Source organism: Choloepus didactylus, chromosome 10, assembly GCF_015220235.1.
Source record: "Choloepus didactylus isolate mChoDid1 chromosome 10, mChoDid1.pri, whole genome shotgun sequence".
NCBI lineage: Eukaryota > Metazoa > Chordata > Mammalia > Pilosa > Megalonychidae > Choloepus > Choloepus didactylus.
The window spans coordinates 89,767,701-90,046,993 of NC_051316.1; the positions used below are offsets into that span (position 1 = coordinate 89,767,701).

The window sequence follows — 279,293 nt, forward strand, 5'->3', positions numbered from 1 at the left end:
CATATGTTTGCAACTATGTTTGAGTGTTTGGAAAAAAAATTACAAATAGTCTTGATGTAGCTATTGGAGGATGGAGAAGGGGGAAGTAGTAATAGAGATCTAAAAACCTGCCTGGCCTCAGGTAGTATCTTCACATGTATATTCTTATCAGTACTCTGCAAATACCTGAGGGCAACCTGCTCAGATCTTTGGGGCTCTCTCTGGGCAGCTGTCTCCTCTCTGGTGCTTTGTCCTGTGAGCTCTGTCCATCTTGATCTCCCTGGACTCTCAGCTTTGCCTCCTCAACTCAGGGAGTCCACTGGGTTCCGCCTCCATTCCCCCTCCTCGGGCCTTGAAATGCTCTAGGCAGTAAATAGTATCTTGAAAACTACTCTCTAATTTTTAAAAAATGTGGACAAGTCTGGTCCCTAAGAGGCCATCTTGCAGTCCTCTAGTTTTTTAAAGGGTGAGGGCTCACTCTGGGCCAGGCAGTACGCTAAGTGCACACAGGCATTGCCTTACAAACTTTGATCACTCTGTGAGGCAGGGACTCACAACCCCATCTTATTATCCCCGTTTTACAGGCAAAACTTCCCAATGAGGAAGGTGGTAGTATTACCCCTGTTTCACAGTTGAGAGGCTTAGAGAGGATATGTGACTTCCACAAGACTGCTTAGTAGGTAGAGGGGTCAGGACACAGAGCTGGGTCTTTCATTCTTCAAAGATCAACTTTCTTCCTTCAAGGGTCTTAAGCACTGCACTTTATCACCTCTCCAAATGCACACCATAGCCACATATAATTACCCCAGATCATTCTCTACTGCCCAACTTGTTGCATTTGTTTGTGTGAACTTATCTAAGTGCATAAGAACTGGCCCCACAGAAATACAAGCATGAATGTTGAAGATATATGATCCAAGATATTTATTGCAGCTTTGCTTATATTATTGAAAAAATTGTAAACAACATAAATGCCCATCGAGAAGAGAATGATTAAATACATTTTGATATGTCCATGCAATGGAATACTACACTACAGTTTAAAAAGTGCCAGACAGAGTTCTCCCCAGGCATCCATGTGAGAGAGACATCATCTCTAAACACTGAGTGGCAATCCCTGATGCACTGCTGTGATGCCCCAGGAAGACAGAGTGACCTGGAAGTCCAGCTACTTCTTTAAGATTGTCAATTTTTGGATGATTATCCAGAATGCTTCATTGTGGAGACAATGTAGGCTCCAAGAAGATGTAGCAGGTCCTCTTGTCCCTCTGTGGGAAGGCTGTGGGGCTAATGGCCAAGAACATCATGATACACAAGGCCATCTTAGGGCATCCGGGAACAACTCAGCCCTGGAGATACTGTTGCCTCATATCTGGGGGAATGTGGGCTTTGTGGTTACCGAGGAGGACCTCACTGTGATCAGGGAGATGCTGCTGGCCAGCAAGGTGTCAGCTACCACTGTTGCTGTTGCCACCTCCCCAAGCAAGGTCACTGTGCCAGCCCAGACTTCCTTCTTTCAGGCTTTAGGCATCACCACTGAGCTCTCCAAGGGCACCATAAAAATCCTGAGTGATGTGCACTTGGTTAGGACTGGAGACAAAGTGGGATCCAGTGATGCCCCATGAACATGCCAGACATCTCCCCCTTTTCCTTTAGGCTGATCATCCAATTGGTGTTTGACAATGGCAGCATGTACAACCCCAAAGTACTTGACACCCCAGAGGAAACCCTGCACCCACTGCACCTTTGCTAAAATGTTGCCAGCACGTGTCTGCAGATTGGTTACCTAAGTCTTGCATCAGTTCCCTGTTCTATCATCTTTGAGGAGACTGGCATCTTCCCACTTGCTGGAAAGGTCAAGGCCTTCTTGGCTCATCTATCAGCATTTGTGGCCCCTGCCCCTGTGGTGATCACCACCAGCACTTCCCCCATTGCTGCTTCCGCTGTGGCTGCAGCCCCAGCCAAGGCTGAAGCAAAGGAGTCAGACAAGGATATGGGATTTGGTCTCTTTTACTAGTGACCCCAAAGCAGCCAACTCAGCCAGATTTATTTGTGAAATGACGAAATGAAGGCTTACTTCTCTTTTTAAAAGAGTGTCAGATTTATGTGTATTGGCATGAAAGATAGTTAACGAAAAATCCAAGTTGTAGACTATGTTAGACAGGTTAGGCTAACTGCCATAACAAATTCAGTAAGGCTTTATTTCTTGCTCATGACGCAGTCTGAAGGAGGTTCCATGGAAGGTGGGGGGCAGTGCTCTGCTCCAGGAAGTGATTCAGGGATCCAGGCTCCTTCCATCTTTAATACATTCTCACTGCAGAAAGAGAGCACAGCACAAACAGAGGGTCACAGGTGGGAGATTTTTATGTGCCAAGCATGGAAGTAGCACTCATTATTTCTACCCACATTCCATTATCCAAAACTTGAGCACATGGCCACAGCCAAATGCATGGAGAAGCTGAGAGGTGTAGTTGAGCCGTGTGCCCAGGAAGGTGAGTGTCTAGTCAGTCTCTGTTGCACAACTGATACGCATCATTAAACCATTCATATATATATAAAAAAATTATAAACCAGGTGTGTATGTATATATTTTTAACAGAGAAAGTCCGGAAGGAAGAATATTAAACTGCTAACTCACAAGTAGAAGAGGAGACTTTCACTTTTTAGTTTTTAAATGTTATTATTGGATTTATTCAAATGAAAGGCACATTTGTAAATTGATAGTACATTGCTTTTTTAAAAATGAGTCATTCTTCAGACTTGAAGCAAATGCAGTTGAGAATTCTAAACGTTCACTGGGGGCAGAAGTGTATGTGTATGTGTACACGCACGAATGCATGTGCACACTGTCTGCTAATCACTGTTTACATTTCTTGTGGTTTCCCCATTCATCAGGACATCTGTAGCGTTTACCAAATTGTTTGAGGAAATGCCAGCCCCTAGGCCTCTCACACTGGCAGGCTTCACCTGGGGGCCCAGTGATCCCATTTTAGCCTGATCCCCAAGGCTGTGGAATATGTCTGTGTCCAGCCTGAAGCTGTGGGAAGTGGCCTGATCCCTGCTGGTGAGAGAAGAGGCCAAAGCCACCTGAAGCCAACCTGCTGCCTGTGGCTTCATCCAGGAGCTACCACATTTGCTGGTGGAGTGATGACCCAGACATTTCCTAACTGCTCGTACAAGATGAAGGCCATTTAAGTCATTTAAGCCCTACTGTCCCCCTCTCCCCCCATCCCCGCCTGGTTCTAGAGAGGCTTATAACAAGCTTCAGTGAGCCTGGGCTTCAGAAATTCTGGCTCTGCTATTCACCAACTGACTTTTATGCAACTTATTAACTCACAGACTTAGGGCAAATTACTAACCTCTCCAAGGATGTTTCAAGGATTCACTGTACATGACACTTAATAGGTGCTTCACTAATGGAGATTGGTTAATATGACTATTGCTATTGTTATTAATAAATAGTTATTCTGAAAAAAGAAAGTTTAAGCAGTTTAGGGGCCCGAAGCATATAAGAAAGTGGGGGCCTCATGTTCTCAGTAATGAATAATGAGCAAAATCTCAATGAAAACATGAAATCACTAATTACTAAAACGTTTGCCTCCTCTATTTGGATTTCCCTGATGTGCCAAATGAATATCTGCATACCCATCAACATGCTGGGTGCCTTCTGTTGGGGTTTTCATCTTAGAAGAGTTGGTTGGAAATCTTAAAGCTCCTGGAGATCAAACCCAGGTCTTGTCTATTTTTCTCATAAGGCCCAGTACAATGAGGACATACAACCCATATTATCGAACTGAATCGAATGCAAGGATGAGCATAAATTTAAAATACTGTGGGTGAAATGTTGCTATATTAGGTAACTTTCTTGGGGTAAAGTAGGAACATGTTGGAAGTTAAGCAGTTATCTTAGGTTAGTTGTCTTTTTCTTACTCCCTTGTTATGGTCTCTTTGAAATGTTCTTTTATTGTATGTTTGTTTTCTTTTTAACTTTTTTTTCATATAGTTGATTTAAAAAAGAAGGGAAAGTTAAAAAAAAAAAAGAAAAGAAAAACAAGAAAAACAAGGAAAAAAAAAAGATGTAGTGCCCCTTGAGGAGCCTGTGGAGAATGCAGGGGTAGTCGACTACCCCACCTCCATGGTTGCTGGCATGACCACAGACATGGGGGACTGGTGGTTTGATGGGTTGAGCCCTCTACCACAGGTTTTGCCCTTGGGAGGACAGTTGCTGCAAAGGAGAGGCTAGGCCTCCCTATGGTTGTGCCTAAGAGCCTCCTCCCGAATGCCTCTTTGTTGCTCAGATGTGGCCCTCTCTCTCTAGCTAAGCCAACTTGAAAGGTGAAATCACTGCCCTCCCCCCTACGTGGGATCAGACACCCAGGGGAGTGAATCTCCCTGGCAACGTGGAATATGACTCCCGGCGAGGAATGTAGACCTGGCATCGTGGGACGGAGAACATCTTCTTGACCAAAAGGGGGATGTGAAAGGAAATGAAATAAGCTTCAGTGGCAGAGAGATTCCAAAAGGAGCCGAGAGGTCACTCTGGCGGGCACTCTTACGCACACTTTAGACAACCCTTTTTAGGTTCTAAAGAATTGGGGTAGCTGGTGGTGGATACCTGAAACTATCAAACTACAACCCAGAACCCATGAATCTCGAAGACAGTTGTATAAAAATGTAGCTTATGAGGGGTGACAATGGGATTGGGAAAGCCATAAGGACCACACTCCACTTTGTCTAGTTTATGGATGGATGAGTAGAAAAATAGGGGAAGGAAACAAACAGACAAAGGTACCCAGTGTTCTTTTTTACTTCAATTGCTCTTTTTCACTCTAATTATTATTCTTGTTATTTTTCTGTGTGTGCTAATGAAGGTGTCAGGGATTGATTTGGGTGATGAATGTACCACTATGTAATGGTACTGTAAACAATCGAAAGGATGATTTGTTTTGTATGACTGCGTGGTATGTGAATATATCTCAATAAAATGAAGATTAAAAAAAAATAAAATAAAATACTGTGGGCATAAAGGTAAGTTTAGGTTAGAGTAGTATAGCACAATGGTCAAAACTTGAGCTTGGAGTAGGCTGAGCTGCAAGAGTCGGAGCCCCGCCACTTATTACGTGTATGTCCTTGTGTTGCCCACCCAGATAAGAAGAGGGATGTGTCTTCCCAGCCCATTCTCTACTTAGATGAGAACTGCTGTAGACCCATATGATGGTTGAAGCTCTGTATACCCCAGAAAAAATCATGTTTTTAAAATCCATTCCTGTGGATGTCGACTTATTGTGAGTGGGACCTTTTGATTAGGTTATTTCAATTGAGATGTGACCCACTTCATTCAAGATGGGTCTTAATCCTCTTACTGGAATCCTTTATAAGAGGTTAAAAGACAGAGAAGACAGAGAAAAAAAACCCCAGAGAAACTGGGAGAGGAACACACAGAAGCTCAGAAAGAAAGCCACAGATGGGGAAGTCAGAAACTGAAGCAACAAAACCAGGGAGAGAACCAGCAGATACTGGCCATGTTCATTACCATGTGACAGAGGAGTCCAGATATTGTCTGATGATGCTTTGATTTGGACAGTCTCATGGCTTCAGAACTGTAAACTTGTAAGTTCATAAATCCCTATTGTAAAAGCCAACCCGTTTCTGGTATATTGCATTTCATCAGCTTTAGCAAACCAAAACAACCCAGCAGCTAGCTTTGTTTGGACTGTGTAACTTCATCCACCTGACTACACCTAATTGAACCAGGGGTGGACCTGAGCCCATCAGATCATCTCTCCTGGAATTTAGTTTTGGGATTAGGCCTCCTTGTTGGGTCTTGTCTGATGGCTGAGGTGGGAGAGGAAGGGGCCTTGGAGGTGGGCATGTTGGTGGATCTTGTGTGCGTGTGAACTCAAGCAACCCTCAGCTCCTCATGAGGCACGCTACGTGTCTTGCCCTTAGGTGTAGCTCACAAGACGCCTGTATTTTTCAATAAATGCCCCCTTTGCCAAGCCATTGTTAAGGTGCTTTCTCTAACTCATGACCAAATTCTACCCAACCTAAACCCCCAACCCCCAGGATTACTGTGAGGATTGAAAGCAGTGATGAGCACGCGCCAGCCACAGGCAGGTCTTGGTGAGGGTCAGTCCCCATTATCATTACCACTATTTTTGATGGACTTCACTTCCCCTTCTGATATTCAATAAAGGCTTAATGAAACAATAATCCCCGTCCTCAAGGAACTGACAGTGAGTTAGGGAGCTGCGGTAGCCACGGGCAAACTGATGGCCAACAACACAAGCTGCAGTGAGTCCCAGGGCCACCAGCCTCATTTTGATTGTTCTTTACCCTTGTCTCACTGAGCTCCTATTGTTAATAGATGAATATTGTTTGCAAATGCCAAAAAGTGGGCATGACCCTTTTGGAAAGAATCTGGTCTAATGTAGGCTCTTCATGCACCTTCCTGGCCACCTGGCTGTTCCTTACCCTGTGGAGCCTGGGGAATTGCTATAGCAGTCATCTGATTCACCCTTTCCCAGAACATTGTGAGAAGGCTTTGTAGCAGCCATTCGAGTATTGACTGAGCTGCTTTCTGTGCTGGAGTTGGTGATGCAGGAGTACATGAGCCAGACATTGTTCTTGCCCACATGGAGCTTACAGTCCCTGAAAGAGGCAGACATTAAACAGATGACTATAAGAAGCAAGTGAACGTGGAGGCATGTGCTTTGAAGGAGATGGGAAGGATGTTGCAAGGCTCTTAATAGTCTGAGACGGCAGAGATGGATGTCTGTCATTTTTGCCTCATCAACATCTCTTCCTCTGATATTGCTTTGAGCAACCACCCTTTCCCATTCCCAGTTTGCTGCTTCTAGGGCCTCCACCCCCAAGCTTTCTTGCAGTTGGCACAATTCTCAGGCCTCCTTGTCTGCAGTAATTGGTTCAGGGATAGATATGTGGCTCAAAGCAGGCTAATGTGCATGACCATGGGGCTGTTTTTTGAACTATGGGGAAAGACCTACTTATATTCCACTGGGGTTATCTAGCTGGTAGGTGACAAGGCTGGGTCTGCTGGTGCCCACTTTTGCCACCATGTAGAGAGTGATCATCTGAGAACAGAGCCAACGCAGAAGAATAATGTCATTGTTTAAGAGCATAGCTTTAGATGTGTTTGACCTGGCTGTATCCCTGGTTTGCTCGTTATGATACTCAACAAATTTCCTTTTTTTGCTACAACCAGGCTGAGCTGGGTTTCTGACAGTGGAATCAAGTGTCCTGACCAATACAGGGACTGGTCCCACTGGGGGGAGTTGGGAAAGGATTCCTTGGTAGAAGTGACAGTTAAACAGAGAGCAAAAGATGACTAGGAATTAGCTATGTGAAGAGGAGGGGAGGAAACATCCTAGGTTGAAGGAGTAGCATGTGAGAAGGTCTCAAGGTGGGAAGAAAATGGCTCTAGGAATTTATTTGCTTCATTACCTGGTGTGGTTCTGTTATAGCTATAAACATGTTTGATGAATAACTGTTATTAAATAAATGCCATGACCCTTATTTACAACAATGTCCATTTGTAAAGTGCTTTACTGTTTGCAAAATCCCCTATCATTTGGTTTGTCATAATTTATGAAATATATTTGGTTTTGCTCTCAGGAACCCCTGATGGGGCCTCGTAATCATTCATTCTGATTTCCTACTTTGCACCTAAGATTTCAGATTTAAAATACTGGTCCAATCTCAGCTCAGGAGTCTAGAAGGGTTAGGGGCAGCATTGTGAGTGGTTTGGGTGGTGGGCCTGTGGTCAGAGGCCAGTTTTGCCTGGTTATGAAGCTGCTGAGAGAGCCAAGCTCTGATTCAGAGCAGCCATTAATCAGCTCAAAAAGAGAAATGAATCTTTGACTTGGCCTTTGATCCCTAGAGGGCTAGGACCTGATGACCTGAACTGACTACTCTGGATATTTGGCTGCAACATATAGTCAGCTCTAAGTTATGAAATCAGTGATACATCAGAGTGTGAGGGGGATGTAGGAACTGGAATTGCTTGCAATATCAACTACTCTTGCCTTCTCCCTGCACCTCCTCAAATCCTGTACTAACACCAGCTTTTTAAACTGTTAATTTACCTATTTTGAAGAATACCAGAGGGAAAATTAGTTGAGCTGATTTTTGTTACTTTGTTTTCCATCTTGGGCCAAGAACAACAAACAAGCAGGAGGCAGGGGATTTTCCCACATTCAAACATCCCTTGTGTTATTAAAATTTATTGTTATTTACTTATACTATTAAACTTTGACTCCCCAACTAAGTTATGAAGTATCTGAAGGGAAGTATCAATTTTGCATATTTCTGTAGGACCTGCAGGACCTAACACAGTGCCAAGCCCTAAGTAGGTTCTCTGATTCTTAAATGAATGACTTTTAATAAACTCATCACCATGCTAAAAAGCCCATGTCTGAGCTCCTGGGTGGAGGACTCATTGGTCTCCATCTGGAGGTCCAGTGAGCAGGGCAAGCAGGGGTCTGCGTGCCCTGATATGTTGGACCCAGGCCTTGACCTAGAGACTTGGGCTTCAGGGGAGGCTGAGCTCTGCGGCCGGGAGGGGTCAGGCCCAGGCCCTGGGGGCAGGGGATACTGAGTCCTGCGTGGAAGGGGGTCGGTCCCAGGTCCAGCAGCGGCTCTGGGTCCGCAGGCAGCGCTGAGCTCCAGGTTGGGGGAGGGGGCAGTCCCACACCTTGGCGTGGAGACTCCGGGCCGGCAGGGGGCGCTTTGTCTCAGGTGGGAGGGTCAGGCCGGGCTCCGGGCCGGCAGAGGGCGCTGGGCTCGTTCCGGTGCGGCGCCGCAGTGGGCGCCGGGTAGGTGGCGCTGTGGCCGCGGGCGAGGCCTGGCGGGCAGGCGGCGGCGCGGCGCTGCGGCCGGGCTCGCGGGCCCGGGATAGCGGCAGCGGCGGCGGCGGCGGGAGAGGAGGCGGAGCGGCGGCGGCCCCAGCCGGGCTGGAGCGCGCGGTCGCCGAGCGCACAGGCCGCGGCCGCGCGGAGCCCGCCATGCCGGCGCGGGTCTGAGGCGCGGCGAGCCAGGGCCGAGGCGAGCGGCGGCCGTGCCGGCCTGTCGCCCCGCAGCGGCCCGGCCCGGGCCCGATGAGCGGCGGCCTCGGCCTCCGGCGCAGCCCGGAAATGTCTGGCAAGATCGAGAAAGCAGGTGAGGCGGGTCGGGTGTCCCGGGCTTCGGCCGCTGCGTCGGCGGCGCGGGGACGTTCAGTTTCTCCGGCGCGGTGGGCCCAGCGCGGAACCCAGGCGGACCCGACCTGCCCGGCGGCCCGCGTGGGCCCCGCGGCGCTGCCGCCTCGCCGTCCACCGGAGCCGAATTCGGAATTTTACCGGGTCGCGCGCCCTCCCTGTTCTTGCCTCCGGGAGCAGAAGTGAAACTGCCGCCGGGGCCTAATTGGGGCGCTTTTGAACTTCATATTCAAAAGGCCATTTTTAGCCGGTGGGCTGGTTTCTGCTTTGCTCTATTTTCAGTTTGCACCGACCGCCGCGGGGTAACGGTGCCCGGAAGGGTGAGCACGAGGGTGTACACAACTGGCGTGACTTCTTTTTTGGCGTTTGGAAGGACGGTGGAGATGGGAGGTTCCCCCTGCAGCCGGGGTCTCTTTTAGGCAGGCCGCTTCTCTCTCCTAATGAACTTTCAGAAAAATGTCTTGAACCTGGGGAATGGGGAAGAGAAACCCTGGCCGCATGTTTAAGTGACTCTGAAGCTCTGTTCTCTGCTCCGGAGTTGTTTGTCTTGTAGAAGAATAGAGTGAGCTATAAAATGTGTCTTTTCTAATGAGCCTCGAGTTTAAATTTAACTTAAAGTATCCACTTCGGTTGCTTCAAAGTGAGTAGGAAGGATGTGTTTGGGCATTTCTCGGGGTTCAGTCAAATTTTCCTCAGCTATCGATCTTAAGCTGGACAAGCAGGGCGTGTAGGGAGCCGGGTGGGTTTGGGCAGCTTGTAAATCTTGATGCAAACCCCATCTCTTTGTGTTTCCTAGAAATCTTGGAGAGTTGCTTTCTGATTACCAGGTTTTTTTTGCTTTGTTTTGTTTTTTTTTTTGCCTACACTGGGAATAGACTCTCCAAAGATTCAATTACTGTTGTGCATATGAGGCCCAGGGCTTAATTAGCCCTGTGACACCTTGTGGAGTGTTCTTGAGTCTAAGTGGGCAGACTGCCCAGGGCTTCTGGACTGGGAACAGTGCTGGTTATCAGTACAGGTACCAGGTTAGCTTGGAAGCTGAATTATGGAAGGCAGCCTTTTAAGAGGCTGTCCAGAGGAGTAACTAGTATTGATTTTTGAAGTTGCTTGTATGTTTCCCAGGATGAAGAGAGATACTTTTCTGGCATGCACCTCTGGAGAGAACTCAGAAGATAATGTAACCCCTGCAGTCTGTGGTTTAAACATAGAAAGGGAAGTAGCCTTTATTGAGGGTTTACTATATATCTGGCTCTGTGCCAAGTAACCTTACATGTATTGCTTATTAAATCCTTGCTGGTCCTCTCTGAGAAGCTCATAAAGGTTAAAGGAGTTTCTGGACACCAGAGAGCGTGGGTGCCTTCTGCAGGGTGGGCAGTTTCAGGTGTAGTTTCTTGGGGATTTTTCTCACTGTTCTTCAGACCCAGGGCCTTGCCCAGTGTGACCATGAGTTGTTTCCCTGCAGACATGCCTTTTCAGAGATATCTTGGGTTAATCTGTACAGTATTTCTCAGGAACTCTTTGTCTTATCAGAATGGTACTGTTAAGAAAGTTAGATAATTTATTTCAACTATAACTGGACTCTCTTTTATTATGAGAATAATACATATTCATTGTTAGAAAGTTGAAATTCCTGGAAAAATAAAACAAACTAAGTGAAAAGCACATATAATCCCACAAGCTGCTTTCTGCAGCTCAGACTCTCACTGAATGAGATGAATCTTCATTTGCGTTCTCTATTACTGGAGACTGGAAGCCTAAGGCATATTTATTTTTTATTATTATTTCAGCTAGGCTATCCGTGGGCCTTTTTTGGGGCACTGTACTCTGTGAGGTGCTTTAGTAGATGCAAAATTGGTATGTCTCTGCCCTCAGGGAAGTTTATCTGAGGGTGGGAGAGCTGGACTTTGGGTGATAGCTAGGCTACCAGGTAGCAGAAATTGTGCTGTAGCAGGGGTCAGGTCCTGTGGGCAACAAGTGAGGGAGGGGGCTCATCAGCTCAGGGAGTTGGGAAGGCTCTGGAGGGGACAGTATTTGTGCTGAGCTCTAGAGAGGCAGTGTTTCCCCAGGAGGGGATGGAGATGGGGAGAAAAGGGCAGAAAGGAAGGGCTGAGCAGGGGCACGGGTAGAAGATGGGTTTGGTGAGAGGTGCCTAAGCAAGAAAGTTCTCAGAGGTTGGTAAGACCAGAGTTGGCACCTCACTTAGGTGTTGCGGATCACAGATGTGGCACTAGCTAGAGTTCAAACAGTGTGCTTTCTTGCCACAGGGTCTTTTGCTACCATCCATATACAACTGTCAAGGAAGATTGGAATGATTCTGGAGTGAAGGGTTAACGTTCCTGGTGTTTTTTTGCTGGACATTATAGGTGGACTTCACTTTGCATTTCAAAGAATTTTCCTGTTAGATTTATGTTGGAGTTTTCTAAGTGGATCTAATGTTAAGTCATTCAAAGGAAAAGTCCTTAGGTGGAATGGTGGCTCCTTGTAGCAAGTGAATAATCTCTGGTAAATTACAAAGCCTGGCATTCAGTAAACAATTGTTGTTATTGGGGTTTTGCTATTTTCTGTTGACTTAAAGCAACAGGAATATTGCTGAGATGTCTACATAGTCTCTTCTTTCTAATAATAGAAGGATCAGTGTTTTTACTTCTCAGGGCTAAGGGAATTCAAGCTTTTTTTGAGTGAAAAGGAAAGCTCCTTTTCATATCCTTTACAGCACTGAGATTCTTGCCCAGTCCTCCATGCTGCCTTCTTGCCACCTTTCCTGATATCTCCTTGCTGTGCAGCCTTCTCTTTAACCACTGGAGGAGATCTTTCTCAGTCTGTCATTGCTACTCTTCAGTATATTAATTTATTCATTCAGCAGTGCATGGCTGTGGGTGGGGCCTGTAGGAGGGATTGTACATACCGCCCTCTTCAGAGGGCATATGATTTCGCAGGGACACTAGGAAGGCAAACCTCAAATCAGGCTGTGCCCGTTGGAGCCCTTGGGGGTTCAAGACAATTTGGGTTCCAGGGAACAGCAAAAGGATGACTTGCTGGGCTTGTTTGGGGCATGTCAAGTTAGGCTTAGTGGAGGAGGGTTGAATTTAGAGGGCCACTAAAAAGGCTAGGAGGCTGGGGGAGAGGGGGAGACTTTTCTAGACTTCTTGGTATCTTCTAGAGGTAATGAGGAGGTAGAGAGTAGAGTGGAGCCAAGTGGATCAAGGAGCTCCTTGGGGTGAGCTTGTGGGGGGGCCTGTTAAGGAGGAGCAACTTCTTTAGGTAACTCAGAGGGACTTGTTCAGGAAGACAGATAGGAGATGTGTGCAGCTATTCAGAGGTGGGGAAAAGTAGGGGCCCAGAGGCCACTTTGGGGGACCAATTACATGGTTCTGGTTGTCTAAGCAGTTAGGATGTATGTTAATGTTTATTTCCTAAGAGGAGAGTTTTAACATTTTTGAAGCTTAAATACCCCTCTTGGTTGCGAGCAGAGATTACAGACTGGTGGCCTTGGGCTGGATTCAGTACATAGATGTGTCCTGTGATCCACAAGTGTTCTTGGGGGAAAAAAAGAATTGAGGGTCAAAAATTAAAATCGGGAAATTGCTAAAAAAAAAAAAAAAAAGCCAAAAACAAAAACCCCTCAGGTTTCTGGTTCTTTTGAAAAAGAGAAGCTCTGAAGTCCTGAGCGCTTGTACTTATAAGGCAGCTGTAGGCAGGAGCTGGGCAGCAGCTGCCTCCAGAGACCCCACCACTCACACTGCCGGCCATGTCACTAATTCCCATTTTCCACTTGGACTATTGATATTTGAGTTTGTATCCTCTTCCTTCGGTATTCATTTGCATTTCATCTGGAGTGTAAATTTGAAATCTTTGCCCCCTTCCTTGTTAATTCATTCCTTGGTTCCTTCATTCAGCACTGATTGAGTGCCTGCTCCACCAGGCATTGTAGAAGGCTCTGGGGATTCAGTGGTGAACTCAGTGCCTGTCATGCTGCTCTCCAGAGAAACAGGCATTGGCTTGTGCAGTGTGGGGAGTGCTGCAAAGCACAGGTTACGAAAGGATCATGCTTAAGGTGAGATGTGAAAGATGAGTCGAGTGAGCTGAGTACAACACTAGGGAAGAGGGGACCAAGACCCTGAGGAAGGGAGAGCCCTGCAGGTTGGAGGAGCTGGAAAGGCCTCTGCAGCTGGAGGGAAGAAGGGATCTACAGTTTTACCTAATATACTCATCCAAGTTTGAGTTGGTCGTTCTTTCCTTCATTGAGTTTCTTCATCAAATAGTTTACTGAGCATTGCCTAAGGGCCTGGAGTGATTTACCTTGGGGATGGCGGAGAGAGTCAATAATAATAGACATCACAAAGAAGTAAATTGTGCGGTATGTTTTTCTCTTCCCTCCCTCTCTGTGCTCCCAGCAAACCAGTCTGTCTAGAAGTTTCATCATTTATCAAACCCTCTGGCCACCTCCCTAGGCTCCCTGCAGCCTTAGAGTAGTTCAGTGAGGGGCTGGCAAAGTGACAGCAGCAGGCTCACCAAGCACACTCAAGACAATAAATATGGTTTCTCAAATGCAATACATTACTATTTTTTAAATGTGTTAGGATGCTTTTATTATGAATAAAAACAAATTTACAATGACTGCATTCATAGTAACTTTCTGTTATTACGTATTTTCTCACAACAGATATTTGAAGGATAAGTACTATCGAGTGAGGCTGTACATATATTTGGCTTAGGAAAGAGCCTCTTACTCGGATCAACAATCGCTGTATTTTGATCAATTTTAAACTCCTTTCAAATTTTGTTCTTCCTTTCTTTTCCACAGTTAGTAGTTTTTGTAATCACAGTGTATTTGGTCAAATACAGTATTTTTAATAGTACTTGTTACTCGTTCAACCCTTACTGAATGCCTCCTCATTGCCTAACACTGTGTAATGCCTCGTTGGGGCACAGAGCCAGCAGGATTCTTGCTCTCACAATCACAGTCCAGGGGGTAATGTTAACCTTCTTGAACATTTCTCCAATTTTCTGTAGTTTTCAGGACACATTTAGATATTAGAGCAGGGCTGAGTCCACCTTCTTTTGCACTGGAGGGCAGCTAAAGGGCAGAAAAATTTAGTATCACAGACCTAGAAAGTGAGAAACTAATTCCAGTCTCCAGCTCCCTGCCCAGCCCCATTCTGCCATTGCAGATCACTGCTTAGAGCCCCCGTACTATTGGGGACACAGTAACTCATGCTTCTAAATTATTTTCTGATCCTGAAAAAAGAAATCAATCAGTTAAATTAGGATAGACCCAATGCAGTCTTTAGGTGGCCTATAATACTAATAACATTAGCCATACTATAAGGAGATAAGAAATAGCATGAACACAGAATAAATGTGTTTTAAAAAAATCAGCCATAGCAGTGCTAAATGTTTCCTGGTCTCCTGAGCAGCTGTTGGCAGAGGTGATTTGAATGAGATTCCTTGCAGCCAACAGACCTGATATGAGGCCTATTAAGATGAGTCATGTATGAGCTTGCAGAAAAATCATTTCCCAAATTATCCTGGATTGGTGACTGCCTTGAACACCAGGCTAGGCCTTACCTCAGTCCAGCTGAATGTGTTCCCTGTTGCCATAATAAGATGACGCACTGGAAAGAGGAGAAGCCTGACAATGCTGTACCCTTACTGCACCCATGTGGCCTCCAACCAGGATGCCTTGCTGCTGGGGACAGGTATTCCTCTGACTTGTCGTCCACCTTGCCCCAAAAACTGTGTTACAAATAAATAAGTAAAACCCACAGTTTGTGAATTATTAAGGGCTCTGTCATGTAAAAGGCCTGTCATCTTAGTTTCTGGTAACTTGTTTTAGACTATTTGATTAACAGTCTGAGACCTGGCATCGTGATCTTGGACGATTCTTTCCTGTTTCCGGGTCTCCTTTTCTCAATCTGTGTTAGGAAGGATTGGAACTCTAAAATTAATGTTCCTCTTTTTTTTTAAAAGCAGGTTCCTTTTTATATATGAGAAAGCCATTAGATAACCGATAACAGGGAAGTCACTTTGGGTACAAGAGTCCTTCCTGCTTAGCTGTGGCCCTGAGGCTCCTCGGTGGACCTTCAGTGTGAAAACCCACTTCCTGAATCCTCTCACAGCCTTTACCAAAACCATCTTCCTCTTGGGGACTCTTTGTGCCTTTTCTTCCTCCAGGAGATAGTAAATTCCATGGGGCTTTCCCCAAGTAAAAACTTTGAATAGGTTGATACTGTTTAACTCATTTAGAAACCAAAACCATAGTTTCTTCGCTGCAAGTTTAAAATCAACAAATATAGTCTTAAATAGACTGTAATTTCCACAAGAGGTTGCCATACTGTGCCTAGCACACACAGTATTAATACTAATTAAAAGAATGAGTAATTAAGTTACATCACAGAATGAACTTAGGTTTCTGATTCTTAGTCTCAAAAGTATTTTTAAATGCAGCTTCTTAGGGCTTGGGAGTTGTCAATTACAATGTTTCTTGATGAATGAATAGAACTGATACTTTGTCTGAACAAAAGTATGCATCTGGTTGGGGGTTCTGTGTTAACTATATGCGTTGATCAGTGTTTTTAGTGTAGTCTTCTGAAAATTAATGATGAGGCTAAAAGCAAATTCCCAGAACACTCTGTTGAGAGAACTCTAGAACATGATGAGAGACAGAGCCAGAACTCAACTCAGATATTTTATACATCTATCTACAAATCAACACACATTCCTTGAGCTTCCATGATGTACAAATGACTGTGCTTGGGTCTGTTAATACACAGGAAAAAAATACTCTTAGGCAGTGCTCATTCTGCATTCAGCATTTGGAGTTTTGCCTTAAATTTACAAACCAAGGGATAGTCAACTCTGCTCAGGCTGGCGCTCATCACAAGCACCAGAATAGGAGCTCTACTTGATATTTTTTTTCAGTTAGCCTTTGAACTTTATTGAGGACTAGTTCCCTACACCATAGCTCTCTGTTTATGGTATGACTGTATGGCATATGCTCTCCTCCAGAGGCTGGAGAAGGTAGGCTATTGGGGTTCTTCTGGCTCCTCCTTTCTTTTTTTGTCAAGGGACTTAGGCAGAGCCTCTTATTTCTTCCTCCTTTGTGAGCTGAAATGCAATGGAAACACCTAAGTGGATTAGAAATTTGAGTGTCACAATTCCTCTTTCTCCCCTCTCTTTCTTCCAGGCTGTGGTTTGAAAGACAAAGTTTGGTTCTCTAAACCAGAGTCCTGACTTGCATCCTAGACTTCTTTCTAAAATTTGTTGCTGCCCCATACTAGCTTAGACCTTTGGCTCTCATTAGGCCCTTAAAGGTGATCTTTTTCCTTGCTTTTTGCTGGCTTGTTGCACCATTTTACTGCAAATTAAGTGTTTTTTTTTGTTTTTTTTTTTTTTGTTTGTTTGTTTGTTTTACTTTTTATTTTTGAAATTGAAATAATTTCAAACTTAAAGTTGCAAAATAATACAAAAACCCCCAATATACTGCCACCCAGATACCCAGACTTAACAACTTTTAACATTTTGCCACAGTTGTTATATCATTCTATCTACCTATTTTCTAAATATTTGAGAGTAGATTGCATACATCATGCTTCTTTACTGCTTTACACTCCTATATATATTTCCTCAGAACAAGAATATTCAGTTATCAAGTTCAAGAAATTTAACATTGATATAAAGCATACAGTCTATATTTTTTTAAATTGTCTCCAAAATGTCCTTTTGGGCATTTTCTCCTCTACTGTTAGATCCAGTCCAGGATCATGTATTGCAGTTAATTGTCATTGTCTCTTTAGTCTCTCTCTTTTTTTAAAAAAACTTGCAATAACATATATACAATATAAACTTTCCCATCTCAACCACTCCCAAGCATAGAATTCAGTCTGCAGCATGCATTTGGATGTATTTGGGGTTGTTTTGTTGATGGTTTTTAATAGAACTAAATGTTACATAGGCACTTAATTATTTCCCACCAAAGTAAAACATATATAAGCTTTTATAGTGTTCAAAACATTTTGATAGATGTTTGTTTGTTTAATCATAGGGTATGGGAGTTACATAGCATTTTTCCCTGATAAGAAGGATGATAGCTAATGTTTATTGAGTACTTTCTGTGTGCCAGGCACTGTGCTAGGTGCATTCCGTTCGGATATGCATAGGATTTAATTAATTTTCTCCTTTTCATGAGAAAAAAATGGCAGGAATTTTGCCCATTTGATAATTGAGGAAAGACAAACACCAAGAAGGGAAGTGACTTGCAAAGTTGTATATTCACCGAGAGGTAGAGCTAGTTCTGCAACTTGGGTTTCACTTATCATTTCTGTCCCCCTCCGTATGCCTGTTCCCCGGGCCCCCTCAAGCAGTCTGGATCCTAGGATCTGCTGCAGAGGAACAGGAAGGCCAATTTGGAGGCACCATCCATTGCCTTTGGTTGGAACTTGCTAGGATTCCCTGGGGGGCTTTCTAACCCCTCTGCTGGACAAAAAGGTGACTCCACATCTGCCTGCAGATTTATGAAGCAGCTTCTGGTTTCTCAATTATAGAATTGGCTTAAAAAGTGCATTTTCTGAAAATATTGCAGAGGAATCTACTTTGGAAATACCTTTCACAGATGGTGAAATAGAGAGAAGTGGCCCTTATGAGTTAAAATAGCTCTATGCATCCACTTACACACTCACTCACACACCCACCTATCCACCCAGCATTGACTGAGTGCTCACTGAGCGCCAAGCAGCCTGTCAAGGCAGTGGAGGGTGCTGAGAGGATTAGAGGCAGTCTGTGCCCTTGGGGAGTTAATCCAGCCATTGCCTGTGCTATGTGCAGAAGACTTCTTGATCTTGGCTTTCACTTTTCACAGCACTCATCCAGTTGGAAGGCAGCATAGAGCCTGGGCTGGGTGGCCCCTGGGTCCACCACCAACCCACTGCATCAGTGCCCCTCACAAGGCCTTGGTCTTCCCATCTGTGAAATGAGGGGATGGAGTCAGTACAAAGCAGTGACTAAGATCATGAGATTTGGGATCCTGTAGATGAGATTTTGACTCCCAGCTCTTCCATTTAGTAGTTGTGGGATCTTGGGCATGTCAGTGAACCTGTTTAAGCCTCAGTTCTTCATCTGACTGGGGACAATAATAACAGAAGCTGCCTCATGGTGTTGAGAGAGGATTAAGTGAGATAATGCAGGTAAAGCATCTTAGCAGAATCTTTACACCTCAGCAGTGCTCAGTAAATTTTAGCTGTTTTTCTTATCTGAGAGCCCCTTCTGCTCTAAAATGACTATGTCCTTAAAAAATGGTAATATGGTAAGTGAAATCCAGACCTCTGCACTCACAGAAGGGGCGGTCTCTGGTTAGTATTCAGGTATTTCCTTTCAGGGTATTCCCCTCTGCCCCCCCCCCCCCTTTTTTTGGTACTTGAGAATGCTAAATTCCAGGGAATAGACTTTTACAACTAAGTAGTAATCCTCTGAAGAGATAATTTGCAGGAAGAGAAGATGGCATTTCATTTCACCTTCTTTTTTTTTTTTTCCTTTTTTTTTTGCTGTTGTTATTGTTGTTATTTTTTTCCCCACAACTTCAGCCATTTCCATTATTGTAAAATATAACATACATACATATAAGAAAGGTGTCACCTCTTGATGTATAGCTCAACAAGCAGTTATATAGGTAATTTCAAAAATTTTTATGGGTTATAGTTCCACAGTCTCAGTCTCTTCCCTATTATGCTATAGGAGGTATTAACAGAAAGGTAAGGACCTTCAAGGCACAATTCAGTGAGCAGCTATAGAGCAAATCCCAAAGGATGTTATATAGGCTACAGTTTCACCATGTCATTTACCTCCTTCCAGCCATTCCAACACCCCAGCATCCAAAAATATGTATTTAATTAAATAAAGTTGCAGTATTCATAGAGCTTTGTTAAATCTTATCTTGTTTGTTGCTATTCCTTCCTCTCACTTAATCTCTTTTTCCGTCTTCAAGGAAATCTAGGCAGTGAGCACTCTAATTTGTTCATATTGAAAGGGGGTATGGACAGTATGGGGAAGGGGGCTGCATTTGATTGTTGATCTTCAAGAGACTCTTGCCTCTGGGTTTTAGGACTTGTCTGGTATAAGAAACTCTGGTGGATTCAAGTTTCTGAAAGATAAAACTTAGTGAGTGAATCTTGTATAGAATCTCAGATAGGGACCTAGCTATTTGGGGGCTACTTTTGGTAAGGGCATTGCATACGTGGCTATTTGGGATGTCTAGCTGGAGCTTGCATAAGAGAAACCTCCAGGATAGCCTCTCGACTCTATTTGGGATCTCTTACTACTGTGAACTCAGCTTGTTACCTTTCTTTTCCCCCACCTTTTGGTCAAGTAGGCATTTAACAATCCCTCACTGCCAGGGCCAGGCTCGTATCTGGGAATCATGTCCCATGTCACCAGGGAGTTTCATTCCCCTGGGAGTCATGTCTCTCATGGGGGGGGGAGAGTAATGAATTTATTTGCTGAGTTGGGCTTAGAGAGAGAAAGGCCACATCTGAGCAACAAAAGAGGTTCCCTGGAGGTGCCTCTTAGGCATAATTATAGGAGGACTTGATTTATTAAGTAGTGGGTTCTAACTTCACTTAGTATATATTCTATCCCAAGATAAACAATCAGTTTCTTACATTATCTTCACTTAGTTGTACAATCATCACTCTCAACTTTAAACAATTATCATAACATAATACATCCCAGATCTCTTATCAGCTGCTCATTATTCATCCCTAATATTAGTGTAGCGTTGGTAAGATATTCCTATTAAATATAGTCTTTAATATGTAATGGGTAGTTTTTCCATACCACTCTGTTGTTAACCCTTTGCACTAGTGTCATACCTTATAAATATATCATGCTAACACTTATTTAGGTTTGTGGTGCTGCTCTGGGTTACATTCTTTTAAACAACAAAAATACGGAACGCTTCATGCATTTGCATGTCATCCTTGCACAGGGGCCATGTTACTCTTCTCTGTATTGTTCCTATTTTAGTATATGTGCTGCTGAAGCGAGCACTTGCCTTATTTCTTAATATCTATCTAGAAGGAATGGGCCTGTGCTTGGAGGCAGCTTATCTCAGCACTGATCACCAACATTATAGTTTTGCTTTGTCCGAAGAGACACCACCTCAGTTTCTCCTTGCAGGGGTGACTCTTGGGATTAATCAAGCCATCTTTGTTCAGCACTGGATCTGAAATGAACACAGTGTGTTGCTTTTGTTTTGTGACAAAATACTACAAACCATTCAAGGTCCTTATATACAAGTAATTTATAAATTGCGTTGAACAGCCACAAGGAGAGTGATTTCATACCTTTATTTTTACCCCCTTGATTAATTTTCACAGTTAGGATCAATTCAGAAGTTCTAATGTATTGTTGAGTCTTCCTTTACTTGTACTCTCCTGGGCTTTTCGCATACCTCGAAAAAAAGATGTGTAGTCTTACAAGTTTGTTAGTGCAGCTAGGAGGAAGCACAGTGCCTTCTGCAGAGAGAGCAAAGCCCATTCGACCCTTTTCACTTTCTTTAATCATCTGGTCCTGGAGGTATAGAACCTTTCACTTAATTAGCATAACTATGCTAATTTGTGCTTCTGTCTCAGCTTGTCAAAAATGCCTTACAAATATTAATTCTCTGAGCTCATCAGAAAACCAAAGGCACAGATCAAAGCATGTTTTCTGCATGTTCTGTCCTTGTTTTTTTCTGTTCATGGGGAGCTGTCTCTATTAATTATCCTAAATATGTAAGGTTGTAGACAGAAGTTTTTATATTTGACCAAGATTAGAATTGGGTTAGGGACCTGGACTACATATCAGCTCCATGTATCTGGGATCTCAAAGTTCCCTGGTCCCAGCTTGGAAGACAAAGTGCACCTACTGCTGGGGAAATCGTGTGGAACTAAAATCATCACAGAGAACTTACTCGCTGTTGTCACTAGGAATGCTTGGAGCTGTGGTGACTTTGGGTAGTGGAGAGAGAATTGGACTGGGCATCTGGGGGCCTTGCCTTCCAACCCAGCATTGCCACAAACTTGCTGTGTCCTTTGGGGCAATCCACTGACCCTCCTTGAGCTTCCGGTTTTCCCTCCATAAATTGTGGGCCTTGAACTAGAGCAGTGGCTCCTAAGCCTTTTCTTTTTTTTTTTTTTTTTGGCTCAGGATCCCAGGGATTCTGTCCCTGAGAGGAAAGATTCATTTATGTACAGATGTGGTGGTCTACCAACTGTAAATTCCTGCTACTATATGATAAATGATAATTTCTAAAACACCTTGGGTCTTGGAAAGAAGAATGGAATCTCCAGTATCTGAAATAATCGGGACTTAGTTTCTTGTCCTTCATTCAAACCTGGATTCAAGTGACAGTCAAGAATTGTTCATTTCTGTTTTTTGTTTTTTTAATAAGGATTCCATGAGATGATTCTTGGAAGCATAATGCCTATGTGGATAAAAGGGGAAAACTTCTCCCCTTCTACATGAGAATTAAATTTATGAACAGCAACACTGGCTTTTGTTGGTGTTCAGTTCTGTGTGTTAATATGTGTAGATTTGTGTGACCACTACCATAATCAGGATACAGAACAGTTCTGTCATCCTGAAAACACTCCGTCATGCTGCCCATTTATAGTCAATCTTAGCATACCACCTTTGGGATTCATCAAGTTGTTGCTTTTTTCAGTGGTTCAATCATTTTTACTGCAGAGTAGTGTACATGGTTTCCACAAACCACATAACCACTGTTTATCTGCATGAGAATTTGACCCTGTTTTCTGGAAACAGATAAAGATGGCATTTGCCAACTGTGCTACTAGGCAACATTGCTTAAGGTAAAAATGAACCTGATTAGTAAATTGCATCTGGGCTGGGAAGAACTATAATTGATCTATATTTAGTTTTGGGGGGGCATTGCACTTTGGACTTCTCTGGGTATGATGACTCTTGAAATTGGGCATGTTGCTTGAGACAGCCTGAGTAGTTAAGAGAGATATTGGCTCCTATGGGGCAGGGAGCTTCTAAGCCAGGGAGGATCCCATACCCTCTGTATGTGGATCTCTTCCCCTTGTGCTTGAGCCTCTCAGCTGTGCTGTACTCCTTTAAGGATGCTCAGAGTCCAAAGCTGCCACCTGGCAAGGTTTGGCTCCTGTTCAGTATGATTTCAAGTAGATCAGTGCCAAGAGTAGCTGTGGGAGTCTCATGAGCCCAAGAGCCTGATGGGTGTTGTAGCCTAACACATTGTTAGTCCTGAATGAATGTCACCTATTAATAACAACTCCATGAAGCTTCTTAGTGGTTGCCATCTAAGGGCTATGTCTGGATACCATCATCAGACTTATTCTTAATGAGTCGACAACATATATAGCATTTACTCTAGCATGGTGCAGGATTCCAGGCAACTGGCCACATTCTTGAGAAGGTATCGCTGGATTGGGGGAGGGAAGGGGAGAATGATCTAGGCAAAGGCAGGATCAAGGCTTTCTCCAAGAGTTCTCCTGTGGGGCATGCCCTGTGAGATGGAATGGTGCCTCCGATCTGGAGTTACTATCTTGAGATTGCCATGATATGGTCTCTGGTCTCACACGTATCATTAACATGCCTCTTTACTAACCTGGGGTGATAGCCAGTTACTGTGTTTTCTTGATACTAAAATATCAACACACATAAGAGATATCACTGACTTAGTAACACTTCTAAGGAAAAAAAGAAGAAAAAAACACATTAGAGTGGGTTATAAAATGATAAACTGATTTCAGAAGTTGAACTGGGAAAAGTATACATCTGAGAATCAAGGAAATACAGTATTAAGCATTGATTCATTCTTTCAGTTGATTTCTTGAGCACCTGCTCTTGTGCAACTCATGGCTGGGGACACAGCAATGAATAAGACAAGCCAAGCTTCCTGCTCTCCTAGAGTACATTGGGACTGGATCCGGGCTTTCTCCTCCAAGGAAGACTTAGCCTTTGATTGCAGGGTCAGACTGGATTTTTGCTTATACATGTACCTCTATTCTACCTCACAGATGTCTGGACATCAGAAGAAAATTATTTTGAGGGTTATACTCCTTGTGTAGGCTGTAACAGATGGGATAGTGATCACACATCCCAGTTTATGCCTGCTGTCCTGGCATAATTATTAATAGCACCCTTGTTGTCACTCTCAAAAGAGGTTTGGATCAGAAAATAGTGAGTAAGTAATCATTTATGACTTATTGAATCCCTCACATTTGGGTTGGAGAGGGTCTGGGTTTGTAGGGTGAGAGAACTATTCCAGAAATCTGGCCTGTTTCAATGCAGAATCAAGTCCATAGACTCCATAGGAGGGTGAGCTGAATTTGGTTTTGGTCCCATTCTCCCTTCGGGCGGCTTACATTTGCATGTTCCAATCACTGAACTCACGGAAGCGTCAAAGTCTGGAACAGTTTGGTTATAAAACATGCATATACAACAACCAGAACATGTTTTTTAATGATTTAAAATTAGATTAAGTAGATCTTAAATTCGTATTGGAATGGGTGTAAAAGATATTAGATTTTTTTTGTCATTTTAGTCTTGTAAATAAAATCAGAAAAATAATTATATAGGTGCACTAGTCTGGTTTAAGCTGGACTAAGATTTTTTTTCTTTCCTGTTAATAGTGATAGAAAAGAATATGGGGATTGAATTGTGTAAGAAGCTTCATTTTTATGCAACTTATATATATTTCATGCTTAAAGTAAACAGCCAGGAATACTGGTTGGAGACTCTGGGTTTGTGGCAGATTGGTAACTTGCAGCCCATTATATTAGCATGTATTGATGACAGGATCATAAGGGGTCAGGCAGTCCCTGTCCTGAGGACCTGCTGGGTATCCCAGAATGCTGCCTTGCCTTCTCCAGTGGTTCTCAAACTTTAGCACCTGGAGAACTTGTTAAAACACGAATTACTGGCCCCCAAACTCAGAGTTTCTGATTCAGGAGGTCTGGGGTTGGGCCAAGAATTTTAATTTCTAGTAAGTTCTTAGGTGATGCTGAGGCTACTTGTGGAGTGCAGGGGGCAGGGAGGAGACACTTTGAAACCGCTGCTTAAAGTTAAGTATGGAAAGGAATGAAAAGGGTCCTAGGAATTTGACCTAAAAAATAAAAAGCTGCCATTAGGATAGTAATAAAAATAGTAAGGATATAGCAAAACAGCTGCTGTGTGCTAATGCCAAGAGCTGTGCTACATGCATTAAAGGTGGTAGTGATCTCATTTTATAGATAAGAAAACTGAGGCCCAGGGGGGTTTACAGGCCTTGCCCAGCTGCCATATGGAAGAGCCAGACTGAAGCCACTATCCTGAACTGCCAGCATTATGTAGTGTAGTAGTCTTCAAAGATGGCAGTGGAAGTGGGTACCCAAGACAGTCCATTGAGGTTTGGGAAGAAAGTATTGAAACTTTGATTTATATTTACTGTTTTCATTTTCAAAAACAGGTAAGAAATTAAGCCCTGATGGTTTGTAAGTATGCAAATTGACAGTGGTTTCCTCACCCAGATAGTCATGGTCCCCTGTGGTACATTGGAGTATATAGGAAAGACTGGGAATCCTATGGTTCAGAAGAAGTGATAGTGGTATCCTCACCCCTGGGTTGGCTTTAACGAATTTCTATATACTGAAGTTTAAATTAGTCTGGGTAGGTGGATTTGTGGATTATATTATCGAGTTTTAACCAAACTAACTCTTACAAAATGTGTAATTGGCTTAAAAATATTCTTGCAAAGATATCACAGACTGAAGATGATTTAAGTAAATATAAGCACAAGTGAACAAGAAAATGCCAATGTTGGCACTTCTACGTCTAGAAGCTACTTTTTTTCAGCAGTTCTGGGAGGTAAAAAGTGACAGTGCTCTAATTAGCTCTGAAAAGAAGATGGCCAGTAGATTGGCAGTTATGAAGAAAACTTTGATGAATCTCACACTAAATGTATATGATACCTTGGGATAGTATCTAATTAATTAGATTGATATATTATTCATAATGATTAGCCAGACATTAAAAATAAAGCGTCTGGAACTTGAAGACAAATCTCTAAAATACAAGCTATGTTTCAAGTCACACAATACTCACGTCATTATTTTATAAACATTACGGTTAATGTGTACAAGCTTCCTTTGAATTTTCTTAACGTATAAGAGCTCTAACATGTATACATTTTCATCTCAGCCTTCCTTTTCCTCTGTCTTCTGAACTCTCAATTTTGAAACACCCTAGGGTTCAATCCCTCAGATCTCTTCCTAGGACTGGAAGGGGCTGGAATAGGGAGTAGGACATGGTCCTTGCTTTTCAAATACCATAGTCAGTGTACTTATTTTCTGGGGTTATGAACCCTTATTGAGCATCCAACAAAATCCATGAAAATGCACACAAAATTCAGAGGGTTCACTGGCTTCTTGGATCCAGTCCACTTAACAACTCCTGGTTTAGTGGGTCTTAGAGTCTGTTGGGTGTTTACCATTAGGTTTAATTTGATTAACTGGAGAGGAAGAAGGCATGATATGGTGAAGGAGTGTGTTTGGGCATGGTATCAATCTCTAGCCAAAGTGAAGGCCCCTCTGTATAGGGAACATGGGAGAAAAAGGTGGGTAAAAGTAGTTTGGAGTCAGATTCCAAAAGGCCTCAAATGTCAATCTAGGCAGTTGAGACTTAATTTTTTAGTTATCCCAGGACGTATCAAGAGTTTAAGAAATGTTCTTCACACATATTTAGAATTTTCCCCAAGTAGTCCAAATCTCATGAAATAAGCAGCAGAGGAGAAAATGACTGTTTTTGTTCACTTTTGAAAACATAGTGCCTTTCTCTCAATACCAGATGGAATTGATAAAACTGGGGTCTGGACTTGCTCTCTTTGAAGTTCTTGTGGGCTAGATTTAGTTCCTGGCCCAGTTCTGACTTTGAAAAGAACAACAAATAAACAGCTTCTTCAGAAGACCAAGGTGCGATTTAGTGGTGAGGGCTCTGCCCTGATGGCCCTTCCTATAATGAACAGCATATTCTGCAGAGGTCTTTGAAAAGCTAGAAGCCATCTTGTCTGGGGGCCTTGGAATCAGAAGTGAGGGTCAGATCCTGACCCCTTGAATTTTGCAGGTTAGGTTAAACTCCAAGAAAGATGGACTGGGTGACTTATCAGTTCATTTCTGTAGTGTCACTTTTAGGCCTGCCTGGAGAGAGAATCAGAGCAGCCTTGTTGGGGATACAGAATCAGTATTCATTGAGGATTAGCATTTTGTTGTTGTTGAGACATGTCATGCCAGAAATAAGGCACCTGACTGGCTGTGGAAAAACACCAGACTGAGAGTCAGAGAATTGGGTTCTCTTGACTCTATAAAACCTTGAGAAGATATCTTTGCCTTTCTGGACCTTGGCTTCCCCATTACGTAATGAGGGAATTGGACTAGCTCAGTGGTTCTTAGCCTTTGGTGGGTTATGGAGATTTTCAAGAATTTGAAGGAAGCCATGGACCTTGTTTTCCCAGAAAAGTGAACACGGTTTAGCCAACACCTTAGGAACCGGTTGAAGCCCATGAGATGAAACCTTCGGCGTATAAGGTCCTGTCTCAGCTGACCCACTGCTTGCCTCTCTACCTTAACTCCTGCCACTGCATTCCCCATTCATGCACCTCCAGCTACACAGGTCCTTTGCACATGCTGTTCCTCGCCACTTTGCTTGGAGAGTTCCTACTCATCCGTCAAGGCTCACTCTTCTCCAACCTCCCATCTTTGATTAGGTCTCCCTGCTAGATAGACATGCTTTTTCTACTCTGAACTCAGCACTGATCATTGTGGTAACCAAGCGATTCTTTATGAATGTTATTTGGCTTTCATCTGATTCTCTGCCAGATCTAAGCTCTGTGTGGTGTCAGTATTTGTTGAATGAATCTCCAAGGCTTCTCCAGCTGTGACAGTCTGAAACCAATCTGTGGGTATGTGACTGCATCATAAGAGAATCCCTGAGCTCGTGTTTCCTGTGACACACTACATGCAATGTGCCTTTTGCCTTTGATGATTTCCTCTAGGGTTAGGCAGGGAAATCACTTCAAAGCAGAGTCCAGAGTGCTGTGTACAGGAGCTCACACCCAGAAAACTGGCTCCCAGACATTCTGCCTGAGTGCTCTGCCTGGCCTGACCTCGAGGCTGGTCATTCCCTTTTGTTTATGTTCTTGACCTAGCTGGAACTCCCACTTGGAACATTCCCACAGTGCTTGGTGCTTCCTTGTATTGTATTTTTCTCCAGAGGGGAAGTGACCAACAGCAGACTTTCCTCCCAGCAGACAAATTCCACACACAAAGCTTTGTGTCAGCTGCTAGGTACCCACTGGAGAGTCCTGCCTCAGTTTCTTTGACTCTGGATGGGTGAATGTACACATTACAGGGATCCACTGGCCTTTCCCTTTTGAGCCATGATTTCTCACTTTTAAAATAATCTCCCTCAAGAAGTGAGAAACTCTTTGTGGGACTCTATGACTTAGATTTCTTCTGAATCTGGTAGTATCCTGCAGGTAGGGGGCCTCTCCGTAAAATGTTTCAGGAGCCATAGTATTAAATACTCTTCTAGTTTATAACTTTCCACAATCAAAAAATAAAATTTTTTTAAAAATTGCACTAAGGGAATGAGTTATTTACCTGAATGTGGCAGCAAATCTTACTGCGTTATGAAAAAATAAAAATCCCTTGCCAAGGGTTAATAATTTTCCTTTAATGAATTACATTGAAGGGTGAAGGTTTATAGGTAATAAAGTAATATAAACAGCAATAGTAGCTATTCTTTAATGAGTACCTGCTTTCTACCAGGCATTTTTCAAACATCTTATTTAACTCTTAAAACTACCCTATGAAGTAGGTGGTATAATTGTACACAATTTTACATATGAGAAAAAATAAGGTCCAAAGAGGTTAAATTCTGTTCTAAAGTTGCCTGGGTCATTTGTGCCCACACAGAGGTTCAAACCAGTCTAGCTCTTCTCCAAAGCCAGCACCTCTCCATTGCTAACCTCTCTGGGCATGAGGAAGTGAGTAGCAGAAGATTTCCTTGCCAGGGATGAAATTTCTGGGTGCTAGATCTGGCTTTCCCACCAAATATGTAGCCTTGGTCCTCTCCTCTCCTGGAGGTACAAACCCTTTAACTACAAAATGGGGGAGGGGCTTGTTGGAGTAGATGATCTTTTAAGTCTCATTCGGGCCTACCATTCTGTGAGCCAGTGATTTGGGGCTTCTGGTACAGATACCTTAAGGAGTAACTTTGATAACACGTGGCCAAATATGGTCTGATTGAAAGCAATACATACATTCACAGCATCCTCAAAGCATTTGGGCCAGACATGGAAAAACATCATCTTGGCTGTTTGATGAGCGTCCCACGTCTGGTGGCATTTCATTTTCTATTAGTCCTGTTGGTTAAAATCTCATGTTGTCTATGAGATGCAGATTGGAGATGGGTCACGTGCCTATCTTGGACTATGAGTGCATTCATCTTTGGGGATGACTCCAAAGGTACTTTTTCTGAGCTGGAAATCAGTGAAGAATGCTTCAAAATAAACCATTTCATTTATCTCTCCTCCCATCCCTCTAAAAACAGTTCACATTTGAATCATCTTGGGAGACCATGATTAACTGAGAAGTAGTTGAACCACAAAGCCCTCATTTCATAGATTTTCTCTCAAGGATTTCCAGTTTGTTTGAAAAGTTCATCAGTAAATTAGCTGCTTACAATTTGGGATGCATTTTCTCCTATATGTGGTAGTCCCCACTAAGAAATGGCAGAACCAGGCTTGATCACAGGTTCTCTAACTGCACCCCACCAGCTCAGAACCCACTGTCCCAAGAGGGCATAGGCACTGTGAGGAATTGACACAAAGGTTCCTCACTTCAAGGGGTTTAACAGACTAAGGGGAAAATTAAAAAAATTACAGGTGAAACTCTAAGGCTGGGGAACCCTGCCTGAGCTAAGGGATGGGGGAGGGTGGATCAGTGTTCTGGGTAGGCCTAAGTCCTCTGACTCTTGCAAGGAAAGGAACATTTATTTATGGATCAGAAACTGATAAACACATTCTAGGGAGAGGGAGAATCAGGGCAGCGCGTGGAATTCCATTTGTTCATTTGTCTGTTCCTTCATCTATCCATCCATTTATTAAACAGATCATTATTAACACCTGCTGTGTGCAAGGCATTCCGCTAAGTGCTGGATTGCATTGGATATAGAGCATTCAGTAAGTTGTTTGCCAAATATTCACAAATTAAAGTTTTCTTGAGGTAAAATGAGATGTTAAAATATCAGCTCATAATTAGAGCCTCTCTGATTTATTGTGGTTTTTGAAGCTCTGTTGAACTTAATGTCTTATGGAAGAAATGAGGTCAGATCTAGCATTGAAAACTTGTGTAAAGAAGATTGTTATGGTATTTAGTAGAAACAAATAAATGAAGTCTCTTTAGAATTTACTAAAAGGGTAGGGGGTTGGTTGTGGATGAGAGGGAGATGTGCACTGAGTAAAGATTGGACATTTTACCAAATCTTACGTTTCAGCGATCCTCTCTGGTGTGGTGGCTTTCTGAAACTTTGTTCTTTCTCATTTTGTGGTTGTACTTTGGTTTGATTTAATACTGTCTCCACAGTGGTATAGTGAGGGAAATGGGGAACTGGCAGTGGCTTTCATACATTTGCTTTTCTTGCTGGTGTGTCATTGGAGGAGTGAAACTGACATGTTCTATTTGCTTTTCCTAGTTTGGAATCTCTAGCTATGATCTTGTGAACATGATTTTTCTATTCATGGATCAAAATATGAAGCCTTCAGAGCTTATAGAGATTTAGATTTGGTGTCATTCATTTTGCATCAGTTGGCAAGATTATTTTTCTCTTTCTTGGAATAGGCAGGGGCTGGTTGTTACATGAAGGCTATAGTGCTCAGAGTTGTAAGAGAGCAAACTGAACTTCAGAACCAGAATGGCATTTAGTGCCTGTTACGGTTGGTCTCTTTGGTTTTGTGGACCTTTTTTGGAATGTTGTCTTCCAAATTGTACTTCAGTTCTATACTTTGGTCTCATATTGTACCGTCTATCTCTATAGGATGAAATTCACTTTTTGAGCCTTTGGCCAAATTGGCTGAAGCCAGAAATCTGCCATCTGAGCCAATACAGTTTCACAGTCTAAGATTACTAAAATGATGATGTCATAAATCTTGACCAAAGGCTTCCTAAGTGCTGTGGTTAACATGCTAAGCACTTCACAAATATTTTCCTTCTTTTGATCCTCATTACAGCTGAGGAGGCGGGACTGGACTCAGGCCCATTTGACGTATGAGGAAGCTGAGGCTGCTGTGCTTAGTTGGCAAAGCCAAGTGGCAGAGCCAGGATTTGAACCCAAGTGGTTGGGCTCCAGAACCCACATTCTTACCCACCATGTTAAAGGGGATCGTTTATAAGCTTTTCTAACCTCACACTGTAGGATTGCAAAAGTGAAGTCTTCCATTCACCTTGAAATTTTCTTCCTTTCTACCCAAAAGTATAATTTCACACCTTCGTTCTGCCTCTTCCCTGCCCCCCTGAAACTTATTTAGAGTTCAGGTGGCGTAAAATTTTTTCCAGCACAATTGTTCCCCAAATGCAGTGGAAGTTTGGAACTTGAGGTTACAAACTATTAGCTGTGTTTTTCCTCCATGGTCTTTTCTTCTTTGGAAACTGAGCTGTTGCTTGTGTTTTGGTGGTTTTTCCCCTTAGTAACGCAGTATTAATGAAATTAGCTTGTTTTCTCTGTTGGCACTCATCATGTGATACTTTTCCACATTGGTCTGAGCACAAGAAACTTAAAAAGATGGTGTGACATAAGGTCTGTGTGATAATGTTTCTCGTGGCACACCCCAAAATTTTCTCAAGGGAGAAGCAGTATTGATAGTGTTTGGAAATATAGTTCATTCTTTGGGACTGTTGCTGTACAGATGAGTAATAAAGTGTCAAAGGAGGGCTGAGGAAAAGCTTCTTAATATAGACGGATTACTTAGACTCACCGGTAGAGCGATAACAAGCCTTTTCTTCTGATTTCCTCTCTGGGACTTTGAAAGGCAAAAGGCAAATCCCTTTCAGAGTAGAATTCCTGAAGTTTTCCTTGTAAGGGTTTGCCAGGGCTCTGCTGCTGAGTGATTTGAGATGTCTGCAAGATGAATCTGCTTTCAGCTGGGGACTGGTTTCTTATTTGCTGGTCAAAAAAGACACAGGTTTGGAAGGACACTGTGATCCTTTGGCTTTAAAATGGGCAATGCTATTGAAAAACAGAAGCCTGTGAAACGAAGCCATCTGTGCCCTTGGAAACAAGGTAAGAAAGACCTGGGCTTCGTTTCCAGGAAAAGGAAGGAGGCAGCATTCTATTAGACTTTTGACTCAAAACCAAAGCTGAAACTGCTTAGGGAAACATTTTCCAGACCAAAAACTTTTGCCGTTCTACATAGTTTAATGAAAATTAACAGAGAATTCTCTTAAGGAATAAAATAATTCATATCTCAGTATGTTGTTGGCTCAGTGTGGCTCAGAATTTATTTCAGCTTGAGATGTTTTATTCAGGTGCAGTGTGCTGTGTGTCTGTTTACTGAAAACTTTCAGTTTTAAAAAATATTCCAAACCAAAATTTTCATATCTAAGAGTTTGAGTCTCTTGTGATTTTTTTTATTTAGAAAATGCTATTATTAGCTTTTAAATATTTAGCACCTTTTTTTCCAAAGAGTTCAAAGTACTTCTGTAAAAATCTCATATATCCATTCTAGATCCAGGTGGCAGCATCTGTTAATACCTACTCTGTGTCTCTCAGGCATTTGTATTAATATCAGCTTTAAGGAGGAAGAAGCCAGCAAGGTCACAGAGCAATGCAGTGGTGCATCTCACTGGAGGTCCTTTTAACAGTGTCTCAGGGCAATTCAGTCTTCCAGCACAAGCTTTCATTATTATTAGCCCAGAAGACCATGTGCTGGCAGACTGCAAGATTTCATCAGGTATGTCTCTGTACCTCCACTTGTCCCCCAAATTGCCGGTGACCTTTGATCTGTAGCAAGACAGTTCAATCATAATTGTATTTGTGAACATGTGCTTATGTACAGAAAAAATGAACTGGAAAAAATGCATGAAAATGTTAATAATAGTAGTTGTAGTTGTCTTTTATGGTTATATTATGGGTAGTTTTTTTTTTCCCCCCTTCTTTTTAAAAGGGAAAAATAGATGGGATGATAATTTACTGTCAGATATCAGCCCCTCTGATTTTTGTCATTCTCTGTCCATGTTACTTTGAAAAAGTTACCTTAGTGGTCCTTTATTGGAACAAAATAGCCATAAAAGACACTTGGAGGACAAGTCAGGAAACTTGAATATACTGAATAGTAGTTGATAGTGGGGAGCTATTGTTAATTTTATTACAAGTGATAATGATTATGAGAATTATATAGGAGAGAATGCCTTCTTTTGGATAATTGTGCTGAAATGTTGAGGGGTGAAGGGTCATGCTGTCTACAATTTACTCAAACAGTTCAGCACAAAAAAGGGGGTGAGGCATACAACTAAGCAAAATAGCATATGTTTAGCAAGTGTCAGACTCTAGGTAATGGATAATCTTTATACTTTATTTAATGTATTTTTAAGAAATTTTTTAAGGCTAAGGAAGAAAGAATAGTTGCTATTTTTGACTATAGTACAGTGTCATTCAGAATGAATCTTTGCAGAAATAAGTATTTACTGAAGTGGATTGGGATGTGACATTCTTTTTCAGCACCATGTGGGTTGGTATCTCTAGCCACCTGAAAGATACTGATGTTGTTAATTAAAAACACCACTTTTACATTTAAAACAGGAATTTAATATATTTACTAACTGGTTCTCCTTAGAAAAATGTAAGAGTTAAAACTTAAAATTTTCATGGGAATCACCTAGATTTACAGACAAAATTAAAGATTTTATGGTAAACATTGTTATTTTGTTTGGTTGTGTCCAGTAATTTAAATGACATAATTGATAATAAGGATGATGCTGTCGATAATAGGGATTTCAGGGTCTGCAGTGAATTGGGGATAAAAAGAAGAGCAACTTGTGGTCTATGATGTTTGTCTTCACAGATCCTATTGACCAGGTGCACATCTTTGCCATTGTAGGGTTTTTATTTGTTTGTGCAGTTTAGATCTTGATATGGCAGTTTGTCTCCTCAATCCAAAGTATATCTTGGAACTGAAAGCCATTTTTCTTTTTGCATGAAGCCCTGCTTAGAGGAAACACTCAAACAAGGAGGTGGAATAGTCCTTCACAGTTTGGCTGTTTGTCTTTCAGATTGTTTTTGTTTTGGAAATGGGATTTTAGAACAATATTTAGGAACTGGATTTAATAAATCCTGGGCACCACCCTAGGATCTGAGTGCATTTTCCACAGTCCATGTTGTGAAATCTCCTGTAGAGGACTGATGGCACATGCCTCCAAGGCCGGGAATATGGTGTCAGTGTCTGTTTTAGGGGCAAGTGAGCAGTAAACTGAAGCACATCCTTGTGTGAATTTACTACAGGCAGCAGGAAAAGCCCAGGCTGCCTTGGCTTCTGCCAAGCCTGTCGCCCTATATTGGCAGGTGTTCTGGAGAATACAGTCTTGAATCCAAGTCAGAGATATTAACGATTAGGAAAGTCAAGCCCAGAATACATTCTGAAGGCAAATTTAAAGGAAATCATTATCTGCCTTTTAGATTTTTACATTTCTGTTTCCAGGTCAGATACGTGGAAAAGTGGAAAAATGAAGTGACAGGACACCAGTGCAAGAAACATGAGTCTCACCACATTTGTTTGTTGTCACCGTAAAGAACATTTTACACCTACTAGAGAAACTTCTCTCTAATGATTTCAACCAGCGCAGGACATGTACTCCAAGAGGGGACCAAGATTATACCCTTTGACACTCGTTACTCTTGTTTTTTTTATAGCTCTCAGGACCCAAAAACATAAGAAAAAAGCAATACCCCCCCCCCCCCCAAATAATGGATGCTTTCATGGTTGATAAATCTGACTCATTTGTATTACTATGGTGAGTTCTAGCAGGCCCAATACAAAGGTATAGGATGGGAGGCAGAATAAGGCTTGGCTTCCAGGGGGATCCTGAGAGTTTCAACTGGAGCTCTGCCCCGGACTTGATTTGCCTCCTGAACTGGAATACATGAATTTTGTAATCCCAAATTGCCTCATTCTCTCACAGCCCTTTTCCCCAATGGCTGCCTCCAAATGACTATATTTTCTCCATAGTCCTTACCCTAGACTTTTAAAAATATTTCTTCATAAATTGATTGTAAATTGCCTCAGGGCCTGATGTCTTAACTGTGGTGCTTATTCAGTTCTTAGCACTAGCACAGGGCGTGGCATTTAGTACACTCTCTGTGTGCATTGTGACTTCTTGAAGGTGGGTTGAAAGAGTGAGTACCCTTGGCTAGCAGTTTTACCATGAGTGTTAAATGAAATAAGGCGGCTGAAGGAACGGTGTACAGTAAGTGCTCCATAAATGATAGCTGCCAATGCTGACAGTTGTATGGTGGTTATATGGGACTTGAAACATTCATTCTTTGCCTTTCTCTGTCCAAAATAGAGACATTGGGGAATGAAAATAGGTATGCCTTCCCCTATCTTATAGCAGTTTGGAATTTATAAAGAGTAAATTTATTGCTGATTGCTAAAATTGCAAAAGATTGCTTCACAAAAGACTATTCTAGAGTCAACATTCGGTTATTGGTTCATTGAACCAGACACCTGAGAAAACCTTGAAATTTAGAGCTAAACAAACTTCTCTAAAATAGACCAATAATTCTACCCTGACAGAAGGACCCTTTTCTTTCTCTCTCTCTTTTCCAGAAATAATCTGGAGGGTTGCTTACTGTGCTTATTTTACCTCTTGGGGAGTACACGTGGGCAGAAGTTTCCTTGAGAATTAAAAATTGCTGCAATAATTACACATTGAATTATCTCCTTCAAAAATCCCAGCAAATAGGGGCCATACCGGTCTGGTAAATGGAAATGTTAATGATTTGCATGTTTGTACACAGTGTGGGTGTGAGTGAATGAAATTAACACCCTCAGCGAAAGAGCTGACTATAAAAAAGTGACTTTCCCAGAACTGGCAACTGGGGAGGTTTGTTATGCTAGGAAGGAGTGGCTAGGCTGAGGTGGGGCTGGGGGTTGGGGAGGGCGAGAATTTGGATTGATTCCACATGCTCTCTGGTTTCTTTGCCATAGGGGCAAGTTTAGGATTGTTTGGATTCCAGCCAGCAACAGTGCTTAGACTTGCCTCTACAAGCTAGCTAGCAAAGAAGCATCTGGGGCAACTGGACGCCTGTGAGCCAGGTAATTAATATTGACAGTTTTTATGGCCAAAGCTAAAACTGGCCCTCCTCCCAGCATCCAGTTTCTGGTTCTTCATTCCATGTTGTGGGGCTGCACTGATTTCTTTTCTTCTGTGTCAGACTCTTAGGACTGGGTGGGTGCTTAGTGCCTTCTGGCTAAGTAAGGGTAGGCACATTACTTCACATTTCCAAGCCTCTTTCCCGATCTCTAAATGGGATTAATAATAACACCTTGCTCAAAGGACTGTTGTGAAAATTAAATGAGCTAATTCATGTAAGAGGGTTATAACCCTTAACATACAATAATAGTAATTCTTGTTGTCAAATATTGCACAATAGAAAGAACCCTGAATTTATCAGATCCATGGACTTGGAGCATAGGCCTGGCTCTGTCCCAACTAGCTCTGTGATTTTGGATAACCCTGTACCTATTTCCTTTTCTCACTTGAAGGGGTCACACTCAGCATGATCTTAAAGGTCCCCTTGTAAATCAATGATTCTGGCATTGGTCATTGCTGTTCATAGCAGTGAGCTGCTGGACTGTTCAGTACCTAGAGAAAGCATCAGCTCTGCTGAGTGCAGTGGTCACATGCGTGCTTTTTTATTGTATTGAATTTCTTTGAAAACAGCAATTGCAGGACCAGAAATAATCGAGTTACTCTTAGTTAACTAGAAATTAAACTAAACAGGACAATCCATTTTCCCTCATCTGGGTACTGAAGTGGTGAAACATTGTTTTTGTCCCATAATAATTGTTTTACTCTATAAATAGATGTTTATTATTATTGTTGTTTTTTAGCCTAAATATAGAGAAACTGCATTTTATTTGAGTTGGGAAGGTGTTACATTATTAAAGAAAGAATTGGAGGAGGCGGGGCAAGATGGCAGACTGGTGAGCTGTAAGTTTTAGTTACTCCTCCAGGAAAGTAGGTAAAAAGCCAGGAACTGCGTGGACTGGACACCACAGAGCAATCTGTCTTTGGGCATACTTCATACAACACTCATGAAAATGTCGAACTGCTGAGATCAGCGAAATCTGTAAGTTTTTGCAGCCAGGGGACCCGCGCCCCTCCCTGCCAGGCTCAGTCCCGTGGGAGGACGGGCTGCCAGCTCCGGGAAGGAGGAGGGAGAACTGCAGTGGTAGCCCTTCTCGGAAACTCATTCTACTGATCCATACTCCAACCATAGATAGACTGAGACCAGACACCAGAGAATCTGAGAGCTGCAAGCCCAGCAGAGAGGAGACAGGCATAGAAAAAAAAAAATAACACAAAAAACTCCAAAATAAAAGCAGAGGATTTTTGGAGTTCTGGTGAACACAGAAAGGGGAAGGGCGGAGCTCAGGCCTTAAGGCGCATATGCAAATCCCGAAGAAAAGCTGATCTCTCTGCCCTGTGGACCTTTCCTTAATGGCCCTGGTTGCTTTGTCTATTAGCATTTCAATAACCCATTAGATCTCTGAGGAGGGCCGTTTTTTTTTTTTAATCCTTTTTTCTTTTTCTAAAACAATTACTCTAAGAAGCCCAATACAGAAAGCTTCAAAGAATTGCAATTTGGGCACGTCAAGTCAAGAGCAGAACTAAGAGAGCTCTGAGACAAAAGGCAATAATCCAGTGGCTGAGAAAATTCACTAAACACCACAACTTCCCAAGAAAACGGGGGTGTCCGCTCACAGCCACCATCCTGGTGGACAGGAAACACTCCTGCCCATCGCCAGCCCCATAGCCCAGAGCTGCCCCAGACAACCCAGTGTGACGGAAGTGCTTCAAATAACAGGCACACACCACAAAACTGGGCGTTGATATTAGCCTTCCCTGCAACCTCAGCTGATTGTCCCAGAGCTGGGAAGGTGGAGCAGTGTGAATTAACAAAGCCCCATTCAGCCATCATTTGAGCAGACTGGGAGCCTCCCTACACAGCCCAGCAGCCCAGAACTGCCCTGGGGGGACGGTACTCACCTGTGACATAGCACAGTCATCCCTCAACAGAGGACCCGGGGTGCACAGCCTGGAAGAGGGGCCCACTTGCAAGTCTCAGGAGCCATACGCCAATACCAAAGACTTGTGGGTCAGTGGCAGAGACAAACTGTGGCAGGACTGAACTGAAGGATCAGACTATTGCAGCAGCTTTAAAACTCAAGGATGATCAGGGAGATTTGATTGTTAGGGCCACCCCCCCTCCCCGACTGCCCAGAAACACGCCCCACATACAGGGCAGGCAACACCAACTACACACGCAAGCTTGGTACACCAATTGGGCCCCACAAGACTCACTCTCCCACTCACCAAAAAGGCTAAGCAGGGAAGAACTGGCTTGTGGAGAACAGGTGGCTCGTGGACGCCACCTGCTGGTTAGTTAGAGAAAGTGTACTCGACGAAGCTGTAGATCTGATAAATTAGAGATAAGGACTTCAATAGATCTACAAACCCTAAAAGAACCCTATCAAGTTCAGCAAATGCCACGAGGCCAAAAACAACAGAAAATTATAAAGCATATGAAAAAACCAGACGATATGGATAACCCAAGCCCAAGCACCCAAATCAAAAGATCAGAAGAGACACAGCACCTAGAGCAGCTACTCAAAGAACTAAAGATGAACAATGAGACCATAGTACGGGATATGAAGGAAATCAAGAAGACTCTAGAAGAGCATAAAGAAGACATTGCAAGACTAAATAAAAAAATGGATGATCTTATGGAAATTAAAGAAACTGTTGACCAAATTAAAAAGATTCTGGACACTCATAGTACAAGACTAGAGGAAGTTGAACAACGAATCAGTGACCTGGAAGATGACAGAATGGAAAATGAAAGCATAAAAGAAAGAATGGGGAAAAAAATTGAAAAAATCAAAACGGACCTCAGGGATATGATAGATAATATGAAACGTCCAAATATAAGACTCATTGGTGTCCCAGAAGGGGAAGAAAAGGGTAAAGGTCTAGGAAGAGTATTCAAAGAAATTGTTGGGGAAAACTTCCCAAATCTTCTAAACAACATAAATACACAAATCATAAATGCTCAGCGAACTCCAAATAGAATAAATCCAAATAAACCAACTCCGAGACATATACTGATCACACTGTCAAACACAGAAGAGAAGGAGCAAGTTCTGAAAGCAGCAAGAGAAAAGCAATTCACCACATACAAAGGAAACAGCATAAGACTAAGTAGTGACTACTCAGCAGCCACCATGGAGGCAAGAAGGCAGTGGCACGATATATTTAAAATTCTGAGTGAGAAAAATTTCCAGCCAAGAATACTTTATCCAGCAAAGCTCTCCTTCAAATTTGAGGGAGAGCTTAAATTTTTCACAGACAAACAAATGCTGAGAGAATTTGCTAACAAGAGACCTGCCCTACTGGAGATACTAAAGGGAGCCCTACAGACAGAGAAACAAAGACAGGACAGAGAGACTTGGAGAAAGGTCCAGTACTAAAGAGATTCGGTATGGGTACAATAAAGGATATTAATAGAGAGAGGGAAAAATATGGCAAACATAAACCAAAGGATAAGATGGCCGATTCAAGAAATGCCTTCACGGTTTTAACGTTGAATGTAAATGGATTAAACTCCCCAATTAAAAGATATAGATTCGCAGAATGGATCAAAAAAAAATGAACCATCAATATGTTGCATACAAGAGACTCATCTTAGACACAGGGACACAAAGAAACTGAAAGTGAAAGGATGGAAAAAAATATTTCATGCAAGCTACAGCCAAAAGAAAGCAGGTGTAGCAATATTAATCTCAGATAAAATAGACTTCAAATGCAGGGATGTTTTGAGAGACAAAGAAGGCCACTACGTACTAATAAAAGGGGCAATTCAGCAAGAAGAAATAACAATCATAAATGTCTATGCACCCAATCAAGGTGCCACAAAATACATGAGAGAAACACTGGCAAAACTAAAGGAAGCAATTGATGTTTCCACAATAATTATGGGAGACTTCAACACATCACTCTCTCCTATAGATAGATCAACCAGACAGAAGACCAATAAGGAAATTGAAAACCTAAACAATCTGATAAATGAATTAGATTTAACAGACATATACAAGACATTACATCCCAAATCACCAGGATACACATACTTTTCTAGTGCTCACGGAACTTTCTCCAGAATAGATCATATGCTGGGACATAAAAGAAGCCTCAATAAATTTAAAAAGATTGAAATTATTCAAAGCACATTCTCTGACCACAGTGGAATACAATTAGAAGTCAATAACCATCAGAGACTTAGAAAATTCACAAATACCTGGAAGTTAAACAACACACTCCTAAACAATCAGTGGGTTAAAGAAGAAATAGCAAGAGAAATTGCTAAATACATAGAGACGAATGAAAATGAGAACACAACATACCAAAACCTATGGGATGCAGCAAAAGCAGTGCCAAGGGGGAAATTTATAGCACTAAATGCATATATTAAAAAGGAAGAAAGAGCCAAAATCAAAGAACTAATGGATCAACTGAAGAAACTAGAAAATGAACAGCAAACCAATCCTAAACCAAGTAGAAGAAAAGAAATAACAAGGATTAAAGCAGAAATAAATGACATAGAGAACAAAAAAACAATAGAGAGGATAAATATCACCAAAAGTTGGTTCTTTGAGAAGATCAACAAGATTGACAAGCCCCTAGCTAGACTGACAAAATCAAAAAGAGAGAAGACCCATATAAACAAAATAATGAATGAAAAAGGTGACATAACTGCAGATCCTGAAGAAATTAAAAAAATTATAAGAGGATATTATGAACAACTGTATGGCAACAAACTGGACAATGTAGAAGAAATGGACAATTTCCTGGAAACATATGAACAACCTAGACTGACCAGAGAAGAAACAGAAGACCTCAATCAACCCATCACAGGCAAAGAGATCCAATCAGTCATCAAAAATCTTCCCACAAATAAATGCCCAGGGCCAGATGGCTTCACAGGGGAATTCTACCAAACTTTCCAGAAAGAACTGACACCAGTCTTACTCAAACTCTTTCAAAACATTGAAGAAAATGGAACACTACCTAACTCATTTTATGAAGCTAACATCAATCTAATACCAAAACCAGGCAAAGATGCTACAAAAAAGGAAAACTACCGGCCAATCTCCCTAATGAATATAGATGCAAAAATCCTCAACAAAATACTTGCAAATCGAATCCAAAGACACATTAAAAAAATCATACACCATGACCAAGTGGGGTTCATTCCAGGCATGCAAGGATGGTTCAACATAAGAAAAACAATCAATGTATTACAACACATTAAAAACTCGAAAGGGAAAAATCAATTGATCATCTCAATAGATGCTGAAAAAGCATTTGAAAAAATCCAACATCCATTTTTGATAAAAACACTTCAAAAGGTAGGAATTGAAGGAAACTTCCTCAACATGATAAAGAGCATATATGAAAAACCCACAGCCAGCATAGTACTCAATGGTGAGAGACTGAAAGCCTTCCCTCTAAGATCAGGAACAAGACAAGGATGCCCGCTGTCACCACTGTTATTCAACATTGTGCTGGAAGTGCTAGCCAGGGCAATCCGGCAAGACAAAGAAATAAAAGGCATCCAAATTGGAAAAGAAGAAGTAAAACTGTCATTGTTTGCAGACGATATGATCTTATATCTAGAAAACCCTGAGAAATCGACGATACAGCTACTAGAGCTAATAAACAAATTTAGCAAAGTAGCGGGATACAAGATTAATGCACATAAGTCAGTAATGTTTCTATATGCTAGAAATGAACAAACTGAAGAGACACTCAAGAAAAAGATACCATTTTCAATAGCAACTAAAAAAATCAAGTACCTAGGAATAAACTTAACCAAAGATGTAAAAGACCTATACAAAGAAAACTACATAACTCTACTAAAAGAAATAGAAGGGGACCTTAAAAGGTGGAAAAATATTCCATGTTCATGGATAGGAAGGCTAAATGTCATTAAGATGTCAATTCTACCCAAACTCATCTACAGATTCAATGCAATCCCAATCAAAATTCCAACAACCTACTTTGCAGACTTGGAAAAGCTAGTTATCAAATTTATTTGGAAAGGGAAGATGCCTCGAATTGCTAAAGACACTCTAAAAAAGAAAAACGAAGTGGGAGGACTTACACTCCCTGACTTTGAAGCTTATTATAAAGCCACAGTTGCCAAAACAGCATGGTACTGGCACAAAGACAGACATATAGATCAATGGAATCGAATTGAGAATTCAGAGATAGACCCTCAGATCTATGGCCGACTGATCTTTGATAAGGCCCCCAAAGTCACTGAACTGAGCCATAATGGTCTTTTCAACAAATGGGGCTGGGAGAGTTGGATATCCATATCCAAAAGAATGAAAGAGGACCCCTACCTCACCCCCTACACAAAAATTGACTCAAAATGGACCAAAGATCTCAATATAAAAGAAAGTACCATAAAACTCCTAGAAGATAATGTAGGAAAACATCTTCAAGACCTTGTATTAGGCGGCCACTTCCTAGACTTTACACCCAAAGCACAAGCAACAAAAGAGAAAATAGATAAATGGGAACTCCTCAAGCTTAGAAGTTTCTGCACCTCAAAGGAATTTCTCAAAAAGGTAAAGAGGCAGCCAACTCAATGGGAAAAAATTTTTGGAAACCATGTATCTGACAAAAGACTGATATCTTGCATATATAAAGAAATCCTACAACTCAATGACAATAGTACAGTCGGCCCAATTGTAAAATGGGCAAAAGATATGAAAAGACAGTTCTCTGAAGAGGAAATACAAATGGCCAAGAAACACATGAAAAAATGTTCAGCTTCACTAGCTATTAGAGAGATGCAAGTTAAAACCACAATGAGATACCATCTAACACCGGTTAGAATGGCTGCCATTAAACAAACAGGAAACTACAAATGCTGGAGGGGATGTGGAGAAATTGGAACTCTTATTCATTGTTGGTGGGACTTTATAATGGTTCAGCCACTCTGGAAGTCAGTCTGGCAGTTCCTTAGAAAACTAGATATAGAGCTACCATTCGATCCAGCGATTGCACTTCTCGGTATATACCCGGAAGATCGGAAAGCAGTGACACGAACAGATATCTGCACACCAATGTTCATAGCAGCATTATTCACAATTGCCAAGAGATGGAAACAATCCAAATGTCCTTCAACAGATGAGTGGATAAATAAAATGTGGTATATACACACGATGGAATACTACGCGGCAGTAAGAAGGAACGATCTCGTGAAACATATGACAACATGGATGAACCTTGAAGACATAATGCTGAGCGAAATAAGCCAGGCACAAAAAGAGAAATATTATATGCTACCACTAATGTGAACTTTGAAAAATGTAAAACAAATGGTTTATAATGTAGAATGTAGGGGAACTAGCAGTAGAGAGCAATTAAGGAAGGGGGAACAATAATCCAAGAAGAACAGATAAGCTATTTAACGTTCTGGGGATGCCCAGAAATGACTATGGTCTGTTAATTTCTGATGGATATAGTAGGAACAAGTTCACAGAAATGTTGCTATATTATGTAACTTTCTTGGGGTAAAGTAGGAACATGTTGGAAGTTAAGCAGTTATCTTAGGTTAGTTGTCTTTTTCTTACTCCCTTGTTATGGTCTCTTTGAAATGTTCTTTTATTGTATGTTTGTTTTCTTTTTAACTTTTTATTCATACAGTTGATTTAAAAAAGAAGGGAAAGTTAAAAAAAAAAAGAAAAACAAGGAAAAAAAAAAGATGTAGTGCTCCCTTGAGGAGCCTGTGGAGAATGCAGGGGTATTCGCCTACCCCACCTCCATGGTTGCTAACATGACCACAGACATAGGGGACTGGTGGTTTGATGGGTTCAGCCCTCTACCATAAGCAACCTTGGGAAGACGGTTGCTGCAAAGGAGAGACTAGGCCTCCCTATATTTGTGCCTAAGAGTCTCCTCCTGAATGCCTCTTTGTTGCTCAGATGTGGCCCTCTCTCTCTGGCTAAGCCAACTTGAAAGGTGAAATCACTGCCCTCCGCCCTACGTGGGATCAGACACCCAGGGGAGTGAATCTCCCTGGCAACGTGGAATATGACTCCCAGGGAGGAATGTAGACCCGGCATCGTGGGACGGAGAACATCTTATTGACCAAAAGGGGGATGTGAAAGGAAATGAAATAAGCTTCAGTGGCAGAGAGATTCCAGAACGAGCCGAGAGATCACTCTGGTGGGCACTCTTACGCACACTTTAGACAACCCTTTTTAGGTTCTAAAGAATTGGGGTAGCTGGTGGTGGATACCTGAAACTATCAAACTACAACCCCAAACCCATGAATCTCGAAGACAGTTGTATAAAAATGTAGCTTATGAGGGGTGACAATGGGATTGGGAAAGCCATAAGGACCACACTCCACTTTGTCTAGTTTATGGATGGATGTGTAGAAAAGTAGGGGAAGGAAACAAACAGACAAAGGTACCCAGTGTTCTTTTTTACTTCAATTGCTCTTTTTCACTCTAATTATTATTCTTGTTATTTTTGTGTGTGTGCTAATGAAGGTGTCAGGGATTGATTTAGGTGATGAATGTACAACTATGTAATGGTACTGTAAACAATCGAAAGTACAATTTGTTTTGTATGACTGCGTGGTATGTGAATATATCTCAATAAAATGATGATTAAAAAAAAAAAAAAGTAGTCAGGAAGCAACAATCTAGCAGTAGCATAGTGACTCCACACAAATCTAGCCCAAGTCAACTAGAACCAAAGTTAACTGCCCAATCAATACCTACATACATGCTTTTTAAACACTAAAATTAACTGACCAAGTAGAAGATGTAACTCTTTCAGAATTTTAAAATATATTTTGTCCTATGTTTACTAGCTGATTTTAGGAAAAGAAAATCCACTTATTCCCTACATGTGTACCTCTGCAATTAAGAAGGGCTTATTTTTATTTCATCTAAGTAAAAGTTATTTTTCCCCGTTTATATTTTAAAACATAGACTTTAAGCAGTGTTTATTATAGTAAATACAAGAAGTTAAATGAACACAAAAACACATTTATATTTTTGATGTGATATACCATAGGAGAATGATCAAGGCTTTTGGAAAGAGAAGAACCTGGTGTTAAAGAGAAGCTCCACTATCAATTAGCTATGCTGCTATAAGCAAGTATCTTAATTTCTTTGGGCTTCATTTCCTAATCTGTAAAATGAGATCCATTCTACCCTCTTTGAATGGACTTAGCATATGTAAAAGAAACTAAGCGTAATATTTAATACAGAAACTTCTTTCTATTGGTCTAAGTATTTTAATTGATTTGTTTCTATCACATAATATATTCAGATATTATTACACCAATACTCTCCATGAGGCAAAGAATGTGTCTTTTAAAAAAAAAAAAAGGAAGAAAGAATTGGAAAAATTTGAGAAAATCCTAAAAAGAAAATATGTTGAGTGTCTAAGCCATGGCCAAAGTGAGTAAGCAAAGGTTTAAGCTGTTACCATTATTCTTTTTCAGAGCTCATGCACATGCATGCATGGTCTTCATATAGTTGTATTCATGTCCAGATCTTTTTCTTTGACCTGGTGCTTCTGTGTGGTCTTCATAACTATTGTAATAACTGTGACATCCCATCACATTAACTTATAGCATTCACCTGCTGTTGAATATTGAAGTTCTTTCTCCCTTTTGCTATTACAGGTAAGGCAGCAACCAGTAGCTTCATTTGTATAATTTTGTAATTCTTTTGGATGCTTTCTTTAGAATAAGCTCCTAGAGTAAGATTCTTAAGCTAAGAACATAGGAGTAGCTTTAAGGCTCATGCTGAGTTGTTTTCCCAAAGGAGTGTATCAGTTAACATTTTCATGACTGATGCATAAATGTATCAGTTAGCCACAGGCACATCAGTGTTACAGTATTAACATTTTGAAACTTTTCCTCTTGTAAAACTTAAAGCTACACTTACTAATGTCATAGTGATGAGTTATCTCATGGCAGGGGTCTCAGGGGAAGGGCATGGGAAATGCAAAAGTCATTATCAGTGCTAAGGACCCATTTTTAAAATTCAGTTTTATTGAGATATATTCATATCCTATACACTCATCCATGGTGTACAGTCACTATTTACAGTACCATCATATAGTTGTGCATTCATCACCCTAATTTACTTTTGAACATTTTCCTTACACCAGAAAGAATCAGAATAAGAATAAGAAATAAAAATAAAAATAAAAAAGAACACCCAAATCATCCCCCCCATCCCACTCTATTTTTCGTTTAGTTTTTGTCCCCATTTTTCTACTCATCCATCCATACACTGGATAAAGGGAGTATGATCCACAACACAATCACACTGAACCATTTTTTGTTAATAAAATTCTAATTCCCCACATTCCTTTTCATTAGCCTTGGCTCAATCTCATCCAAGTGCTGGGTTTCATAGAAAAGACACATGAGATTTTATTTTAAAAATACCTGCTTTACCATCACAACTTTAAAAATATATATATATTTTTTGTGTCTCCATCACAACTTTTTGTCTTCTGCTTCCCAGAGAGCAATGATTATTACTTTCAGTTTACTCACATGAGAGGGACAGAGTGAACCCAGAAGTGTTATCCACATTGTTAGTGTAACACTATTAGTGTGACTAATGACCCAATGTGACTAATGACCCAATTTTTCCCCTTAGCTTCTTCTGTTGAGGGCTGACTCATTGCCATTTTCCCAGCCTGCTTGTATAAGAAGGCACACCAACTCGGTTATTAAAATAGATACACTGCCATTAGATAGTTTGCTGTGAGAGTGGTATGAATCAACAAGTGCAAGGCATGAGGGTGTTAGAATAATCAAAATAGATGACTACTGTGTCTCTCTGTTCAATAGTGAAGTTTGAAACCATGTTGGATATGATCATAAGTAAGTTTCGGGGTAAGAGAAAAACTTTTAAAAGCAACAGATTATTTAACATGCTTGTGAAATCACAGATGTCTTGAGCTGGAAGGGAATGGTAAAAATCTTCTAACAGGATTCTCCAATTTATCAGTGAAGAGTTTGAGGCTTAGAGGAATGAAATAACTTGTCTAAAATCTGTAGCTAGTTTGTGGCATAGAGTCTGCTATGGTAGGACACTAATATAACAGTGATGTAATAATATAAAAAGTACAAATTGTATATGTTATATATAATATTTATGTATTTACACATTATAAAATATATTTAATGTATTTTATAGTATATACATTTATATATTGTACCTATACATTTATATATTGTACCTATCATATATACAAAATATACTAATATATAATAATGGCTTCCAGTGTGCTAGATATGGTACTAGAAGATCTATATAAAAATCTATATACATTGTATCTTCTATTTTTGAGGAGTTGACTGTTCACACCTCCCATAAGTTGTTTTTTTGCATTTTTTTTTTTTTTTTAAGTATGCAAGTAAAAGATCAGATGTAGGAAATGGAGACCATAAGTTTTAAGGAATTTTTCTCATGAGAAGTATGGGGTGTTGTTTTGGGTGTGGGTAAGAAAAGGGAAGGAAATTTCACTGTGTCATCAGATATTTCCAATTTTAGAACAATGTCTAGCCCTAGCCATTGGTTTTAGATGTGTTTTACCCTGGGAACATGAGTAAAATACATTTCCGTATTTGGCTATTTCTTTTCCAGCTGTATAGAGGGTGTCACCATTATTTAAGATAATAGCAATGGCCAGTGGCCATTTTCTATCTAGTTACCTTTAGCAGTAGCTTAGACACTTGATTTCAAAAGTCACTTCATGCTGAAATACCAAGAGGACTGTTTCAGGGGATCTTGTGGCCTACAGCAAAGAAGTTTACCCCAGGATAGCTCAGCTACATTAGGGGTGGGTAAACCTCTTAAAGGGCAGATAGTGAATATTTTAGTTTTTGGGGGGCTGTGAAGCAAAATCAAGTCCATTATGTATGTTCATTTAAAATGAAATCATTAAAATGTAAAAACTGTTCTTTGCTTACAGGCTGTAAATAGGCTGGTGGGTTTGGCCATGGCAAGAAGTCTGCCAATCCCTGATCTACATGGTTTGGGTGCTATTGTCCTCATTGTCACACAGGGATTTGAAGCAGGTCACTCATCCATTACTGAGGGTCAAAGAATCTTTGAAGGTTCAGGCCAAAAGATAGCTTAAATATTTTCCGGCTCCTTCGTTTTTATAATTAGGATTACTTAGCTGAGTCTTCTGGTTTCTAGTCTAGCACACATACATTCAGTTCATCAATAAAAAGGGCATTATGGTTCTTCTCATCACCAAGATAATGAAAGACCAAATGATGGAAGGTTTGAAGAGCCTGATATAATTGAAAGTAGAGGTGTTCAATAAATAATCTTCCTTTACCATTAAGTCAGATATAGTACTAAAAAAATTCCCGGTTCTATACTCATTCATATATTCGTTGATGGATGGCCATTCATTCAACAAAGATTTATTGACTGGGTCCTATGCCAGGCATTGTTCTAGGCCCAAGGGGTACAGTAATGAACAAAATGTAACATCACTGCCCTCTGGAGTTTATAGTTTATATATAAAAAAGTAAAACAAATAGTCTATTGAATGCTGGGTGTCTAGGGAATGAGATAGGAAGTTTAGGGCTGGGGGAGGGGTTTGTTAATTTTATGTGGGATAGAGAGGGAGGGGTGCTGAGTGATAAGAATTAAAGAGTTGAGTGCTGCAGATATATGAGCGAGTGCACTCTATGAGAAGGAATGTCTGGGCACAGAGGTCCTGAGATGGGAGTATCTCTGCTTGTTTGAGGAACAGTATGAGGCCAGTATAGCTGGAGCACAGTAACCTCAGGGGAGAGTAATAGGAGATGAGGTCAGGAAGTAGCAAACCATGTAGGGCCTTGTAGGTGATGATAAAGTCTTTGTAGAATTTGGTGGGTGATTGGGTATGGGGTTTGAGAGGAAAAGTGGAGTCAAGGATAACTCTCATGTTTTTGGCTTGAGCATCTTGAAGTTTGTAGTTATAAATAGAGAGAGAGAAGAGTGTCAGTAGAGCAGATTGGAGGGAAAGACCAGGAGTAATGTTGGAACAGATTGAGTTTGAAATGCCTATTAGATATCTATAAGGAAATGGCCATTAGGCAGTTGGATATAAGAATCTGGAGTTCAGGAAAATAAAAGTAGGCTTTTTTGAGAGTCATTAGTATAAAGATGGTGTTTAAAGCTTGAGACTAGTGAGATTATTAAGGAAGTGAATTTGAGAAGATAAAGCATCAAGGAATGAGCCCTGGGTCATTCCAGCATTAAGAGGTGGAAAAGATGAAGAGGAACCAGCAAAGGAGACCAAGAAAGATTTCCTAGTATGGTAGGAAGGAAAGCAGGAGACTTTCCTAGTAGGTGTCCTAGAAGCCAAGTGCAGAAATTGTTATTGAGGAGGAAGGAGAAAGGCAGCAACTAATGCTGATAACGGATGATGATTTGGGTCAAGTGAGATGAGGACTGAGACTTGACCATGGGATTTAGTAACATGGAAGTCATTGGTGACCTTGAAAGAACAGTTTCACTGGAGTGTTGGGGTTGAAAGAGGGTTTAAAAGAGACGGGGAAGAGAGGAATTAGACACAATGTGCATGGAAAATTTTTTGAGGAATTTTGCTGCAAGGAGAAGCAAAGATACAAGGTGGTAGTTGTGGAGGGTAGTGTAGTCAAGCAAAAATTTTTTTAAAAGGGAAAAATAATGGCATGATTGAATGCTGAGGGGAATGATGTAGTGAAGAAAAAATTGACGACTAGGAAGTTGTTGGATGAGAGAGAAATCATAATTATAATAACTACTTTTTTATTGGGTATTACTCTTATCGGTTAGGTATTGTTAACAAATCAGCCAGTATTTAGTGACTTAAAACTGGTTATTTAGTTCAGCAACCAATTTTTTAGTTCATGCTTCTGCAGTTGGCAATTTAGGTTGGTCTTCTGGTCTCGGCTGGGGTCCCATGGGTGTTGAGTCAGCTGCTGGGGTGACTTATTGTTGTGCTTCCAGTAGACTGGCCCAGGTTTTCTCACCTGGCAGCTGGTGGGTTTCTAAGAAAGCTCAGAGGCATGCAAGGCCTCCCTGAGGCCTCGGCTCAAACCTGTCAGTGTCACCTCCTCCTTATTTTATTGGTTGAAACAAGTCACAAGGCCAAACTAGATTCAAGGAGAAGAGAGAGAGACTCCACCTCTTGATAGGAGGAGCTGTAAAGTCACCTTGCAGAGAAGAGGGGAATACTTGTGGCCATCTATGAACTGAACATGATGCATCTAATTATTACAAGAGTTCTGTGTGGCAGATGGAATTACCTCCATTTCACAGACAAGGAAATGGGTTCAGTGAGGGTTCAGGAATTTGCTCAAGGTCACACAGATAATAAGTGGTAGAGTTGGGAATCAAACTTTGGTCTAGCTGATGTCCAAACCCATTTCTTAGCCACTTCTCTATTCCATCTTTCTAGTAGCATCCTTTTATAAGAGCAGAATAATATTGCCTCCTCTCTTTTCTTGTTAGCCCTGGGAATATTTTTTTTTGTAGATGATTATCATCTTGTAGTCCGAATGGACCAAGGGAGCTGATTATTTTGTTGTGATTTACATCTTTATTGTGTGGGAACTGTATGTATTAGAATCTTATTGAGGTCATAGTGGTGTGTTTAATTGCAGCCTTTATTGATGCAAATTCATGCCTCTACTCTCAGCTGGACCCTCAGTGCCATTTGACAGTCTTGAATTTTCCTTGGTCACTGATACTTCTGTTCCTTGTAGTAGTCTGTCCAGAAAGACACCACTCTCTACAAGTGAGTACTACCTCATAGAAAAGTTAATGGCTCAGTGGAGAACACCCTAAACTTGGTCTTCACTCCTTCAGACTTCCTATGTCTGCCTTTATCTTCCCCTTCCTCTTTCTGTTTCTGACATGGGACCCCCTGCCTCTAAAGCAACCCCCGACCCCCTGCCTCTAAACCAACCCGCTCAGCTCAGGTTCTCCCTCAAAAACTTGCCAAAATCTACTTTTTTCTCAGCCAATTGGACATCAAGCTTTTCGAGGGCAGAGTCCAAAAAGAGGGAAAATTTGAATTATATGAGGGCACTTTGATTCTGCCACTGGTTATGTAGGCTTGGGCAAGTCATTTCCCCTCAGGTTCATGAAATCTGAGAAAAGTGGACTAGATGTGCCATCTCAAAGGTCACTTAGGGAAATTAATTCTTTTTATGTCCACATAGGAAACCCTTGACTTAGGGCTCAATTGTGAATGAGTAGCTATCAGTGTGTCCTGAGTCCTCAGCTTTGTTGTGTATCTTACTGCCCTCAGTTTGCTGTCTAGCCTGCAGAATTCTCTTTGCCCTCCTGTCATTTGGTGTCAAAACCGTTTTGGCCCCAGGGCTGGAGCAGCTGCTGTCCCCTTAGCTCATTAGGAAAGCACCTTGAGAGATGGTTGGTCTATGTGATGATTCCACAATCTTAGAAAAGATGATTTTTGGTTGGGAAGCAAAGACCACAGTGAAAATATTTTTTAGAGCTTTTTTTGGTAGAGGGAATAGATGAGTGAGTAATAGGTTAAATCAGGCATTTCACATCTCTATAACCTTGCTCATAGAGAGACTGGGAGCTTTGCCCTTCTTTAAAGTCCCTGGATTATTGGGATCCCAGTGAGCCAAGTGAGAGGGAGGAAGATCTTCCCTTGGAGAATCAGGGCCAGTAGGCAAGGCTTCTGTTTGTCTGCTGTGTATTCAGCATGCCGATAACTAAGATTCAGGGTGCAGAGTTTGTTTTTATTTTTATGTACTTTGCTGTAAGAGTCCTGCTACTTATTTATCATGTAACCTTGGGAAAATTAATTTCTATTGAGACTCAGTTTTCTTGTCTGTCTAATGAAGGCAGCTAATACCTACTTCATAGAGTGTGAGGAAGAGCGAATAAAAGACTACTTAGCAGTGCTTGGCTTAGAGTTGGCACTCAATAAATGTCAGCTATTGTTTTAATAATTACACAAACTCTACATTTTGTCTTGTTTATGTTGTAAATCATTGGTTAAAGACGTTTTAAACTTAAATGATTGCTCCATACTTTCAAGATATGTCCTTGTAATATTTCTTACTCATTTAGTCATTCACTCACTGACTCTGTATTTATCAAGTACCTACTTATGGCAAGATATCATAGATTGTTTTCCTTCTATTCGAGTTATGATGAGTGTTCATTTCCTAGTAGTTGGCAATATAGAATTCAGATAATATTTAGAGCTACAGTTTGCTGAGCACCCACTTTAGCGGGTTGAGTTCCAAAGTCAGGACATAAGGGAAACATTGCATCCAGTCAGAATTACCCTTGAACAACTCTTGAATCACCTATAATATACAGTCTGTATCAGAGGGTCAGCAAACCTTTTCAATAAAAGGCCACTTAGTAAATATTTTAGAATTTGTAGTTTGTCTCCAAGATGGCCCCCAATGATTCCTGCTGTTTTAATTTCCTGGCTGCTAAAACAAATACCATACAATGGGTTGGCTTAAAAATAGGAATTTATTGGCTCACAGTTTGAGAGGCTATAAGTTTGCTTCTTCACAGGGTCCGTATCTTCTGGCAGGCCAGCAGTCTTTGGGGTTTGCACATGGCGGCATCGTCTCCTTTTTCTTCCAGGTTCTGTTGGCTTCCAGTTTCTGGTTGCTGCGCTTGACTTCTCTCTCTAGGGCCTTTTTTTATAAGGCCTCAGTAACAGGATTAAGATCCATGCCTATTCAGTTGGGTCACACTTTAACTGTAGTAACCTCATCACAGAAATTGGTGAAGATTAAGAACATGTTTTTCTGAGGTATATAATTCCAAACTACTACACCCACCTCCAGGTTGTATCAGATTTGATTCTGATGACCAATACAACAGGCAGAAGTGATGACATGCCTTTTCAAGGTTGCACCATAAAAGGCATTGTGGCTTTTGCCTTTCTTTCTCTTTTGGATCACTTGTTGTGGGGGAGACCAGCTACCATGTAGTGAGGAGAGACCCAGAAGGTGAGGAACAGAGGTTTCTGGCCAACAGCCAGCAAGGAACTCAGGCCTCTTACTAAGAGTATGTGGGTGAGCTTGGAGGTGAATCCTCAAGCCCCGGGCAAGCGTCAGATGACTGCAGCCCTGGCTACATCTGGACTGCAGCTTCATGAAAGACCCAGAACCAAAACCACCCCCGCTAGTCTCAATCATTCTGCCTTTAAAATAATTATAAAATCCTTCGCAGTGAAAGGGGGATCAATGATGAATTCTGGAGTGCCTGCTTGCCTTCAGAGTTTAATCAATTGCTTTTGTTAAAATATTTTTATTAGAGAAGTTGTAGGTTTACAGAAAAATCATGCAGGAAATACTGAGTTCCCATATATACCCCTCACATCCACACCATTTTCCTTATTATTATTAACACTTTGCACTAGCATGGTACCTTGTTACAAATGATGAAACAATGTTATTATAATTATACTATTAATTATTGTCCATAGTTTAATTAGGGTTCACTGCTTGTGTTGTACAATCTTATGTTGTTTTTACTTTCATGATGAAGTCTTTTGATGCAAAAAAGTTTTTAATTTTGATGAAGTCCCATTTATCTGTTTTTTATTTTGTTGCTTGTGCTTTGAGTGTAAAGTCTAAGAAACCTTTGCCTAATACAAGGTCCTGAAGATGCTTTTTATTGACCATTTGTGGTATCTTCTTTGGAGAAATGTCTATTCAAATCCTTTGCCCATTATTAAGTTGAGTTATTTTTCTTTTGTTATTGAGTTTTAGGAGTTCTTTATATATTCAGAATATTAAACCCTTGTCAGATATATGATTTTCTCCTGTTCTACAGTTTGTCATTTTTTCTTTTTGATAATGTCCTTTGATGCACAAAAGTTTTTAATTTTTATGACATCCAATTTATCTATTTTTTCTTTTGTTGCTCGTGCTTTTGGTGTCTTATCTAAGAATCCACTGCCAAATCCAGGGTCATGAGCAGCTACTCCAATGTTTTCTTCTTAAAGTTTTATGGTTTTAGCTCTTATATTTAGGTTTTGATCTGTTTGAGTTAATTTTTATATAAGGTGTGAGGTAGGGGTCCAGCTTCATTCTTTTGAATATGGAATTCCAACCTGTTCTCTCCTTTTATTTTTTAAATTCAATTTTATTGCGATATATTCACAATTTATTGCAATGTATTCACATACCATACAGTCATCCACAGTGTACAATCAGTTGTTCACAGTACCATTATATAGTTGTGCAGTCATCACCACAATCAATTTTGGAACATTTTCATTACCACACACACAAAAGAATAAGAATAAAAGTTAAAGTATGAAAGAACACCCAAAACATCCCATACCCCCCATCCCTCCCTATTATTCATTTACTTTTTGTCCTCATTTTTCTATTCATTTGTTCATACAGTGTATAAAGGGTATGGGAGCCACAGTTTTCACAATCACATGGTCACACAGTGGAAGCTATATAGTTATATAATCATCTTCAAGAATAAAGGCTACTGGGTTGCAGTTCAACAGTTTCAGGTATTTCCTTCTAGTTATTCCAATACACTAAAAACTAAAAAGGGATATCTATATAATGCATAAAAATAACCTCCAAAATGACCTCTCAACTCTATTTGAGATCTCTCAGCTAGTGTTTCATTTCTCTTGCCTCTTTTGGTCCAAGAAGGCTTTCTCAATCCCACTATGCTAGAGCCAAGCTCATCCCTTCGAGTCATGCCCCACATTTGCCAGGGAGATTTACACCACTGGGGAGACGTGTCCCACATAGGACATGAGTTTGCCTGAAGAATTGTCACATCTGAGCAATAAAAGAGGTTTTCTGGGGGTGACTCTTAGGCACAATTATAAGTAGACTTAGCCTCTCCTTTGCAGTAACAAACTTCATAAGGGCAAGCCCCAAGATCTGGGGCTCGGCCTTCTAAATTGTTAGCCCCCAGTGCTTGTGAGACTATCACACTTTTAACACCTTGCAAAGTTGACATTAATTTGTTCTCCCTAATGTAAAAACATATTTTTACATTTAATCACAGTCATTGACCACTCTAGGTTTCAGTAAGTTATACAGTCCAAGTCTTTATCTTCTATCTTTCCTTCTGGTGTCCTGTGTGCCCCTAACCTTCCTCTTTCAACTGTGCTCACAGTCATCTTTGTTCAGTCTATTACATTACTGTGCTACCATCACCCAATATTGTGCTCCATACCTCTCTCTTCTGTCTTTTCCTGTCTGTCTATAGTGCTCCCTTTAGTATTTCCTGTAGTGAAGGTATCTTGTTCACAAACTCTCTCAGTGTCTGTCTGTCTGAAAATATTTTGAACTCTCCCTCATTTTTGAAGGACAGTTTTCCAGATATAGAATTCTTGGTTGGCAGTTTTTCTCTTTCAGTATCTTAAATGTATCATACCATTGCCTTCTTGCCTCCATGGTTTCTGCTGAGAAATCTGTGTATAGTCTTATTGACCTTCCCTTGTATGTGATGGGTCACTTTTCTCTTGCTGCTTTCAGAATTCTGTCTTTGTCTTTGACATTGATAATCTGATTATTAAGTGTCTTCGTATAGTTCTATTCAGATCTATTCTGTTTGGGATATGCTGCATTTCTTGGATCTGTAATTTTATGTCTTTCATAAGAGATGGAAAATTTTTAGTGATTATTTCCTCCATTATTGTTTCTGCCCGTTTTCCCTTCTCTTCTCCTTCTGGGACCCATGACACATATATTCATGTGCTTCATGTTGTCATTCATTTTCCTGAGATGCTGCTTATATTTTTTCCATTCTTTTCCCTATCTGTTCTTTGGTGTGTAGGATTTCAGATGTCCTGTCCTCCAGTTCATGAATCATTTCTTCTGTCTGTTGAAATCTGTTGTTGTATGTCTCCATTGTGTTTTTCATCTCTTGTATTGTGCCTTTCATTCCCATAAGTTCTACCAATTGTTTTTTTCAAACTTTCGAGTTCTTCCTTCCTTATGTTCACCCAGTGTCGTCTTTATATCCTTCATCTCTTTTGCCATATCTTTCCTCAACTCGTTGATTTGATTTTTGGATTGACTTAGGAGATTTGTTTGATTAATAATTAGTTGTTTCAGTTCCTGTGTCTCAGTTGAAGTGTAGGTTTGTTCCTTTGACTGGGCCATGTCTTTGTTTTTCCTAATGTGATTCATAATTATTTTGTTGTCTAGCCATCTGGTTTCCTTGATTACTCTAATCAGATTTTCCCAGGTGTGCCAGTTTGTATATATTATGTCCCCCAGCAAACACCATGTTCTTTAATGCCATCTTTGGGGGCTGATGTATTAGGGTTGATTAGGTTGCAATCTTTGGATTAGGTGTTTCCATGGAGATGTGACCCACCCAGCTGTACCTTTGATTGGATTATTTCCATGGAGTTGTGGCCCCACCCATTCAGTGTGGGTCTTGATTAGTTTACTGGAGCCCTATAAAAGCTAAGACAGAAGGAGCTCGGTGCAGCTCAACTTAGAGAAAGCTGATACTGAATACAGCCTCCTCCTGAGACCTGGGCCCATCTAGCCTAGTGTTCCAGTTTGCTAATGCTGCCATTTTGCAAAACACCAGAATTGGATTGGCTTTTATAAAGGGGGTATATTTGGTTACAAAGTTACAGTTGTAAGGCCATAAAGTGTTCAAGGTAAGGCATCAACAATCAGCCTTCACTGGAGAAAGGCCATTGACATCTGGAAAACCTCTGTTAGCTGGGAAGGCATGTGGTTGGCATCTGCTTGCTCGCAGGTTGCATTCTAGCTCCTCTCTCAGCTCCTGTGTTTCTTCAAAATGTTGCTCTTGGGGTGTTTTGTCCTCTCTTAGCTTCTCTGGAGCAAACAGTGGGCTGGCATCCCCTATGTGTCAGCAAAAGTCTGCTTTCAGTGGCCGTCTTCAAAATGTCTCTCTGCGTTGCAGCTGCTCTGAGCTCCCTCTGTCTGAGCTTTTATAGGGCTCTAGTAAACTAATCAAGACCCATGACAAATGGGTGGGGCCACACCTCCATGGAAATAATCTAATCAAAGGTATTATCCACAGTTGGGTGGGTCACATGTCCATGGAAACAACCTAATCCAAAGATTGGGAACTAATCAACACTAATACGTCTGCCCCCACACAATTGCATTGAAGAACATGGTGTTTTGGGGGACATAATACGTCCAAACCAGCACAGGATGAGAGGGAAAAAAAAAAAAGGAAAAAAGAGAGAAAGCCTCTTTTCAGAGCCAGTCCCCAACCCCCTAGTTTCATTGGTTGACCAGTGTTGGTACTTGGTTCTCTGTGCCCCTTTTCTTGGGACACAGTCGTTTTCCAGTATTCTAAAATCAGCCATCTTCAGAAGCCTCTGTTTTTATTTTTATTTATTTATTTATTTTTCCTGTCAGCCCCACCTCTTCTCTGCTGGGAGTGACTCAGGCTACTTTCCTGCTTGCTCCGGGTTTATCTGTGCTTGGAGCTTGTATTCAGTAGTCCATATTTGTTAATTAAAATTGCAGTTGGAGCTTGGTTGAGTTACTTTCCCTCGCTCCAGGTAACCTTGTTTTTTCCACAGGGAATGTTTCAGCTCAGCTGCCATGCTGGTGGGGGAGGGTCTCCCACTCCACATTTGGGGAGCTTTATAGTTCTATGCTACGATCTGAGCTGTTCCACCCATTCCAGGCTGATGTATGATGTGTGTTCAGTCACAGATGTCCCCCAACAGTTGTTCCAGACTATTTACTAGTTGTTCCTGGCTATTTTCTAGTAGCTCTAGAGTGCTAACTAAGTTCCACACCTCTCTGTGCTTCCATCTTGCCCGGCATCTCCTGTTCTCTTTTTAACTGTCTTCTTCATGTGTTTTGTGTTGCCTAAATAAATAGTTAGGTCAAAGAATTGCTTTGTAACTTGTACATAGCTCTGTTGTTTGCTTTGACCCTGCTTCTGAGTAGAAGTAACTAGGAGTTTGTTACATTAGTAAGTGAGATTTCCACCCCCCCCCCCCAAGAGCAATAATTTATTGGCTGTATTTTTAACATAGCTGTTTTCCTTTCTATTCCAGGGAGACGTTAACTGATTAATTAATTAATTTTGATAATTTTTTTTACTAGAGAAGTTGTAAGTTTTTTGATGAGTTGTTTTAATTCATGTAGACAAGAGATGTTGACCTGTGCTCTGGGTAAGAACTTGGATTTCTGCTTCTCTTACATCCAATGATGTAATTTTGGATTAGTTGAATTTAGTTTTGACCTGAAGTGAATCTTTGTGGGATTGGTATAGACCATGACTGTCTTATATAGTGAGTGTTAATGGCAAGGCATGCAAAAGCTGGACTGCTTGCTTGCTTTCTGGACTATGTTTCTTTTGCCCTCCATGAACTGCTTGAACAGAAGAGAAGGAAGAAAAGCTCTTGGCAGATGCTTTTAGCAGGACCCTTGGGTGTAAGAGAGGAAGCTAATTTTAGTCTTGTTTTTAATATTATGTTAGTTTGGTTGCGTTTTTCCTCTTGGGGTAGAGCATTTTAGTGTCTGCTTTTGCTTTTGCATTTCCTGTGTACACCTTCTGAAGCAAAATGGACTGCTAAAAATGTCACTTGGTGCTTGTTATTTTGTGCCTAGAATAACATTCAAGACTTGTGAGTATTGTGAGTTACTAAAATAGTTTAGGAGAAGAAATGTTATGTGTGTTATTACTCTTTTCTTTATTTCCTTCCAGAATTTTTCCAGTTGACTTTCTGTGCTTTCTTAAATTGGCCATATACAATCTATTTGTTTCATTAATAACATTTACAATAACATTTTATTTGCTGGCCTTTGCAGTTTTACTTGTATGCATAGCCCCTTATTTTTAAGTGTGATAAGTTTTGGGGAAATGTCATAGTTAAAGAGGAAAGTTGCTGGAAAATACAGTTGTATTTCTCATAGTAAGCAACCTGTGAGCAAGCTGTATGGACATCAGTTATGATTAGAGCTTAAATGTGCCCGTCTTGAAGCTGACTTGTTCTCCAGGTATCCCCAGTACCTAGGACAGGGCCTAGCACATAGTAGATACATTGTAAATATTGTGGGACAAATGAAGTCAGTAGCATGACAGGTAGGGAAAGGGTAAGGATGAATGGTTCTATAAAACAGTCAAGGAAAAAGGGAGACCAGCTAGGCCAGTGGTTCTCAAACTGAGCATGTGTCAGAATAATCTGGACCCTTTGTTAAAACAGATGCCTGGGCCCCACCTCCATAGATTCTGATTCTGTAGGTCTGGGGTGGGGCCCAAGAAGTTGCGTTCCTAACACATTCCTAGGTGAGGTTGGTGCTGCTGGTTCTGGGACCACACTTTGAGAACTGCTGATCTAGGCTTATTGCCCTCATTTTACAGATAAGAAATAGAGGCTCAGAGATTGTGTTTTTCCTGATTGACAAAACTAATTAGTGGCAGAACTGGCATTCAAACCAAGGTCTATCTTCCTATTTTCTGACTTCTCAGAAAGAGAAATGTATTCTGATGTGCCTAAATTGGCAAATTTCTATAGTGACTACATTCCCTAGGGTTTATTCTCAGGTGACTGACAACCTTGGAACAGAACAAGAAAACAAAGAGGGGTTGTTTCAGGTATTTGTTAGTTACTCCTACCAGCATGCCCTGTACCAAATGCCCATTTATAACTGGTTGACATTCACCACTCCATTAAAGGAAACGGGTTTGGTTAGGAGCAAAGATTAAAGTTTACTCGTTTGTGGCAGTTGCTTCCCTGCTGTCTCTCAACCATCTTGGAGATCTTAATCCACTCAGTTAACAGATACTGTGCCCAGGTGTTTGGAGGCCAAACATGGATGAGACACTGCCTCAAGGGAGTCAGCCACACACCAATTGCCATACAGTATGGCAGGTACTGAGATTGAGGGAGGGGAGGAGCACTCTAGTACACCCCTGGAGTTGCATGGCTTATTTACTGATACCCCTTCTATCTTTCCTCTGATTGAGAAGGGAAGAATTCCTGGTGGAAACCCAGGCTTAAAGCAGAAGCTGTTCAGTTAGGGCAGAAAGAGATTATTGTGGCCTTTTCCTGTTCAGTTTTCTCTTTTAGTTCGCATCCATTATACTATTGACACCCATCATCACCACCATCACCACCTCCTCCCCATCACCTCCCTACTCTAAAAGACATGGTTGCTGGTTACTTTTAAGGAAGGCACTTTGGTGCTGTAATCTAGAGTATGGGCTTATAGTCAAACTGAGCAGAATCCAGATTCAGGCTCTGAACCTAGGTTCAATCACTGCAAAATTTGGGCCTAGTTATTTTCTCTGAACTTCAGTTTTTTCATCTGTAAGATGGCAATTAAAATGTCTGTGTCTCTGTCAAAAAAAAAAAAAAAAAACAAAGCTGAAAAAGAGCCCAGACTTCAATTAGTGATATGAATGAAGCAGGTCTGGTTAAGACCAGGGCAAGCCAGGCAAAAGGGTAAAGGTTGAAACTGATTGTGTTTTAAAACTTTAACTTCCATATGAGACCAAGGGAAGAGATATCTATTTGGTACAGGATCTAAATTTTCTAAACGGTACAACTGTACAGTCGATTTGTTCAAACACCACAGTTTCATGGAACTTTGAATAGGAAGTGAGATACGGTAGGTTAGTATAGGCTGGAGTGAGATAGTGACACATCCCAGAGTAATTTGGGCAGATAATAAAAAATATATTTACAGCCTCCCCCTCCCCAGCCCCGAGGATCTGGGGGAAGGTGCGGATGTGTTGGACATCCTCACCTGGACTGGTGTTGATGTTGTCACAAACATTGGGACTGGCGGTTTGATGTGCTGAGCCCTCGAGCATGGGACTTGCCCTTATGAAGCTCGTTACTGCAAAGGAGAGTCTAAACTTGCATGTAATTGTGTCTAAGAGTCTCCCCCTGAGTACCTCTTTGTTGGTCAGCTGTGGCCCTCTCTCTCTAACTGAGCCATCTCGACAGGTGAACTCACTGCCCTCCCCCCTACGTGGGACCCAACTCCCAGGGTTGTAAATCTCCCTGGCAATGCAGAATATGACTCCCGGGGATGAATGTAGACCCAGCATCGTGGGACTTGAGAGTATCTTCTTGACCAAAAGGGGGATGCAAAATGAGACGAAATAGTTTCAGTGGCTGAGAGATTTCAAATGGAGTCGAGAGGTCACTCTGGTGGACATTCTTATGCACTATATAGATACCACCTCTTAGGTTTTAATGTATTGGAATAGCTAGAAGTAAATACCTGAAACTACCAAACTCCAATCCAGCAGTCTGGACTCCTGAAGACAGTTATGTAATAATGTAGATTACAAGGGGTGACAGTATGATTGTGAAGACCTTGTGGATCACACCCCCTTTATCTAGTGTATGGATGAGTGGAGGAATGGGGATAAAAACTAAAGGACAAGCCTGCCCCTCGCGGCTTCTCATCCGCCCGCCCCTCCCCTCGGCGCGTCGGCCTTGCCGGGCCGGCCGGCCGGCCGGCCTGGCTCCCCTCCCCGGCCCCGACGGGCTGGCGGGCTGCCCTGAGGAGGCGGGGAGGGGAGGACTGGGCCGGCCGGCGGGTGGGCGACGATGCCGAACTTCTGCGCTGCCCCCAACTGCACGCGGAAGAGCACGCAGTCCGACCTGGCCTTCTGCAGGTTTCCGCGGGACCCGGCCAGATGCCAGAAGTGGGTGGAGAATTGTAGGAGAGCAGACTTAGAAGATAAAACACCTGATCAGCTAAATAAACATTATCGGTTATGTGCCAAACACTTTGAGACCTCTATGATCTGTAGAACTAGTCCTTATAGGACAGTTCTTCGAGATAATGCTATACCAACAATATTTGATCTTACCAGTCATTTGAACAATCCACATAGTAGACACAGAAAACGAATAAAAGAATTGAGTGAAGATGAAATCAGGACACTGAAACAGAAAAAAATTGATGAAACTTCTGAACAGGAACAAAAACATAAAGAAACAAACAACAGCAGTGCTCAGAACCCAAATATAGAAGAAGGGGGTGAAGAACAGGATGAAGATATTTTACCTTTAACCCTTGAAGAAAAGGAAAACAAAGAATACCTAAAATCTTTATTTGAAATTTTGATTCTTATGGGAAAACAAAACATACCTTTGGATGGGCATGAGGCTGATGAACTCCCAGAAGGTCTCTTTACACCTGATAACTTTCAAGCATTGCTGGAGTGCCGAATAAATTCTGGTGAAGAGGTTCTGAGCGCTTTGAGACAACAGCAGTTAACACGTTGTTCTGTTCGAAAACACAGCAGAAACAGATGCTAGAGATATGTGAGAGCTGCATTCGGGAGGAAACTCTCAGGGAAGTGAGAGACTCACACTTCTTTTCCATTATCACTGATGATGTGGTGGACATAGCAGGGGAAGAGCACCTGCCAGTGTTGGTGAGGTTTGTGGATGAATCACATAACCTGAGAGAGGAATTTGTGGGCTTCCTGCCATATGAAGCTGATGCAGAAATTTTGGCTGTGAAATTTCACACTACAATAACTGAGAAGTGGGGGCTAAACATGGAGTACTGTCGTGGACAGGCTTACATTGTGTCCAGTGGATTTTCTTCCAAGATGAAAGTTGTTGCTTCGAGACTTCTAGAGAAATATCCCCAAGCTATCTATACACTCTGCTCTTCCTGTGCCTTAAATATGTGGTTAGCAAAATCGGTGCCTGTTACGGGAGTATCTGTTGCATTGGGAACAATTGAGGAAGTTTCTTCTTTTTTCCATCGATCACCACAACTACTTTTAGAACTTGACCGTGTAATTTCAGTCCTTTTTCAGAGTAATGAAGAAAGGGGTAATGAACTGAAGGAAATTTGCCATTCTCAATGGACAGGAAGGCATGATGCTTTTGAAATTTTAGTGGAACTCCTGCAAGCACTTGTTTTATGTTTAGATGGTATAAATAGTGACACAAATATTAGATGGAATAACTGCATAGCTGGCCGAGCATTTGTACTCTGTAGTGCAGTAACAGATTTTGATTTCATTGTTACCATTGTTGTTCTTAAGAATGTCCTATCTTTTACAAGAGCCTTTGGGAAAAATCTCCAGGGACAAACCTCTGATGTCTTCTTTACAGCCAGCAGCTTGACTGCAGTGCTACATTCACTAAATGAAGTGATGGAAAACATTGAAGCTTATCATGAATTTTGGTTTGAGGAAGCCACAAATTTGGCAACCAAACTTGATATTTACATGAAACTCCCTGGCAAATTCCGCAGAGCTCAGCAAGGTAACCTGGAGTCTCAGTTAACCTCTGAGAGTTACTATAAAGAAACCCTAAGTGTTCCAACAGTGGAGCACATTATTCAGGAACTTAAAGATATATTCTCAGAACAGCACCTCAAAGCTCTTAAATGCTTATCTCTGGTACCCTCTGTCATGGGACAGCTCAAATTCAATACGTCGGAGGAACACCATGCTGACATGTACAGAAGTGACTTACCCAATCCTGACACACTCTCAGCCGAGCTTCATTGTTGGAGAATCAAGTGGAAACACAGAGGGAAAGATATAGAGCTTCCATCCACCATTTATGAAGCCCTCCATCTGCCTGACATCAAGTTTTTTCCTAATGTTTATGCTTTGTTGAAGGTCTTATGCATTCTTCCTGTGATGAAGGTTGAGAATGAACGCTATGAAAATGGACGAAAGCGTCTCAAAGCATACCTGAGGAACACTTTGACAGACCAAAGGTCAAGTAACTTGGCTTTGCTTAACATAAATTTTGATATAAAACATGATCTGGATTTGATGGTGGACACATATATCAAACTCTATACAACTAAGTCAGAGCTTCCCACAGGTAATTCAGAAACCATTGAAAATACTTGAGACTTTTAAAATAGGTTTTCTCTTATATTTGGAGGAAGAGCTGTGAGGTGTATGTAGGCTGCTTAATCACTGACTATCTTTGCCTATAGGTCTCCCATTGAATACATTTGTTATTAATAATCTACCTATTTAAAGGGCCCCCATTTGAACTCTCATGCTTTGAAGACCTGTCTGTTCTTGCAGAAGGTAGCATTGAAAGTGCCACGTTTCATTTCTGCGTGCTCTCCATTAGTGGCACTCTGGAATTATTTTAGTTAAGTCATTTTAGACACGACATTAATCATCACTGTGGCTCCAATTGTCAAGTTACCAGTCCAGTTATCGGTACTTTGAAGAAATAAATTTTGACGAGGTATGGAAGGAAGAAATGCATTTTGTAAAGTGTTACAATGAGGTTCACTATTGACCTTTAACTAGAAAGACTTTAAAGTATGTTGTTAAAATTTATATTGGACAGTTAAGGGAATTACCAGAGAGTGAGCGAAACTGAGCTCGCCAAGCAAGGATTTCAGCGTAGATTTTGTCTTTATCAAATGAACCTAAAGGAACAAGTTACAGTTCGAATGCCTTTTTCTACATCTGGTTATTGCTGTTTACATTCCTTTATTGAGCCCATGCTTTCATAAGCTGTTTAGCAGGTATGTGTTGAACATTTTCTGTTTCATGGTCAAGATAGAATCAGAGGCCATGGATACTGACTGCTGATTTGTCTGATTTCTTCTGTCTATTTCCATGACTATGTCTACTGCCTCATCTTGATTATCAGCAGAACCTGGAAAGCCTACAAAAATAAGTGTTTTGTGGTTTGTCTAGGAATAATACAGAAAATATTGCTGTTATTTTTGGTGAAGAAAATCAATTTTGTACAGTTTATTTCAATCTAAATAAAATGTGAATTTTGTTTAAAAAAAAAACAAAAAAAAAACCTAAAGGACAAATGGGGTGGGATGGGGGGATGATTTGGGTGTTCTTTTTTCACTTTTACTTTTTATTCTTGTTCTGGTTCTTTCTGATGTAAGGAAAATGTTCAGAGATAGATTGTGGTGATGAATGCATAACTATGTTATCATACTGTGGACAGTGGATTGTATACCATGGATGATTGTATGGTATGTGAATGTATTTCAATAAAACTGAATTTAATTAAAAAAAAGTCTGTGTCTGCCTTGTCAGGACTGGCATAGTAAGTGCAACAAATTATGTAGGCTGTTTTTAGGAGAATGTGATGTGGAATAGGTTGGGATATGGGCTGTATTTGGCTTTTAACACTTACCTTAAATTCCTTTTTATCCTCACTTGCTGTGGTCCCTGCCAATACAGGGACAGGGCAACCAAGTGTGTACACTTTAGATTTTACCATGTAACAATTTGCTTTAAGACAAGGTTGGAGAAATTCATTTTGTCTAAACATCAGGACCACTAGTAATGAATCTTTTTGTTAAAAAGAAGATAGCTTTTTTAAGATAGAAAAGGGTGCTTGGCTTTTCACACTGTTGGGTACTGTATTTAGATTTCTGAATTAACGTTTTCTCATAACAAGTGAAGAAAGCATGTCCTGAGCTTTGTACTACATCACAGCCTACTGCAATCTACACTTTCCAGTATCCTCAGAAAGGCTTTCAGTGCCTCCCTGATCCATCAGGACCTACCTCCCCAGTCTCATCTGGCCCTGCTTACTCTTGCTACTCCCTTTGGTCCACCATACTGGCCTTCTGTCAGGCCTCCTGATTCTACTCTGCTAGCCCAGGGCCTTCCAAACGTGTTCTTCTCTCTGCAAGGAAAACTCACTCACCCTTCAGGCCACACCCCCACTCCCACCAGAAGTAAAACGAAACTCTGACTGACTGCAGTGAGTCTTTCAAATTTCAGTTTAAACCAGAATTTCCTTGTGGGAGTAAACACCAGTTGCCTGCTATGGAAAATGACTTTAAAACATACCTTTTCTTGGCTCCCTTCCCTGTCTCACTTCTCCATTCTCCTGCCTCCAGTGTTCCCTGCACCTCCCAAGTAAACTACTTGCCCTTGGACTCTTGTCTCAGGCCCCTCACTTCTGTTGTGGTCATCACTTTTATAGTGATTTGTTTCAGGTCTTTCTTCCCTGTTTCTTCTAAGTATCAGTGTCCTATCTATGTTAACTCACTGCTGAATCCCAGGTACCAAGTATTTATTCATTCTCCCCACTGCTAATTTGGGAGACCACATGGTATGTGAAGCAGAGCAGGGTCTGTCACTTACTTGTCAGCCTCAGTTTTCCCATCAGTAAAGTGAAGATGTCAATACCTGCCTTGGAGGATCATTGTGAGGATTCATGAAATAAGTCCTGTAAAGTGCCCGGACAGTGCTGGCACTTCCTGTGCAATAAATGGCCTTAGTTATTATTGTATGGTTGTTACTACTGTTGGCAGCTCCATGAGGGCAGAGCTTTATGTTACTCAGTGTTCTAATACATTGCCTTGTGTACAGGGATGTGGGGGGGAGGTGGGGGTGGTGGGAGGATGGGAGGATGGTGACACAAATACATCTGACTGTATGAGTTGGATTGGATTTTTAATTTGGGGCTATAAGCCAATGAAGTTCTGACTTTGAGTAAACCCACATGACTTCAGAATGACTTCAGATTTTTGTCCCAGAATTTTGATAGCCCTTGGGAGCCTCTGGTGAGTGGTTAGACCATCTGTGGCTGTAAGTAATTTGCAGGCAGATAATAGGTCAATGTCACCAGCACTAGACCTGGTTTTCCTTTATTTTGGCCTTCCATGCACTTTTGCTTACTGTGTTGAAGCTGTCTCATGAGAAGAAAATGATGATGGGAGGTTGGTTGATGTTTTTTCAGATTTACTGAGGAAAGAGCTTTGTTCCTGGGCTGGGGTAGATCAGCACCCAGGGCCTCAGTTTCCTGAGATCTTTTCATGCTCTTACACTGTAAGAAGCTGAGAGCCCCACTGCTCACTTGGCAGAAGGCCCACACCATGGTTTCTGAGACAAGGCAGACCATGCCATAACCATTACCATGGAGCAATCGAGAGTGATCAGGATTTGATTTTTTTTTTTCCATTTTTATTGAGATTGTTGAGATACCATATAATTATCCGAAGATCCAAAGTGTACAATCACTTGCCCCTGGGTACCCTCATACAGCTGTGCATCCATCACACTTAATTTTTGTTCAATTTTTAGAAACTTTTCATTACTCCAGACAAGAAATAAAGTGAAAGATGAAAAGAGAAAAAAAGAAAAGGAAACTCTAATCCTCCCCTATCCCTAACCAACCCCCTCAATTGTTGACTCGTAGTATTGATATAGTACATTTGTTACTGTTTATGAAAAAATGTTGAAATACTACTAACTGTAGTATATAGTTTGTAATAGGTATATAGTTCTTCCCTATATAGGATTTGATTTTGAATGTGTAAAGCAGAGTAGTTTGTTTGTTGGTTTTTTTTTTTTCCAGTTCGGTAAAAATAAGGGCTGTCTTTTACCCCCAAGCAGGGGAGCCAGAAATGTTGATCCTTCGGAGAAGTGGTCATTTCAGATTCCTGTGTCTCCTCAGAGATTTCTGAAGCTTTTATCAAGCCAGTGCCTGTTTGGTTACTCTGAAGCCTTTCATATATCTCCCTGTGAAATGCCTAAAGCCTGAAGCTGTTCTGTAAGCTCGGCCCTTCCTTCTGCTCTGAGGAGCAGCCTAGGTTTTCCTTTAGGGATCCTCTGCCACACAGCACTTTCATTGGCACTGTTTTCTTGCCTGGAAACCATCGTCCTCCTGAGCAGCAGCTGTGAGGAGCTAAAAAGCCCTGGCCTTCACTGGATAATTCAGTTTGCTGAAGCTGCCAGAATGCAATATACAAGAAATGGATTGGCTTTTACAAGGGGGGTTTATTAGTTCACAAATTTACAGTTCTAAGGCCATGAAAATGTCCCAATCAAGGCATTAGCAGGGTGATACCTTCTCTGAAGAAAGGCTGATGGCATCTGGGGTTCCTCTGTCACATGGGAAGGCACATAGCCAGAGTCTGCTGGTCCTTTCTGGGTTTAGCTTCCGGTTTCTGGTTCTCTTCTGGGTTTAGCTTCTGGTTTCTGTGGACTTCTCCAAAATGTCTCTGGGCTTCTGTCTTAGCTTCTCTTGGTCCTTGCTTGTTTCGCCCAGCGTGTTTCTGTCTAAGCATCTGTCTTACCTTTTCTTGGCTCCTATGGGTCCTCCCTGCTTCTCCTGGGGACAAACTCTGGATTACATATTTTAGCTTCTCTCCAAAATGTCTCTCTCAGCTTCTCTGAGCTGTTTTTCTCTGTGAGCTCTCTTAAAGCACTCTAGTAAAGGATTAAGACCCACCTTGAATGGGCAGGATCACATCTCCATGGAAACAAACTGATCAAAAGGTCCCACCCACAATAGGTCTGCCCCCACCAGATTGGATTAAAAGAACTTGATCTTTTATTGGGTACATAACGAATCCAGACCAGTACACTGGACATGTCTTAACCCCAGGACTCCTTATTCTGTATGGACAGTCTCCCTGACTAGACTGGGAGCTCCTTGTAGGTAGTGACTATTTCTTGCTCAACTCTCCGACCCTAATACTTTGCAAGTGTTTGGCACATAACTATTTATGGAGTGGAAGAAAGAAAGAGAGAGAGAGACAGAGACAGAGAGACAGAGAGAGAGAGAGAGAGAGAGGAGGAAAGGGGGAAAGGGAAAGAAAGAAAAAGGACACATTGCAGTTCCTGCCCTGCATTGTCTGATACAGCTTATTTCCCTGAGATGATAGGGAAGGGAAGGGACTTCACAGGTGACCCCTGTCCTCCCCACTTTTTTTCTCTGCCCAGGGAGATGTTTCTGAAGTTTCCCAAGCTGCTAGTGATTGTGGCTCCCAGCTCCTTCCCCTATTGCCTGGGAAGGAATAAATGAATGTGGTCACTGACAAATGAAAATGTTGTTTTTCCTCTAGAAGACTCAGTGAGTTCACTGGGTTCCAGAAGAGGCAGGATGGAGTTGCTATCTGCCGCAGTCTCCACCTCCGTGGGAATGCAGTTGTGCTCCATCACTGTGGCCTGGGCCACAGGAAACAGGCCTTTCTGCCTCCAGATTGGGCTGCTTTCTGGGTGACACGATGCTGAAGAATAGGCTCCTGCAGCTCTCTAAGAGCATTGTTTGAATACTAAAATGGCTTACGCTTCCACCTTTCCATCCTGGGCCTGGCAGCTGTCCTAACATACAAGTTCTTCTGAGGGACAGAGGCTGTTCCAAACAATTCCATCTAAAGGATAAAGGTTAGGGTGAACTCTGCTTCCTGTTTTATCAAGTATCCTTCCCAGGCTTTTTCAATGATTTGATGTGCTCTGCCATGTAGTGTTGCTATGTTTGCTCGGAATAAACCATTATTTTACCATCTCCCTCTGCCCATCCCCTTCTCTTGTCTCTGGAAATAAAACTCTAAAGAAATGACAAGTTCACATTTCTGTAAGTCTAAGTCTGTGGTTTTAAGAATCTCTAGGTCAATTCCAAACGGTAATGGAAAAGAAACACTTCCTTGGGAGTAGGCCACCCTGGGATAGGCTGACCTTGAGTGCACTTGTTAGGGCTTCAGTTACCGTCTCTGTAAAATGGTGCGGAGAGGGTGGGAGGCTTAACCATGTAACCTTAGTCAAGGTACTTGACTTTTCTAAGACTTAGTTTCCTTATCTGTCTAATGGTCATAACACTTTCCTTCCAGTGTTATTGTGAGGCTTAGGGATAATATGTGGGGAACAGCCAGCACAATACCCAGCTTCTAATAGCGTGTTTAAAAACAGTAGCTGCTGATTTCATCATTTGATTGGGATCCAAGAGGGGAGAAGCTATCGATCCCGGAGGCTCTTCTTTCATCCCCTCACAGAATGTCTTTTACTTTATGAACATTTTATAAGTCTTGGGAAAACTCTTGATGCAGCTCTATTCAGAACAATCTCTGGCAAGTGGATCCCCCCCAGGAGATCATCTTCATACTTTGTTTACACTCAAAAGTCAACTCAATGTTTAATAGAATGGCAGGACTTATGAAGCCTGTGGCTTTTAAGTCCTATAAGATTCTTTAATTATTGGGATTTTTCTCTATTTTTAAATCCTACTGTGTTTAGGAAAAAAATAAGTCTGCCAAAATGGTGACATTTGTCCAAAAGAGGAATATACCTCAGAAACATTTGGGTGACAGTAGGCAAAATTTACACTGTGCTAAGCGTGCTTTACATGGAATATTTTTAAGTCCTCACAACAATCCAGTGAAGTAAATATAATTATTTCCATTTTACAGAAGAGAAGTGTGAGACATAGGGACATGAGAAGAGTGAATCACACACCCAGAGGGGATTTCACATATCATAGTTACAGGTGGGGTGGGGGTAAGTTCATGGGATTGTCTTAGGCCATGTGTAGAGATCAGTGTCACTACTTTTTTGCCCACATCATAGCAGTAGAACATGACAGTAATGCCACCAAGTATGTCCATGGTCCCTGCCTTCAAAGAAAATTAATTTGCATTGTTAGGAAGCTGTGATTGTCAGAAATTTCTTCTCTCAAAATAAAGGCTGCCTCCTCTACTCTGAATTCCGCCTCCACAGGGAAGATTCTGTAGTCCATTGTCTGACATTCTCTGTCCCTGTAACAGGTATTGTTTAGAATGAGATCATCTAGTACTTCTATATAGGAAGTGGTTCTGGGCTTCATATCTTGAAACTGTCAGGATGAGTGGACCTGTTGCGTTCTGTAAATCGCCCATATCATGAGGACTTGGGAAGAGGAGAGTAACCTTAAAGACCACAGTGGCACAACCCTGACTCAGTTAAAGCCAACTCAGCTGACGGTGTCTTCTTTCATGAGGCAATGTAATCGGCAGTCCCAGTTTCAACCCTCTTCCACACCAAGGGTGAGCCAGCAATCCTGAGGGCCTAGAACTGCGTTGTTGAGTACAGTAGCACTTGAAATGTGGCAAGTCCAAATTGGGATGTGCTGGAAGTGTAAAATACACACAAGAGTTAGTACAAAAGAAAAAGGATGTAATACTAAAGAAAAATAACCTAAAATATTTCATTAATAGTTTTTATATTAATTACATGTTGAAATGATAGCATTTTGGATAAATTGGGTTAATTAAATATATTTTTAAATTACATATGAACCTCACATTATATTTCTATTGGAGAATACTAACCCAGAGAGTCCATTGTCCTCTAGAGACCTGAGGAGGAGGATGAATGGTACAGTTTTCTCTTATCTTTTCCCTGGAAGCAGCTTGAACAACAAACATTCTGTTAACCCAAGTAACCCAAACTGAAGCACCACACCAAAAGAAGCTTCTGATTGAACCATCTCTGAATCATTTAGTGTTGGCACTCCTTAGAGAACTATATAAACTGTCCTGTTTATAAGTCTCTGAATCAGATATTGCCCTCCAGTGTATGTTGAATGTCATAGTTGTTAATTGTTACAGAGTTCATTTATTGATTCTTTTGTCTGTGTGTTCGTTAACAAGCACTTATTTATTTATTTATTGTCACTGTGTGTGAGTTATTGGGCTAAGTGTCAGATTCAAAACTGAATAAGGGAGAACTTAAGATGGCGGCTAGGTGAGACGGGGCAAAAAAACACCTCTGTGAAAAATACTAGATAAAAACCAGAAGGTGACCCAGAATACCGGTTTCAGCGATGCACCAGATGGACAAGGTCTGCTAGAACCATAGGGGCCATGCAGTTGGTGAAACCGGGAGTCTGCATTCTGAAACGAGTGAGTAAACCGGCTGAAAGACCTGCAGCCGAGCTGTGGTGTGGGGAAGCCAGGGGTTGGTGGTTGCAGATGGACTGGTTCTTTTAAAAAAAAAGGGGGGGGGGGGACCCAGGAGCGGCTGCAGTTGCGACGGTGGGAACCGTGCAGTGAAGCATGGCAGGAGCAGGCTGAGCCAACCTCTTGGTGTCTGGCATGGATGATAGCCCGCTGCAGATTCCCTCAGGGCCAGGGGAGCGGAGGGGAGAGCCTAAAGGAGAAAGAAACCCCGCTGCTTGGAGCTGGCTCCCCGGCAGGCTGGAGACACTCCTGCCTGGGGCTGTGCCCACAGCTCAGAGCCATGCCAGTTGTCCTGGAGCTGGGAAGGAGGAACTGTGCAAAGGGGGGGGGGGGGGTTGAGATGCCCTGTTCAGCCATCTTTACGTCAGGCTGAGAGCACCCCTGCATGGCCCAGTGGCCCAGGGCTTCCCTTGAGGGACAGCGCACACTTGTGATGTAGCACAGCCTTCCCTCAGCAGAGGTCCCGGAAGATCACAGCTGAGAAGTGGGGCTCACTCGGAAAACCCAGGGACGCTATGTCAATGCTGGTGGTTTGTGGGTCAGCAACAGAGAAAATCTGGGGCAAAACTGAAAATGAAGGCGTAGACTCTTGCAACAGCCTTGAATCTCTGGGAATACCTGGGAGGTTTGAATATTAAAGCTGTCCTGCTTCCCTAACCACCCAGACACACATTCAGGGCAGACGGCTCCAACAACACACCCAGATTGTGTTCACCAACTGAACCCCACAAGAATCATTTCCCCACACACCACAAAGTTGGGGAGAACTGACTTGAGGGGTATAGGTGACTCACAGATGCCATCTGCTGGTTAGTTAGAGAACGTGTATGCCACCAACTTGTATTTCTGAAAAATTAGATTGGTATTTTTTTTTTACAACTTGAAAGAACCCTATCAAGCAAAGCAAATGCCGAAAGGCCAAAAACAACAGAAAATCTTAATGCATATGATAAAACCAGACGATATGGAGAACCCAATCCCAAACACCCAAATCAAAATACCAGAAGAAACACAGTACTTGGCACAATTAATCAAAGAACTACAATCGAGGAACAAAAACATGGCAAAGGATATAAAGGACATGAAAAAAACCATGGCACAGGATATAAGGGACATAAAGACCCTAGAAGAGCATAAAGAAGACATTGTAAGAGTAAATAAAAAAAGACGATCTTATGGAAATAAAAGAAACTGTTGGCCAAATTAAAAAGACTCTGGATACTCATAATACAAGATTAGAGGAAGCTGAACAATGACTCAGTGTCCTAGAAGTCCACAGAACAGAAAATAAAAGAACAAAAGAAAGAATGGAGAAAAAAATTAAAAAAATCGAAATGGATCTCAGGGATACGATAGGTAAAATAAAACGTCCAAATTTAAGACTCATTGGTGTCCCAGAAGGGGAAGAGAAGGGTAAAGGTCTAGAAAGCATATTCAAAGAAATTGTTGGGGAAAACTTCCCCAACCTTCTACACAATATAAATACACAAAGCATAAATGCCCAGCAAACTCCAAATAGAATAAATCCAAATAAACCCACTCCAAGACATATTCTGATCAGACTCTCAAATACTGAAGAGAAGGAGCAAGTTCTGAAAGCATCAAGAGAAAAGCAATTCACCACATACAAAGGAAACAACATAAGACTAAGTTGTGACTACTCAGTGGCCACTATGGAGGCGAGAAGGCAGTGGCATGACATATTTAAAATTCTGAGAGAGAAAAATTTCCAACCAAGAATACTTTATCCAGCAAAACTCTCCTTCAGATTTGAGGGAGAGCTTAAATTTTTCACAAACAAATGCTGAGAGAGTTTGCCAGTAAAAGACCTTCCCTACTTCAGATACTAAAGGGAGCCCTACCGACAGAGAAACAAAGAAAGGAGAGATAGATATAGAGAATTTTAACAGACATTTATAGAACCTTGCATCCCAAATCACCAGGACACTGATTTTTCTCTAGTGATCACGGATCTTTCTCTAGAAGGGACCATAAGCTGGGACATAAAACAAGCCTCACGAAATTTAAAAAAAAATTGAATATACTCAAAGCACATTCTCCAACCACAGTGGAATACAAATAGAAGTCAATAATTTTTGAACTGTAACTCCACTATTTACTTCCTACATGATATAAAATACACAAACTCTAATGACAAATCAGTGGTTTTGAACTCAATGTAAAATATGTAATTTTTGACAAGAACTATATGAAGGTGGGGGAATGGAGGAGTATAGGAACATAGTTTATGTGTCCTATTGAAGTTAAGTTGGTATCAAAGAAAAACAAGATTATTATGGATTAAAGAGGTTAATTTTAAGCCCCACAGTAAACACAAAGAAATTATCAGAACACGACCATAGAGAGGAAAAGTAGAGTATGGGTTAAGGGAAATGGGGGAAGGGGCAATGGGGAATTAAGAAATGAGTGTAGGGTTGCTGTTTGAGGTGAAGGGAAATTTCTAGTAATGGATGGTGGGAAGGAGATAGCATTAGAACATTCTAAATGTGATTAATCCCACTAATGGAATGCTAGGGAGGGGGTGGAATGGAAAGATTTAGGCTGTGTATATATGTTTCCGCAATTAAGAAAAAAAAAAAAAAGACAGTCTAAATAGATGACAATTGAATGCCAAGGATGACCCTGGATGGGATCTGAGGATGGAGGACAGGAGGCTCAAAGGGACACAGTTGAGACATAAGAAAAAAAAAAAAGGGAAATATAGAGTGTAAGCTGTGTATCAATGTTGAATCTCTTGTACTTCTTAGCTGCGTTTAATGGGATTGCATAAACGAATGTTCTTGTTCATGGGAGTTGTATATGTGAATTATAGTGTTTGTTCAAGGATGTGTGCAGCTTGCTCTCATATGTTCAGAAGACAGAGCAATAGATGATGGATGATAGATAGGGAGGGGAAGAAATAGTTGAAGTAAAAACTTCATTAACTGTACTCACATGGAGAAATGCCCACAGTGTATTAAGTTAAAAAAGCAAGTCACATAAAAGTATTTCAGCTTTGCCATATGTGAAGTTATGAGAGATTTTCACTTTCTATGTTATATACTTTTGCAGTGTTTGGATTTTTATAATCACCTTGTTTTACTTTTGTTCCTGAAAAATTTTAAAAGGTATGTTTAGTATTCTCATCAGAACTCTCAGCAGTGGCATAGTAATTATCAACAGACTTCCTGAAGAAATGGGTAATATTAACAGATTTTCATGTCACGAAAACCTTTGGTATTGCAAAACTCCAAATATTGTTTTTCCTCTGTTTTAACATGGAAAGCTCTATGTTAAGTAAGACAGAGGCTCTTTTAATGTGGAAATTGTTGGAAAAAATGAAACACTAGTTTGCTTTAGACTACTGCTTTGGATTATTTTTAGTTTTTGCCTTATTAACTGTTGGCAGAGGCCTGGTGATGTTATCAAATAACGATTATAACTGCTGTTGATTGAACATTTGTTATATATTGGGCCCTTGGCTAAATGCTTTATACACAGGATGCTGCTTAATCCTCAGAAGAACCCTAGGAGGTAGGGCCTGTGGTTATGCTTGTTTTATAGGTGAGGAAACTGAGGCTCAGAGGTGAAAGTTTGTCCAAGTAAGTGGTCCAAACAGACCACCCGACTCCAGAGCACATATGCTTACCTGTTGTCGTCATGACCCACTCAGCCCATCCTCTTTATCTTTATATTACGTTCTGTAAAACTGGACAAGTAAGCAAAGCTTTTTAAAAATCATAAATCCTTATATTCAAAAAAGTTCTTTCTAACATCTGCAAGTCACTTTTTCACCCTAGTTGTCCTTTTTACTCATTTCTGCAATATGGTTTAAGTAAGTGACCACTAAGTCCCTTCCAGTGCTGAAATTTTGAGCCCAGTATACTGTAAGAGAAATTAACAAACATGAAATTTCTTAAGATTGGCTGCAGTAATTTTGGAACTGACTTCAAGTGTTTTCTACTGTGACCTTGACTTTGTGGTCTCTTGCATAGTTGATGTGTAGAGACTCCCCCATTCTCTGTGAAATTCAGCCCTGACAGAAACCACTGCTAAGTTGGGATCCCAGCTGCTGCTACAAGCGACATTTGAAAGAAGGCCAGTTGATACCTACATTTGTCAGCAACAGGCAGGGATCATTGTTAGGCTTGGCTGTGGGGCAGGTTGAAAATTCAAGAATGAAATATTGGCACCTGACAGATTACTTTGAAAGAAATTTGTTTAACTTTGGTGTGTTTTTTTTTCTGTTTTGTTTTTGTTGAGATAAGTTTCCATGAACAGGCTCTTTCTCCAGTCCATCCCTGTTTCTCTCTGTAGAGGATATTCGTTTGACAGCCAGATGTGTAACCTGTGCTGGTTGCCCAAGAAAGTGCCTACTGTTAGTAACAACACAGGTCATCAGTACAGAAATTGTTTGTGAGGTGTGTAAGTTACTCTTTCTCTTGAAGAAATGACCGGCAGCTTAGTCATTGGGAATTTCTGGCCTTTCATGGTGTAAATGCCATACTGAGCAATAATAGCTTGGCTTTGTTTTCTTTCTTAAGCTATCAGTGACCTTTGAAATTGTTCTCACAGATTTGACACGTCATGGTAAGGTACACCAGCTTACAGGAGGGATATTCAGATTTTCGCTTCCTTTTATTAGGCATGACAGTAGAAGAAATGTACAAGTCTGGCAATCCCGGGTGCTAGTAAGGATGTGGAGCAACTGGAGCTCTCTTACATTACCAGTGGGACTGTAAAATGGCGCAGCCACTTGGGAGAATGATTTGGCAATATCTGTAAAATTAAATATGGTATATAATCTACAATCCAGCATTTCTACTGCATGTATTCCAGGAGATAGATGTATACAAGAGTGTTCATAGCAGTATTGTTTGTAAAAACCAAAAACCTGGAAATAACCCAGTATCCACTGACAGGAGAGTGGATAAATAAAACTGGTATTATGGAATATATGAAATTCCACATCACAAAAAACAAAAGCACCAGTATACACATTGGCATGGTTAAATGCCAGACCTACTATTGAATTATTAAGACAAGAGTGTGAGAATATTTTCAATACACTACCATTTATTTAATGTTTATAAGCATAAATTAAGCTGTGCATACATGTGAGTGTGTTTGTGTAAACTGTAACAAAAAATAAGGGATGATACCCTTAATGTATAATCTGATTGGTCTCTGTAACATTGGGTTTCTGTGTTACACATGAAACTCAGAGCTAGGGCTCGGCAGATACGAGTATCAGTATTAACACATACAGCAACTGTTTAAAAAAAAAAAAAGAAGAAGAAGCTTAAATAGAGCCCAGACTTCAATTAGAGATATGAATAAAGCAGATCTGGTTAAGACTAGAGCAAATCGGACCAAAGGGTAAAGGTTGAAACTGACTCTGTTCAAATTTCAACTTCATGTGAGACTAAGGGAAGAGATGTTTATTTGGTGTAGGTTCTATATTTTCTAAACAATATAACTTCTACCAGTCAGTTTGTTCAAACACAGCAATTACATGGAACTTTGAATAGGAAGTGAACTATTATGGTAGGTCTGTATAGATTAGAATGAAAGAGCAACACATCCTAAAGTAATTTGGGTGGAGAATAAAAATATATATTCAAGCCCCCCCTGAAGAGCTAGGGGAGATGCAGAGGTGTTGGACTTCCTCACCTGAATTGTTGCTGATGTTCTCACAAACATTGAGGACTGATGGCTTGATGTGCTGAGCCCTCTGTCTTGGGGCTGGCCCCTATGAAGCTTGTTGCCGCAAGGAGAGGCTAAACCTGCTTATAATTGTGCGTAAGAGTCTCCCCCTGAGTGCCTCTTTGTTGCTCAGATGTGGCCCTCTCTCTCTAACTAAGCCACCTTGGTGGGTGATCTTGCTGCCCTCCCCCCTATGTGGGAACTGACTCCCAGGGGTGCAAATCTCCCTGGCAACCCAGGATATGACTCCTGGGGATGAATCTGTACCCAGCATCATGGGATTGAGAACATCTTCTTGACCAAAAGGGGGATGCGAAATGAAACGAAATAAAGCTTCAGTGGCTGACAGATTTCAAATGGAGTTGAGAGGTCACTCTGGTGGACATTCTTAAGCACTGTATAGAAAACACTTTTTAGGTTTTAATATATTGGAATAACTAGAAGTAAATACCTGAAACTACCAAACTTCAGCCCAGTAGCCTTGACTCTTGAAGACGATAGTATAACAATGTAGCTTATAAGGGGTGACAGTGTGATTGTGAAAACCCTGTGGATCGCACTCCCTGTATCCAGTGTATGGATGGATCAGTAGAAAAATGGGGACAAAACCTAAATGAAAAATAGGGTAGGATGGGAGGGGGTGATCTGGGTGTTCTTTTTTATTTATTTATTTATTTTATTCTGATTCTGATTCTTTCTGGTCTAAGGAAAATGTTCAAAAATAGATTGGGGTGATGAATGCATAACTATAGGATGGTACTGTGGACAGTTGATTGTACACCAAGGATGATTGTATGGTATGTGAATGTCTCAATAAAACTCAATTAAAAAAAAAAAAACTGTTATGAGAGACAAAGTTGGTCACTATATACTGATAAAGGGCTCAATTGAACAAGAAGACATAAGAATTATAAATATGAATGTACCTAATAGCAGAGCCCACAAATATATGAAGCAAATATTGACATATTTGAAGGGAGAAATAGTTCTACACTACAAGTAGGAGACTTCAATACATCACTTGCAATAATGGATCTAGGAAAATGCAAATCAAAACTACAGTGAGACATTATTTCATACCCACTAGAATGGCTACTATTAAAAAACAAAAAATAACAAGTGTTGGAGAGGAGGAAGAGACAGGATCATCCATTCATTGCTAATGGGAATGTAAAATGGTACAGCCACTGTGGAAGACAGTTTGGTGGTTCCTCAGAAGGTTACCATATGACCTGGCAACCCCACTTCTAGGTAAATACCCAAAAGCTCTGAAAGCAGGGACTCAGAACAGATATTTTTTTACCGATGTTCATGGTGACATTATTCACAATTGCCAAAAGATGAAAGCAAACTGGGTCCAACAATAGATGAATGAATAAACAAAATTGGTACATATATAAATGGAAAATTATTCAGCCCTAAAGAGGAATGAAGTTCTGGTCCATGTGACAACATGAATGAACCTTGAAGACATTGTGTTGAGTGAAATAAACCAGACCCAAAAGGGCAAATATTGTACGAACTCACTGATATGAAATAACTAGAATAAGCAAGTTGATAGAGTCAGAACCTAGAATAGAATTACCAGAAGCTGGGATGGAGATAGAGAATAGGGAGTTAATGCATAATTGGTACAGAGTTTCTGTTTGGGGCAATGGAAAAGTTTTGGTAATGGATGGTAGTGATGGTGGCGCGACATTGTGAATATAATAATTGGCACTTCCCAATTGCATGTTTGAATGTGATTGAAAGTGGAAATTTTGGGTTGTGTATATGTTACTAGAATGAAATTTTTAAAGAAACCATAGGACTGTCCATCACGAACAGTGAACCTTGATACAAGCTATGGACTGTGATTAATTGTACAATTGTAGTGACGTTTCATCTGTTCTCAGCAGGGGTACCACACTGGTGCAAAGTGTTGGTGAGGGGGAGGACTGTGTGTGTGTGGGGGTAGTAGATGGGGGCTCTGTATTTTCTGCATGGATTTTCTGTAAACCTGCAACATCTCTATTAAAATTTTTAAATAAAAATCTTTCTTCCAACTTCAAAAGAAAAAAAAAGGGATAATAAACATAAAAAACAAAATAGTGGTTATCCATTATTCGGAAAGAGAAAAGTGATTACAAAGGAGCACTGGATGTCATCAATGGAATTGATAATGTTCTAGTTACAGAACTACCCTGTCCCATATGGTAGCCACCAGCCACATGTGGTTGTTTAAACTAATTAAAGTTAAATGAAAATTCAGTACTTCAGTCATGTTAGCCATATTTCAAGTGTCAGTAGCTACAACTGGCTATTGTGCTGGACACTGAAGATACAAAATGTTTCCATCATCACAGAGAGTTCTGCTTGGCAGAGCTGTTCTGTGGGGTTGGTGAATACATGAATTTGATTAATTCTTTGTAGGTTTTATTTTTATATATGCATGATATCTTTCAAAATTTTATTTTAATTTCAATTCTAGAAAGTCTCTAAAAACACACATATACAAATTCTGAAGTACAGCTTTTCCTGTGTGTGAAAAGTCAGGGGATACCAAGGGATTGGTCAGTTAAAGGTATCTAAGATTTGGTCAGTGGTATGGGAGCATCTCTTTGGCGTTACATTTTACCACAGATGATTGATATGTGTGAGGAACATAAGGAGAGAGGGAAAGGGCAATCTGTGTGTGTCTGGAGCTGTTGGCAAGATGATCCTAACAGCGTTTGTATGAGTGCATCTGTTACTTACTTCCACCCTGACACCATTGGTCATTATATTGCTTCATCAGCACTATGCGTCAGTGGCATGACCTCATGAGTAACCTGAAACCTGTGCTACTAATCCATTATTTCACAGAAAAGGTTGCGAACAGCCTCCAGGTCAAAATCTGTCCTACTTAGTACTGTTCTAGATTTCCAAATTTGAGGAGGTGGGTTGTCATTGCAAAAGAACCTTCTTTCTCCAACTGATTTGCTGTGGCTTATGCTAGAGCTGACTGTTACAAGGCTATTAAATACTCTGAGGAGAGATTTATTGGTAGGCATAGCTCTGCCTTTAAATGCTTATGTGGTTTCCAGACATAGGGGACTGGTGGTTTGATGGGTTGAGCCCTCTACCACAGGTTTTACCCTTGGGAAGACGGTTGCTGCAAAGGAGAGGCTAGGCCTCCCTATGGTTGTGCCTAAGAGCCTCCTCCCGAATGCCTCTTTGTTGCTCAGATGTGGCCCTGTCTCTCTAGCTAAGCCAACTTGAAAGGTGAAATCACTGCCCTCCCCCCTACGTGGGATCAGACACCCAGGGGAGTGAATCTCCCTGGCAACGTAGAATATGACTCCCGGGGAGGAATGTAGACCTGGCATCGTGGGACGGAGAACATCTTCTTGACCAAAAGGGGAATGTGAAAGGAAATGAAATAAGCTTCAGTGGCAGAGAGATTCCAAAACGAGCCGAGAGGTCACTCTGGAGGGCACTCTTACGCACACTTTAGACAACCCTTTTTAGGTTCTAAAGAATTGGGGTAGCTGGTGGTGGAGACCTGAAACTATCAAACTACAACCCAGAACCCATGAATCTCGAAGACAGTTGTATAAAAATGTAGCTTATGAGGGGTGACAAGGGGATTGGGAAAGCCATAAGGACCACACTCCAGTTTGTCTAGTTTATGGATGGATGAGTAGAAAAATAGGAGAAGGAAACAAACAGACAAAGGTACCCAGTGTTCTTTTTTACTTCAATTGCTCTTTTTCACTCTAATTATTATTCTTGTTATTCTTGTGTGTGTGCTAATGAAGGCATCAGGGATTGATTTGGGTGATTAATGTACAACTATGTAATGGTACTGTGAACAATTGAAAGTACGATTTGTTTTGTATGACTGTGTGGTATATGAATATATCTCAATAAAATGAAGATTAAAAAAAAAAAATGCTTATGTGGTTTCCCAGCTGCGCCCCAAGATAAACTAGAATCACAGGCTAAGACTGGCAGAGTAGAGGTAGACACGGAGTGCAGTAATACACCTCATGGGCTCTGTTTGCTCACAGACTGTGGTGCCTTTAGTCAGCCCCTAGGTCATGACGAAGGCCAGCCTTACACTTGCACGAACCTGAGGGTGAGTGCCTCTTTTTTGCACCCTTGGCCCCTTATTTACCTTACTCTAGTTCTGCCCTAGTCATGGTCATGGAGTTGTGAATCTGTCCAGCCCCTCAGCCCCATGCCTCCTTGTACAGTGACTCACGGCAGCAGCCAGTGGAGAAGACAGAAGTTGGCTCACTGAGCCAATCACTAAAGATCTTTACCACCAAAGCAAACCAAAGAAACTGCATCCTGCCTCCAGCAGACATCCACTCTGTGTCTGCTTTTCTTTCCCTGGTGGAAGTTGTACCACTTTGTAAATTGCTCTAACGTTCTATCTGTCTTGGAACCTGCCGGGTAAGATATGCTTATGTCTTTTAGGGACACTGTGAGTCCAGCCTCAGAAGGAGGCAAATTAAACCAAAGAGGGAAACAGATTAACAGGTTTAAAGCCAGATTAAGACTTCCAGTTAAATTCTAAAGGAAGAGGGTATTTGTTGGGCCCTCAATACTCAGGATAGTGAGTTAAACATTCAGTACTGCAGCATAACCTGATTACAGTCTGTTAACAGTTGGGAAATAAGAACTCAGGGTTTGATCATCCTTGCTATGCATCCAAATCCTATAGTTAGTGTTCTAGTTTGCTAATGCTGCTGGGATGCAAAACACCAGAAATGGATTAGCTTTTATAAAGGGAGGTTATTTGGTTACAAAGTTATCGTTTTAAGGCCATATAGTGTCCAAGGTAACATATCAGCAATTGGGTACCTTCACTGAAGAATGGTCAGTGGTGTCCGGAAAACCTCTGTTAGCTGGGAAGGCACGTGGCTGGAGTCTGCTCCAAAGTTCTGGTTTCAAAAGGATTTTCTCCCAGGCTGTTCCTCTCTAGGCTGCAGTTCCTCAGAAACATCACTCTTAGTTGCTTTTGGGGTGTCTGTCCTCTCTTAGCTTCTCTGGAGCAAGAGTCTGCTTTCGACAGCCATTTTCGAACTGTCTCTCATCTGCAGCTACTCTCTCAGCTTCTGTGCATTCTTCAAAGTGTCCCTGTTGGCTATGGCTCCTCTTCAGAATGTCACTCTCAGCTGCACTGAGTTCCTTCTGTTTGTCAGCTCATTTATATGGCTCCAGTGATTTAATTTAGACCTACCCTGAATGGGTGGGGTAACACCTCCATGGAAATTATCTCATCAGAGTTATCATCTACAGTTGGGTGGGTCACACCTCCATGGAAACACTCAAAGGATTCCAATCTAATCAGCACTAAAATGTCTGCCCCACAAGATTGCATCAAAGAATATGGCTTTTTCTGGGGGACATAATACATTCAAACCGGCACAGTTAGTTAAATTAGCTACCCTGTATTGAGCATGGACCATGTGCCCGGTGCTTTGATAAGAACCTTATTGCACTCTCCATGTGCAGCATCTCATTTAATCTACATCACATCAGCCATCTCAAGACGTATAATGTTGCAGCCCTGTCTTCCAGGCAAAGAAACTTAAGAATTAGAGTGGTGATCTTGAGTATTTTAATCCAAGCAGTCTGACTCTAGCTTCACCCTTTTGTCCACCTCATGAAAGAGTAGACTGTTTTTGCATTATTTTGAAGCATAAAGAAGGAAGTATAAGCTGTATTTGAGACCCACCCTTTTGAGTGGAGAAGGTGAGGAGGCAGGATAGAAGGGAGCTGGAGAAATCACACCATTCCAGTTTATCTGCTTTGAATCCCAGCAGATGACCTTGGTTTTATAGGGTTTGTGCTAAGAGCCTCTCCTGACCCCTTTGATCTGTTCCAGGTGAGGGAGAGAATGTACCAGTTTCCTATGGCTTTGTGTCCAAACTGGGGACTGAGAAGAGCAAACAGCTGAGAAGCAGGGCTTTTCTCTTTGGTCCAAAGTTCAGTGGGCAGCTCCTAATAACTTGCAGAGGCCCCTATGGGCCTCAATTCCTATAATTGAACTTTGACACTATTAAGCCACCTGTGACAAAAGCAGACGCAGTGACAGACCTGAAGTATGAGGTGCTTTGGTATTTATTTGGAGGGATTTTTTTAGTACTAAAGTGCTAGAAATATCGAAAAGGGGGAGTGTCTTTTATTTTTAAAACTACAGATATGTTTACATTGCATAGGATAGCATTTTGTTCCCTAGTTTTCAACCAGTTTCATCTATTTTCTGTGAATTTCTGATGTTACCAAAATAAACTTTTTTCCTTGGGATAATTTTTGCTCAGTTGATTTGTTCACTCCTTGAATGACTGTCTACTGAGTATCTTCTAAGGGCCAGATACTATTGTCAGCTGTAAGGTTACAGGTATAAATGGGACACGTATGGTCCTCAGGGAGCTTACATTCTTGTGAGGGAGACAAAACACATAAATCAATCAATTAATAAGATGGTTTCAGATACCAGAAAGTGCTGTGATAAATATTGAGATGAAGGAATGCCAGCCCAGTGGGTTGACTTTGATTTGTTTTTTAAACAGATTTATCATACAGATTTAAAGTGTATGACTCAGTGGTTTTTAGTATACTCACAGATATGTGCAACCATTATTACATTCTAATTTTAGAACAATTTTGTCCTTCTCCAAAAGAAATCACATAGCCTTTATCCATCACTCCTCAACTCGCCTCTCCCCAGTCCTAGGCAACCACTAAATCTACTTTCTGTCTCTATGGATTTGCCTATTTTGGACATTTCATAAAAGTGGAATCATATGAAATGTGGTTTTTTTGTGACTGGCTTCTTTCACTTAGCATGTTTTCAAGGTTCATTCATGTTGTAGCATGTATCAGTACTTCATCCCTTTTTACAGCTGAATAATATTCCATTAAATGAATATACATTTAATGTATACATTTACCAGTTGATGGACCTTTGGGTTGTTTCCACTTTGGGGCTATTAAGAATAATGCTGTGTGACATCTGTGTAGAAGACGTGTGAATATACCCTTTCATTTCTCTTGGGTGTATGCCTCAGAGAGGAATTGTTGGGTCATATGGTAACTCTGTTTACTCTTGTGAGTAACTACCAGACTACTTTTTGTTTTATTAGGGAAATTGTGAGTTTACAGGACAATAATGCATAAAATATAGGTTCCCATATACTACCCTACTATTAACACCTTGCATTGGTGTGGTACAATTGTTACAATTGATGAAAGTATATTTTTATATTTGTACTATTAATTGTAGGTCATGGTTTAGCTTAGGGTTCCCTGTATTGTGCACTATAGATTTTTTTTTAATTTATTCTAGTAACATACATACAACCTAACCACATTCAAATATATAATTCAGTGCTGTTAATTATGTTCACAACATTGTGCTACCATCACCACCATCCATTACCAAAACTTTTCCATCTTCCCAAATAGAAACTCCATACAGTTTAAGCCTTCCCTGGATACTGTAAGCGTGTTCTACTGGACTCCGAAATTTCAAAATAATTGATTCAGACAGTTCCTGCCTGTTTATTAGATGTTCTGGAGGAGGGACTAATCCCTTAAGCTTCCTACTCCATGATTTTCCCACAATCCTCCTCCAACTTCCATAGTATTTTCCTAAGGGGCTGCATCATTTTACATTTCTGCCAGCATAAGGGTTCCAATTTCTCTATATCCTTACCAACACTCATTATTGTCAGTCTTTTTGATTATAGCCATCCTAGTGGGTGTGGTTTTGATTTGCATTTCCCTAATAAGTAGTGATGTTCAGTATCTTTTTATCTGTTTTTTGGCCATGTTGTGTATCTTCTTTGGAGAAATGTCTATATAAATTCTTTGACCATTTTTAATTGGGTTGTCTTTTTATTATTGAGTTCGAAGAGTTCTTTATGTATTCTGGATATAAGTCCCTTATCATATATGTGATTTGCAGGTATTTTCTCCCATTCTATGGGTTATCTTTTCACTTTCTTGATGGCATCAGTTGTAGTACAAATGTTGAATATTTTGATGAAGTATAATTTATCTTTTAATTCTTTTGTCACTTGTGTCATATCTGAAAACTTATTGCCAGATCCAAGGTCATGAAATTTTACCCATATATTTTCCAGTAATGGTTTTAGTTCTTATAATTATATCTATGATCCCGTTTGAGTTAATTCTGTATGTAGTATGAGATACGGGTACAGCTTCATTCTTTTGCTTATGGCTATCCAGTTGCCCCAGCACTTTTTGTTAAAAAGATTATTCTTTCCCCATTGAATGGTCTTGGCATTCTTGTCAAAAATCAGCTGGCTATAGACACATAGGTTTGGTTTCGGACTCGCAATTCTATTTCATTCATGTATATGTCTGTACTTACGCCAATACCACACTGTCTTGACTACTGTAACTATGTAGTAAGCTTTGAAGTTAGCAAGTGTGAATCTTCCAGTTTAGTTCTTTTTGCAAGATTCTTTTGACTCTTCTGAGCCACTTTTATTTCCTTATGACTTTTAGGATCAGCTTGTCAATTTCTACAAAAAAAAGCAAGTGGGATTTTGAGATATTGCATTGAATCCATAGATCACTTTGGGAGCTAATGCCATTGTAAGAATTTTAAGTTTTCCACTCCATGAACATGATATGCCTTTCTGTTTATTAAAATCATCATTAATTTCTTTCAACAATGTTTCATAGGTTTTAATGTACAACTCTTGCATTTCTGTTGTTATCATATTTGTTTTGATGATATTACAGATGGAATTAAAAAAATTTGTTTTAGAATGTTCACTGCTTATGTCAAGACATACAGTTTTTGTATATTGATCAAAAATCTTGTAACCTTGCTGAATTTGTTTATTAGTTCTAATAGTTTTTTAGTGGATTGCTTGGCATCTTTCACCTTTTCGTCTACAAATACGGCTCGTTTAACTTCCTCCTTTTCAATGTGGATGCTTTCTTTTCTTTTTCTTGCTGTACTACCTTGACTAGACCCTCCAGTACAATGTTGAATAGAAGTGGCGAGGGTGGACATACTTGCCCTGTTCTTGTTCTTAAGAAGAAATCATTCAGTCTTTCCCCATGGCCCAGTGGGTTTTGAACACCTTAGTTCTACTTCAGTCTCTGCTGCAAATTCTGGGACCTTGCCATTGTTACCTGTTTTAGTTCCCTCAACTGAAAAATTAGGAAGCTGATTCATGAGGGCCTTCCTTTCCAGTTCTTATAGCCTATGCTTCTGTGATTCTACTTCAGTGTTCTTTCCTCTTAGCCAGTTCCTTTGAATGTTTGATGATGTTGATCATCGTACAAACTTTATAAGGATACTTGGAAATATTTGCAGGTTCTTTTCCATGCCCATTTTGACTGCCTTCAACTTCCACCATTCTGAACAACCTAACCTAGAAGGAAATTACAAAAATTGAGATATGCAAGCAGAAATGTTTTAATGGGTCCATGTTTCCTTTCCTTTGAAACTCTGAATAACCAGTGGAAAAAAATTGCTTTGGGAAGATTGCTCTTTTCCACAAAAGGTCAGTGAACCACAACTTCTTCCCACTCCACTCTCTAACAATGAGTTCCCTCTTTATTTTCAGACTCTCAGCGTTCTCATCTCTCCTCCTTCACCATGAAGCTGATGGACAAATTCCACTCACCCAAAATCAAGAGAACACCATCAAAGAAGGGAAAACCAGCTGAGGTGTCTGTGAAAATTCCAGAGAAGCCCGTGAACAAAGTAAGCTGACTCTCTAGTTGTTTCTCCTGGCCTTTGCTTGCTTCCAGCAATATGAGTTTGTGCTCTTTTAAAGTTCATTCCCTGGGAATTGATCTTTCAGTACATATCACCTATTCCATAGCTTTCCATGGTTCTGGGCAGGGCCTTCTGTGTCCTCATGAAATATGAACCTTTAGGGTGGTGAGTGTTTGTCATGTTAATCACAGTCAAGCTCATTTGGCTAGAACAATTCTCATTTTCCAGATGTGTCATCCTCTGGGCATTTAAAACAGCTCAGCACATCATGTTCACACCCCAGGATGCTGCCTCCCTGCCTCAGAGATTCCCACATTGCCCTGATGCACACACATACAGAGAAATTTTTGATGTCCAGATCATCCATCATTTGGCTTTATGTCTCATGCTCTTAAATATGCAAAACCCTTGAAACCCAGCCAAAGATGTCCTCAAACACTAATAACCTCAGCAGGGTGAGTCAAGCCAGATATGTTGGGACAGCTGTTGATTTTCATCAACCCCTCCCGTCAGCCTAAAACGGCCATTTCAAGCTCTGTAGGAATCCAGGTTTCCTCTTTTCCAGGAGGCAACAGACAGATTTCTACCAGAGAGCTACCCTATCCCCTTGGATCTGGAGCAGCAGGCAGTAGAATTTATGTCCACCAGTGCTGTGGCTTCCAGGTCTCAAAGGCAGAAGGTCAGTGTGACATTAAGAACAATTGGGTTTGCCTTGCCTTCTACTGCAGAATCCTGGTCCCATGTTTTGGGGGATGGAAACAATCTATTGCAATATTTTTATGAAGTGATTCTCTGTTGTGTTCAATTGGGTGGTGACTGTGGGATCTTGTTTGTTCAGAAACAGACCAAGTGGCCTTGGGTAAAACTGAGAGTTTCTCCAAGCCCCCATGGTCTTTGGAATAAGCACAGTACTCCATGATGAAAGCTTGGGGATCCTTTCTAGGGTTGGTTTGGGTGTGCTGTTCGGGTCCAATGGGTTTGAGGGAGAAGTGGGTGAGTCTCAGTTCTCAAGACCAGCTGTTGTTTCCTTGAATTGCTAAGATGATCTGAATAGTTTAGAAGGGGAAATGTTTCTAAAGTTAAAGTGCTCCTCTAGACATCTAGCAAGATTCATGGAGCATAGTGAGATTGCCACATAAGCAAGTGCATTCTGAGCTGGAACAAATACATTTTGTGTCACTAGCATTTATTAAGCCTTTTCTTAACCCCATGCTAAGTGCTTTATATGTATGTTACCTAATCTTTATATGTATGTTACTTAACCACCCTGGGAGTTAGAAACTTATTTTGCAGAAAAGGAAACTGAGGCTTTAGGGATATTTGGCCAAAGTCACACAGCAAAAAGGTGGTGAGGCCAAGATTTGAACATAGGTCACCTGACATCAAAGTCTGAACTCTCAGTGATGCTTTATCTCTCCTTTGTAAGTGCCATAGTTTACTTTTGAATATCTTACAGACCTAGATATTAATACCAATTCATAACTATACAAAAAATAAATTTAGTGATAAAATATAGAAACAAGCCTTGTACACAAATAGGTCCTTCATCCTCTAATGATTATCCAAAGCATAATTCATAATAAAACTATTGTCATAGCCATCAATTTAATGCAGCTGGTAAACACTGCCCTGTTATATCAACACATAATTCTTGAATTTGGCAGTGCATTTATTTTTGTTTTCTTATGTTAACCAACACAATACCTTAAAACTCTAGTTTAGAATAGAGGAAATAAAGATTTTAGTTCCAAAAGTCTTATGTTGAATAATAGTTTTGCCCCATCCGTTAGCAAAAGAGGCTGCAGAGCAAGAGTGAAATATTCAGTGTTTGCCAGATTGATCTAAATTCCAGATTGAAGAAGAGGAAGATTTGGTCTGTGCCACAATTATTTTTTATTACAATCTGTTTAGCATCCTCTTGGAGATGAGTTCTATATGAAACTCCAAAAAGAGTGTAAGTTGTTGTGTAACACTAGTCTAAGCAGTCCAGATAAAAATGATTTACTAGTGACTGTCCTGCTACTTAACTCTGATATGAAACTGGTTCAGCCACTCAATTCTTGGATTTTTTTTTCCCCTTTCTTCGTTACCTCAAGAGAGTTCATGGGGAAAGACTCTATTCCAAAGTAACCTTTGCTTAGTAGGGGTTACTGCAAACTCTGGGGTTACATTTGACAATGTCTGGAGACAATTTTTATTGTCACAACTAGAGGGATGAAGCAGTTGCTACTGGCATCTAGTGGGTAGAGGCCAGGGATACTGGTGAACATACTACAGTACACAGGGCAGCCCCCCACCACAAAGAATTATCCAATCAAAAATGTCAATATTGCTGAGGTTGAGAAACCATGTTCTGTGGCAAAGAGCTGTAGGTGCCGTAAGAATGGTTGAATTACTATGCTTTGCCCAAAATCACCTGCCTGAGACAAAGTTAGTACAGTATAGTTGTTTAGTAGAGGCCCAAAGACAGAACTGGAAATGTTGGGGAGTATGTCTTTCATTTGCTATCATCATTAATTATTTATTCTTTACTAGCAAGTAGGTAGCTCTCATCATTTATGGAGTTTTTGCATATACATTCTCCTTTTTATCCCAGTTTATATACGTGGCTGTCCCTGATTAAATACATGAGAAATTGAAGCTCAGGTAAATAGAAGTTCAGATTCACCTTCAACTACCACTTATTAAGGGTCTGCTCTTGGCCCAGGCCCTGTCCTGGGCGATTTTACAAATTTGTCATAATTAATCCTCACTCTATAACCTTGTGGGAAAGTTTGTTTTATTCCCGATATATAGAGAGATTTGGCTCTGGCCCATGTTTTTGTAATCAAAATTTCTGTTTTTACCAGAGTGTTTTCTAGGCTGGTTCCACTTAGGTATGTTCCATCTTCTTACTTGAATTTGAAAATTCTATGTATTCTGTGATGAATTTATAAGTTCTTCTGCAATTTTTTAAAAAGATTTGCGGTATACTGTGTAGACTATTAAAGTAGTAGAGAAAAAGAGCTACAGACTGGGTGTCAAAGGACCACAGTTCCGCTATAGTACTATGATTAGCACTGTTCAGAAATACTCAGGGTAGTCTGGGAGGTTTGAGCTCTCCATCTCTGAGAGCACTTAGACAGAGGTTGAATCCTAGGGCTGTTGTTGAGTGGATTCATGAAAGGGTTTCCTTTTCAACTGTCAAGATCTTAAAGTGAAACACAACCAGGGAAATGCTACTGTAGGAGAGCCTAGTTGCTTGGGTGGTGCTGTGATGCGTATTAAACAGGTCTTCTGACTAGGCCTCACTGTTTTGGTCCAATGGAAAGGAATAATGTTAAAAAGATATTGTGATTCAAGTTTTTTATTATAATGATTTTTATTGACTTCCTCCCAGGCTTAGCCCAAATTTGTGTGGTTCATATACTGTCTTACAGTGTTGTGAATAAGACTTGAGTTACTGAGGAGAGGAGAGGCATTAGAGATGCAGATGGTGACTAGTAAGTGAAGGCTCAGTTTGAGAGCCTCTCTGATGCTGCTGTGCTAGGAAGGAGGGAAGTATCTGAAGACTTAGGACCAGTTTTTCCCTCCCTCCTTCTTTCTCAGCAAGTCTGTCTTATGTCATGTAATATAGCAGCCAAGCAGCATCTCTCTCATGAAATGAGTACACCACCAGGAGACAGGAAACCTTATTTTAAGATTTCTGTCCATGTATACCATCCAGGCCTCATTTTACTCATTTATAAAGTATACCAGGTGATCTCTAATAAATTTCTTTACTTCTTACAGTACACTTTGTATAAATCTTTTTTTTTCCTTCCCCATTTCCCCAGGCTCTGCAATCAAACAAAGTTCAGATTGCACCTCCATCACTTATATCTGTGTGACCTTAGGTGAATTACTTTGCCCCTACTCCCTGCATGCCTCAGTTTCCTCATCTGTAAAATAAAGTGGTGATAATAGTATCCACTTCATGAGGTGGTTGTAACCCTTAAATGAAATAATGCATGTAAAATACTTAGCTGTGATCTGGCCTCTTTCTTTCCCCTTCTGTTTCTGATTTTTATTTCCTTTTTTCTCTTCCTCTGCTTTATTAGTAGCAGATATATATCTCATATTGGTATAGTGTCTGTTAAATTTTACAAAATATTTCTACATATACTCTCATTCAGTCCCACATTAACTAACCTCTTTAGATACACCTGGCGGATATTCTTCTCTCCATTTTTTTTTTTTAATCATCATTTTATTGAGATATATTCACATACCACGCAGTCATACAAAACAAATCGTACTTTCGATTGTTTACAGTACCATTACATAGTGGTACATTCATCACCTAAATCAATCCCTGACACCTTCATTAGCACACACACAAAAATAACAAGAATAATAATTAGAGTGAAAAAGAGCAATTGAAGTAAAAAAGAACACTGGGTACCTTTGTCTTTGTTTCCTTCCCCTATTTTTCTACTCATCCATCCATAAACTAGACAAAGTGGAGTGTGGTCCTTATGGCTTTCCCAATCCCCTTGTCACCCCTCATAAGCTACATTTTTATACAACTGTGTTCGAGATTCATGGGTTCTGGGTTGTAGTTTGATAGTTTCAGGTATCCACCACCAGCTACCCCAATTCTTTAGAACCTAAAAAGGGTTGTCTAAAGTGTGTGTAAGAGTGCCCACCAGAGTGACCTCTCGGCTCGTTTTGGAGTCTCTCTGCCACTGAAGCTTATTTCATTTCCTTTCACATCCCCCTTTTGGTCAAGAAGATGTTCTCCGTCCCACGATGCCGGGTCTACATTCCTCCCCGGGAGTCATATTCTACGTTGCCAGGGAGATTCACTCCCCTGGGTGTCTGATCCCACGTAGGGGTGAGGGCAGTGATTTCACCTTTCAAGTTGGCTTAGCCAGAGAGAGAGGGCCACATCTGAGCAACAAAGAGGCATTCAGGAGGAGACTCTTAGGCACAAATATAGGGAGGCCTAGTCTCTCCTTTGCAGCAACCGTCTTCCCAAGGGTAAAACTTATGGTAGAGGGCTGAACCCATCAAACCACCAGTCCCCTATGTCTGTGGTCATGTTAGCAACCATGGAGGTGGGGTAGGCGAATACCCCTGCATTCTCCACAGGCTCCTCAAGGGAGCACTACATCTTTTTTTTTTCCTTGTTTTTCTTTTTTTTTTAACTTTCCCTTCTTTTTTAAATCAACTGTATGAATAAAAAGTTAAAAAGAAAACAAACATACAATAAAAGAACATTTCAAAGAGACCATAACAAGGGAGTAAGAAAAAGACAACTAACCTAAGATAACTGCTTAACTTCCAACATGTTCCTACTTTACCCCAAGAAAGTTACATAATATAGCAACATTTCTGTGAACTTGTTCCTACTATATCCATCAGAAATTAACAGACCATAGTCATTTCTGGGCATCCCCAGAACGTTAAATAGCTTATCTGTTCTTCTTGGATTATTGTTCCCCCTTCCTTAATTGCTCTCTACTGCTAGTTCCCCTACATTCTACATTATAAACCATTTGTTTTACATTTTTCAAAGTTCACATTAGTGGTAGCATATAATATTTCTCTTTTTGTGCCTGGCTTATTTCGCTCAGCATTATGTCTTCAAGGTTCATCCATGTTGTCATATGTTTCACGAGATCGTTCCTTCTTACTGCCGCGTAGTATTCCATCGTGTGTATATACCACATTTTATTTATCCACTCATCTGTTGAAGGACATTTGGATTGTTTCCATCTCTTGGCAATTGTGAATAATGCTGCTATGAACATTGGTGTGCAGATATCTGTTCGTGTCACTGCTTTCCGATCTTCCGGGTATATACCGAGAAGTGCAATCGCTGGATCGAATGGTAGCTCTATATCTAGTTTTCTAAGGAACTGCCAGACTGACTTCCAGAGTGGCTGAACCATTATAAAGTCCCACCAACAATGAATAAGAGTTCCAATTTCTCCACATCCCCTCCAGCATTTGTAGTTTCCTGTTTGTTTAATGGCAGCCATTCTAACCGGTGTTAGATGGTATCTCATTGTGGTTTTAATTTGCATCTCTCTAATAGCTAGTGAAGCTGAACATTTTTTCATGTGTTTCTTGGCCATTTGTATTTCCTCTTCAGAGAACTGTCTTTTCATATCTTTTGCCCATTTTACAATTGGGCCGACTGTACTATTGTCATTGAGTTGTAGGATTTCTTTATATATGCAAGATATCAGTCTTTTGTCAGATACATGGTTTCCAAAAATTTTTTCCCATTGAGTTGGCTGCCTCTTTACCTTTTTGAGAAATTCCTTTGAGGTGCAGAAACTTCTAAGCTTGAGGAGTTCCCATTTATCTATTTTCTCTTTTGTTGCTTGTGCTTTGGGTGTAAAGTCTAGGAAGTGGCCGCCTAATACAAGGTCTTGAAGATGTTTTCCTACATTATCTTCTAGGAGTTTTATGGTACTTTCTTTTATATTGAGATCTTTGGTCCATTTTGAGTCAATTTTTGTGTAGGGGGTGAGGTAGGGGTCCTCTTTCATTCTTTTGGATATGGATATCCAACTCTCCCAGCCCCATTTGTTGAAAAGACCATTATGGCTCAGTTCAGTGACTTTGGGGGCCTTATCAAAGATCAGTCGGCCATAGATCTGAGGGTCTATCTCTGAATTCTCAATTCGATTCCATTGATCTATATGTCTGTCTTTGTGCCAGTACCATGCTGTTTTGGCAACTGTGGCTTTATAATAAGCTTCAAAGTCAGGGAGTGTAAGTCCTCCCACTTCGTTTTTCTTTTTTAGAGTGTCTTTAGCAATTCGAGGCATCTTCCCTTTCCAAATAAATTTGATAACTAGCTTTTCCAAGTCTGCAAAGTAGGTTGTTGGAATTTTGATTGGGATTGCATTGAATCTGTAGATGAGTTTGGGTAGAATTGACATCTTAATGACATTTAGCCTTCCTATCCATGAACATGGAATATTTTTCCACCTTTTAAGGTCCCCTTCTATTTCTTTTAGTAGAGTTATGTAGTTTTCTTTGTATAGGTCTTTTACATCTTTGGTTAAGTTTATTCCTAGGTACTTGATTTTTTTAGTTGCTATTGAAAATGGTATCTTTTTCTTGAGTGTCTCTTCAGTTTGTTCATTTCTAGCATATAGAAACATTACTGACTTATGTGCATTAATCTTGTATCCCGCTACTTTGCTAAATTTGTTTATTAGCTCTAGTAGCTGTATCGTCGATTTCTCAGGGTTTTCTAGATATAAGATCATATCGTCTGCAAACAATGACAGTTTTACTTCTTCTTTTCCAATTTGGATGCCTTTTATTTCTTTGTCTTGCCGGATTGCCCTGGCTAGCACTTCCAGCACAATGTTGAATAACAGTGGTGACAGCGGGCATCCTTGTCTTGTTCCTGATCTTAGAGGGAAGGCTTTCAGTCTCTCACCATTGAGTACTATGCTGGCTGTGGGTTTTTCATATATGCTCTTTATCATGTTGAGGAAGTTTCCTTCAATTCCTACCTTTTGAAGTGTTTTTATCAAAAATGGATGTTGGATTTTTTCAAATGCTTTTTCAGCATCTATTGAGATGATCAATTGATTTTTCCCTTTCGAGTTTTTAATGTGTTGTAATACATTGATTGTTTTTCTTATGTTGAACCATCCTTGCATGCCTGGAATGAACCCCACTTGGTCATGGTGTATGATTTTTTTAATGTGTCTTTGGATTCGATTTGCAAGTATTTTGTTGAGGATTTTTGCATCTATATTCATTAGGGAGATTGGCCGGTATTTTTCCTTTTTTGTAGCATCTTTGCCTGGTTTTGGTATTAGATTGATGTTAGCTTCATAAAATGAGTTAGGTAGTGTTCCATTTTCTTCAATGTTTTGAAAGAGTTTGAGTAAGACTGGTGTCAGTTCTTTCTGGAAAGTTTGGTAGAATTCCCCTGTGAAGCCATCTGGCCCTGGGCATTTATTTGTGGGAAGATTTTTGATGACTGATTGGATCTCTTTGCCTGTGATGGGTTGATTGAGGTCTTCTGTTTCTTCTCTGGTCAGTCTAGGTTGTTCATATGTTTCCAGGAAATTGTCCATTTCTTCTACATTGTCCAGTTTGTTGCCATACAGTTGTTCATAATATCCTCTTATAATTTTTTTAATTTCTTCAGGATCTGCAGTTATGTCACCTTTTTCATTCATTATTTTGTTTATATGGGTCTTCTCTCTTTTTGATTTTGTCAGTCTAGCTAGGGGCTTGTCAATCTTGTTGATCTTCTCAAAGAACCAACTTTTGGTGATATTTATCCTCTCTATTGTTTTTTTGTTCTCTATGTCATTTATTTCTGCTTTAATCCTTGTTATTTCTTTTCTTCTACTTGGTTTAGGATTGGTTTGCTGTTCATTTTCTAGTTTCTTCAGTTGATCCATTAGTTCTTTGATTTTGGCTCTTTCTTCCTTTTTAATATATGCGTTTAGTGGTATAAATTTCCCCCTTAGCACTGCTTTTGCTGCATCCCATAGGTTTTGGTATGTTGTGTTCTCATTTTCATTCGTCTCAATATATTTAGCAATTTCTCTTGCTATTTCTTCTTTAACCCACTGATTGTTTAGGAGTGTGTTGTTTAACCTCCAGGTATTTGTGAATTTTCTAAGTCTCTGATGGTTATTGACTTCTAATTGTATTCCATTGTGGTCAGAGAATGTGCTTTGAATAATTTCAATCTTTTTAAATTTATTGAGGCTTGTTTTATGTCCCAGCATATGATCTATTCTGGAGAAAGTTCCGTGAGCACTAGAAAAGTATGTGTATCCTGGTGATTTGGGATGTAATGTCCTGTATATGTCTGTTAAATCTAATTCATTTATCAGATTGTTTAGGTTTTCAATTTCCTTATTGGTCTTCTGTCTGGTTGATCTATCTGTAGGAGAGAGTGATGTGTTGAAGTCTCCCACAATTATTGTGGAAACATCAATTGCTTCCTTTAGTTTTGCCAGTGTTTCTCTCATGTATTTTGTGGCACCTTGATTGGGTGCATAGACATTTACGATTGTTATTTCTTCTTGCTGAATTGCCCCTTTTATTAGTATGTAGTGGCCTTCTTTGTCTCTCAAAACATCCCTGCATTTGAAGTCTATTTTATCTGAGATTAATATTGCTACACCTGCTTTCTTTTGGCTGTAGCTTGCATGAAATATTTTTTTCCATCCTTTCACTTTCAGTTTCTTTGTGTCCCTGTGTCTAAGATGAGTCTCTTGTATGCAACATATTGATGGTTCATTTTTTTTGATCCATTCTGCGAATCTATATCTTTTAATTGGGGAGTTTAATCCATTTACATTCAACGTTATAACCGTGAAGGCATTTCTTGAGTTGGCCATCTTATCCTTTGGTTTATGTTTGCCATATTTTTCCCTCTCTCTATTAATATCCTTTATTGTACCCATACCGAATCTCTTTAGTACTGAACCTTTCTCCAAGTCTCTCTGTCCTGTCTTTGTTTCTCTGTCTGTAGGGCTCCCTTGAGTATCTCCAGTAGGGCAGGTCTCTTGTTAGCAGATTCTCTCAGCATTTGTTTGTCTGTGAAAAATTTAAGCTCTCCCTCAAATTTGAAGGAGAGCTTTGCTGGATAAAGTATTCTTGGCTGGAAATTTTTCTCACTCAGAATTTTAAATATATCGTGCCACTGCCTTCTTGCCTCCATGGTGGCTGCTGAGTAGTCACTACTTAGTCTTATGCTGTTTCCTTTGTATGTGGTGAATTGCTTTTCTCTTGCTGCTTTCAGAACTTGCTCCTTCTCTTCTGTGTTTGACAGTGTGATCAGTATATGTCTCGGAGTGGGTTTATTTGGATTTATTCTATTTGGAGTTCGCTGAGCATTTATGATTTGTGTATTTATGTTGTTTAGAAGATTTGGGAAGTTTTCCCCAACAATTTCTTTGAATACTCTTCCTAGACCTTTACCCTTTTCTTCCCCTTCTGGGACACCAATGAGTCTTATATTTGGACGTTTCATATTATCTATCATATCCCTGAGGTCCATTTCGATTTTTTTCAATTTTTTTCCCCATTCTTTCTTTTATGCTTTCATTTTCCATTCTGTCATCTTCGAGGTCACTGATTCGTTGTTCAACTTCCTCTAGTCTTGTACTATGAGTGTCCAGAGTCTTTTTAATTTGGTCAACAGTTTCTTTAATTTCCATAAGATCATCCATTTTTTTATTTAGTCTTGCAATGTCTTCTTTATGCTCTTCTAGAGTCTTCTTGATTTCCTTTATATCCCGTACTATGGTCTCATTGTTCATCTTTAGTTCTTTGAGTAGCTGCTCTAGGTGCTGTGTGTCTTCTGGTCTTTTGATTTGGGTGCTTGGGCTTGGGTTATCCATATTGTCTGGTTTTTTCATATGCTTTATAATTTTCTGTTGTTTTTGGCCTCGTGGCATTTGCTGAACTTGATAGGGTTCTTTTAGGGTTTGTAGACCTATTGAAGTCCTTATCTCTAATTTATCAGATCTACAGCTTCGTCGAGTACACTTTCTCTAACTAACCAGCAGGTGACGTCCACGAGCCACCTGTTCTCCACAAGCCAGTTCTCCCCTGCTTAGCCTTTTTGGTGAGTGGGGGAGTGAGTCTTGTGGGTCCAATTGGTGTACCAAGCTTGCGTGTGTAGTTGGTGTTGCCTGCCCTGTATGTGGGGCGTGTTTCTGGGCAGTCGGGGAGGGGGGGTGGCCCTAACAATCAAATCTCCCTGGTGATCCTAGAGTTTTAAAGCTGCTGCAATAGTCTGATCCTTCAGTTCAGTCCTGCCACAGTTTGTCTCTGCCACTGACCCACAAGTCCTTGGTATTGGCGTATGGCTCCTGAGACTTGCAAGTGGGCCCCTCTTCCAGGCTGTGCACCCCGGATCCTCTGTTGAGGGATGACTGTGCTATGTCACAGGTGAGTGCCGTCCCCCCAGGGCAGTTCTGGGCTGCTGGGCTGTGTAGGGAGGCTCCCAGTCTGCTCAAATGATGGCTGAATGGGGCTTTGTTAGTTCACACTGCTCCACCTTCCCAACTCTGGGACAATCAGCTGAGGTTGCAGGGAAGGCTAATGTCCACGCCCAGTTTTGTGGTGTGTGCCTGTTATTTGAAGCACTTCCGTCACACTGGGTTGTCTGGGGCAGCTCTGGGCTATGGGGCTGGCGATGGGCAGGAGTGTTTCCTGTCCACCAGGATGGTGGCTGTGAGCAGACACTCCCCTTTTCTTGGGAAGTTGTGGTGTTTAGTGAATTTTCTCAGCCACTGAATTATTGCCTTTTGTCTCAGAGCTCTCTTAGTTCTGCTCTTGACTTGATGTGCCCAAATTGAAAGTCTTTGAAGCTTTCTGTATTGGGCTTCTTAGAGTAATTGTTTAGAAAAAGAAAAAAGGATTAAAAAAAAAAAAAAAAAAAGGGCCCTCCTCAGAGATCTAATGGGTTATTGAAATGCTAAGAGACAAAGCAACCAGGGCCATTAAGGAAAGGTCCACAGGGCAGAGAGATCAGCTTTTCTTCGGGATTTGCATATGCGCCTCAAGGCCTGAGCTCCGCCCTTCCCCTTTCTGTGTTCACCAGAACTCCAAAAATCCTCTGCTTTTATTTTGGAGTTTTTCGTGTTGTTTTTTTTTTTTTTTCTATGCCTGTCTCCTCTCTGCTGGGCTGGCTGCTCTCAGATTCTCTGGTGTCCGGTCTCAGTCTATCTATGGTTGGAGTTTGGATCAGTAGAATGAGTTTCCGATAAGGGCTGCCACTGCAGTTCTCCCTTCTCCTTCCCGGAGCTGACAGCCCCTCCTCCCACGGGACTGAGCCTGGCAGGGAGGGGCGCGGGTCCCCTGGCCACAAAAACTTACAGATTTCGCTGATCTCAGCAGTTCGACATTTTCATGAGTGTTGTGTGAAGTATGCCCAAAGACAGATTGCTCTGTGGTGTCCAGTCCACGCAGTTCCTGGCTTTCTACCTACTTTCCTGGAGGAGTAACTGAAACATACAGCTCACCAGTCTGCCATCTTGCCCCGCCTCTCTTCTCTCCATTTTGTAGATGGGGAGCCTGAAGTACACTGGTCCAATACCCAGAGCTTGACCTCAGATCTACACCCCCTATTAGGCACTGATAGCCTCGTTTGGTTTCCAGGCTTGCACCAACGGTGACGCCTAGCACCCCTCCCCCATGGAAGGAGGAGGAGGAGAAAGAATGCATCTGCTTCTGGGGCTAGACAACTTTCGTAAAGTCAAGGCATTGAGTTCTTAATGTTCAGTGTAAGCATCTCATCCAACTGCTGTCTACATTTTGCAAGAAACCACAGTTTAACAGCTGAAGGGCTAGGAAAGCACAACGCTCAGAGGCCATTAATTCTGGGAGTGGAATTTGCTGGAGTTAGTGAATGAAACCTGACTCTGCTATGTTGTTGAGGGTTCCTTTATTAGGAGCCCTGGCAGCCTGTCTTATAAATGGCTGATTTGATCTCTCTGCAAATGACAGAAAAATTCTTTTTGCTTTGAAATGCCTTGCCCCTCCTGAATGCCTTCTATCCCCAGGTTAGCCCCTTTCTCCCTAGCAAACCTGATAGTGGATACTTTTTCTTAAAATGTTACCTGTTTCCTCACCAAGTTTCATCATTGCTGCTTCTAATATTGTTATGCTAAGATGCCAGTATTTTTGCCAAGGTCCTCCTCTTGACACATTTGATATCTATAAGCACCATGATTCCTTCATACTTGGATTCCTCCGGTGCCCTGAGTAGAAAGATGATAGCTCTTGTTCATTAGATGGAGAAACAGTACATAAACCAGTATGTCAGGTAGTGAAAGAGGAAAAAAATAAAACGGGGTAAAGGAGAGAGAGTGATGAGGTTGGAGGAGGCAGTGTGCCTCCCTCCTTCCCCCATCACACATATACCTGGAGAATCTTAATGGTCTGTTGAATACCTTTTGGGAAATACGCCCTTGAGAGATGTTAAATTGGGTCTTTGAAAAACTGTCTGAAGTGGCTATTTGCTTCTTGATCCCATTTATTTATTTTTCTTTTGGTATTCCCATGAATGTCACTATTGAAGTTTTGTAATTTAAAATGAGATTCCCCACCATTTTAGAAGAAAAGAGCTAGTTTGCAGAATTATAATCACTTTTCATTACATTCCTATCATTTATTTATATATTTATAGTTGTTTAAGTCACCTTTTTCTAGAAATCATCTCCTTGCCTTTGGTTGCTTTCATTTGCATTCTCTGGACCTCAAAGAGCCCACAGGTGGTAGTTTTCCTCATACACATCCCTCTTAATTTGTACTGGAAATGCAATTGATTCTAGTTGAGTAGATTATCCACTTTTGTATGTATCAGTTTTATAGATTATTCTTGATTTCCCTTCCCCTGCCAGCCAGCTGGGACCTGGATCATTGATATTAGAGCCAGTATAGGGGGAGGTCGAAGAAAAGAACAAAAGGGGTGAGTGTATTCACTGACTGTGGAGTCAAGATATTCCGCAGTCAGGGAGAAAAGATTTTGGGAATAATAATTTCATTTCTGGAAAGTTGCAGGCTGTGTATTTTATTTTCCTCCTTAGGCAAGCTTTCCTCAGGAGCAAAGGACCCTGAATTCTATTAGCAACCACTGCAGTGGGTAGTGACTGGATCATTACCATCTGCTCAGGGTTCTTCACCTTTCACCTAGAGCATCCTGCCTCTTCTAACCCTAGAGTCTCCAGGTCCTTTGAGAATAGCATATCAGTTTATTGAGATGGGGTCACATCTTTGAGTTCAACAATTGGAATCTAGTGAGGAGTCCTGGGGATTGGGTTTTGAAGTCTAATGGTCCAGACCAGTCTTACACATTCCCTCTGATCTTTGAAAGATAGAAAAGACTAGGGTTTCTTAATTTGATTTACTAGATAAATATGCACCCTGGGACTTAACTATTGGTTTTCCAAATGTCTTATAGCTATCAGCAAATTAGTCCTCACTGCACTTACGAGATTAGTGGTGATTATTGATGTGGTTGATTAGGAAATGGAGGTGGAGAAATAATTCTCAAAACCTCAGGGCAAATCAGTCTCAGGTTCAGGAAGGGAATTCAGGAATATCTAAATGACCTTTCTTGGTCCAAGGCCCTTTCTTCTTGCTTTAAATCTAGCCTCTGTATCCTGATTTTAATTCTTAGAAAAATAATTTGGCTTGGTTTCTACAGCAAGAAGCCTTTCCATTAGCATCAAATTTAAAGCCAGTTTCCAGAAAATTTTATTTTATTTCTTTTAAAATAGTTGCCTTTAATCTCTCTCCTCCCTCCTTGTGCTTAACATTTCCTTTCAGAATCTGAGCTGGCTGGAAGAGAAAGAAAAGGAAGTTGTCAGTGCCTTGCGCTACTTTAAGACCATTGTGGACAAAATGGCTATTGATAAGAAGGTACTGGAGATGCTTCCAGGGTCAGCTAGCAAGGTGCTGGAGGCCATCTTACCCCTGGTGCAGAGCGATCCTCGAATTCAACACAGGTGAGTTGCTCTGAAGTCCTTGGCTGTGTCAGAGCAATGGAAAGCCTAGAGACATCTTGGTTTGGGGTCAGTTCAAATGCAGAGTTCCGAGGAACAGTGAGGAGTGTTGGGAGGAAAAGGAGCTACCCGCCCCTGCAATGGCTATCACTTGATGCCATTCCAAGATTAAGGTCAGTGTTACTCATGAGGCCTCAAGCCTGATAAAGATCTCTACCATCCTGGGGGATATAGCTGCGGTCTGTCTGTGATTATTTCCTTGAATTAACTGATTAGCAGTACTTGCTTTGATTTCAACTCATTTTTCCCTAGTTACCTCATTTTAACCATATTTAACATATTCAAACATAGCGTATTATAACATTAAATCCTATCAGATATGTAAACTGTAGTCTTCAACTATTTAGATATTAGGCCAAAAGAGGTAGAGAAGAACCCCATTAGAGCATGGATTAGTGAAACATTAACTGTGTCAAACCAGGACCTCCCAAATATAACACCCGGATTCATTGGAAGCCAGATATTACAGGTAGGGTCAGCCCTTGCTCCCAGGAAGCTTTTGTTAGGCAATACTTTTATTGTTAGAATATACTTTCCTCTTAAGAGTTAGAAGAACAACTTGCCCCTGTATTTATTGTTAAGTGCAGAAAGAAAAGCAGTGTCAAACCTAATCTTAAATGAAAGCCTAGGAGGAGCTATATCTTGAGAAACTGTCAGGTTCCTGATGGCTTTTTCATTTTCTTCCATGATACCTGTTCAGTGTAAACACATCTCTGTTTCTATTCCTCAAGACAGTTTAGAGTTCATGTAGCCCCATGAGGTCTAAGCTTTTATGAACTGCTTTCAGAACTTGGCAATAAAGTGCATAGTTTTCTTCTTCTGGGAGATAAAGCAAACAATGTCTTTATTTCCAAGAAGCTGTCTGCCCGGGGGCTTCACCCTGGAGTTTCAGCTGACCCCTGTAGATTGTGGTCTTTTGGCTAGAAGCTCACCAAAGCTAGTTAGGGAGACACATTTGATAAAACATCTGTGTGGCTTTGCCCTGCTACTCTTTTTGCTTTTCCATGTCATGCTACTGCTCTATAGGAAAAGCCACTGAGGAAATGAGTCACTTCAGTGCCCTGTTTAGTTGCCATGTATGTAGTGCTTTGTCTGCTGATCTTGGAAAGACTTGAGATCAAGTACTACATCTTTCTTATAGTTAACCTAGTGCCCAGCTTGTAGAAGTGCTCAGTGCTGGTTTCTCTTGAGTGAATGTGTCTAACATTATGCTAGTAACTGTGGGTAGTACATATAGTGAAACTTTTTGGATTGCTTTTTATAAAATGTTCTTATATACCTCTTCTCATGTGATGGTGCCTACCATGGAGGAGTTAAATCTAGCTGAAAAAAACCACCCCCATCCCTCACCCCAGCATGATAAAGTGCTAATTTTGTGGTACAGAGTAGAAGCTCTGTTGGAATGCAAGGGGAGTTACGAGAGAGTTGGAGTGGTCCCATTAAACTTGTAGAGGAGGAGAAGCTGGGGCCAGACTTGAAGGAAGGTTAGGAACTGGACTGGCATTGGGGGCTGGGAAACAGGAAGAGCCTAGGAATTGAAACCAGCTGGCCTGGTGTGTGAGGAGACTACAGTGGTCTGTAGCTGCTTTGGGCACTCACAAGATGGGGAGTAGTTGGAAATAAAGACTGATCATTTCACCCAGCCACCCTCAGGTGCCACACCTCTTTGGAGAGTCCAAGATAGAATCACTGTTTCTAAATCCTGAAGCTGATAGTGTTACAGTGTGTTGCTACCAGGATTGTTGCTTCCTGGAGTATTAGCCAACAACTCTGCTTGGGAAATTACTTTCTAGATATGCAAACACTGGCTAATACAGTTATTGTTCAAGTCATATGATAGTTTGGGGTATTTTTTGTCTATGGGGAAGTTTATTAGAGTTGGCAAAAGTTATTCAATGTCTATAACCATTTCCTAGAGAGGGAAGTGCCTGGGTGCCATGAGGAACAATGAAATACATACATACATATATATATATATATATATATATATATATATATATATATATATTTTTTTATTATTATTTATTTTTATTTTTTTTTCTTTTCTGGTAGTTCTTTAGCTAATACCATTGAAAGGATTTTTTTTCCTTCTGAAGTTCTTCTAAAGCCAACAATAGTATTTATACTGATTCCCCAAAGATGATTGACAATGCTTCATCAAATATTTCTTTTAGATTCTTTCCACCATCTCTTTCCTCCCCTGAGTGCAGATTGTAGGCTGGGAAGGTCTAGTCCCTGCCTTCTGCACAGAACCTTTCCTGTGAGTTCCTAGCAGGCAGGCTCTTCACCACCCTCATGCAGGTTCCTGGGGTGATTGTGGACTGGCCTTTGAACAAGCAACTGGCTATGCAGTATGGATACTGAATGGAGGATTCTCCTCCTATACATTGGAATATCCAGAGACATGTTGGAGAGCAGGATCAGTGCTTGCCTTCAACATAGAGAGCTTTGCTCTGTTTCAGAAATAGGGCAGTGCCTGGTCCACTAGATGGCATTTTCATAGTACAGACTCCTTCCATTCTTGATTTCTTAGCACTTTGACACTGAGGAATGTTCTTCTTCCTCCAAGCTAATAAGTAAAAAATAGACATAATTGCCAATTCTTTAGGTGCTTTCAGGGAACTATTGCCATCCAAAGCAAGTAGAGAGTAAATATTATATAGTGTTTTTCTCCCTTACATCTAATTATTGCTCATGTTTAACAATGTGATGCTTGGTAGAATCCCCTTACTGCACGTTATTGAAAGGCAGCAGTCTTTGTTTAAAGACGCTGTACCCCGGCCTTGCCAAGAAGGAGAGAGGGGAGGCATAGCTGAAAGAAGCACATTGCTTCAGGATGATGTCCCATATAATCTAATACCCAGGAAAAAATTACTGCAGAGTTCTTGTTTTACCCTCTTTCCTAGAAGAATAGGTCCAACACCAAATACTTCTCATTTGTGTCATCCCTTTAAGCAGCCAAACCCTGGCTTTCTTGGGACTCCTTTTGTAAATTTTTTGTTGTTGTTTCTAATGGAACTCAAAAAATTTGCTTCAGCCTTTCTCTTTTCTCCTGTTGTAACATGCACAGAATGGAATGACTAGCTAAATGGAAATTTTAGATCTCCTGGGAAATTTTTTTTTCTCCTCACCTGATCCTGAATATCTTCTCAGTGGAGTATTGTTTGGTTTTGGTTTGGTTTTAAATTGCTTCAAAGCCTGTTTTAGTCATATCTTATAATATTATTTTTTCCTCTCAAAATTTTATCTGTCTCCTAAGTACCTCCCTTGTTCTTTTTTTTATTTTATTTTATTGTATTTTATTGAGATACTTTGAAGTGGAAGATGGGGCAACACCCAAATATTCTGTGTTTCTCCTCTTCCTCTGTTGTATGCATGTTTGAAATGGAAGAACAATCCTTTCCAGAATTCTAAGGGAAAATTATCTTTAGTTATTTAAAAATATGTGAAAGAGGTAAAAATTCTTCATTTTGGCTGCTATTCTACAATAATTGAGGCACCCCCAAAATACTCAGGAATTCTGTTTTGTATATATTGGTATCACAGCGTAGCTGGTACCTTACCACATGCCCCCTTTTCAAAGGACACCCATACCCCAGCATCTCCACCATTACCCAGCGCCACCACCACTACAAATCACCTTGCCTTTGTTATTCTTCAAGTAATCTTCATTAGTGTGTTCCTCTGTCTTCTTAGCTATGATTATAATATAGAAGATGACAATGCTGTTAGGAGGAATTCTAATAAATGTCAGATCTGTTTGAGCTCATGGCCATTCCTTAAAAAGATCCTGCCTGCCAAACTTTCACAAACCTGTTGGCTCCTTGTGACACGTCTAAAATGAATTTTAGTGTAATTCAAAACAGTTGCACAACACTTTGACCTAGTCCAGTAATTAGCAATGAGGAAGAGGAGAAAATGGGGCATTCCCTGAGAGATTGTTACCAGAATCTTGTGGAGGTATGTGAAGTTTGAAAAAGCGTATTAACAGTTGTGATGGAATCCATATATTTGGTTTTGGGAAAGAAAAGAAAACCTTTATAACACAGACTAGAATATAAAGCCTCAGAAAGTCGTCTTGGTTAGATACAGGGAAGGAAGAAAATGTTTGTTTGTTAAAAGGAGGTGTGGATTTTTTAAAAGATTGAGAAACTGATTCTGTGCTAACCAGATATCTGAAAGTGATGGTCATGTTTTAGATTTTTTTTTTAACATTCTTGTTAAAAATCTTTTCTTCTCTCTAGCTCAGCCCTTTCCTCCTGCTATAGCCGAGTATACCAAAGTCTCGCCAACCTCATTCGTTGGTCTGACCAAGTGATGCTAGAAGGTGTGAACTCAGAAGATAAAGAGATGGTGACCACTGTGAAGGGAGTCATCAAAGCTGTGCTGGATGGAGTAAAGGTACCATGCATGGGTTCCAAAGGGTCCTAGTTAGAGACATAGATCAACCTCTCTGCTTGATGTTTATCACTTAAGGACTTGATAGTGGTGAACTTTGTACACTAGAATGAGTGCCTTACAGCTTCTCTATGTGATAGCTACTTAATTCTCTGAGGAATGGTACAAATGGCTCCTAGAGTAATACAGGCCATTGGAGTATTCATCCTGATGGCTGCAAAAGCTGCCAGAAGCAATCAGCCTTTATTGAGCATTGTATTAAATTTTCATTGAGTCTTTCTGTCACAGCTTTGACTATGCATACTTGCCAGCTAGACAAAGTGTAATGGAAATTGTTTTGTATTGACTTTCAGCAAAGCTCCCAGCATGTCAGCTGCCTTTTTTTCATGTACTAAGAACTTCTGGGATTCTTGATAGAAAAGCAGGATTGAGATGAATAAGAAATGAAGCTCTCTGTATCTCGATATCCAGGGGTGTGGTCTATGTATTTTTCTGTCCAGAGAAGTTAGAAATATCCTGGGAAATTAGGAATTATAGTTAAGGAGAAAAGCAAAGTCCATAGAGGATATTGAATTGGGATACAAGGGACAGAGTGAAGCCCTAATTGAGAAAGTAAGTCATGGTGGATGAGGAGCAAGGTATAATGTAGGGCTCATGGGTCAGGACAAGGGCCTTGAACAAACAGTAGAAAAGTAGAGACCCTGCTGTTAAGGTGAGGCCATGTAATGCAGAGGAAAGAGGACTAATCATGGGGCCCAACTGGGTTTGAATCCCAAGTCTATCCCTTACTAGTCTGTAACCTTGGGCAATTTTTACTAAACTACTTTGCAATGTATTAAACTTCTCTATAAAATAGGTATAATACAAAGAAATCCTACAACTCAATGACAATAGTACAGACAGCCCAATTATAAAATGGGCAAAAGATATGAAAAGACAGTTCTCTGAAGAGGAAATACAAATGGCCAAGAAACACATGAAAAAATGTTCAGCTTCACTAGCTATTAGAGAGATGCAAATTAAGACCACAATGAGATACCATCTAACACCGGTTAGAATGGCTGCCATTAAACAAACAGGAAACTACAAATGCTGGAGGGGATGTGGAGAAATTGGAACTCTTATTCATTGTTGGTGGGACTGTATAATGGTTCAGCCACTCTGGAAGTCAGTCTGGCAGTTCCTTAGAAAACTAGATATAGAGCTACCATTCGATCCAGCGATTGCACTTCTCGGTATATACCCGGAAGATCGGAAAGCAGTGACACGAACAGATATCTGCACGCCAATGTTCATAGCAGCATTATTCACAATTGCCAAGAGATGGAAACAACCCAAATGTCCTTCAACAGATGAGTGGATAAATAAAATGTGGTATATACACACGATGGAATACTACGCGGCAGTAAGAAGGAACGATCTGGTGAAACATATGACAACATGGATGAACCTTGAAGACATAATGCTGAGCGAAATAAGCCAGGCACAAAAAGAGAAATATTATATGCTACCACTAATGTGAACTTTGAAAAATGTAAAACAAATGGTTTATAATGTAGAATGTAGGGGAACTAGCAGTAGAGAGCAATTAAGGAAGGGGGAACAATAATCCAAGAAGAACAGATAAGCTATTTAACGTTCTGGGGATGCCCAGAAATGACTATGGTCTGTTAATTTCTGATGGATGTAGTAGGAACAAGTTCACTGAAATGTTGCTATATTACGTAACTTTCTTGGGGTAAAGTAGGAGCATGTTGGAAGTTAAGCAGTTATCTTAGGTTAGTTGTCTTTTTCTTACTCCCTTGTTATGGTCTCTTTGAAATGTTCTTTTATTGTATGTTTGTTTTCTTTTTAACTTTTTTTTTCATACAGTTGATTTAAAAAAGAAGGGAAAGTTAAAAAAAAAAAAAAGAAAAGAAAAAAGACAAACAAGGAAAAAAAAAAAAAGATGTAGTGCCCCCTTGAGGAGCCTGTGGAGAATGCAGGGGTATTCGCCTACCCCACCTCCATGGTTGCTAACATGACCACAGACATAGGGGACTGGTGGTTTGATGGGTTGAGCCCTCTACCATAAGTTTTACCCTTGGGAAGACGGTTGCTGCAAAGGAGAGGCTAGGCCTCCCTGTATTTGTGCCTAAGAGTCTCCTCCTGAATGCCTCTTTGTTGCTCAGATGTGGCCCTCTCTCTCTGGCTAAGCCAACTTGAAAGGTGAAATCACTGCCCTCCCCCCTACGTGGGATCAGACACCCAGGGAAGTGAATCTCCCTGGCAACGTGGAATATGACTCCCGGGGAGGAATGTAGACCCGGCATCGTGGGATGGAGAACATCTTCTTGACCAAAGGGGGATGTGAAAGGAAATGAAATAAGCTTCAGTGGCAGAGAGATTCCAAAACGAGCCGAGAGATCACTCTGGTGGGCACTCTTACGCACACTTTAGACAACCTTTTTTAGGTTCTAAAGAATTGGGGTAGCTGGTGGTGGATACCTGAAACTATTAAACTACAACCCAGAACCCATGAATCTCGAAGTCAGTTGTATAAAAATGTAGCTTATGAGGGGTGACAATGGGATTGGGAAAGCCATAAGGACCACACTCCACTTTGTCTAGTTTATGGATGGATGTGTAGAAAAGTAGGGGAAGGAAACAAACAGACAAAGGTACCCAGTGTTCTTTTTTACTTCAATTGCTCTTTTTCACTCTAATTATTATTCTTGTTATTTTTGTGTGTGTGCTAATGAAGGTGTCAGGGATTGATTTAGGTGATGAATGTACAACTATGTAATGGTACTGTAAACAATCGAAAGTACAATTTGTTTTGTATGACTGCGTGGTATGTGAATATATCTCAATAAAATGATGATAAAAAAAAAATAAAATAAAATAGGTATAATAATAGTATCTTTACCATAGAGGCATAGGAAGGATTAAACCAGTTAATATAAATAAAACTCTTAGAACAATGCCTGGCACATAGTAAGCACTCAGACCTTAGCTGCTGTTTATTATTATTGATGTGCTAAATGCATGGTTTGCAACCAGGTCTCTTGGCTTGAAGTAACTTGTGTCCTTTTCCTTTTTGACCCTTCAATTCAAAATTTTAGCTCATGTATTTTTGACTGTGGGTTAAAAAATTCCTTTCCCACTCAATCATGTTATCAAATTCTTGAAAGCTGCCCCTTTGGATTAACATTCCCTGATAACTCTAAAGAGTAGAATTAAGACCCCCAAAAGGTGAAAATTTCAGAGAGAAGGCTAAGAAAGCACTGCTTAACAATGCAAATTGCTCCAAAATGAAATGCATTGGCTCTCTATTGCCAACACCCTGTAAGTAGGGGCTGCATGTGTCTGCCAGCAAATTTATTGAGTTCATTTAGAGGGAGGGTTGACTAGATGAAATCAAAATTTTTCTCTGATAACTCCCATGTTCTCTTCATTCTAAAAAATTATTAGACTGTACATTAGCTATTTGGGCCAGTGAGACTTGAGGGCATAGCCTAGCATGGCTGTTGTAATGACACCTCGTGTCACTTTACACATTTTGGGGCACAGCCACATACATTATCCCATTTGATCTTCATAGTAGCTCTTTGAAATCAGCAAGGCAGAATGAGGTGTGACCTGGGTCACACATCATCAGCGTAGTCCACGTAGTTCTCGCTTACCCACTCTTGCTATTCCTGTTCAGTCTTCTAGAAATGCTATTTTTGAGTATTGTTATCTTTCAGGTGATATTGTTGAAATTTCCTTCTACCAAACTGATTATGACAAGATGTTCAAAACAAGTTAGAATGTCCAAAACGAAGCGATTGAGTTTCTATGCAAAAAAAAAACTCTGTGACATTCCCAAGTATTTATAGAATCATTAGATTAAAGCCCCACTCTATCAGTTGAAAGGCATGTCTAAAATAAAAATTTCCCTAATTTTCAAAGTGGCCAGGGTAAAAGAGAGAGAGAGAAACCTGTAGATTATTTATCAGTGTCTAAAAGCAAATAACTTTCTCATAAATGTTTAAAAAATATTTTAGGCAGAACAAAGATTGTCTAAGTGAGGAGCTCTATAAATTCAGTTTTGATTCACTTATTCAAGAAGCATTTAGCAAGAACCTTCTATGTGCCTGGAAGTGTGATAACATTGGGAATATAGTGATGAACCAAACTGGCACAGGCTATAACCACATGGCTCTAAAGGGAAAAAAGAAAGAGCCCAAACAAAAATTTACAATTATATAATTATAGCTAGGATAAGTGCTACAAAGGAAAGATGGTACATGGTATTTTTAGAGTATATGGGTTAACCTCCTTTTTCAGAGTGGTTAGAGAGGGCTTCCCCAAAAAAGAGACAGTAAAGCCAAAGGCTGAAGGATGGGCAGGAATTGGCCTTTATTATTGGAAGCTTTTAGTACCTGGTTTTAAGTCAAGACAGTGAGGATGATTGAGACATTCTGATGTTGTCATTTGTTGTTAAGGTCTAATTGTAATGATAGCTAACATTTATTAAGTGTTTTTCATGCATTGTCCCATTTAATCCTCACAACAACCCTCCAAGGTAGGCATTATTGTCCCCTTTTCACAGATGTGGAAACTAAGACTCAGGCAGACAAGTAGTAAGTGGCAAGGTTGTTGTCACCAAGCCTGCTGAACACCCAGACCCTGTGCACTTACCATTGTCCTCAGCTGCTTCCACAATGAGGGAGACTGGGCCCAAAGTGAAGCCCAAAGGATTCACTTTGTGTCCACTTCTAAGTCAGCTCACTTCCAGCCTTTCTTACCATCCCAGCCAGGCTTAGGACGCCTTATAAGCCCATGTCTTGCAGTGTGATAGAGTCTCACTTGGCTGGTTGGGACCAGGACTCTACAGAAATAAAATACATTGATGAGGATGTCATCATTCCACTTGGAGGAGAAATGTTGGCACGTTCCTGTAAATTGACTCACCATCTTTCAAGTAACTCATTCAGTTGTTAAATGGAGTCTTTTTTTTTTTTTTCTTTTTTGGTAAGGATGGAAACAGTGTTTTATAACAGGATTACTTTGCTTTTGTCCCTGAATAATGGGTAGTACGATTTATCATTTAACCCTTGCCCCCCATAAATGCCACGTTAGCTGTGTAACTTTGGCCAAGTTACTTCTCTGAGTTTCAAATAGGTTCAAATATATTTACCCAGAAGGCCTGAGATAATATTAAATAAGTTAATAGATATATGCCTGGTACCTTTTCTGGCATAAAATAGGTGTCTGATATATGGGGTGTAAATACTGTTAGCTGTAGATAAGTTAATTTATAGAACTGTCCATTTTTACCAGTCCTTGACAATGATTGTTGGGCTTTTCCAAGTAGTCATTTAAACCTCAGGCCCCAGGTGGCTCCTTTAGTGATGGATAGTGACTCTAGAGGTGATAGTGACTCTAGGGGGAAGAAAGGCTTTGAAAAATTTAAATGTCCTAATTTTTCCATTTCTTTAGGAACTATACCCAACCCAGGACCTGTCTGTTGGGGGACTAAGCCCATCAAAGTCAAACAGATAGTCCAGTTTATCCTTTTGAAACCAGCATCCCAACTCTTCCCACCAACTTTACCAATTAAATTTCAGCTTTTCCTCTTTTTTCATATGTTCAACTCTTTATTCAACACCTTGGGCTCTGCTTTGCCCTTCTTGTGGATGTTCTAGGGATGTCAGAGCTTTCTTGCAGATCTCCAGTCTCAGATCTAGATACTCTCTCCCTTAACTCCAACCACACACATGAATATTTTTTTTCATTAAAAAAAAAAAAATTCAGCTTTCTTACATTGATAAACTTGGGGGGAAGCTTTATGGAATGCCTGCAGTTCTGTCATTTAACTTTTATCACCCAAAACCAGACTTGAAAATCAGAGTCAACTTGTATAATAGGCATATTTTGAAAGGAATATTTTCCTCACTGTATCAGTTAAGATTGGGTTTGACTGCACAAAAGCCCAAAATATTAGTAGCTTTAAAAAGATAAAAGTATTTCTCTCTTATGTATGAGAAGTGCAAATCAAAACCACAAAGAGATACCGCTTCATACCCATTAAAGATGGCTGTAATCAAAAAGACAGATAATAACAAGTGTTGGTGAGCATGTAGAGACATTGGAACCTTCATATAAAATGACAGAGGTAGACAGTCCAGGGATAGTAGTATATTTTCACAAAATGGTTGGGAACATAGTCTTCTCCCATCTTGCTTCTCTGCTGTCCTCAACAAATTGTGTCTATCTCATGGTTCAAATGGCTGCATAGTCCTAGCCACTGGGATTACTTTCCAACCAGCAAGGAAGAGGAAGAGAGAGGAGAAAGAGTGTGCCTCTTGCCTGTAGGGACTTCTCCTGGAAGGCCTCACAAAACTTCCGCTTACCTTTTATTGGCCAGAACTTGGTCACATCCACAGTGAAAAAAAATCTATTAATAAGAACAGCTATTGGGGGGCAAATGAGCCATCTTTTTTCTTCCTCTTTGCAACCTATCTTTAAAATTTTTTATTATGGAAAATTTGAAACATATGCAAAATAGAGAATAGTATGTTGAACCCTCATCACACAGCTTCCACAGATGTCACATCATGGCCAGTCTTGTTTCTTCTACATATACCCTTACCTACTCCTCCAGATTATTTGGAAACAAATCCCAGACATCAGATTGTTTTATCCATAAATACCATAGTGTATCTCTAGAACAAGGCAAACATTTTCAGTAAAGGGCCAGATAGTAAATATTTTAGACTTCTCAGGCCAGAGCAGTCTCTGTGGCATATTCTTTTTTTTTTTAAATCATATTTTTTTATTGTGGAATATATCATATATACATAGAAGTGATAACTTTCCACGTGTAATTTAACAAGTAGTTAGAGAGCAAATTTCAAAGAATGTTATGGGTTACAGTTCCACAGTTTTCAGTTATTTCCTTATTGTGAAATACAACATATATGCAAAAAGGTAGTATCTTTCAAGGTATGATTTAACAAGTAGTTATATAGGAAATTTCCAAAAATGTTATGAGTTACAGTACCTTAGTTTCAGTTATTTTCTTATTGTGAAATATAATATATATACAAAAAGGTGAAAACTTTCAAATTACAATTTAACAAGTAGCTATAGAATAAATTTCAAAGGATGTTATGGGTTACAGTTCCACCTGTATTGAAAGCGAATAGGATTGAAAGGAGTTGTTTGAAGTATGTATCTCACAGATCAGCACTACAAATACAGATAGGTGCTTGCCTGATATACTTCTAAGGTATGACACTAGTACAGAGAGTGACAACAGAACGGTATATGGGAAAAATCTATCTATTGCATACTAGGGACTATAATTAATAAGAATACCATACTAGTACCACACAAATACTAGGGACAAATAATTAAGGGCTGAAAAGAGCTATGAGGTGTTTTGGGTCATGAGAATTGTTTAAAATGGAGAGTGATGAGGATTGTACAAATAAGTGATGATAATGTGAGATATGGATGGATTATTGTGGACATAACATATGCTATGTGAACTTAGGAACCCCTACTTTATAAGCCAAGCCCTCAATCTTGAGGCTTGCTCTTATGAAACTTATGGTTGTAAAGGGGAGGCTAAGCCCACCTATAAATATGCCTAGGAGTCACCTTCAGAGAACCTCCTTTGTTACTCAAATGTGGCATATTCTTTTTTGTTTTCTTATTTTTTTATTTTTTCTTTTTTACAAACTGCTTACCTGGAGGACTGTACAAAAACAAGCCTAGGGTTGGATTTGACCTGCCAGGTGTAGTTTGCTGACCCCTGCTGTAGAAGATAAGGACCCTTAAAAAAAAAAACAAAAAACACATATGTTCACAGCAGTACCATTATCACTGCCCAAGAAACTGATAGTAATTTCTTAATATCCTCAGATAGCATTTAAATTTCTCTGATTATTTCAATTTTTAAATACTTTGCTTTTTAAATCAAGATCCAAATAAATACTAAATAATGTAATTTGTTAGTATGTCTCTAAAGTTCCACCTTTTTCTCTTTTTCTCCTTGGAATTTGTGTGTGTGTGTGTGTGTGTGTGTGTGTGTGTGTGTGTGTGTGTTTTAAACAAAGGTTATTTGTCCTGAAAATTTCCCACATTCTAGATTTTGCTAATTATATCCATGCCTCCTAGCAGTGTTTTTTCTTTCTTTTTTTTTCTGTTTTTTTTTTTTTTTTTTTTTTTTTTAAAACATGTTCTTCTGTCCCTTGAGTTTCCTGTAAAACTAGAGACATTCATATTTGGGCTTTTTTATATTTGGAAGAGTACTTACTAGGTGATATTGTGTACTTCCATTGAAAGGCTCTCTTTCCCTTTTTTATGTTAATAGCCATTGAATAATTTCCTAAATCCATTAATTAATTAGGGTTACAACACGATGATCATCTAGTTCTTGCTATCATCCTTTCATCACTTGCTATCATCCTTTCATCATTACTTTCCCCTTGTTAACTTTGTGGTTATCATGAAATAATTCTCAGAGGAAAAGCAGGGTCAGTGCTTGATTCCTTCTCTTTGTTTACCAGTTTTCAAAATGAATGTTTCTTGTTATCCTCTAACATGACCAGTGAATTGGGTTTTTAAAGATATCATTATGAACTCAAGGAATTCAAACATATTTGATACATTTCAGTCCTTTGCCGTTATTATTCGTAATGATGCCCAAATCCCATCTTTGGCCAGTGGAACCTTCTTCATGTCTTTCATAGTTTTCTCACTTTTTGGTATGACATGTTCCTGGCTCATCTTGCCCCCCCCCCCTTTTGTAACAGCTTCATTGAGATATAATTCTCATACCATGCAATTCACCCATTGAAGTGTGCAATTCAGTGGTTTTTGTTAAATTCACGGAGTTGTGTAACTATCACCACAGTCAATTTTTTTTTTAATCATCATTTTATTGAGATATATTCACATACCACGCAGTCATACAAAACAAATTGTACTTTCGATTGTTTACAGTACCATTACATAGTTGTACATTCATCACCTAAATCAATCCCTGACACCTTCATTAGCACACACACAAAAATAACAAGAATAATAATTAGAGTGAAAAAGAGCAATTGAAGTAAAAAAGAACACTGGGTACCTTTGTCTGTTTGTTTCCTTCCCCTACTTTTCTACACATCCATCCATAAACTAGACAAAGTGGAGTTTGGTCCTTATGGCTTTCCCAATCCCATTGTCACTCCTCATAAGCTACATTTTTATACAACTGTCTTCGAGATTCATGAGTTCTGGGTTGTAGTTTGATAGTTTCAGGTATCCACCACCAGCTACCCCAATTCTTTAGAACCTAAAAAGGGTTGTCTAAAGTGTGCGTAAGAGTGCCCACCAGAGTGATCTCTCGGCTCGTTTTGGAATCTCTCTGCCACTGAAGCTTATTTCATTTCCTTTCACATCCCCCTTTTGGTCAAGAAGATGTTCTCCGTCCCACGATGCCGGGTCTACATTCCTCCCCGGGAGTCATATTCCACGTTGCCAGGGAGATTCACTCCCCTGTCACCACAGTCAATATTAAAACATTTTTATCACCTCAAAAAGAAACCCATACCCTTTACTAGCCACCCTGCATTTCCTCTCATCCCTCCAGCCCTAGGCAACCACTAATTTGTTTTCTGTCTCTATGAATTTGCCTCTTCTGGACGTTTCATGTAAATGGAATCATACAGTGTGTGGTCTTTTGTGACTGGCTTCTTTCACTTACTGTAATGTTTTCAAGGTTCCTCCATGTTGTAGCATGTATCAGTATGTTTCTTTTTATTGCCAAATAAATAAAATGTAATATATCCACACATTTGGATATTTGGGTTGTTTCCACTTTTTTAGCTATTACGAATAATGTGCTCTGAACACTCTTTATAAGTTTTTATGCAGATTTATGTTTTCAGTTTCTCTTAGGTATATACCTAGGAGTGGAATTGCTGGGTCTTAGAGTAACTCTGTGTTTAACTGAGTGCGTAACTGCTGTTTTCCAGAGTGGCTGTACCGTTTTATATTCCCAACAGCAGTGTATGAAGGTTCCAGTTTCTCCACATCCTCACCAACACTTGTTATTATCTGTCTCTTTGATTATAGCCATCCTAGTGGGCATGAAGTGGTATGTTGTCAGTTTGACTTGCATTTCCCTAATGGCTAATGATGTTGGGCATCTTTTCATGTGCCTATTGGCTGTTTGTATATCTTCTTTGGAGAAGTGTCTATTTAGATCCTTGGCCCATTTTTTAATTGGTTGTCTCTTTATATTTCTTACCATAGATCTATAATCTATAATCAGCCATTTCTCTAAGGATCTTTTACTGGGAAATACTATTTAAAGACCCTAATCTGAGGGCTAAGGCTGCTAATTACTACTGGTTGGTCACTGTTTCTAAGTCTTTTCAGTGGATAGAGCTTAGAAATACATGTTTAGTTTCTTTAAGACAAAACACTTCATGAGTTTACACTGATATTTCCAATTCAAATTCAGGAAGAAATGGATTTTTACTTAACCTCTAACTTGTATCTTAATTTTCTTTTTCTCACAATACAAACACAATGATCTCAGAATAACACCACCAACTACCTCCATCAATATGAATATTTTTAAATGAGTTAAAATTTCTGAAAAGTTATTCTAAAATCATTTGAAAAAGTCTCTTTGGTTACATGGTTAGCATCATTTTATTCAGTGTATATTTATTGATTACTATATGCCAAGGATTTTTGCATATTAGTGTATGGAACACCAGAGCCCCATGGAATTGCTTCTCTCCATTTAACATCACCAGCGCCACATTTTATAGGTTCCTGTATTGAGTTTCCATGTAAGATTATTGTTTTAAGTATACTGCTGCTTTAAAAAGAAAGAGAAGTGGGAGGAAGAGGAGAGTAGGATAATAAAGGGTAAAGAAACAACTTTTATATGTAGTAGAAATTTTTCCTGTAGGAATTGTCTGGGATATACTTTTGTAAATGAAAAAAGTCATCACACTGTTATTATAGCTCCTACACTCAAGGTCTTTTAGTGTTTTTCTTACTGTTTTTGTTTGTTTTTAAATAATAGGGTGACTTAAAGTAAAATATCTCCTTTCCTCTAATATCCCCCTCCCTGACCTGTTTTTGCAGAAGTTCAGTAAGTGTATTCTCTAATAAATCTGCTAACATGAAGCACTTCACCAAACATTGACTTACTTCTTTATAATTCTCAAGGGCATTGGGGTAAAGAGCTACATCACATCCAAACTAGGAATCATGCCAGCAGCTTCCCCTCCCTTTGTTTGAAGCCCACGTACTCTGTGATCCTGGTTGCCCTGCTTAGTTACATTGCTTGGTTTAAAAGGTCAAGACATCCTTTGTTTTATCTTTCCCTTATCCATAAGCTTCCTTTGGGACATTTTTTCTTGGATGATTCTTACAAGTTTTTATTGTTTGAGTTGTAACTTCTTGCTCCCACTACATTATTTTATTATGTAGGTTACAAAGGTGCCCCAGTTTGAAAATGCTGTGGGTCCCCCTTGCCCAGTACAGACCCTGACCAGCACTGCTTCTTGGTAGGTCTCATCATCCCACTTGCTATGGCAGAATTTGAGATTGCTTCTGGCCACCTTGTTTTTAGACTGTTTAAGGAAGGTGAACCAGTGCCTCATGGCTGGGTGTGACTCTGCTAAGAGCTGGTTATAGGAGTTAATTACAACCCCGGTCCACTTCTGCACCTTGAGTGCTTAGTGCTCTGCCTCTGTTTTATTGTGTCTGAGAAGGAAGACATTTCTGTTCTGTTGCTGGCTTTTATTATCACTTTGGATATTGACAGGAAGGTCTCTTTTTGTCACCATAAATCTCACTAGGGCTGGACACCCCTGTGATTTTGTTACACAGCTTCAGTTCCAAGAAACTCCCCATTGGCCTATATTCAGTTTGGTGACCTAGACTCAATCCAAGGCATCTGAAGAATTTTTCTTAGAACTAACTTAGAGGGGTTATATCATGGTCCATAAACACGTCTTGCTGGGCTCTAGTCACTAAAACCAGGAGATTCACAAGGGCCAGAAAGTGACAGAATAAACAGAATGGGATGGGGCATGAATAGGAGTAGAAGGCCACAGGTTGCAGAATGATGTGGTTTTCAATTGTATCTTTTCCCTCCAATATGAACCTGGAGGACACCGACCTTGATGCTGTATCCTTGAGGACTTTCATGGCAGAGTAGCATGGCAGTGAATCTTAACACATTGCTGTCACCAGAGGGCACCTTGTCGGGAGCACTTTCATTGTGCAGTCTGTGTTCTCTGCCAGCCAGGGGTTTTGTCTTAGTGCCAAGAAAAAACATGAAGATGGCTAGCACCAACGCTGTATTTTTGACTTGTCAAAGGTTATTAAGCCCTTCCATCTCTGATCATTTTCAATATGAAAAAAAAATGAACATGGAAATACAATATTATGTATTTAGAAAGATAGTTTTCCAAGTACCATTTTTGACTTTTGAAAATGATGTCCCATGAGCTAGTAGCATGGTCAAGTTTAGAGTCATTGGCTATAGACATGTAGTCTGGTGCAGTCTTTTTGTCTTTAACCTGTGCCTGAAGATGACACAAAACTCTGCCATCCCTCTCAGAGATTCTGGTAAACGTTGTCTTTAAGAACTATTGCCGTCTTTACATATCCTCAACAACGAATAAAATTTTGTGGTGCTTTATTTTCTGTATTTTGAAAACAGATGAGTTTTTTTGTTTTTTTTTTTGTTTGTTTGTTTGTTTGTTTTTTTCCTAATCCAGGCATTAATGAATTGAGCCTGCCTCACTGGAAAGCCTGAAAACCCTGTTGGGGCTATGCCTGCCTCCCTGTTGAAAATCTCTGGTCTGGTGGTATTAGTCAGTTTACTTGTGTGTGCTCCAGACACACATTGAAGCAAGCTCTTCTTATACTCAAGCCCAAAATGTCTTTTAAACAGATGAGTCATAATGAAATTGTTCTTATTTCACTTGTATCCTACAACTCTTTATTGAGCACCTGCTGTGTGCTGGGCACTGTCCTGGCACTTGAGATACAGCAGTGGCCAAGATGGACATACCTCAGCAAAGGTCAGCCAGCCCAGTTCCTGACATCTGCCAAAAGGCACACATCCCAAAGGAACCACCATGTTCTTTCCTTCAAGTGAAGGCTGAGACCTTCAGTAGGAGGAGTTGGGCCCTTGTCAAGTTACAGATAGTTGGCTCTGAATGAGATTGGGTTGTTAGCACAGTAGCCAGATACATGCATATTTTAAGAATTCTCCTCTGTGATAGGTAAGGCAAGTTAAGACTAAAGGCCTCTGGCTGGTCTGTTTGGGCTGGAAGGTTGGTGAATAAAAATAAGCTGCCTGCTCTCTCTACACACTCTTTTCAAGCCTAGGCTAGTGAACTGGCAGAAGAAAGAGTCACTGCAATCATGACATCGTCTTGGAATTTGGGTGCACGCTTGCACATGTGTGCCTGTCATTCCACGATTCCTTTGCCATCGTTCATTAGTTGAGTTCACACAGCTGCTTCTCCAGAAAGATGACAATCTAATTATAATTGCTCATGAATCAATGAAGGATTAGTGGAATTTTTTCCTATGTCATCAGATAAAAATGTTCAGGCTTTTCTTTGTTCTTTTGCCCTGCTTGTGAAGAAGACTGAACCTGAATGTGGGGCTTCCAAGTCACTTTGATCGGGCTCTCTTTGACTCCTTTTGATTCCGTAATGCACTTCTGTGTGACCTGGCAACGTGCTTTTTAGAAAGAACTGCCTCTCCCACCCTCTTCTGAGTAATGGGGTAAAAGATGCCACATCTGTACTAACTGCTATCCTAGTTTACATAGTCCCTTATGTCTTCATCCTTGTCCTGTCTGTAATCACCAGCTTGGGTATCTATGCCTTAAATATTTGTAAGGTTTTTCTATAATGTGACTTCTAAGTTGTCATAACAGTAAAACATTACATTCTCCTTTCTTCTGGTACTTGACTCTTAGAGATCTCACTTCCCCATATTTCTCCAAAAATATGCATTAAATATTACAAAATGGATGTCACTTCTGGTTATATGGAATATGCTTCTTTTTTTTTTTAAAGAAAAAAAAGCAGTTTTATTCCCACACCATACAATTGGAGTATGCTTTTTTGGTTTTTGTTTATTTTTTAGTGTTTCAGAAATAATACGTTTGCTATAGAAAATTTAGAAAATATGAACAAAAACAAGAAAAGTGGTGTTTCATAGCCATATTTTTTTCTAAACATGTATTCTCAGTTTTGTTTTGTTTTTATTTCCAAAAATAGATTCTTACTATATATACCAGTGTACCACCTGGGGTTATTTCTCCACTTTAACATAGAGTTATGACATCTTACCATGTTATTAACATATTCTTATTGTAATTTTGTTTTTAATAGCAGTATAATGGTCCATTGTTTGACTTATCATAATTTATATGATCAGTCCCTATTGAATGTTTAATTATTGAATTTTATCTATTATAAAAATGCAGTAGTGACTATCCTTTGTGGCTTAATTTTTGCACACGCCCATGACATTTCCTTGGGCAAAAGTTCCTATAAATAGAATGGACATAATTAAGGATTTTGATATATACTGTCTAGTCATCCTCTGGAAAGACTACCCAATATGTTACTCCCACCCATGGCGTCTAGAAGTTTCTATCTTATTACCATCAAAGCTAGAGAATCTCTTATGCTTGTTGAGCATTGGTATTTACATTTATGAATTCTTTTGTTGATATTTCTTTTGGTGTGTTGATCTTTTTCTAGTTTTTGCTTTTATTTGTGGTTTTTTTGTTTGTTTGTTTTTTGAAGAGTCCTTGTTCTGGAAAGGATACCAACTCTGCCTTATCACAGGTTGCCATTTTTGTGTGTGCGTTTTTGAGTTTAGAGAGACTTTGCAGCCTCTATTATACCACACATTGCTATATTACCCACTTGCATCCATCCACTGCTGCCTTGTCTGTAACTTCAGAAGTAGGTATTTATGTGAAAGCCTGAAACCCCTCATTAAATGCAAGTAAGTCCTATGCAAGATGTCCCTCAACAGAAGAGTGGATAAACAAAGTGTAGGTGTATCCTTGCATTGGAATCCTACTCAGCAGTAAAAAGTAGTAAACAACTCATATGCACAAAAACTGAGGGTGAATCTCAAAAACATTATGCTGAGCAAAAGAAGATACAGAGACTAGGCAAATCTATAGAGACAGAAAGTAGATTAGTGGTTGCCTAGGCCTGGAAGGTTTGGGGAAGAATGATGGGTGACTGCTAGTGGGTATATGGTTTATTTGAGGCGGGGGAGAATGTTCTAAAATTGATGTGTTGATAGTTATACGAATCTGTGGATATAACTAAAAATTATTGAATTATGCACTTTAAATGGGTGAACTTTATGGTATGTGGATTATAGCTGGATAAAGCTATTTAAGAAACAGATGGACACAAAAAAGTATATACTGTATGATTCCATTTATATGAAGTTCTTGAACAGCAGAAGTAATCTAAGAAAATAGAAATTAAAAAAAAAGTTGTAGTCATGGAGCAGATTGACTGGAAGGGTAATGGAAATATTCTGATTTTTTGAGTAGTAGTCACATGGGTATATGCAATTGTCAAAACTCCTCAAACTGGAGAAAAATGATTCTAATTTAAAAAAATAATAAAAGTAGATCTTGATCATTATTTTACTGTGATTTGAAAATGCTCCTCCCTTTTTTTATTTTATTTTTTATTCTTTACTTCTTTTTTGGTCATTTTAATGGTTCTAAAGTCATTTCTCTGCTTGGTGAATTGCTCTAACTTCCTGTTCATTGACAAAGATCTTCAGCCAGTTCATCTGTGAGTGCCAGCTGCCACCACAACCCATAGCCAACTTACTTCGGGAAACTACCCCTTCCTGAAGTGAAGCCACAGGTTTCATTGTTAGTGAACATTGTCATATACATAGTGTAATGACTTTGGTGAAGTAACAAAGTAGATATCCCCCACCCCCACCCCTGAGTTACTGGGAATCTGTTCTACTAGGAATTTTGTTGTGTGATAAACTTAGTCATTGGGCTAAATGATGTTTAAGACAGGAGAACTTGTCAGTTTCCTCTTCCTAAAAGAAGAGCCTTTATACATTTGAAACTTTTTGTCATGCTATGAAGGTATTTTTGGAGGGTAGGGGACATTTTTTGCAGATTACCTAAATCAAATAATATTTACATTTATGTATGGGGAAAATCTGAAGCCCCAAAAAAAAGACTTAGCAGTAGAGGACAGACAACTGTCCTAGCTTGTTGTGAAAAATCAGCAGTGAAAGGCAGTTTTCCTTGTGTCTTATTGTTCTTCTCTTTTGTGGGATGCAGGAGCTGGTCAGACTTACCATTGAAAAGCAGGGACATCCATCTCCAACAAGCCCAGTGAAACCCAGTTCCCCAGCCTGCAAATCCGATGGGTGAGTGCTGATTAAACCCTCCAGTCACTGTTGTCATTGTTGGTTGCAAAGTCGACACTTGAGAAAGAAAGAATGGGAGCCAAATCAGGCAGCTCTTTTTTGGTAGGCTGCTTGGGGCCCATGTTTCTCTTTTAATGGTAAGTTCTGGATGAGTACTTGTGTTATTTTAAAATGTGTATATTTTGTACAAGTTTTGAAGTATTGCCTGGCCTCAATCTTAAATATTGTGTGACTATTCCCAAGGATAGTGTGGAAGTATATACAATGTATCCCTGTGCTTTTCCTGACCAACTTTGTTTCATAATTAGAAAGAACTTTTTAGGGTTGGATTTTGGGGATTTCACTTGAGAGTATTTTTGGTTTTTTTTAATATTAGTTTTATCAAGAAAATAAACTGAGGGCAACATGGACAGTTTAATGCCTTGCAATATTTTCTACTACAAATCCCTAGTAAAAGTATAAAGCATAAATTTGGAGCATTTTAGAAAACCTTGCCATCATCCTATGTAAGGATTCCTTTTACAATGAGGAAACTGAGATGCAGACAGTGGGAGGAACTCTGCCACACTTCTGTTTGTTGGTAGTCAAACCAGACTTAAACCACATCTCTTGTCTTCAAGTCCAGTGCTCTTGTGTCAAGTGCTCCTGTTCCAAAGCCTCCACCACCCCCCCCCCCCACCTCATCATTTCCTTGCCTGGGTCATTTTCTCTAATTCTCTCAGGAATTACATGTGCTCTGTTTACTTGGAGTCTTCTGTAACCCCGAGTTCTTCTAAATTCTCCAGCCAGTCTGAGCTGCCCTTGACAGATCGAGAGAGGGAGATTCTAAACAAGACAACTAGTATGTCACAATCAACTGAGCTACTCCCAGACTCCACCGATGAAGAGGTTGCGCCTCCCAAGCCCCCTTTACCTGGCATCCGGGTGGTTGATAATAGGTAATTATCTATTTTTCTGGCACCACCCTCTATTTATGGCATAACTTGATGAATGAATGTGTAAAACAAGCAAAAAAGATGATGCATTTAGGATAAGGGCTTAGAGATTAATCCTGTGCTCTTTGGAAATGTTGGAAGTTTCACCTTTTCTTTTCTTTACCTTTTATCCTTAGCCTAGTGAAAACTGGTATAATTTACTAAAGCAAAAGAAAGAATTTTTCTGATTTTAGATTTTTTTTACCATTTTGTAGGTTTTATTTCAGCAAAAGGGGAGTGGGTTGGGAGTTGAAAGTGTGTAAACTAGTTATGAAGAGTTTACTAATGAAAGAATCCACCTTCTGTACCCTAATATCTTTCTAAAGAATTTTTGTTTGGGTTGTTTTGTTTGATCTGATTTTTTGGTCTATTTCAGTCCTCCACCAGCATTGCCACCCAAGAAAAGACAGTCAGCTCCATCCCCAACCCGAGTGGCTGTAGTGGCCCCCATGAGTCGAGCCACCAGTGGCTCCAGTTTGCCAGTTGGAATTAATAGACAGGTAATGCAGTCCCATCTGGAAAAGCTAAGGAAGGGTTTCGGTTTGGGGATTTGTCTCCTGAAGTTAAAAGAAACAGAGTGGTCTTAGTCTCTGGTGTTTGTTGCAATGAGAGGATCTCTCTCAAGGGGTGGAAGTCTTCTTAGTCCTTCTTTTTCCAAGACATGGAAGAAGTTCCCATATGAGGGTGGAGTGGGGAGCCAAAAGGGCATCTCCTGATGATGTCTGAGCCCAACCCAAAGGCCTTCCCTTGCTACACACTCCAGAGAACTCCTAAAGGCCTCTTTCTTTGAATTCACAGACATGTTTTATTGCTTACATCAGAGATGGGCCTTCCCAACTGATTTCTGGGCTTGGCAGTATTTCCTTCTCTAAGTATGGATACCAATTCTCTCTTCCCTGTTGCCACCATTTCTCAGAAATGACTGTTTTTTTTTCCACATGAGGATTTTGATGTTGACTGTTATGCACAGAGGCGACTATCAGGAGGCAGCCACTCATACGGTGGAGAGTCCCCCCGCCTTTCCCCCTGCAGCAGCATAGGCAAGCTCAGCAAATCCGACGAGCAGCTGTCCTCTCTGGACAGGGACAGTGGGCAGTGCTCCCGGAACACAAGCTGTGAAACACTAGGTGAGCTCTGGGCAACTTTGTCACCGCTCTGCTTAGTTAGACTTCATTGTCTCATCATTTCTCAGTGGTTTCTTTGGAGTTCTGGGTTTAGATCTTAGCTATACCAGTTATTGGCTGTATGAGATTGGTCAAATCATTTAAAATCTGAGCCTCAGTTTCCTTATTTGCAAAATGAGGATAATATCTATTTCTCAAGGAAGTTGAAAGTTTAAATGAAATAACAATGTCAAACAGTAACAATGTTGTTACTATTAATTTGTCCATGTGCAGTTTGACTCTCTTTGCCAAAATTAAGTGCCATGTGTGCTCAGAGCTATAAATGAAGGGGATAGAGCACCTGACAACATTTGACAGAGATTGCTGAACTTGTGTTGCTGTGGGCCTGATGGAAGTCCGAAAGGCAGTTTGGCAATAGGTTTAAAGAACTTTAAGCTGTTTATGTCCTGTGAACTAGATATTTCACTTCTAAGAATTTATTCTAAGAATGTAATCAGAGGTTTATAGCAAGATTTCTAAGGACGTTAATCTCAGCATTATTAGTAGTAATAAACTGGAAACAATTTAAATACTCATTGGTACGAAATTAGATGAATTATGATACATTCATTTGGTGGAATAATATGTAATAATTAAAAATCACTTATGCTATATTGATAAATTTTTTAAAAAATCCAAGACTGTTTATGTAGTATTTTCTCAGGGTGGTTTAAAAAAAAAATCCTAGGGGAAAAAAAAGAAAAAACTTTAGGGAAATAAATTAAAATGTAAGGGATTATGGCTGACTTTCATTTTCTTGATATGGTTTGTTTCCCATAATTTCTACAGTGCTCATGCATTTTTCTTTTTTTAAGTAAGAGGTTAGAAAAATACGGAAAAGTACAAAGAATAGTATAGCAAAAAGCTGTATTCCCGTATGTTTTACTTTTCTAACCAGAGAGAAGAAAGAAGAATATGAAATAAAGTGCACACTCCACATAGAGAGACTGGAGACATGTTTTGTTGTCATGGCATAATAAATGAGATTGGGTAAAGGAAGAAGGATGGGATCGTTTCTTTTTGCAGGGCCTTGTCTCTAACAAGTATTTTTTCCCTGTTGTGAATGCAGATCACTATGATCCTGACTATGAATTCCTCCAGCAAGACCTCTCTAACGCAGACCAGATACCTCAGCAAGTGGCCTGTAACCTTAGCCCATTGCCGGAGTCCTTGGGGGAATCTGGGTCTCCATTTCTTGGCCATCCATTTCAGCTGCCTCTTGGCAGCTGTCCCCAACCAGAGGGTCCCTTAGCCCTGGGGCAGCAGACAGACATGCCTCCTGCTCTCCCTGAGAAGAAGCGCAGGAGTGCAGCCTCCCAGACCACGGACAGCTCTGGCTGCAGGGTGTCCTACGAGCGGCACCCCTCACAGTATGACAACATCTCCGAGGACGACTTGCAGAACCCAGCCTCCCTTCACTCCGTCCCCTTCACACCCTTTGCTGCCGTTCTCCCCTTTCAGCAAGGAGGCTCCTCAGCCCCTCTTGAATTTGTGGGTAACTTCACTGTTCCTGAATCAACAGGCGACACAGAAAAACCACCTCCTCTACCAGAGAAGAAAAACAAACACAGTAAGCTTTTGTTGAGCCACTTTTTAATTAAGCTTTAGACCAAAATTCAAACCTGTGGTCTCATTATTTTATAAAAGATAGGACCACAAGTACTTGGACACATCTGGGAGTCTGGTTTTGTCAATAGTGATGATCATTTTTAAAAACCAAAGTTTTCTAAAGACTGATAAAGCTGACCTCTCCTAAATTTTCTTAAGACTGATAAAGCTGACCTCTCCTTTGTGGTCTCTATAAAACTTAGACCTGCTTTCCACAAAGTCAGAATGCTTCTCTTGTTCTAGAGGAAGTTAACTGACCCTTGTAACCTGAACACCAAGTGACAAAGGGAGATGAGTATCACGGCATTCGGGGCAGCATTCCACCATCACCTATGTACAGCAAGGTGGAAAACTGAATTTAAAATAGAGCAATTTTCTGAGGATCCCTGGAAGTAGGCAAGGTGATTGTTTAGAGAGGTATAACTTGGATGCTAGTTCTGTCCTATGTTTGCTGATACTGAAAGCAGCATGCTTAAATAATGACTTTGAAATTGGACATTGCTTGACAGAAGTAGCTAAGGACACTTCTTGGACCAGACATTTTGGTAAATGATAGGATTAGAGCTCAAGGGCAGAGCTGACCTTTTGAGTATTTGTATTTTGGATATTTTCCAACTGTATATTTGCCATAAAATTTCTAATCAGAGTTCTATTGGAAATTTTAATTTCTGCTAGTTCCCCTAACTACTCCATGTAGTAGAGAGTTGCCTGACTCTCTGTTTCTCTGCTCCCCATTCTCTCTCCCAGCTTCACAGATAGTTCTGCCCCATTCTTCTTTGGCAGACAGCTGTCAACATTTTGATGTATATGTGGCCGTATCAGCCCCACAGTCCCAGAATTCCCTAGCCTCAGCTGAAGCATCCAGCAGAGAACTTCTAGGAACTAGAAACTGAATCTCCATTCCAAATTTCCAAATGAGAACATCTGATTGGCCCATCCTAGAGCTGGGCTCTGTTCTCAACTGGCTTGGTTAGACCCAGCAAGGTTTATCCTGAGGGATGGTTGGACCATCTGTGTAAGGAAGGCAGTAGGAGGATGCAGCTGATGATGTAATACATTCTCCAGCTCCTCTCTGGGTGTTGCCCAGATTGTGTAATGGCCACAGTGGTGTGGTCCCCCAGCTGAAGGGAAAGCTGGCTTTATAGGGCTAATGATGTCATTTCCATCTGTTGTTTAAATTCACTCACTGGAAATCAGGGCTCTAAGTGGAGGGGGCTTCAAACAGCAATGCCGGGAATGTCTCTTCTGTGACTCCCTCTGTATATGGAAGTGTTTAAAGAGCTGCTGTATTCTCCACCCACCTTTACCCCTTATCCTTTTCTAGGATTCCTCTGAACTCAAATCATGGGGGCAGGATTGCACTTAATGCCACCTGTGACGAACATATGGTACTGGCTGGCTATGATGCCAGGCAAGCACTCACCCTCCAACCTTTTTAGAACAAGTGTAGGGCAGCAGTCCTCATGTAAGAGGGTTGTAAAGAGAAGGAAAGAGAGTATCCATTATTTCCTTTGAACAGTCTCCAGTCTTAAATGGCTGAAAATATTTTCATTTAGGCATCCATTTTGATGTTTTATGCCATCTATCAATGTCTGTAGCATTTGTTTCTGCAAACCTTTTTAAAATAATAATAGCTTAAGTTGTGGCATACACTAAAGCTTTACACACTCACTGTCTTATTTAATCCTTACATCATTCTGGTAAGGTAAATATTATTCTGTCCCATTTTACAAATGAAAACACTGAAACTTAGAGGATTAAACAACTTGCCTAAGATAAACAAGAAAGTTGTGGCAGTTCTGGGATTCAGACCCACACTCTGTGATCCCCAAGTTCTTGTTTTAACCAGTATGTTATACTACCTCCCCCAAGTTAAGTAGGAAGGGATTTGGCCCTCCTTTGAATGAGACCCTGTCCAGTTTTCAGTAATGACCCCTATGCAGTGGGACAGTCTTTTCTGTGGTCTATGAAAGAGACCTAAACTTGATGCACCCATAGGCTTGGATTCTAATTTCAAGTCTGCTGTTCACCTGCTGGGGGAACTTTTGAAGAGTTGCAGTCTGTGACTCCAAAATTCCCCGTGAAAAACACCTTAAAAAGTTGCTTTGAGGGAAAAAATGAGATAACAATCATCCTTTTCATATGGCTAACACTGGACAAACCTCGTCTGTGTGCAACCCCAATGTCATAGAGCATTGTCATCCCTTAGAGATGCTCAGAAGTCACGAGTTTCCCTGGCTCCTCTTGCCAAGGACAGCCCCATGAGCCCCTTGTGGTGGACAGGTGTCAAGCTTTGTAATTCCTATTTGCTCACAAAAGCCTCCCCAAAGTTCTGGGTGTCCATTAGAGTGTGGGCCTTTTGAGCCATCCAAGGATGTTAGCTGCTCTAGTTTATGAGCCATTGTGCTGGGTGAATTTTGAAATGGACTGATCCTCCTTCTTCCTGAATGCTGTGAAATATCACTGCTGTTTCTCCATGCTTGTTAGCAGGCCTCTAAAAGGACTTCAGCCATCAGGAGAGGCCTTCTGAAAAGAGTTTTACTGAAACGTCCTATTTTGATCAGGCAGAAGATGGTTGTGTTTGGCCTTTTTAGGGAGTAGTTTGTAGATGTTTTGGGATCGCTTTCATAAGCTTGCATCTTCTTCTAGAACTTAGTGGTATTGGTTGTGCAGCATTAAAGAGGAAGCAGTGTGGAGGCCAAGGGGGACCGTGAGCTGCACTTTCCTTTATCAGTATCAGCAGCTGACCTTATGGCGGAAACACTGTTGTACTTCCGCACACCTGTCCCAGTCAAGTTCCACTCAGTGCTTATTGGAGCTAATAAGAAATTCTTATTTATTATTTTAAATAAAGAAGGTAACTTTGAACCCCCTCCTTCAGTAAAGGGTGCCACAAAGACATACCTGGAGAGAGATCATTTCCTTTCTACCTGAACCCAAAATGAGATGCAAGGAAAAAAAGATAAATTCCTTAACTTTGTGACTGTTTTCCCCAGCCAAGTGTCTCTGCCCTGCTTTAATTTTCTGATTAGTTCAGGTCTCCAATTAAGTCCCTGACTTTGTAGTTATTTGAAAATACAAAATTAAGTACTGCAAAACTGTCCTTGCTACTTTTCCTCAGTATCTGAGTTTCAACTCCACCTAATAGGTGTACATGGCTCTTTGTAAAGGATCCAAAGGAAAAGTGCCTGCTCAGGACAGTGATATATATTGCTTTCTTCCCTTGTGCTCTCCACACACTGATTTAAATTCCTTTGCTTCCAAACCTGGGGACCTTTTTTCTTTCCAGCCTTCATTGTCACTTTAGATCCATCTTAGTGCCTGTATACCAACTCTGTAAGTAAATTAATTAGTATTCATTCTTGTCCCACAAATCAAGGAGGGCCTAACAGTATCTTTTACTCCAAAGATGGGCACATACATTGTGTATAGGGAATATCCTAATATCTAGGAGCTTTCTGTACTACCTGCAGAAGGGAAAATATGGTACATGGTTTCAGGAAACATATTTATTGGGTGGCTGCTTTAACGTAGACTTTGTTGTGGGGAATGTCAAGTGCCCGATCCAGTCTGTATATGTGGATGGGGATTGGAGAAAGGGCTTCTGTTCTAAGACAGCCCTCACAGCATCATAAAAGATGCCAGGACGACCATGCACAGGCTGTCGCTCCTCCCAGAACCCTCTGGACTCCAGGGTCTGGAGTCTTCAGAAGGGCCTGGCTTTGTAGGCATCGGGACTCAAATCAGTCATTAATCCAAAAAATCACGCATAAAGCATACACTCATATCCTCCCACACACACACACACACACACACGCACACGAGGGCAGAGGGCTCCGCACCTGCCTCGGTGAGAAGGTGCCTGCTGAGGATGAGATCACTGAGACATGACAGCTTAGCTCTTTGTTCTGCTGGCTTCTCACCTTCTCAGGCAGGTGAGGTCTCTGCCAGTATTTGCTGCAGTAGTCTCTCTGTTGGTGATAACACTTTGCACAGGCCAATGAGGCCTGCCCACTGTGCCGTCTTCATCGTGGTGCAGGCAGCTCCATCAGAGGTAGAAGCTTCACTAGATTGCAGAGATGGGAAAGGCTGGGGTTTCTGAAAGGATTTGTAGGGAAATTGGGTATAGAAGTTTGAATCTGAGCATTTTTCTCATGATTTTCCCCTCTCACTGGGGAGGGAGAACTGAATTTAGTGGCTGTTTTTGCCCATCCCCTAGGTGCTTTACAGGGCTTACCCCAGGGGCATTTCTGGTTTAGCAAGTCACTGGGGACAAATCCTGAGGGATGTGTGTTCTATTACTTACTCATTCATTCTACAAATATTTATGAAACACCAACAATGTGCCCTGCACCAGTGATACAGCAGCAAACAGGGTAGTCACAGTCCTGCCTTTAAGGAGCTTCAACTCGGGAGGGGCAGTAAATCTTGTCAGATCTACTTTCAAAATATATCCTAAATAGAACTCTCACCACCTCCACCATGCCACAGCGATCTCTCCCCTTAACAACCACAGCAGCCCCTAACAGGTCTCTTCAAGAGTCAGAATGGTCTTTCAAGACATAAATCAGCCCTAAGCACACACCTTCAGTAGAACATAATGGGACACTTTTCCATCATGATCAGAATAAAACCTGCTTCCTTGCTCTGCTTATGCAGCCCCATGTGAGCCTGGTGATCAAGCTGCGCCTTCTGTCACTCTTCCCTTGCCAATTGTGCTCTGCCCACCCAGACCCTCTTCCCAATCTTGTGTCTTCACAATGCTTGTAGCCTCGGCATGGAAATTTCTTCCAGTCACCACCTGTTTGCCGTGAGACTTGTTTCTTGCTGACATCATACCATACGTTTGCCTATTTTATATCTCTCTGGGGACAGTGTGCACTCCACAAGGCAGAGGATTCATTTTGCTGTCTGCTGTGTCACCCCAGCACCTATGTAGGTGCCTAACATATAGTCGGTGCCCAGTAAAAATTGGATGAATGAAGAAAACCCACATAACTAATTGCAAACTGTGGAAGTGCTAAAATGGAGGCCAATGGGGAGGACCTACTCCCGATGAGCCTCTCCAGGAAAAGTTATGGCTAAGCTGAGCCATAAGGATGAGAAAACGTTGGCCTCAGAAGGGTTGAGGAAGAGCATCTGGAATGGCAGGAACAGCATATGCAAAAATCCCTCAGGGTGTTCCAATAACTAAAAGAAGATAATGTCACTGGAGTTGGGGGTGGGGTGGGGTCAGGGAGTGATGCAACATGGGATTATACCTGCTGTGCTGAACCTCCTAAGAGTTGGGGTATCACTCTGAGTGTGGCTGGAAACCACCAAAGGGTTTTACACAAGGAAGTGAAGTGCCCCAATATGCTCTTTATGGAAATCACCCTGACTGCTATGAGAAGAATGTTGTGCGAAAGTGAGGGGCTGCCCATCTACTCCCCGCTCTCTGTTTCGTAGTGCTGGCCTACATGCAACTGCTTGAGGACTACTCCGAGCCCCAGCCCTCCATGTTCTACCAGACGCCGCAGAACGAGCACATCTACCAGCAGAAGAACAAGCACCTCATGGAGGTGTACGGCTTCAATGACTCCTTCAGCAGTGGGGACTCTTTGCAGGAGCTGGCCCCACCCCCTGCACTCCCCCCCAAGCAGCGGCAGCTGGTAAGTGGCACCCTCATGGTCCTTGTCTTGTTTTCACTGCCATCAGTGACCAGAATTTCCAGTCCTAAAAGGTCTCTAGGAACTAAGATGACCCTCCTCAGGGGAAGATTTAACTCTGTTTTATTCCATGTCAGGGGGCCCTAGACATGTATGTTGAATTTGCTGTATCCTACCTGGGTACTTTCACTTCCTCATAATAAGCTCCCGGCAGCCTGTCTCCCACTCCACCATCTCCCCACCCTGGTGGCGGGTGGTGCCTTTCTTTTCCAAAGCAGCCCGAAGATGCAGCTAGGACTGGCTTGTACTCAGAATGTTTGTTTGCTTTCTCTGTTGACAGTCTCTTGTATTTTTTTCTCTCTTCTTTGGCTCAAACATAGACCTCCCAGAAAGGAGGAACTTAATCAAAGCACAAGGCATCGTCTGTGTACAGGCCATCTGTGGACTTGACTTACATAATGGGGCCAAACTATAGAGTGACTTATATTCCAGCTCAGACCAGGGATGGCCCAATTAAAACAAGCTCTGTTGAAAACAAGATGGCTTTAAACAGAGCCACTTTGTATTTCAAACGTAGCACCCTTCCTCCTTTAAAAAAACATCTCCTGCATTAAAGACTTTCTATAAGTAATGAAATAAATGCCAGTACAGAAGACAGGTTGTGCTTTATGGCCAACCTGTAAGATTATGGGAATTAGTACAGGGATCAGGCAGGCCAGGCAGATTGGATGTGCCTGTTGCATGCCTCTAAACCTTTTCTCTTTGCTACCAGTCAGCTAATCCAGTGGACTCAAATCCATTTTTAGAATCAAAGCTTATCATCTAGCCATGGTCTTCAGGAGGAATACATCCCAGAAGGGAATTCTGGACTTTTTCAGAGCTAAATGTGCTTTTTTGCTTGCATGCTGGCCAATCTGATAGCTTTTTAACAAGAGAGGGGACAGCTGTGGCTAGCTGAGCTATCTTTTAACCATGTCAAGAGGACATGAAGGTGCTACCTGGCTTTTCTTGGAGGCAAATGCTCCCCTGGAAATTAATGTCCTTGCAGCCATTGGGGTTGCAGGGCTTGGGGCTATGTAATCATATAAGCCGGCATCTAGTCTGCCCATTCCCAAGAGTTCCTGAGCCTTTCTACATTCAGTGGGCTCAGAAGTCTCTAGATCATGGTGCTGACCAAGAATCAGTCAGCCTCTTCAGAGGCAACCTTGTTCTAATAGAGAAAAGGCTGGGCTTGGAGTTGGGAGTCACGGACTCCAGTTCTGTTACTAACCAGTTGTGTCACATCTACTGTGTTCTGGGTCCCTGTGCTGCTTCTGCAAATCCAGACTGATGACATGTGCCCTGCCCACCCTGTGAACACATGAATACACCCAAATGTGAATCTAAATTGTTCTGAAAATATTTCAAAAAGGGATCTTCACCATAGAAACATAAATGTCTGCCCTCAGAAACCCTAACCTAAAATGTTTAGTTATGCATGAAAGGATTTATAAACACTGTGGGTCAGATTTCTTTGAGATTTGAAATATTCTCAGACCCTCCTACCAGTGTCTACAAGTGCACGTTGGCTGTCCCTGGGCCTCTTCTCTGCACCATGGAGTTCCACAGGCTTCTGAGTGTTTGGAGACAGATCATTTATGAGCACACTTGGAATCAGAACTTGTTCTGAGGGAGCACTCTAGACCCTTACACCAAGCTAACAGAACAGACAGCCCCCCGGAGTTGAACAAATGAGTGGGGAGCGAGGACCAACCTTACAGAACATTCACCATGTGCAAGTGCCAGAGCTTTCAGGTGGTTTCACACAGTCCTCAGCACACCTTCTGTCACCCCCATTTTAAATAAACTGAGGGTTAGAGAGCCTGAGGGACTTATTCAAAGCCCACAGCTAGCAGTGGAAGATTTGGGAACGAAGCCCAACAATGCCTGAAGCCCAGACATACTGCATGAAATGTAGTGTGCCAGCTGCTTGGCCTACCCTCTCTCAAATGCATGTCAGGAGGTGCTATCCCCATTTGACAGATAAAATGAGTAATGATGATAACTCACATCTCCTGACCCATATCCACTATGGTAGCAGAATTCCAAGTGCTTTGTAAGTATTATCTCATTTAATCCTCCCAACAGTCCTACACAGGTGGCACCATTTTATCCCATTTTACAGGAGAACCTGAGGCACAGAGAGCTTTAAATAATGCCAAGGCCAAACAGCTCATAAATGGCAAAGCTCAGATTCAAGCTCAGGCGGCCTGCCTCCCACTTTGCTTTGATGTAGCATGAATAACTACATGAGTCTGTCCCTCACAGAAAGGAACTAAGAGCCCTAAATAAGTGACAGAGCCAGGACTCCACCCAAAGTCTGTGTGGCTCCAAGCATGTTTGCCCTCCTTCTACTCTACCTCCTGCTTCCTGTGGAAACAATTTATGAGAGTTAACTTTTAAAATCTATTATAAGGAAAAGAAGGAGCATACTCCCTCATTCACATAGCTGTTGGCAGGTATTTTTGATCCCCGAACTTTTGATCCAGGAAGCCATCCCTCTCCAAAATGTCCCTAAGCAGAATTAGGTACCCAGCCTACTTAGTTTTTATATTTATAGACATATGCCTGATCATTCTCTGCTTTTCTCCCTTCTTCCCTGCCTTCCCTCTTTGTTCTTCTGTCCAGCAGGCCTCCTATGCTGCTTCTTCCTTCTCCTCTGTCTCCTACTGTGTCCAGCAAACTAAAGTGGCCTTCACCCCCGAGGACAGCAGTGTCACTCAGGGCATCAGTGTATCCGTCTCTAATTCCTTTCTCAGTCGGCACGGCAATTTACCTGTGCCCTCGGTGAGTCACTACCTGCCTTTCTTTACTTGGAAACATGTGTACATGATCATTCATTTGTAGCCTGTACCTCCTGGTGGTGTGTGCTGCCTGTTGCTGCTTCTGCCCTTCTGCAGGATCCCTGCATGTAGATGAGAAAGTGTATGCGTGGCTGGTTCTCTGGCCTTAAGGACTATGTGAATCATCTGGGTGGGGTAGATAGGGATGGAGAAGAATTAGCGGCCCACTTGGAGCATTATCACTCTGACATAAACTGGCAGGGATGATTTGGCCTTTTTATTCTGATTCCACAGCCCTGTAAGTGTTCTGTGTTTAAAAAGGACTATTCCTCACATAGGAGGCAAGACCGAGGAGAGCAGGCTTTACCAGGTACATGACAGAGGGAGTTTGAGGGCCGTATCAGTTAGTTAGCTTTTGCTGCATAACAAATTACCTGAAAACATAGTGGCTTAAAACAATAATAACCATTTATCATTGCTCAGGATACAGGTTAGTAGGATAGTTGTACTGATCTGGCCCAAGCATGACTGATCTTGACTGGTCTCGCTCACAGCTCTGGGACCTCAGCTGGGACAGTTGAGCTGATTTGGCTGTGATCCATGTGGTCTGTCAGCCTCCATCAGGCTAGCCTGGGCTTGTTCACATGGCGTCTGGCAAAGTTCCCAGAAAATGAACAGAAGCGTGCAAACTATTGTAACAGTGACTTTTAAAATATAATCTTAAAACTGTAAGCAAGCAGGAAATTGTAAAGTAGCCTTAAAATGTAACCTTCAAAACTAGAAACAGGCTATAATGAAAGCGTTTATTCTCACAAAGGAGCAATGTATAAATGTAAAGTCTGCATCCAGATATGAGTAAAGCGTTTTCATCTATCTCCCTAGACACCTGGAGGCACCTTTCCAGGTGTCACCTAGTTCCTGAAGTAAACAAGAAATAACTAAGTTACTGAAGTTCTCCAAACCTGTTACATGTTAACTAAAATAATTAACTCTCTTTGTCTCTAACAGGTTTAGCCAATTAAAGAATCACTGGGAGATTGCCTCCAAGCCTCTCTCTCAGATATAGATAAGCCTTTGTCTATCACTCTTGTTGCATGTTAATTGATTATCTCTCTTTGTCTCTAAACTTGCATAAAAACCAATTGAAGAAACATTTTGGGGATGCAGATTCAGGAAAGCTTCTCTTGTCTCCTGCTGGTGTAAATAAACCCTCTTTTCCTCTTCAGCCTGGTTTAGTGTGACTTCCATTGGCTGTGGCAGGCAACGAACCCATATTTAGGAAGTGCCCCTTCTACGGTATCTTAAGAGCCTAGGCTTTAGATTTAGAAATTGATGCAATGTTATTTCCATTGCATTCCCTTGATAAAATCACAAGGCCAGCCCAGATACAGTGAATGGGGAAGTAGACTCTACCTCCTGAAGAGAGTTGCTGCTAAATTACATTACAAAGGAGCATGGATGGGGAGGGGAATAGTTGCAGCTTTTTTTTTTTTTTTTTTTTTTATTAAGCCTTATAAAGAAAGGCCTAGAGGATAGTAACACTTAAGGAGACACAGTGCTATTCTATTGTCTTTCACTGGAATCCACATCTGTCCAAGCACCTAAAGAGCCAGCCTTCTTCCTTCAGTCTGTTAAAATGAAACTCTGAGCAGCAGTGGAAGAAACTTTGGAATAGAGCCAATTTCAGATCCCACTTAAAATCAGTTTGCCCTTGGGTAATTCACTTATCCTCCCTGGGCCTCAGGTTCTTTCCTTTGAGATTATACATTTACCTGCCTCATCAAATGATTGTGAGGATGAAATGAAATAATATGGACCTGACTAGCATATTTAGTAAGCTTAGAGAATTATTAGTAAGTTATTACCTTAGTAATAAGAGTTCTGGATTCTAGTCTTGGCTCTGCTTTTAATTCTACACACAATAGGTTGGGCAAATAGTTTAACCTACTCGGACTGTTCCTTACTGCCTCTATAAATGATAAAGTTGAAACAGGTGAATTTTAAAGATTTATCCAAACTCAGGTTCACTGTTTGGTTTTGTTTGGTTGCTGTCTTTAGGAGCCATTCAATGTCCAGGGCTAAGAAAGTCTTGCCTTTTATGAGCTTGGAGTACAGTCTTTCATTGAATGCTAGGGCTCAACTTTTTAGAGCCCTCTATAAACCTAGGAGTGCTATAGAAAGGCTAAATAACCCACCCTCTGCTCAGGTTGCACAGATGCCCTGTTTCCTAAGAAAGTACCGCTGGCAGTCTCCTTTCACAAATCTTTTAAAACTTGGCCTTTAGATAATCCTAGCTCTTGACTGTATTCCCCCACCCCCATGAACAGAATGTAATTATGAGTTATCCTAAGAGTTTCTACAATATCTCTTGGGAGCACTTTGGAGTTAGAGGACTGTGAATGAATTGGACTGTTTGCTACAAAATTAAGGAAAATTTGAGGGCGTTTCAATTAAGTTTGGATATGAGTTTTCATCCATATAGAGGAATCTTAAGACATTGTGCATCTAAAATACTGCATTCTAAGCACGAACTCCATGAAAGGGGCCCAGGAGTACGCACTAATAAAAGTACTTTATTTCATTAAAAGGAAAGTACACCCCAGGTCTCAAGAGCCTTTAGTAATGGCCTAAATGTTTGGAACATTTGACATCTGATTTGTTGAAGCCCCAAAAAAGTTAATGTAATGCTAACATAGTCATTTTCATCATAAAGTTTTTGCTTTAAAATTTTAAAAGTTGAGTACCAGAGAAGAGAGCTTTGGGTTGCTATCAGAGAAGCCCTTTGTTCCTAAACTTCTTCATTCCATTGTTTCTAGGCTTGTGCTATCAGTTCAGCATGGAATTCCAAAGAAATGCCATTTAGGAATACAACAGTTACCAAATCTGAAGACACCTCACATGGTTTTTGGCACAGTGTTACTTTTATCTAAAGATTCTAATGATTGAAAGCTCTTGCCAAGGGAATTTGAAGAGCAATAAACCTAAATTGAACAATTCAAATTGAAATAAGTGCTGAGAAAGTATTCTTGTTCACTCTTTCTGGGATCCAAAGAATCAGTTTAATTCAACAGCGTGGTGTATTTCTTGTGTATGGGTTAGGTTGGAAGAGGGATCCAGAGATAAGGAAACACAGCCCCATCCACCAAGAAACACAATTCAGTAGGCAGAACTAGACAGTCATAAAAGAGACTCATATTAAGGCATGTGACTCATCTCATGAGTAAGGGCATGAACATTACAAAGTCATGTATGGTGGAGTGGGGAAGAAGTCAAGCAGAGCTCCATGGAGGAAGAAGAGCTTAAACTATGTCTTAAAGGACATTTAGGATTTCAATAAGGAGATAAAGGGCAGGGAAAATAGGACAGAGATGTTCCAAGCAGAGAGAATTGCCTGAGTGATGGAGGCTGGAAAGCCCAGCATATATTTTGACAGGTCATCTTGAATAAGCACTGAAGAGTCAAGGTCATGGGAGAGACATCTGAAGGAAAGTGTCAAAAGCCAGCCCTTCCACTGTGTCTCCTCAGAACCTCCCACTCTGTAATCAGCCAGTTTCCCCTACACCTGCGTTCATTGAAACCGGCTGTGTCCTGAGCTTCCCGTTTCAGTGAATCCTCTCCAGTACTTCCTATATCCTACAAGTGGCATATTCCCACTCCATCTATTCCTGAGTGGTGCACACTATCCTTCAGCTTTCCCTTCCCACTCTCCTCTCAGCAGGCTTCAGCTAGGTCTGCTTGACTCTGGTTTGATGAAAGTGTTAGCTCCTGGTCCATAGACTTCCTTTTCATTCCCACTATGTGCCATAATCCTAAGATATTTAACATCTACACAGGCAAGTAACCAAGCCCTGATATTTGGTCTCTGGGACATTAAAACTAGTTTGGTAAAAGAAAGAAAATGACAGTGACTGTGAAACAGGAAAAGATATTGAGAAGTAGGTACAGCCTTCACCAAGGCCCAAGAGTCTGTCTCCTTTGTTTCTGGTTCTGTAGTGCCTCGCAGTGTGCCTGTCATATAAAGTTGCTGATAAATGTTGGAGTAATTGACTCTCTATTCATTCTAGAAACAGCAGTGGTGCCTGAGCTTTCTGACATGATGGTGGTGTCCTTCTTCCTGTCCCTGGACTCTTCCTTGATTGCTTTCTGGGCTCTTGTGCCCCATTGGGTCCCTGCCATGTTCTCATGGCTGCCCATAAGAAGCCCTGCCCACCCTGTTTTGACCTCCCACCTTCCTTCTCTCTAGCTCTGGTCCCCCCAATATACCAGACCTTTCTACTCTCAACACTTGAATTCCCATGGGCCATCTCCTTTTCATATCCCTTCGCTGGCTTGCATTTCCTCTGGCTCTGAACTCTGGTAGTGTGAATCTTGACAGTTTTAAATTGAATCCATATTCACTTTGCTCTTACCAGTATATTAGTGACAATCTCTCAGTAACTATTAGGGTTGCCAGTGCCGTGTGCAGGAATTTCAGTGTTGACATTAGAAAAATTACCTTTCTCCAACCCTCAAACTGTTTAGCCCTCATTCTTGTTCATCCTTTTTTTGCTAACTGTAAGTTATGGATATTTACTGTTACCAAGAGAAATATTTGGATGCTAGATATGTGTTGAAATATTTATTTACCATCTTGGCTTCCAGAATGACTTCTAGATGAATAAAACTGCTGCTAGACCCAGATTTGGGGAAAAAGTTGTTTTGAAATGCCCGTAATAGCTGTCATTTTTTTGTTTTGTTGTTTTGTTTTGTTTTGTTTTGTTTTGTTTTTTAAATCCTTGGAGTAAGAAAGTCAAGTATGTGGTATCATCTTGAGGACTTCAATTAAAAACAAAAAAAGGTCCGTAGAGCAGGTGGTATCCCATTCCAGGCAAAATAGTAGTTTTCTGAGATGGTGGGCCCAGGTTTTCATGCATCAGCACGTATGCTCTTCATGAAGACTCTTGGTTTCTGTGCAATGCTCGTGCCCTCACTGTGAGATAGGGCAAGAGCCCCATCTCCTTCAGACACATGGTAGGTACCTTAAGTTCCACTAGTGCATCTGTTTTTCTGTCATTCTCTCCCCCTCCCTCCCCTCTCCCTTCTCTCTCCCACCGTTGCCCCAATCTCCTGGCAAAGAGTAACCCAGCAGCCTTCACAGAGACAGTGGGCACAATGACTTGTCTAAAGGACAAATAGGAAAGTGAAAAGATGAAGGAGGAGGAGGAAAGAGAGAATGGAGTAGAGAAAGAAATGAGAATGGCTGATAAGAGAACTGGAAATGAGTCCTGCATGGGGTTCTTTGGTTGCTTGGCTCAGAAAGGTGTCTGTGACTACCTGTTGGAAAAAACGAGTTCCCACCTCCTATCTCTGTCCCTTGTTTCTTTCTGATGTCATCTTATCTTTATTGACTTCTTGTCCTCGCTAGAGCTAGTTACGTTGAGAGATGAAAGGGAGGGGAATGTCTGAGGGCAGAAGTTGTGGCCCAGAGACAGAGAAAATATTTCTCAGCGCTGTATCCTCCCTGAGGGGCTTTGTTTCATATGCCTGCCTTCCTGTCCTGGTTTTCTTTCAGAATGGCCCCCTTGCATTGTCAGCATGCGAACTGTTTCTTTTTAGGGGAAAATGAAGACTATGCTTTGGTGACCCACTGTTGGAAAACCTCTCTAGGGCCTCTCCATCCCACCATCACCCCACAGTCATCCACCTGGTGTAACTTGTGTGTTTTGTGGATATTACATATTTTTCAAAGACACTTCTCCATTCTTGGGGGCTTAACAGTAGACTATAACCTATGAGTACTACAAATACAAGTCTTAACTCTCCATGGGTTTTATAGCTATTTGTGTGTCAGTTTATCTCTTCACTAGACTTTAGAATCCCTGAGATAAAGAGCTAGTCCCCACATGCCTAACCCATAACAGGCACTCAGTCATTTTTCATTAAATCTTGCCCTGCCAAATCCACTCTTCTCCATCTCTGCTATTTCTGTGAATGTTTCACCATCCACTGAGTTGCCCGAGCAAGAAATGGTGATGTCAACCTTGAGTATTTCCTCCTACTCCATGGAGAAACATAAACACATATGCACAGCCACCAAATCCTGCTGTCTCTTCCTCATTAATATTCCTTGAGCTGGTCCACTTTTCTCCAGCCCTGTCACCACTCCATTGGTCCCAGCCTCCACCATCTCATCTGAATGGCCACCATAGCCTCCTTAATTGACCTTCCTGCCCCCAAAGTCAGTTGCTTTCTCAACACTATAGCCAAAATCAGGTCTCATCAAGTACTGCAGAAACAGGTCCAACATTTTTCTCAGTCTTCCAAGGCCCTTGTAGGCTACCTCTACTCACCCATCCACCTTCCCATTACTTGCATACCCTCCTCCTCAACCTTATCTCCCACTTTCTCCTTACACATACTCATTATTCCCCATACATACTTTTCTCTTCTTCCTGCTTTTCCCAAACTTCCTCCATCTCCTTCCCCCACCATGTTTGTTCTTACCTGCTGAGTGAACCTGAACATGGCACCCCAATCTAAGCCTCCATTTCCTCTTCTGTCCAATGAGGGAATGAGATTGTTGTGACAATTAAAGGAAAAACTCATATAAAGCATTTAGTATAGTGCATTGCATACCATCAGCATTTAGTAAAAAGGTATGTATTATACTATTTACTATTATTACATTGAGTTAGGATTTTTCTTTCTTTTTTTTTTCTTTTGTAATGTTTAGGTTCTTTTTCTCAAGATTATAAGTCCTCTGAGAATAGAGAATGGGCTTTTTAGGAACTTGCAGCTTTGCTGTATAGCTCAGGGCCTAGCAAGCAAGTGGGAAGTACTCTGTGATGCTTTGAACTGGCTATGAGGATTTTGATTCACCCAAAAGCAAGGAGGCCTCTAACAACTAAAGGTTTTTCCCGGTTTTCTCCCTCAGTCTTCGCCATCATGTCCATCTTTTTCTGCTTTCCCATCATTTTCATCAGAGCCATCTAATGCCAAAACATGATGCCTTGGTTCCATGCTGTGTCCCAGAGCCCATTTTCTTCCTCATTTCTCTTCATTGCTGACCCAAATGGCTCTGGCTGCTGGATGTCTGGTTTGAGAGTTTTATACACAGTTCCGGTCTGCTGGGCCATTGAAATATGGATTAGCTCTTCCAGTATGTTCGCGCTGTACTTTTCTGCCCTTCCTGAAAGACCCGGGGTTCTTGTGCAGCCAACTCTACCTCTGAAGTGCTGAAGTCCTGATTAGACTCTACTGAGGCAGCCTTGTAGACAGAGAGATAGATACTCAGACTAGCATTCTTCCAGGTTCCTGAGCCCCAAAGAGGAGGCTATTAGAGCCCTCATTTGTATAGACCCCCAGCACTGGCATTTGTCACCTGATCTCAGGAGCGAGTATGTATGCCTTGCCCTGCTGAAGACGGCAAGGACCATGCAAAGAGAACAGGACTCATCAGAACCCTCAACAGTGGGAAGAGAAGTTGGAGATCCTTTCCTTGAGGACCCTCAAAAGCAATAGCTCTGATTTAGAAGGAGCGTCATTTCCACCCCCTGCTTCTAAAAGCTTCCTGATTGCCACCTCTTTTTTGTTCACAGCATTTTGGATGATCATTGTTCTCAGATCAGCTTCATACACAGGAATTTCATGTACACAGGAATTCCCAGTAGCACCTTGCTGCTGGTGTACTTTTGACTCTATCTGTGATAATCTAATTGGTCAGGTGCCAAAAGGACCCCTCTATTCCTTGTTAGGTCATGTGACAGGAACACTAAGAGCAGTGTTCCACGCACATTGACTATTGCCTTTAACTTTCATGTTTTCAGTCTCCTTGTCTACTTGTCAAGGGTCCTTCCTTACTACTCTGTGATTGAATGTTTTACCCCTATTCTAGAGATCGAGAAGCCAGAATAGATAAGCTAAACTAGAGCCCACATTCGAATCTGGATCCCCATCATGAAAAATAAATTATTATGTTGACACTTATGAATTGCTTAATTAACAAATAAATGATGAGACCTGGTAAGGCTGGGTAAGAAGTCCGTAGGCTAGACATTGAGAGGCGTGTTTTTTTGTCCTTTGTATTCTGAAGCTTTGTAGAGTATAATAGCTACAGGCTCTAAATAGAGTTCTAAGAATAACTATAAATTAGAGCCCCCATAATGCTGTTTAAACTGAGTAAAGATAAATCAGTCAGATTTCTAGAACTGAATTTGAATCATTTTTGATGTGTACTAAATCTTGTTCTGTAAAGAGTTGATGTGTGGGAGGGTTTGCAAGTGTATAATTAACTTGAAGCCATGGGCCACAAATACAGTGTGTTCAAGAAGATCTTGTGATTCCGTTTTGCAAAATTGTGTCACCCATCTTACTACCTAAAATTCTCCCAAGCAAAACATTTTTGTTCTTAGAATTTTCAAGTGGATTTGAAAATGAACTCTACTAAGAAGTTTATTTTTAAAAAGAAGAGGATATTTTTTTGGACTGACAATGCTAATGTTACCCTTTTTGCTAAGGTTAATGATATTTCATGATTCACACAATATAACCAAGGAAAGTGCCTCTCCTTGACAGTAGCAAAGAGAAAATAGCCTGTGAGAGATTTCAAGTGTAGGTGCTCCCCAGCATCAGCCTCAGAATCTACCACTTGGCTTTGGAATCTCATCTTTTGACATTATGTAAAGTGTAGTTATTGTTGTAAATTAACCCAAAAGGATCAAAGGAGGAAGTTGCCTGCAGGCCTAAGGTAGAACCAAAGGATGGCTTTCATGAACAGTTAATTGGAACCAGGAAGGAGAGAGAAGACGAAGTCTTCCCTCCAGTTTGCCAAATAGAATAACAAGGAATATTAGAAATATTATCAAGGGTCCTTCCTGGTGACTTAGGAATGATCATATCCCATCTCTGTAAGAACCAAATCAGACATGCTTCTCTTCAGGAAATTGTGTGGGGTGTTGTGCTGCAGCTATGAGCTTGAATTCCTTCTACAGTAAATAATTTCGGAGCCCTATTATGTTGACACTTGCGGTTCCTGGTTGAAGGAAGCATGCTTTTGAGCTATGGTTCCCAGTGATTCTCCGTAGAGGAAGAAAACCTTAACCACACTAGAAAAGCAGTTTCCTTTGAGTGTTTTTTCTCGCAAATGATGGATAAAAGTTTAAGCCCAAAAACCAGCTGTCTACTAGCTTATCTGTTTTGCTAAGTAATGTCCAAAAACACTGAAGTCATAAACCTTGCTTGAGCCAAGATTGTGCAGTAATGGCCAATCTCTGGCAGCTTCTATACTTCCCAAACACTTCACTACAACAGTGAGTCCATTCATTTAAATGATCACATTTCCCTGTAATTCGTAGTGTTGAAAATTCTCCAAGGTTTGGCGCTTAAGCCGCTATTGAGTAGTCATTTGAGTCAAGATCCTTTAGCCTGTGGTTCTAACTCTCAGCTGCTGTCAGTCCAATTGTCTTCTCAGGCACCTCCAGTTTTCCTGATAATCACAAGAATTAAATGGAACGTCTATTATGTTGAGGAATCAGACTTTTTGTTTAAAAATCTGCTCTTTTGCTTTCTTGCCAACGCGACATAGGCCCCATGCCTAGTCATTTTTTATGCCAGGAATATAATGGAGAGAGTGTCATTTAAAATTGGTGGTACCTGGCCAACTTCTGATAGTTTTGCTTTTTAATAAAGAATCACACACTAATACATATAAGATCATCAGTTTCATCATCTTTTAAGAGTCAAAAGACTCTTGGTGTTCTTTCCAGGGTGTTTCCAAAAGAGCAGGTTGCTGGTTCTAGTGTCTCACAAGGTCAGGTCTTTTCCCTGCTTGTCCCTGGAACACCTTAGTTAATGGAGAAAGTACAGCTCTCTGCATCCCTGGATTATTTATCAAGCCTCATCTCACTGCCTTCTGCATGCTCATCCATCACAAAACACTCAGCTGGGAAGGTCTCTGAGCAGTGTCCGTAGGGCTGTATTCTGCAGGGCTGTGGGAATCTTGTAGTTAGCATCTGTCATATTCCCAGAGTACTGTTCATCCATTCAGAAGATGTACTGAGTATAATACAGGTCATCCCAACACCACTTCTTACCAGCCATGGGTTATTAAGATGTAGCTTCCCTTCCCAGCCTCAGTTTCTTCATTGTGGTAATAAGGATCATATCAGCACCTCATCTGGCCAGCAGTAAGCATTCAGTAAGAGTAATTGTCATCATCATCACTGTTATGAAGAAGTCCTTGTGGCATTTTGACTGATTACGTGAACAGAGTTAGCTTTAGGGGCCAGATACTTCACGCCACCTCATCCCCACTGTCTCCCCACTATTCTCTTTCTCAAGAACTTGCTCTGGCACTCCCAGACCTTCTGTAGAAATTTGCAGATCTCCAGACAGACAGCCCCTCATATATAAAATCCTCAGCCCAAACAGTCTTACTATAGCTATAAATAAAAATTCCTGCTGCAGAAAGTACAGCAGCTCATCAGAAGCAAAGCCTGGTACCAGCCAGATCCTAAAATAAACTTAAGAATGTGATTAAGTGGTGTTTCTGTGAATGGCCAGCCCTGCTTTGCTCCCTGCCTGTATGAATAAATATGATCTTAAAGGAACTTTGGGGAATCAGTAGAGACTGGGCCTTGTTGAAAATGGTATGATAATGATCCCTGTTGTGGCTTGGCTGGAGAAGGCAACAAATGCACTTTATAATAAGAGAGCATTCCCTTCCACCTCCCCACCCCCTTAAAGGTACTTTTCAGGCTTGGCTCTTGTCCCAGCTTGACTGCATAGCTTGAATACCAGAGCTGCTCACAGGCAAGGAGCTGCTGAGGGAGGGACGGAGAAAGGGCGGGATGAAGCAGGCCAGGACCCTTTGTCCAAGAGATGTGATATCAAGAATCCCTTCCTTTCTCTTTGATGGCTGCCCCTCTCCTCAGCAGTTTACACCCCTGGTGGCATCTCTGAGCCCCTCTTTTTAGTCTCACACAGTGGACCTGAACCCTTCCATGCTCATTAAGACGCAGCTGTGTTCCAGGCAGTAAGTATTCTGGGCTCTTTAGTTAATAATAATAACAATAGAATCAATTCCTAAGTATTCACTCAGCAGATATGTATTGGGCCCCTATCAAATGCCTCAACTCTGTTTTTTTGGAGTAGTTCCTACCTTGGTATTTTGGAGGACAAGGGAGGACAGTTGACATTGATTGAGTGCTTGCCACATGCCAGCACTGTCCTAAGGATTTATAGGGGATTATCTCAGTGAATACACCCAGAAACCTTATGAGATAGGTGCTGTTATTTTCATCTCCATTTTCAGGATGAAGAAACTGAGGCCAAGAACTTAAGTGACTTGTCCAAGGTAATTTGGGTAGAAAGAAATAGTGCAGGATCCAAGCCCACATTTTTCTGACTCAGGAACATACATTCTTTTTTGTTTTAATGCAATTTTATTGAGATATAGTAACATACCATACAATCATCCAAAGTGTACAGTTGACCACAGTATCATCATATAGTTGTGCATTCACCTCCACAATCAATTTTTGAAAGTTTTCTTTTCTCAAAAAAATAAAGATAAGAATAAAAACAAAAATGGAAGCAGAAAAGAACACCCAAAACATCTCTTACCCTCCCTGCTCCCCAATTATTCATTTACTTTTTGTCCCCATTTTTCCACTCATCTGTCCATGTACTGGATAAAGTAAGTGTGAGCCACAAGGTTTTCACAATCACATGGTCACACTGTGTAAGCTATATAGTCATACGATCAACTTCAAGAATCAAGGCTACTGGGTGTTCAGCAGTTTCAGGTATTTCCTTCTAGCTATTCTAATACACTAAAAACTAAAAAGGGTCATCTATATAATGCATAAGAATAACCTCCAGAATGACCCCTCAACTCCATTTGAAAACTCTCAGCCACTGAAACTTTATTTTGTTTCATTTCTCTTCCTCCTTTTGGTCCAGAAGGCTTTCTCAATCCTACGATGCCAGGTCTGGGCTCATCCCTGGGAGTCATGCCCCACGTAGTGGGGAGGGCAGTGAATTTACTTGCAGAGTTGGCTTAGAGAGAGAGAGGCCACATCTGAGCAACAAAAAAGGTTCTCTGGGGGTGACTCTTAGGCACAATTATAAATAGGCTTAGCCTCTCCTTTGCAGTAACAAGCTTCATTACATACCATACATACAGACTAAACTGGTAGTCCCCAGTGCTTGCAAGAATATCAGTAATTCCCCAGTTGGGAAAGTTTAATATATTACTACATTTTCCCCTGGTCCCTCAAGGGGCTTTGCAAATACTTTTTATTCTCTGCCCAAATTACCCTGGGATATATTGGGGCTTCATGCTAACCTGTACGGATCATCCAGATCACACCCCCTATTCAAGGAGAACATGCACTCTTAAAGCAGCTACACTGTAACGTCTCCCAGAAAAGGCACACGTGATGTGGCAGTCTCCTCCTCTGAACAAGTAAGAATCTGTTAAACATAGAATATGATCAGTTAGGAAGATAACCTTCAAACTTGATACATTTTGTGATTACCCAAAAAACATCTGCATGTATATAAATAAGGTGCTAAATTATTTCAGAGCATGCTTGAGTGCTATGTGAGCTTACGTGGTGGTGGTGGTAGGGAATGAACATTAACGAAGATAGTGCCAGGATTCCAGAAAGAGTTGGCACTGAGTGTGAATCTTAAACTAGGTAGCAATGAGTAGGTGGAATGTGGCAAGGAGAGAGGTATCTATTAGCAGATCTCGTCACAGAGCCGCAGAGCCTGGGAGTTGGGAATGAGGGTCTGACAGATCTGAGGTTCTGGAAATCTGCCTGAGACTGAAACCACTGCCTGAAACAGGATGATGTGGGGGTTTCTAGGACCATGCCAGTGCATTCCACTCATCTTTGAGGACCTTCCCAGCCAGTGAGTAAGCCTCATTATGGGGAGAGCATCCTCTGGAGATGAAATGGAGGACCCCAAAAGCCAAACACTTCACCCACTGCCATCCACAAATAGGCCCAAAGTGAGTTTCCCAACTGCTCTTGCCTCTTGCTTGCCTGAATGGCTGTTTTTGGTAGTTGCTGTCATTGAAATGAAGTGTGGAATCTGGCAGGTAAGGGCACTGCAGTGAGCTTGGAGTATTAGAGTGCTGAACTGAAGGGATCTGGTCACTGAGCGTTTCTGGAAAAACATGTACACAGAACTTTTATTTCAGAGTGTTGAGTACTAGTTGGTCCATAATATGTATAGCTCTGACTAATTCATTTAACCGTATATGAGGTTTGGCCTTGAGGAATTTGCTACTTAGTTGGGGAAATAAAATGTATCGGAATGAGTAGGTGCCTAGGGCAAGTATCATAGGTCTAAAATAAAGCAGCAGCCACTGGAGTCCAGAGGAGTGAGAGGGCCTTGGTGTCACTGAGGAAGGAGTAAAAGAGCTTTAGATTCTGACCAGCACTACCAAGAAGGGACTAGGGTTCTCAGCACAGCCGGATGGTGGGATTGATTATCCCTTGAATTGCAGCAGCTTTCTGTATGTGTTAAAGAGTAACTTTGCAAAACTGCTTAAGGATATGAGCAACTGACCTCCTGTTAGTTTAAAACTTCATTTCTTCTTTCTCCTTTTCCTTGCTTCTGTGAGTTCTGAAAATCCTGTGCAATGACAAATGCAGAGAATATTTGATTGAATACATGTGTACATTTATATTGGGTTTGACTTTTATCATGTTCCAGCAATCCACAATGGGCAATTAAGCCCAGCAGGGGCTTCAGACCCGCTGCCATCCATGCACTCTTCTCCCACTTCTCCGTGACAGTTAGCAGAGTGTTGGCAGGAACCTTTGCAGGGTACGATGATATCATTGGATTTTTAGCTGAGTGGCCAGTGGTCCCAGAGCTTCTCTGTCAGTCCTCCAGCAGGAGAGTCCAGGCCTGGGAATGATCACTGGATCTAAGAAGATGTGGGGCCTTCACTGTCACTACTCAGCCTGATCTCGGACTTTTTACTTTGAGGAGATCTGGGGGGAATTTAGCCTTTCAGCTCCAAGATGTCATCAGAGGCATTGTAAGAACATGTCACTTGTTAAAACAAAAGACTGAGTAGGGAAGGGAAATGAACTCATTGAAATTATTAAGTGTTTTGATTAACACTTGTCTTCCAACCATTTTTAAGGCTTATGCCCTTCCCTTCTAAAAGGATTTGAGGTGAATTGCAATATTTAAAAGACTGCAGTGTTGATATTTAATAGATAAACCCAGAGAGATTCATACTAAAGATTCAGAATTAGATACGACCAAGTATTTGACTACACGCTTTGAATTTAGCCATAAAATTCCTGAAGGGAAAAAAAGCAATAGACTGGGTTGTGTAGGTTTAATTTTCTGACAAAACAGTATATGTGTTCACCTGTACAATTAATGAGATTTAATTTCCTTCAAGGGCATCAAGGAGTCATTCTCCACATCCTGCCATTCAGATACTCTGAGGCAGCACTGGTTAGTCTTGCAGCCTTTCTGTCAAGGAAAGAAGCATCAGGGTGTGGTGGAAGGGGACCTCAAAGGCCAGCAGGCCATGGGGGTTTGTTTGGCATGATCAGTGGCCCTTGTTAGAGTTACTGTGAACAATCTTTCACTGCTCAGCCACAGTTAATCTAATTACTTTTTCTCTGTCTGTCTTTTTTCTTCCCTTTTCCTTGTTTTTATGTTTGTTTTCCGCTTTGACTCTGTAGTACAAATCTGTGTTTAGGTCCTACTCCCAGGATTTCGTGCCTCACAACCAAGCTTCCGTTCAACCTTTCCTTCCGTCTACCTCCTCTTCCTCTCCACATTTCCCACCTGTCCACCAGTCTCAGAGCTCTGACTTAGTGGTGCCAACTGTAGCCAGTCTGCCTTCCAGCACCGTGGACGGGCCTCTTTCATCTTCTCAGGAGAGCACCTTTCATGGGAACACTGTCTGCCTTCCTTCCGAAACCTCTTTCACTGACTCGCTGCAGACGCCTTCGGTGAGAACTCAAAAAACAAACACACCTTCACGCTGGGCAGTACATTTTTTTAAGAAAGCAGTATCATTGTCCTTGAAAGACATTCCTCCTCTTCCCTTCGGTAGCAGTCAAGTCAGTTGCTGGCATGTGCTAATTAGTAGCCTAAGTAGATTTGATTTGATATCTTTGGAAGGTTACAAGGTAAAATGGTAGCCCATCTACTTTTGGAACAGGAATTGAACCTTCTAAACAAAGTTCCCATCAAACTAGGAATTTGATTTCCCACAAATGGACCATTGAGCGGTAGTCAGTTACCATAAGAATAAGATAGAAAATGCTGCTAGCTTTGTTTGTTTTTAGAGAAAGGTACAAGCACTTTTGGAAATGTGGAAGTGACAAAGATCAAAGCCAATTGTGTATTCAGTTGCATGTGGTACTGAAGATGGAGGGCCTCATTTCCTGTCCTGTTAAATTGCCTGCAGTACTTCATCTGGGTACAGGGAAATGTTATGTTGCAGGTTGAAGTGGACAAGTAGATGTTGCCAGAGGAAATGCAGGCAAGTGGAGACTAACTTCCCAATGTGATGAGTTGTCTTGATGTGTTGCTTCTTTCCCATGCCTCGCTAATGGTCTCCCATGATACTGTTGGAAAGTCCCCTCTGTGACTGAATATGCCTTCCCGGGACAGTTTTGAATGGTCCTTGACATCTTTGGAAAAGAGCCAGCAGGAAACTTGGGTCCCCTCTAACACAGAGGCAAGTGGTGGCAAAAGCAACTTTGTTCTCTGACCCTGAGGTAGAGTTTCCCAAGTAGAGCAGAGTGCGCGCTATCACTGTCTTTTCTTTCTCATAAAAGGAGCATCGTGGTCAGGGCCAGCCCTGTTGGCTGCCCTCTCTGAACCTTGAGGGCAGTCTATAGGGCCTGTCACATGTGTATTTCCTCTCATCCTGTCTCCCGTAGAGTGAAAACGGCAGTGAGGAAGCTGGTGAGGGTGAATATGTCAATCTGTATTCCTCTGGCCAGAGCAGCGAGGAGCTCCCTCACTCTCTAGGAGTAAGTAAGCCTCGGCAGGAGGTTGCAGTTCCTGGTGCTGGCTCCCTTGTGCATGTGGCCTGGCCGCGGGTTGGGCCCCTGCTCTCCTGAGGCCACTTCCCTTGCACCGTGCTTCTGTTTGGCTGAGCCAGCCCAGTTCATTAGCAGACTGGGCCTCCCATAGCCTTATAGGAAGCCAGCTTGGCTCCATGGGAAGAGAACATGGCTTTCTGGTGATGGTTTCCCTTTGCTTCTGCTTCAGTGTGTGTGGCACACTCCTCAGAGCCTGGTAGAATGGGTCTTCTGGAAATCTACAAGGAGCAACCTTGGTGTTGGCCCTGGCCATGTAACCATTTGCTCTCTGTGGGATTTCTTTCTCCCATCTTCTAGTGTTGGGCTTCGGTCCCGCACCCAGAGTGAGTGACCCTTCTCTGCCACAATAAGCCTTTTCAAACCTTCATCTCCTTTTCCACTCCAGCATGCTCTGTCACTTCCATGTAATTGCTTCCAAGGAAGCCGGGTGAGTCTGGCAAGGTAGCCCTCTGTGTTTATGCATAGGTCCCTCATAAGAGAGTGAAGAATTACTTCACATCAGCATCCTCATTATATTGCTGTCCCAGCTCATGACAGTCAAGAAGCTTCAAAAAGAGCTCTCCACCACTAGCCTGAATGGACAAGTTCCTTGAAGGGAGCTGCCATGAGAATGTTTATTTCCTGGTGTTCCCACCTCACCTGTCCACTCGGGTGACCTGTACCCCGGCCATCATCCAGCCCAGCCTCAAAGTGACAGCGCCCCTCCCAGGCTCGCTTCTCATTGTTTGTCACCCCCCTACAAATGACTAATTTCAGTGCTGTGTTTTTCTTTACGTTGAAGTGCTGTCTGAGAGTGTTCCCTGTATTCATGCTGCCCCAGTTCTCTGTCCTTGCCTCACTGGCAGTCCAGAGATGTTGGAGAGTCAGGTTGTCACTAAGCAGGGTGACCCCAGAGGCCTGAGAGGAAGTGAGGCTCCTGGAGGAGAAGGAGCTCAAGCTCATGTGCTGGAGCTGCTAGACCTTTTGGAACTGTAACTGGGAGGTAATCGAAGGGGAAACCTGAGTTTACCTTGGTTTAGCACTACAGTACTAACAACTTTCTTTATCTAGAAAGTCAGCAGAATTTTACTATACAACAGCAGGGCACAGTGGGTAAGGGTACAGGCTTTAGAGAAAGACAACCCTGGGTTTGTGTCCAGGCTCTACCACTTACTAGCTGTGTGATCTTGGCAAGTCCCTTGACTTTTCCTAGCTTCTGTTTCCTTGTGTGTGAAGGGGATAATGATGCTAGTGAACTGATAGGGTCTTTGTAAGAGTCAAATGAGAAGATATGTGCAGGGTACCTAACACAGTGACTGGCTAGCTCTGTATAAGTAGTAGCTATTGTGATAGTGCTGTTTCTTCCTGGAGGTGGTTTAGATGGCTTCATCTAGGTTGGCAACTGACAAATATTATAAATAGTGGGACCCTTTCCCTCTCTCCAAAGGCAAGATGCTACTTTGAAGAGGCCCTTGTGTTTCCTGTGTAATTAACCACTTTGATCATTAACTTGTTCGCATCTCAAATTGCTCCATAGGAAATTGCACACAAAAGCCACTTGCAGGCAGGAATGTGCTGGGAAGGCACATCAGCCCCAGCGTGGGACACCTGTCCAAAACCAAACGCTTCTCTTTTCAGGAATCACCAGCTGTGAAAGATGGACATCCCAAAGATTCCTCACCAATTGGCAGTGCACCTGGGAAGGAAAACAGAGACAGTAGTGAAAGGTAGGAAGTCAACCAGGGGAGCTGCGTCCCACCTGCCCCTCCTGCTCCACCACCACCCCACTAACAGCAGTGGGTTCCCTCTGCGGGTCCCCTCAGCGAGAACCCCTGAGCCACCCTCTGTAGCCAGCATGCCAGGCCTGTTTGTGTGTGTTTTCTGTTTAAATTATTTTTCTTTCTTTTTCTGAATCTCAAAATAATACATGCTCAGGGTAGAAAATGTAGAAAGTACAGAAAACTGCAAGAAAACAGGAAAAATCACAAATAATACCAACCCCTTAAAATCCTTCATTCTTAATTACTTCTTAATTTCCTGTACATCTATTATCCACCTTACAAAATACCCACAAAAATCTTCTCTTCTCTTTTTTCTTTTTTTGCAAATCCCAAGCCACCCTTCCTCAGTCTCTTACAAGTTGAAGTGCAGTAAGGGAGGGTAAAAGTCACCACCTGATCCAAACAACTTTTTATTGTGAAAGCTTTTAGGTATGTCTGTATATATTTTGTTGCTAAACCCTTTGAAAGTAAGTTACAGGTGTGATATTTTGCCCCTAAATACTTCAGCATGCTTCTTTTAAAATAATGTAAAAATCCTACCTAATTACAATACCAGTATCACAACTAAGAAAATTAACAATGAATTCCCTCATATCATATGCAAACAATGTTCTGGTTCCCTAGTACTCCTCAAAAATGTCTCGTATAGCTTTCTTTTTTTCCTGGAGCTAAGATGATTCAAGAGTCATGCATTGCATTTAATTGTTATGACTCTTTAGTGTCTTGTAACATTCTTCAATATTAGCATAAGCCAAAATTTGTCAGGTTTAGAAATATGCGGTTATTTTCCCCAGTGTGCACTTTAAAACTATAATATATGTAGGATCTGCAGTTTGCCTGACTGCCTGCAACTTCTGTTGACTTCACATGAACTTTGTTGTGAAATATTCCACAGTTCAAGCTTTTTGTCTCCTCTTTAGGCTGAGGTTTGGCTTTCCCTGTAGTCCTGGGTGCTCCCAGCAGAGCTGTGTTACACCCTTTTGCCATTGTCAAGCCTACACATGAATAGTTAAAGAGGGGATAAAAAGTAGCAAGGGAAAGAAAAGGAAAGAAAAAGAAAGAAATTAGGAATTATTTTACAGAGGCCCTTTGAAAAGGGCCACCGACCTGGCCTGCCTCATTACCATCTTTGGTGCCATCCGTGTTGAATCCATCTGCCTTCATCTTCCCTGGGCTAAGGTTTCCTCAAATGTTCATCAAGGAATAGTGCGCTTTCTGTGTTTAATACCTAGTGGCAAAGAGTTTGTGTGCCAAGCAATAGCAACCAGTTTGTTCTTCCACCAGCTTCATTGGACTCAAAAGTGTCATTTTCAGAATTACCGATGGTCCTCGTGAAACAAGCAGAAGGACAAACGCATTGACCGGGATAGTGTCTTCTTTCCATGAAGGCCAAACCTCAGACAGAACCTCAGACAAGATGTTTAGCAGAGTGGCTCTTTTCCTAGGACTGGTGATGGTTTTGCACTGGTCCGTCCATGTTCCCTTATCAAAGGCACAAATTCTTAGGTCTTAAATGCGTAGGGTTAAAAATTTGGCCTATGACTGTAAAGCTGATCCGTGCCTCACAGAATCATAAGAATAAAACAAGGGAAAACAAAAGAGAGAAAGCAATGGCATCTGCAGACCAAACTTCCATTCTCCTCTCTAGAATGATCTAAACTGGAAGACTTGTCTTGGATATTTCCCAGCCTTTACCCTTGTTTCCTCTGTTGGGATTGTTCTCTCCCTTCTTTCCTTGGCAAACTCCTGTTCAGTGCTTCAAGTCTCAGCTTATCTGCCCTAGCATCGGGGCGGGGGGGGGGGGGGTGGTCTTCCCTGACACCTTACACTAGGTGGGAATCCCCCTGCTTGTATTCCTTACAGTTTTCTGTGCTTCCTCTTTCATCACACTGTAACTACTTGTTTTGATGTCTGTCTCTGCTGCCAGACTGAGTGTCCTGAGGACAAGGGCCATATTTGCTTTGTTCACTGCTGCTTCTCAGTGCCGGGCAAAGGGTCCAATGAGAGTAGGCACTTGGAAGAGACTTACAGAATTACATTAAGATTGATACTAATTTAGCTCCCACTTTTTTTTCCCCATCCTGCTTGCCTTTTTGCTATTCCTTTCCTTAAATACTGATTATATATATACTGGGCCTTTGCAAAGAGTGGTTGAAACTATCACTTTTTAAAATAGCTCAGTGGAACCTTTTTAATCTTAGTTGAATTCCTTTGGTGTACAGATGAGGCATCCGGAGAGAGAGTAGGAAATGTCCCAAGGTCACACACTTATTGATAGCAAAGCTAGAAATCCATTCCATACCCTTGCTCTCATCCATTGCTCAGTCCTCTTGTGGTGAGAGTGAGAAGTAGGTCTAGGTTTAACCATTTTAGGTACAGTTCCAAGCAGACTTGTCAGAGGAACCAGAGAAGCTCTCCATGTTCTGACACATTCCCCTGTATAGAGCCAGCACTGCCTCTGCTTTCAGGGCTTTGTGGAACCCAGGGGGCCCTGTTTGGCACTTGCAACACAAACCACTTCTCCTTCCAGGATGCCAAAGTCACCAGATGCTCTGGAGTCAGCTCAGTCAGAGGAAGAAGTAGACGAGCTGTCCCTGATTGACCACAATGAAATTATGGCCAGGTTAACACTTAAGCAGGAGGTGAGTACTTGACATACTTTAATTTTACAAATCTGGCCCCATAAAGAGAGAGTAAGGGGAACTCTGAGGAGACTGTAACCTTGAGGTGCCTCAAACAGAAAAGACTCAAGCTAGGTGTTGCAACCAGAAACTGTCAGTGTTCCCAGGAAGTGCTCCCCAACTGCGGCCTCCTGGAGGTGGGGCTCTGTGTGTCTTGTTTATCCTGGCCCAATTCTGGGACATTGTAGGTGCTAAAAGATAATCCAGGAGAAACTATCCTATCCCCTTCTCTTGACACTTATAGAAAGCGATCAGGTTACTTAGCATCTCTAAGCCTCAAATGATGTGACTCTTGAGGTTGTTTTGAGAGTAAAATCCGTATAAAGTAGTCAGCACCAATCTGCACATGGTAAGCCCTCTTTAAATATAAGACATCTTTATGTTATTAATAAAATAACTCCACTATAATTTCACCTGGGAGACACAAAGCTGATCAAGAAAATTCAGACCTGAACACTATGGCTTGTCCATCCTGTGTCTTCTCAAGAGAGCCTTGTTGGTAAAAATGTTACCTGAACTTGTCCCAATAAAAAATGAGGCTATCTGGAAAGAGGCTTTGGTCTCTCTTCAGCCATGCAATTCTAGAAACACAAAGGAACAGTTTCATAAAAGAGCCTTGACCCACCCCTGAGGAAGTTACCATGTTTCTGGTTCCAATTTGATGACAATTATACATACAGAACATGGACAAATAGGCAGATAGTTCCCCTTTGCATTCTTCTGGGCCAGACTGAACTAGCCCTGGCTGTGGCATTGAGTCACAGGGGGAAGGTGTTGGTCTCACGCCTGTCAGGGAGCAGGAAGGGTTGGCTGTTACCAGCTACCCTGATGGGGATGCTGGACTCCTCTACAGAGAGAAATGAGCTTTCATGACCCTTGCCAGAAATGCATTTTGAAAAATCAGGTCATGGAATTTCTTCCTCTAGCTGGAAATCCAAGATGCTTTCAGGACTCTGAAGTCAGGGGAGGAAAAATCTAAAGAGGCACACGCATCTCCAAGAGACTGGGCTACAAGCACAAGGAGGCTAGCGGGGTATTGGATTACCTTTGCCTCCGAATTACACAGCAAGTGGGTATTGGGACCCAGGGACCAGGCCTGGTAGTGTGAAGCCTACGGTTCCATTTTCTAACCTGATGGCAACTCTTTTTGGCTTCAGGCCAGGTTTATGGATTAATGCCTATATTGCAAATAATACTTGTTTCTTATGTGGTAGGCAGAGGGTTGGTGGTCACTTAAGGAATGACAGAAGAAATCGAACATCTCTGTAACATTTTATACTCCTCCAAGGAAGGGTTCCGTGGAAGAAGCTGTGATATATGCAAATGACTTCCCCTTCCACCTGGGGAAACAAGGATTTAAAATTAGGGCAGCTTCCTGCAGTTTAAGAAACATGAACATACTTGGAAATAGTCCTGCTACTCCATTGTCATCCTGGAAGAGACTGATGGTGGTCCTAGCTACCTCCCCATGGGATCCCACCATTCCCAATTTCTGAGAATTTCCCACCTCGCCTCTCTGACCCACGTGTTGATGAGGAGGGGAAGGTTGAATGGTACCATTTATGCTTGACCCAATTGTGTCCTCAAAAGCGTCACTTGTGCCCTGGTGCCCCCATTGTCTGGGCAGATCTCAGAGTCATCCACGTCCCCAGATGAGGTTCTAATCTGTTCCTGTCTGCTGAACACAGAGCAGTGGATGGACTGCAAAGGCATTCCCCATGTCTGTAGCACACATACTCTGCTCCTGGAGTGAGAGGGAACCCAAGGGAAAGGGGATTTGGAGTCTCTGCAAAGCAGTATCTTTGTCATCTCATCCCTACCTGTCACTTCCAAAACTGGCTTTAAAACTGGTTCTGCCTCACGCCCTCTTTCTCTGTTTTCATTGCAGGGTGATGATGGGCCAGATGTCCGAGGAGGATCTGGAGATATCTTACTGGTCCATGCTACTGAGACAGACAGGAAAGGTATGGCAACTCACACTGTGGTGGCCTTTGTGGTCAACGGAGCTCTCTGGGTTGGGGCTGGACTATGCTGAAGCCAAGATGTTGCCCAGCCCCACCGTGGCCTCCTGTTCTCTCCCAGCAGCCAGCCTGATGGTTCTTTTTTTTTTTTTTTAATGGTCAAAAGCCTTATATTTAGAATTTGCCAGCTGGCCTCAGTTCAGATGATTTCAATTTTGTTGGCCCCATCCAAAGCATCATAGTCAGGAGTCAGTCAAACATATGCCTTTTTCTCTCCATCAGGCCTGATTAAGGTGTTGACCTTGGCCACATCAATATCATAGAGCTTCTACACAGCCTGTTTGATCTGGTGCTTGTTGGCCTTGACATCCACAATAAACACAAGCATGTTGTTGTCTTAAGTCTTCTTTGTGGCTCTAACTCAGTGGTCAGAGGCAACTTGATGATGGCATAGTGGTCAAGCTTGTTTCTCCTGGGGGTGCTGTTCCGAGGATATTTGGGCTGTCTTCTGAGATGCAGTGTCTTGGGTCACCAGAATGTGGATGAAGTATGGATCTTTTTGTGTCTGTACTACCTTCTTAGCTTTCAGAGCCTTTGCTTTGGCTTTGATTTTGAGAGATGCAGAGGCTTCCCTCTTTGCTTTTGGTGCCATCTCTGTGAAAAGGCCCTGATGGTTCTGAATACAGTCCTGGTCCTTCTGTATCAGAGTGGGGGGAGCCCGCTTTAGGAGACAGACTGACCTGTGTTCAAAGCCAGGCCCCTCTGCTTACCAGTTGGCTTCCTGATAGTGAAGGGGAGTCGTGATCCCCCTGGTCCTGGGGTGCTATCCCACAGGATTGTCAGGAGGGTGAGTATCGACTGCAGAGCTCATCACATGTTAAATGCTCAATAAATAGATGCTTGAATAACAGTGTGTTGAATAATAATATTAAAACTAGAATAATAAATGGATAGTTGTTTATATTTTTCCTGATTTTTGGCCCTTTATATTTCTCCAGACCTACTAGATTGGATTTAATTCACATACACCACTAGGAAGTTCCTGGAAAAAAGTTTGTTCAGTCCAGGAACCATTGATTTGATAGCAGTGACATTCCCTTTCACAGGACAAGGTTCCCGACCCTAGAGCTGCCGCCTGCTGCTCTACTCCGTTTAGCATCCTGATGGTTTGGAAAAGCAGGGGAGTATCTCCTAAGCCCTATTGGATAGAGTCTGTGCTGGCAAAAATAGCTGCCATTCCAAGTCCTATTCTGGAAGGGAGAGAAGAAAGAGGAGGCTGTGTACAGAGCAAGCAGGAAGGAAAATACCAGTCGTCTGGATTAGGACAGGCTCAGGCCAGCGTTCACCCTTCCCTGCTCCATCCTTGAGGGAGCCAGTGTGCTCTCGGGCAGGGCCGCAGGGCATGGACTCTTCCCAGACTCATTTCTTTTTACATTTTAAAAATTATTAAAAAGATGATTAACAACAGTGTTAAAGTAAATTTTGGAGGGAATAAAAACACTCTGATCTTGAAGCCCTAACCTATCTTATTTCATTTTTGTAAACAACCTTAACCTTATGATTTTTGGCAGATTCCCCTGAGTGTGTTACATAGAATGATTCTGGGGATTTTTGAATTATAAAAGTAGTATGAAAAAACTTTTCAGAAAATTTGAAAAATAGAAAAAAAGAAGAAATGGCTCTAATAAACTCACTGAACCACTAGTTTGCCGTCTAGTGTTCCCTCACACCTTAGACGGGCCCTGGGGAGGAGCACAGTCCTAGAGGCTTTGAATTCAAATCCGGCTGTGCCATTCATAGGCTCGCATGGCCATTGGGCAAATCCTTTCTCCCTTCCAGGACTCAGTAGACTCAGCTTGTTGAAGGAGTTTTTAGCACCTGTCTCACAGTTGGCGTGAAGAGTCAATGAGATAACGTGAAATGTGACTGGTATAGAAAAAAGTACTCAGGATGTACTCGTTACCACCTTTAACACCAAGTCCTTGCTCCAGTTTTCCTCTAGTAAATCCTACTTCCTGTCTGACGAATCAGAGCTCAGTCCTCAGCCAGGCGTAAGAAATTTTTTTTTATTTCATTCAAAAAGTGAAAGGCCGAAATGGGAACTGGCGCCACACCTCAACTCTGAAGGATGAACTCTGCCATCCTGTAAGGTCTGTGGCTAAAGCCAGAGGCCAGACCCCCCTTGGCAGGATAGCCTGAGAGCCTTGCAGTCTGTGCTAGGTCTCCTTGCAGAGGAGGGTTTGCTGCCAGCTGGAGCTTCCATTTATTAATGGAAAGATTTTGAAGTTCCACTGAACAAAGTTTTTTGTACCTAGTGTTAAAACAAGAGGCCTTGGGCTAGACTGGAAGGGGAGAGGCACCCTGCAGCAGGAATCAAAGCAAGCTTCTTGGGCAGGTGCTTCCAGCTGACCAGAGACGGCACCAGTGACACTCACTACTGGGAAGTCCCATGGCTCAGAGACACTGGCGACCCAGATGATGCAGAGCAGTGCTCAGCCTGGACGAGAGCTGGTTGGTGGGAGGTGCTTTGTCATCTGGAAAGCTCTTCTCTTGGGCAGTGTGTTGTCAGAAGCAGCATGGTAGAGGGTAAAGCTGGGTTGGCCTTTTCAGACCTCGTTTCAGATCCAGCTCTATTCCTTGTGAACTGTGTGTGCCAAAACATAGTGCTTAACCCTCCGGAGCTTCTGTTTTCTCAGTAGGGGAGCTAGGGATGATACGACCTTACCTTCCAGATGAGGTGAGCCTAGTAACAGAAAGTGTTCTGGAAGTACAGAGAGCTGTGCAAACAATAGAAAGTGTGGCACATCACTCTCATACCAGAAACCAGATGATACTCTGTTTGCTATAACCCAGAGTACAGCATAGGGTTAAAAGCATTGGAGTTACACTATCCTGGGTGTGAACCCTAAAACCACTGCTTACAAGTTGTGTGATCTCAGACAAGTTACTCCTTTTCTCTGTGCTTGGGGTTCTTTATCTCTAAAGTGGGAATAACAATAGTCCCTGCCCTCCAGGGGGTTGCTCTGGGCTGTCAGGGATGTGGTATGTGTACAGAGCATGGTCCAGTGCTCTCTGGCGAGCCGGGGACCTAGCCTATGAGGGGTCACCATGGCAACTGGCAATGATGAAGCTAGAAAGATGCATACACTTAGATTTGTTCTTCCAGAAGCAGGCATTCATTTGTCTGGTTCCATCTGCTTCCTTGCCCAGCCCCTCTTTCAACAAAAGCCCAAACTTGCAAAGAGCTGAGTGAGATTTGGGAGTCCAGGAATGAGCCTGAGCACAGTGCTATTGGACCCTGCTATGATTCCAACCTGTAAACCTCCCTCACAGCCGCTTGTTCTCCTTCAACACCATGCAGACTTTCAGATGCAAACGCAAATGTCGATTTTCCTCTTTTGTTGGGGTAAGGATAAGGAAGCAATCTGGGCAAGAGATGAGCATGCTTGTTCCTCTGTGCCATGCCAGTGTTGATTAGCTGGAGAAGTGGGGTTCCTCATGATTCCTGTCACTGCCTGGCAAATGGGTAGAAGAATGAGAGAAGATAGGAGAAGGTGGTCTGTGCCCTCCGAAACAAAATTTAAATAGTGTGCATGCACTCAGCCCCATGGTTAAGAGCACAGACTTTGGGGTCAAATCTGGATTTGAATCTCAGCACATGTACTAGCTCTGTGAGATTAGCAAGTCTTGCCAAATCATTTGACTCAGGGAGTGTTCTATCATTTATCAACTCTATTACTTTTTTCTTAATGTCAGAGACAGCATGGTTAGGAGGGTGAGTCACAACAGCAAATAAACAAGGGTGTATCATGATTCCAGAAAGGTCGGGAGTCCCTGGCTGGAATCTGCCCCTCCAAAGGGAAAGCAAAGTGGTGAATGGAAGCTGCCAGCCCAAGTCCATGCACTGGCTTGCCATCTTATTCTTTCCCACCCCTGACCTCTGGAGCCATGCGCCTGTGTGGCACCCAAGGTGCCTACTGGTGCTTTCCAAGCTGTAGCTCTTAAACCTTTTCTTAGGATTTGCAATAAGTAGAATTTCCCAAAACTTTTGAATTACTGGACTCAATCCCCTTAAAGTATTATCTATTATTTAACTTCAAAATCCTGCTGAACTATTTTCTCTATGCCTATGATGATTAAGACCCTTGAGTCATCAGCTTTTGGAACAGACAAGAACCTCTGGATCCAAGATAGCAGACACCTGGAGCCGACATGCTGCCAATCTTTATCCCTTGCCAGTGGCAGACATCACCAGTAATTGCAATTCTCTTTCCCTCTGGGACCAGACTTGGCCTCAGAATCCAGTACAGCATCATTCCCAAGACAACCACTGTCGATCAAATAAAACAGGTTTGCAAGATGAAACCCATTTGTTTTTCCTCACTCTGATAAACTCTCTCATTTGAGAGATGTGGAGCTGTGTTCAGAGAAGACAGGTGGTTTTCTTAGGACACACAGGCAGAGGGCACCAGAATGGATTCTTAAGGCCTTGGACTCTAACCTCCAGTCTGTTGCTCTTTCCACTCCCCCACACTGCCTCACCTGCTTCTCTCAGAGCAAGGACATTTCCTCTTGTATTTCCTAGCTCTTTTCAGGCCAAGAATCTTCCCTACTCTCCCATGCCTCTGGACCTTGATTAATTGCGCCTTTTGTTCTTCCTGTCTAGATTTGGTTTTGTACTGTGAAGCCTTCTTGACAACTTACAGAACTTTCATCACCCCCGAGGAGCTCATCAAGAAACTGCAGTACAGATATCCTTTCTGGCTCCCTTCCTTGGCGCCCCAGCCCTCTGCCCCAAAATCAGCCCAGCACAGGCAAAATGGGCCTCCTGGGACTCACATTTTTATTTCACAGGTCGGCAATTATGGTTTTGTGGGATCAGGTAGATTGCTGAGTGGCTTTTGGCCTACCCAAGGAAAGGAGCAGGCAGGTTGTATCTGGGGCAGCATTTTGTAGGCCTATCTCGGGGGCACTAGAAATGTATAAATGCCAACTTCTGGGAGGGGTGCATGGGTCCAGCTAGGAAGACTTTACTTTCATTGCTCTCATTATCCATCCACCACTATCCCTGGCTTCTCAACCTTTCGTCACACAGAGCCTCTGGAACCTTCTAGAACCAGGGGCAAGAGGGGGCCTTCTTGCCTACCCATCCCCATCCCATTCAACCCTCTTGCAAGGGAACCCGGTGGTAATGTGGGGCCACAGTGTGACATTGGGACTTCGGGGTCCAACAGACTGAGGTTCACATTCCTGCTCTACCATGAGCTAGGGCTTTGGGACCTTGGGCATGGACTTCCTCTCTGAACCTCAGTTTTCTCATCTGTAAAAAGGTTGAATTCAATTATATAAAATGTCTGGAATATAGGATGTGTTACCTGCTGGATCATTTGGTTATTCCGAAAAAGAATTTAACTCATCCTGGAAAGAGAGTGAGTGTGTAGGCCCCTGCAGAGATCAACTGGAGAGGAAGACCTTTGCTCACTGTACACCTGTCCCAGAAGGTAGAAACCCTTCTCAGAGGTGCATCCCCAGTGTGCAAGGCTTGAGGGGATGGATCAAGATTCAATAGACACAGCCACCCCTCCAGAGAGCTGATGATCCAGGGTCCTCTGCTCCTTAGCTGCCTCCCAGCATTATAGCCCACCACTGCCATCTGCTGGACACCTGCTGTCACTTCGGAGCAGGAAGTCCAAGTCCTCCCCAGCTCTCTCCCTCCTTGTCCTATGTGCTCTGAGGCTTCTCCTGTTCCTTCTAGACCTCGTTGCCTTCCCATTCCCCCCTTACCCTGCCCCTTAGATTTCCTGGTCTATCAAATTAAAATGGGAATTTTCTATTTTCTCAGACTTAGGTTCCGTCTAGCTTCACAGGTTCTGTTGCTCAGAGCCCCTACTCACAAGCCTGGCTCAGCAAATAATAGTAACTCACAGGCATGATGCTAAGCATTTATACACATAATCTCACTCAGCCATAACACCATGATGTTGGTACCATTATATAATTTCTTATGTTATTGAGGAAACAAGCTCAGAGAGCTTAAGTGACTGACCCTTATGGCTGCTTGATGGGAGAGCAGCCACATTTTCACCCCTCTGACACCCAGGTGCCAGTTCTTAGCCTCTGCCTGGCCGACCACCTCACCAGGTTAGTGGCAAAGTGCCATCTTGATCCAGGCATGGTTGGCTAGTAAGTCCCCTGTGCCATGGGCCGGTCAGACCATCCTGGGTACATCACACTCCTCCTGAGCGCCACAACATAGCAGGGCATGGATTGTTAGGCTGCAGGCAGGAGGGAGTCAGAGAAGGGTGGGCCCAGAGACCACGAGCTTGGAGGAGCTGGAGATCTTCATGGTTTGAAGGGCTACTATAGGGAAAGGTGGAGATGGTGACTCTATTTGACTCTGAGGGAGAAACAGTCCCAGCATTGAGGAGGTGAGAATCCCCTTGGAGAATATCCATGCAGAAACTGGGTGCATAGTCCAGGGAGGTCCTTGTGAAGGCTTTGTGGCTAGAAGTTAATCTCACCACACACACACACACACACACACCCCATCCCCACCCCATGTGAGAGCTGCCTATTTCTTTAACTCATGTTCCACATATGAGAAGTTCTCTCCCTTTGCCGACACATTCAAGAAGCGTGTCAGCAAGAACACATTCTTCGTGCTGGTGCGAGTGGTAGACGAACTCTGGTTAGTGATTCCATCTGTGGGGTCTTGTGGTGGAGGAGCAGGAAAGGCTCCAACCTACAGAGAAGCTTCTCGTGCCTTTGGTGTCTGGAGCCAGTTCCCTGGTGGGATGTCTGGTTTCCCTGCCGAGAAAGAGACAGCCCTTCCACGTCCCACCCGCTCTCCTGGAGTACATGCCAGCAGAGCGCAGAATCCTGCCCTTCACGCCAACTCCAGCCAAGGCTTGCTCTTGCCTACTTTAACACTCACTCAGACTCCTTCTTTGCCCTTTAGAGGAGGGTGAGGAATTCCACCAGCCCTGGCTGGGTCCTGGATTTTCTGGTGGGGTACATCCTGGGGTCATCCCTCCAGAAGCATGTAACTTAGGATGTAGTCCACTGTGGGCTGGGCCATTAGCCACCAGCAGTATCAGAGGCTGAGTGGAGTCCAGGCTGGGATGGAGGAGGCAGCCTCCCCCTCCCTCTTCAGCATTTCCATAGTAGTCTGTCTGCACCTCTGGCATGGCACTTGCTATTTCTATTCATTTAACAAATATATATTGAGCCAAGCCAACCCTTTACTAGGTCTGCAGTCAGTGGTGGACAATACAAACCGGGTCCCTGCCCTCAAGGCATTTACCTTCTAGCAGGGGAGATGACCTTAGACAGTGATTGTGCAACTGTGAAATTGCAATGAGTGGTCAGTGCTATGCAGAGGAAGTTCAAGGGGTCTAGTCTAGACAAGAAAGTCGTCTTGGTATGTTATTGCCCTGGTGAGCCTAGGAGCTCTTCCAGGACAGGATTTTTGTGGGATTAATCTTTGTGGTCCAGTCCCTGGCATAGTCCCTGGTGCCACTTGTTCAGTGCCAGCAAACATTTATTTAGTGAATGGTGGTTATTTATTACAAGTTACATCACTCCTGGTACTTCTGAGGATGCAAGCAGCCATCCAAAGTTCTTTCCCCTTGCTCTCTTTCCTCATGAGGTTTCCCAGCTCTCTTTTGATCACTGCCATGTGGGTCCTTGGCATCTTGAGGTGGATTCTGGATTCAGTGATTAGCAGTACTTCTGGGTCTTGTGTTCTGCCCCTAACCTTGTGGCCTTTGGCCCTTTAGCCTGGTAGAGTTAACAGAAGAGATTTTGAAGCTGCTGATGGAACTGGTCTTTCGCTTGGTGTGCAATGGAGAGCTCAGCCTAGCCCGTGTGCTCCGGAAGAACATCCTGGACAAAGTAGACCAGAAGAAGTTGCTCAGGTGTGCCAACTCCGACCAGCCCCTGGCGGCTAGGGGTGTAGCAGCCAGGTGAGGATCCAGCTGCAGATCTGTTGAGTTCTGACCTAGGCTCTTGCCTGCTTCCCAGCGCCTCTCTCCTCTGGCAAGAGCTGTTCCCAGTGCCTACATTTCTGTTGTACTTCCCTTAGTTTACTCTCTGCCCCTCTCCAACCCCACAGCCTCATGTCCTGGTTCCCCAGACCCTGTGATGAGGTGCCTCAGGGGCAGTCCCATGGGTTTCCTCTGTGGGCTGAGGTTTTTCTCTGGAAGGTATATTCTGTGTGATAAGTCACTTTGTTACCGGGAAATGGGGTGGCAGGGCATGTGGTGGGGTTTTGTAGGACAGGAAGTAGATTAATAAGTTCCAGGCTGCCTGTGGTTTGCTCTTAATTATTGTCATGGCACTAACATGGCAACTGTTCATTCTAGCCCTAGCCCAGCCTCTCCGTGCCTTCCTGAGCATTCCTGAGACTCTGTGGAAAGGTTTGAATCTATTGCCTGCCCATCCACCCTACCCCAAAGGCAGATTTTAATTCCAGATGTAAAAGTTTGTTGATTTTTCAGCTCCTTGTTAGTGTTGAATGTTTTAGCCTTCATCCATATGGCACTATCTCTCTTCCCATGGTCATCTTGATGGCCACTGGCCACCTAGGAGTGAGGTCTGGCTGCAAGGGAGAGTTCTTGGGCACCTGAATTGTCCGTGAGCTCAAAAGGGAAGATTCCTGACCCTGGAAGCTACAGGCCACCCACAACAGAGGAAGGAGCAGGAACGCAGGCAACGTTGTCCCAGGAGAAGCATGTGTGGCTGGGAGGGACGCCTGAGGACCTTGGTTGGGTCCTGCTTGTGACCTCCAACACACCTGGAAGTTTCCTGTGCAGTGAGGCTTGGGGCAGTCACTCCCTCTGGTGTCGTTCAGCTCTGAAATCTGCAGCGAGCGCCTGCTCGGCTCTCCTGATTGCTGTCCCTCATCTCCTGACCACTCTTCTATTGCCTTCTGTCTTTCAGGCCAGGGACCTTGCATGACTTTCATAGCCATGAAATAGCAGAGCAGCTGACACTGCTAGATGCTGAGCTCTTTTATAAAATAGAGGTATGGCGTTCAGTGGGGCTGGGGGCTGCGGGAGGACGCTCAAGCAGATGCTGGGGCTGTCACTGAATGAGAGAAACCACTTGGTCAGAGGAAAGCCAGAGGGCTCCACTCTCTTATGTGTATTTCTTTCTCAGATTCCTGAGGTTTTGCTTTGGGCAAAAGAGCAAAACGAAGAGAAGAGTCCCAATTTGACTCAGTTCACTGAGCACTTCAACAACATGTCCTATTGGTAAGGAGGGGCTGCAGCACATCTGGATGGGTTCTGTGTTTTCCTTCTCAGCTGCTATAACAAGGAGTAGGAATTGCCTCTTTTGTTCTGCAAACCCCAGTCTGAGGCCCTGTGGGCATTAACTGGGCACAGAGGCCAAGAACAAGAGTAGAGGCATAAGGCTCATGTTGCACATCAGTTCCTCTGGGTTGAAAGTGGCCACCTGGAGGACTGGTTCAGAAAGAATCTGGGCTCAGCAGGGATTTGCTCCAGGATTGATTAGTCATGTATGCCATCCTCCTCTAGTCACTGCCAATTCTCTCCACTGCCAGGCAGCCATCAGGGCTAATCCTCAGGCTGAATCTCCCTGAAAGAGAGCAGTTAGCAAAAGTGTGAGCTCTATGAGTACTTTTAGTTAGCCTTTAGTTCTTAAGTTGAATTGAAGATCAACAGTGTGTTTATTATTCAGAAGTCTTGGCTCTTCAAGATGTGACTCAAAAGTGTCTGCAGCCTCTCAGTATTAAAGAAAGAAGCAGTCTGGGCATGACAGCCCTACAGTCTCCAGCTTCAGCAGGAACCGCCCCTGCCACTAAGGGAAAGTCTGATATTTTAGAAATGTTCTGAGCACTGTTAATTGGAGGAAAAGTGGGGTCATCTCCCACTTTCCTTGCTTTTCTCCCTGTCACAGGAAGTACTCTACTCCTCCATAAAGTGCTCAGCGTAGCAACTGAACATACCAGTTAGGGTTTTGCTTAATAGGATGTGGTAGTTTCTAGGGCAGACTGAAGCTGCATGCATAGCCCCTGAGCCTGGCCTCCGACCACAGCCCCTTGTTGAGTAAAATAAGCACAGTTTTGAGTCAAGGAAGCTCAGCGGGCACATCCTACTGAGGCAGGGCGGCTAGGAGGAGGTGTGGGTGTGGCCTTTTCAGACCAGCTGCCTTTCTCAGCACCAAAGAAGCAGAAAGGCAAGATCTCTCAGTGATTCTGGCAGTGGACCCTGTGAAACCACAGGAAGTCAAGGCCACCAAAAAGTCTCTGTTGCACGTTTGGCACAAAAGAGACCTACTTCTTTGCTTTAGCTTCCACTGTCGTCCTGAGAGGCTCCTAAACAGCTGTTCCTTCCCTCATGACTGGCAAAAATGGCATCTTAACCCATGTGCACCTTTTCTCCGCTGTGCCAGTCCTGGGGCCGCACAAGTGGCTTTTCCCAGCCCCAGAGATGATTGGGGATCACTGTTTGTTGGTAGGGGCTCTGCTTGGGTCATCCAAAGCCCCCCCGCTGTCTGCAGAGTCAGAGGTCCCCATTTGGGTTTGTTTAGGGTCGGTCACTACATTTCTTCATGGTGTCCTGCCACTGTCTCTGGGATACTCTGGGAATGCCTCGAGGACAGGGAGTAAGTCTACACTTGGTGCGTCGCACACCCCTGGGCACTCGTAGGTGTGGACTCATAACTGGCTGGTGCAGGAGTCCATTCATGTCCCACCTCCATCATGACCATCAGGGGTCCTGAAGGGAGACCCAGTCATCTTAGCTTTCTCTTCTTCCCTCTTGTCCTTGCAGGGTCCGGTCAATAATCATGTTACAGGAAAAGGCACAGGACAGGGAGCGGCTGCTTTTGAAATTCATCAAGATCATGAAGGTAAGTGTGGCTGTGCCTTCCCCCAGAGCCCACCCTTTCATGCCCTGTCTATCCCTACCACCTCCCCTCACAGAGGTAACACTTCTCTCTGCAGCACTTACGGAAGCTAAATAACTTCAACTCCTACCTGGCCATCCTCTCTGCACTGGACTCGGCACCCATCCGCAGGCTGGAGTGGCAGAAGCAGACCTCGGAGGTGAGCTGGGGCTGGGCCTTGTGTATCTGCTGGTGTGTAAGGAAGTAGTCAGCAAGGGAGGCCTGCCTGGCACTCAGGCAAGCTGGCTGAGCAGAAAGTGCTTGGGACTTGGACAGAGACCTGAGCTCAGGTCCCTGCTCTGCCACAAGCCTGCTGTGTGGCCAGGACAGCCTTTCGTCCCCACCCCTCCCTTAGTGTCCTTCTCTCTAACCATCTCTAATCATCAGGTTTCTGAGGGGCTTGGTGGTTGGTTCTGTGGTTGTAATGTCGTGGCCAGCCTGCTGCCTCTCACAAGTCTGTACCTGGGTCTCTACTTCGCTTGCTCAGCCTTCCTTCAGCCCATGCTTCTGAGGGGTGTGCTTTGGGCTGGGTACCACATTAGGTATTGGGGACGTACTGTGAACAGGCCAGACCTCCAATTGGGCAAATTTCTGTGGGATAAGTGTTAAAAGAAAAAGGATGGGTACTAAGAGGGCATATGACAAGGCAGTCTGACCTTGCCTGGGGGTCAAAGAGGCCTTCCCCCAGGAAGTGCTGTTTGCGCCAAGACCTAAAGGATAACAAGGAGTTTTTTGGGAAGTGAAAAGAATTTTCATCAAAGAGGACAGAGAAGTGCACAGACCAGGGCCAGATGGGCGCTTGGCACTCTCGAGGAGCATCAGGGAGGCCAGCCTGGCTGTGTCACAGCAGTGAGCAGGTCAGCTCCTGACTCTGAGGGCCTTGCAGAGCCTGGTGAGGAAGCTGGACTTTTATCCTTGTGTGGCAAGATGTTCCTTGAGAAGAGAGGCAAAGTCCTCTGGGCTGAGTGTCAGCAGGGCCACTTAGGGATCATCTCACTGGGTGCACATAAAGGGACAGTTATGCAACAGTGCTGTACAGAAAAGTGGGAAATATATACTGGGTTCTGTGGGGAAACACAGAGGTTCTGAGGAGGCAGGGAAGGCTTCCTGGAGGAGTTGACACTATAGGGCAAGCGGGTCGAGCAGATAAAGAGGCAGGAAAATGACATTCTGAGTAGAGGACAGGATCAGTTCAAGTCTCATAGGCAAGGAATGCTATGCTATGTGCAGGAGCAAAAAGCATTTCTGCACTGCAGACAGGCAAGGTCAGTGCTACAGGGCCCATGGAAGTCTGCGGTTGAGTTGAAGGAGTCTGGAGTCTACCTTGAGTGCAGTAAGAAGCTAAGGAAGGGGTATGAGCCAGGGGTGACATGGTTCAGTCTGTGTCTTAGTTAACTCACTTGGGCTGCAGCATGGAGGGTGGATTCTCACTTCCTCACCAAGCAGGAACCCCGTCTTTCAGTGTCTTGATCAAAGATGATGATTCTGACCAAGCTCAACAAGCACCTGGGAGTGCTTCTCCAGAAATGGGTCCAAGGGCTTCCTGTGGCAGTGGGTTTGGCTGACACCCAGTCGAAAGAGCCCAATTCTCTGCAGGCCCAGGGGTGCCTTGGTGTTTGCATAGGTGGGCACTCTATCAGTCTATCAATGCCAGGTGGAGGGTGGTTGATGAGTTGGTCAGTGAGGAGGGGCCAGGGCTCTGACCCACTGAGCATTGTCCCCCCAGGGCCTGGCTGAGTACTGCACATTGATTGACAGCTCGTCCTCCTTCCGAGCCTATCGGGCCGCCCTCTCAGAGGTGGAGCCTCCATGCATCCCATACCTGTGAGTAGCAACCTCCTTGTCCTTAGCCCACCCCACCCCTGCCTGCACTTTCCTCTCTGTTGCTCTAGGGAAGATGTATTGGGCTTCCTCAGAGAAACCCTCATGTACGGGTTTTCAGCAGACATTTGTTGTTGTATTTTAGTTTTAACTCTAAAAGTAAAACATGCTCCTTGTCACACAATTTAAACAGGAAAGGGATCAAGTGAAAAGTGAAAGTTCCCATCTTTTCCCCTTCCCAGTCCTACCTATTCCCATCTCCTTCTGTAATCCATAATCCAATATAATTCTGCTCTCCATCTCCATATATGTGTATGGCATCATGCTATATTCCAGCATTTCTCAAACTTGGCTGCATATTAGAACCATCTGAAGACTCTACAGGCATTCCCAGGAACCCCGACAGCACATGATGTTTAAAAATTGAAAATGTTTCCCAAAGTGTGAGTAAAGGAATGGAATAAATACTTGTTCCATGAGAAAGAATCCCATGGCCACGTAAGCTTGGGAAATAGTAGAATAATCAAAGCCAAACGTGTTTCTTTGTTGCAGGGTTTATCAGAGCCTTTAAAATGCTAATGGATGTCTTGAGTCCCCAAGAAGGGGATAGAAGACTCAGCACTATTTTCAAGGCTGAATGTCTGGTGGAACATCTGGGCTGGGGAAGGACTTCATTCTTAGAGACACAGATCTTGCAGCCATTGAGCCTGTCTTTGCTTTTTAGCCTTTTTGCTCCCACTTTTTGCCATCATGGGATCCACCTCTGAGGTCCTGAGAGGGTGTCAGCTGTGTCACTCAGGCTGAGCCCTTCCTGGGTGGAACAACTGCTCCCCCCCCCCATTTTTACTCATTTGGCCACATGTCCTTTGTATTAAAAAGCAAGTTACCTTATCTATTAACAAAAGGGTTTTTGAGTTTTATTTTGTTGTTGTTCATTTATTGATTTTACATTAGCAATCCACAACTATGCACTCGTATGCAGCAGCCACGTTGAGCTCACTGACAGTCGGATGGGGTCGTTGAAGGGCCTTTTTGGTAGCAGGTGGGGAGGGCATTGGAGGCTCCTGCAATGCCCTGACTTCGTTTTCCAAACGACCCAGCAGGCTCATCTGTGGACCCACGGCCTTCCTAGTCGCTCTGCAGAGCAGTAACTGGGCTTCTTCATCATTCCAGGGGGCTGATACTGCAGGACCTCACCTTTGTTCACCTTGGAAACCCAGATTATATTGATGGGAAAGTGAATTTTTCCAAACGGTGGCAGCAGTTCAACATCCTCGACAGCATGCGGTGTTTTCAGCAGGCGTGAGTGCTGCCACCCTTTGAGGGGACATGGGAGGTGGGGACGGCAACATCTGAGCCCTCGGCACAGGTGCAATTTGCTCCTGGGGACATCTGAGCAGAGGTGGAAGGTTAAGGATCAAGGGGACTGTTATCTATTAAATGGGATATAATACATGGTTCTTGCAGTGTTTGTCAGGATTATATGAAAGTGTGCACTTAGAGGGCTCAGCTCAGAGCCAGGTCCAGTGATAGCAACTGTTCCTGTCACCCCTGTTTTACAGATGGGGAAACTGATGCCCATGCTTTTGTCTGCAACCCGGTTTGGTCCGTGGTGTACATTGTCACCTGAGAAGGGGTGGTGTCCCGGGGCACCGTGCAGAGGGGAGCCAGGCTTCTGCAGATCCATTTCTTCTGCAGATGGAAGGAGCTCTAGCCATGTGGGTGGCCTTGCCTGTCGAAGAGCCCAGCTGCTTGGGAAGGCCTGTGGACAGGCAGTTGAGAGCACTGGCGTTGGCGTCCAGCTCATGCTCTCTGTGGGCTGATGGTCTCATCTCTGAGCACTGATTTCCTCCTTTGTAAATGTGGGTAGTGGTGGCTCCTGCCTTGTCAGTGTGCTGAGAAGGGCACATTGGTGCTCTCAGCACAGCCTGGCTCAGAGGGCATGCTCCAGGACGTTATCATCAATAGGCTGTTCCAGACCAGCTCATCGGTGGGCACCAGGCACTCTTGTTGCAGCAAGGAGAGCCACTCAGAGTCAGGGATTAGCCAGTGTCCAGCCCAGCATGGAAATCCCTCGACAGCCCTTTGACTTGGATCCTGATCCAGCTTGACAGTAATCACAACAGTAGCTGACCCTCTCCTCCAAGTGTTGCTCTGGCTCTTTTTCCCATCTTCACAGCAACACTTCAAAGTAGGGATTATTGTCCCCATTTTCTAGAAGTGGACAACAAGGCCTTGCAGCCAGGAAGTGGCAGAGCTGGGGTGTGAGTGTGGGTGTCTGGCCTGCTCTGCCCAACTGCTCTCACTGACTGCCTCCCTCCTCCCCAGGCATTATGACATCCGGAGAAATGACGACATCGTAAACTTTTTCAATGACTTCAGTGACCACCTGGCCGAGGAGGCCCTATGGGAACTCTCTCTGAAAATCAAACCCAGGAATATAACAAGGAGAAAAACAGACCGGGAAGAGAAAACCTAGGAACAGGTGCCATGAGCAAGGAGAATGCTCAAGAGAGGCACAGAGGGCAGCTCCGAGACCAGAAGGGACTTTGGACCTGTTATGTGGCGGCAGCTCCCCCTCCCCAAGCAGGCTGCGAGTGTCAGGCCTCGGAGCCTCAAGGCCCAGCCAGGCCCCTGGTGTGATGGGCAGGAGCCTGGAGCCTGCAGTAGCTCCCTGCCCTCCCTTCTCCTGCAGGAGCCCTGTGGCCCACAGTGGAGGCCATGCAGACAGGTTTTATTACTGATTTGTGAACTGGTGGTTTTCTTATCTGTTTGGTTTTGTTTCTGTTTTCATTTCTATCTTTTCCCTCGCCCCCTCCCACCAAATTCTCCAGCCTGGGAGCAGCACAGAGATGGCATCAGCAAAACAAGGAGCAGAGCAAATCCTCACCCCAGCCCTAAGCCTGAGGGGCCTGAATTTTCTGAAATGGCAAATGAGTGGAGGCTCAAGGATCCTCTGGGGAAGTCTGCACTCCAGAGGAACTAGAATGAAAGGACAATTCAGTGGTGGGCGGAAAGCAGAGAATGTCGAGAGGGAGGCCTCTTTTAGTTTCCATTCCCTGCTTTTTAAAAATGGAGGATGGCATGAGCTTTGCGCTTGGCCCAGAAAGGTACGGCAGGTGGCATCTCAGCAGCCCTGAGCCGGCTCTCCTCATCACAGTGCTGGCTTTGGGCTCTGTCCTGCTGCATGCGGGCCCTTGCTGGGCTGAGTGGCAGCGGTGTCTGTCATCCCGTTGCACCTTGATCTCCCCTGACCCCCATTCTGGTGGCTTCTTCCTCCATCATCTGACGATTCTCCGTCAGCCACTTGCAGAATCACTTGGGGGAGGTGGGAACGGAAGAAGAGATTGGAGTAAGAGAGGATTTTACCATTAGAAGAAACACTTTTTTTATTGCTTTTTAACTTTTCTGAGCTGGGGACAGTAGCTCTTGGGTGAGTTAATCCAGAGAGGGAGGAGAGGGGAGGAGCATTTCTGTCCTGGGGAGCAGGCGCCCTCTTGTGTTGCTTCTGCTGTGTGCTGCGTGCCTTAACCCCATCCCCGGCTCCCCTGCCCCACAGGTTCCCGCCCCTCTGCCCCTTCCCTGTCTCCGTGAGGATGGCTGGCTCCTCCCCTGGCTCAGCAGACCTTTCTACCTGTGCTGTCAGCTCTCCCTCAGGCAGACAGAGGCTCTCTCCATCCACCTTGTTAAAAACCACTCTCATTGCTGAGACTGACAATCTGAGGCAAGTTTTACAAGGAGGATCCCAGAAAAAAAGGCGGGAACCCTGGGCTGGCAACACGGAGATGCCAGCCAGAGCCTTCCACGCTCCGGCCGGTGCCGTGTGCCAGCCCGATGGGGGCCTCCAGCCGGCCTGCGGGTTGGAGTCAGGTGGAGCATGTGTGGAGCCTCCGCCCGCCCTGCCATGCTTCCCAGGCCCTTTTTTTGCCTGGAGTGTTCACTTCTCCTGGGCGTGGGACTTGGTCATGCAACTACCCGGGATCTAACTGTGGTTTAGCCCAGTTTAAACAGAACAAACAAAGTAGAAAGCAACATCTGTTGCTTGTTTTGACAGGTTTCTGGTTTTGTTTTTTCTTTTTAAGAAACGACCATGTCACCTTGAGTTCTTTGTGGGTTTTCAAGCAGCTTTTATCAAGAAGAAAATTTGGGCTGTTTTTCTTTCTTCTTTTGTTTTTACTGTATATAGAAGGGAGGAAATCTGTGAAATGTCAGTTGAATCCCCCTCTGGCAACAGTGCTGCCAGCAGCGGGCCAGAACGTGTCACTTTATTATTTAAAGAGTGTGTGTGTAGAGTTGCTGGTATATTAACAGTATCGTGTTGGGGGTTGGGTTTTTAGTTTATTTCCTTTTTTTTTTTTAAAGTCCCTTCATTTCAGTCTTTTCTTCTTCCTTCCCATCTTGCCTTCCATCTTTGCCCAGCTCCGTTGAATGCTGCTGTGTGTGCATTTGCCTGTGTGTGCGTGTGTGCAAGGGGCCACTATGCACATGAGGCCCTTGAGTTGTGCAAATTAAATTTTTCCCTACATTTCTGAGAACCCTTAGGAGTCTCCTCTGTGGCACAGGCAAATACTAATGCTGTGTTTCAAATTCAAAACCAGAGCCCTCCCATGCCTGTTCAGCAGGCAGATTGATGTCTGTAGTCGGTGTCTGTTCACAGGCCGCCTTGTTCTTGGTCATAAGCTGGAGGGAGGTGGGGGAGCCTCTTCACCTTTCCTTAATGCAGAACAGACCATATGTCCACCCGCAGGGTGCCAGGGCACCTCGCCCGCTGGCCCTCCCCTTCCCAGGAGCTTGTCATGGTGGTCTGAGCAGAAGTGCCCGGGCACCAGGCAGGGCAGTCCCCAAGTGGGGCAGGAGGCCAGCTCCTCTGGTGACTTGCTGCATGAAGACAGTGAGCAAGGTGCAGTGTACTTTAACTTAATAGCTGACAAGCTTCTCCACCCTGTGCCTCATTCAAAGACACCCTCTTGGCTCTAGGAGTTGCCAAATTCCATTGCTCAGTGCTGCAGCTTCAGCTATGAACTGTTTATTAGGAGCCTGGGGTGAGGGGATTTGTGGGAGTCAACCTTTACAGACAGAAGCCATCAAGATTATTTGGTTCCCTTCAGAAAAAGTCAGCTCTTACCTGGTAGGTATGGGTAAAGCCAGGAAAAGTGCAGGCATATACCATGTCTGAACTGAACCCCAATTCTGGGAAGCGTCTCCGTCTCCAGCTGCCCCACAACCTCTTTAATGTTACATTGTAATATAGATTTCCCAACTAACCCATCCAATAGTGGCATCTGCCTGCGGACATTTCAAATGTGTAACTTTTATATGAAAGAAAAATAAACACAGATGAAAGCTTCTTGCTGCCTGATGACCATGTCTACACCACACGCAGCATGTGTGCAATTAAAGTGACAGTCCAAGCTGCCTCCTCTTTTCTGTGACCCTCTTGGGCAGGCAGGCTGCTGGTGCACTGAGGGCACAAGTGCTCACGGCCAAAGAAGGCCACAGCCCCGAGCAGCGGCAGCAGGCAGGACCCAGTCTCACCAGCACTTCCACCATGGTCATTGGTCCTCGTCCCCAGACCTGCTTCCTGGGGTAGTTCTGACAGAATGGAATGGATGTCACCAGCATCAGCTCCATTCCAGAGCTCTCTCTCCTATGTCCCATAACCCCAAACACATTCAAATGGAGAACTATGTGTTTCCTAGAAGCGGATGAATGCACAAGGGGGTTCCTTCCCTCCTGGCATTCTGGTGAAAACTGACATTTCTAGGGGTAGAATTTTCAAATCCTCTAAACTGTTGTCTTTTAGTGTTCCTGTACCAGCTTCCATCCCCCTCTGTCCACAAGGCCAAGCTCAGAGGCTGGGGCCCAACTTTTGCTTCCAAGGGGATTTAGAGCCTCCCTCTATTATTTGCTAGCTGTGTCCTTGGGCAAATTACTCAACCACTGTACTTCATTTTCCCATTACCTGCTGCTGTCCCATTTGACCTGTGAGCACACTGAGGCCCAAAGAGAGACTGGTCCAGTCCTGCGACTTCTACTCCCACATCGCCCATCAGCCAGCATTCCAAAAACCCATCTGGTCTGGACCCAGTTCCCCACCCGCAGGTGACAGGCCAAGTGCACACCTCAGGCCTGTGCTTTTCCACCAGGCCCGCAGCTGCTGCAACTCACATTGGAGTTCGATGACAGAGTTGGGAGTGGGGCAGGGCTCGCTGAGATTTCATCATCACTCAGGGTAGGAGGGAGTAAATGCACAGTTCCCCACCCTTCCATGGGCCAACGCCCTGGGCCTGGGCATCTGCATGTTTAACCAACAACCCAGGAGGCTCAGATTCACTCCCGGTCATCCTGCTAAGCACAGTGACCTTGGACAAGTGGTTTCCCTTCCTTGTTCCTCCATTTCCCAAGCTGTATCTGGGAATAATAGCTTCCACCTCATAAAGTTTGTGAAGATTAAATGAGTTAATACTTGGAACAGTGACTGTTGAGCTCTCACCACTGTTGTTATTTATTGGGTACCAGCACTTTGCAGGTTGCTTTACCGCATTCAGTCCTCTTAAATTGGTGCACAAGGGAACTATCACAACCATGATAAGTATGACAGAAGGGGTACTTGACATTCGAGGAATTAAATCTGTTTGAAATCCACCCACCAACATCAGGTCCAGACAGGTTTTAATGAGTAGTTGATGCCAAACACTCAAGGAATGTACAGATAATTTCAACCTTACACAAACTCCCCCTGAGAATAGGAAAAGGGAAAATGCTTGTCGGGTTGTTTTATGAGTCTCATATAATCTTAACATCACAACCAAAGACAATTGAGAAAATTTACAGGCCAATCTCACAAATAGTGATGCACATCTGAAATAATTGTAGCAACCCCATACCAGGTAGTTATAAAAATAAAGACTTCCAGGCCAAATCAGTTTTTTTTTTTTTCCAAGTCAGTTTTATCTCACAAATGTGAGGATGCAGTAATATTAGGTCAGTAAATGAAATTTACCCCATAAAACAGACCACTTACCTGTTCCCCTACGTGTGGTTCTCCTTTTTGGGCACATGGGAGACTACTGTGAAATCTGATGGGCAAAGATCTATGTCCCTTTGGCGAGGGATTGAAGAACTGGTGTGCTGCCTCGTGCTCGCACTTCCCTACCACTGTGACCCAGAGAAGCCAGGTGTCCACATCGCAGAGTCCCAGGTAGAGGGAGCCCCGACGGACACCCCACTAATCATACCGGACTTTGCACAACTGTAAAATGAACTGTTGTGCTAAGCCACTGACATTTCAGGATTTATCTATTTTTACAAAATAGCCTAGTCTTTCCCAAAACACCACATTAACAGATGAAAGAGAGAGATCATACAATCACCTCAATAGACACAGAAACCCTTTGTTAGAGGTGCAGTACCCACGACAAAGATGGCAGTGGAAGATGCTCCAGGGGCCATTCCCCCATGGAATCTATGAACAACTAGCAAAAACTGGCAGAGCCATCTCCCTCAAAACTCCAGAAAACCATTAAAGGACTGCAGTGACAAGGCAAGTGCCAAACCAAGAAAAAAAAACAGAGGTAGGATCTCCTAGCGCCCTGGCTGGCCCCCTCCCTACCCCTCAGTGGCTTGGCACAGAGCCAGCCCAGTCTCCCAGTGCAGACACCTGGTTCTGGTTCCTGAGGAGCATATACTGGGAGCATGTATGTCCGGCCCAACCTGTCTGGTGGTGGTGGCCTGAGGGACTCACCATCCCAGAACTTGCCCTGCGTATAGAAGGCAGCTCAGAGAGCTCACCTACAGAATGCTGTGGGAGAGCAGTTAAATGCTACCTGGAGCAAAGAACTGCTGGCTGTAGAGTGTACAGTGCAGTGCCCAGGACAGTGAAGTAACTCTCCTAGGGAAGAGGGGACATTAGGAACTGTGTAAAGGGGGGAATTCCTAGACTACATGTGCATGCCCAAAACAAGATGCCTGTTCAGAAGGGATAAGGGAGGCCCCTTAACCTTGGCCTGGAGCTATTCTCCAAACTGACTGTATGGATAAGCCCTGAAGGAGCACACGCCACCAGGTCTACCTGCAAACTGGTAAAGATATTTCCAACCCCAACACCACTTTTTTTTGTTAGCTTCTGGCTTTCAAGGACGGCTATGTCATAATACTAGCGGGATATAAGCTTAAGGAACAGATGCCTCAGAGTCCAAATTCCAGTGATAACACATTAAAATAGCGAATGTCCAGGCTTCAACAAAAGATTACAAAACATACAAAGAAACAGGAAGTGGTGGCCCAGACAAAGGAGAAAATTAAAGCACTGAAATCTAACAATGAGGAAACCAGACTGGGTCATACCAGACAAAGACTTTTTTAAAATGGCCTAATTATGCTCAAAGAGCTAAAGGTAAATGACAAAGAACTAAAGGAAATCAGGAAAATGACAGAAAACAAAAAGAAAACATACATATATATAAAATCAGATGGAAACTATGAAAAGGAACCAGACAGAGCTGAAGACCACAATAAAAGAAATTTAAAATACCCTATATGGGTTCAATAGCAGATCAGAGCTGGCAGAAGAATCAGTGCACTTGAAAATAAGACCATTGAAATCATCCAGTCTGAGGAGCAGAAAGAAGAAAGAATGAAAAAAAGTGAACAGAGTCTGAGGAACCTGTGGACACAATCAAGCGTATCAATATATACTTAACAAATCTAACAAAAGATGTGAATAGACACATCCAAGATGTTCAATAAACTCCAGATAGGATAAACCCAAATAGACCCATGCCACAGCATATTATAATCAAGCTGTCAAATGTCAAAGATAGAAAATTCTAAAGGCTGCAAGAGAGAAACAGCATGCCATATCCAAAGGAGCCTCAGTAAGATTAAGAGCCAATTTCTCCTCAGAAACCATAGAGGCAAAAAGGCAGCAGGATGACATGTTTAAAGTTCTGCAAGAGAAATAGGAATACTATGCTGGTGAGACTATGAAATGGTGCAGCCTCTGAGGAAAATAGTTTGGTGGTTCCTCAGAAAGTTAAATGTAGAAAGCTAAGTATAGAATTACCATATGACTTGGCAATCCCACTTCTAGTTATATATGCAAAAGAATTGAAAGCAGGGACTTGAACAAATATTTGTACAGTGATGTGCGTAGTGGCATTATTCACAATTGACAAAGAAGCAACCAAGTGTCCATCAGAAGTTGAATGGCTATACAAAATGTGGTCTGTACATACAATGGAATATTATTCAGCCATAAAAGAAGTGAACTTCTGGTACATGTGACAACATGGATGAACCTTGAAGACATCATGTTGACTGACATAATCCAGAAACAAAAGACCAATATTGTATGACTGCACTGATTTGAAATAATTCTAATAGGTAAATTCAGAGTCAAAAATTAGAACACATCTTATCAGGAACTGGGGAGGGGAGAGGGGATGGGAAGTTAACGTTTAATTGGTACAGATTTTTTCTTTGGGTGATGGAAAAGTTTTGGTAATGTATGATGGGGATTGGAGCACAACATTGTGAATGTAATTAACTCCATTGGATTATAAATTAGAATGTAGTAAAAAGGAGAAATTTTAGATTATGTTACTAGAATAAAATTGTTTAAAAAAAATAGGACTTGCATATCTCTGAGACACCTGAAACTCAGAGCTAGAGCTCGGCAGATATGAATGTCAGTATTACTGCATACAGCCACTATCAAAAAAAAAAAAGCTGAAAAAGAGCCCAGACTTCAATTAGTGATATGAATGAAGCAGGTCTGGTTAAGACCAGGGCAAGCCAGGCCAAAGGATAAAGGTTGAAACTGATTGTGTTTTAAAACTTCAACTTTCACATGAGACCAAGGGAATAGATATCTATTTGGTACAGGATCTAAATTTTCTAAACGGTACAACTCTACAGTCGATTTGTTCAAACACCACAATTTCATGGAACTTTGAATAGGAAATGAGATATGGTAGGTTAGTATAGGCTGGAGTGAAATAGTGACACATCCTAGAGTAATTTGGGCAGATAATAAAAAATATATTTACAGCCTCCCCCTCCCCAGCCCCAAGGATCTGGGGGAAGGTGCGGATGTGTTGGACATCCTCACCTGGACTGGTGTTGATGTTGTCACAAACATTGGGACTGGCGGTTTGATGTGCTGAGCCCTCGAGCATGGGACTTGCACTTTTGAAGCTCATTACCACAAACGAGAGTCTAAAGTTGTATGTAATGGTGCCTAAGAGTCTCCCTCTGAGTACCTCTTTGTTGCTCAGATGTGGCCCTCTCTCTCTCTAACTGAGCCATCTCGACAAGTGGACTCGCTGCCCTCCCCACTACGTGGGACCCGACTCCCAGGGGTGTAAATCTCCCTGGCAACGCAGAGTATGACTCCCAGGGATGAATGTGGACCCGGCATCGTGGGACTGAGAGTATCTTCTTGACCAAAAGGGGGATGCAAAATGAGACGAAATAGTTTCAGTGGCTGAGAGATTCCAAATGGAGTCGAGAGGTCACTCTGGTGGACATTCTTATGCACTATATAAATAACACCTCTTAGGCTTTAATGTGTTGGAATAGCTAGAAGTAAATACCTGAAACTACCAAACTCCAACCCAGCAGTCTGGACTCCTGAAGACAATTATATAATAATGTAGATTACAAGGGGTGACAGTGTGATTGTGAAGACCTTGTGGATCACACCCCCTTTATCTAGTGTATGGATGAGTGGAGGAATGGGGATAAAAACTAAAGGACAAATGGGGTGGGATGGGGGGATGATTTGGGTGTTCTTTCTTCACTTTTATTTTTTATTCTTGTTCTGGTTGTTTCTGATGTAAGGAAAATGTTCAGAGATAGATTGTGGTGATGAACGCATAACTATGTTGTCATGCTGTGGACGGTGGATTGTATATCATGGATGATTGTATGGTGTGTGAATGTATTTCAATAAAACTGAATTTAATAAAAAAAAATAAAAATTAAAATAAAAAAAATAGGACTGTACAACACAGTGTACCCTAATGTGAACTATGACTATAATTAATAGTGTAATTATAATAACATTGTTTCATTGATTGTAACAAAGGTACCATACCCATGCAAAGAGTTAATAATAGGGAAAATGGTGCAGAGTAGGGGAGGTATATCTGGGAACTCTGTATATTCTGCTTATTTCTGTAAACCTACAACTTCTCTAATAAAAAACAATATGTAAAATGCAACGCCCATTCATATTTAAAAAAACAAACTTGTAGCTAGATAGAAATAGAAAAGTTCCTTAATTGGATAAAGCTATCTTCCAAAGTCCTATGCAAACATTATACTTAATGGTAGACTCTTCAAAGCATTCCCTTTAAAGTCAGAAACAAGGTAAGGACCCAACTATCACCATGTCTATTCACTGTCGTATGGAGTTCCTAGCCAATGCTGTAAGCCAAGGGAAAAAAAAAAAATCCAAAAGATTAATAAGAAAATCTGTTAAGTTGGCTAGCTATAAAATAAGATAAAAAGTTAAACACATTCCCATAAATAATTAAAAAACCATTCAAATGTAATTCATAAGGAAACCATTTGTAATAGCAGCTCATGTCTTAAGATACTGTGAATACTGGATGGCTTCCAGAAAATGGCGGAGTGCGTGAGGCAGAGTGGGCTTCTCCTCTGTGAAAGAAACTAGAGATAGGCTGAAGGATGCCTGAGGCCACATTTCAGGGTGTGACTGGCTACTGAGGGTTCCCCACAGTACATGGAGGGGACATGGACAAAAACATGGAGAGACGGCGCCTCAGGGACAGGGTGAGTTTGGCTGGTTCTGCCTCCCAGGGCTGGCAGCAGCAAGATGGCCAGTGGGCAAGGGAGTGAGCAGGGGCTCTCCATTCCCGTGCACCCACCATGGCAGTTAGCTGGGGAGGTGATCCTCCACAACCAGATGGCCAAGAGCTCCTGTGAGGGAACCCAGGAGGCGGCCTTTACTTTCCCCTCATGGAAGCCCAGAGGGTGCACCAGCAAGAAGCAGGGACAGGAAAGAGCACTATATGGATGCGTCAGGAGCCCCTCCACACCCCCAGAGGCTCACAGGTGCATGCCTGGCAGGGAGCAGGGCACATTTGAGCTGAAGGGTGCTCTTGAGCAACTCCCTGCTGATCTGCACAGGGCACATATTGCATCCTCAGAGCAGGCAGTAAGCAGTGCACATGGAGAACTGGTGCACTGATTTGTTCCCCACCAAGTTTGGACCCTGCCCACCGCACCAGAGAAGTTTAAGGAAGACTGACTTGAGAGCGCCACCTGCTGATAGGATAGGGAAACTGCACTCCAGCAAGCTGTACTCTCCCAAATTATATATAAATTCTCAAATAATCCTGCAATTCACAAAATAACCTTATCAAGACAAGCAAAAGCCTGAAAGCCAACAGAAAATCACAAAGCACTCAAAGAATCTAGAAGATAAGGACAACCCAAATGATCAAATTAAAAAGCCAAAAGAGACACAAAATTTGTAGCAATTAATTAAAGAAGTACAAACAAATCTCCCAAACAACTTCAATGAGATGGCTGAACTCATAAATAAAATCAAGAAAACTCTAGACAAGCATAAAGAAGAACTTGAAAGAGTAAATTTTAAAATAGCAGATGTTACAGAAATAAAAGACACTGGGTGTTCTAATATGCTAATGCTGCCAGAATGCAAAACACCTGAAATGGACTGGCTTTTATAAAGGGGGTTTATTTGGTTACACAGCTACAGTCTTAAGACCATAAAATGTCCAAGATAATGCATCAACAATTGGGTACCTTCACTGGAGGATGGCCGATGGTGTCCAGAAAACCTCTGTTAGCTGGGAAGGCATGTGGCTGGTGTCTGCTCTGGAGTTCTGCTTTCAAAATGACTTTCTCCCACGACAGTCCTCTCTAGGCGTCAGCTCCTCAAAAATGTCACTCTTAGTTGCTCTTAGGGCATTTGTCCTCTCATAGCTTCTCCAGAGCAAATGTCTGCTTTCAAAGGCTGTCTCCAAAATGTCTCTGTAAGGTGAAGCTCCTCTCTCAGTTCCAACGCGTTCTTCAAAGTGTCCCTCTTGGCTGTAGTAAGCTTACTCCTTCTGTTTGAGCTTATAAAGTGCTCCAGTGAACTAATCAAGGCCCATGCTGAATGGGCAGGGCCACACCTCCATGGAAATTATCCAGAGTTATCACCCACAGTTGGGTGGGGTGCATTTCCTTGGAAACAACCTAATCCAAACATTCCAACTTAATCTCCACTAATATATCCACCCCCACAAGATTGCATCAAAGAACATGGCTTTTTCTGGGGGACATAATATATACAAACCGGTACACTGGGGATCAAATTTAAGATATACTAGAGACACAACAGCAGATTTGAAGGGGCAGAAAAAAGAATAGGTGAACTACAAGAGAGGGCAATCGAATGCAAAGGCACAAAAGAAAAAATGGTGAAAAAAATAGAAAGCATTGAAATGAAGCTCAGAGAAATAATGGACAACATGAAGCGAACAAATATAAGAATCATTGGTGTCCCAGAAGGAGAAGAGAAGAGTAAAGAGTTAGGAAGAGTGTTTCAAGACATATTTGGGAAAAATTTCTCAACCCTTCTAAATGACAAAAGTATGCAAATCAAAGATGCCCAACAAATTCCAAATAGAATAAATCCAAACAAACCCATTTCAAGACATATAATGATTAGATTGTCACATGCTGAAGAGAAGGAAAAAGTTCTGAAAGCAGCAAGAGAGAAGCAATTCACCACATACAAGGGAAACAACATAAGACTAAGTAGTGACTACTCAGTGGGCACTGTGGAGGTAAGAAGGCAGTGGCACGACATATTTCAGATTCAGAAAGAGAAAAATTGCAGCCAAGAATTCTTTATCCAGCAAAGCTCTCCTTGAAAATTGAAGGAGAGTTTAAAATTTTCACAGACAAACAAATGCTGAGAGAAATTGTTAACAAGGGATCTTCCCTGCAAAAAATACTTAAGGGAGGTCTAGTGGCTGAGAAAAAAATAAATGAGAGAGCGGTCTGGAGAACAGCACAGAACTGAAGTGTTAGTAGTAAGGGAAACTTAAAGGAATAAAAAGAGAAAAGGGAGAAAACAGATCTGACAACTAAAAACCAAAGGATAAGATGGCTGGTTCAAGAACTCCCTTCACAGTAACAACTTTGAATGTGAATAGATTAAACTCTCCAAGTAAAATATACAAACTGGTAGAACGGATTAAAAAAGTATGACCAATCAATAGACTGTTTACAAGAGACTCATCTGAGACCCTGCAACACAAAGACTCTGAAAGTGAAAGGATGGAATATTCTACACCAGCTGCAACCAAAAGAAAGCAGGGGTAGCTATACTAATGCCAGACAAAATAGACGTTAAATGCAAAGATGTCATAAGACACTATATATTAATAAAAGGGACAATACACCAAGAATAAATAACAATCATAAACATTTATGCACCCAATCAAGGAGCTCCAAAGTACATGAGACAAACATGGACTAAACTGAAGGGAGCAATAGACATGTCTGCAGTAATAGTGGGAGACTTCAGTACACTACTCTCTTTATAGAAGAGGACCAATAAGGAAATTGAGAACCTAAACAATATGATAAATGAATTAGATTTAACAGACATATAGAGATCATTACATCCCAAAGTACCAGGAAATACATTCTTCTCTAGTACCCATGGAATTTCTTCAGGATAGAACATATGCTGGGGCACAAAATAAGTCTTAATAAATTTGAAAGATTGAAATTATTCAAAGCACATTCTCTGACCATAATGGAATTCAACTAGAAATCAATAACCACCAAAGAACCAGTTCTTTCACAAATATATGGAAGTTAAACCACACACTCCTAAACAACCAGTGGGTCAAAGAAGAAATTGCAAGAGAAATAGGTAAATATCTAGAGATGAATGAAAATGAGAACACAACATATCAAAACCTGTGGGATGCAGTGAAGGTGGTGCTGAGAGGGAAATTTATAGCTCTAAATGCATACATCAAAAAGCAAGAAAGAGCTAAAACCAAAGAACTAACTGAACAACTGAAGAGCTAGAAAATGATCAACAAACTAACCCCTAAAGCAAGTAGAAGAAAAGAAATAATAAAGATTAAAGCAGAAATAAATGAGCTGGAGAACAAAAACACTAGAGAGAATAAATAAAACCAAAGGTTGGTTCTTTGTGAAGATCAACAAGATTGACAGACCTTTGGCTAGACTGACAAAGTGAAAAAGAGAGAAGACCCAAATAAACAGAATCAGAAATGAGAGCTGGATAATTACTACAGACACCAAAGAAATTAAAAAAAAAAAAAAAAAAAAAAAAAAAATCATGAGGATACTGTGAACAACTGTATGCAATTTAGAGGAAATGGGAAATTTCCTGGAAACACATGAACAACCTAGACTGACCTAAGAAGAAATAGAAGACCTCAACAAACCAGTCACAAGCAAAGAGATCCAATCGTCATCAAAAATCTACCTACAGACTAAGGCAAATCAGGCCCAAGGGTAAAGGACGGTACTGACTGGGTTTTAAAACTACAAATTATGTTTGAGACCAAGGGAGGAGATGTTTATCTGGTGCAGGATCTGTATTTTCTGTAGCTCACTAGATAATCTAACTTGTACAATCAGTTTGTTTGAACACCGTAGGTGCAGGGAGTAGTGAATGGGAAGTGGGATTTGGTGAGTTTGTTCAGGCTGGAATGGAATCCTGAGACATGCCAGAGTGATATGGGCAGAGAATATAAGTCTATTTGCACCCCCACTCCCACCCCAAGGAGCTGGGGAGAAATGCAGAAGTGTTGGATTTCCCTCCTGGGCTATTGCTGATTTTCGCGCAAACATTGAAGACTGCCAATTTAGTGGGCCAAGCCCTTGATCTGGGGGCCTTCCCATGTGAGGCTAGTTGCTGCAAGGGAGAGGCTAAGCCTACTTATAATTGTGCCTAGGAGTCCCCCGCAGAGAGCCTCTCTCTCTAAGCCCACTGGCAGGTGAACTCACTGCCCTTCCCCCCGCTACATGGGACGTGACTCCCAGGGGTGTAAATCCCTCTGGCAACACAGGAAATGACTTCTGGAAATGAGCCTGGACCCAGCACTGTGGGATTGAGAGGCTCTTCTTGACCAAAAGGGGGAAGAGAGATGAAGCACAGTAGGGTTCCAATGGCTAAGAGACTTCAAATGAAGTCGTGAGGTCACTCTGGAAGGTATTCCTATGTGCTGTATAGTTACCACCTTTTAGTCTTCAGTGTGTTGGAATAGCTAGGGGGAAGTACCTGAAGCTGTCAAACTGCAACCCAGTGACCTTGATTCTTGAAGACAATTGTATAACTATGTAGATTGCATAGTGTGCCTGTGTGACTGTGAAAACTTGTGGCTTGCACTCCCTTTATCCAGTATATGGAGAGATGAGTGGAAAGAGGGGAACAAAAATTAAATGAAGAATAGAGTGGGTTGGAGGGGATGGAAAGATTTAGGTGTTCTTTTTTGCTTTTGTTTTTAATTTGAAGTAAGGAAAAGGTTCAAAAATTGATTCTGGTGATGAACGCACAACTGTATGATGGTGCTGTGAATAACTGATTGTACACTGTGGATGATTGTAGGGTATGTGAATATATCTCAATTAAACTGTATTAAAAATAAATGAACAATGGGGGGAGAAGGGAAATGGCATGTTTTGGATATTCTTTTTTATTTTAATTTTCATTTTATTTTTTGGAGTAATGAAAATGTTCAAAATTTGTGGTGATGAAAGCACAACTATATGATGATACTGTGAACAACTGATTGTACACTTTGAATGTATGTTATGTGATTATATCTCAATAAAATTGCATTTAAAAATAATAATAATAAGTACAAGGCTGTATTTTAAAAATCTACCTACAAATAAAAACCCAGAGCCAGATGGCTTCACAGGGGAATTTTACCAAACTTCCCAAAAAGAATCTACACCATTCCTACTCAAACTTTCCAAAAATTGAAGAAAAAGGAACACTACCTAACTAATTTATGAAATTATCATTCTGATACCAAAGCCAGATAAAGATATTACAAATAAGGAAAACAATAGAATATAGAATATAATAAATATAGATGCAGAAATCTTAAACAAAATACTTGAAAATCAAATCCAAAAGCACATGAAAAGAATTATACACCACAACCAAGTGGGGTTCATTCCTGGCATGCAAGGGTGGTTCAACATGAGGAAATCAATTAATGTAATACAACACATTAGCAAATTGAAAAGGAAAAATCAAATCATCATCTCAATAGATGCTGAAAAAGCATTTGACAAAATTCAACATTCCTTTTTGATAAAAACAAATCAAAGGGTAGGAATTGAAGGAAACTTCCTTAGTATGATAAAGGGCACATATGAAAAACCCACAGCCAGCACAGTACTCAATGCTGAGAGGCTGAAAGCCTTCCCCCTAAGATCAGGAATGAGACAAGGATACCCATTGTCACCTGTATTATTCAACATTGTGCTAGAAATTCTGGCCAGAGCAATTCACCAAGACAAAGAAATAGAAGGTATCCTAATTGAGAAGGAAGAAGTAAAACTGTCGGTATTTGCAGATGATAAGATCTTATATTAGAAAATCCTGAGAAATCGACAACAAAGCTACATGAGCTAATAAAAAACTCAGCAGAGTGGCAGGATACAAGATTGATGCACATAAGTCAGTAATGTTCCGATACACTAGTAATGACCTAATTGAAGAGGCAATAAAAAAAAATTCCATTCACAATAGCAACTAAAAATATCAAATACCTAGGAATAAACCTAACCAAGGACATAAAAGACCTCTACATAGAAAATTACAAAACTTTACTAAAAGAAACAAAAAAGGACCCAAATAGTTGGAAAGATATTCTTTGCTCATTGGATAGGAAGGCTAAACATTGTTAAGATGTCAATTCTACCCAAATGTTCTAGAGATTCAATGCAATTCCAATCAAAAGTCAAACTACCTATTTTGCAGACTTGGAAAAGCCGGTTATCAAATTTATTTGGAAGGGAAAGGGGCCTCAAATTGCCAAAAACATCCTAAAAAATAAGAACAAAGTGGGAGGACTTACAATTCCAGATTTTGAAGCCTACTATAAAGCCCCAGTGGTCAAAACAGCATGCTATTGGCACAAAGATAGATATATTGGTCAATGGAATAGAATTGACAGTTCAGAAGTAGAACCCCAGATTTATGGTTGACTGATTTTTGATAAGGCCTCCAAATCCACTGAACTGGGGCAGAACAGTGTCTTCAACCAATGGGGCTGTGAGAACTGGATATCCATAACCAAAAGAATGAAAGAGGATTCCTACCTCACACCCTATACAAAAATTAACTCAAAGTGGATCAAAGACCTCAATATAAGAGACAGCACAATAAAACTCTTAGAAGATAATATTGGGAAACAATTTCAAGACCTAGTAGTAGGTGATAGCTTCTTAGATCTTACACCCAAAGCAAAAGCAACAAAAGAAAAAAATAGATAAATGGGAACTCCTCAAAATCAAAAGCTTCTGTGCCTCAAAAGACTGTCAAAAAGTTGAAAAGGCAGCCAACTCAATGGGAGAAAATATTTGGAAACCATGTATCTGGTAAGAGACTGATATCCTGCATATATAAAGAAATTCTACAATTCAACAACAATAGTACAAACAGTCCAATTATAAAAAGGGAAAAAGATATGAAAAGGCATTTTTCCAAAGAGGAATTACAAATAGCTAGAAACACATGAAAAAAAGTTCATCTTCACTAGCTATTAGGGAAATGCAAATCAAAACCACAATTAGATACCATCTCACACCAATAAGAATGGCTTCCACTGAACAAACAGGAAACAATAAATGCTGGAGAGGATGTGGAGAAATTGGAGCTCTTATTCATTGCTGGTGGGAATGTATAATGGTACAGTCGCTGTGGAAGACAGTGGCGGTTTCTCAGAAAACTAGATATCAAATTACCCTACTGTTCCAATTTGCCAGAGCTGCCATTATGCAAAATGCCAGAAATGAATTGGCTTTTATAAAGGGGGGTTATTTGGTTACAAATTTACAGTCCTAAGGCCATCCACGTGTCCAAACTAAGGCATCGACAAGAGGATACAGTCACTGAAGAATGGCCAAAGTCAGCTGGGATGGCACATGGCTGGTGTCTGCTGGTCCTTTGCTCCCAGGTTGTGTTTCAAAATGGCTTTCTCCAAAATGTCTCTGGGCGTCTGTCTTAGCTCTTCTCTCTCAGCTCCTCCACATACTTGCTTCTTTCTCCCACGACGTTTCTCTCTAAGCATCTGGGGTCCTCTCTTAGCTTCTGGGGGGCAAACTCTGAGCTAACATCTCCAAATGTCCTTTTGTCTGCATCTTCAAGCATCTCCAATCACCAGCTTTCAACAGCCATCTCCAAAATGTCTCTCTCAGCTTCTCTTAGGGTGTTTTGTCCTGTGTTCTAGTTTGCTAATGCTGCTATTACGCTAAATACCAGAAATGGATTGGATTTTATAAAGGAAGTTTATTCGGTTAAAAAGTTACAGTCCTAAGGCCATAAAAGTGTCCAAACTAAGGCATCAACAATAGGGTACCTTCACTGACGTACAGCCAATGGCATCCAGAAAACCTCTGTCAGCTGGGAAGTCACATGTCTGGCGTCTGCTCCAGGGTACTGGTTTCAAAATGGCTTTATCCCAGGACGTTTCTCTCTAAGCATCTGGGGGTGTTCTCCTAGTTTCTCCCAGACAGATTCTGAGCTAGCAGAAGTCTACTTTCAACAGCCTTCTCCAAAATGTCTCTCTCAGCTGCAGCACTGAGCTCCTTTTGTCTGAGCTCTTATAGGACTCCAGTGATTTAGTTAAGACCCACACTGAATGGGCAGGGTAACAGCTCCATGGAAATAATCTGATCAAAGGTATTACCCACAGTTGGGTGAGTCACATCTCCATGGAAACACTCAATCAAGAGGTCACACCCTAATCAGAAGATTAATAAATCTTCCCCACAAGACTGCATTAAAGAATATGGATTTGGAGGGAACATAGTATATACAAACCAGGACATCCTCTCTGCTCTCTGTGTGAGCTCCCTTTAAAGGACTCCATCTTGAAGACAGTTGTATAAAAATGTAGCTTATGAGGGGTGACAATGGGATTGGGAAAGCCATAAGGACCACACTCCACTTTGTCTAGTTTATGGATGGATGAGTAGAAAAATAGGGGAAGGAAACAAACAGACAAAGGTACCCAGTGTTCTTTTTTACTTCAATTGCTCTTTTTCACTCTAATTATTATTCTTGTTATTTTTGTGTGTGTGCTAATGAAGGTGTCAGGGATTGATTTAGGTGATGAATGTACAACTATGTAATGGTACTGTGAACAATCGAAAGTACGATTTGTTTTGTATGACTGCGTGGTATGTGAATATATCTCAATAAAATGAAGATTAAAAAAATAAATAAAAAAAATAAAGGACTCCAGTGATCTAATTAAGACCCACTCTGAATGCGTGGGGTCCACTCCTCCATAGAAATAATTCAATCAGAGCTTCCACTGTTATCAACAGACTAACCAATCTGCCCCCACAAGATTGCAAAAGAATATGGCTTTTCTGGGGGGGCATAATATATCCAAACTGGCACATTCTATCCCCTCAACCCCAAAAGACATGTTCTTTCCAAATGCAAAAATACATTCATTCCATCACAATATAGATAAGTAGAAAGTCTTATCAAAATCAGTTAGTGACGTGGTTTGTCCTAAGGCAGCATTCCCCTCTGGCTGTGGACCTATGAAACTCAGAACAAGTTATCTGCTGCCAATTTGCAAAGGAGGGACAGTCATAGGATAAACATTCCCATTGCCATAGGGAGAAACTGAAAGGAAAACAGGGGTCATGGGACTGAAACAGTTCCTAAAACCCACAGGGCATACTTCGTTACATTTCAAAATCTGAGAATCATTTACAGAATGATGTTTTATCCTTGGGCCTTGAGAGAGCAGTAGTCCAACCCTTTCCAAGGGCCTTCATGGCAGCCCTTTTCTCTCCAAACTCTGGAGTGAGTGTTCCAAAATATCCACACATTGAGAACACCACCTTCTTCTCAGCCCCAACCTCTTCAAGCATTGAGGTGCCACCCAGACTCTGCATCTATGGGGCAAAGGCTCTCCCCTCTCTGAACAGTGGGGTAGTGGCCGGGCTTCCCCCAATCCCTGGGGAACATGCTCCACCCTCTCTGGGGCCTGGGGTGGCAATACTCTTCCCGAGCTTCGAGGCGGTAGGCCAGCCCTTTGCCTCCAGGGCAAACTCACCCTTTCCACATGCATGGGTTGCTTGCTCTCTTTGCCAGAGATTTCTTGGCTTCAGACCTTGGCTTCCATGGTTCTGCTTCTCTGAAAAAATTTTTTCCTTCAATCTGTCCATTTGAGTCCAGACTGGCAGTGGCTCCATCTATACAGACCTTGCAAAAAATCTGTTGGCTTGGCATGCAGCATACAGGGGTCAAAACCATCAGACAATAGGACTTCCCATAAATCCTTTCTGGATAACTCCATTTCCAATCCTGGCTTGCACTGAAATGACTGGGTGGTCATTAAATCCTCATGTGGAGCTGTAGCCTCTGGGGTTTCACTTTCTGGAAGCCCAGAATTTTCCAGACCATCAATTTCTGATTTCTTTGTGCTCACAAGTTCAGTTATCAGTTTATCTCTTTCCTCTCACATTTTACTATAAGCTGCAAGGAGAACCCAAGCTGCATTTTCCACACTTAGTTTGGAGATCTCTTGAGCTGAGCATCCCAGCTTGGTACTTTCAAATTCTGCCTTCAATCCAACACTAGGACTCAATTTTGCCAAATTCTCTTCCACTTTAAAACAAGGATCACCTTTCTTCCAGTTTGCAATGACACATTCGACACTTCTGTTCAAGGCCTCATCAGAAGTATCTTTAGAGTCCATATTTCTACCAACAGTCTCCTCAAAGTAGTCTAGGCCTTTCTATCAAGCTCCTCACAATTCTCCCAGAATCTCCCCCATCCATTTAAAAAGCCGTTCCAACATGTTTGGTATTTGCAAACTCAGTAGAAGCACCCTACTTCTCTGGTACTAAAACTTGTTCTGGTTTGCTAATGCTGCTATTATGCAAAATACTAGAAATGGATTCGATTTTATAAAGGGAATTTATTATGTTAAAAATTTACAGTCCTAAAGCCATAAAAGTGTCCAAACTAAGGCATCAATAAAAGGATACCTTCACTGAAGAATGGCCGATGGTGTCTGGAACACCTCTGTCAGCTGCGAAGCACATGGCTGGTGTCTGCTGGTCCTTTGCTCCCAGGTTGTGTTTCAAAATGGCTTTCTCCAAAATGTCTCTTGGCATCTGTCTTAGCTCTTCTCTCTCTGTTCCTCTGCATCCTTGCTTCTTTCTCCCAGGACATTTCTCTCTAAGTGCCCGGGGGTCCTCTCTTAGCTTCTCTGGGGCAAACTCTGGGCTAGCATCTCCAGACATCCTTCTGTCTGCGTCTCCATGTGCCTCCATGCATCAGCTTTCAACAGCCATCTCCAAAATGTCTCTCTCAGCTTCTCTTGGGGTGTTTTGTCCTCTTTGCTCTCTGTGTGAGCTCCCTTTAAAGGACTCCAGTGATCTAATTAAGACCCACCCTGAATGGGTGGGTTCCACACCTCCATGGAAATAATTCAATCAGAGTTTCCATCCTAATTAACAGACTAATTAGTCTGCCCCCACAAGATTGTATTAAAGAATATGGCTGTTCTGGGGAACATAATATATCCAAATTGGTACACCTATGATCCAGCAATTCCACTTCTCGGTATATACCCAGAAGATCTGAAAGCAGGGGTACAACCAGACATTCGTATGCCGATGTTCACAGCAGCACTGGTCACAATTGCCAAGAGATGGAAACAGTCCAAGTGTCCTTCAACAGAGGAGTGGATAAACAAAATGTGGTATATACATATGATGGAATACTACGCAGCAGTAAGAAGGAATGAGGTAGTGAAACATGTGACAACATGGATGAGCCTTGAAGATATAATTCTGAGTGAAATAAGTCAGACACAAAAGAAGAGGTATTGCATGTTACCACTTCTATGAACTCCCTGAACAATGTAAAATCAATGTCTTACAATGTAGAATATTGGAGACTGTGCCACTTTGGCTGCATTATGTCCCCCAAAATGCCATGTTCTTTGATGCAATCTTATGGGGGTCGATATATTAGTATTGATTAGGTTGGAACCTATTGACTGAGTGTTTCCATGGAAATGTGACTCAGTTAACTGTGGGCAAGAACTTTGATTGGATAATTTCCATGGAGGTGTTAGCCCACCCTTTTAGGGTGGGTCTGAATTAAATCACTGGAGCCGCATAAAAGAGCTGACAAACAGAAGGAACTCAGTGCTGCTGCAGCTGAGAGAGTCATTTTGGAGATGGCCACTGAGAGTAGACTTTTGCTAGTCCGGAATTCGCCTGGGAGAAACTAAGAGAATACCCCCAGATGCCCAAAGAGAAACGTCCTGGGAGAAAGCCATTTTGAAACCAGAACCCTGGAGCAGATGCCAGCCATGTGACTGTGCCTTCCCAGCTAACAGAGGTTTTTTGGACGCCAATGGCCTTTCTCCAGTGAAGGTATACTTGCATTGATGCCTTAATTTGGACATTTTCATGGCCTTCAGACTGCAACTTTGTAACCAAATAAACCCCGTTTATAAAAGCCAATCCATTTCTGATATTTTGCATAATGGCAGCATTAGCAAACCAGAACACAGACCTATTGATAGAGAGGCTAGTGAAGAGGAAATAATCTAATATGTTCAGATATGTTAATGATGGTAAATTCAAAGGTATGGGAATGGGTGGGGTGATGATTGTTTGTTAATGGGATTATAAGTATCAGAGCTGTATTGAAGGTGAATAGTATTGAAAAGGGTGTTTAAAGGCATATATCCCACAGGGCAGCACTACAAAAATAGATAGGTGCTTGCATGATATAGTTCTAAGATATGATGCTGGTACACAGAGTTTACAACAGAGTGGTATATGGGAAATATCTACCTGAAGCATACTAGCAACTATAATCAGTAAGAATACCTTTCTAATACCATACAAACACTAGAGACAAATAATTAAGGGCTGAAAAGAGCTACAAGGTGTTTTGAGTCATGAAAATTGTTTAAAATAGAGAGTGATGAAGATTTATAACTAAATGATGATAATGTGAGATAGGGATTGATTATCATGGACAGACCATATTCTATGTGAGTTTAGGAATCGGCTATTTATAAGTCAAGCCCTCAATCTTGAGGCTTGCTCTTTTGAAACTTATGGTTATAAAGGGGAAGCTAAGCCCACCTATAATTATGTCTAGGAGTCACCCGCAGAGAACCTCTTTTGTTGCTCAAATGTGGACTTTCTCTAAGCCTAACTCTGCAAATAAATTTATCAGTCTTCCTCTGACATGGGACAGGAGCCCCCAGGTGAATGAGTCTCCCTGGCAACAAGGGACATGGATTCCAGGAATGAGCCTGACCCTGGCATCAAGGGACTGAGAATGCCTTTTTTACCAAAAAGGGGGAAAGAAAGGCAACAAAGTAAGGTTTCAGTGGCTAAGAGAATTCAAATAGAATTAAGAGGCTGTCCCGGAGGTTGCTTCTTTGCAAGCTTCAGCTAGATATGCCAAATGACCACAGTATGATAAGCCCAATCAACAGTAGTCCTGAAAACCATAAAGAATATCCAGATCCCTACTGAGACTCTATAAAAATTTTACTCACTAAGTTTATTCTTCAGAAACTTAAATCCTCTAGAGAGCTCCTATGCCAGCTAAGTCCCAAAACCCAGAGGCAATAACCTCTTCAAGAACATCAACCAGATGTGTCCACTTTTCCCATAAAGTTGACACCCCTTTGCAACATGAACAAGTTAGGGTGGTCACTGCCTAGACATCCCTGAAGATCAGGAAAGTGATTAAACCAGAGAAAGGGGTAGCAACAGACAGGATGGAATTTAACAAAGGATTATGAATACTGAATCTCTATATAATTTTCTTTTTCTCAGTTGCTGGGGTATTGGATTAACAAGAAGGAAAGAACTGAAACAGTGGAACTGTAACCCATAGCATTCTTTTAAATTTGCTCTATAGCTACTTGTTAAATTGTAATTTGATATATATGTGTTATATCTTACAATCAGGAAATAACTGAAACTATGTGTTATAGCTTACAATAAGGAAATAACTGAAACTGTGGTACTGTAACTCATAATGTTTTTGAAAATTTCCTATATAACTACCTGTTGATTTGTACTTTGAAAATTATTACCTTTTTTTGCATATCTGTTACATTTTACAATAAGGAATTAATTGAAACTGTGGAACTGTAATCCATAACATTCTTTGAAATTTGCTCTCTAACCTAACTTATTAAATTGGACTTGGAAAATTATCACTTCAAGGTATATATGTTATATTCCACAATAAAAAATTATTGTTATAAAAAAAACCTCTTAGCAAACTAGGAATAGAAGGGAACTTCCTTGATTTGATAGAGTATGTATATATATATATATACACACACACAACAATAACAACAATATAAACAGGGTGAAATGTTGAAAGCCTTCCTTCTGTAATTGGGAAAAATACGAGGTTGACCATGATCAGCCCTTCTATTCCAAATTGTACTGAAGGTCCTAGCCAGTGTAAGAAGGCAAGAAAAACACATAAATGGTGTGCCAGTTTGAATGTATTGTGTCCCCCAAACGCCATTATCTTTGATGTAGTCTTGTGGGGCAGATGTTTTGGTGCTGATTAGATTTGCTTGGAATGTGTCCCACCCAGCTGTGGGTGATGACTCTGATGAGATATTCCCATGGAGGCATGGCCCCACCCATTCAGGGTGGGCCTTGATCAGTGGAGCCATATAAAAGAGCTGACTCAAAGAGAAGGAACTCAGTACAGCTGTGAGTGACCTTTTGAAGAGGAGCAAGCTTGCTAGAGAGGAGCATCCTGGGAGAAAGACATTTTGAAACCAGAACTTTGGAGCAGACGCCAGCCACGTGCCTTCCCAGCTAACAGAGGTTTTCCGGACGCCATTGGCCATCCTCCAGTGAAGGTACCCGATTGCTGATGTGTTGCCTTGGACACTTTATGGCCTTGGGACTGTGGCTGTGTAGCCAAATAAACCCCCTTTTTGTAAAAGCCAATCCATCTCTGGTGTTTTGCATTCTGCAGCATTAGCAAACTAGAACAAATGGAGTAAAGATTTGAAAAGACAACAAAAAAACTATCATTAAATAGAGATAAGATTGTGTAATAGAAAATCCAATAGAATCTACATATAAATTATCTTTAATAAGTAAATTTGAAAAGATTGCTGGATACCAAGTCAATAATTGAGACTCAATTGTATTTCTGTTCACTACCATAATGGTTAAGCACATGTGTCAGCTTGGCTAGGTTATGGTGTCCAGTTGTTTGGTCAAGCAAGCACTGGACTGATTGTTACTGTAAGAGCATTTTGCAGGTTTAATCATTAGTCAGTTGATTGCATCTATGGCTGACGTCTACTACAATCAACAAAAGATATCAAGTTCAGCAATGAGAGAGGACTCATCCAATCAGCTGAAGGCCTTAAAGGGAGAACTGATGATTTCAGCAGTCAGAAGGAATTTCTGTCTCTAGACAGCCAGGTTCTCCTGGGGAATTCACGGAAACCTTCATTGGTGTTCCCAACTTATGGCCTGCCCTGTGGAATCTGGACTTGCCATTCCGCATGGTCATGTGAGCCAATTCCTATAATAAATCTCATAGTATTTATGTACACACATATATACACACACAAATATACATCCTGTCAGTTGTGTTTCCCTGGAGAACTCTAATACAATCGATTAACAAAAGTTAAATTTTAAGATGATAATATTTATAATAGAATTTTTAAAAACCCAAATACCTAGATGCACTAACATACGGTGCAAAATTGCTGCACAGAAAACTGAAAAATATATTAAGGGGATTAAAAAAAAAGCTAAATAAATAAGGGGAGTCACCATGTGTATGTATTGAAAGACTCAACAAAAGATGTCAATTGTCCCCAAATTGATCCATAGATTTAAAGCAATCACAATCAAAATCTCAACTTTTTTTGAAAATTGACAAGGAAATTCTAAAATTCAGTCTAAACACAGACGGCTTAAAACAGCCAAAGCTCTTAGAGACAATGGGAGGGCCTGGCCCAGCCAGTATCAAGGCTTGCCATCAAGCTACAGTGATTAAGGAAGTGGAACAGTGGGCAAGAATAGTGAGATCACTCCTCTCCGTTCCACATGTGTGGCAGATCTAACTGTGCAAATGAACTAATAAAGCTTCTAGAACTAGAAGATTATCTAGGAGAGTATCTTCATGGTCTAGTAGGAGGAAAAGATTTTTTTAACAAGTCACAAAAACCACTATCCTTAAAGGAAAAGATAAACTTGACTGCATTAAAATTGAGAACTTCTTTTCATCAGATGACACCATTCAGAGAATGTAAAGGGAAGCTGCAAAGTGGGAAAAGATATTTGCAATTCTTATATCTAATAGAAGACTTACATCCGGAATATATAAAGAACTCCTTTAAATCAGCAAGAAAAAGACAATCCAGCATAAAAATGGGCACAAGACTTAAACAGGCACATCATATCCAAATAGGTGATAAACATATAATAGAAGGCTCAACACCATTAGTGATCACAGAAGTGCTAATTAAAATCACAATGAAATACCATTACAGACCTATCAGAGCATTAAAATTTAATGCTGGGTTGGTGAGGATGTGGAGCAATGGAAATTCTCATTCACTGCTGTGGGACTGAACATGGTGCAACCACTTTGGGATGCAGTTTTGACAGCATCTCATCGGGTCTTCATATTAAAATATTCACAACCTAAGCTTGAACATCATCGCTTCCTCATGAAAACCTTCTGTGCCAGTTTGAATGTATTATGTCCCCCAGAAAAAGCCATGTTCTTTGATGCAATCTTTTGGGGCAGACATTTTAGTGCTGATTAGATTGGAATCCTTTGAGTGTTTCCATGGAGATGTGACCTACCCAACTGTAGGTGATAACTCTGATGAGGTAATTTCATTGGAGGCATGGCCCCACCCATTCAGGGTGGGCCTTGATCACTGAAGCCATATAAATGAGCTGACAAACAGAAGGAATGCAGTGCAGCTGTGAGTGACATTTTGAAGAGGAGCCATAGCCAAGACGGACATTTTGAAGAATGCACAGAAGCTGAGAGAGTAGCTGCAGATGAGAGACAGACTCAGATGAGAGGCCACTGAAAGCAGACTTTTCCTCTGAAGAAGCTAAGAGAGAACAAACGCTCAAAGAGCAACTGAGAGTGACATTTTTGAGGAACTGCAGCCTAGTGAGGAACATCCTGGGAGAAAGCCATTTTGAAACCAGAACTTTGGAACAGACACCAGTCATGTGCCTTCCCAGCTAACAGAGATTTTCCGGACACCACTGGCCATCCTCCAGTGAAGGTACCCTTTGTTGATGGACACTTCATGGCCTTAAGACTGTAACTTTGTGTTCTGGTTTGCTAATGTTGCCAGAATGCAAAACACCAGAGATGGATTGGCTTTTATAAAAGGGGCTTATTTGGTTACACAGTTACAGTGTTAAGGCCATAAATTGTCCAAGGTAACACATCAACAATCAGGTACGTTCACTGGAGGATGGCCAATGGTGTCCGGAAAACCTCTGTTAGCTGGGAAGGCACGTGGCTGGTGTCTGCTCCAAGTTCTGGGTTCAAAATGGCTTTCTCCCAGGACATTCCTTTCTAGGCTGCAGTTCCTCAAAAATGTCACTCTTAGTTGCACTTGGGGTATTTGTCCTCTCTCGGCTTCTCCGGAGCAAGAGTCTGCTTTCAACGGCCGTCTTCAAGCTTTCTCTCATCTGCAGCTCCTGTGCTTTCTTTAAAGTGTCCATCTTGTCCGTAGCTCCTCTTCAAAACATCACTCATAGCTGCACTGAGTTCTCTTAACCCGTCAGCTCATTTATATGGCTCCACTGATCAAGGCCCACCCTGAATGGGTGGGGCCACGCCTCCATGGAAATAGCTAATCATAGTTATCACCTACAGCTGGGTGGGGCACAGCTCTAAAGACATACTCAAAGAAATCTAATCAAAACTGATAACCTCTGCCCACACGAGACTACATCAAAGATAATGGCGTTTGGGGGACACAATACATTCAAACTGGCACACTTTGTAACCAAATAAACCCCCTTTTATAAAAGCCAATCCGTCTCTGGTGTTTTGCAAAAAGGCAGCATTAGCAAACTAGAACACCTTCTTTCACTGCTTTCTCAGGTCAAACATCTCTATGCCACATTATAGTGATTCTTAGGCACATATATTTTCACATTTTAACATCTCTAAAATCAGGATGAATCATGGTTTAATCCCAGCATATTTTCCCAGTTACACCCTACATTTCAGATTTGCCCCAAGTACCACCCTTTCATTGTACTTTAGCTCAGCTACACTATCTGATAAATGTCTACTTCCCATGCTGGACTGTAAGATCTAGGAAAACAGACTGTATCTGTCTTCTTCACTACTCTGAATGTTAAACTAGGATTGCTGGCTCAAAAGGCATGCCCATTTTTTTCAGTTATTATTAATTTTTATTTAAATATTTCAAAAATTTACAAAACTCTATACCCACCAAAAAAACAACTGCCCTCTCTCCCCTCCCCCCATCTTCTAGTAACCACCAATCTACTTTCTGTCTCCTCAAATTTGCCATTTCTAGATATTTCCTATAAATGAAAACCATACAGCATTTGTCCTATGTGCCTTGCTTATTTCATTCAGCATAATGTTTCCAAGGTTCATCCATGCTGAAGCCTGATGCAGAACGTCATTTCTCCTGGAGTGGAATAATAGTCCATTGTGCCAATGTGCCATATTATGTTTATCTATTCATCTGTTGTTGAACACTTGGGTTGTTTCTACCTTTTGGCTATTGTGAATAACGTTGCTATAAACAGTAGTATACAAGTATGTTTGTGTCCCTGTTTTCCATTTCTTTGAATGCCACCTAGGATTGGCATTGCCAAGCCATCTGGAACCACCACACTGCTTTCCACATTTCAGTTATTTTTTAATTACACAATTAATGCATGAATACACCCATCTTTTAAAGTTCAGCAACGTATTATGTACAAACCCTCCTTAATCTCATTAACTCCCTAAAGGCAGCCACTGTCAGCAGTTTGGAATATATCCTTCCAGACTCTGTTCTTTGTGCTTATACACATATAAATAGATGGTGTGTACAATATTATTGTAATAGATACTGTCAGCCAACTTTCCACAGAGATTGTAACACACCCCCACCAGTGATTAAAAAAACGGTCAATGTCTTCAGTCCCTCACTAGTTGTCAACCTATTCGATATTTCTAATTTTTTCCAATCCATTGGGTAAAAATCCTATCTCATGATTTAAATCTACACTGTCGTAATATATAGGCCTCAAATCTACCAGTCTTTCCCACTATAGTTTTCCAGATCGTCAAGGAGCGTCCCCTTTCCATACTGTGACAACACCCCTAAGCTATACAAATATTCTCCTAATCTTTATTTTATTTTCATTATTAGAGGTTTATTTTATACTTAGCTCTTTAATCCATCTGAATTTTCTTATTTCATAAAACATAAGGGAGCATTTATTTTTCCCAACCAAATCTCCAATTCTGCCAATACCTTTTATGAACCTTCTTTGACTCACTCAATTAAAATGCCATTTTTTATCTCGTTAACATCCTGTATATACTTGGAATTATTTCTGGACTTCCTATTATTGCTCACTGTTTCTGAGTCAATTCTGTGTTATTTTTATTATTGTAGCTTTATGTAAAGTTTTAATATCTGGTGAAGAAAGCACCCCCCTCATTAAATTTAAAAAATATATTGCAATTTTTGCACATTTATCTCAGATATTAATTTTTTTAATTATTTTTTCATATTTTTGAAAACTCACTTCTCTTGTTAGAAATGCATTGAATTTATATTTATTTAAGAAAGATGATTTTTAAATGTTATTACACCTTCCTATCCAGAAATTTATTTAGCTCTTTATTTTTTGTCTTTTGGTAATTTTAAAAAATCATTTCCTTTATCTGGGTCCCAGATCGTTCTTGTTAAATTTAGCTCTAGATTTTACTGCTTTTGTCATTGTTTTGAGTGGAATTTTAAGTGTTCCCACTTTATACTGGTGTTTTGTTTGCTAAAGCTGCCAGAATGCAATATACCAGAATGCTTTGGCTTTTATTGTGGAGATTTATTAGCTTAAAAATTTACAGTTCAAAGGCTGAGAAAATGTCCCAGTTAAGGCATCAACAGAACGATACCTTCTCTGAAGACTGGTTACCTGTGAGCTTGGGTTCCTCAGACAGAAAGACACTTAGCAACGTCTGCTGGTCCTTCTCTCCTGGGTTTCGTTGCTTCGGTCTCTGGTTTCTCCATCTCTGGCTTTTCCTCTAAACTTCTCTGGGTGTTTGTGAGCTTCTCTTAATTTCATCTCTTAGCTTCTCTGGGGCTTCTCTGGGCTCTCTGGGCTTTGTCTTTGTGTCCTTTATCCTCTTCTAAAGGACTCCAGTAAGGGGATTAAGACCTACCTTGAATGGGGGGGGTGGTCATATCTCAGTTGAAATAACGTAATCTAAAGGTCCCACCCACAACAGGTCTGCACTCTCAAGAGTGGATTAAAAGAACATGGCCTTTTCTGGAGTACCTAACAACTGGTTATTGCTATTAAGTAAAATAAAATGGCCATCTACACGGGGCATTGCCAGGAGGGACACTTTTCCAAGAAGGGCTTTTCCAGAACACAAAAACAATTGATCTGCAGAAGCAGTCAGAGAAAATGGAAAGCACCCAACAGAACTGCAGATGAGCAATGCCTGCTGGCAAATCAGTCCCAGTCCAGGAAAGACCACCTATCAGGTTGGACAAGCATGCCACACTAATCAATGTATATCTGCTCCCTGCTTAGTAAGACAGGCCCCCCCCCCCATATAAAATGGAAACTTAATGTCAGCCAAACAGGTAATGTCCTCACTTGCTTCCACATTCTCCTTATATGAGCTCTCTCTTTCTACCCCCTCCCAGGCGCACTCCTCTACTTTCTGAATGGGATGCTGCCCTATTCATGAATCACTCCATAAAGCTGTGACATCCTAAATTTAATACTGTTGAAAAGTTTTTCTTTTAGCATGGCTATTGATTTTTGTATATTTAATTTGTATCCAATTGTTTTATTTTCTCTTTTTAGTTCTAAGTTTTTCACTGACTCTTGGATAGTCTAGCTGGAGAATCACTTTGTCTCTCTAGTTTCCATACTACAGATTTCATTTTCTTGCCTTTTGCATTAGCTGAAAGGGCCAAACAATGTTGACTAATAGAGACACTGAAAGCATCTGAGGCTGGCTCCTGACTTTAATGGCTTTTAATGGTTTTAATAATTTCCCACTTAAAGTGCAATTGCTGTTGGTTCCTGTACCAGGTTCAGCATTACACAGGAGTTCATTAGAAACACAGATTCTTGGGCCCTAGTTACTGAATCAGAATCTACATTTTAACAAGAGTCCCCAGGTGATTCATATACATTTTAAAGTTGGAGGACAACTGGTCTAGATGATTTCTCCCATTCTGAGTTTACTTAAAAGTTCAGTGAGAATATCTGTGGCTCTTGGATTTTATTAAATGCTCTTTTGCATCACTGATCCACTAAAAAAAAAAAAAGTGGTTTCCTCCTCCCTTTTGTGGCTATCATGCATTTTGGTGTGCAGTTTCCTAATTCTGGACCAGCCCCGTGTCCCGGACCATTAGGTCACCTCATGATCTGCAAGCCTTGTTCCTCATTTCCTACGTCCTCATCCCTGTCTCTCCAGCTCCCAGGGCACCCGGAGCGCTGAGATGGGGTGCTCTGTGCTTCAGCTCCTAGAGCCAGGGCCGTGAGCACTACACAGTGGATGGTCGGAAAACCCCTGATCTAACTCGAGCTGTCCCTCTCTAACAACAGTTCAGCGAGGACCCTCTTCCTCCACTCTCTGTGCTAAGGAGTAGCAGCCTCCTTTGAGAACCCGCTGAAAGCTCTGGACCCCTCCCCAGCAAAACGGCTGTCACTGTTGGCATCTGACTCCCCTCTCTGATGGCTGGGGGCTTCCAGGCTGTCTTGGAGCCCAGGGTAAGACCTTTCCTCCCTGCTCTCCCAGCACCTTGGGGCCAAGGTCAACCCTACAGAAACCTCCGCCCCAGTCCAGGCAGCTGGGCTCCCAGCGTGCTCACATCAGGCGGTACACTGAACACCCACGGGCTTGTCTCACCACGTCCGCCCTGCAACTCCAGGGGGCAGGTTGAATCACTGCCCCATTTTACAAACGGGGAATTGGAAACTCCTTGAATGGGGAGGCTGGACAAGCCAAAAAGTTTCCAGCCAAGTTTGCTGTGAAGCTGCAAAGCACTGCAGACACCCACAGCCCCCAGGCCCCCTTCCCCCGCTCTCCATGCAGATGGTTTTTAATCTTGTTGAAATGGATAGCTGTTCTCGGGACCACAGCTGACTGGACCAGGGTGGCCAGTATTTGACAGAAAGGCGCCAATACACGTCTCCATAGGCCTGGGGTGAGCACTCCGCAGACAGGAGGGTCCTCACCAAATGCAGACCCAGCTGACCCCCCAACTTTGGAAGATAAAGTTAGGGACAGGGAAGGGGGAGCCTAGAGAGAGCAGATGGGGTGGAGCAGAAGCCAAAAGACCTGCAGAGGGAGGTAGTGAGCAGAATCGAGGAGGCAATCAGGAAAGGTAAATTTCGAGTGAAGCAGCCCCAAGAGAAGAGGGTCCAGGGAGAAGCAACGTCACCTCTTGGATCTGCACAGTGTGAGCAACAAAGAAATCCCTACTAGGGCTGCCCATGTCCTCCCAGCACCTCCGATAAGTGTAGGCATGAACCTCAGAGGCCCAGCTGTGGGCAGGTGCTTCTGCTCACCCTGTGAGTGAAACCGGAAGTAGCGATGTGAGGCTGTGCACAGGGTGTCAGGTTTTGTTTATTGACGAGGCATAGTGGTCTTGGTTGCTGGACATGGGTCAGCAGGAGACACCCTGTATCCTGGGATGGGCCAGAGGCGGAGCCCCAAGGGAGAGGGGAGGAGGCAGCAGCAGAAAGCCTTGGTCCATGAAAGGTGGCCCCTCTCAACTCTCCCACAGGGAAAAATAAATACTGACAGCTCCGCCCTGTTGATCCAGAGCTGACTGGAGGTGGGGGAGACTGGAGGTTGCAATGTCCTTCCAGATGGCTCTGAGACAGCCGGGGCTTTGGGCCCCCTGTTGATCCCCCGGGGTTAAGGGTAAAGGCTTGGCCAACATGGTCCCGGGAGTATCTCAGGAGGAGGTGCCTAGGAAAAGGGGCTCCTGGACCCTTGGGCCTCCTTAGATCAGGACACTGCTGAGACCCAGCCACAGGTCTGCTGAGGGCTGCAGAGCCCACCCTCTTCTGGCCCGTGGGCCCCCTCTGTAGGCAACAACTGGCCACCGGTAGAGGTCAGTCTACAGAAAAGGCCTGGCCAGACAGGGAAACCCAGGGCACCCCAGGGTCCTGGCAGGGGCCCCAGCCCTCAGGGGAGGTAGAGTGCGACGACCACATAGACGACCCAGCTGGTGGACACGAAGACCCCGAAGAGCAGGCTGAAGAGCACAAGTGAGCGAGCCTTCCGCGAGGCCTCCTCGGCCTGGGCCAGGTCACCCCTGCGCAGGGCTGCACGGGTCTGCAACGAGACAGAGCAGGGCGGCGGGCTGGGTGAACACAGAGCCCCGACTCCCTCATGGTGTGGCACCAGCAGGGCCAGGCCTTGAGGAAGGTGAGCCCCATTTTACAACTGGAAAACCAAAACCCTGTGGAGTTCAGGGACCTCCCCAGGCCACACAGCTCTTAGGTGGTAGGATGAAGGAGAGTAGTAGTGATGGAGTAACAGCTACCGGCTCTTGGGAAGGTGCGTGCCAGGTGCTTGGCACTGATTTACACCCTTGGCCTCATCTCCTACCACCCTCACACCTGAGGTTGGGATCATTCATTGTCCCCACTCTGCCGTTGAGGAAACAAAGGGCTCAGAGAGGTTGGATGGCCTGCCCAGAGCCACACAGCTAATGGTAGAGCCACAATTCAGAGGCAGGCAGTCTGTCTCCAGAGACTCAGTCTTGACCACTGAACATCCTGAGAGCTGTCTTCTCCCCACAGTCCTGGATTGCTTATGACCAGGGAGCTTGGCCAGCAAAGGGAAGTCACGGCTGTGGCCTACCTGGCCAGATCAGCCTTGAGCAGGGACCTCCAGAGACTCACCTACTTTAGTTTCTATTAGAATACCATCAAGTCATCACTAAATCCTCAGGGCCTAATCCCGTGCCTGGTATATGGTTAGCACTCAATAATGTCAGAAGGATGGGTGGATGGGTGGGTGGTAGAGGCTAGAGAGATAGTGGGTGGGTGGGTGGATGGATGGGATGATGGGTGGATGGATAATGATGGATGGGTGGGTGAGTAGACAGATGAGTGAATAGATAAATGGATGAATAGAGAGGTTGGTGGATAGATGGGTGGATGGATGGATGGATAGATGACAGGTAGATGGATGGGTGGGTAGATGGTGAGTGGGTGGTGAGTGGGTCAGTAGACGGGTAGCTAGGTAGATGGAGACATGGAGGTGTATGGATGGATGAAGAGATGAGTGGATGGATGGATGGATGGGCAGAAAGCTCTACACTCTGATAAAACACAAACCTCCACCAGATGAGCAGCACCTTGGGCCTTATCAATCACTCACATCTTTACTGTGAATAGTTTTAGCAGAACTTTCCAGAATAGATCTCGTGTGGTAGGGGTTAGAGGAGAAGGGAGGAGGTACCCATCGTGGAGGGGCAAGGACCTATAAACAACTGGATGCTGATATCCTGATTCTCACTCCCCTCCTGAATCAGAGATGCCAGAGACCCTGTTGGTGCGGAGGGCCTCAGTGGCCCTTATCCAGGGCACTGGTGGCTGCATGCTGAGAGGGGCTCTACCCAGGGCTTGCTCCTCTGCCCCCTTCCCCTACGTACCTCATGGGAGTAGACAATGGCAATGAGCCCGGTGAGCAGGCAGCAGAAGAGGGTCACCAGCACTGACTCCATCATGAAATCCTTGGGCAGGGGCCTGTGCTCGACAGTGGCAGGAGCTGGCACACTGGCCACAGGGCTGTTGTACTGTGGGGGCAAAGGCCACAGTGTGGTGAGAGAACAGGCCCAAACTTCCAGACACTGCAGGGCATGAGGCAGCTGAGGCTCAGAAGTGAGTGAGGCCGTGGAGGACACAGCCAGCCAAGGCCATGGAGGGTCCGCCTCCCACCCCCATCAGTGTGGCAACAGTCACCCTCTCCCTCCTGCACCATGGCCGTCACTCATCCCCCAGGAAGTCCTCCCAGGTCTGCCCTGGACAAATTGCCCAAGTCCAGGGTTCAACCACCATGTGTCTTAATTGTCCTCATTGGGCTCTCCCTAGTGGTGGGTACCAATCTCTCCTCCACAGGAAGCCCAGTGTTGGTTGGTTATTTTGTTTTTTATGGAAATCTCATCAAGTCACCTCCCACTCAAAGACCCTAGCCCCTCACAATGGATCCCACCTTCTCCCCCGACCTCTCCCCATTAAGAAGAACAAACACCATTGTTGCCAGGGCACACCAGGCTTGACCTGGAGTGCCATTCCCTCTCTGCCCTGCCTGAACCCTCCTGTTCATCCTTCAGAACCCAGCTCAAATGCCTCCACCTCTGGGAAACCCCCTGGCTTGCCCACCTCAGAGGCCAATTTAGCCCTTTCCTCCTCTGTGCACAGAGTTCCCTTCTGCAGGGGTTGCAGTGGCCTCTAACCATCTGTGTTCCAGCCTCCTCCACCAGACTGCACACTTCCTGGTGGCAGCCCGGTGACCCCCTGCTGACTGAGGGCAGATGCGGAGTGAGCAGGGCGAATGGCAGCGCTCTCGCCGCAGGCCCTGCTCCCCACACTGCCCCGGGCTGGGCTCTGAGCCCCACTCACCACGGCGAAGGGGAAGGCGCCTCCTCCTCCAGCCGCGGGTTGCGAGAAGAGGGGCTGCGGCGGTGCGCCCTGCGCATAGAGCGGCGGCGGGGAGGGCCCCGCGGGGTACAGGGACGTCGCGGCGGGCGGCGGCGGGTACAGGGCCTGGGGCGAGGGCCCGGGCTGGTATAGGACGGGCACCTGAGGGTAGGGCGGGTAGAGCAGGTGCACGGCCTTGGGGTCGGGCGGGGCGTAGGGCGGGGGCTCGCCCACGAAGCCGATGTTGGGGACCCCACCGGCCGCCAGCTTGGGCCCCTGCCTGGCCTCGCTGACGGCCCCGGGGCTGGCGGGAGCATCGTCCTGGGCGGCGGGTGCTGCCGAGGCCTCGGCCTGGGGGTCGGTCGGGGGCTCCTCCGGGGTCTGCTCGCCTCCCGCAGCGCGACCGGGGGCGCTGCTCCCCTCCACAGACCCCGCGGCCCCTTCCTCGCTGGCCCCTCGGTCCTCATCCAGGAGCTGCGGGCGGCGCGGGAGCTGCGGGAGCTCGGGGTGTTCCGGGCTCGGGCGGTCTTCGGGGGCTGCGGGACTACTGCCCCCTCTCGCGTCCGGTCCTAGAACAAACGACAGGCACGGTGAAGCCCAAGGGACAGCTGGGCCAGAGGGGAGTCCTGCCACACACACACACCAAAACACAGCCCCAACAAGGAGAAAGTCACAGAGGCCTCACAAGTGCAATGATGTGACTAGAAAACAGGCTCAGAGGGGTTACGCACCTTGCCACAGGTCACAGCCAGTGAGTGGCTGAGCTGGGATGGGAACCAGTCTGTTGCCATTGCCCTGAGTGTCCACATTAGGTCCAGCTTCACTCCATTGGGAGATTGGGCCCACTCCCACGGCCCTATGGCCACAGAGGATTGGCTCAGGGAAGGAGCACTGGCCCAGGGAGCCCTCTGATAGGCTGGCCCCAGTACAGTTCCTGGGGAGTGGTCTGAGATGAGCTTCTGGCTTGGGCCTGTGGACTAGGGGTTATGGGTGAGGGGTGGGTGCTCAGAAGCTTCCAGGCTCTAACGAGTGACATGGAGGAGCCAAGGGCCACTTGCCCACCCAGGCATAGAAGGAACAGAAACCTGAATGTGCAAGGGAGCAGAGGGAGAAGAGGAGCAGTGTGTAGAGAGGTGCCCCCAGCAGCATGAAGCTGGGCCTCAGTTGCTGTGATGGTTAGGTTCATGTGTCAACTTGGCCAGGTGATGGTACCCAGCTGTCTGGTGAAGCAAGCACTGGCCTAACCGTTTCTGTGAGGACATTTGTGGCCGGTTAATAAACGAACAGGCTAGTTTATTAAATCATCAGTAAATTGGCTGCAGCTGTGACTGATAAGTCAACAAAGGGTGTGTCTTCCACAATGAGAGAATGCAGTCAGCTGGATTTAATCCAATCAATCAGTTGAAGACTTTTAAGTGAGACAGATAGAGGACGTTCACTTCTTCTTCAGCTGCCCAGCGAAGCATTTCCTGAGGAGTTTGTCGAAGTTGCCAATTTGTTTCTGGAGGAGCTTATTGAACACATTCGTCAGAGTTCCCAGTTCATTTCCTGAGGAGTTCATCGAACATCTTCATTGGAGTTGCCAGTTTGCTGCCTGCCCTACAGAATTTGGACTCGTGCATACCCACAGTTGCGTGAGACACTTTTATAAATCTTATATTCATAGATATCTCTCATTGATTCTGTTTCCCTGGAAAACCCTAACTAATAGAGTTGCCTATCCACCTTTCAGCCCTGGTCCTGGCCTTGAGCATCTACCAATAAACTCTGCAGGCAACTGAGCAGGACTCAGCAAATCTTCCAAGTCCCCTGCACCTCCTGCGAGTATCCTGGACAGCTGAGCACCTCTGAGCCTCAGGCAGGTGCCAGTGAAAATCCCTGGAAGAGAATCCGGGGGGGAACCCCTCCCCTGGGCCAGGACTCAAGGCCCCGCAGCAGGGGTAGGCAGCTGGACCTGAGCACTTGGCTCTGGAGGCTGATTTTCTAAGTGGCCTCAAGGCTTATATGAGGATGAGTAAAACAGATATAACCCCGGATATCTCAGGTGAGGGTGGGAGGAGGCTTTTTGAAATCCCTAGGTATAGATCCCCCAAAAGAACTGGTAGGTATAGTCAACAGAGAAGAGGATCTTCAATAGCAGGGGTGCTGAGCCCCCAAGTGCTCCCTGCCCCACCTCTTCCCAGCAGCCAGGGTCTCACACAGGGACCTGCTCTGTACCCCACAGGCCTGCTGTGGCATCCATGGCCCATGTCTTAGCCTGTGCTGAGCCCTCTGCCTGCGATGCCATCCACAGAACATTACTGGCCTCGCATAACTTAGCATGCTTGAAGTTCTTCTGTGAGTGCTTCATGCCAGCCTTGTCTTCCCCTTCCTTTCTTCTCTCATTATTGAGCACATACACTGCTGCAAAAGGCTGTGTAGAGATGGGACTACAAAACAATGAGAGAGACATGTAGAAAAAGGAACAACCATGGCCCAGAGTGGACAGGGCTTCCGCAGGGAAGTCCAGGAATGAGGGAGCACAGAGGAAACAGATGTGGTGAGCTGGGGGCCATCCCGGTGGTGTCTGAAGAATGAGGAGGTGTGGCAGAGGGGACAGGAACAGTGATCTCAGTGGGGTAAACAATGCAGTCATTTGTCATTAACTGTGAGATTAGCTGTAGGTCTTCCTAGGGGTCCCTTATCAATTTAAGTATGTTCCTTACTATTCTTAGTTTGCTATGATTTTTTAAAAATCATTAATGGGTATTAGGATTTTTCAAATGTTTCTTCTACATCTATTGAAATGATCCTATGGTTTTTCTCCTTTATTCCATTAATATGGTGAATTACACTGATTGATTTTCAAATGTTAAACCAACCTTGCAACATCTTCCTAAGCTGATAAGAATTTCACTGGGGAAAGGAAAGCTTTTTCAATAACTGGTGCAGGATCAACTGGTTATCTCTGTAGAAAAAAAGTGAACATGGACTCCTGTCTCACACCATACACAGAAATTATCTTAAAATGGATCAAAACCTAAATATAAGACCTAAAACTGTAAAACTGCCGGAAAAAAAAGATAGGAGAATATCTTCGTGACCTTTCAAGAGACAAAGATTTCTTATAAACACCAAAAGCATGATCTAAAAAAGAAAAAAGTGGCAAAACTGGATTTTATCAGAATAAAAAAAAAAACTTCTGTTCTTCTAAAGACACCGTTAAGAATATAAAAAGACAAGCCAAAGACTAGGAGAAAATAGTCAAAATACATATATATATCAGACAAAGGATTTGTGTCCAGAATGTATAAAGAACTCTTACAACTCAATAATGAGTCAACTTGGTGGTTTGATGGGTTGAGCCCTCTACCACAGGTTTTACCCTTGGGAAGACGGTTGCTGCAAAGGAGAGGCTAGGCCTCCCTATGGCTGTGCCTAAGAGCCTCCTCCCGAATGCCTCTTTGTTGCTCAGATGTGGCCCTCTCTCTCTGGCTAAGCCAACTTGAAAGGTGAAATCACTGCCCTCCCCCCTACGTGGGATCAGACACCCAGGGGAGTGAATCTCCCTGGCAACATGGAATATGACTCCCGGGGAGGAATGTAGACCTGGCATCGTGGGACGGAGAACATCTTCTTGACCAAAAGGGGAATGTGAAAGGAAATGAAATAAGCTTCAGTGGCAGAGAGATTCCAAAAGGAGCCGAGAGGTCACTCTGGTGGGCACTCTTATGCACACTTTAGACAACCCTTTTTACGTTCTAAAGAATTGGGGTAGCTGGTGGTGGATACCTGAAACTATCAAACTACAACCCAGAACCCATGAATCTCGAAGACAATTGTATAAAAATGTAGCTTATGAGGGGTGACAATGGGATTGGGAAAGCCATAAGGACCACACTCCACTTTGTCTAGTTTATGGATGGATGAGTAGAAAAATAGGGGAAGGAAACAAACAGACAAAGGTACCCAGTGTTCTTTTTTACTTCAATTGCTCTTTTTCACTCTAATTATTATTCTTGTTATTTTTATGTGTGTGCTAATGAAGGTGTCAGGGATTGATTTGGGTGATGAATGTACCACTATGTAATGGTACTGTAAACAATCGAAAGTACGATTTGTTTTGTATGACTGCGTGGTATGTGAATATATCTCAATAAAATGAAGATTAAAAAAAGAAAACAAAAAACAAAAAACACACTTGCAGGCAGTTTAACTACATAGACCCTGCTATGGTAACACTAATGGGTGGGTTTCTAATTTCTGAAGCAAATTTGAGTAAACTGAAACCTCAAGTAATTCATTTTGGTTGCTGATAATCTAACACCCATCAAGAAAAAAGAAAAACATGTTCAACTATAAGATAAGAGCATTTATTTGGCAATCTGGTATTAAACAAGTGAGATTTTTGAAGTGTATTAGGGTAATGCAAATGAGTGTTATAAATAGATTATAAATCAGTTGTTGATACATCCAACACAAAAAATAAATATGGAAATTAAAAGAAAAACTGAATCTGGAAAATTAAATTCAATGTAAATCACACATCTAATATAATTATTTTAATACCTGGCATATGCCTATTTCTTTGATTTTCCTTGGGATTATTCTTAAACTAAACAAATTCCTATTGGTAATTCTACAACCTTTACACAAATTTTTTTCTTCTATTCTTCTTATGGAATAAAACATGTTACCATAAAACCTATAGCTAGCATAAGCCACTGATTTGGAAGATAAGTTTAAAGCTGCCTTTAGTATTTTATACTAAAATAAAAATCCTTTCTATTTCTCCTGTAAAAAAAAAAAAAATAATGAGTCAACTATTCCCATAATAAAATAGACAAAATATTTTCACACTTCACAAAAGAAGATGTGGCCAGTAAGCACCTTAAAAGATCCTCAATGATATTAGTCACCAGGGAAATGCCAATTAAACCATGAGATAGCTGTGCACACCCATTAGAATTGCCAAAAACAAAACAAAACAAAACAAAACTGACTGTAGCCAGTGTTGGCAAATATGTAAAACAACTGAACACTCATCTACCGCTGATGTGAAAGTAAACTAGTACAACCACTTCAAAAAAGTTGTACAGTATCTTTAAAAGTTAAACATACACCCACCATGTGATCTAGCCATTCCACTCATAATATTTACCCAAGAGAAATAAAAGCATGACCACACAAAGATTTGTACACCAACGTTTACAGCAGCTTTCTTTGTAATAGCCCCAAAGTAGAAACCACCAAAATGTCCATCAGCAGAGGATGGCTAAGTCAATCACAGAACATCCCCACAGTGGAACGCTACTATGGCAGCAGCCTCTGAAATGGCTCCCAAAGAACCCAACCTCCTGGTGCTGACATCCTTGTGGAATCCTCTCCCCTTGAGTGGGGACTGGACTTTATGACTCACTAATGAAGAGACTATGGCAGAAGTTATGGGATGTTACTTCAGAGATTAGGTTGTTAAAAGACCTTGCCTCCTGCTCTCTCTTGGTGTTGTCTCTCTCTCGCCTTCTGTCTCTGACCATTCCAAGCTGCCATGTTTGTGAGCAGCTCTGTGGAGAGGCCCAGGAGGCCTGGCCTGGAACTGAGGCCCTCACTCAGTCCAACAGTCTGTGGGGAACTGAGACCCCAAGGCCAACAACCCATGAGGAAGGGGACCCTGCCAAGAAGCAGGTGCATGAGCGCGGAAGCAACTCTTTCAGCCCTGTTTAGCCATGTGAGAGCACAGCAGTCCCGGCTGACAGCTCATCTGCAATCTCATGAGAAACCTCCTGCCAGAGGCACCCAGGTTAAGCCACACCCAGATTCCTGACCCACAGAAACCGCCAGGTAATAAATGTTTGTTGTGTGAAACTGCGAGGTAATAAATGTTTGTTGTGTGAAGCTGCTAAATGTTGGGGGGTTATTTGTTATGCAGCAATAGATAACTAATACAACCACTTAGCAATAAAAAGGAATGTAAGGATACACACAACATGGATGAATCTCATAAATCATTATGCTAAATAAAAGCAGCCAGGCAAAAAGAGAACCCATGATATTGATTTCATTTATGGAAAATTCTAGAAATGCAATCTATAGTGACAGAAAGCAGATCAGTCTTTGTCTGGGACCAGTGTAAAGGAAGAAATCACAAAGGGGCACAAGGAAAGATGGAAATGTTTATCTTGACTGTGGTGAAAGTTTGACAGATGTATAAAACTGATCAAAATACACATTAAAAATTTGCTCACTTTAGTATATTTCAATTGTGCCTCAAATAAAGCCAATATAAGAAAATTGAAAAGCACTTGCACATTGGGAATTGCTTTCTCTTGTTGCTGGAAATCCTTCTGCCGCCATTGCAAATCAGCCAGAGTTAGCCTACTAGACAGGCCACAAGGCGAGAATGAGGTGTCCCAGCTGACAGCCTGCCAGCCCGCAGACCATCCAGCCCCAACTGAGCTGGCCCAGATGAGCAGAACCACCCAGCTGACCTACAGAGTCATGAGAAATAATAAATGCTTCTTGTTTTAAGCCACTAAGTTTTGGGGGTGGTTTGTACGCAGCAAAAGCCAACTGGTAACTGAGAGAGGAAGTTTTCTCTGGCTGCTGGCGCTGAGAGTACTGGAGGTGACCAGAGTGAGGACAGAGAGAGTGGGAAGATGCAGTGCCTGAATAAAGGGAGAGGTGACCTGGCCTGAGCCAGGATGGAGCCAGGAGAGCCGAAGGGGAGTGAACACTGAAGAGGTGTACTGGGGCCTGATGGGATATGGAGGGGAGGGGAAGGAGTCATCACGAGTGACAGCTGATTTCAGGGCAAGCAGGGCAGATCATCTCTCTTTTGTCTCCCTCCTCAGTGTCCAGTGTGGGGCCGGGCTGGGAGATCTGGGGTGAGCTTCTGTGTTCCAGTCAGGACCTGGAGCTCAGGGAGCAGACTGCCTGGGCTGCTTCTCCTCCCAGGGCCGCCTCGGTTTCCTCATCCTTAAGACGGAGGTAACACCTCACAGGATTGTGGGAATTATAGGAGTTTATGCATAGGAAGTGCCTGGGCCCATTAACATTGGTTACCATTATCTGAGGTTAGGAAGAAATTGGAAGATGAGAAAATAGAATGGCCAGTTTGGGGAATCTGGGATAAGTGGGGAAAATAAAGCTATTGGGACATGAGGTCCATACTTACAAGCAGAGAAGTTTGTGACTTTTAAGGTTGACCCTGAGCTGGGACTCTTCTAGGAGGCCTCCGTGGGAAATTTGGAGGTTGCTGTCCTGCTTAGGGGGCGGGAATGGTCTAAATATCCTAGTGGGAGGTGCCAGCCAGGCCCCAAACCCTCTAGAGATCTTATTAAATGCTCTCAGGATCCCTGAGGCAGCTCCTCAACCTCACTCACTCCAGCTTGGACAAGGGCTGGAGGTTTGAAGTAATTGAGGCAACAACAAACAAGGAACATTGAAAACAATGAGGCATGTTTGCTGCCTAAGTCAAAGGCCCTTTCTCTCAGCCCAGTGACGCTGGCTGACTTATCTAGGCAGCTCTCAGCCCAAACCCACAATCTGGAACATAAAATTCAAAATCTCCTTCTGCATATGCGACTACCAGAAGCACGAGACCTAGCCAGCCGCCATTGAATCACATAAGTATTTATTGAGGATCTACTTTGGACTAGGCATTGTTCTAGGCTCAGAAACAACTTTGTAGCCCAACTCTACGAAAATACCATGCTGTTCAGCAGGTTCTAGTGAGTCAATGAAGGCTCATGGGTAAGAGGTCCAAGTGAATATTCCTAAAGGTGCAAAGAATGGCAGCTACCATTAGTAAATATTCATTAGGTGCTGACCAGTGTGCATAACACATTGCATCCACATTAACATTGATTCTGGGGAACATCTCCCAGAGTTTGGCTATGTGACCTTACAGGCAAGCCACAACCTCTCTGTGCCTTCCTTTCCTCATCAGTAAAAAGAGGATAATAATAGTAATAATCATTTAAAAATACTAACAGTGAAAATACAACCAGGCTCTGTTTCAAGAGCTTTGTTATATTAACCCAGGTCATCCTCTGGTGTGCTTTTATTTTTTATTATTTCCACTTTACAGATGAGGAAATTGAGGCTCAGAGGAGGTAATCTGTGCCTCAGTGAGTTAGACTCACTCCGGAACCCCGTCCTTCCAGTGACGCTGACACACCAATGCCACACCGGGCTCAGGTGAGCCCCTGCCCCAGTTTATCAAAACAAAAAACCGCAGCTTCCCTGGGTCCTGCCAGGGCAAATATCTGGCCCCATGGAGCAGAGATACGGCCGCAAAGTAAATAAATTTGCTGGCGGGGTGGGGGCGCTGGTTCTCCAATTCTCGACACCTGAGCCTCCGCTGGACATTCCTGCAGGAGGGGCGGCTGGGGCTGCTGCTGGGGTGGAGGGGAGGGAGGTGGTGCTCCGTGCTCTGGGGGCTAGGGGTGATCCGGGAGGCCGGGGAAGGCTAATGGTTTCAGTCAGGCAGCATCACCTGGGAGCCGGCTGCAGATGAGATCTGGGTGCCCCACCCCAGGTTCAGCAGGTTCGGCAGGGCTGGGGGTCTCCAGCCAGGGCTCTGCACCACCAGCGGCACCGGGTTCCGCTGTGGCCACGCCCCTTCACCCCCAGCCTGGGAACTCCCAAGGTCAGGGAGTGGGTCTCGGTTCACCGCCCACCACCCCACCACCCTGCCCCCAATCCTGGCCCTTCTAGGGCCTGCTTCCCCATGGGGGCTGTTGCAGTTTGCTGAACGAGCCTTCCCATGGTCCCACCCTTGTCTGCCCATCTTTCTAGCTCTGTCTCTGAGGTGGGCCCAGCTTCACCTACAGTCGCCCCTGCTCTAAAGATCTCAGCCTGGCCAGCTGAACCAAGCCCTGAGAGGAAGGATGGAGGGTGGGGGTGCAAAGAATGCCTCTGCCCAGGGCACCTGCTGCCGGCCCTGAAGGCTGGGTTGGGCTGGACGCCAGGGGTCCCCCCTGACCACACCAAAGGCTTTGCCCTCCCCAGCCCTCCGGCAGAGGCTCCCATACAGCTAGGGGGTGGCACAAACTTGCGAGAACTTTCCACAGCAGCCTCCTGATCCTCCAGCCCTGGGGGAAAGAGGGTCCCAGGGCAGGGCCGGATTGGGCCCCGCGGAACGGGGCAGAAGCAGCCTCCGGGGGCCTAGGCCCGGGCCTCGCTTTCCTCCTGCTCCGGCACCCCCCCTTTCCCCTCCTCCTCCTCCGCCCGCAGCCCCAGCGCTGGGACCCCGGCGCCGCGGCCCTTACCTGACTCCATGCCCCGTGCTGGTGCGGCCCGGGCTGCGAAGGTTCCCTCCGCCCGGCGCCTCCCGGGCCCGGCCCCGCGCCCGCCCGCCCGCCACTGTCGGGCCGGGCTCTCCTTTCGCCGCCGGCTCCGGTTTCCTGGTGCCGGCTGCGCGGCCTGTTAATAATTGACTGCTTTGTTTGCCGACGGCTGTGTCAACAGGTCGCTCCCCTCGCGCCCTGGTGCTCCGAGCCCGAACCTGCGTGCTCACAAGCCTCGGCCGGGACCCCAGCCAATGCGGCCCCCGGGCCGGCCAAGTCCCGGGCACTGGGGCTGGACAGCGCTGTGGGGAGTCTGTCGCCTTCTTCCCCGGACCCCGACGGCATGCCCTACCCTCCTGGCCTGCACGCTGCAAACTCCAAATCAAAACATGGTGCACGGTCTCTCCTCTGGGGAGGGTGGTGGTGGGGTGTGTGTGTGTAGAAAGGAAGGTCTTAGGTGAGATTTTGAGCAGCACTTCTGTGGAGCAGAAGGCCAGGAGAGCAAATTTAAATATCCATCGGGGCCGGCAGGCCAGCCCTGAGACAATAAGGAGTGGTGGAGGCTTAGGCAAACGGGAGAGTACAAGCTGGATGTAACTGGGGCCACAAGGGCTGTGGGGGATCCTAGTTACCACATCTTCCTTACCCCCTCCCCTCAAGAGAAGCCAGAAATGCAGATTATAATATGAAACCTCCTGGTTTTAAAAATAATGTATGTGGAACTTCTGTTACCTGAAAGTCTCCAGACTGGATAACCTGAATCACATCTCAATACAAACACCTAGGAATGTTAGATAAACTATAGTCATATGCCAAACATCCTTTGAAATCCACAGCTGGGCTCCCAAGAGTGTAAGGAAAATCCCCAGGGACCAAGAATGAAGAGGGAGTAACTGATAAGCCCATGATGAAGGGCAGCTGTCCTTGGTAGGCTGTTTGCCGTGGGGTTGTTGGTCTCCGTGATGTAGGGCTTGAGTTTGGCAACCAGTTGGGGACAAGAGAGGAAGCCTAGGGTCTGTGAAGCAGGGGATTGGGACAAAGAGAGATGGACGGAAAACAAAAGCTGCCCATGGCTCACAGAAGTGACAAGGAAGATGGCCGGCCTCTGAATGAGGAAATAAAATTTCCCTGGGAGTTGCAACCACAGGCTTGTTCCTCACATGGGTATGCGGTTCAGATTTAGCTTATCCATGTAGTTAGCCCAGAAACCCACTAAAAATTCATATAAAAAAGTGGTAGCAGGAAAGAGGCCTGGGATTTAGCCAAAGCAAACACAAAACTACTTTAGTAGGATGCAACCTAGCTGACAAGGTTGCCACAGAAAAAGCACCACAGAAGATGCGCTCACCATCCTAAATAGCAAAACACACAGGGAAGCAATCCACCATAAGGGAGAGTCTGCAGACACAATAGCAAGATTTCACACTGGACCAACTAGGGTTCTACCAGGAAAACAGAAACCACTTGGAGTATTTAACATAGAGGAAATTTACTGCAGGGAGCTGGTTTCAGAGGTGATAAGAGAGGCAGAAGCTAACCAAGGGAGACAGAAACAACCCAGAGCTTAGCACAGGCAAGAAGACATTATCAAGTGATATACCACTAAGAGCAGGAAGGTGGGGAAAAATGTTTTTTGTTGGTCTAAATTCTAAACAATATCTGCTGTTACTGTTGACTTTCAATATATATTTAAACTTCAAAGTATCTTTTGGTAGACATTTTATTCTAAATGGAAGTTAATTTAGAGAACTCCCAGCTAAACAACAGGTCCCCAACACACTTGGATTCGGTCATACATATTCGTTTTGAAGTAAGTTTGTAATCTTACAAACTTTCAAGCTCACTTCAGGCACCATTTAAGTCTCTATCCCCCAGAGTTTTATGTATTCCTGCATTTAGAGAGTAGATTTGAAATAAACAATGAGAGCCCAATAATTGTAAAAATGAAGGAACAGATTTTGTTACCTCAATTCTGTCATTCAATGTGACCAGTGGAGTTTTCATTTGTGTTTAAAATGTAAAACAGTGAATAGTGTGAACTGTTAAAAGGTATAAATTTTGGTTCACACATGAACTGTTTTACTGAATTTGAGTAAAAACTTAAGATTAAAATTTTTTTTTGTTATTCTTAATCATTAAATAATTATTAAACTGTAATTTTCTTATTCATTACTGTGACAGACCAATATGTAGGTAAATGATTTTTCCTTTTTTTGAAAAAATACCTTAATATTATTTAAGTACTAATCAATTACTTTATTCCTTTTCTGTACAGTATTATTTATTACATTTTTAATGGTGTGCTTATCTATCTGAAGCTCAGTAAAAGAAAATGTTCACTGTCCACATTTCTTTTCAGGCCACTGTTATTCATTTCATTTTGTGATTACTACTGAACATAATTTTGTCATATGGAGGGAGTGTTTAAGGTGTCAAATATGCTAAGTACACCACTGCTATCTACCCTACGCTGGAGTTAAAAAGAAAGGAGATAGTATGACCAGACTCGGGGGCTGGGTGATCTGGTAGAAGCTGGAACCACCACAGGCCCAAATGCTAGGGGCTGGAGACACAGGGGGAATGCAACCATTGATGGTGCCCTCACCACCCCCGACCCTGTTCCTTGACAGAAAGAGTGGGACACTCCTGGTTTTCCATGCCTCCTGACTGCCAGTCTCCTGCAGTGAACCTCACTGGCCAAATCCAGTGGGAAATCAGTTGACCCTGGAAAATGGCCTGGGAAATACAACCAGCTGGGAATAGTCCTGCTGATGTACAGAGCCGAGTGAGGAGTGGATCAGAGGGAAAGCAGGCCCAGGACCAACGCAGACCCCAAGAACCTCAGATAACAGAACTATTGGATCAAGTATATAAAACTAATATATTTCAAGTGACATTAAAGAACTAAAAATATAATTAAATAATAAGAAAATAAAAAAAATAGAACATCTAGGAAAGAGAAAAATAGATATACAATAATTGAAATTAAAACCTCAATAGAAATTTCTGGTTCTGGTTCATGGAGGCATAGCATACAGAAACTAAAGGGGATATGATCCTTGAAAGAATGGAGACAAATGTGGAGGAATAAAGCCCAAGAAGAAAAGAGCAGTCCTACTGGACTAAGTAGGCAGGTTGCAATTTGAGGCAGCTGGAAATTGAGAGGGAATCCCAAAGAAGAAAGTATGACAGAGGAGGGATCCCCCAAATCTACATACTAATGACCCTCACATCACTTGCTGATTCCTAAATTGCACGGGTACAGGAACAGGTTCTAAAAAACCTGAAGAAAAATCACAAATGGGAGGCTTAAAAGGTGGAATTCCAACCCCTCCAAGTTAGAGGAGCTTGGGAACACCTGGGGCTTCCTGTTGACCTGCCAGACGAGCCATGCCCTAGGAATAAGGGCAAAACTAAAGTAGACCAGCCCCTTGAAACAGAAAATCCGCTCTGTATAGGATCATGGTGACCTGCTGGTGACATTCTATCCACCTGCCAAAAGAGAATTTAACCCTCTTTGGAGGAAAATAGTATCTTCTACATGCTTAAGATTTCCATCCGGTGTTCAGCATCTAATAAAAAATTATAACGCATGCTTAAAAACAGGACTAATTGACCAGAAACCAAGGGAAAGAACAGAAAAGAATACAGATGATTCAGGTGTGGTAATTAAGCAGACAAGGACTTTAAAACAACTTATAAATACTTTAAAGAATATACAAAAAAAAAAATGGAAAAAACGAAGAAAAGATATAGGAGTTCAATAGAGGATTAGAACCTTTAAAAAGGCATATCCATATTCTAAAACTGAAAAACAATATCTAAATTTAAGATCTTATTGAATGGGTTTAACAACAGACTCCCTGCGTTTAATCATCATATCTTCATTTTTATAGATGTATTTCAAAATCCCTTTCAAATTGTTTTATCTCAGGCTTCTCGGATGTGATTTTGCTCATTTGTTGCATCTGTTGACTATTCCACAAGGCAGCAGACTTTCTCATAGCCTTTGCAATGTTTGTCTATGAATTCATCTTCACAGGAGCTGTCTTCGAAGGGTGTCCTGCATGTTGCCATGCAAGTTCCCTGGGATATGAGACAGTTTTGTTTTTGTCTCTGTGGATCCCTATGGGAGCCACCAGTCATAGACCTTTTGTTTTGTTTTTTAATGTTAGTTTCTCAGCCTGGGGGTTCTGTACCGTCTCGGTGGCCCAAATGTGGTACGGAACAAGGTTCCAATTCTTAAAGATGACTCTATTTCTTCCCATAGTGTGACTGATGTAGTGGTTTGCTCCAGTTTCACAAAAGGGCAGTTCCTTTTTGGATCCAGCTGTATGCAGAGGACCAGTTCCAGAACCTTGCTGTTGTGCTTGGGACTTGCTGCTCTGGCTCCTATCCTCTAATGCACATATCTGGTCCCTTGTCCTGGGCAACTCAACTCCAACACCTCTGGCTATGAGGGCCTTCTTCATGTCAAGGGCCTGTATATTATAATTCCCTTTCTTGTCTCTGAAAGGAAAAAGTAGGCCCTAGTATGTGTTTGGAGTGTGTTTGTGTGTGAATACAGGAGTGTTGACTTGACTTCTTGCACCTGTTAGATTGGCCAACTTGACTGGAAGTCAATTTGCCATGGAGAGTATCACAAGCCATGCAATCTCTCTGCTCCTCAATTTCATCATCAGTAAAATGGGATAATAATGGTACCCACATCATAAGGCCATTGTGAGGATTTAATGCTATTCAAGATAGGTAACCAAACCTTGTTTAACTTCTCACTCACACTGTTTGTCTCAGTTTCCCCACTGCTATGACAAATACCACAAAATGAGTTGCCTTAATGACAGGAATTGATTAGCTCACGGCTTGAGAGGCTAGAAGGCTTGCTTTCTCCTGGGATGGGTAGCATTCTGACTGGCTGGCAATCCTTGGATTCCTTGGCTTTCCAGTCACATGGTGACATCCTTTACTTTCTCTTCTGGGTTCTGCTGACTTCCAGCTTCCAGGTCTTCCCCACAGCTTTCTTATAAGGCCTCCAGTAACAGGATTAAGACCTATCCTATTCATTTGGCCACACTTTAACTAGAAATAACATATTCAAAGGTCCTATTTTCAATGGGTTCACACCCACAGGAATGTGGATTAAGAACGCTATTTTTCCCCCCCTCTGGGGTACATAATTCAATCTACTACACTATCTAGCTGCATTCACATCAGATTAGTAGGGCAAACACCAGAATACAAACCCACAGTTTTCCCTAGATGAGGGGTTAGGGTGATTTTAGTTTTATTTATGTTTTCTGCAATGAATATGAATTACTTGTTAGGGAAAAGGCAAAAAAAAATGCTGTTTTAATAATGTTGGGTACCTGTTTAACTCTTTAAATGGCCAGTGCCAGCTAGTGTTCAATAAATGCTTAAAGATGTGATTGGAATTAACTGACATTTTTGCAGAGGTTCAGGCTGGAAAAGTGGATGTTCCAGTTTGCTAATGCTGCCGTTATGCAAAACACCAGATGGGATTGGTTTTTATAAAGGGGGGTTATTTGGTTACAAAGTTACAGTCTTAAGGCCATAAAGTGTCCAAGGTAAGGCATCAACAAAGGGTACCTTCACTGGAGAAAGGCCATTGGCATCTGGAAAACCTCTGTTGGCTTGGAAGGCATGTGGCTGGTGTCTGCTTGTTCTCAGGTTGTGTTTCAAAATGGCGTTCTCCAAATGGTTGCTCTTGGGTGTTTTGTCCTCTCTAGCTGCAAGCTCTTCCAAAATATCACTCTCAGTTGCTCTGAGTTCCTTCTATTTGTCAGTTCTTTTCTATGGCTCCAGTGATTTAATTCAGACCCACCCTGAATGGGTGGGGTAACACCTCCATGGAAATTATCCAATCAAAGGTCTTGCCCACAGTTGATTGAGTCACATCTCCATGGAAACGCTCAATCAATAGGTTCCAACTTAATCAACACTAATATGTCTGCCCCCACAAGATTGCCTTAAAGAATATGACTTTTTCTGGGGGTCATAATATATATACAAACCAGCACAGTGGATGAGGGAGAAGAGCAGCCTGTATGTTGTGTGTGCTTGGGGGGGGGGGGGAGCTGCAGAGATAAGAGCAGAGAATACCAGAGGGCAGACACCAGTCTTTCTCCCTCCCCCCCTCCTCTTTCACACACACACACACACACACACAAGACATGTTGAAATCCTAACCCCCAGTATCTCAGAATGTGACTTTATTTGGACATACAGTCACTGCAGACAGAATTAGTTAAGAAGTTACATTGAAGTATGGTGGGCCCAATTATGACTAGTGTCCTTATAAGAAGGGGAAAAAAAGCACAGACAGCTGAGGGAAGAAGGCGATGTGAAGAAAAGTCAGAGATTGGAGGGATGCATCTACAAATCAAGGAATGCCAAGGATCACCAGCAACACCAGATAATACAAAAGACAAGGAAAGATTCTCCCCAACAGGTTTCAGAGCGAGCAGGACCCTGCTGACACCTTCAATTCGAGCTTCCAAGACTCCAGAACTGCAAGACAATAAAATTCTGTTGTTTGAAGCCACATGGTTTGTGGTACATTGTTATGGCAGCCCCAGGACACAGGTACAGTGTCCATGTGCCTGGGGTGCAGAAGCAGGCTGAAGTCTGCCCCCAGCTCATCCACAGCCCTTGTGGGCCAGTCCATTGGGAGGCCCAGAGAGGTTACACCTGACACAGGAGCATGGACTTGTGGGCCCTTCTTGTGGGTGAGAGTGAGTAAACTGTTAGATTAGCCACCTAAGGTGAAGCCAAACGTCACAGACTGTTGATGATTGGACTCTGCTAGGTCCTTTCCCTTCCCTTAAATGAGTGGCTGGATGACAGGGGAAGAAAGGGCAAGCAACCTGCAGAGTAAAACCTGGCTTTGGGGCAAGATGGCTTCTCAGGCACACCTGCCTGGCTCCAGAAAACGCACTTTGGCAACAGAAGGCCAGTGCTGTGTGCTGGGGCCTCCTCTGGGCCAGGCTCTCTCTGTGTGCCTTACGGCAGCGGAGCCTCAGAGCATTATTTCCCTCATTTTGGAAATGAGGAAAACCATGGCACCAGGTGACCACATCACATGCTCAAACCCAAATTTCTTCCCAGAGCCTGTGCAGTTGCCCTGACAGTTTGGTTACACCCTGATAAGCTCATGTGTAAGTTCCTTTTGAATGTGGGACACTGCTGACAGAGCCAGAGTTGCTGAACTGCTGTCTCTTCATCTTACTCTACTCAGCCATGTTCACAGGGCTCAGGAGGACGGAAGTCCCCTTTCACCTCCTCCGACTGATCACCAGAAGCTGCCTGTAGCCCTTCCTGAAATTGGTTAATACCTCTGAAGTTACACAGTGACTCCTGATGTCTGAATGTTACTCTAATCTCTCCTGCATCATAAAATGTTTTTGGAGCTCTCACAATGGATTAGGCCCAAGAGATGCAAAGAGAACCTGGATGCCTTGGGAGAATTCACAATTTGAATCCATTGGTATTCGCGTCTTACCTTCTGTGGGCAAGGCACTGTGGGTACAGGTGGAACCCAAGAGACTTTGGCTCTGTCTTCCTGGCGCTCACAGGCGGCCTCGTGCTTAAGTGTAAAAAGTTATCAGATGTGACATCCACACCCCGCGTTCTGAGCGGGGTGAGGGGGCCAAGCACCGATTTCAGGAGGCAGGGGACAGCCACTGAAGGCTTTAGCAGGGTATGCGACTCGATCAGGGCTGTGTTAGGAAACTCCGCGGGCCAATGTGGAGGATGCGCTGGAGCTGGGAGAGAGCCCAGGCAGGGCTAAGGCTGGACCTAGGCGAGAGAAGTCGGAACACGGATGACAGAAGGTATATATATGGGATAGATTTAAAAGACTGTGCGGAGATGGAGCGTCCGCATTCAGGATAACAGCACAGTTTACAACCCCAGCCAAGGGGTTTGGGATTGTCCCTTCAGGATTTCCTGGCCCTGGCGCTGCCCCTTGCACCCAACTCAGCCTCCCTCCAATCCTCTGGAGATCACTGCCGATGCTCCGAGGCACTGGAGATGCCGATGAAGGGAAATCTTCCCCAGCCACCGGCCTCTGCTGGTGAGGCTACACGGCGTCTAGAGACGCCTGCGGCCGGCCGTGGTACCGGTTAGTTTGCGCGGCAGCAGGTATTCAGCATTAGTGGCCGTCGGGGCTCCTAGCCGGGCCACGCCGGAAGTGGTTCTTGCAGCCTCTGCGAACCGGTAAGGACCGGGAGGGCCCGGACAGGCTTCCACGCATGCGCGGCGCGTCTCGGTCGCCTTGGACTACACTTCCCGCTCTGCCCCGCGCGCGTTCGGTTGCGCTAGGAGCTTCCGGAAGTGGTTGTTGCGGGGGGTCTTCTGCAATCTTTGCGCGGAGGTGGGGGTTTGGCCACGGTTCAGGGAAGGGGCGAGAGCGAGGAGCTTGATGCGGGGAAGCCGAGCCGGGGATGGCTTCCGTTGGAGGCGGCGACTGCGAGGGCGCCGTGCCAGAGGCGGACCGTCCTCACCAGCGGCCCTTCCTGATCGGCGTGAGTGGCGGCACCGCGAGCGGGAAGGTAAGGGGCTGAGGAGGGCCGGCGGGGCTCCGCCATGTCATCCCTGCCCCCGACCCTGTGTGCCTTCGGCTGCCCGACCCGGACTCGGTCCATGGAGGAGACCCCAGCCCTTGGCTGTCTAGGTGTTATCTCCTCAGGCATGGGCAGAGCGGGGGAGCGAAGGGTCGCGAGCCCAGAGGCCGGAGAGTGGAGGGGCTGCGGTCCGGTCCTGGGCTCAGGAGGGGAGTGGGGCGCTTTCCTTCGGTGCTACCCCGAAGCCTTCTCGCCAGCCTTTTCTTAGGGTCTCCAGGCCCGTGCCGCCCTTTCCAAGCCCCGCTGCCCTCCCTCCAAGTCTGCTCCCACCTGTGGCTGGCTGCCCGGCAACTGCCCAAAAGCAGCCGGCTGAGAGGTTCCAGGCTGGAAATCCTGTTTTTTTGTTTTGTTTTGTTCTGTTTTTAACCTCAGTCAACTGTGTGTGAGAAGATCATGGAGCTGCTGGGGCAGAATGAAGTTGATCACCGGCAGCGGAAGTTGGTCATTCTAAGCCAAGATAGGTTCTATAAGGTCCTGACGGCAGAGCAGAAGGCCAAGGCCTTGAAGGGACAGTACAATTTCGACCACCCAGGTAGATCGAGAGACCCTGACAATGGGGAGGGATGGGGGACAGAGGGCAGAATGTCCTGATTGGAATCACAAGTAGCTTGTTGTTTTGGTCCAAGGTTGGAGGAGGATGCAGAGAAATTAGAGTGGTTCCATGAAATTACCCAGAAAGCCCACTGTGGAGTGGGCTAGACAGTTTAGTCAGGAGAACTTGGCAAGTGCTGTGGGCCCTGGGGGTGGTGGCCCCTGGCAGGAGCTGTTGGCTTCCTTGGTTGAAGACAGTCAGGAAGCCTGTACTGCAGAGGGGCCTGCAAGCAGTGACTGTTCATGTAATGAGCCATTCATCTTCCCTCTCCCCACCTTGCTGCTTTTAAAGGGCCACACCACTGTCTACTGTGGCCTTTCATTTTCCCACCTGCTCTGGGGCAAAGTCCTCAAAGAGGCCAGTTGTGGAAAGCAGTGTATAAACTAGAGCTGGTGACCTCAAGCCCTTTTCCCAGATCTGGTCAAAGGCCAGGTGTGAACAGGGGATTACATGGGAAGGCCTGAAAAGTGTCCATCTAATTGTGGTTATTTCCCAGAAAAAGGAAGAAGCTGAGGCCTACTTTACTCTGCCTACCTCCCAGTGCAAGCTGAGTAGAAAATCCCTGTGTACAAACTTCCAGGTGGGGTAGCAGCGTGGGTGGTGGTGACTGCCTGAAACAGCAGGAACGGGTTCAACCTGTGATTCTTAGGAGTGCAGAGACCCCTATGGCTATCAAACATAAACTGTATGGGTAGCTCTTGGTCTAAATGTTCTGGAGGGTCCTTACTCTGTATTAACCAATTTATGGATGACCCCAGGGCAAAAGGAAGTGCACTCCCATTTCCTGCATAAGGGGAGCTGGGTCATCTTGCCTTTTGTTCCATCTCGGCAGATGCTTTTGATAATGATTTGATGCACAGGACTCTGAAAAACATCGTGGAGGGCAAAACAGTTGAGGTTCCAACCTATGATTTTGTGACCCACTCAAGGTAAGCAGGTGGTGTCTGGGAGGACACTGGGATCCAGTTAGGGTATCCTCTCTGGTGCTTACAGAAGACTGCCTCACAGCAGACCCTGCCCCTGGTTGGTTTCTGTGGACTCACTGTGATCTGCCCCCTCTGAGGAGTCCATGCCCCAGAATAGAAGCTGATGGTGCAGACTGCCCCATAGACCCTGTCTCTCCAACAGGGCCTGTTTCCTCGTCTCCGCTTCACAGGTTACTAGAGACGACGGTGGTCTATCCTGCAGATGTGGTTCTGTTTGAGGGCATTTTGGTGTTCTACAACCAGGAGATCCGGGACATGTTTCACCTGCGTCTCTTTGTGGACACCGATTCTGACGTCAGGCTGTCACGAAGAGGTAGGATGGATGCAGGCCTTTCTGACCCCTGGCTAAGGCTGGCTGCACGTCCTGAGGTCTGAACATCTCCTTGCTCCTGTCGCTTCAGTTCTCCGGGACGTCCACCGTGGGAGGGACCTGGAGCAGATTCTCACACAGTACACCACCTTCGTTAAACCAGCCTTTGAGGAGTTCTGTCTGCCGGTACCCACTTTTTACTTCCTTGTGAACTCATTTTTCTACTTTTTAAAACGACAAGTTGCCAAGTTCTGTGAGAGATCTTAATCTTGGGTGAAAGACAGTTGATGTATAAATGAGGAATAACTTAGCTTATTATGCTAAGTACCCAGGGGATAGCTATCAGCTTTAAAGACTTGCTATTCCCTCTGCCTAAAAAGGCCCCTCACCTCTCTCTACCCTGCGTCCACACTGGCTCACTTCCTCACCTGCTTCAGGCCTTTATCCAAATGTCACCTTCATAGACTTCCCAGTTTAATACTGAAAACTCTCCTCTCCCCTCTCAGCCCTCTGTAGCCTCTCCAACTGCTTTCTCTTTCCAGAGCACTTACCATCCAACATGAATGATGTATGTTGTTTATCCCCCTTAGAACAGTAAACTCCAGGAGGGTAGGGATTTTTGTCTGTTCACTGCCAAAAATGGTCTCTGGCACCTGATAGGCACTGTTCACCCAGGGCACAGGTTTCTCTGGCTCTCTAAGGTCCCAGTTAGCTTGTAGATAGAAGGAATTAGCTTTGGTCTAACAGTTTTTCTTTTCCTCCACCTTAAATTTCTAACTTGATGGGACTTGTGGCTCTACTCAAATTGTAATTTTTAAAGAGAAATTTAACAATATTTTGCTTCTTAGGGATAAAAAAAAAAAACCAGCTCAAAGGTACTGGAGCCAGGAGCCTGTTTTAGATAAGTAGGAAAAATTAATTCTATCAGCCGTTATTCAAGGATCCTTGGAACTTTACATTCATATTCTCTGAAGTTTCTGGAAAATAACTGGATACAAATAAATTGACTGTTACAGTCTCTCTTCTTCCCACAAAAGACATTTGGCAATGTAGATGGTTTGTAGTAAAACTTGGGCTACCAGATTTGACCAAGTGACCCTAAGTGGTAGGAAGTACTACTGTCTGCCCAGTCTTCATGCCAGAGCCCTGAGAATCACTCTTGAGCCTCCTTGTCCCTTACCCATCATACTTAGCAAGTCCCTTATTCCATCCCTGCTGGCAATTAAGACCCTTTTCAACTCTTTCCTGGACTTCGGCAGCTGGAGTCCCTGCCTCTTTCCTCTTCTCTTCAAACCCACCTTCTGTACTTCACCAGAGTGACCAAACCAAAATGGAAACCTGAGCCTGGCCCTCTCATGCTCTTGTCTTTCATGGGGTTCCACTGCCTTCAGACACAACTGTCCCCCAGGACTTGGTCCCTGCCTGCCTCTGCAACTCAACTCCGGGACATGCCTCCTTCACCTGAATTCATAGAGCAGCAACATGAATAATTCTCAGTCTGTCCTTTGGCCCAGACTGCGCCCCCAGCTATAAATGCCTTCTGCCTCCCCACCTCACTCTGCTTTGCCCCCCCAGCAGTGTCGTCCTCCCTGGGGCCTCCACCATCTGGTTGGGATCCCTTCTCTGTATCCCTGCCCTTACCCAGCAGAGGATCTGGCAGGGAGTGAATATTAGTGTTAGAACAAATGAATGGATGAATGAATGAATGAAAGCAGGTAGTACAGGACGTCTTTACATGCAGTGTAACTGTATTATCAAAGGATCAAGCACAGCTGTGTCCTGCCTGCCCCCTCTTCCCTCCTCCCAGGTTTGTGCAAAAAGGTTTGTAATTACAGAGGAAGAAAGTCATATATTGTGGAAAAGGGGCCACACGTGGCCCAACAGATTAAGTTGTTTTAGAGAACTGTCCCCTACAATGGTGTTCATGGAAAAGAAAAAGAGCAGTGAGCATTTCAGAAAGACACCAGGGTGGAAATGCAGTTTCTCTTGGCTGCCTCTGCTTCGCATTCTGCCTCATTTCCTTGATATCTGGTTGAGAACTACCTTGAATCCCCATCTATGACAGGGGCATCTCTGAACACCCCAGGGCTTACTCCCCTGCTCTTGCATCTAGCCCAGAGCAACCAAAATCACCTTGGAGGGAAAAATCCTTATGAGAACCTCCTTTTTGCCTTGCAGACAAAGAAGTATGCGGATGTGATAATCCCTCGAGGGGTTGACAATATGGGTAAGAAACCTGCCTGATGGCTTGTACCTACTCCTCTGTCCCCTGCTGTGTCCCTCCAAGAGCCGACTTAGCAGGGACTGTTACAGTGTCTCTGTTCTTGAGAGCTCCTAAATGCATGAGGCTTATCAGTGTATATTTGTGGCATGGGTTTAATGGCAAATAGATTTACTTTAAAAATATATATTTTAAACTGATAGTGATTGTATTTTAACCAGCATGCCAAAGTATTTTAACTAGGTTTCTGTTATTTAACAAACCCTTGGCAGAAAATCAAGTTAGGAAGTTTTATTATGCTTATGTCCTAACGTGCATTTTTCTGTCTGCTGAGATTTGACACCCCACTGAATGCCCTCAAGTATAAGGAACTGTGCTTCAGTGAGTAACTATCAGATTTTAAATGCAGTTGGTAGCACTACTGAGCGCACCCCTGCTGGGGAGGGTGAAACGCAGCGAGTGGCCTTTGCAGGCTTCAGATTTGAGACAGGGAATGGACACAGCTAAACCTGCTCCATGTTTGTCTTTTGCTGCAGTTGCAATTAACCTGATTGTGCAGCACATCCAGGACATTCTGAATGGCGACATCTGTAAGTGGCACCGAGGAGGGTCCAATGGGCGGAGCTACAAGAGGACATTTTCTGAGCCAGGAGACCATCCTAGGGTGCTGACCCCTGGCAAACGATCCCACTTAGAGTCCAGCAGCAGACCCCACTGAGGAACTATTGTCTGTTGCTCCCTCAGCCTCCTGGGCAGGCCCCCCGATGGACATACATGCACAGTGACCGGGCCCAGAGATACCCTCTCTGCCTCCAAAAACGCAACCACCGCTTCCTTTCAGCATCTGTTTCAGGGTGGTATTAGGATCAAGGCATTCCCCATTTGTGACGGGAACCTGTACATGTTTTTTAGACTCAATTTGATAAGATACTGGCAGGGCAGTCCTGGTATTTTCACCTGCTGCTTTATTTTAAGGAGTTAAAAAAATCTCTAGGTCAATGAGAAAATGCCACAGAAAGCATGGTAAGTTTGTTCTGCTTCCAGAAAGAATGCTAGTCACATATTTTTGGAAAAATTGAAGAAGCAACTTGGATACTATGGCTGGTCCAGTGTTTCTGAGACTTGTTGGACACTGAACCCACAATAAGAAATATACCTTACAGCATGATCTGATTCACACTCAAACACATAGAGAACTGTAAAGTTTCAAGAGATAATACTTTCTCTTTCTACATGTTCTACATCTTAATGTTTTCTATTCTACTTCGTAACACAATGATGGTTGTAACCCATAAACTTAATTTTGTGACCCACTGATGGGTTATGATTCAGTCTGATAAACACTGATCTGAGGAACCACAGAGGAATGTCTCTTTCCTCCAAGCTTAGGCTTCAGAGGCAGTTAAGAGGGTAAGGACCCTGAAGAACAACAAGCATCTTTCTAACCAGCATCAAACACAAGATGACAGGGTCTTCTCTTCTATCCAGAGCCCCTCCTGGGTCTTCTGGGCCCTGTGCAGTGTGGCAGAAGGCAGCCTGGCAGTCTCTGGTTCTGGCTGGAGCGGGTACAGTGCCCGCTGCACACAGTCCTGCACGGGGCTGGGGCCTCCCCCCCACCTCCCTGCAGACTTCAAGCCACCCAAGCCCGAGGTATTGCCTGCGGTACTTACGGCCACACCCAGGCCTGCCCTCCAGCCAGTGTACACACTGGGTTGTAGGGATTCAAGTGAATGTTGAGGCACAAAGCCAGTCAGTCTCCTGTGCTGATGCAGAGAGCTCACACCACAGGAGTTCATGGTATCACAGATAACCACTTTGGTCTCAGTTGTCCTCGTTTATTGTTCCTCCCATGTAACAAGTGTTTCTATAAGAGCAAACTTTTTTCATTGCCGCAGGCTAAACTGCATGGGTACTTGTTTTCTTTTGATTGAGTATAACTCACTAAAGTTACTCAAGACATGACAGTTGAGTTCCATAGCTGATTTCTGATAAATAACTATGTAACAGTTTTGTCAAACTTACAGTGTGCCCTTTTGGAGAGAGACTCAATAAATAAACACCAAACACTAATGCTAATTTGTCCCTTTTTTAATTACATAAAAAAAATGCAAATTCAGGATCAGGACATGTATGGATGACACTACTCGCTTACATTATCTCAGCAAAATCTAAGAATGCATTTTCAAACAAACAGCAGTAGTGAGGTGTTAAAATTTTTTATAGAGTAATCAGAAAATTCATTTAGGCCTCACAAAAGACTTAAACAGATAGCTTTTTGATACTGAATTGTTCAAGAATAATTCTTATAAGGCCTCACTGAGGCAAGTGCTAAAACACTGCTCTGTTTCAGCCAGTTCAATGGGAGTTCATGAGGGAAGATCAGGTCCATCAAAGGAAAATCCCAAAACAGGAACTGTTAGGAGTGACTAGGACTTTTATCTGGTCAGAACGTAACTAGCTACCTCACCAGCCCATTGTGCTCTTGCCTTCATCAGCGACCCCTACGCCAGCCACTGCAGTACACAACGCATCTTAGCTCAGCAGTCTCTCAGGAATTGGTGGAAACGTAGAGCATGTTGTTTACAGTCTGGAAAAAAATAAACTTTGCTCAAAGTGAGGTGCTCACCAGAGGATTCCAAGCCATGACAAATTCCAGCAGACTCCTTTCTGAGCCCTGGCCAGACACCGTCAGCTTGGAGCCACTCTGCTAATTAAAAGTAAATATATTTATAAAAAGCCAGTTCTACCTTGTCCCATCCCCAGCACAGAAGTTCTTCGGTGTTCTTGTTCTGCTACTGTTTTCGGATCAAGATGTCCCAACTATCTTTCCAGCGAAGGGCCTTGAGTTCACTTGCTGAGAGAGACTTGTCCCCATACGTTAGTGGGCACAGGGTGATAAATACGTGACACGCGGAGGAGTACCATGCTACAATCAGGGCGCTGAAGACGTTCCTCTGGAGCCAGGACCTGTGGGATATTGGTGCAGATCATGTGTCAGGAAAGCTGGTTCTTCCCAACTGTGACTTTCCTATCTGGGTGTCTTCTTTGCATCTTTATTGTCCACATGGTCACCTGTCAAGTCCTGTGGATTTTACCTCCATGTTTCTCAAACTTGCCCAATCCTTTCCATCCCATCTGCCACCTCTTACTTTTAGCCCTTTCTGTATCTTGCCTAGATGCATTAAGCAAGACCCTCTTCTCTCACGTCAATTGCCAAATCCCATCTTAATCACATCATAGCCCTCCTGAAATGAGGCTCCTGATACCAAAATAAAGCCGATGCCTTTTTGTGACTCTCCAGGATTTGCTTCAGCTTACAAAGCTTTCTACACTTACTTCTACCACTTCTGATACAATCAGCCAGTAGCCACCTGCTGATCCAGAACTTACCTTGCATTTCCCTGTTTCCTTGCCTTTGCTCCCTTTGTCCTCTAGATCATAAATGTCCTTTCTCCCAGTACCCCCATTTCCTGTCCAGGGGAACTGCTTTTCATCTCTCAGTCACCCGTGACTTCCTCCTCTGAATTCCTGTACCCTTATTTGTGCCTCTTAGGAACCCAACCTATTTCACATTCCACTGAAATCACTATTTATGACACACTCTTGGGTCCCGCACAGTGTACTGCACATGGGGGGTTCACGTGCAAAGGCCCCATACCTGCACAGGTGGTCCCTCACATGTTGCAAGACCACAGGCAGCAGGATGATTTGAAAAGAGAGCGCAGGCAGGTAGTGGTAAAGGAAGAGTGTCTTCTCCATCAGGAAGAAAGGCAGGTAGTTCACTGCCCAGCCCCCACCACACAGGGCCCCAGCCAGCACCCAGCGCAGCCAGCAATCTGCAGGGAGAAGGAGCAGTCTTAAAGCAGTGCTGCTGGTTCCACTAGGCTAGCAAGCTCTTAGGCGTCTCTTAGGTTATATACATACGTTCTCAGTTCTTGACCTGTCTTACTTTCCCTACTTGCTCCTTCCACTCTTCTTTGGAGAGGAAGAACCGACTATGTCACAGAGACCTGTGGTTTCCTCCCAGGTCCTAACAATCCTGTTCTCTGGGAAATACCAACCTCCTGGGAGGCCTGGGTCCTGGCCTCTGCGTGTTTTTTATAAGATTCCCCCCTGGCCTCAGTTCACTGCTCTGTGGCAGCCCTGACCAACCCAGGGGACAACTGAGCGGGGTCTGGGACTCCTCTGGGAGCTGGGGGGGGAGGGCGGCAGACTTGCCCATGGGCACAGTGAGGCAGGGAAAGTCAGCTGAGAAAATGGATGCAGGTCCCAGAGACCAGTGGAGAGTGGGCGAGCGAGTGAAGGCTGCATTGTTCCTGTGGGTTTCCGCACCCACAGGCCAGGTTCCTGGCCCTCGTGAAACCCGCCCACCACTGGGGTCTTTCCTTTTCTGTTCTAGGATGATTTTACGTGAATTACTGTCACTTGCAAACATCAGGAAAAACCCTAACAGCAACGGTCAGAAGCTCTGTATCCAGTCCCATTTCAAGAGCAGGCAGGCACCGCGTCCCTCGGGCAAGGGCTCCCACGCTCCAGGTGAGGGAGCTTCCTACCCGTTTCCTGCATTTGATCAGAGAAGCCTCCACAGTGATGCGGGAACTTAAGATCAACACGGTGCTCTGGGAAAAAACTTAGGTTCCCACATTGCAGAAACAAAAGGTTGCCTCAAAGATTATATGCCTGGGAAGGTTGCAGCAGGGTTATCTGTGGTGACTTGGGTTGCAACGGAGCGTGCATGGCTATCTCCGAAGCAGAATGAACTCTCATCAGAAGGAGGAGGAAGAGGCCTAAGAATGAGAAGAGTGCAAGCTGTGCTAACCCTCAGGGAGGTCATGGACATTTCTTCGCCGTCTGAACAGGTACCAGCAGAAGAGCAGCATGTACACCACTGTAGCGAGGCTGGCTGAGTTCCAGATCACGATGTTTCCAAGCAGGTGGATCTGAGCCTGAAAGTGCACAGGAACCTATGTTAGCCAACCAGCCCTCTGCTCAGAGAGGGAAAAGAACTACAGGAAAACAATTCACAGGTGGGTTACACTTCAGCAAAAAGTTAAAACACAAAGGCACGTGCTAGTGTTCACGTTTGCCCTCACTACTCATATGTACCCACCTAGTTCCCGGTGAGACCCTTTTTAGAAAAGGGCTAAGAATCTTAATTTTGTAAAACTGAAAACAGAGATGAGATTCATTTTTTAATGTGGCAACCATTCATGGAACAACTTAAACATAATTCCAAGTCTATGTGCAGTACTAAGTTTAAACTAAGCCTGAACTCCTGTTCCTGGTGTCTGCTCTGTGTGCTTTCACTTCAGAACCAGTTTCACAATGGCAAACCTCTCCTTCAACTCCTGAGTAAGAAGGACAAAGGTGAGCACTGTTGGCATCTGTGTTTTCATTCATTATGTCTTCATTGAGCACCTATTCTGTGCCAGCCCTAAGGAAGCCATCATTCTCCTGGCCAAAGAGAGACAATAAATATGTATGCAAAAAGCATTGAGACTCTCAGATGCCAGGGGCTTTGCAGAATACTCTTAACACAGGAATATTTTCAAAACCATTTTTGTCAGTCAAAGGGGAACACTGCACACACACAAAAGCAGCACAGCCTGGGTGTCCTGTGACATGCAGACATTCTAGGATCTTCTCCTTGGCATCTGATGGGAGTATGAGCTTGTGCTGCTCAAAGTGTTGAGAGAAAAGTGAGTCAGGAGCTTTTGTTATGTGAGGTCTGAAAAAATGTAGGACTTTATAGACTGCCATGGCTGCTCTTAGTGATAGAAGGAATTGTCCAGAGTGAAAATGTAACTGCTAGCTGTGAGAAACGTTCAGCTTACACTGGTCCTGGGGTGCAGCCAGTAAACAATGTTTGTGTCCAGGGTGACCCACTCCAGGGGGGTGGAGCTGTACTTGTGTTCGGAATCATCACTTCTCAACGTCAGCAACCTCCACTGGAATAAAACCAGAAACCTCTTAGATGCAACATAGTCGATGCCTTAAGTTGTACATGGATTTTGTCAAAGGTGTTGGAGCAAGCTGCCACTCATTTCATGTGCAATACCCCACCTCAGAATTATCTGGATCAGGCAACAGAGGCAGCACGATGGACAGAACGGGTACTGCACATCAGGAGACCTGGCTTCTAACCTTGGCTCTGGCCTTGGGAGGGTCACCCCACCCCGTGAGCTCAAGTCACTGCCTTTGCAGAAGAACTGATTGGATTCAGTGCTCTCTCAGGTCACTTTCAGATTCAGGACTGTATGATTTTATGATTCGGACTCCCTCTAGGCTTCTATTATGTTGAATTTGGCCCATTTCACCCTGTCCTGGGGGCCTTAAAACAGACTCTTGCAAAACAAAACAAAAAAAGCATACCCTTGCAATGTTGCAATGCTACCTTGATGCAGAATCTCCTCATTTCCTGACTATTCTGATAACAAAGCCACAACGTATTAGATTGACAGTGTTAAGCACCGTCACTTACAATTGAGAGGAAAGGAAACATGCATTTTACTGTTGAGCCTGAGGTTCCAGTTTAAAGACCAAATTCGTAAAGTTAAGAACTACAGATCACAGTGCTTTGGTTAAGTTGTCAGCTTCCAATGAGCAAAAGTCAAGCTTCCTTCCACCCCCAAATGTCACCTGTAATTCCAAGAATCTGGCCATGAAGCTGAGGTTTCTACCGATGTCCACCTGGGTAGGTGAGTGCAGCTCCAGTTCCCTCTCGTTCTGTTCCTGGCCTGACAGAACATGCCAGAACACAAAAGAGCATGAGCAGGACAAGGTCGGGGAGCTCTCAACAGAAGCGGTCAGCTCCACAAAGAGCCGGTTTCCCCTGCCTTTCAAACAATCAACACAACTACTCATAGTTCAACTCACCATTCCGTTTAGTTTTCCCCACTTCACGCAATACTTCCCCCATCAAGTTAAGATCTTTCGACCTTTCCATAGCACAGCTTGCACCAGGCTATATTTTTTGCCTTCCAAGGGTGCCCCAGAGTAACTAAGATCTGTAGTTTTTATAGCGTGAGCTCAGTGTAAGGAGAGAGATTATTTGTAATAGAGCTCAGTTCCCACCGTAAAAACAACTGTTCCACATCAGGCTACCCGAGGTTGGGGCCCAGGACTCACTTTCCCCGTACCGGTGCTCCTCCACGTTCCACACCATGCTCTCGTGGTAGCCCCGGGACAGTTTCTCCCCAACGACCTCCAGCTGCCGGAAGCCCCAGTCAGGCAAGTGTGCCCCACTCAGCTAGCGAAAACGAAGACGGAAACGAGCTTTCGTGTCTCAGGTCCACTCCGCTGGAAGAGCAGTGCCCCGCGACCCCCATCACCTCGTCGGCAGCCACCAAGGGCAGCAGACTCCCCACATGGGAACTTTGTGAGATGATTCCACTCCGAGAAATTACAAAAACACCATCCTTCAGTGTAAAATAAACATGGCAATGACTCTAACCAAACACTCCACTTGGTAAAAGCTGGTTCAGCCTGAAGAGCACAATAAATAGATTGTGCGCCCACAGCTTAAGGTGGACCAACCAAAAAATCGCTCTTTTACCTTCAAGATGGCAGAGGTGTTCATGTGTACAAACCGAACCTCGGACAAGATGGTCTTCCAAATATCGGTATCTGACTCTCTGTTGACAATGTCCTGCGGAAACACGATCTTGTCGGTTATTTCATTCTTTTTCAGTATCTTTAAATACAGAAATAAAGACCAGGCACCAAAATTAAAATTCACTGAGATCTAATATAAAGGACCAAGCTCCCAAGGAGAGATCAAAGGGGATGATTCTGGATGTCATCGTCAAATCCTTCAGGATACACACAGCACAAGGCGCCCATCACGGGACCTCGTGAGAAAGCACACCGCCTCCTCTCTATAAAGGCAGCAAAGAGATGCACATGCAAAAGGCTGATGTGTTCTTCTTGCCTTTCTGTGATGCCTATGTACTGAAAGGGCTCAGAGCTCTGACCAAAAATTGAACATTTCTTGGTTCCCATAAAGCAAATACAGAAATGCTCAAATGAAGGTTAGAGACTGCCCAGGAAAGCCAGAGCTTGGAGAGGGGATGCTTTATTGGAACTATAAATATAAACCAACATCTGAATAACACTTTGCATCATCATATCTTAACTTATTTGATCTTTACAATGATCCTGTGAATTAATGTAGCTATTCTTTTTCCCATTTTTTTAAACAAAGAAACAGAGAATCAGGGAGGCTTAGCAGGAGTGGAGGATGCGAACCCAGCTCTGCCCGAGGTGCAGACCCTGCAGGGTCAGTATGTCCTGGTTGATGCATACAGCTTCTCCCTCCTGTTCCATTTAACTTTATTTACTTGAAAATGTGGTGCACGGTATTGAAAGTGCTATCAGAAGAGGTTAAGAAGGAGGAAAAATGGAAATCGGAGGCAGGCAAGACTTAAGTAGAATATGCCTCTAGGAGACCTTTCCATGAGAAAGGGGCAAGACGCAGAGGTGGAGGGACATTGGAAGGGAGAAAAGAGAAACATAATGCGCACAGATAAGTGTAGCATGGTGAGGATAAAAGGGTAGAGCTTCTGGCTATGCAAAAAAATGGAAAGCCAACCTGTGAAAAGACATGTGGCTTTGCTGAGACAGCCTACCAGCAGGCACTGGACGGAGCTAGACGTGTAACTCCCACTACTGAGACCAAGAAGGGAGTGGGCTGGTGTAGGCGTGGAACCCCCCGAAGCCCCCTGATGCAGGAAGGACAGCCTGATGGGTGGAAATCACCCCAGTGGAATGGGAACATCACCCTGAGCACTCGCTTTCCACAGGCAGGGAAAGGGTCCCGTCATGGAACACCTAGTTCCTGCCGCCCTTCCCAGGAGACCCGGGCGCAGCCATGGAGAGCGAGAGCTGTTCTGCTGGGGTGGGGCGGGGGGGGGTTGTTCCACTGGTCCCCAGGAGAGGGTCCCGCAGCCTCGGGAAAGGGGAGTCCTAAGGACTCTCCCACATTTGGCGGCCAAGCCTCTCCCTGGGCAATCCTGAGATAAGGGAGAACTGTGAATACCAGGCGAGGATTCATCAGAAGAGGCTTCCCCAGGTCCTGGGAGTCTGCCTGGAGACCCCGAGCCCCCCTTCAGAGCTCTGGCAGGGCCGCGTGACTGTGGACACACAGCGCTCCGCAAAGAGCACACGCAGATCAGTCCTCAGTCTCCCAGACAACCAGATGCCCAGGTTCCAGAGAGGAGGAGGCACCTGTTCCCTGTGAAAACATCTAAGACTTACTTAACTTCACAAGTGAATAAGAATCATGCTCAATGGCGGTTTCAAAAGTTCCGTGGGAGTACGCACCATTCACTGACGGTCCCAGCTCCCAGGCCTGATACCCAGGGCGGCACCCCGCACTGACTCACCAGCTTCCAGAGGTTCTGGGCGGGCATGGAGATGTTATAGTCGATGTAGCAGGAGACCTCCTGGGAGTGGGGGCTCAGAGGCGCTGCCACATCATGCCTTGAGAACCGAAGCACAGAAAAGCTTTTGGAAGGAATTCCTCAAACTCACTTTGTGTATCTTAAAACTCCTCTGAAATTTACTATTTCTTTAAGGTGGGGGAGGGGTACACTTTTCAGAAATAAAAGGCAGCTCAGCCTTAAAGGACCATCTGCTCCCCAGTTAGTCGCCACTACCTTGAGGCTGCACCTATTTAAGGGTTTGCTGAAAAATGAAACACTGAAAAGACAAACGCTCTGCAATAATGACATTTCTAGTGGAGAAAAGTACACACCGATGTGGAATGCTATAAGAAAACCAAATGAGGAACAGTGTGGTATTTCTTTCAGATGTCGGTCTGAAATAATTGCGCGTGTCGCCATGCCTGTCAGGGGAGTGAACCAGGTCTCAGAGGGAGGCCACCGCTATCCCCAAAGCTGGGAGTTGTCTCACGTCTGAGAGTCTGACCCTGACACAATCCTGCGGGAGCAGGCTGGCGGCACCCTGGGGGCCTGAAGTCAAGAGATGCAGTGTGGCCTGGGCCCACGTTCATGTCACCTCAGGCCCCAGCAAAGTCACTTCAAACGTCCAGAAACACCCATTTCCCTCTGAATTCACTCATTTCATAATCATGTTCTATCACACAATGTGCCAAGCAGTAGACAAACAACCAAGTCCTTACATCCTCATGGAAAAAGACAAACCACCCGCAGTAATGTACAATAAAACATCAGGTCATGTTAGTGCTATGGACAAACACAGAACCGGGTGAGGGGACAGAACCTGGGGAAAGCTTTCTGATGAGATGACATTTCAGCCCTGAATAAACCGAATGAGGGGCCAGGGAGGCAAAACAGGGATCTGAGTAGAACATTCCAGGCAGAGGGAGCAGCAAGTGCAAAGGCCCGAGGGGAGGGGGGGACTTGGATGCTTCAGGGAACAGCAGGGAGGCCACCGTGACCAGAACCGAGTGTCCCCGGGGCACGCGGGGCCTGCAGCCGGTGGGAGACCTGGGTGTTATTCTGAATGTGACAAGAAATCACTTGGCTGCCGTGTGGAGGAGCGGAGGGGTGAGAGCAGGCAGGTGCTGGTTGAAATAGGACAGGAGGAAGGAAGCAGACCTAGGCCGGGGAGACGGGTGAAGGGAGGAGGGAGTGGGGCTGGGGTCAGTTCTGAAGATGGAGACAGTGGGATTTCCTGATGAAATAAAAATGCAATGGGAGAGGGAAGAGCAGAAAGAGAAGAACGAAGGACCATGCCTGAGCTCCTTCCTGAGATGCGGATGTGGGAGAGCGAGGCCAGAGGCCAGGAAGTGTGAAGCTGGTTCTTAACACGTGGAGTCAGAGATGCCTGTTAGTTATATGGAAACGGGATTTGAGACATGAAATCGGGAGTCAGTAAGACTGCCCAAGATGACTTTACAAGTTGGGTGGTGATATAAAGAGAAGTGGCCTGAGGACTGAGCCTTGGAGCACATCAGTATTTGGAGGGAGCAAAAGGGCAAGGAGGATCAGCCAAGGAGACGGAGGACGGTAGACAAGAGGCCCGAGAGGGTGCGGCACCTCAGAACCCAGCGAAGATGACAGTCCAGAAAGGAGGGAGTGAGCAACTGTGCCAAAGGCAGTGGGGAAGGCAGGGGAGATAAGGGCTGAGAACCAACGTGTAGCAATCCTTCATGGCTCTATTCCCAAATTTAAATCCTTCTCGAGTGCACTTGTGTTTTAAACTTGTGCCACTATGGAAGAGGACCAAAACTTCACTCTCTCCGTAGAAGGCGGTTCTGTACTTTCCTTAATTTGTCAGCAACAGCATCTTTCAAAGCTTAAGGGGCCTCCTAGATGTGACTTATAGAATATATCCGATGTTCACCTTTACTCTGACTGAGGCTGTTGTGTGTGTAACTCCCCGCACCTTCACTGCCGCCGCTGGGAATCCTACTCCCAACATCACGGCAGCCTGAAGTGCAGCCACCCCTGGGGCAGGGAGGAGACAGGGCATGGCACCTGTTTGGCATTGGTCATGTTTTGCTCTGAACAAACAGAACTGTGGAAGAAAAACCCAAAAGAAGAGAGAGATAAAAAGGCGGAGTACGCACGTGTTGAGGAAGCGGGTGGTCAGGCCGTGGACCAGCTGCACAACGTCTCCGTGTCGTACGGGTCTCGGGGGGTTGTTCACCACCAGCTGATGCCTGCAAAGACAGGCGGGAAGACGCAGCACTGGCCGGACCGCTCCGAGCTCCGTGCCCCCCCAAGGTAACAGCAGTCACCAGGACTATCAGGAGCCGCAAGTTCTCACTCTAAAGGCAATTTGGAATTTCGCAGCCTCCCAATCAATTACTACTTTATATTGGGTGAATTTACAGAAAAACAGAATGCAAGTTTTATCTAACTCTTTTCTGAAATGTAAGGGGACTCTTCAAACTGCCAGGGGGTCACTCCATTTGCCATTACCACAGTGAACTTGCTCTGCACTTGTCTGTCAGTGCCATGGTGATGAATATGCCAGGGCTGACACAAAAGCCTTCTTCCAACAGACACTTCTTTAGTCAACATTCATTCACTAAATCTGTGTTAAGTGCCTGTTATGTCCCAGATATGCTGAGTACATGGTACCAAACAAGACAGATGTGGCCCAACGCCTTCACATTACTGCAGTGAGTGGAAAAGACAAACACTAAACAAGTGAACAAACTAATGCACAGTGAGCCACTGGACAACGATGGATACAAGGACGCCAGCGGGACCATCACAGAGGAGGAGGGGGTGGAGCCCTGGAGGAGGAGATCTTTAAAGTTTTCAGTTGCTGCCCCGTGGGTAAGAAGGAGCCAGCCAGGAAAAATCATTCCAGGCAGAAGGAAGGACACGTGCAAAGCCCCGAGGCTGGAGTCTGCCTTGCTCTAGAAAGGCAGGGAAGGTTTGTCTGGTGAGTGCTGCGAGCAGGGGGCAGGGCAGGAGCCAGATCATGAAGGGCCCTGTTGCCACGGAGAGGAGTTCAGATCTTATTCTAAGTGCAACGGAAGCTCCGGAAGGGGTTTGAGCAGGAGAGTGACATGACGTCACTCACACTTTAAAAGCCCACTCCGAGGGCAGCTGACTGCTGGACTGGAGGGGGCAGGAGTAGATGCAGACAATGGGCAGAGCAGGGAGGCAGCAGAGACAGCGATCTGGACTGGTTCAAGATCTTGTTTGGAGGCAGAATCAATAGGACTTACTGATGGATTGGATGTGGAGAGTGAGACAGGAGAAGGCCTCCATCACTGAGGTCTGAGCAAGATGCTGTCACTTTCCATGCTGGGAAAGGCAGAGAGGAAGGGGTTCTTGTTTCGGTATGGAGGGGCATGGTAGTGGTGGTAGACGGGAGTAAGAAGAGGGGAATTTGGACATGCCTACACATCAGCCAAGAGCAGATCCTCAGTAGTTCACACACAAGTCTGGCCCACTGAAGAATGATCTAATCTGTACTACTCCTGGAGCCATCAGCACAGAGCTGGCGTTCAGGGCTACAAAGGTGAGTGAGTGCCTAGGCAGGGAATGAAGACAGAGAAGAGGGCCCAGGACTGAGCCCGAGGGATCTCATCTGGTCAGGCCAAGGGGTGAGCTGGGCACCACAGTCCCAGGTCCTGGACTTACCTCCTAGGATCCTTTACAATCCACCAGTTATTGACGTCTTTGAAGGGGTAACAGGTCACCTGCTGCTGGTGGGAGCTGCCTCGGCCAGTCTCATATCTGTGAGAAGAAGTAACAAAGAAATGTACCCAGAAGTGGGTCAGAAAAGGTGCCAACAGGCTTTTCTCCCAAGGTTTCTACAAAGTGAAGTATTTCAACAAATACTACTTATCAAGGTGTTTAGGGGAAAATAAAGGCAAACAGATAAGGAGTTGCAATCTAACACAGCTAGAAGACACGAACCAGGCAGGACGCGGCCAGTGCCACGAAGAGGTCTGGCTGGCATGCAATGGAGTGTACTGGGGACCGTCTGCTCAGCAAGTCCCTCTAATTGTTTCACATGCAGAAATAACAAAACTCACTGATAATCAGGATCCATGAGCTCAAGTTTCCTTTTGCCTAACTAACTTCTTCATATAACGTGAAAGTTGACAGCAAGCAAAATTGAGAAAAAAACAAAACATGTTATGATCTTCAAATTAAAATGGTCCCCTTCCTTACATCATGGGATAGGTGTTCTGGTGGGAATGGAGCCAGCAGGGCACGGGTTTACCAAAGACATTCTTCAGCGTGACCTGGGAACCATAGGCCACCTCCAGTGGCTGGCCTTGTGTGATCCGAGCCAGTCCCCCCTAAGACAAAAGCAGAAAGGCCAGCAAGTAAGACAGAGAGAGTCACAAATCTGAACTAGCCTTTAGAACAGCTACTCCTCCATAAATGGGGTGTATAGTCTCATTCAGTTCTTAAAAACATCCTTTGAGATAGGAGCAATGATCATGTCCACTTAAGAGACGAGGAAGCTGAGACTTGGGTGAATTAAAAAATTTACCCAGACACATACAAGTGGTCACTGGCAGAGCTGGGATCGAAAAGCAAGTCCAATAGTATGCCAGGTCCTAACCAACAGTAGTCCCGAAATACCTAGGTCCCTATCTGAGACTCTATAAAACTTTCACTCACTAAGTTTCTCTCTCAGAAACTTAAATCCTCCAGAGTGTTCCTATACAAGACAAGTCCTAAAACCCAGAGGCAACAGCCTCTTTAAGAACATCAGCCAGATGCAGCCCCCTTCTCCATACTGTTGACACCCCTTTATAATATGAACAAGTTAGGGTGGTCACTGCCTAGACACCCCTGAAGACTGAGACAGAGGAAGGGATAACAGACAAGATAGGATTTAACAAAGGGTTACAAATACTGAATCTTTATATAAATATATATATATATATACACACACACTTTTTAGATGCTAGGGTATTAGAATAGCTAGAAGGAAATAACTGAAATGGTGAAACTGTAACCCATAAAATTCTTTGAAATTTTATCTATAGCTACTTGTTAAATTGTACTTTGAAAAGTTATCACTTTTCTGTATATTTTATATTTCACACTAAGGAAATAACTAAAACTGTGGAACTGTAACCCATAACATTCTTTGAAATATAACTATATAATGACCTGTTAAATCATACTTTGAAAGTTATCACCTTTCTGTATATATGTCATATATCACAATAAAAATGTATTAAAAAAGAAATAAAGGAAAGCAAGTCCATTAAACTTCAGAGTTTATACTTTTAACCACTCAACTGGTACATTTGCTGGTTTTGCAAAGTTAAAGTGTGAATAAATGCCAAAGTGGAGTATGTCCTATTAGGTATTTGAAACTGCCCAAATTTTATAGGACGTTCATTTAAAATCTTCTTAAGCAGATCACAAAGAAAATCTGTGAGAGCCAACTCTTCACTTATTTCCATACCATCGGTGTACTTGGAATTAGTTTAGAAATACTGAAGTGGACTCCTCATTCCTTGATTTGGTTTTTCCTGTTCGCTTGATGATGTTCATATGAGACAAACACTGGAGTCTCCTACTATCTTCCTCCTAACATGAATACAGCCTCCCATTTCTTACCTCCAAGCTGGCCTGGAAAGCACTGGACATGATTTGGTCATGGGGGCCAGAGCGGTAGAGTAGAATCAAGTGGACGTAGAAGAAGAGTAAGTATATGACGATTGGGATGACCAACAAAGCCACTGCTCTGGCTAGCAAGTGACAGAACACACAGACCTACCAGAAGATCAAAGGAAAAAGTCACCACTGCACATAAAGGCCATAGCCACTTCTAGACATAGCATGCTTTGAAAAAGTTACTGCCAGAAACTCCAACTTGCCATGCAGAGTGCACCTGGAGAAGGGGACAGGCTAGGCTCACCCTAGGCCTGCCCTTCTCTAATGCTTTGAGTATGTAAGTCTTTTCACCAAAAACCCTCTGTAATATCTGTCACTGTGTGCCCCACACGGGTCAGCCCAGCGCAGCACTGACACCTACATTTGACAGGGTCTGGTCTCCAATCACATGCCAGGCATGGACGGCAGCCACGCTGAGCAAGAGCAAGTATGTGAAAACACCTGTATATTTTATGCTGAAAAGACATAATAAAAAATAAAATTTAAAACAAGACATACAAATAAGGAGGAGGGAGGACAAAAAAATACCATCGAAGACAGCAGATCAAACTTACCCAACTGCACAGGAACAAGAAACTCCAGTCAGGATTAGCCAAAACCACCAGCTTAGAGAGAAAGGGCTGGAATAAAAACGTAGAAAAATGAGGCAGACGATGACGGGAACAGTTCATAAAATATTTCCTAAAGGACAGAGAAATCTTTTTTGGGTCAGTTGATTCTACTGAGCCCCAGCTAAAATAAAAATGGATCCCAGTCTCCCAAAGTATCAGTCCTGGCAAAATTTTTCTATTTGTTCAGAGAATTTTTCAATTGGTTTAAGTTATAGAACAATGAGAATGGATTTATGAAATCATGAGCCAGCCTAGTTGATTAAAAGATATTTAGCAAAATAAATATCTTTTAATCAGATACCACCTAGATTCTTTTTTTTTTTTTTTGCCATTAAGTAAGGAGGACACATCACAAGTCACAAGATATTCAGCAAAATAAATATCTTTTAATCAAAACCACCTAGATTCTTTTTTTTGCCATTAAATAAGGAGGACACATCACAAGTCTCATACCTGTGTTTTTGGGAGTTGGAGAACTTCAGGTAGGACAAGACAGCCAAAAGGTTACAAAATATTAACACCGACTCCAACAGTATTAGCCTTGACTGAGTAATCAGAGCATTCTCTGTTATAAAGATGAAACATGCATCAGTTCTAAGATAGGCAAAAGTGAATGTATGAAGTTGAAAAACATGCAAAAAAGGCTTATTTAACCAAGACAAACAGCAACATATCAAAATGTCACAGAAGATGAAGGTGGGCAGTTCAGAAGTTCAATGCTCCAGAGCCACAAAGGTGACAATCATGGTTTCCAGAACCTAACTGTGCGACCTTGAGGAAGTCACTTTACTTTCCTGAGTCTTATTTTTCTCATTGGCAGGAATAATACTGACTTTATAGGGCTGCTGTGAATGTCAAACAATTATACAGACACTCAACGAATGATCATTCTTTTTATTTTCCAGCCTTACTTTTCACCTGATTTAATTTCACTTGCTCAAAAACCTGGGCTGAAAGAATCCTTTCTGAGGAGCATCCACTAATTCATGAAGTCAAATGAGGAAGGTGACCTCGGTTGGCTCAGGCGTGGGAGATGGCGGGAAGAGGGGCAATTACCGCTTAAGTGAGAAACTTGTTTAAGAGTGGACGTGTGCTCATGGCATGATTCGGTACCTGGGGCAGCACCATGTAAGGCCACATCTCCACTAACACTACAAGTCTAAGCACAGAATGCAACAATCCCACAGCCACGCAGTCAGCCTGGGAGTTAGGACTTGGGGACTCAAGTGCTGATGACCTGAACGCACTACTTGCCTTCCGTGAGTTGAAGACATCACGGGCGGCACAACTACGAGATTCACGAGGTCTCCTAGGCCTAACCCTGAAAAGTAACAAAGGCTGGGTTCCTTCCTCTGTGCCACCAGGAGGAGGCAGAGACCCAGGTCTTACCTATGAGCATCAAGAGAGCAGCTCCCATGGCGGAACAATGAGAAAAGTTGAGTTCTGACACGATCTGGTAGGCCATGGGCACGGACAAGGCCCCTGCGAGTGCCGGCAGCAAGCGCAGGGCCCCCACGGGCACGTTGCTGCTGTATTCTAGAAAGGCAACCACAGCAGAGCTGACCGCACTGTGCACACGTGGTCCCCTGCAGGCACTGCAGGTGTGCTTTCATTTTTAATTATAACTTTTTATTATCACCAAATTTATCCAGTCATGTTTACATTTCCATGACTGCCTCATATATGGTCTTTTACAGTTGTTCTGTTCAAAACCAGGATCCAAACAAGGTCTGTACATTGCATTTGGTTTTTATGTCTCCGAAGTTCCTCTCTTCCTTTTTTAAGTCCCTTTTAATCTATAGGTTTTTCTTCCCTCTCTTATGTTTTCTTGCAATTATATGTTGAAGAAAACATCTTTTCTTCTATGTAACTTTCCACATTTTTTGACTTTTAATTTTACCATAATTGCCATGGTATTATTCAATATATTCATCAGTCCTTTGTCTTTCTATAAATTGGGAGTTGGATCTAAAGATTTGATTAGATTCAGATTCAAAGGTTTGGCAGGAATACCCCATAGGAGGTGTAATGTCCTTTAGGAGGTGGTTGTCTTTATTTTTGTGATGTTCTGCAGGTGTGTTCTTAAACGGAGAATGATGTTCACAGGCTCTAAAACACAAATTTACAAAACTGGGAACCACGTCAGTAAATGTGTGTGCAAACCATGGGAATAGGCTCTGAAATTAGCTTTACATATTTATGGCAACAGCTCTCAATAAATATAACAATGCTAAATGATGCTAACGATGACTGAGCATTTTGAAATTAATATTTTGCTTATCTATAGTTTCACCCCAGCTATTTCCAGAAACGTTGTGGCAATATGCAAAATTTACACATACAAAAGATAAGTGAAACCACATGCCAAATAAAGTGTGTGTTAGATGTATCAAAAACTAAGGATAAAACAATGACTGTAATTAAACACTGAGATATTTACCATACTTTTTAAAGTCTTTCATTGTACCCAAATAATTTATCACGCCCTGGACTCTGACAAATAAACCACAATTGTCAATCCTTAAAAAAGCTACTACCTCTCCATTCTAATATGTGCAAATTAATAAAGGAAACAAAATTATCTTTTACCTGCTCCAATTCTGTTCCACAAAAAGTTCCCATCGAATCCTCCTAAATAACCTAAAACAGAAGATCAATCAGTTAACCACCTCATTCAGCACATACTTCTGGAGTATCAAACTGTGGCAGACAATATGGAAACAATGATAAATAATTAATAAGATGTGGTTTCTGCCTCAAGAAATTGTACTTATAAGTTTTAAATGTATTTAAGGGCCTGAAAGGTGATGGCTAATAAAACTTACCCCCCAAGGCCAGCAGCATGTGACCCAGTGGCGGTCCACTGCCATCCAAGAAGAAGATCCGTTTCATGTAAAAGGAGATGTATTGCCCATAATATACTTCATCAAAACTGGGAAAAAAAAAAAAAATTAAGAAACACCTTATATTCAACTGGAAATCTTAATTATGAACAAAAGGCATGAAGATAAATGTACACTCGTGTTCTTATGCTTCCAAACGATTTCAGGTGAAGGATTAGCAAAGGTTAGATCTTTTGCCCCAACTGCATTTTGCCCCCAGATTCTGAGTTATAGACAAGGACTAGGCAGGAAGTTCAGACACAGGTGGTATATCTCGCCCTGGTTTTTTATTTAGGTGTGTGCTATTAGTCAGCCTACTCAAAGGCCTCACGGGACACGGCCCACCAACACGTCAGCAGCTGAGAGTTGGAATCAGACCTGGTGGCCCAACGACACAGCTGCAGGCGTCAAGAGAAGACATGCAGGAACCAGCTTCAATAAAATGTTTTCAGACAATCAGAGAAATCTGATGATACTAAGGAGTTATGATCAATTTCTTAGGAAGGATAATGGTGCTGTGGCTGTGTGATTTTTGTTTTCGCTTCTAAGACTCCTTATCCTTAAGAGAAATATACTGAAATATTTAGGAAATACTTATGAATGAAACATGTAGGGTTTGCTTCAAAGTAGTCCATTGCAGGGAAATTGCCCATGAATTGATAATTGTTGAAGCTGAGTGATGAGTACACTGATGGGGATGTCATTATACTACTCTCCCTACTTGTGTATGTTCCATGTGTTCCACAATAAAAAAGAATACATATATTAACTAGATACGTGTGTTTAATAATTATGTTTAATGTTAACAACAAAAGAAATCACATCCCATTATGACAGAAAACACACTCTTAGGTCACTGAAGACTCGCTTCCAAATTTATCAATCCTCCGCTCTCCAGAGTTTAAAACAGTTATCTAAGGCTAGTAACCTGGACCTCCAAAGGCCATAATGGTTCTTTTTTTCTACTGTAAACCTGGTTAATGTGCTACGTATCACCTGCTATGAATTTACGGGGCAAGATCTAAAGTGGGCATCTATAGGGACTGTCATAGGGGCAAACTGGTTTCTCTTCTCATGGCCAACATATCCATCACAAAGAAATGCAAAATTTTACCTTCCATTTATGCTGTCACAAAAAGTACTGAAAAAATTAGTTCTTTTCTAGATTCACCCTGGGAAAGGAGACCTGCATTTTTGCTTACACCACAGCCCGAGGATAGGTGAGTCCCCAAAGGCGGCTCAGCAATCCCACCCCTGCCAGGGCCACGAAATTCAAGTTGATATCAGTGGTCACCACTATTGGGCGCTTCAAAATGCCCAGCATCTTGCAGACGTGTAGGCTCAGAAGAACATCCTGGAAATGAAGGGAAGAGCCGTTATCAAGAAATGGGCAGCAACCCTGAAAGGCTCTCAGCAGGCTACGAAAAGGATCCCAAAGCACCTGGCTCCCAGATACACCCAGGTAGAAGTACAGCATTCTGGGGTTGTTGAGCTTGGGGTACACTACTATCAGGAGGTCACTGTCAGTTTCACCACAAGCAGAGAAACAATACAACACTAGGATAATGTAAACATATTTGTGTGTGTGTATGGGGTGGTAGAGGGGGTAGTGGGTGGGGCAAGAGGGCTGCAGCAGTAAACCAAGGCTGTCTTGAACCTTCACTCACTTCAACTCATTCAACAAACACTGCTGAGCAATTCCTGGGAGGGAGGGCACTGTTAATGAGATGGCCTCCCTAAAAGCCAGGCAGCAAGGACATAAGTGACCCTGACTTTGGGTAGCTTGTGGGGTACCAATGCAGCTGCTTATAGTCTGGTGACAGCCACCTTCCTGGGCGTCAGACTCCCCATTTCTCCTAGGGGATATATTTGCTCCCAAGCTTTACCTCCGCAAGGCAGCACCATCTCTGGGGGCTTTCCTTCTCATTGAGGGTGCATCTGATCCTGGGCACCCCTTTTCTCCCTAAGAGGGCATCTTTTCTCCAGGTCCATTTCTATCCAGGCTGCACTTGTCTTGAGCACTCCCCCTTCTCACACCAAAGCTGCACCTGGCCTTTGATGCCCCTCTTCTTTGTAGCAAAGGCACCGGGACCCTCCCTGAAGCTGCATCTGACCTGGGCGCCCCCTTCTCTGCTAGAGGCTTCATCTGCCCCGGGAGCCCCGCCTCTTACCCTCTCCTTTTCAAGACTGCATCTTCCTGGGCACTCCCTTTCTCTCCCAGAGGCACTATCACCCCCAAAAGTCTCATCGGCCCTGGGCGCCAAGGATTTCAACTTGCCCCCCAGCGTTTCTTTTCTTTACTTGAGGATGAATCTATTTGGGGTGCTACCTTTTCTCCCTGAGAGTGCATCTGATCCCTCTTCTTGCCCAAAGCTCCATCTTCACCAGGTACCTCCTTCCTCTCCCTTTCCTCGCTGGGCTCCATCAGTCCCTGACGCTCCTTTCCTCTCCTCCAGACTGCACCTGCCCCCTGCGCTCCCTTTCTTTCCCAGAAGCTGCATCTAACCTTGGGCCCCCTTTTTGACCCCCACGGCTGCCCCTGCCCCTTGTTCGGCCTGGAAAGGGACGCCTCCGCCGTCTCTGCTAGACTTATGCAGGTTGCGCTCGCGCGTCTTGCACTGACTCTCCTTAGCTCCGACTGTGCTCTCGTCCCCGGTGCCCCAAACGTACTTGCGTTTCTACGCGTCTCCTCAGAGCCACTCCCCGCACCCGGCCAACCTCGGAACCGCCTGGGGGCGCCGATCGTTGAGGGCTGCCAACGCCCGCCCAGGCTCGGAGCCGCTCAACGCTCCTCGGCGATGCTCACCACCTGGCTCGAGGCTCGATTAGCAGCGTCTGGAGTTGGAGACGCAGCCCGCGGCACGCGAAAGGCAGCGGCGCGCGTGCGCACTGAGCGAGGGTGTCCCGCCCGGCCTCCGCGGTTCCGCTTCGGCTGCCTCAGGGCCAACGATTCAAGCATGGTTTACAAGGATCTAAGACGAGAAAAGTAAAGGCTTTCGTCTCCCAAGTTTGTTATACTGCTTTGGTATCCCAGCCATTTCTATGTATATTAGATATATGGTTATCTTTTAAAAAAACACAGATGAGATCATATCCATATTTTGCTCCTTGCTTTTTCACTCGGTATGGCATAGAGACCTCTGTATGTCAAAACATGGCGAGATCTCCTTAGTTTTTGCTCAATAATCCTCTTCCTGTATGAACTAATTTGTTTCTAAGATTTTAATTTTTGCTAACAGACATCGCTGCAATGACCATACTTGTACATAGATCTTAGTAGCAGACAAAGGGTCAAAGGGTAACTGGGTTAAAAATGGATATATATGGTGAAATTGCACTGCCAGATACCAGAATAGGGCCACGTGCCTCTCTCCACATGCTGAGCGGCCTCACCGGTGTGCGTGGCTTCAGCACCGTCCAAGTTTCTCCAGCTGGGTCAGTTGAGCCTGTGGCATCTCCCGGAACGTTTCACAGGCATGTCACACTCGGCAGAATCGTCACTTCCCCCATCCTCTCCGAGGGACTCCTTTCTGTAAGTAATCACTCACCAGTCCCCTCTAGTTTCTTCCTGAAAATGCCATATTAAGAGCTTATTGAACGGCCTGCCTCTCAGCCTGAGGCAATACCTTTGTGCATTTCTTCTTTTTTTTTTTTTTTTTTTTACTGGACTGGTTGGGACCGTGGGTGATTAACTAACGGGAACATAACCCAGCTGATGGATCTCCCTTCTCACCAGCCTCACCTTGAACATGGAAAAAATGGCTTTTTTAAATAACTTGAATTAGTTATTTAAGATTTAATAACTTGAATTATTTTTTGTAAAATGTGTATTTCACATATATTAGCATTGGATGCCACCTACAACCAATTAATGTAGTGAAGGTTAGTTCTGATTTACCCATGAGAGGTTAAGTGACCCCCTCCCCCAGGTTGTACAGTGAGGGAAGGAGCTGGGGTGCATCTGGGCCTGGGGCTGGGCTCTGGCCTGAGAGCAATCCCTGGGTCCCAGGAGTGGAGCTGGGCACTCAGCCTTCAGTCTGTCTTCTCAGGCAAGCAGTGAGTGCTTAGGGATTCACAGCCTTCATCCTGTGGGACACTCAACCTCAGGCAGAGTTTCCTTCACAGCCATGCTTCCTCATGACATTCTATGAACCACCTGTGCATAGGAGCAGTGAATCTGGGAAAAGGGTATGGCTTTCAGAGCTGAGATGCCGATGCCAAGGTCCCCAACTCTTTCCTGTAGTTGAGAGGCTCAGAAGGAATCGGAGGGACCGTGGCTCCTTATGCAACCAGGCTGTAAACTTATTTGGGAATAACTTTAAGTTTCTTGCATGCTTGCCTGGTGCTAGAAACTGTGCTAATACTATGCAAGACCCCTTGAGTCCTGACTACTCCAGGAGGTAGATTTCATTACAACCCACATAATTATGATTAAGGAAATTGTGACTCAACGTGGTGAAATGTCCTTCCCAAGGCCACAGAGTTAAGAGATGGCAATCCTTAGAGCAAAGGCCTGACATCAAATCTAAGCCCTTATTGCTTCCACTGCCTTGTGCCCAGCTTGCTCCTCTTCCTCAATTTAAAAGGGCAGCATAATCCTCTCCTGCACCCTGCAAAAAGTACCCTAGAAATGGCAACAAAACATGCCAAATCGAACTGTTTATCTAACCACTTGTCACACTACCTGTAAGGGGGTGTTGGATGAGTCCTGGGATATGCCATGGAATTTGGAATTAACACCGTATCAAACCAGTGAATTTGCAGAAAAACCCATTTCACAAAAAGGATTCAAGGTCACCCTTGCAATCACATCACTCACTTTACCTCTGCTAACCTTGCTGAACCTGAAACGGGCGACTAGCCAGTTAGTAAGGAGGGTGGTGGGTACTTATTGGGGAGTAGGTCGTGGGAAGCAGGGTGGAAGACTGGGGGACACCATGCACAATTTCAGTACCCCCCGAGGGAAAAAGGTATGGACTGCTAATTGCTAAGTCATTTTAAAGATACACCACCTCTCCCCTGGATGTTGCTTTCATTTAAGGCATTTCAGCCAAGTTACTCCTCCCTAATTTCCATATAAACTGTCAGTAAAACTAAAATTCTTCTGTCTCTCCAGTCAAATGACTGAGAAACAAGGGAAACAATCTGAGAAAGCATGTTCAGCTTTTTTTAAAGTTTTTTTTTTTATTTAAATAAGGAGAATTCTTTCATATGGAAAGAGCTAATACAATCACGTATTTGAAAGGAGAAACAATAGGTACTGAACCGGAGGGAAAGGTCAAAGGGTGAGTGTACCACCACTGGTCTGGAGAACTCATGATTCCATTTCCCATCCAAGTTTCCAAAAAATAATGTATAAAGGAGTTACACATTACACTTTTAGCCATCGTCTGCCCTTTCAAATATCTGGTCTACATGAAAAGACAAAGAGGAAAGGCCAAAATAAACAAAAGGAAACAACAAAAAACTCCCTCAAAAACAAAACAAAACAAAACCCCCAAGCCCTTTTTACTATGCAAGGCCTGAGGCTAAAAGCTTAAGAGTACAGCATCCCCTTTAAACAATGGAAGAAACTCTCCAACACAGAGCATTAATAGAAATTTCCACTCCAAGGCTTCCTAACATGCTCACAACAGGGACCTGGGGACACTGCTACCATCTTCGCGGCCACCAAACGGGTGGAAAGTGGGTGAACAGCAGATCCAATGTGCCTAGATCACTGTAGCTAAATATATGCTTGTGGTCCTGGTGGCGAGCACAGCTGGGTGTCAACGGGGTTTCCAGAGAGCTCAGATCTGTCTGTCTCTAACACCAAACGATTCTTGTCCTGGAGGATCTGTTTGTTTTTAAGTCCGTCTCACATTCAGACAGCTGGCTTTCTGGAAGTCTGTATTTCCTATTCATCACAGAACACATCAAAGCACAAACACTCTAGTAGTATCCTTGGTTGTCAAATGCCATTTCCAACAAACTCTTTAACTCAGGCTTCTCTGCAAGTACTAAAAAAGGGACAAATACAGATTTGAGAGGCAATTACTTGGTGAAACACAACCAAACAGCTGGTAGAAGGGGCTTTACCAGAGATGCCCCACACTGCCTCAGTGGGCTCATTAAGAACACATGGCTGGGTGTGCCATCAACACACCCAGCCTCCTCAGCTGAGCATCAGTCACAAACGTCATGAACCAAACAAAAGGCAGATCCAGAAGCACAGGAGGGCCGTGGCATAGCTGGAGAGAACTGATGCCAATATTTAATGACAAGATAACCCAATATCCCTAGAAGTGCTGGAATGACCACAGCTTTGGAACGGAACCAATTTTTCTGAATGAGTACTAAATTCATCTTTTGTTTTTCCCCCTAAGAAGGAACCTACAGCCAGAAATTTATTTATTTGAACTTTAAAAACAATGATGTCAATAAAAAAGGGGAAGCAGCAGTAAAGAAAATCAGACCAAATGCAGTGAACAGAGAAGTCTTCAGTGGATGGGCAAGACATTTCAGATATACAACCCCACACTCTGGAATTTCATTCGATTGAGTAGCAAATGGTGGAAAAACACTACGGGATCACTGGTTGCCCAGCAGACTACACCATCCATGGACAGGGCAAAGCTGCCAAGTGTGAGAAAGGAGGACAATTTCAGCAAGTCAAAGTGGCCACTCCCAACCCCTACCCATCTCAGCAGCAGAAAAGGTCAGTGCTGGTCTCTACCTGTTCCTGGCAATGACCCCGGGACATCCCAGCAGAAGCCGCTGCATGTATTTACACCCTGAGTATGAGAGTTTGAAATGAAAATATGACCCTACATCTTACTACTTTGAGCCTAGCTCTAAAACCACATGAAAGAGCAATATTGCACCTTAAAACGCCTCTGCACTAAAGACTGCATTTAATCAGACCAAGGAAGGGTTGGGGTGTTGGGAAGCCTGTAGGCCTGCCCTCTGCCCCCACAAAGTCTAATTTAAAATCTGTATCTTAGCAGGGAACAAGACTGCAGCTTAGCTATATGGAGGTGGTGAATGCACTGAACTTCACATGCAATTTCTCGGCCTCCTGCACAAAATAATTCAGACATTATATATAAATAGAGCAGTGAAACATTTACTTTTTTTCCACCTAGACCTACAACATCAATACATATAAATAAATTCTAAGTGTTGTTTTTTGTTTTTTTAATTTGGGAGAGGGAGAGGAGGGGGAGTTATAGGATAAGAGACAAGGGCTGGAGAACAGGTGACCTTTCTGTTTTTATTTTCTTTTCTCAAACAGGAAGTACTATCATTCCGAAGGCAGGTACACCTGAAGGGTACATGTTTTTAACAGCATCCAGGACTGTTCTGTTGAATTTCAAATTGAGAAGAAAATCTTTTTCTTCGTTTGAAAATGCACATCGGAATTAGGTGTAGTGGATGTATTTCTAAACTGTACAGGCAGAGATGAATTTGTGTGGCTTCAGCAGACCCAGACTCATCCAGGGACAGCGTGGCAATGATGGCAGGATGGGGGGCAGAGAGGAGCTGCAGTTGGGGCATGGTTCATCACAGGCACAGCAATGAGGATGCTTGCATGGGAAAGAAAAGAAGCGGATGAGGGACACAGACTAGACGAGTGCCAGTCACTCCAAGTGTGGGCTGCCCTTTGAGAAAGGACTTAAGAGTTAAGATACAGGAGATGAAGCAGCAAAGAAAAAAAACATAAAAAGCAACCACTGAGGGTGGGGGGCAAGAAGGTGAATTGCTAAAATTTATAGATTAAACTGTGAAGCATTTCTCAATTAAACTGCCCCTTCCCTAGATGAAACCAGGGATGAGACACCAGAACCCTTTGCTAGGTTATTCCCCCACTTCCTTAAAACAGCAGACAGCAACAAGTTAATTCCACAGTTCTTCAGAAGCTTCTTTCTCCATGCTTTGTGGGGACAAGTGGAGGACAGGGGATGCTACACTACAGACATGGAGCTCGGAACCCAGAGGCAGAGTGGCTGTCACACACCGAGGGTGACACCGACTCCACCCAGGACCCCAGTGCAGCCGATGACTGCTGGAGGGATGCCTCTGCCTGGGCACATCCCGGCCTTCCTACTGCACGTTCTCTGAGTCAAGTCTTCTTTGGACCCTCCTTCTATAGGTAAATGGCAGATTAGTTACTCTAAAAACATCTGAGGAACTGAAATTTCCTCTCTTTTCCTTGGAATGACAGAATCTAGGATGATTACCTTGTTTCTTATTTTAAAAAACAATAGCACAAAATGGCTCACACACAATTTTTCTAGAGGTTACTCTGTAGACCAGATGCTGTCCTTTTTTGGAGGCTGCCCAGGCTGCTTGGGAACCTGGCTGGCCTGACGAGGCCATATTCACCTTGGAACCCTGCCCCCATTGTCTGCATAGACCAGCGAGAACGACACCAGCTGCCCAGCACAGGAGGTCCCTCTGTCCCAATAACCTGGGTCTGTTGCTGGGAGCAAAGAAAAAGAGAAAAAAGGAGTAACTCCCAGCAGGCTTACAGACCACACACCTTTGCTGCAGACTCAACCAAAAACCTGTCACAGTGTGACGTACTTGTCACACTGTAGGTGAATCTCTTTTTAGTGACAAGCTATGTGTGAGGTGGAGAGATAGGAAGAAACGCAGGCGAAAGAGGCAAGCTCGGGAAGAAGAAAGAAAAATGACACATTTATGGAAGGCTTTGAGGAAAGAAGTGAGTATGAAAATACAGCAGCTCCTGAGGGACTGGGTGGTGGAAAGACCCTGAAGGAGAGCAGGCTGGTCAGGGCCTGTGGGTCCTGTCAGCTCACATCATCCAGGCAAAATTTGGATTACACCAGAAATTCTGTATTTCCATGATTCAACTCTGGTGCCTGGAGAGTCAGCATATCAACTGGCTTTAAAAGAGTCCAGGACAGAAATTCTGTGTAATTCTTATGCTAAAAAACACCATCAGCTTCACTGAACTGCCCATAAGCCCCCCGGGGTCATCAGGCCAGGGACTGGAACCCAACTGAGATGTCAATCTACCTTATGCTTTGTTCACACCACTGCTTCCAAAGCATGTAGCTGAACATCAAAAATGCTCATGATCAGTGCGTTAAATAACCTCTTCTTTTTGCAAGTAACCTCAAAGGTTAACCAACCAAGAGGGAGCAGGGAGGAGTACTCTTAAGAGTCATCTCTTAAGGTATTGCAGTGATTAATCAAATTAAACAATAAAGAGGTTAAGGAAATTACTGGAGACAGGAAATTACTGGAGACAGAAGAGGTGGAAGGGAGAGGTGGCAAAGAACATATAAATGTTCAGCTATATAGACACAGCTTGCGTTTTTGTTTTTTCTTTTTCTTTCCCTCTCATAAAAACCACAGCTGCTTTTTAAAACAAAAAGACTCAAATTAAAATGACCCTGCTGCCAAACCACTGTGCCTGGGTACAGCTAGGTTGGACCGGAAGCCAAAGCAGGGAAGGGAAGCACTGAAAGTGCCCTGGCTGTGAGGAGCAGGACAGAGAAAGGAAGTGGGCAGGAGAGGAGATTTGAGGGAGGGGGGTGTAAATCTGCACTGCACAAAAGGCTTGAGTCACTCCACAGTCATGGTGGATAGGAAAAGAGGGGAATGAAGGAGTCGTTTACTTTTTGTTTGTTTGTTTCATATTAAAGCAAGCAGGTCAATGCCATATAGCCATGGGTGCAAGCTGGCTGGACAATGGAGCTGTCAGGAGTGGAGAAGAGAAGGGAGATCTCTCAGTCCGGGCCAGGCAGGTGGACGGTGAATCTGATGAGATTCCCAAGCATCCGGCTGTGTCGAGCCAAGTGGCGGCAGTGTCCTCATCTGGGGGCGAGGTGGCGGTGTTGGCCGAGCACCTTCAGGCCTTGCTCTCCTCTACTTTCACTGCCCGAGGCTTGATTGCTCCGGTTCGCTTCATCTGGGAGGCAGCCGCGGGGGCCTCTTGCAGTTTCACAGTTCCCAGGCTGGGTTTTTCATCCACTCGTTTGGCCTTTGGACAGATGAATGGGGAAAAGGGAAGTTAACCTAAGCAGAAACATCTGTTTGGATACACAGTTTCCACCACCCCCTTCCTGATCCTGCCTTACAGAGAAAAAGCTATCCTAGTTAAGTCCTTCTGGCTGAAGGTGGGATTTAGAAGTGACTCTCCTAGTAAGTGAAACTGATGTGTGACTGCTCTGTTCCTTCCCAACAGGCTCTGAGTGCAGTGATTCGGAGAGGCAGGACGACTGCAGGTCTTCTAGGAAACATTCAGTGATGCCCGATAGGCCTCTGTGGGAGGAGTGGCACAGCCCAGGACTAAACAAAGCATTTCTGGTCCCAAGGCCAACTGAAAGAGCCTTTTCAAATCAGTGCACCCCATGCCTCACAGGCACAATAAAGAAGAAGAAGAAGAAGAAGGGGGGTGGAGGGTGGGGAGAAGCGTCTCCAAGTAGATTCAACTGCACCCTACAAGTCTTAGAACCCCTAACAGTTTCTGCCGAGGAGGTGGGGCAAGCCTGGAGGCAAGCCTCGAGAGAGTGTTAGTTCTCTTGGCTCTCCGGCCATTATTTAATCAACCCTAATGATTCCCACTCTGTAGACACCTTTTCCCAAGAGCCTAGTTTGAGCGCTAGATTCCCAATTAGGATTCCATTAATCTGCAGGTCTGCACAGTGAAGTGCATCAAAGACTAAGTAGCCACGGTTCTGCCCCTCACAATGGTTTGAATTCTGGAAAAAAGCTTTAGAAGCTCATTCCAAACAATTTAAGTAGCAACCTCCAGGAGAACCAAGTATGGAGGAGTAAAAGGAGACTAATCAACTTTCTACCTTCACCACCAAGTGGTGTTGTTGACTTAAACCCTATGCCTGAAGTGTTTGAGCTCTGGTACCCCAGTGAAGAGAACAGTGCCTGAAGAAAAACACGCTGACAAATTCTTTTAAAAAAACTTAATTCCATCTGTATCCCACCCAGCCAAGACAAAGACGAGACACACTACTTACTAGTGCTAGCACGTGCACACACACACACCCCGACTTCTAGAGCTAACCCACAGCCCTAACCGAGTCTCCCAGAGCGCCTTGTCAGACCAAAATTGCTGTGGGTAGTACACCTTCTGGCGTCACCTCCTCTGAGGAATCAGTATCCTCCCTTCTCTGCAGGACAAGGAAGGATCCAGACGCCCGTCAAGAGGAGAAATGCCTTCACCAGGAGGGACTCAGGCTGCCCGGCTCCTGGTTCCATGCAATAAGTGCTAGGGCATGTCTCTCTCTTTATAAAAGGAGCACTCAAATAGGATGGACAGTCCCTTCTCTTTTGGCGCTTGGAGACGGGCCTAAGTGTCCCAGGCTGGAGGATCTGGAAAGCCATCTTCTACCTGTTGAACGTAGTGTCCCTGCACAGAGCCCATGTTAACTGCTGATCCAGAGGGCTTCCCACTGGGGCTAGCAGAGCTAGGCCTGAAAAAACCAAAGGCAGGGGTGAGAATACACAATGTGTCACCACAGAAAGGGAATCAAAGCCTAGCACTTGGAGGAAGGCAGGAAGGAAGGGCCCCTTTGACCAGAGGCACTCACTATGGGCAGTCTGTAAACCTATCAGAGGAAAAATAAACAACAGCAGCCAAGAATTCAGAAGGGGAGTAGGGGCACAGCAGGCATCTCAAACACAGAGCTCGAGGAGACGTACCCCAAAGAGGAGAGGCTGAGGCACTCTACCTGGACTTGTGTCCTCCCGTGGCAGATGGACACTAACAGTCTCTCTGGGTTATGAGAGTCTGGACCAACATGATGCGGTGCCTCAGACTAAGGACCAGAAAGCTGACAGTAAACCAGAATTGTGCTGGTTATTTTTCTAACCTTCATTTTTTAGAAGAGAAGGAAAAAGGACACCAAAGGGAACAAATCTAGAACATCCTTCTAAATATGTTCCATTGACCACTAGTTCCCAGAGATGTTAATGAGTTGCTACATGAAAAAAAGATTCTGTGGTCAAAACACTTGAAAATACTATTTAAACAAAGTTAAGAGGACTCTCAACTGCCAGACTGTTTAGACCCTACGTTAATGAACACCGAGACTCTCCAGGTCTCAGATGCGGTTCTTCCCCCGATGATTTGACCAGGGAACCCTTCTTTTGCAGGGCACGTCTCAGAAGCTCAGAAAACTTTGGGAAACACTTTTCTATAAAAATATGCCAATTTCCCCAACCCCTAAAACACCAACAAAACAAAGGCTACTAATTAAGTCTTATATTCACTAACTATTCTCCAAAGAATAAACTGCTACCCCTCCTACACTACATGAACACAGGTGACTCTTCATATGTGTGCTTTCATTTTCTGGATTTTGCCTCTTTGGGTAAGGCTCGGTAGCCAGATGCTGCTAGTATCTGCCCTTGACAGCAGGGGAGCTACAGCATCTGTTCATAGTTGAAGCACAAAGCTTCCTTCTTTCTTCCAAATTGTGCTCATCATTCTGTGCTGTCTATAAATCTCTTCCATACATTTCTGCTGTTTTGGCCTATGTGAAAAAGTGGTTGGAAAACAACAACAAAAATGAAGTCAAAAGAGTGAAATTAAGAACAGAAAAGAAGGTGAAATGCGGAAAAATTCACCAAAAATCCCATTCTCTGGACATAATGTTAGAAGCATGGAATGGATGTGGCAGAAGTAGACCCAGCCTTGGCATTCAAAGAGCAACGAGGACAGAATGACTACAGCAAGAACAATCCACAGACAAGGGTGATTCAATCTGTGAGAGTGCTCCTTCACTGGTTAAGCATCTAAATGCTCATGGAGTGATCTAAAGGCACTCTGGAACTATGGATTTAACCTACCATGAGACACTGCAGGCCATGTATATCTGTTTTACACATCTGCAAACAGAAGGTGAAGTTCAGAAATCTCCCACAGATAACAAGAGTTGACTGTACAAAACTCTTGAGGCCCAAATCCAGAGCATATTGCCTTCCTATCCAACACAATCCTTCATGAATGAAAAAAGTTGAGCAGAACCAGAGGTTCTCGGCAATGGTTCAAACAAAGCCACCTCTGGGTTAAGGTAAGGGAACCTAGAACAGTTACTGGAGGCAGAGACAGATACAAAGGAAGCAAAAAGAGGGAATACCAGTTGGTATTATGAATGGTTCTCCAAAGCCCATCAATAAAAAGTCCCCTAGGAGGGGTGAGAGGGCAAGTTCAGAGGAAGTTAGATACCCTTGGAAAGTAATTCTCCTCCCCTTGCCACTTGGCCACTGAGTCCTCTTTTTTTTTAAATTTGGTGAAAAAGTTGGTGGTGGTCAGGGTTGGCCCTGGAGTCTATTAAAGCACTAGTCATTCCTTTTCCTACCTTCCCAGAAAGTTCTCCCAATCCAGGGCATTATATTACGATGACTAAAAACAAAACAAAACAAAAAACCAATCTCTCAATTCCCAACTTTCCCATGGTAACAAACACAAGCATGTCTCAGCATTGAAACTTCATGGTGATTCACATCAGCCTTCAAAGGGGACCAGGCATCAGTGCCCTTCCACCACTGTCTATGGGCTCCATATAATTCATTTGAGCCACGGAGTCATGGTCTAGAGTGAATGCACAGCTATTCAGTATCCAACCCCCAGGGCACTTCGTTACCTGTAGGTCTGTGGTGATGGTACAGAGCCTCCCGAAGGAACATTCTGTTTGCTGTCAGCAAAGTGGAAGCCCTTCATTTCCATCTGAGAGGACTAAAGGAGACCAAGAAGCAACAAGTTGACATGTGATGATCCTGGAGACAACCTAGCTCTCACTGAGCCACACTGGGCAGAGCTGATGAGGGCACATGAGAAATTCCAATAGAGAGGCATCTTCTAAAGGAATCTGCACCCCACCCCAATCCAGGTTCAAAAGAGGGCTTTGCTTCTTAGAAGCAGGGGTCATAATATATTGTTGTTCTTTTTCTTTTAAATAGGGCAGGGGAGAGCTAATTGTGGCAACCACAGGGGACTGACCAAAAAGACCATACTGTGAACATTCACCTTTCTATCACAGAGGTCATCCGCAAAAGAACCATCTCGGGAGCTGGTGAAGAACGCAGATTCCTAGACCCCACCCCTAGATATACTGAGTCAGAATCTCTGGAATCTGCATCTGAAATGGCTCCACAGATGGTTTCCTTGGGCATCAATTGTCTGTACCTTCCTTTCTGCCTTGGCATCCTATATACACCCAATCTTGTTTGCCTTGTTATCTTACCTATAAACTAAGCGGTTCTTCTGAGAGGATCCTCAAGGAGTAGGAAAGTGATGGTCTGGTGAGGCCAGAAACCCTGTACCCCAATCTACTGACTGACATTTTCTACCAGAATGGTGGTTCTTAACTTTTTGGAATTTCAAAGTACTGACAAACTAAAGAGGATCACATCAGGATGGAGTTCCCTTTACCTCTCTGCTGGTGTTAAGGACTGAAGGCTGGGACCCAGGTGGAAGAATTCTTCTTGGGGCTCCAACAGAGAGGCTCTGCCCCTGGGGCAACTGAATGGACTGTGGCAGAATCAGTGGCTGCTGACCAGACCCATACCGAGGCAGAGGAAGCTGGGAGCCAGGCAGTGGCATTGTCAACTGCTGTATAACAGGGAGAGTCACAAGGAGTGAATGTTGAAGAGAAAACTACAAACCACAGCTACTACATATTATACTTCAGATTCTCATTTCAAAAAAATTAAAGACTCTTGCACAGCAGTAAAGATTCTATATTTCTATTAAAGTCCAATAGAGACTTTAGTTGATATACATTCTTGATGGCAGAGGGCAAGTCTTATCACTGGAATATAGTAAGAGAAAACAACTGCAAAAGTAAATTCATTCCAGAAAGCATGCATCACACTGTAAAGTGTTTATAGTATAAAAGTAAGTCTCCTCTGAATCTGCAGAGGGCTGTTGGTATCTGCAGTCCTTCTTGCCTTCATCCAACAAATATTTTCCAAATGCATACTATGTGCTGGGAAAGCAATAGGGCAGTCAGACATGGGAACTGGCAATGACAGTGCAATGCGTCAAGTGCTGGATAAAGCTACAGGGTGTTCAGGGTATAAAGTGTAGGGCAACAAACCCTATGTGTGTAGTAGGGGGGATGGGGAGGATGGGGGAAGGGACGGGGGGAGGAGAGGAAAACTTAGGGAAGGTCAGGAAAACATTTTAGGAAATAACAGCCCAGTCAAGTCCTACAAGATGAAGCTATATAAGAAGTTTATCTTTACATCCCTTTGGGCAACACATAAAAATGCAAAACTCTTGTACTGTTTTGCATCCAATGGTGGTAGAAAACAAGATCCAACTAGATCCTGGGATTCAGGATTCCTGGAAATGAGCTGGAACCTCAGGGATCCTTTGGAAGCATGCTATGACAGAAAAATAGGAGGTGAATACAGGGTCTAAATGGCCACTTCTAAAGTCCAGAGCGAGATGGGTGAGAAAGGAGGGAGGCTTCCTGATAAATGAGGGCCATCTTCAGTCTCTCAGTCACTTTCCTCTTCATCTCCCTGCTATCGAGTCCACAGTGGAGGGTCAGAAGGATCTACTGGAATTACATCATAGAGACTTATGGTGGCTCCTCCTTGGAGCTGCAACAGGATGCAGGATGAAGATGATAAGGACAACACTGCCATTTTGAGAGCACTGACTTGGTGTGTGGCATGATCTGACTTTTTAAAGGGATCACCCTGGTGGCTGTGTTGAAAATGGAATGTAGGGGCCCAAGAGCAGAAGCAGGGAGAACAGGTAGGAATGTGGACAGGGTGGTAGGGGGGAGGTGACAAGAAATGGTTGGATTCTGAAAACATTTTAAAGGTAGAGCTGATGGGATTTGCTGGAGGATCAGATGAGGGGGCCTGGGGAAAACAGGGAGCCAAAGATGATGTAGACTGGACAAACCAGAAGGACCAAGAGGGAAATCATGATTTGAACTTGTTAAGTTTGAAATGCCATGAGACATCAAAGAAGTGACCAAATAGTTTGCAGGATATGAGATTCAAATTCAGAAAACAGACCTGGACTGAGATACAAATTTGGGAGTGGTCAAAACACAGATGGTACTTAGAGCCACCAGATAAGGCTACCTAGAAGAGGAGGCTCAAGCACTGAGCCCGGATCATGCCAACCATGAGAGACTGGGGAGGTGAGGAGGAGACTGAGGAGGAGGAGTTTTAGGGAGGCAGAGGGGAAACCAGGAGTAGTGTAACCAAAAAGCCAAGTGAAGAACATGATTCAAGGGGGAAGGAGCTGATCATTGTTTCAAATGCTGCTGATGGGTTAATAGGAGGAGGATTAAGAATAAACCATCAGGGGCATGACGGGATTGGCAGGGGATGCAGTCAACAGAGGCCCCCCACACCAACAGGATAACATAGTAGCACATTTATATAATGACAGGAAGAAACCTCTGGCCTAGAACAGACTTGCTGGAGCAATGTCCCTAAGTGGATGGCATAAGCAGAGAGCCTGGCCTCCTTCAGGAGCAGAGCCAGTCCATCAGAGCAGTGAGGGAGGAGCCTACGTGGGGACCAGCACATGCAGGCAGAAGATGTGGCGGTGGGAAATGGTAAAAGTTCTCCTTTTTTCTTACTACTTATATTTCCTCAGTGACACAGGAAGCAAGATAATGGCAAGGTAGGAGGCAATGAGAAGAAAGTACTAATATAGTTGCTAGGGAGGGCGGGAGATTGACTGGGCCAGGGAAATGCAGCCCAAGTGCTGGGAAGCACCAAGGCCCACTTGAGGCTAGCCCTCAGGGATCGCACTCATGGTCAGAATGGGGGCTGTTTTTCTCTAGCTTCACTCAGTTGCAAGGCTGTTGGTATGGGAGAGTCAGGATTGGATTTGACCAAGTCAAGATTTTGTTAGGTGAGTATAATGAAGAGGGGGCAAGGGAGCCTAGTGAGAATGCAAAGGCTAGGCTCTAATGGATTGTATTTATCAGGGAAAAGAAGGAAGTGAGGCCCAAAGGAGAGTGAGGAATGATTTTTTTTTTTTTAAAAAAGGTGGTTTATAGGTTCCCAGCAGGGTTCAAAGGATTTCTGGAATTGTTTCACTAGAGGAAGTGAAAAGCCAGATAATTGGTGAATAGGACCCTTAAACTTGAGATTACAAAAGAGGTAGAACTACTGGTAATACACTCGAGTGTGGTTGAGGTGGACAAGATGGTGGAGAGGAGGTCAAGGCATTGGCAGGACAGAGTACATTGTATAAAGACCTGGAGGATCATCTACGCGGATACTGAAGCCACCAAGCACAAGACAGGAGTAGTGATGGGGAATGACCGTGAGGCAAGGGTTAAACAAGGGCAGGGATTCTTACAGGTGCTGAATACTGCCAGCAGGTCAATGGAGATGAATCAAACACTGGATTTAGTATGTGGAACTTGTAGCGACATGGAGGGCTCGTGGGGGTACAATCTCATGGTATGGGCTTCAAAGCTGGGGTTTCAGGGAGAAGGGAGCAGCAGTGGTTTGGAAGCATCAATGAGTATATAGAGGACAACTTCCCTGTCTCCAGGTTCTACAGTACAAGGGTTAGATGAGAGAAAGCACATTTCCATTAGAGATGGCTATAGGAGAAGCAGTATTCTTAGGGAAGAGCCAGGTCTCAAGCAAAAGAAGTGAAGAGATTATTCAGAAGAGATTAAGGATCTAACCCAGATTCTAACAGCTCACAGATCAGCCACAATGGCTACACACAGCGTTAAGTCGGCATGCATAAAGAGGAAAATAAAAGGGAAAAACAAAGTCATGAAGGAAAGAGGCCTAGTATATTGGGGTGGAAGTGAATGAATTCCTGACCTGTGGGAGCTGGGAGTCCAACATCTGGGAGGCGCCTAGACCGGCAGCCTGGCCAAGCTGGCCTTCGTAGACCAGGGCTTGGTTTCCGCTCAAGGGCTGGTAGGGTGAGCCTGACTGGGGCTTCACCATCTCTAAGGGCTGCATGCCTGGGAACGCCGAGTATGGAGGCTTCAAGGCTGTGCCTCCAGAGAGGATCATGGTGCTGGGTGGCGACAGGCTGGGGTGCATGTACACCTGAGATCTGCAAAAGCCAGAGAGATGGTCAGGATCAGGTGGGTGAACGCACCAGCAAACCTCAAACTTGGGTATGCATCAGAATCCCCCAAAGGGCTTGTTAAAACAGATTGCTGGCCCACTCCCAGAGTCTCTGACTCAGATGGAATGGGGCCTGAGAATCTACATTTATAACAAGTTCCCAAAGACGCTGATGGGGTTGGGCTAGGGACCACAGTTTGAGAATCACTGGTTTTAACCAATGGACACATCCAGGTGGTACAAGGCACAGGAAAACCTTTGTGATGACCAAAGCACAGGACATCAGGCACACTGAAAAAGCAAGCCAAAGCAGTGGGGATGTGGGGAAAATGGAGGGAGAAGGAGCAGATAAGGGAGGAGCCAGGGAAGAAGGCAAGATAATATGGCCAACCACATCTCAGTCAGACCCAGGGACTCTCCTACATCACAATTAATAATTACTGTGAAGTGACTGTGATCATGCATCCCCACCCCACCCCCCCCAAAAAATAAATAAAAGGCAGAATAGCAAAAAGGAACAGTGGAACAAAGGGAGCAAGTCAAAAAGGCCATTAAGGTTACCCACTGCCAGGAAACCGGCTCCCTACATCCACACATAAGCTCACCTGAAGGGCTGTAAAGAGCTGAAGATCTCTTGAGACTGGGAGACAGGAAGCCCTCCCCTCAGTCCAAGCTGAGCTTGAGCCTGCAGAGATGTGTGAAGGGAAATTGGAATCTGCTGGGCAGCAGCAGCCTGCAAATGGAAAAACAGGCAGGTAATTGCAATGACTTCCAAGTTGGTTCTCCACCTCCCCAGCTTCTCTCCATGTGGCAGCTGGAACACTCTCTCAAAAATGCACATTTGATAATCTTGTTCCTATGTTTCCCTTGTCCTTAGAATAAAGTCGAAAGCAAAAAAAAGTAACAACCCCAAACCACAGGATATTTTCTTTATACTGGAATTCTGCACAGCAGCGAGAATGAACCCTAGCTACATTTACCAAAAGAGGTGAATTTCACCAACAAAATGAAGAATGAAAAATGTACATACAGAAGATACATGCGGTATGACCAGTTAAATGAAAACCAGCATCTTACAAAACTGAACGATATAATACTTAGGAAGACTTTTTTTTTTTTCTTTTTTAAGGGCAGGAAAGGTTAAGTCCTCTATTTTGTCCCTGAATCTGCCTGTGGGCTCCACAAAATCTTGGCACAGAGGTCTGTGGGGGTGGCTGGATCATTTCAGGTGAAAGGTCCAGCATTAGCTTTAGGAGGGAAACTTCCAAAAACAATCACCTTGTAGCATGGAAAGTATGCCAATCTTGCATAAAAAAATAAACACCTGCTCATTTCTAAAACTACATCTTCCTAATGCATCCATGCCTGGGAGTCTAGGACTTTACTCAGAAGATAACTGAACACACCAAAGGGAATTCTGGTTTAGCTAATTCCCCAGGCAGGAGTTATTATCTAGATACAAGGAGAACTTTGAGAAAGGAAAACTGCGGTCGGGGTTACTGCTTCTGGGGGGAGGGGCGGCCGGTAGCTGAGCCCTCAGCTCTCGGGGCTGCTTAAAGGGTACCGGCGGCGGGGGCTCTTTCCCGGAGGCGAGGGGGAGGCGGAGGACTTGGCCGGGTCCTCGGCGGGAGGCGTGCAAGGTGTGGAGGGCGGCGATAAGGACAAGACACTCTTCATCCAGTAGGAGTATGCGCCAAAGAGGCTTTATTCAGGGGTGATCACAGGTTATATAGGCTGGTAAGAAGGGCAGGGCTGGAAAGGAGGTGAAGTAGCCTAAAATGGCAATACTGAAGGAAGAGGGGCTAGGATTGGTTCTGAGAGGACGCAGGAGCCGTTGCAGCGGGCGGGGGTTGTTCTGGCCACGGTGCATGCGCGCTGGCGGTGGCAGGGGTGGCCTTGGCACAAGAGAGTGTGTGGGCAAGATAAGGAAGTGGAGAAAGGGCGGTTGGGAGAAAGGCGTTTTCCTCCGGCAAGCCTCCCCTGCCCGTGACATTTTGGGTGAGGAAAAGGGAGCTGCCTTGACCTCGCTCCCCAGGCTCGGGGGGGCTGCAGAGGGCACTCACGCCCGTACCTACTACCCTCCCCAGGGGGTGATCAGGTCCCCTGGCCCAGGCCTGGCAAGCTGAGGTACAAGCTCAGCTACCCGCAGAAAACAAAGCAGAATCTGGAGCATTTAACTCCATTCTGCTTCCTTATATCTCATAATTCATTCAATAAATATTGGCTGTCATGATGTGCCAGGTGTTACGTATTAAATATGAGGGGTACAGAAAACAAGACAGACAATAAACAAAATCATGAAGAAAATACTAAAGTTTGTGCTTTAACTCCCCTCCTTCTCCCACCAGGCCACCTGGCCTGCCGTCTTCACCTGTTGGTAACTCTGCTGCTGAGGTATCGTTTGAGGAACCAGCCGGGGCTGACTTGCAAATACATGGCCATCCAGATACAGAGGCGGGAGATGGCTGCCTAGAAACAGAACCGAGGAAGGGGGAGAACTGTATCAAGGCTCACTGTTTCTGAATATTCCTCCAGATACTTCCACACAAAGAACTCACACATCCACTCTTTCCGAGGGAACCAGTGGTGAGGGCTTTGCTGTTGCTGCTGGCCCTGTGCTTCTGTAGCATCTTGCCCATTTACCACACACTTGGCATGCACCTAAGGGAACCTGAGAAGGCTGGCAGAATCAGGGCCAGAAGAAGGGAAGTCTCTCCAGCCTACCTGTTCCACCTAACCACTCATTAACTGCCCTGGACACTCAGGAGAGGGGTTTATTGTAATTGAGGGCCACCTTAGTCTCTCAGTCACTTTCTTCTTCTTCATCTCCCTGCTACTTGAGTCCACAGGGGAGGGTCAGAAGGATCTATTGGAATTACATCATTGAGACTATATCAGTTGGGCCCTCAAAATCCCCACACCCTTCCTTGGGGCACCAAACACAGTGACAAGGACAATAAAAGTGGCTACCAGGATTGAGGGCTTAGTTAACACAAAACACTTTCCAACCACTCCAAAAGGTGTTATTACCCCGGTTTATTTTACAGAGGAGGAAGTCACAGCTCAGAGAAGTGAGCTCACTGGTGGAGACAACACAGTACCCACATACGACCCAGGTCTGACTCAAAGGTAAATCTTTCCTCACTCCTCTCTCCCAGAGTGTGGGAGAGCCTTGCAGTCACTCAGTACTGCTTCTCTGAATAGGGAAGCAGGGAAGTAGGAAGCAAGTATATCTATAGCACATGGAAAGCTATGACCAAACAAATTCCTATTGATATACATTCCAGAAGTTGGAGTAAGGAGGTGGTGATCAGGGCTGTTTATCTAATGTTTCTCTCAATGATGAATGGAGAAGGCTCCCTGAGGCCTAGCTCAGGGAGATAAGATACCTGGAATAGAAGCAGAGGGTGCTACAGAGGCCACGGGCATGGGTGGCATGGAGACTCCACCGAAAGCACTGTAGCTGACCCCACTGGAGGCTCCCACGGAGGACGGAGGCTGGATGCCTGAACCAGCGCTTCCTGGAGAGCTCTGCTCTGGCAAACTCGGGGAGTTTTCCCAAGCCTTGCGTGCAGACTCCATCTTCAGAAGCAAGGGGAAGGGCAAAAGATAACAATTATTACTAGGGACTAAAGTGGATAATACAAAATCTAAGCTATAGGATGGCAAGAATGGGGTGGGGAGTGGTTCCCTCCTCTTGCCTCTTCACAAGCTCAAATCCTTGCCTAACCCAGGGCTTGTGTTACCTTCAGAGTGAGGTCGGCAGTGGGGAAGGACATTGGGGAGAGGCCAATGGCCCTCTGGATGTGATGATCCCGCCGGAGGATGGGAATAGACTGTGTTAACCCTGCCTGGAGAGGGGAGAAAAAGGAAAGCATGAAACACAAACAAGAGCAGAGAAAGCGAAACATGCCTGTCAAAATGCATCTTTGATTTTGTCCACATGTACTTGAGACCACCAAGATGAAGCTGGCAGTGGCCAAGACCACAACTTACCACCCTCAAACAGTTGCCGTAATTTCTTGATAGAAGTCTGCAGAGTGGCACATCCAAACCCATACCCCAGAGAGCCCTCCAGACAAGAACAGTCAAGTCTCAGCAACCTAGAAAAATGACTGGCTGCTGACACACAGTACTTGGTTTTGCAGTAACTGCTACCTGGCTTAGCGATACCCAGGTCTCTCAAGCCGTGCAGGGAACTCTGTGAAAGAGATTCCTGGTCACATGTGCTAGGAAATGCAATAAACTGTGCCCTTCTCCTGCAGATCCCAGTGTTCATTAGCATATCACAGGGACTGCTGAGAAATCTCAGAGCAAATAAACTTGTTCAACCCAGCATTCCCAAACGTATGAGATGACAGAACTGTTTTTCCCTCTCCACAGCTACAGCATTCGCAGCACCAATGTTCCCTGAAACCCTCCTTGGGAAATGCTGCCCGAATGACATGGATTCACTCAGCACCTCTTACACACAAAGCAGTGGGGATGGGGCAGTGAAAAGAAATGTCACTGAGGCAGAACCTAGGCTGTGGCCACAAGTGGCCCACAACTGAGGCATCACCCTGCTATTGAGTCATGGTAGAGGACCAAAGGGTCTCTTGGATTACAAAAGAGCCAGCCCAAAGACTCTAAGGACCCTCAAGCAGTGAAGACAGGGACTCCTGAGTAGTCCCTCTCATACTTTATCCATGCCCTCCCCACTTCCCATGGAAGAAACAGTCTGTATAAGTGTCAGCCAAGACCTGGAACAAAGGAAGACTATGAACTCAAAGAATGCCAAATAAGTAAGACATTATGAATTACACTAGCCGCATTTTAAGGTCACAAAACCTGGGCATGGAATGTTTAAGCAACTTGCCCAAGAACATCTGGCTAACTGGAGACTGAGTCACACCAGGTATGCCTGACTCCAAAGCACAAAGTGTCACAGGACTTTGCAGAAATGAGGGGGATAAACAGAGCTGGAGACTTACATTACTGGCCAAGGCATCCTGAAGTTTGACAACTGGATTCCCTACAGGACCAGAAGCAGAACCAGGTGGCAAGCTGAAATCAGAGTCCTGAAAAAAAAAAAAAAAAAGGAACACAGCCCACTGAAATCATCCCAGCTCACCTTTCAGCAGAAGCACACATTAATCTGATCCCCAATCTCAGCATCCCAAAAAACCCACTAAGCAGCATTCACCGAGAGCCATACATGAGCAAAATGGCTAGATGTTTCCTGACAGCACACAAGAAAGGGAGAGACTGCCACCCCTAGGCTCTTGTCTCCCTGTTCTCTACCCACTGGGTGGCCAGTGAAGATCCATGGCCCTTCCATCCTGAGAACCTGGTTTGTGTCAGAAATGAAATCTATGAGGCAATTCAACAGTACCTGCCACCCATCCATAACTGCATGTCAACACTTTCTTCCCTGGAATTTTTCTCAGTTCCCCTCTCCTGGCTGTTTTTAAGAGACAACCCTGTCAAAGATCCCTTCTCTCTAAGTGCCAAAAAGAAAAAAAGAAAAAAAAGAAAGAAAGAAAAAAGGAAAGAAGGAAACAAATCAAAGCCTCACTTTTGGATTTACTCCAAATTCAATGGGCGGCACAGGCAGCACGGAATCGACGTGAATCTCTACCCCGTTAACAGGCGGGACGACGGCCCCTTGCAGCCGCTCGGCCCCCTCCGAGCCCTTTCTGTTTTTCAGAGAACGCTCATTGCCGATGGGTCCTGGTCTGTGCTCCTTGCTCTGTCCTGAGCCTTGTTCTGAATCCTTGATGAAAAAGCAGAGAGGCTGAGACACAGAGACTGGAATGACCCAATCTCCAGTTTGTAAGTGCCCCCAGAATTGGGGAGGATAAAGAGAGACAATGGCCCCTTCCGCCCAGGCCCTAGCCACTGTGAATGGAACTTCCAGGTTACCTTTTGCTCAGATTGCTTCTGAGCCTGCTCCTTGTGACTGTCGGCCTTGGGTTCCGCCAGGCCGGGCCCGTTCATCTCCTCTGGTTTCAAAGTACCATACGGGGAGCTGCGCTGCGAGGAGGTCGCGGACGACTCCCGAGACTCGGCACTCAAGTCAACGCCACTATCTCCCTGGCTGCTCTTAAAACCCTGCTGTGCAAAGCACAAAATGGGTTAGAGCCCTGACCCCAAAACTCCAAAACAGTCATCCAAACACTGAGACTGAGTGAGACACTGAGACTCACCTCCCCCACACCACTGCCCCTTGCAGATTCTTGTCCTGATTTCAGTCCCGACCTGACAACTTAGAACACACTGAACAAATGCATCGACCCTGCCCAAGCCTCACAACCACAAGATACTCAGTGGTTCTTAAACCAAGACTGCCATTCTCATTCCACCCAAACCAGATGGAAATTCCAGTCTCCTCAGAAAAGAAGCACTCAATCCCTCTCCCTACTCAGGTTGGCTTTTTCCCTTGTCATCCCTTTCTTTCTTCACTTCACACAGATACTGTACACAAATCAGAAATCAAGACTGAAGAGTCGGCGACGAGCCTGCTGAAATGGCCTCTGGTCCAGACTCAACTCCTGTTGCAGAGGAATAGTCAAGGCAGGTCACTGGAATGAACGGGGCCCTGGGCAAGCTAGCCATGAGGACAGTGGGCACACACTCAGCACCCCGACCAGCACACATATGATGATCACACTCACTTCTGCAGAGCCAGGCTCGGTGCTGCTGAAGGCAGTGACGGCTTTACTCCAGGAGTCACTGTTTGAGGTCTGAACCGGGAGTGCTACCAGAGAGAGGAAGACAGACAGGGCTTCAAAAAAGGAACCACCAGCCTGAAACAGCATGAGCTTATAGACTCTTCAAAAACAAGCACAGATACAGCTTACAGAAATCTGACTCCCCTACCTCCCCCCTCCCGCCTCCACAAAATGACACAGTAGCGAACAGCCTTGATATACAGAAGCTAATCTGATAGTTTATCCAACTTTCCAACATCATCACACAGATTTCACACAACCTGTTTCCCATTTCATTATTATATGCTCTATAAAGTCACTGGCAACTTTTTATTCACAGCTGCTAGAATTCTACATCACTAGCTCTGCTGTATTGATATTCTTTCAACGAAGTTAAGCAGACCATTTCTAAAAGCTGAAAGCTTCCAGAAAGTCTTGGAAAGATCCAAGTAAGTACTACTAAATTTCTGTTAGCTTACAGACCTCTGTGAGACTCTGACAAAAGCCATGTACTCTAAGCCCAGAAAAATGCACATGCACACAAAATTGTACATGCTATTTTAAGATCCAGGGGCACTCTGAAGCCATTCATAGACCCCTTCGTAAGTAACCAATGAGATACTGTAGGATCCTGGAGGAAAGCATGTGACAAAAGCAGTACATTTACACTATGATGCCCACCCCTCACACACTATACCAATTTATTAATATTTCATCAAAAGATTATTGTGCTTCCCTTAGAAGAGCAGAATACTTTCAAATGTTATTTTTGCAATGCGCTGGAACCAAGGTTTAACCAGGAACACTATGAGAGGCAACATGGCAAGAAAGAATGAATCAAGGCCTAGAACCTAGCATCTTGGGTGTCTATCATGTGGCACCGGGGTCAAGTCACTTCACTCTGGAAACCTCAGCTGCTCTGAGTAAAAACAAGCTGGAAACAGATGGTCTCTCTATGGACCACCTGCCAGCCATCAAATATCTTTGTTTATTCAATCTTTGTACCTCCAGAGGCTTAGAGAAGGGCCCTTCCCAGAGCAGGCATTCAAAAAGAATCTACTCAATAAAGAAGGTTTTATATTTTAAAATGAAAAGTTACCAGAAAAACTGCATCGAAGCCCTGCCCCAATCAAGATGACTGTGATGATTAGGTTCATGCGTCACCTTGGCCAGATGACAGTACCCAGTTGTTTGGTTAAGCAAGCACTGGTTCAGATTGTTACTGGTTCAGATTTAAATTTTGTGGATTTAAATCATCAGTAAGTTGACTGCCTTCAACAATGAGAGACGTCTAATCCAATCAATTGAAGGCTAAGGAGAAGTGATAATTTCAGCAGTCAGAACAAAGAATATCCATGTCTACTTTAGTCAGCCAGCTGCACCTGGAGAATTCATCAAAAACCTTCATCAGAGTTCCTGCTTACTTCCCTACGGAATTTGGACTCGTGCATTCCTACAGTCATGTGAAACAAATTTTATAAAAATCTCATAGTATTTAAGGTATCTTTTGTCGGTTGGTTTCCCTAGAGAATCCTGATTGATAACAAGGATGAAATGAGAAGCATCAGGGTTCCGCCTACCCACAGAAGCTCTGAACCAGCAAGAACTGGCAGAAACATCTTCTTTCTCAAAAATCTAGAAAGCAGTTAAAGGACTGCAATAACAAGGCAAGTGCCATATCAAGAAAAAGGCCACTTAAAAGCAGTAGAATCTCATGGCATTTCTTCTACCCCCTCACTAGTTAGGCCTAGGGACACACTCCCAGTGCAAATCCCGGGTCCCAGTTACAGAGGAGGCAGAGTAACTCTTGTAGACATACTGAAAGCATGTATGTTTGGCCCAATCTGCTGGTGGTGGCCCAAGGGACTCTCTGTCCAAGAATCTGGCCTGTGTGTAGAAGGCAACTCACAGAGCTCTCCTACAAAATGTCCATATTAAGAGAAATTAGAAATTCCCTAAAGAAGTTCAGTAGCAAATTGGAAATGGCAGAAGAAAGAATCAGAGAACTTGAAGATAAAACAGTTGAATCATTTGGTCTGAGAAGAAGAAAGAAGAAAGAAAAGTGAAGAGAGCCTGAGGAACCTGTGGGACAGCATCAAGCATACCAATATATGCAATGTGGGCATCCCAGAAGAAGAAAGAGAGAAAGGGACACAGAGAATTTTCAAAGAAATGATGACTCAACACTTTCCAAATTTAACAAAAGACATGAATATACACACATCAGGATAAACCCAAACAGACTCACACTGTGCCATGTTATAATCAAATTATCCAATGCCAAAGATAAAGAGAGAATTCTGAAAGCCACAGAGAGAAGCAACGTGTCACATATAAGGAAGCCTCAGTAAGATTAACTGCTGATTTCTCAGTGGCAACCAGGGAAGCAAGATGCAGTGGGAAGACATATTTAAAGTACTGAAAGCAAGACATTACCAACTAAGAATTCTATATCCAGTAAAACTCTTTCCAAAATGAGGGACTGAGACGGAAGAAGATGGCGGCATAGGGAGGAGTGGAAGCTAGTATGCCCCCCTGGAACAACTAATAAACAACCAGGAACAACTAGTAAATACTCTGGAATAACTGCAGGGGGGACAAACGTGACTGTCCACTCATCATACACCAACCTGAATTGAGAGGAATGCCCAAGACTGCAGCATAAAACCTGTAAGTAAAAACTGTGGATCCAAGCTGGGAGCCCCCTCCCCACACGGCCCAAACCGCAAAGCCTTGTGGTACTCGAGAGCAACACTCTCTGAGCAAGCGAATATAGCTCAGCCCAGCTCCAACTGGGGTTTTAATTAACAAACGTGGACTGCTCCATACAAGATACAAATACCCAACAAGCAGACAGAGGCTTTTGGTGAGGACTGACGTTGGAGAGCCAGAGGGTGGCAACGGACTGGCCCTGAACGGGTCTTTCGCTCCTTTTTTGGCTCAGTGGAGACAGCCTCGGCCATCTTCAGTTCCCAGAGCTCTAACCCAGACAAGGGTGGAGATAGCACAGGCAGAAAGACTATTCAAATGTAAATGACTTCTCCCTAGGGGGAGTATTTTCCCCAAGAGGAAGAAGGTGGGGCCCAGCTCTACTACCTGCCTTCCATTCAGAACCAGACCCCAGAGCCTGGGGGAAAACAGCCACTGGCCACACCTCCTTACACCAGTCTGGAGCTACAGGCTGACAGGTGCCACCTGCTGAGCAGAAAAGCACAGTGACTTGAGTCCTCACAGGGTGCACCAATCTTCTAAGACACATCCTCAGGGAGACCTGATACTACTGCCTCCTTCTGTGACCTGAGCCTGTTCTGGTCTGCAAAAACCTGATTGGGGTAACCAAGGAAATCAAATGACTAGACAACAGAAAACTACAGCCTACACTAAGAAAAATGAAGTTATAAGCCAGTCAAAGGAACAAACTTACACTTCAACTGAGATACAGGAATTTAAACAACTAATACTAAGTCAATTCAAAAAGTTTAGGGAAGATATGGCAAAAGATGAAACGTATAATGAAAACACTGGGCGTACATAAGGTAGAAATCAAAAAATTTGAAAAAACAACTGGCAGAACCTATGGAAATGAAAGGCACAACACAACAGATGAAAGACACAATGGAAACATACAACAGCAGATCTCAAGAGGCAGAGGAAAACACTCAGGAACTGGAGAACAAGGCACCTGAAAGCCTACACGCAAAAGAACAGATAGAGAAAAGAATGGAAAAATATGAGCAAAGTCTCCGGGAACTTCAGGACAAAACGAAATGCAGGAATGTATGTGTCATCGGTGTCCCAGAAGCAGAAGAGAAGGTAAAGGGGGCAGAAGCAATAATAGAGGAAATAATCAATGAAAATTTCCCATCTCTTACGAAAGACATAAAATTACAGTTCCAAGCAGCACAGCGTTCCCCAGACAGAATAGATCTGAATAGGCCTATACCAAGACACTTAATCAGATTATCAAACGTCAAAGATAGAGCATCCTGAAAGCAGCAAGAGAAAAGCGATCCAGCACATACAAAGGAAGCTTAATAAGACCATGTGCGGATTTCTCAAAAGAAACCACGGAGGCAAGAAGGAAGTGGGGTGATATATTTAAGATACTGAAAGAGAAAAACCACCAACTAAGAATCCTACATCCAGCAAAACTGTCCTTCAAATATGAGGGAGAGCTTAAAATGTTTTCTGACAAACAGACAATGTCTGACAGTTTGTGAACAAGATACCTGCTCTACAGGAAGCACTAAAGGAAGCACTGCAGACAGAAAGGAAAAGACATGAGCGAGAGGTTTGGAAAACAATTTTGGGAAATAGTAGCACAGCAATTTAAGTACACTGAACAAAGATGACTGTGAGCATGTTTGAAAGAGGAAGGTTAGGACCATGTGGGACACCAGAACGGAAGATGAAAGATAAAGACTGTATAACTCAGGGAAACCTAGGATGCTCAATGATTGTAATAAAAGGTACAAATATGTTTTTACATGAGGTAGAACAAATGAATGTCAACATTGCAAGGTGTTAAAAATAGGGTGGAATTGGGGGGTAAATACAATCAATGCAAACTAGAGACTATAATTAACAAAAACATTGTATTATGCTTCCTTTAATATAATGAAGGCAATATACCAAAGCTAAATGCATATGGGGAGGTGGACATAGAGGAAGGGTATGGGACTCCTGGCATTGGTGATGTTGTCTGACTCTTTATTCTACTTTAGTTTAATGCCATCTTTCCTTTTGTTGCTTCCCAGCTGTCAGGTTTTTTTTTTTTTTCCTCTCTCTCTCCCTCTTTTTCTTTTGTCTCCCTACCTTCTTTGACGCTTTCTCCTTCTTTGTGGAAGAAATGGAGATGTCCTTATATAGATAGTGGCCATGGTGCTGAATACATAAATATATGACTATACAGGGAACCAACGATTGTTTACTTAGGATGGAATGTATGGTATGTGAAGAAAACAGTTTTTAAAAAAATGGGTTGATAAAGAAACCCTGAGGACACTATATTGAGTGAAATAAGCCAGGCACATAAGGACAAATATTGTATGGTCTCACTGATATGAACTAATTATAATATGTAAACTCACAGACATGAAATATAAGTTACCAGGATATAGAACGAGGCTAAAGGAATGGGGAGCAGTTGCTTATGAGCAGAATGTTCAACTAGGGTGAACTTAAACAATTGGAAATGGACAGAGGTGATGATAGCACATTGTGAGAATAACTAACAGTGCTGAATGGTGAAGGTGGTGGAAAGGGGAAGCTCAGAGTCACGTCTGTCACCAGAAGGAAAGTTGGAGGTTAAAAGATGGGAATGTATAAAACAGTGAACCTTGTGGTGGACAATGTCCATGATTAACTGTACAAATATTAGAAATCCCTCTCATGAACTAGAACAAATGTATGACACTATAGCTAGAAGATAACAGAGGGGCATATAGAAAAAATATATATACCTACTGCAAACTATATACTCAGTTCATAGTATTTTTTTTTTTTAATCTTCATTTTATTGAGATATATTCACATACCACGCAGTCATACAAAACAAATCGTACTTTCGATTGTTTACAGTACCATTACATAGTGGTACACTCATCACCCAAATCAATCCCTGGCACCTTCATTAGCACACACACAAAAATAACAAGAATAATAATTAGAGTGAAAAAGAGCAATTGAAGTAAAAAAGAACACTGGGTACCTTTGTCTGTTTGTTTCCTTCCCCTATTTTTCTACTCATCCATCCATAAACTAGACAAAGTGGAGTGTGGTCCTTATGGCTTTCCCAATCCCATTGTCACCCCTCATAAGCTACATTTTTATACATCAGTTCATAGTATTTTAACATTCTTTCATCAACAATAACAAATGTACTATACCAAAACTATGAATCAATAATGGAAGGGGTTGATTAGAGGTTCAGGAGGATTGGAGTTTCCTTTTTTTGATTTTTTTCTTTTCTGGAGTAATGAAAATGTTCTAAAAATTGAAAAAAAAAAATTGTGGTGATGGATGCACAGCTGTATGATGGCACCATGGGCAACTGACTGTACACTTTGGATCTCTGGATAGTTGTATGGTATGTGAACAATCTCAATAAAAAAATTAAAAAAAAATTAAAAAAAAAACTGAAATAGATGGGAGGAATGTTACAATTACATAGCCATAAAGCTAATCAAATTAAAAAAAAAGGGGGGGATTAAGACATTCCAAGTAAAGAAAATCTGAGGCATTTTGTCACCATTAGACCAGCCCTACAAGAAATGCTAAAGAGAGTTCTGCAGGTTGAAAGAAAAGGACGCTAGAAAACTAACTAAAGCCACATTAAGAAATAAGCATCGCTGATAATGACATGGGTAAATATAAATACCAGTACTCTTGTATTTTTTATTTGTAACTCCACTTTTTACTTCCTACAGGATCTAAGAGGCAAATGCACAAAATACAATGAGAAATCAATGGTTTGGTGCTAAACGTGAAAATATATAAATGTAAATACAACAAGAACTACACAAAGGTGGGGGGGCATGGAGGAGAGTAGGAACATAGTTTATGTATGCTATTGAAGTTAAGTTGGTATCAAAGCAAACACGATCGTTAGAGGTTTATGTTAAATTTAAGCCTCATGGCAACCACAAAGAAATATCAAATATTCTATCTCACAGAGACAGAAAGTAGAGTACAAGTTACCAGGTTACCGGGGTAGGGGAGACAGGAAGAATGAGAAATTAATGCAAAATGAATGTAGGGTTTCTGTTTGGGGTGAAGAGAAAGTTCCAGTAATCGATGATGGTGAGGGTACTGCAACACTGTGAATCTGATTAATTCCAATAAATGGTATGTTTGGGAGGGATTGTGATAGGAAGATTTATGTTGTATATATTGTGCCATTTGGATGAATTATGTCCCCCAAAGTGCCATGTTCTTTGATGCAATCTTGTGGGGCCAGTCGTATTAGTTTGATTAGGCTGGAAGCTTTGGACTAGGTTGTTTCCATGGAGGTGTGACCATTCAGGGTGGGCACTGATTGATTAGTTCACTGGAGCCCTATAAAAGTTCAGAGAGAAGGAGCCCACTGGTAGCTGCAGCTGAGATAGACACTTTGAAGATGGCCATCTGAAAGCTGATGCTTTGGAGAATGCCATTTTGAAATGCAACCTGGGAGAAAGCAGATGCCAGCCACGTGCCTTCCCAGCTAACAGAGGTTTTCCAGATGCCATTGGCCTTTCTCCAACAAAGGTATCCTATTGT

General features: G+C 43.3%; 5 protein-coding genes, 3 non-coding genes and 3 pseudogenes across 34 annotated transcripts in view; 5 read left to right on the forward strand and 6 right to left on the reverse strand.

The window, feature by feature from the left end:
- Positions 1 to 1,112: 1,112 nt before the first annotated feature.
- Positions 1,113 to 1,996, forward strand: LOC119545271 (annotated as a pseudogene).
- A 6,913-nt stretch (positions 1,997 to 8,909) lies between these two features.
- Positions 8,910 to 174,836, forward strand: RAPGEF1 (Rap guanine nucleotide exchange factor 1). Of its 11 annotated transcripts, none has more exons than XM_037798648.1 (27): positions 8,910 to 9,156; positions 86,519 to 86,658; positions 87,239 to 87,352; positions 100,975 to 101,153; positions 105,455 to 105,611; positions 121,972 to 122,060; positions 122,846 to 122,998; positions 123,411 to 123,534; positions 123,978 to 124,161; positions 125,267 to 125,767; positions 131,254 to 131,456; positions 134,121 to 134,279; positions 148,978 to 149,250; positions 150,190 to 150,282; positions 151,972 to 152,060; positions 154,645 to 154,756; positions 156,684 to 156,759; positions 161,423 to 161,507; positions 163,352 to 163,444; positions 164,535 to 164,720; positions 165,697 to 165,781; positions 165,916 to 166,010; positions 167,553 to 167,631; positions 167,726 to 167,827; positions 169,394 to 169,491; positions 170,662 to 170,790; positions 171,817 to 174,836. In XM_037798648.1, exons 1-27 carry the CDS (start codon positions 9,096 to 9,098, stop codon positions 171,965 to 171,967), a joined length of 3,810 nt encoding a protein of 1,269 aa, XP_037654576.1. In that variant the 5' UTR covers positions 8,910 to 9,095; the 3' UTR covers positions 171,968 to 174,836. The 11 variants fall into 11 exon arrangements, with proteins under 11 accessions (XP_037654576.1, XP_037654577.1, XP_037654578.1 ...); XM_037798649.1 differs by having other exon boundaries at positions 134,124 to 134,279; XM_037798650.1 differs by lacking the exon at positions 150,190 to 150,282 and having other exon boundaries at positions 8,911 to 9,156.
- LOC119505831 lies at positions 20,128 to 20,234 on the reverse strand. The gene has a single exon (XR_005210867.1). It is a non-coding gene; the product is annotated as a U6 spliceosomal RNA (small nuclear RNA).
- On the forward strand, positions 60,998 to 64,071 carry LOC119505752 (annotated as a pseudogene).
- Positions 174,837 to 203,632: 28,796 nt separating the features above from the next.
- Positions 203,633 to 216,089, reverse strand: PRRT1B (proline rich transmembrane protein 1B). Its single transcript, XM_037797461.1, has 4 exons — positions 215,934 to 216,089; positions 206,665 to 207,251; positions 205,695 to 205,838; positions 203,633 to 204,367 (listed from the first exon to the last, which is right to left on the reverse strand). The coding sequence occupies exons 1-4, from the start codon at positions 215,941 to 215,943 to the stop codon at positions 204,218 to 204,220; spliced, it is 891 nt and encodes a 296-aa protein (XP_037653389.1). The 5' UTR covers positions 215,944 to 216,089; the 3' UTR covers positions 203,633 to 204,217.
- An 8,199-nt stretch (positions 216,090 to 224,288) lies between these two features.
- UCK1 (uridine-cytidine kinase 1) lies at positions 224,289 to 230,772 on the forward strand. 2 transcript variants are annotated; one of them, XM_037797417.1, is made up of 7 exons: positions 224,290 to 224,521; positions 224,966 to 225,125; positions 226,018 to 226,114; positions 226,342 to 226,484; positions 226,573 to 226,667; positions 228,660 to 228,708; positions 229,239 to 230,772. In XM_037797417.1, exons 1-7 carry the CDS (start codon positions 224,414 to 224,416, stop codon positions 229,418 to 229,420), a joined length of 834 nt encoding a protein of 277 aa, XP_037653345.1. In that variant the 5' UTR covers positions 224,290 to 224,413; the 3' UTR covers positions 229,421 to 230,772. The 2 variants fall into 2 exon arrangements, with proteins under 2 accessions (XP_037653346.1, XP_037653345.1); XM_037797418.1 differs by lacking the exon at positions 226,573 to 226,667 and having other exon boundaries at positions 224,289 to 224,521; positions 229,239 to 229,376.
- A 3-nt stretch (positions 230,773 to 230,775) lies between these two features.
- POMT1 (protein O-mannosyltransferase 1) lies at positions 230,776 to 250,885 on the reverse strand. Of its 3 annotated transcripts, XM_037797415.1 has the most exons (22): positions 250,684 to 250,885; positions 250,097 to 250,262; positions 248,493 to 248,644; positions 247,234 to 247,340; positions 246,998 to 247,048; positions 245,798 to 245,944; positions 244,862 to 244,973; positions 244,352 to 244,417; positions 244,159 to 244,252; positions 243,741 to 243,896; positions 242,328 to 242,458; positions 241,791 to 241,886; positions 240,257 to 240,349; positions 238,086 to 238,182; positions 236,258 to 236,350; positions 235,831 to 235,951; positions 235,342 to 235,439; positions 234,537 to 234,650; positions 233,522 to 233,648; positions 232,361 to 232,538; positions 231,450 to 231,669; positions 230,776 to 231,289 (listed from the first exon to the last, which is right to left on the reverse strand). In XM_037797415.1, exons 2-21 carry the CDS (start codon positions 250,247 to 250,249, stop codon positions 231,495 to 231,497), a joined length of 2,361 nt encoding a protein of 786 aa, XP_037653343.1. In that variant the 5' UTR covers positions 250,250 to 250,262; positions 250,684 to 250,885; the 3' UTR covers positions 230,776 to 231,289; positions 231,450 to 231,494. The 3 variants fall into 3 exon arrangements, with proteins under 3 accessions (XP_037653343.1, XP_037653342.1, XP_037653344.1); XM_037797414.1 differs by having other exon boundaries at positions 230,776 to 231,669; positions 250,684 to 250,884; XM_037797416.1 differs by lacking the exon at positions 250,684 to 250,885 and having other exon boundaries at positions 230,776 to 231,669; positions 249,961 to 250,168.
- Positions 250,886 to 252,501: 1,616 nt separating this feature from the next.
- Positions 252,502 to 253,269, forward strand: LOC119505728 (annotated as a pseudogene).
- Positions 253,270 to 254,522: 1,253 nt separating this feature from the next.
- PRRC2B (proline rich coiled-coil 2B) overlaps positions 254,523 to 279,293 on the reverse strand; it is a 97,061-nt gene continuing 72,290 nt past the window's right edge. For 6 of the 14 annotated variants that reach the window (XM_037798616.1, XM_037798613.1, XM_037798611.1 and 3 more), the window contains 13 exons: positions 271,998 to 272,080; positions 271,246 to 271,437; positions 270,899 to 271,096; positions 270,315 to 270,401; positions 269,088 to 269,192; positions 268,731 to 268,923; positions 267,713 to 267,810; positions 265,947 to 266,074; positions 265,087 to 265,327; positions 261,695 to 261,874; positions 260,907 to 260,998; positions 258,650 to 258,731; positions 254,523 to 257,281 (listed from right to left, as the gene is read on the reverse strand). In XM_037798616.1, coding sequence (XP_037654544.1) covers positions 257,150 to 257,281; positions 258,650 to 258,731; positions 260,907 to 260,998; positions 261,695 to 261,874; positions 265,087 to 265,327; positions 265,947 to 266,074; positions 267,713 to 267,810; positions 268,731 to 268,923; positions 269,088 to 269,192; positions 270,315 to 270,401; positions 270,899 to 271,096; positions 271,246 to 271,437; positions 271,998 to 272,080 — 1,811 coding nt within the window. In that variant the 3' untranslated portion in view covers positions 254,523 to 257,149. The remainder of the gene's footprint in view (positions 257,282 to 258,649; positions 258,732 to 260,906; positions 260,999 to 261,694; positions 261,875 to 265,086; positions 265,328 to 265,946; positions 266,075 to 267,712; positions 267,811 to 268,730; positions 268,924 to 269,087; positions 269,193 to 270,314; positions 270,402 to 270,898; positions 271,097 to 271,245; positions 271,438 to 271,997; positions 272,081 to 279,293) is intronic. The other 8 variants (XM_037798617.1, XM_037798625.1, XM_037798615.1 and 5 more) reach the window with 6 other exon arrangements.
- Positions 262,764 to 262,849, reverse strand: LOC119505792. The gene has a single exon (XR_005210832.1). It is a non-coding gene; the product is annotated as a small nucleolar RNA SNORD62 (small nucleolar RNA).
- LOC119505793 lies at positions 268,141 to 268,230 on the reverse strand. Its single transcript, XR_005210833.1, has one exon. It is a non-coding gene; the product is annotated as a small nucleolar RNA SNORD62 (small nucleolar RNA).

Bases quoted from the DNA above. Each gene is read 5' to 3' on its own strand.
- RAPGEF1 (XM_037798648.1), top strand. From the start codon at position 9,096: ATGAGCGGCGGCCTCGGCCTCCGGCGCAGCCCGGAAATGTCTGGCAAG. The intron at 125,768-131,253 runs GTAAGCTTTTGT...TCTGTTTCGTAG, and splicing joins AGAGAAGAAAAACAAACACA to TGCTGGCCTACATGCAACTG. The intron at 161,508-163,351 runs ATATCCTTTCTG...CTCATGTTCCAC, and splicing joins ATCAAGAAACTGCAGTACAG to ATATGAGAAGTTCTCTCCCT.
- PRRT1B (XM_037797461.1), bottom strand. The intron at 205,839-206,664 runs GTGAGTGGGGCT...TTGCCCCCACAG, and splicing joins GCGCCTTCCCCTTCGCCGTG to TACAACAGCCCTGTGGCCAG. The intron at 204,368-205,694 runs GTACGTAGGGGA...GTCTCGTTGCAG, and splicing joins CCATTGTCTACTCCCATGAG to ACCCGTGCAGCCCTGCGCAG.
- POMT1 (XM_037797415.1), bottom strand. From the start codon at position 250,249: ATGCTTGAATCGTTGGCCCTGAGGCAGCCGAAGCGGAACCGCGGAGGC. The intron at 247,341-248,492 runs GTAAGCAAAAAT...TTTTTTTCCCAG, and splicing joins ACCTATCCTCGGGCTGTGGT to TTTTGATGAAGTATATTATG. The intron at 236,351-238,085 runs GTGAGTCAGTGC...GTGTTTCCGCAG, and splicing joins CCCAGAACCTCTGGAAGCTG to GACATTGTCAACAGAGAGTC.
- UCK1 (XM_037797417.1), top strand. From the start codon at position 224,414: ATGGCTTCCGTTGGAGGCGGCGACTGCGAGGGCGCCGTGCCAGAGGCG. The intron at 225,126-226,017 runs GTAGATCGAGAG...CCATCTCGGCAG, and splicing joins GTACAATTTCGACCACCCAG to ATGCTTTTGATAATGATTTG. The intron at 228,709-229,238 runs GTAAGAAACCTG...CTTTTGCTGCAG, and splicing joins TCGAGGGGTTGACAATATGG to TTGCAATTAACCTGATTGTG.